Source organism: Schistocerca serialis, unplaced genomic scaffold, assembly GCF_023864345.2.
Source record: "Schistocerca serialis cubense isolate TAMUIC-IGC-003099 unplaced genomic scaffold, iqSchSeri2.2 HiC_scaffold_840, whole genome shotgun sequence".
NCBI lineage: Eukaryota > Metazoa > Arthropoda > Insecta > Orthoptera > Acrididae > Schistocerca > Schistocerca serialis.
The window spans coordinates 28,211-302,857 of record NW_026048453.1 but is presented as its reverse complement, the minus strand read 5'-3'; the positions used below and the strand labels follow the sequence as shown (position 1 = coordinate 302,857).

General features: G+C 40.3%; 1 protein-coding gene and 1 non-coding gene across 2 annotated transcripts; one reads left to right on the top strand and one right to left on the bottom strand.

Annotated features, from left to right (window-relative positions):
- The first annotated feature begins 35,537 nt into the window (after positions 1-35,537).
- LOC126452249 (ATP-binding cassette sub-family C member 4-like) lies at positions 35,538-252,341 on the top strand. Its single transcript, XM_050091041.1, has 24 exons — positions 35,538-35,647; positions 74,773-74,910; positions 79,320-79,524; positions 87,806-88,031; positions 99,245-99,401; positions 112,455-112,593; positions 112,686-112,796; positions 125,927-126,151; positions 131,822-132,108; positions 148,438-148,621; positions 155,630-155,782; positions 168,054-168,250; positions 171,058-171,533; positions 175,678-175,757; positions 183,114-183,264; positions 198,036-198,142; positions 206,654-206,777; positions 217,641-217,811; positions 220,261-220,388; positions 220,472-220,717; positions 232,345-232,505; positions 246,272-246,401; positions 248,958-249,068; positions 251,706-252,341. The coding sequence occupies exons 1-24, from the start codon at positions 35,541-35,543 to the stop codon at positions 251,739-251,741; spliced, it is 4,050 nt and encodes a 1,349-aa protein (XP_049946998.1). The 5' UTR covers positions 35,538-35,540; the 3' UTR covers positions 251,742-252,341.
- On the bottom strand, positions 73,097-73,170 carry Trnat-ugu (transfer RNA threonine (anticodon UGU)). Its single transcript has one exon. It is a non-coding gene; the product is annotated as a tRNA-Thr (tRNA).
- Positions 252,342-274,647: the final 22,306 nt, after the last annotated feature.

Here is a 274,647-nt window from a genome sequence, read left to right as displayed (position 1 = left end):
ACTGTAGAAATCTTCCATGTACCTACACTCACGCTCATAAATAAAGGATAATGCTGATACATGGTGAAGCAACGCTCTGGTGGGCGGTTTGCGGGTTTAAATCACCTCGGGGTATGACCGTGCAGTGCATCTGACCTGCGGTCGTCGCACAGTGGCACTGGCAGCAGTCCACATACGCAATGGTGACTGTGTGTTGAAAACGGCTCAATGAACACATACTGATGACGTTATAAGGGGTATAATAGCAGGGCGACTGGAGGATGGTCAAACACAGCAGGTCGTAGCACGGGCCCTCCGTGTGCCACAAAGTGTGATCTCAAGACTACAGCAACGGATCCAGCAGACAGAAAACGTGTCCAGACACTACAGTACGGGACGGCCACTGTGTAAAACACCACAAGAAGACCGATATCTCACCATCAGTGCCCGCAGACGACCACAGAGTACTGGAGGTAGCCTTGCTCGGGACCTTACCGCAGCCACTGGAACAGTTGTCTACAGGCACAAAGTCTACACACGACTGAACAAACACGGTTTATTCGCCCGGAGACCTGCTAAGTGCATTCCACTGACCCCTGGTCCGCGGGAGATCCTGTAAAAGCCTAGTGTCATTGGAACAGTGGTCCCACGTTATGTTCACGGACAAGTCCAGGTATAGTCTGAACAGTGATTCTCGCCGCGTTTTCAACTGGCGTGAACCAGGAACCAGATACCAACCCCTTAATGTCCTTGAAAGGGACCTGTATGGAGGTCGTAGTTTGATGGGGTGGGGTGGGATTATGATTGGTGCACGTACACCCCTGCATGTCTTTGACAGAGGAACTGTAACAGGTCAGGTATATCGGGACGTCATTTTGCACCAGTATGTCCGCCTTTTCAGGGGTGCAGTGGCTCCCACCTTCCTCCTGATGGATGGTAACGCACGGTCCCCACTGAGCTGGCATCGTGGAGGAGTACCTTGAAACAGAAGATATCAGGCGAATGGAGTGGCCTGCCTGTTCTCCAGACCTAAACCCCATCGATCACGTCTGGATGCTCTCGTCGACGTATCGGTGCACGTCTCAAACCCCTAGGACACTTCAGGAGCTCCGAAAGGCACTGGTGCAAGAATGGGAGGCTATAGTCCAGCACCTGCTCGACTAGAGTATGCCAATCCATTCTGCGGCCTGTGTACGTGTGCATGGTGAATCACATCCCATATTGATGTCGGGTACATGTGCAGGAACAGTGGCGTTTTGTAGCACATGTGTCGGGACGGTTTTCCTCAACTTATCACCCAATAACGTGGACTTACAGATCTGTGTCATGTATGTTCCCTATGTGCCCTATGCTATTAGCGCCAGTTTTGTGTAGCGCCACGTTGTGTGGCACCACATTCTGCAATTATCATAATTTATGAGCATGAGTACTTTTATAAGCTATCTCACGTAAATAAAGATAACTGCGACATAAGTAGCAACTTTAATACCAAAAACACATGCGCGAACGTAAACTGAGTCACTCTCAGGTCTCTTGTTGCTCAGCTGACTAGTGACTCTACTGTGACATATCGGAACTACTGCAACAGTTTCTGCATAACTCTGCTAGAACGCCGCAATCTACAGACAAGTAATAGATGTTTCCACATTACTCACACACTTCCTCATTTACACCCCCTTCCTCTATATTAAATTTCCCAAGACATATGGGATTTGTTGTAACGCACAAATCATTTACAAGTGGTAATTTGCCACAGTCTCAAAAACGTAGGATACACTCAGGTAACATAAGTATGAAAAGCAAACGTAAATAACACACTTCGTTCTGTCGAATAATTCCAGCACAGTCTGTCGCTTCAGATTTGGTGTGGCTTCAATACATACGCAGTTTAATGTACCTTTTCGATCGCTAATCTGAAAATGTACCTTATTAAGGGTGTTAGTGCATTAATATTCGCTAAGCGCTATATCAGAAGCTAACTAAATTGAAAACATTTGCAGTTATTATCTGATCAGTTACAGCTTCATGTTCGTCGCCAGATTTGGTGTTGCTGGTATTTGAATTGCATAAATTGTTTGAGCTCTTCTGCAAGACAATAGTACCATTACCACTACTGTTAGCTTTCATATCACTTTTGTTTGATGTCTGTAGTTGCAAGAACGCATAATGGTGTTTGCTCTTCAAATGTGCCGCTAGATTTGTACTGTTTCCGCTAGTTTTACATTTATTTCCACATAAATTACAAGAAAAACTTGTCACGTCCAGCTTCTTAAAAACCTCCACATGACGGACGAATGCGCTGCAGGCAACGTGATCGCACCTCACGAATAAAATTACGTGAAAGCAAAACGATTCACGTTCACGCTTGGCGATAACCACTTTGCTAGCAATGGTAACTGTATGTAAGTGGCACAATAGAAGATGTCCGATTTGTCCGTTGTTCGGTTTCGCCACGTATTGGATTTGTCAGGAGCAGCTCACGTCGCCTGTCCTGTTTCCCCATTGCTGCCAACGTCAGTGCCCTAACGGTTTAGTCTCAAAATTGCGTGGTGAAGCTAAACGTTGCAGTTTTGTTGGTAGCGCCGTGCGCCGATCACGTTTTTTTGAAGCTGCTGATGTGCTATTTCTTCACAACGGAAATCTTATTCCATACAACCCCCCCCCCCCCTTCCTCTCCCAGTGCAATAAGATTTTTCTTTTGTGTCACCAGTCAAAGAGAAAGACTGGACGTGATTAAAGCTCAAAAAGTAGAAGACTGCTTCACACAGTGACTGTAAAGTTATGTTCTACAACAATTTCAAAAGAACAATTGCAAATATTTACCGAAAATTGCGAAAAAGATGTAATGTAAATAAAAGTATCAGTACTCGATATTGTCATTTTAATATCGATGTCGGGGAAAAAAATATCTCCGATATATTTATTGAAAAAATATCGCAATTTTATCAACAGCCATAGTCTGTTCAAGTGAAACCGCTGCTGTTATCTACGAAGCCTGTAGATCTCACAGTCGCAAAAATATGTTACAAACCGCGGACAATCGTCGTAACTCGCGTGACGTAATACTACATCCGCCGCACATTCCCATTTCCCGCAAGTGCCGAAATATTAAATCAGCTGCACGTGAAGTGTTCAAATTTCCAGATGCCCCACTTTATGGTAATTAGTCTGTCAGTTTCCCCGTCATTTCCAACTTTTAGGAAGTCCAATTGCCTCTGACGGCAATTTAATGTCGTCCATGATGCAATTGTGGATCTCAAAAGCATTCAGCCTTTCGAAGTTGTTATCTGACGTACAGTGAATAGTAACCTTTCTGTATAGCGACGCTATGATTTTCCAAGTTTTAAACGGTTAGCAAAACACTAGAATTTGTACTCGCCGAGGCAGCGTCCACCGCAGGCTAGCGATGGCGGTTACAGCTGAAACAAACGGTTTTCGGTATATTGATGTTTCCCGTGCCAGTTTAAGCAGACTCTTAAAACGTCTCGACATAAACGGTTCCTGAAATTTTATGTTTTTTGTTCCCATTATTTTTTGAAATAAATGTAGAAATCGGACAAAGATTGAAAAAGTTTGACTGCCTCAGTTTCGAGGTATATAGAATCAAAACATTAAATTCACCTAGAGCTACTTTTTACGTACTCTGAACGTCACAATACAATGCTTTGTAGGGTTTCCCTGTACCACTACTAGTCATAAAATAATAAATAGGAACATAAAAGAAAACTTAGTTCGTACACCGTTCACTGCTTTTCTCAAAAAGTGGTAAATGGTAGAATACTATGAAAGATCACCAGCATTCTGCTATTAACTCCAGATTTTAGAAACTCAGCTCATAAACCATGTTGTAATCGGGGATCACGGCACTATTTGAGCATTACGAATAGTCGGTGCTAAAGCGTGAAAACAGAGGTTAAGGATCTCTGTTTTTCGTGTTAATTTGTCCGTTTTCAAAGGGCTTCAAGCAGATAAAGGCATATTATGTAGACAAGCACAGCAGATCATCTACTTTCTGTTTTTTATTGTATACTATTACTGAAATGTTAAGTTTTTAATTTATTACTGATATCATAATTTCCTTCCTCCTTTATTATTTCATGGAAATGGCAGTTAAATCTTTAATCTTTTAAAGCAGATGAAGATTTGTGCTTAATTGCGAAACCATTTCGTAAAAATATTGGGACCTCGGGCCACAATGCCGTACGCTCATTTTTTCTTATGACGCGTGTTTGTTGCTGGTTTCTGTCGCCATTGTTATTAAAATACCACTGATCGCTTTTCCCATTTTCTGTTATTACACAAAATTTCAAAGCAATGCAAATTTTATGAATGAAAATGACCCCTTTTTAAAAAATGTTTATTTAGAAACGAAAAATTTCTGCTGCTGAGTATAACTGATGTTTCAGATTTTTATTCGGTTATTAGAAAAAAAATTAAAAAAGCATCTGTTGTAACCGAGACCAAACAAACACCGAAATACCGGTTACTCAGTACTAAATACCCGGTCTGTTGGTCGGCAGGCGACGACCGGGGCGCGGGGGGGGGGGGGGGGGGGGGGGCGGCTCGAAACCCCTTCGCCCTTCGGTTGGGCTGCGGTTACAGGGGCTCCGACATCGGGACATCCGCGGAATCCGCCGCCGACCGACATCGGCCGAAGACGGTCGATCTTTTCAAATGAATAAGGCGCCAAGTGAGCGGTCACACCATGGCCGATCTTATCTCCCGAACATCAATGAAATTCGAATCAGTTTGTTTTCTTCGGTCAGTTCGACCGACGTTCTCGCACACGAAATATGGAGCGTGAGAAACTGATAAGTTTAATCCAAGAAAGAGTGAGTTTTGGCATTTGTGGATGGAAATATCATAGTCGAGATATAGTCGGAATGTATGGACTGATATCGCAGGTTTATTCGAAACCTCAAATAGACAAAATCTTTATTGGAAATTTTAGGCATAGGCTGTAACCTCAGAAAATAATTTTTCAAGTGAAAAAGGTGGCATCTTCTATGCTCATAGCTACTGTACTGAATGTTTTTGTGGCAGGCTCTTATTAGTTGTCTACAAATTATTATTACTGCTTACTGGGGTTTTATGCCAGCACGGTAGCGATTCTGTTAATATGATATGGTGTACGATGTGTATTTCCACTTTTAAGTGCTGTAGTTTATCAGAGTATCGTATGCTACACTTTATGCTTGTTTTTCAATCGTGTGCTAAATGACAGTCATTGAAGATTAACTGACGTCCTTCTGTACAACTTTAAACAAATATAGCGAAACAGAGTGTTTAAGCTTGCTTTTCAAGATCGCCACGAATTATCTCAAGTATGTAACGGAACGTTTCTCCTGTCGTATACGCGTTAAAGTAGTTTGGCGTATAGTACACTCCACGTCCTTTACGAGACAGGAAAGCTTATCCACATGCATTCGGCGTCTCTGTAATAGCAGCAGCCGCTATGCAGCACTCTTATCCAAGCACAGATGCGTCGTCGTATTCACCCCACCTTCAGAGGTTAAAATCTAACCTACTTCATACACAGAATAGATTCTAACCTAACGTAACCTCCTTTGACCCTGCCAAAAACTGTCGAAGGAGATCGGATGCGCTATGACAATGCTATCTGCCGATGTTATCGGGCAACATCTAACGACCTTTGTCGGTGCCATCCATGAACGCAGCCTTGAGCACTCTGCCGCGCTGACCCCGCTACTACCGAGGCGGACAATTCTCAACGACTGCACGGGAGCGCCCTGTGGATTTCCCCTTACACGGCTGCGATTATAGTGCTCAGAGCAGCGCTGTCCAAACAAACCAGTTCTGTCCAACGGGCGTGATTACAGAGGCGCTGCACGCAGAGCGGCGCGGCCCTGAAGGAAGCCAAACGCGTTTGTTTCTGAGAGCATTCGAGTGACTCCGGCTGCGTTCGGGCAACGCCGGAACATTCGGCTGTTGCTGCGTGTAGCGTGTGCCGGCCGTGGTCGGCTGTGTTGTCGGCGCTTGCGTTGCTCTTGTTGTACTGACCAGGAAAAAAAAATGGCATCAGCCGACGCTTTGTTAGCAGTGGTTTTTACTCGCCGTCCCTTATGGGATCTGCGAGACAGCAATCACCACGACAGAGTCATTGCGGTAAAATTGTGGGACGAAACGCAGCAGAGTTACGGACTACGAGTAAGTACAGAAAACATTTCCTGATCTACTATTTCTTTTACTGTCCTAAAACGAGAGGCGATAATAAAGATTAAAGAAATACAGCTGAAAAACACATCGAAATTGTATTTTATTTTTCGAGAAAACGTTTGTAACAGCGTCTCTTATTTCGACAGCTTCGTTTCATCATTTGAAGCTCTGTTGAAGTTTCGACCTGTTTGGTGCGTGTCTCAGATAGAATGTTCGATTTTACTGTAAGGTTTTCATCGAGGCTCAGAGAGCCTTTCAGGTCAATGACAGTGTTCTGCAGAACACATATGTTTCACACTATGGTCAGTGGTGAAGTTCGTATCGGCTAAGAAAGTATTCTCCACTTGCTTGTCGATACTCAAAAAGCACAGTTACTGCCGTGTTCTGGAAAGGCGTTTGGTGAAATAATCTGTTGTGGATCTAAAACCCGTCGACCATAAGGTTTGATAAAACACCTCAATAATGGATAAGCCTCATCTCCAGTGAATACGAAAGGCAGTACAAATGAAGTCTGTGTTATGGGAGAATCTGGTGATGTATCATGCTTCCCACTTTACAGCACGCGAAACACACTAGAGGACCGAAATGTATCCACACTAGAGGACCGAAATGTATCGCCATCACTTTGCTTTCCATATCCTCCAAAATTCTAGGATTGAATGAAAAGTAATGCCTCCACCTTCGTTAATTGGGTTTAGATGGCAATATTGTAATAAATAAAACGCAGAGATAATACTAACAATGTGATCTTTAGTTACCAATATTCACTTTTTCACATGATCACCAGCCAATTGGATACATTTCTGCCAACGATGAACAAGTTTTCTGAAGCCGTCACGGAAGAAGTCGACACTGTTTCCGCAACCACAGTCTCACAGTTCTCTCAACGTGTTCATCAGAAGCATAATGATGTCCCCGCAGATCGCCATTCATTATCAGGAACAGATGGAAGTCAGACGGTGCTAAATCCGGACTGTTGGAGGATGCCGTACGTTAGTAACATTCAGTCTCTGAAGTTCTGCTATGGTGTCGCATGAAGTCTGTGGTTTGGCATTGTCATGCTGCAGGAAAACCTCCCTTTTCCTTTCGGACCCTTGTTAGCCGTCCTTTCAGAGTTCACAGCATTGTGATGTAATGCTCTGAATTTATTGTTGTTCCACGATCAAGGAAATCAACATGGATAACACCATCTGCTTACCAGAACACTGTGGCCATGATTTTTCCAGCTGAGAGCTGCGTCTTGAATTTCTTTTCTGTGGCGAGTCTTTGTGTCGATATTCCATAGACTGACGTTTCGTCTCTGGGTCGTAATGGTGTACCCACGTTTCGTCTCCCGTCACAATTGAATGGAGAAAGGCGTCACATTCATTCTCGTAACGCGAGAGAACTTCCTGGCAAGTTTCAAGTCTGTGCGCTTTCATTTCAGGAGTCGGCATCCGGAGTACCCATCATGCACAGAACTTCCGATAGCCAAGCAAAGCAATAATGTGACCCACACGTTCTTGTGAAATGCCGATTGTGCTTGCAGTTTCTCTCTGTGTGATACGACGATCGTCCTGAATCAATCTTTCAACATTTTGCTTGTGAAAATCGGTGGATTCTGTCACAGGACGTCCAACTCTTTGTTTGTCACGCAGGTCAGATGTTTCCGCCTCAACATCTTTAATCTTACTTGCCCAACGACGCACAGTACTCACATTAACACAATCACCATAAACTGCTTTCATTCTCTGATGAATCTCCTTTGCGGTGACACTTTCTGCTGTCAAGAATTCAGTTACTGCACGTTGCTTAAATCGCATTGGCCGGCCGCCTGCGCAGGGTTCCATACTTTACACTGCAACAACACAACCGTTCAGGGCTGAGGCTTCCCGCCAACTGGAGCTGTAGAGAAGAGGCAACGGAACAAGCCACTACCTACTGGATACTAAAGCTGCCAATTGTTGAAGAGTTACGAAGGTGGAGGCATTACTTTTCAGTCAACCCTCGTAGATTATAACGAATTTCTAATGAGCTTCTGCAACTGTTGTAGTGCGAATGAATTAAAATATTTGTAGTTAAAACACTTGTACAAGAATTTTCTGGGTATTTTAAACGAATGTGTTTTCACACCAACAGCACTGATTGCATTCGGAAAATTCCATATATTACAGAAATAATCTGCAATCTTTAGAAAATCCTCCCATGTGAAGTGGCTAGAGGCTGTTCCATGTCACTTTGGTAGTGGACTCCACAATACTTATTATGGTATGTGAAGACTTTTCTGAATATCAGAACCACTTATCTCAAACTTGTTCCAGTTGTTAGGAACCTGAAACAATATGTAGTTAGATAAAAATAAGTATTGGTAGTTATATATATGTTGAAGTCTTTATTTTATAATAAGTAATTAGTTTCAGGAAGAGACACACGAATGAAAAGAAAAAAACCTAAGAGACAAATTTCGCACTAAAATTAAAAAAAATTCCACTAAAATTTTAAAAACTTCGAACCTATATCTGGTGATGGGGCAGAGGAACAAGCGTCAGACGACGAACAATCCCAGTGTGGCGTATCTGGCAGAGACGTGGCAGCCGAAAGCTCTAATTGGTCGTACTACAACAGCCGATCAGTTCACAACACGCGAAAACAAGGGCAATATACGATAAGATGTCGCTCATCCTGCTACAGTGGATCCAGATGAAGACATTTTCGACGACGTGTTGACTTGTCCTGTTGCAGCATCACTTTCTTCATCCTCACCTGCAGCTGATGTCACATTCAACAGAACATCACAAAAGAGACAGTCCTTAACTGATGTTCGAAATAAATTGATGGATATCGAAGAGACAAAACAAACTCCTCGCTGAAAAGAAAGACAGGACAGATAAAGTTTCGGGGTTTTTTGACAGTCTCCAGTCACATATCGGAAAACTGTCAGATGACAGGAAATGCTGTTGATAGAAATACATCAGCTCGTTTATAAGCACATCTACGGATCGAACTCATTAGTACAATTCATTAAATTGTAATTAAAAATAAACCAATAAAATACATTTAAAGCGAAAAAATATTTTCTGAAATTTCTTTAAAAACAAATTCCCAGGAATGACAAAAAAACTGAGCATTTTATCAGAGGTTGAAAATACCACTTCAGTTATAAGGTTCTTTTTACTTAAAACACGACGGTTTCGGGCTCTTATATGCCTATCATCAGGTGCTATAACTTTGTGCTGTGACGCCGAGCCCCACGTCGGACTAGTACAAGACACGGTGCATCACAAGCAAGCACGCACCACACAGTGGTCGTGTTTTAAATAAAAAGAATCTTGCAGATGAAGTGGTATTTTCAACCTCTGCTGAGCTTTAACAGAAAAAAATGGAAAGCTTCCTTACCTTTAGCGTAACTACTGAACGATCTTCAGGTCTTATACGATTCCGGTGAAAATGCAACGAAAAGAGTGATCTATTTTCGCCTGACTTATTATCCTTTTTTTCTTAAAATACGCGTCATCTCATTTTTGAGACGTTTGTATTCCTTTTTGCCTGCTTCAATTACTGCATTTTTATATTTTCTCCTTTCGTCAATTAAATTCAATATTTCTTCTGTTACCCAAGGATTTCTACTAGCCCTCGTCTTTTTGCCTACTTGATCCTCTGCTGCCTTCACTGCTTCATCCCTCAGAGCTACCATTCTTCTTCTACGGTATTTCTTTTCCCCATTCTTGTCAATTGTTCCCTTATGCTTTCCCTGAAACTTTGTACAACCTCTGGTTTAGTCAGATTATCCAGGTCCCATCTCCTTAAATTCCCACCTTTTTGCAGTTTCTTCAGTTTTAATCTACAGTTCATAACCAATAGATTGTGGTCAGACAGTTCATAACCAATAGATTGTGGTCAGAGTCCACATCCGCCCCTGGAAATGTCTTACAATTCAAAACCCGGTTTCTAAATCTCTGTCTTACCATTATATACTCTATCTGAAACCTGACAGTATCTCCAGGCTTCTTCCATGTATACAACCTTCTTTTATGAAACTTGAACCAAGTGTTAGCTGTGATTAAGTTATGCTCTGTGCAAAATTCTACCATGCGTCTTCCTCTTTCATTTCTTCTCCCCAATCCATATTCACCTACTACGTTTCCTTCTCTTCCTTTTCCTACTATCGAATTCCAGTCACCCATGACTATTAAATTTTCGCCTCCCTTCACTATCTGAATAATTTCTTTTATCTCATCACACATTTCTTCAATTTCTTTGTCATCCGCAGAGCTAGTTGGCATATAAACTTGTACTACTGTAGTAGGTGTAGTCTTCGTGTCTGTCTTGGCCACAATAATGCTGTTTGTATCTATGCTGTTTGTAGTAGCTTACCCGCACTCCTATTTTTTTATTCATTATTAAACCTACTCCTGCATTACCCCTATTTGATTTTGTATTTAGAACCCTGTATTCACCTGACCAAAAGTCTTGTTCCTCCTGCCCCCGAACTTCACTAATTCCCACTATATCCAACTTTAACCTATCCATTTCCCTTTTTAAATTTTCTAACCTACCTGCCCGATTAATGGGTCTGACATTCCACGCTCCGATCCGTAGAACCCCAGTTTTCTTTCTCCTGATAACGGTCTTACCGTATGGTTTGTAAAAAAAATTTCTTTCAGCAGCTCACTCAAATGTGTGACATATTTCTATCTCGTCTCGTCTCGTGAAACAGTGTTAGTGACGTGTAATGGTGACATCGTGTTTTTGTTCTTTTTTCCGAAGAATCCTGACTGGGAGTTCTACATTATATAACCTTCTTTATCTGAATAACTTCGCTTATTTGTGACATAACTACCTTAAAACTAAAAGTGAATGCTTATTCACCTCTTCTAAATTACTTCATTACATCAGAGGAAGTCGGCGTTTTTAGCTCGTCCTTCGTTTATGATTACTCATCCATTTGCCATGAAATATACTTAAGTCTAAAACTTAAAACTACGTGGTTGTATGCCGCGAGCTTCTCTTTAAGATTCGATGATCTCTATTCTTTTCATCATTACATTATCTATGACTACTGTGGTTGAGATTGATGTTTTCATTCATCAAGAGATGTCATGTTCATGTCACATGTTCATGTTTTTGGTTGTTCTTACATAATAGATTGGACTTTAGTGATTATATGTGAGCGGTGTTGTTGACATACATAAATCGTGTCGTTGTTGTTACACTAGTTAGCTATTTCTCCGTCATACGCAATGCTAGATGTTCAACATTGCCGTTGGTAATTGGTGGTGCGTTTGGTTACTCACTTCTAGCAATAATACTTCTTCAAATCAGCGTGTTGATACAAGCCTTTAATTCTGCCACTTACCGGGTCTGCTATTAAATATCATCCGTCGTGAGGCTTCCTGAATACTATATACGGTCCCCGAAAAAGCGACTGCCATTTGCGGTTCTTCTTAAGAATAAGTGATGGCTTAAAATGTGTCCTCAAGAGTACCTTTTAACCTTGTTTATATACCAAAACTTTATGTACGTTGGCGTCGAAAGCTTTCTTGCGGATTTGAGCTTGGTTAGTGAACGAAATTAACGCTTGTCGGATTTTTGCATCAAGATTTGGGCTTGCATTTTGTGCTTTGGGAACGGGGTTAATCCATTCATTTTGTTCTCTTCGCTGAGAAATCAACTCTTTGGAGTAAAACCAGTGGAGAAGTGTTCAAAATGGTTCAAATGGCTCTGAGCACTATGGGACTCAAGTTCGGAGGTCATTAGTCCCCTAGAACTTAGAACTAGTTAAACTTAACTAACCGAAGGACATCACACACATCCATGCCCGAGGCGGGATTCGAACCTGCGACCGTAGCGGTCTTGCGGTTCCAGACTGCTCCGCCTAGAACCGCACGGCCACTGCGGCCGGCAGTGGAGAAGTGTGGCAAGTTATTTACGATTTCGTCAAAAGCTGTTACATATTCAACCCATTTTGTCTATTGATTTGGTAAGTGCGTCCTAATGAAACGATTGAATTCTTTAAACGCACGTTCAGTCTGATTGCTCTGTGGTCTAAATTTGAGTGCTCTGTGGTCTAAATTTTGGTGTAAGGACTTGTTTGATGTGGTTATTGCCTAAAAAGTGTCTCAATTGACTGGAAACGAAATTAGAGCCATTTTTGGAAAATATCGATTCGGGAATTCCGAAATGGGGGAAGTAGTCTTGTTCAACTCGCCTGATTATTGGTTCAGTGTTTTGTAAATAGGTCAATGAGGCAAACAATGTATTTCAGGCCTCCACGTCCACGCGGACATGGACCTGCGAGATTAGTTCCTATTATCTGATTAGGTTTTGCTGGTAAGATGGGGTTTAGAGGAAGAGCGTTTGATTGATTGAAGGGCTTTGCTTTTTGACATATCAGACAATTTCGGAGAAGTTTGTGAATTTTCGTGTGTAAGTTAGGAACGTAACAGAAGGTGGCTATCATCCGCTTACATGTTTCGGGGCCAAAATGTCCCCAAGAGATATGAGTGTGCCGTAAGAGTAGTTCAAATTCCTTAGGAATGTAGACAAGCCAGTTGTCGCTTGTAAGAGATGTCCGATGAAATAAAACATTGTTGCGCATCTTGAAGCGTTTGCGCAGAGGATGGTCAGTATTGTTGGTAAGAGTTGTTCAAATTCCTTAAGAATGTAGACAAGCCCTAAGAGTTGTTCAAATTCCTTAGGAATGTAGACAAGCCAGTTGTCGCTTGTAAGAGATGTCCGATGAAATAAAACATTGTTGCGCATCTTGAAGCGTTTGCGCAGAGGATGGTCAGTATTGTTGGTGATGCACAGAGGATGGTCAGTATTGTTGGTGATCAAATGCTTGATTTTGTTCCATCTCGGATCTGAGTTTTGTAACTGTTCAATATGATTGCACAGTTGAAGAAAATATCTTCAATGTAAAGGATCTTTCATTAATAGTATTCGATAGCTGGACATTTGTTCCAGAAGATCGTTGGAATCTGAAGATGCTTCCGGCATTCGGGACATTACGTCAGCCAAAACATTATCTTTACCTTTTATATAAATGAACTCAAAATTATATTCTTGTAAGAATGAGCACCATCGGGTCAAACGAGGGTGTAGCAATTTGCAGGAGAGCAGAAAGCTTAGTGCTTGGTGGTCAAAAAATACTTTTACTTTATGGGCTGAGATGTAACAGTTCAAGCGTTTACATGACCAAACCACTGCGAGTGCTTCCAGCACGGTTACTGAATAGGACCTTTCTGCTTCAGATAACACTCGACTTGCGAAACTGATAATCTTAATTTTCTGAGCATAGTTGGTTTTGACTATTTGGAAGAGAACGGCGCCAAGCCCTCGAAAGGAAGGATCAGATGAGATGCAAAAATCTTGTGTCATGTCGGGACGGTGTAGGATAGGGCTATTGATAAGAGCTTGTTGTATAGAATCGAAACCTTGTTGGCATTCTGGAGTCCAATTCAAATGTGTGCTTTTCTTTAACAGTTTCAACAATGAAGACTGGTTCGTTACCTGGTTGGACAGAAATTTTCTGAAGAAAGAGGCAAGGCCAAGAAAGCTTTTCAATTGTCGCTTAGTGGTTGGTGTAGGAAAATTTTTGACTGCATTGATTTTGTCCGGATCGGGTTTGATTCCATCTTGGGAAATGATATGACCCAAGAATTTAATTTGAGAACGCGCAAATTTAGATTTGGTAAGGTTGGCTGTGACAGCATATTCAAGAAATTTCTGAAATACCTTTTGAATGAGTTCAATATGCTTTTCCCAAGTGTTAGTAGCAATCACTAGATCGTCTACATAAACGGTAACTTCATCTAATAAATTATCTCCAAGTACATGGTCGAGTGCAGAAATAAATACGCCTGAGCTCACATTCCGACCGAAAGGCATCACTCTGAATTGGTAGGAACGTCCACGAAAAATAAAGGCTGTGTATTTTCGTGATTCTTCGTGAAGTGTCACTTGCCAGTATGACATTTTCAGATCGATTCTAGACAAATAGCGAACATCGTTAAATCTTCGTAAATGCTCGTCGAGAGCTTCAGAACGAGTTCTGTTAGGGAGAATAATTTTATTAATGTTCCGGGCATCGAGTACCAGACGTACTGTATTATCAGATTTGAGAATGGTTGGCAAGGGACTGCTGTAGGGTGAATCTGAGATCTCAATCACTTTCCATCTTAACATCTTTTTAATTTCTTCTTTTACTGCTTCTCGGCGAGAAAAGGGAATTGCAAATGCGTATGTTGTTCTGCAAAAGGTGGTGTGGGGAATTACTCTCATTTGACATTCAAAGCCCTTTATTGTTCCAGGTCTCGCCGAAAAAATATGAATGAAAGAGTTTAGAATTAGACAGATAATTTTTTTACTACAAGGAAAATGCTTTGTACAACAGTGGACTGAAACCGAATCGTTATTAAAGCTTGCATGTAAACTTTCTGGACCTACGAGTTTATAGCTCCGGTTATGGTGCAATTTTGAAACGGGAGAGTCGGTATCTTTACAGTATTTGACAACTGTTTAAACAAACAAAGGGTACGGCATTTACATTTGCTCCTGTGTCAATAATAGTGGTCGTCCTTGTTCCTTCTAAACATACATTATGTTACTGCCTGTACTTGATCGTCGAACGAGTCGTCTGTTTCAGTAACGACGTTTTCATGTAGCAGTTCGTCTCGTATATCCTGTTTGTCACTATACCGCAAAATAAATACGTTATTAGTACGTGGGTGGAAGTAATTACCCCCTTGTTGTGTGTCAGCATTGTTAAGGGAGTCGTCAGATACAGAATCTAGTTTTCCGTTGTCTGCTGGCTATTTGAAGTACTGTTGTTGTTTGTCAAATTCAGGGCCTGTTCGCTTCCATTATTTGTCGGTGAATAGAATTGGCTCATGAACGAAACGAGTTTCGAATTGAGGCTCAAAACTTTCGGGATTAAATGGCGGTACATTATCAGCTTGGGTGAGAAAGACAGGAGGATTGTAGTTTTTACGTGGTACTTGGTTGTTACTGTTCCTGATCGGTTGAGTGAATGATGGCTGAAAATTATTGTTAGGCTGTGTACCGTAGTTTTGCTGAGAGGTGTGGTAATTTTGACGATTATTTTTTAATTTTCTTGTTGCGTTATTATTTTGAATCTTTTGGTAATACACGGCGATTGTTGTTGACTTGCATTCCACGGCTGCGCTGTTTGTTGATAGCCGCGCTTCCCACTTCAGTTATTTGAATTATTGCCATACGACTAATAAGCAAGCTGATTTCCGTACTGCCTTTGATTAGTGTCATTCATAGGATTATAACGATTCCGATTATTATTCCTGTTTCGCTTGTATGGGTAGTTATTGTCTGTTTTCCATTGAGAATTACGTAGTTATTGTCTGTTTTCCATTGAGAATTACCGCTATAGCTACTATTGTTGTCGCTGTTGTGGTACTAGCGTTTTCTGTTGTCGACTGAGAAGAATTATTGTTATTGCAACTCGGGCATTGCCAACTGTTGTTATTTGAAGTGTGTTTCTTATTGGCGCGAGTTTCCTCATGAATAAAATCAAATGAGTCTAATATGGACAGGAAACGTTCGTCATCATCCTCCGATACTTAAACTAATTTCTCTCGTATGAATGCTGGTAACTTCGACTTCAATATCAGTATTACAAATTTGCTTGAAATCGGGGTATCCCAATACCTAATCTTGTCTAGATACTTCTCAAAGTACTTCCTCAGACCGCCATTCTTTGGATTAAAGGGTTCAGCCTAATGAACTTCTTTCCTTAGATGCTTCTGTACTCCCTCGCTCCAAAACTTGGCTAAAAATGCCTGTTCCAAGTCCCTATAAGCATCTCGGTGCCCCATATTGCGGATTCACCGGTCATATGTCCTATGACATATTGGATTCGCTGTCTGTCCGTCCAGTTATTCGGAAAAATACCAGAGAAAGATTTAGAAATGCAATAGGGTGAAGACTCCTTTTGTCTGGATTAAAGGACTGGAAGTTTCTGTACTTAAGAAGACTCTCTTCTTTCATTAGTTGGACCAATGATGCAGATTCATTTATTGGTTGAGGCTGTGTGGTTACGTTTGTGTTTGCATGATCGGGTCTATTGTTTGTGGGGTACTGGTGGTATTGTGATTCCTCATCTATGACGCATACTGTGGACAGCGCTGAGACTGTTCTCTGTCTTTCGATTGAGCTTGCTGCTCTAGGTTTTGCAATCGTTGCGTTATTTGGTCCTTCCATGTTGGCAGTTCGTTAGTCACTACACGTCTAATTGTTCCTAATTCGCTCGCAGTGGTGTCTCCTGACGATCCAGTTATATTTAAGACATTCATTGTGGTTGTTTGAACTGCTTCCGGTAAATCAGTTCGTAATTTATTTGCGATATCTTCATTCTTAGATGATGACCAATTATGGTATTTTTCATCTATACTTTTCACTTTCTCACTGGGATGTTCGGTTATTTTATTCGGTATGCAATGGTAACTGTTTAATTTCATCCGTCAGGTGGTCTACTTGTTCTTTGGCAGTACCAACGTCGTTGTTGATTTTGTGTAAGTGCTGATCAATTATTTCGACACGCGAGTTTGTGTCACTAATGTCGAGGTTTATTTTACTAAAATTGTCGGAAGTTCGTTTGCCTAATTCCGTACAAGCTGCCTGAAGCAGAGTTATCGATTTTAGCTTCATTTTGCTGATGTATTTGGTCGAGTTTACGAGCGATGTTTCCTGATAGTTCTTGTTTTAATGTTTTTATCTTCTTGATCAATTTTGGCATCTAACTCGGTTTTAAATGAGTCAAGCGTAGTCCGAGTTTCTGGAGGGTTTGCTAATTTACAAATATCATATTTTGTTACAAGATTAAATAGGTCTGCCTTTGTCACTTGATTTTCAGGTAATTTAGCCATCTCTGATTTAGTTTCATTTGCCTTTGCGTTCAGATCAGTGGCTAATTTAGTCATTGTTTCTTTCATTCCTTGTAGCCAAGATTCATTGGGGGGCGGTGATTCGATCCTAGAAGTCGGTATATTCGACGCAGGTGAGCTACCACCTACGGAAGTTTGAGCTTGAATCATTTCAGTCATTTGATTCATTTCCGTGATTCGGCCTGTCTCTATCTTCTCAGTACATTCAGAACTACTGTCAGTCCGTCCTGTCTTAAGTCTTGATCTGAGGTGGTAAGGCAGGTCGGTCGTTTCGTCAGCGTCATCTGTCATTGGTAAGCGATTGTCTCCCAGCGCGTCTGTGTCTGTAAACAGTGATGGGGCGTGGCAAGGAAGTTGTCAACAGAGCGGTAAGGAGGCTGTTGCCTGCTGGGACAGTCAACGTAACTCAAACGTCATATAAACAATTGGCCATACTAGTGGGGAAGACAACATGGATGCGCCAGAAATAAAACAAAAGAATTCAAAAGCCGTTTACAACGCTGTGAACGAATATGGATGACAACAATTAAACATGAAAATTTTACAAATATTATCGTAATGCAGCTAATGCTTCTACAATGCCAATTTCTACTGAAAACAGATTTTAGGCAGGAAATTACGTCAGAAAGGATGGGATTTGATGGGATTCACAGATGTTTCGGTCGTTATTGGACACTAATGAGCTTCGACTGCAAGAATTGAAAATAGTACTCACCGCTGTAGTTTTCTTTGTCGGTCGGCTAATTTGGTTAAAATTCTAAGTTGGTTAACATTTTTCCCCGTTTTCGTCCGTCTTATTTGGTTTCTGCTTTTATGACTCCGTGCAGTATTGTCATCGGGGTTGATGTGCGTGAAATAAAAAGACATAATTAATGCCACACAACTTAGAAATTTTTTACTAGCCACTATTAGAATAAATTATATATGTGGCGTTTCAGAACAAGTTCGCAAGCAAAAATTCGGTTGTGTCCCTGTTCCGGCGCCAGTATATTATTATAAATATTTAGAATGGGGGGAAATGGAGAGAGTATTTGGCTGTTAACTATGGTACCTGATGTTTTAGAGGATGTCGTTTTTTTAGCCTCGTGCGAGTACGCCGGATTTCGACATAAGCGCATCTTGTTCCGTGCAATGACGTGTTGGATACTTGAAAGAAGCGATCAATAATTTTTGACACACTTTTCTGGAAAACACAAACGGGGATTGCAATCAAATCTTCGCCGGATAGCTTCTGAGCCTGAATTTCAACAAGATTACCGAAGGAACCTACGTTTGGAAATAAAGTACAGCGAATTACCATTCACTGACGAATAGTAGTTTGCTGATTACGACTTCGTCCTGTGGAACCGTTGATGATTTCTGTGAACATTTGTACTAAAATGACAAACATTCATGAACATAGGGCATGAGAAATTGACTGGTGATTTCTATTTAAAAAACAAGACAAATAACTGCATTCAGTTTAGAATTAATTTTTCAATAAGCTAAAGAGAAACTTACTTTAAACATTTTTTCACACATTACCGTGGCTGATGCTACATAAACCAGCTTTTGTGCTAATAATTACAATTCCTCAGAAACAGGCAAATATCCATTGCTTTTTTTTTATATGTGGTACTTCTTGATACATAGAGACGTGTCACAACGAAACTATCCACATTTCGTATTTTTAGCTATAAATTACAATGAACTGTAATAACGTGCGTCTACACATACAGACAGGCAAAACATAAATGGTTAGGATTTAGTACACATTTTGTTTTCACATTGTATCTCACGTTTTGCTTCGCCGCGGTCGTGCTAAAAAAAGTCTTTGACCGCTTTTGAGTATATCGGATCGCAATAGTAATCTTTGGTGCTCTGCGCCAGAACAGGTCACGTCATATCACGCGACTTTTACAATTTCACTCAGTCTTTCATTCTCTGGAGAACTTATTCAGTTAAATTCGGTCGATGGACACACATAATGTTACAGCGCACCTTGGGTAATGAAAGAGCGAGCAAGCTAGCGCAGCGGGAGACCCCTACCGGTAACGATATGAACCAACAACTTACAACTAACGCCAAGGTAAAACTTTTGTTTCCATACGTAAGTTGAAATTTTACCTCGTGGCACTGTCTGCATTCGTGTGCGAAATCAGATGAATCATTTTGGAACACTTTTTGTGCTGTTGTAGGAAATACTAAAATCATACTGTTTCAAGGGGTCGTCATTACCAGTACATCGAATTTTGTCATCCTCAAATTTCACAATAAAATATTTCTCTGTTTCTAGACTGCATATGAGTCAGTTGTTATCTCGGTCAATCTTGCTTTCTCCTGCAACAGACCTCGAACTCATCGCACGAGTCGGTGTCATCTACAGTCTCCTAAAATGTGTGTAAAAATCGAAGTAAGCTTTTGGTCAGTCTTGGCTGGATAACCTACGGCGGCTATTACGACCGTTCTACTTGCAGACGCTTTCGTAATTACCATCCTTTAACGACTTTCCTGCCTTGTATTTAACTGGTCTGTTGTGGGTTCGTGTTGGGTGCAACATTGCGTGTCTGTTGGGCGAAATAAGACGACGAGTGAAATCATCCGATGGAGGCATATAACAAGTGCACCGGGAATACCACAGATTTCAGACCTTGTCAGGGAGACAGATAAACATCAGCAGTGCCCCTTGCTTTGAGTGTATAAGACACCGCAAACAAGTTTGGGATTAATACACGTTATAAGTAAGAATCTGATTGCGCTGTCGCATCTCCTGCCCTCCGAGCCAAATTTTGGTAATGAACCTAATTCTTCATTGTGTACGGTTCTGTTACCTGTTACCTCCGAATACAGAGAGCAACTGCAACTAAATTTTCACTTTACGTTGTGTAGCGGTGGGTTCATCGTGTATCAATCAGCTCCCCCCCCCCCCCCCCCCCCCCCCATAAATTCCTTTCTTTCCGCAGTTGCCGTGCCCTTGAACCTCTACATCTACATCTACATCCATACTCCGCAAGCCACCTGACGGTGTGTGGCGGAGGGTACCTTGAGTACCTCTATCGGTTCTCCCTTCTATTCCAGTCCCGTATTGTTCGTGGAAAGAAGGATTGTCGGTATGCCTCTGTGTGGGCTCTAATCTCTCTGATTTTATCCTCATGGTCTCTTCGCGAGATATACGTAGGAGGGAGCAATATACTGCTTGACTCTTCGGTGAAGGTATGTTCTCGAAACTTTGACAAAAGCCCGTACCGAGCTACTGAGCGTCTCTCCTGCAGAGTCTTCCACTGGAGTTTATCTATCATCTCCGTAACGCTTTCGCGATTACTAAATGATCCTGTAACGAAGCGCGCTGCTCTCCGTTGGATCTTCCCTATATCTTCTATCAACCCTATCTGGTACGGATCCCACACTGCTGAGCAGTATTCAAGCAGTGGGCGAACAAGCGTACTGTAACCTACTTCCTTTGTTTTCGGATTGCATTTCCTTAGGATTCTTCCAATGAATCTCAGTCTGGCATCTGCTTTACCGACGATCAACATTATATGATCATTCCATTTTAAATCACTCCTAATGCGTACTCCCGGATAATTTATGGTATTAACTGCTTCCAGTTGCTGACCTGCTATTTTATAAATAAATGATAAAGGATCTATCTTTCTGTGTATTCGCAGCACATTACACTTGTCTACATTGAGATTCAATTGCCATTCCCTGCACCATGCGTCAATTCGCTGCAGATCCTCCTGCATTTCAGTACAATTTTCCATTGTTACAACCTCTCGATACACCACAGCATCATCCGCAAAAAGCCTCAGTGAACTTCCGATGTCATCCACAAGGTCATTTATGTATATTGTGAATAGCAACGGTCCTATGACACTCCCCTGCGGCACACCTGAAATCACTCTTACTTCAGAAGACTTCTCTCCATTGAGAATGACATGCTGCGTCCTGTTATCTAGGAACTCCTCAATCCAATCACACAATTGGTCTGATAGTCCATATGCTCTTACTTTGTTCATTAAACGACTGTGGGGAATTGTATCGAACGCCTTGCGAAAGTCAAGAAACACGGCATCTACCTGTGAACCCGTGTCTATGGCCCTCTGAGTCTCGTGGACGAATAGCGCGAGCTGGGTTTCACATGACCGTCTTTTTCGAAACCCATGCTGATTCCTACAGAGTAGATTTCTTGTCTCCAGAAAAGTCATTATACTCGAACACAATACGTGTTCCAAAATTCTACAACTGATCGACGTTAGAGATATAGGTCTATAGTTCTGCACATCTGCTCGACGTCCCTTCTTGAAAACGGGGATGACCTGTGCCCTTTTCCATTCCTTTGGAACGCTACGCTCTTCTAGAGACCTACGGTACACCGCTGCAAGAAGGGGGGCAAGTTCCTTCGCGTACTCTGTGTAAAATTGAACTGGTATCCCATCAGATCCAGCGGCCTTTCCTCTTTTGAGCGATTTTAATTGTTTCTCTATCCCTCTGTCGTCTATTTCGATATCTACCATTCTGTCATCTGTGCGACAGTCTAGAGAAGGAACTACGGGGCAGTCTTCCTCAGTGAAACAGCTTTGGAAAAAGACGTTTAGTATTTCGGCCTTTAGTCTGTCATCCTCTGTTTCAGTACCAGTTTGGTCACAGAGTGTCTGGTCTTTTTGTTTTGATCCACCTACCGCTTTGACATAAGACCAAAATTTCTTAGGATTTTCTGCCAAGTCAGTACATAGAACTTTACTTTCGAAGTGATTGAACGCCTCTCGCATAGCCCTCCTCACACTACATTTCGCTTCGCGTAATTTTTGTTTGTCTGCAAGGCTTTGGCTATGTTTATGTTTGCTGTGAAGTTCCCTTTGCTTCCGCAGCAGTTTTCTAACTCGGTTGTTGTACCACGGTGGCTCTTTTCCATCTCTTACGGTCTTGCTTGGCACATACTCATCTAACGCATTATGTACGACGGTTTTGAACTTTGTCCACTGAGCCTCAACACTATCTGTACTTGAGACAAAACTTTTGTGTTGAGCCAACAGGTACTCTGAAATCTGCTTTTTGTCACTTTTTCTAAACAGAAAAATCTTCCTCCCCTTTTTAATATTCCTATTTACGGCCGAAATCATCGATGCCGTAACGGCTTTATGATCGCTGATTCCCTGTTCTGCGTTAACTTTTTCAAATAGTTCGGGTCTGTTTGTCACCAGAAGGTCTAATATGTTATCGCCACGAGTCGGTTCTCTGTTTAACTGCTCAAGGTAGTTTTCAGATAAAGCACTTAAAAAAATTTCACTGGATTCTTTGTCTCTGCCACCCGTTATGAACGTCTGAGTCTCCCAGTCTATATCCGGCAAATTAAAATCTCCACCCAGAACTATAACATGGTGGGGAAATCTACTCGAAATATTTTCCAAATTATCCTTCAGGTGCTCAGCCACAACAGCTGCTGAGCCAGGGGGCCTATAGAGACATCCAGTTACCATGTCTGAGCCTGCTTTAACCGTGACCTTCACCCAAATCATTTCACATTTCGGATCTCCGTCAATTTCCTTCGATACTATTGCACTTCTTATCGCTATAAACACGCCTCCCCCTTCACTGTCCAGCCTGTCTCTGCGGTATACATTCCAATCTGAGTTTAGGATTTCATTACTGTTTACGTCTGATTTCAGCCAACTTTCTGTCCCTAGTACTATATGGGCGTTGTGACCGTTTATTAATGAGAGCAGTTCTGGAACCTTTCTGTAGACGCTCCTGCAGTTTACTATTAGCACATTAATATTGTTATTCGTTGTTGCATTTTGCCTACTCCTACCTTGCCGCGTCTCAGGAGGCGTCTTGTCGGGCCTAGGGAGGGAAGTATCTAACCTAAAAAAAACCCATGTGCATTCCACACGTACTCCGCTACCCTTGTAGCCGCTTCCGGTGTGTAGTGCACGCCTGACCTATTCAGGGGGACCCTACATTTCTCCACCCGATAGCGGAGGTCGAGAAATTTGTACCCCAGATCTCCGCAGAATCGTCTGAGCCTCTGGTTTAAGCCTTCCACTCGGCTCCAAACCAGAGGACCGCGATCGGTTCTGGGAACGATACTACAAATAGTTAGCTCTGATTTCACCCCGCGAGCGAGGCTTTCCGCCTTCACCAACTCCGCCAACCTCCTGTATGAACTGAGGATGACCTCTGAACGCAGACGGCAGGAGTCATTGGTCCCAACATGAGCAACAATTTGCAGTCGGGTGCACCCAGTGCTCTCTATCGTCGCCGGCAGGGCCTCCTCCACATCTCGGATGAGACCCCCCGGCAAGCAGACAGAGTGAACACTGGCCTTCTTCCCCGACCTTTCCTCAATTTCCCTAAGGGGCTCCATCACCTGCCTAACGTTGGAGCTCCCAATCACTAATAAACCCCTCCCCCCGTGTGCCTGCTCGGACCTTGCTGAAGGAGCAGCCACATGTCCACTCACAGGCAGGTTTTTCCTGATTTTATTGTAATTTGGAGGAATTAATGTTATTTCACTTTTCAGGAACTGTGCGTTCTGAGAATTTTAACATCAAACCTTACCTTGTAACACAACGCCTCTGTTTGCACTTGCCATTGGAGTTGATTGAGCGTCGCCGGTACGCTCTGGTACTAGCCAAAATAACCCGCGAAGAAACGTGGAGCCCGTCTTCGAAGAATTTTTATCATCTTTATTACTTTTGCGTCTTAATAGTGCACATATTGATGAGCAAAGCTCGCGAATCGGCCGAATGAAATATAGTAATATGCCTCCGTCGCGTATGAATTGTGTATCTTTAGGAAGCTTCCGACGAACACGATTGCCAATAATGTAATCGATCAATAATGGTGCTCCCCAGATATTTACGCACAATCTGTAACATCTGATGAGGATCAACTCACTTTCTTTTGCCAGACGTTTTGCCTTAATTGCACTCCGTTTTCTCCAGCGTTGCGCAGTACCCTCCGCCAGTGATGGAGACTCCATGACCTTGAAATGAAAAAGTAATAGGTGAGGCTGGCCTTCCAGATCGAGCAAGCGTCTTGTGTCGAATCGCGACCAGCACGGAACGTGGTGCGCCGTTCCAAAACGGCGGTTTTCGACACATTCTTCATTCTCCTACGGATGTTCAAATGGTTCAAATGGCTCTGAGCACTATGAGGCTTAACATCTGAGGTCATCAGTCCCCTAGAACTTAGAAGTACTTAAACCTAACTAACCTAAGGACATCACACAACACACATCCAAGCCCGAGGCAGGATTCGAACCTGCGACCGTAGCAGTCGCGTGATTCCGGACTGAAACGCCTAGAACCGCTCGGCTATCGCGGCCGGCCTCCGATGGATGTCTGCCGGTGTTTGTCTCTCGGCGCCAAAGAAAGGAATAACAACGTTTGTCCTGTCTGGGCGCATTCGGTAATAAAGTCGCCATAGTTCACGTTTCCGTATTTTGCGCGCACGCACGTCGGAAAAGCACGAATGCCACTGTAATCCCTTGCCTACATAACGGTGGTTACATACCTGCATTGAAGTCTCGCTACGTTTCATATAGGCTGCAGCAACGCTCTCACCGAGCGAGGTGGAGGTGGCGCAGTGGCTAGCACGCTGGACTCGCATGCGAGAGGACGACGGTTCAATCCCGCGTCCTGCCATCCTGATTTAGGTTTCCCGTGATTTCCCTAAATCGCTCCAGGCAAGTGCCGGGGTGGTTCCTTTGAAAGAGCACGGCCGACTTCCTTCCCTAATCCGATGACCTCCCTATCTGTTCTTCTCTCCCAAACAACGCAACCCCCCCACCGTCCTCAAACGGGAACTTTTTGATCGCTACTTGTATTACGGGCTTAATTGCAAATATCCATACTTGAGTACTACTGAAGTTTCCATCATAAGAAATGATCACCTTCAGACCTAAAAATAAAATAAAATAATACTTATGATCCAAAGTAATAATATGCCTTATTTTATGTTTAGGTCTGAAGACGATAATTGCTTTTGATCCAAACTAATAACTGAGTATGAATATTTGCAACTGAGGCTATAATAACAAATATTTTTAAAAATCTTGCCTCCCCAGAACTTTCGTACTTCAATTGATATGTTCGATTCCGCATAAATTTCGACCTGACTGGAGTTAATTTTTATATTTAAATTATATATTCCACATCTAAAGATGGTATTGCATATATTTCATCATCAAAACACTATTTTGCTGATAATATGATTTTATTTTTCATATCGATGCCTTTTGCAACATCGATCTTGAATCATGAAAATTATGAATCACAGTTATTAACTTAAATAAGCCAAAAACCACTTTACAAAGAATCCCATCTTATTATGCTGTAGTTTTCACGTAAACAAAATTTCAGTTTTCTTTTTTCAGATGTTACTATCGATAATTCAATCGACAATTATAGGACGACAGCAGGCTGATAGTTTTTATACTGTCAAAACTGCAATTTTCAACCTTCACAATTAATTATTAGGCGCATAAATCTTAATATAAATAATTATTTTCAGAAACCATTATGTGAATTGTACCTGAAAAGTAATTTCAACCAAGACAGTAACAATCAAATTCATTTGAACTACTTCGTGTCCTAGAAGGATCTGCAAGCTATGTACGTAATAGTTATAGAAATTTTAGGCACCAAACGCGCTGTAATAGTTTTGTCATTGCCGACATTGGTTACTGTAACTATCAAGTCCTTTGGGTTGTTGTGAAATGTTGCACAATGGATTTACTTAACAAGTGGTGTTGTACAAAGTGCCAAGAATATTTTTCGAATAAATACTGATGATGTTAAAAAGCAACGGTATTCCAGCGACTTTCACTGGAACAGTAAACCTTGGACCTGTTAACTGGAAAACATAATCAAGAACCGCCATCCTAGACAACGACGCACCCATCGCAAGACATGTAAATTTTACCTTATAGTACAGGGTGATTCAAAAAGAATACCACAACTTTAAAAATGTGTATTTAATGAAAGAAACATAATATAACCTTCTGTTATACATCATTACAAAGAGTATTTAAAAAAGTTTTTTTTCACTCAAAAACAAGTTCAGAGATGTTCAATATGGCCCCCTCCAGACACACGAGCAATATCAACCCGATACTCCAACTCGTTCAACACTCTCTAAGTTCAGAGATGTTCAATATGGCCCCCTCTAGACACACGAGCAATATCAACCCGATACTCCAACTCGTTCAACACTCTCTGTAGCATATCAGGCGTAACAGTTTGGATAGGTGCTGTTATTTCTCGTTTCAAATCATCAATGGTGGCTGGGAGAGGTGGCCGAAACACCATATCCTTAACATACCCCCATAAGAAAAAATCGCAGGGGGTAAGATCAGGGCTTCTTGGAGGCCAGTGATGAAGTGCTCTGTCACGGGCTGTCTGGCGGCCGATCCATCGCCTCGGGTAGTTGACGTTCAGGTAGTTACGGACAGATAAGTGCCAATGTGGTGGCGCTCCATCCTGCTGAAATATGAATTGTTGTGCTTCTTGTTCGAGCTGAGGGAACAGCCAGTTCTCTAACATCTCCAGATACTGTAGTCCAGTTACAGAAGCACCTTCGAAGAAAAAGGGACCAAAAACTTTATTGGCTGAAATGGCACAGAAAACGTTCACCTTAGGCGAGTCACGTTCATACTGAGTTGTTTCCCGCGGATTCTCAGTGCCCCATATACAGACATTGTGACGGTTGACTTTCCCGATAGTGTGGAAAGTTGCTTCATCACTAAACACAATCTTTGAAACGAAAGATTCATCTGTTTCCATTTGAGCAAGGATAAAATCACAGAAATCGATTCTTTTAATCTTATTAGCTGCAGACAGTGCTTGAACCAATTTCAGACGATAAGGTTTCATAACTAACCTTTTTCGTAGGACTCTCCATACAGTTGATTGTGGAATTTGCAGCTCTCTTCTAGCTCTGCGAGTCGATTTTCCTGGGCTGCGAACAAATGCTTGCTGGATGCGTGCTACATTTTCATCACTCGTTCTCGGCCGTCCAGAACTTTTCCCTTTGCACAAACACCCATTCTCTGTAAACTGCATATACCAACGTTTAATACACCACCTATCAGGAGGTTTAACACCATACTTCGTTCGAAATGCACGCTGAACAACTGTCGTCGATTCACTTCTGCCGTACTCAATAACACAAAAAGCTTTGTGTTGAGCGGCCGCCATCTTATCATCAACTGACGCTGACGCCTAGTCAACAGCGCCTCAAGCGAACAAATGTACAACTAAATGAAACTTTATAGCTCCCTTAATTCGCCGACAGATAGTGCTTAGCTCTGCCTTTTGTCGTTGCAGAGTTTTAAATTCCTAAAGTTGTGGTATTCTTTTTGAATCACCCTGTATAATGTTTCTGACCTTATCAAATTCTATAAACGTTGACAACACTAGAATAGTTAGTTCAAAGTAGGACATTTACTTCCTGTACACATACGAACATTTTGATAGTAAGAGACATACATACTGAAATTTCCGCCTCAGTGCCCTAGCACGCCGTTAGAGGAGCCAAGACAGAATAGTGTCAGCAGCGGAACTGTTAAGCTGCGTCAGACCAACTCAAATGAGCCTCTTAGCCGTCTGGATTTGCCTGACACAGCAGTAAAATTTACACTGCTGCTGAAGAGAATAGTTTAACATTGAAGGAAACAAAATACTGCTGCTGAAGAGTATAGTTTAACATTGAAGGAAACAAAATAACTTAAAAAAAAAAATGTTGGTATCTGCACGAACTGAACCCGGGTCTACAAATTACAATTCTGTGCTTTACGTCTCTCGCCCAGACTGAGGTTAGGACAGTTGCCCTTCAGAAACTCCACACAGACTACACTTGCACAAGACGCTGCACATAATTCCAAAGAAAAATTCCGACATTTTAAATTCGGTCATCTGTGGCAAATGATTCACTTCACATTATTCATTTGTTTGGAACATGGTCTGCACTTCCTAAAACCACTTTGATATTCACCTAATTTACTCTCCCATGTAGGTTCTACTCTGTCTAGTATAATCTTGGAAAATATGTTATAGGTAACTGGCTGCAAATAAATTCCTCTGTTATTGTTAACCGAGACCACCTTCCACTCTCCCGGTAGTTATTGCGTTTCCCCAGTTTTCTTAAAGATCAATTTTAGCTCTTTTATTTTTGGTTGAGACCGTTTGGAAAGTTCTGCTGTATTTTGAAGAGATAAATAATCTTGGCTGCAAAACAGGCTTTATTGTTCTATATTTTGCCAATAATGCGTTTCACCTTATTTAAAGCATCTTCAGACTGGCTAGCACAACAGGTGTTAAACACGTAGGCTGCCGTCCATGCAGATGTCGTAGCAGGCAAACACCGTTGTCGTCGCGTGGTGCCCTGTAGAGTCTTCTCCAACAAGCTTTACAAGGTTTTAACAACTTCTTCAATTTCTTTGTTAGTTGGGATGAATGTTCTTCTGTATTTTCATGATCATTTGAGTGTTCGAGCTTATGGACTGGCTCTGGACAGTTAAGAATGTGATCAAAATATTTTTCAAGTATTTCGAAACGTTCGCGCTACGTAATCCTCGCCCCACGCCGCTCTGTTGTTACATTAACACATGAAGCTCATCTGCCTAACTCTAAAATCTCACTTTCTCCTCCAAAGATCACCTGGAAAATGACCTCTTTAGCAGGTCATCAACAGAAAACACATTCATACTAAATTTCCTCGTATGTTCGTTTGTTTTACCATCAGTAGCGTAATTATAGTATTTTGACTTACCAGGGTAGTAATTGTAACTAAATCCAATACATTAATTTTATATAACATAAACTAAACTGTTATTTTTAAATTTTATACTTAATAGTTTAACATTGTGAGGTATAAAACAAAATGAAAAAAGATAATAATATTGGTATCAGCGGGAATCAAACCCATGTCCCTAAATTACCAGTCTGTGCTTCATCCCACTCGCCCACTGTTCCGTCACGACAAGCGTTCTTTCAAAAGTGCACATACTCTACTCCACTTCAATGCGCTACACACAGTTTCAAAGAAAAATGCTGACTAGTTGCTGAGAGCAACGAAGAACTCGTCGCGCCGGTAGAGTTGACGCCACAAGTGAGCATGCGAAGTGGAAAACAGACATCTGCGTCGCGTAACTGTTTTTAGTTGAACGTTTCGCGGCTGACCGTCGTTTTAGTAATCGACACTGGTTTCTAATTATGGCGGAGAGAGCGCAACAAAACATGTTTTCGTCCGTTATATTTGCATATCAGCACGCATTCGAAGAGTAATGCCGTAATTTTAATGCGATTTCCGGTTCACGGTAATTTTAATGCGATTTCCGGTTCACGTTCGAAGGGAAATGGCTTAATTTTAGTGCGATATGTACAATAGGCCGTAACATATTAGAACATGATAACCGGCTGCCACAGCATGAACGTAATTCTATTTCGCTGGAGTTGATAGTTAAAATTTTATGAGTACCTCCCATATGCAGGGTGTAAAAAGCTACACATATAAAATTTTAGTGCGTTTAGAGGCGACAAACAGAAACACTGTTTTATGTCACTAAAATGTCACAGGTGCGCTGTTTCCCTGCTACAAGTCTACGAAGGTTAAGACGGTGTTGAAACTGCCGTGTAATAAATGTTGTTAAATGTAATAAATGTTTGTTAAACAGATGTGGCGGAAAATGTCGTCCGTTTACATCAAGGAAAATCTGGCATCTGATAGTCTGACAAGCTGAAAACAACGAGGCGTTTCACGAATAATGAGAGTTGCTTCAACCAAACGGGCAACCAGCTCTCCTAGAGCGTCTGTCACTCTACATCCACCACCGATTCATCTCCCCTCACTAAAAGAAATCCACAGGAGGTCACCAACATGCCTAAAACAACACCCATCACACGTCAGCTTGAACACCTTCTCTGTATATCACTAGCGTCATAACTTCCATGGCCCCCAAGCATGCAAATGGTGCACATGTGACATTTTCGTCACGCAAAGAAAGTCTTTTCTCTAAACACACTTTAATTTTGTGTACGTAGCTGATGTAATTCTACTACATTCCATTATCCTCGTTTTGCTTTTGTTGATATACGTCTCATATCCTGCTTTCGAGACACTGTCCATTCCATTCAACTGCTCTTCCAAGTCCTTTGCTGTCTCTGACAGAATTACAATGTCATCAGCAAAGCTCAAAGTTTTTATTTCTTCTCTCTGAACTTCAACTCCTACTCCTTATTTCTCTTTTGTTTCCTTTACTGCTTGCTCGATATACAGGCTGAATAACATCGGGGATAGGCTACAACCCCGCCTCACCCCCTTCTCAACCACTGCTTCCCTTACAGGCAGAGAATCAGCGAATGGCTATTTACAATTTGTACAGAAACCAGATGGCAGTTATAAGAGTCGAGGGGCAAGAAAGGACAGTGTCCTGAAAGCAGGATACAAGATGAACACCAACAAAAGCAAAACGAGGATAATGGAATGTAGTCGGATTAAATCGGGTGATGCTGAGGGAATTAGATTAGGAAATGAGACACTTAAAGCAGTAAATGAGTTTTGCTATTTGGGAAGCAAAATAAATGATGACTGTCGAAGTAGGAGGATATAAAATGTAGACTGGCAATCGTAAGAAAAGCGTTTCTGAAGAAGAGAAATTTATTAACATGGGGTATAGATGTAAGTGTCAGGAATTCGTTTCTGAACGTATTTGTATGGAATGAAGCCATGTATGGAACTGAAACATGGACGATAAACAGTTCAGACAAGAAGAGAATAGAAGCTTTTGAAATGTGCTGCTACGGGAGAAAGCTGGAGATTAAATGGGTAGATCACGTAACTAATGAGGAAATAGTGAACAGAATTTCGGAGAAAATAAATCTGTTGCACAATCTGGGTAGAAGAAGGGATCGGTTGGTAGAACGCATTCTAAAACACCAAGGGATTACCAATTTAGTACTGGAGGGAAGCGAGGGGGTAAAAGTCGTAGATGGAGACCATGAATACAGTAAGCAGATTCAGGAGGATGTAGGCTGCAGTAGTTGCACGGAGATGAAGAGCCTTGCACAGAATAGAGTAGCATGGAGAGCTGCATCGAACAAGTGTTCGGACTGAAGACCACAACAACAACAACTGTCTTGACTGGAAAATCTTCTCGGGGGGGGGGGGGGGGGGGTGACCGAACTAATTTTAGCATCTGTCGATTTCTCTCCGTTCAGAATGATGTATTGTTTTAGTTTATGCGAAATCTTCAGTGCGTTTTACAACTCGGTATTTCATAAGCTGGTAGTCTGTTCTTTGGAGTATACACTATCTGATCAAAAAGTATCCAGGCACCTTAGTGGACATCAAAACGGAGTGTGTCCACCCTTCGTCTGTATGACGACCTGAAGCCTGCTGTGAGGGGACGGGGATGGGCCGCTTTCGATGAGGTGTCTCGAAGCCTGCGGGGCAGTGGCCTTTACTTAAGAGTTGAAACCAGAGAAGACATCGACGTTGGGCGCTGCGGTCAGTAGCGAAGACGGCGTTCTAACTCGTCCCAAAGGTGTTGCACCGAGTCCAGGTCGGGACTTCGGTTCAAATGGTTCAAATGGCTCTGAGCACTATGCGACTTAACTTCTGAGGTCATCAGTCGCCTAGAACTCAGAACTAATTAAACCTAACTAACCTAAGGACATCACACACATCCATGCCCGAGGCAGGATTCGAACCTGCGACCGTAGCGGTCGTTCGGCTCCAGACTGTAGCCGGCCGGGACTCCGGGCAGGCTAGTTCATTTCAGGAATGTTATTGTCCACCAATCATTGCTTCATAGATGCTGCTTTATGACAGGGTGCATTGTCATGCTGATACGGTAATCGTCTCCGAACTTTTCCTCTACTGTACGCAGCACTCAATGCTGTAAAATATATTCGTATCCCTCCGCGTTCGCTGTTTTCTGAAGCGCACTTCCTGATCACGAAAAACAACTCCATACCCGTAACACCATCTCCTCCGTACTTCACTGTTGACACTATACATGATGGCACGTAATTTTCACAAGGCATTCACCGAACTCAAACCCTTCTGTCGGATTGCCACAAGGTTTAGCGTGATTAATCACTCCAAATCAGTCTTTTTCCAGTCATCAACTGTTCAGTCGTACCGCGTCTTACACCGCCTCAAGCATCAGTTATCATTGACTACAGATATGCGTGGTCTATCGACCATTGCACATCGTTCTTTTTAAACATCCTACGCATAGTAATTGTACTAGCTGGACTGCGTACTATGGAACTCTCGAGTGATTTTTTCCCTCTGAGATAATGCGATTTTTTCAACGATTATTCGCAACGCTATAGGCTTCCGTTCCGTCACTACATGAGGTCTGCCTCGTCATGGATCAGTTTTGGTTGTTCCTTCGCGTTTCCACTTCACACTAGCATCACCTAAAGTCGACTTGGACGGTTTTTGCAGGATTGAAACGACCCTGATGGATTTGGTCCTAAGGTGACAGCCAGTGACTAATCCACTTTCGAAATCACTTATCATTCTGACCGACACATGTTGCTCTTACTGCTTCTCTGCTGACAACACAGTACTCCTCGCCTCCTTTTACACTATCAGGTCCGCCTCTGACGACGTCTAGTGGCCAATTCCAGTTTACTTAGGGACGTCCGGATAGTAGTAATTAGGAACAGTATAAATGCCACAGAAAATCGAGGATGACTGCTATATCGAACAATCGTGCATCATTTGAGGATGCCACTGATCAGCATTCACTTGTCGAGAGATATGAGGTTGCAATACGATCACGCTGGAAGTCACCATACACGTCTGAACGCATAAGCTCGGACTTACAATTTAACTGTACTGTATGAAGTTCGGTTAGGCAAGAATGGTCCCATTCGTTCTGTACTGGTAGCTCCAGAGCGAAGTTTACTCGAGAACCTGCTCTCTATAGAAGGTACGAATGTGGTTTGATAAGACTGCTAAAAAAGCAAGGAAAATGTTTGTGTTTTAAATAACACCTTACTTCTCGACATAGTTTCCTTTGACGGATATACACTTAGTCCAGCGATTCTCCAGCCTTTTCGTCCCATCGGAAAAATAGTTTCCGTCAAATTCTGCAAAATAATTGTTGACTGCATCTGTTGCTTCCCCATTTGATGAAAATTTCTTCCCAGTAATCGAAAGCTTCAAGTCGGAGAACAGAAAGTCACTTCGACTTACGTCTGGTGAAAAGGTGAATTAGGAACCAATTATCCTGATAAAAGAGTATTGCTTTGCTTGCCGAACTGGGTCTTTTTTCGGCCAACGCAAGTTTCAAACGATCCAACAATGAAATATAATAGGGTCCAGCTATCGTTCTTTTTCCAGAGGATTATTCCTTGGGAATCCGAAAAAACAATGGCCAAAGTGGTCTTTGCCTTCTGCGGTGCACTTACACCAGCCTTTGTCCATTGTTTTGAATGGCGTTTTGAATCTGGTGTGTAATGACGGGTTCAGGTTTCATCAACAGTCACAAATTGGCGCAAAAAATCTGGTGGACTGCAATTAAACAACGCCCGCACATTGTGTTGAAATGTGATGGATGCGCTTTCGGTCATCTATAAGTGATTGTGTCACCCTCCTCGCACACAGTTGCTTCACAGCCAATTCTCTGTGCAGAATATTAGGCACCTGGTCCTTGAAGATGCCTATAGTCTCAGCAATCTCGAAAATTTATATTTGGCGGTCTAGTATTACCATATAATGGATTTCGTCAATGATTTCCTTTGTGGTGACTTCAGTTGACGGTCAGAGCACGCTTCTACTTCTGTGCTTATCCGACCATGTTTAAGTTCATTAATCCAAAAGTAAATGATCTTCAATGGTGCTGCAGAGTTCACGTGAACATAGTCGAATTCTGTTTCGATTCCTTCAAATGAAATGTTTAATAACAGCACGAATCTCGATTTTCTCCATTGCCAATCGCAGGGGACACACAGACCAATCCAGACGGCTGTCTACAGTGACCAGTACGCTGTACACCGTAGAAATTTTTTTTACGATTTTTGGAATAATCAAGCTTACTAACCACAAAGACACAACAAAACTGTTCGATGCTTTCATGTAAATTTACCAGACTTAACAGACTACCCTCGCATAAAGAAACAATTGGGCAGTAACTGAAAAAAAGTTTCATACATACGGAAATGGTACAGATATGTTTTACAGTGGTGCTACGAGTTTCTAAAACAACGGAACCAATGAACAGGAAGGCCAAAAATCAAAGGAAAAGAAAGGCCAAAGCTTAAAGCTTAACATGTCGTAGAGAGGAGAATATTAAAGAGAGAATGAGCAAACGCTCGAACTAAAAAAGCACACGACAAAGAATCGCATGTGGTCTTCTCAAAGAAGCTAACTTTTTATTTGCTATAATAGATTTAGGGAAATTACTGAAGCACTAAGTATAGATTTCCGGGCAGTATTCTGAAACACACTCCTCCAGAACACTAGTCGTGTGGTATAACTACATAGCTTTTTAATATTTTTACTGATCCTGTTTTTTCTCATTTAAGGTGAAGATCGTGTGTCCTGAAAATTGGATTCTTGAAATCTTATGTTTGGTACCACAGTGTAGCTCGCCATGTAACCATTCACAGAAGATTTTGCGAAAGGTCTGACCGAACGAGCTGGATCACGTCGTTTCTTCTCGTCCTTGAGATACGCGTAAATCTTCTGTGGATCGTTAAACGACGAGCTGCACTGTGTTACTGAATACGAGACTTAAAGAATCCTGCGTTGAAGACAGACGATTTTCAAATTGAATTAAAGGCAATAGAACCAGAGAAAATTTTGAAAAGCGTTTGATGCTTACTGTATATGTTCCTTTGACCTTTGTCGGGTGCAGTTATATTCGCCGTCGGTCCACGATCGCTCTTATCTCAGGCTGTAAAAGTTTTTGTAGTCACAGCACGACTATAGCATGAAACTGCAAGTAGAGGAACTCATTCTCGTTTTGGTACGCGTATACTCGTAATTCTCTCCAAGCAGTTTCGGTGCAGTGACGCAAAACACGCCATCTGATCTGTTACTGAATGTTTCAAGGCGAGCTACTGCTTCTCAGAACTACCCGAACTCCTTCATAAACTGTTGTCGGTTGCTTCTCCTTATTGTAGTGGCTTAGACGAGTGTATTAAATACGTGAAAAAATGTTAGTGTATGAAACGATGTTTCACTATTTAAACAGCCGACATTGATTGCAAAGTAATTCGCGCTTTATAAAAGTGTGAGTAGTGTCGAAGTGCGAGTAATGCCTGTGCGTTCTTAGAAATTAGAAGAAAGGTCAGCGTTGGACGTAATATTGTTGGTTTACTGATAGCAAAATCGATTTTCAGTCACATAGTGATCATCTTCGGTGCTGTGGTGTACAAATTAAACTCATAGGCACTGGTACGAAGTTATTATCAGTAATTAAAGCTAAGAAACGATCATTGTATATAGCTAATGTATTTGTTGTTTTTGTGACGTTTCAGGTGGATGAAAGACCTCTTTGTTCTCGGTTCAAAAAAGGATCTTGAAGTGGATGACTTGTACGATACTCTTGATGGAGACTTCTCTGAAGATCTTGGCCAGAAACTGGAAGAGTGAGTACCTTCATCATAATAACTCTAAAACAAAAAACAAAAAATATTCACCACGAAGAAACTATCCGAATGGGACGGAAATCGGTAGATGTTACGTACACGTACAGACAAAGAAATGATTACAGTTTCAGAAAAATTGGATGATTTGTTCAAGAGAAAGATCTTCACAAACTGACCAAGTTAATAACGTGTTGTTCCACCACTGGCTTACGCAAGCAGTTCTGTCGAACTAGCGCGTTAGATCGTCAAAATCCCGAGGTGGTTTGATATTCCTGACCACAATTCTCCAAATGTTTTCGGTTGGGGAGACATCCGGCGACCTTACTGACGAAGGTAGGGCTTGACAAGCACGGAGACAAACAGTACAAAGTGTCGCCATGCGTGGGCGGGCGTTATCTAGCTGAAATGTAAGTCCAGGACGGCTTGCGACGAAGGGCAACAAAATGGCGCGTAGGGTAACGTGGACGTACCGCTGTGTTGTAAGCGTGCCGCGGATGACAACCAGAGAGATCCTGCTGTGAAAAGAAACGTTACCCCGGACCATGACTCCTGGCTTTCGGGCCGTGTGGTGGGCACCAATTAGGTTGTTGTGACAGTGCTGTCCGGGGCGTCTCCGACATGTGTTCGCTGGTCATTGGGGTTCATTTCGAAATGGGGAGCATCGCTGAAGACGACTCTACACCAGTCAATGAAAATCCAGGCTGAAGACATGTCTCGAGTCGCCCCAGACAGCAGTGTCGCCCGCCACACGGCCTGAGAACCAGGAATGATGCTCTGGAGTGCTACTTCTTTTCATAGCAGAATTGCTTTGGTTGTCATCCACACCATCCTCACAGCACAACGGTACGTCGACGTTATTCTACGCCCCGTTTTGTTGCTCTTCGTGGCAAGCAATCCGGTGGATACATTTCAGCAAGGTAATGCCCGCCCGCACATGGCGGGAGTTTCTGCTGCTTGTGTTCGCGCTTTCCAAATCCTGCCTTTGTCAGCGAGGTCGCCGGACCTCTCCCCAATTGTAAACGTTTGGATCATTATGGCCAGGATCGTCCAAACATCGGGGATTTTGAAGATCTAAAGCCCCAATTGGACAAAATGTGGCACATTGTCACCCAGGAGGACATCCAACAACTCGTATCAATCACTGACAAGCCGAATAACTGCTTGCATGAGGACCAGAGGTGTACCAACGCCTTACTGACTCAATTTGAGAAGCTCTTTCTTTGACATATCATACAGTTTTTCTCTGAAATTGTTATCACTTATTTATCTGAACATTTACAACATACCTACCAATATCCGCCCCAGTCGAACAATTTCTCCGTGGTTCCTAGTTTTTTTTTTTTTTTAGGTTTAACGGTTTGAGATGCAACTGAAGCCACGTCATCGCATCAAATGATGTCTCACAATATTGTTTGTGGGATTCAGCAACGTGCTGGGTGTTGCCAACCTCTTGACGTCAAAGTTACACAGGCCTTGGAGGATTCTAAATTGAATACTTTGAGGTGACGAAAAAATAGAAGGAATTGTAGGCTACGCGAGGTGCTGAATGTGCGATGCGCACAAAGTACAAAGTGCTTGTTTATAAATAAAGTTGTTTCGTTTCGTAGCAAACAAGTGCCTGCCGCATTCGATGTCTACGGCAGTACCTTGAAAAACGCGGCATGAGACGGATAAGGCAGGCCGCCCTTAATACACAGGTGTGCAAAACTTAAGGATCAATGTAACTTTCGCTTGATTTGCCATTGCCAAGCAACATAGCTTGATGAATCTTGAACCATACATAGAAAGAACTAAAATATAGTGTAATGTAGTGTAATAGTATAGTACAGTATAGAAGGTATCTGAAAGAAATCCGCATTGAGACGTACAGAAATTGCCCTTTATTCAAAAACAATGATTACACTGTAGTCACCGCGATTTATGGTGGACCCTAGGATTATTTATTTATGTATTCTTTACAATTATAGACGATTATCTGAAAAGCTAAACTAGGCCATACAAATCATATTTTCTTGGATGATAATACATTTTTTCATTAACCATTTATTCTCCTAGTTAATTAAAAAAAACTAATGCTATAAAGGTGCTAAAACTACTACTACTTCACTACTAAAACCTACCATAAAACTTTTTATATCACTTACACAGCTATTGATGGTATTGTTAGCACAGTAGAATCAGTTCTGTTTTTGTTAACTTATTATGGCGCATGTAACGCTTAGAAGATTGTTTCCGCTACTGGATCCGCCCCCTTGCTCGTCTTAGCGTAGCAACCCGACGTCTCATGGACTTAACGAGTCGTTGGAAGTTCCCGGCAGAAAAACTGAGCCATGCTACTTCTGACCTCTCGATTGTGTCCCACAAACGTTCGAAGGGCAATCTGGCTGGCCAAATCACTCGCTCGAATTGTCTAGAATGCTCTTCAAGCGAACGGCAAACAATTGCGGTCCAGTGACATGGCTTCTTGTCATCTATAGAAATGCCACCGTTGTTTGGGAACGTGAATGGCTGGAAATGGTCTCCAAGTAACCGAACATAACCATTTCCAGTCAGTGATCTGTTCAGTTGGACCAGAGGACACAGTAGTCCATTCCATGTAAACACAGCCCACGCCAATGTGGAGCCACCGCCAGCTCGCGCAGCGCCTTGTTGACAACCTGGGTCCATGGCTTTGTGGGGTCTGCGCCACACACGATCTCTACCGTCAGCTCTTACCAACTGAAATCGGGAATCATCTGACTTGGCCACTGTTTTTCGGTTGTCGAGAGTCCAACCGACATCGTCACGAGCCTAGAAGAGGCATTGCAGGCGACTTCCTGATGTTAGCAAGGGCGCCCGTCTCGGTCGCCCCGCCACAGCCCATTAAAGCAAAATTTCGCCGCACTGACCTAAAGGATACGTCCGTCGTACGTCCCACATTGGCTTCTGCGGTTACATCACGTAGTGTTGCTTGTCTGTTAGCACTGACAACTGTACGCAAACGCCGCTGCTCTCGGTCGTTAAGTGAAGGCCTTCGGCCACTGCGTTGTCCGTGGCGAGAGGTAACGCCCGAATTTTGCTATTCTGTGCACACTCTTGAGACTGTGGATCTCGGAACGTTGAATTCCCTAACGATTTCCGAAATGAAATGACGCATGCGTCGAGCTCGAACTAGTATTCCGCGTTCAGAGTGCTAATTTCCGTCGTTCGGCCATAATCACGTGAGAAACCTTTTCACATGAATCACCTGAGTACAAACGTCAGCTCGGGCAGTGCGCCGCCCTTTTACACCCTGTGTAAGCGACACTGCCGCCCTCTGTATACCTGCATATCGGTATTACACGACTTTTGTCAACTCAGTGTCTGTCGCCTAGCTGGAATGTCAGCGCGCTGACTTGCGGTTCAACGCAGCGTGGAGGTTTCCTTGGCGTTCCTCGGCACTGCGGCTGCAGCATCGCCCAAGGTGCTCCAGGCAGACTCCCTCGTCATTGCTGTCCGGAGCTCGTGCTTCTAGTCACGGGGTCCCGGGTTGAGGATTTTCTCTGCCCGGGGACTGAGTGTTTGTGTTGTCCCTATCATTTCATCATCATCATCATCATCATTTGTGACAGTGGCTACATTGGACTGCTTAAAAAATTGGTTCCGTAAAAAAAAAATTGGGACATTTTACGGGCGCTGATGACCGCGCAGTTGAAAGCCCCACAAACCAAACATCATCATCGTCAGTGCTGGTTTGGAACCTGACGTCCTTAATGCCTGACAACCATTACCTGCTGCGTCTGCGCAGTCTCTCATTACGAGCTGTGGAATGCCCACACTGTCGCAGGCGCAAGTATTTATTATTCGTGTGTCTTTTTGTTTTGGACAGATTTGTAACATACGGGCCGTGACCGGTGAGGTAATATATCAGTCCGCTCAATGGGTTAATAAATGTCAGTTTTTGTCTCTCCCTAATGTTAGGTAGAAATTAGCATATTGTTCTGCCTGTGCCTGGAGTGACCCATTCATTCTGCCATAATCGTAATATGCGATCTTTTATTAAGCTTTTCGTATTGGCCTCAGTTCGAAGTACTCTTCTTACTTCCATTTCATTGCCTTTTTAAACCAATAAATGGCACCCCTTGCCGCGCGGGATCAGCCGTGCGGTCTAAGGCGCTGCAGCATGACATCCCTATAATGGACTGGCCTGCTCAGAGTCCTGACCTGAATCCTATAGAACACATTTGGGATGTATTGGAACGCCGACTTCGTGCCAGGCCTCACATCGACCGACATCGATACCTCTCCTCGGTGCAGCACTCCGTGAAGAATGGACTGCCATTCCCGAAGAAACCTTCCAGCACCTGATTGAACGTATGCCTCCGTCAGTGGAAACTGTCATCAAGACTAAGGGTGGCCCAACGCCATATTGAATTCCAGCATTACCGATGCAGGGCGCCACGAACTTGTAAGTCATTTTCAGCCAGGTGTCCGGATACTTTTGATCACGTAGTGTATCTATATATGTATTTTTGAATATCGTCGTCCATTCGACCAACACATTTCTCCCAACGAAAGACCAGTTTCTTGACGCCGTCACTGTAGAATCTTTGACTTTGTTGACTGAGCCACAACCGCACCTCTGCTTGCATCGCTTCATCACTATCAAAGTGAAGTCCTCAAAGGTGTTCTTTAAGTTTTGGAAACAGATGAAAATCGAATGGGGTCAAGTCTGGACTGTATGCGGGGTGACAGATGACAGCAAAACCAAGGCGTCCGATTGGTGCAGATGTCGCAGCGCTCGCGTGTGATCTGGCAGTATCATGCTGAAGGAGCCTGCGCTCCACGTGTCGACAACTCTTCGAATTCGAAACTCGATTTTAGCTCGCTGTTCCTCGCGCAGCGACACAGTTACGCCACGCACCCCCATGTTACACGCTACGATTTCGAGCCCTCCAGCGGCAGGAGGTTGCAATTTGCGTCAGCGTAGCTGGAAAGTCGACCGAGTAATATGCACGACATGTAATACCTCCACCGATACTAAGAACACATCAAAATTCGAAGTCATTGCTTTCCAGCATGCCCTCGTAAATATCTAATGAGTAACATAAGACGTATATTACTTCAGCAGGAATCCCGCCCGGTCTCGGAGATTTTTTCTTTTTCAGTCTTACAACTATTTGCCTAAATTCATCTTGTGCGAAGGGGTACACAAGTGTATTGTTTCTACAGCGTTCCCATAACATTTTTCGTAACCTACGCTGATTTTCTGTCTCGCCTTCTTCTTCGTCGTCAGCAAGCAGTGTTTCCATTAGCAGTGCCGCAAGCTGGCTGTGACCAACTTTCTGTTACCGTGCCGTCATTCCTTTTGAGTGGATAAGGCTGTTAGTGATCGTATTTTCTCGCAGACTATCTTGTATATCTCAAGGCTATACTGAGCGTCATCAGCCTTTAATCTGTTCCGATCTGTGTCCTGTTGGCTACTCCTCTGTAGCAGCTCTTTGTTTCCTGTACGAACCAGCTCTGAGTGGCACTCTATTTACGTCACAGATTGATATCCTGCGTTAGCAAATTTTTGTTTTATTTCTATAGGCAGCGCAGTATTTTCCTCGGGATGAGTGCTGCGGCATTCTACATACAACTGCCCTGTTTCTGCAACCAAATCCTGCTTGCCTGTATCACCCTAACATCGGCCTTTCTATGGTACTTATTGCTCACCTTTCGCCAGAAACTGCTCGCTCTTTCGACGTCTCTCCTCGTGCTCGAAGGTGAGTTATGTTTCTTACAGAGAGGGCTTTTGATGGTGTCATTAGAGTCCGCATTCCTTTCTACCGTTATGAGACACCTACCCACGATCCTTTTTTAACATCTGCCGTGTTGTTATACGTCTGACATCCATCTCTGTTACCCGTGCACTTTAAACCGCATGTGCACTTGGCTCACACACTGCCGCTTGTTTGATTTTGACTTCCTCCTTCCTCACAGTGCGCTCAAGTTATGTACTGCCTCTTTATCACCATGTCTTGCTGATGACCAAGATCTTGGCATTCAGCACACCGCCTCAGTACTAGTCTTTCAGTGAAACAGAATCAAGTAGAAGATATACGCTTTGTCGCTTCATGAGAGCTGTTACAATCTCAGGGGTCATTTCAATAGCTTGATGGACCACTTTTCTTCCCATTGGCCCTGTCCTGAATCGTACTGTAAAGCCGCCTTCGAAACTTCGCTTAGCCTGTTCATTTTCAGGTTTCTGCATGTATATTGTGGTTTTTAATATATTTGCATCTGTTCAAATGGCTCTGAGCACTATGGGACTTAACTTCTAAGGTCATCAGTCCCCTAGAACTTAGAACTACTTAAACCTAACTAACCTAAGGACATCACACACATCCATGCCTGAGGCAGGATTCGAACCTGCGACCGTAGCGGTCGCGCTGTTCCAGACTGTAGCGCCTTTAACCGCTTGGCCACCACGGCCGGCTATTTGCATCTGTGTCCTGTAGGATGTCTAAAAGTATCATTAAACGTATCTTTTTCTTAGGCTGTTCGCATATCGGCGTCTCTTGCACCTTTTTGTTGTTTATTATCTTCTCTGTGTCACTTTCTGCAGCAGTTTCCAGGATGATTACATTACTGGTTTGCTTGATCTTCATAATACAAATTTTCTCTTTGGTAGTGTTTATTAAAGTCGTTAGTTTTTGTTGCTACTAGGTTGTATCGTTAGCACTGCACCTGTATATGTATGTTCCGTGTGGTTTTAGTGAATTTTCTCTATCAATGTCATTTCTTTTTTGTAGTTGGTCCAATTCTTCTTTTAATTGGTTTGCTCTTACTTGTGTCATCTTTTGCCCAAAACATTCATTTTCACTAAATACCATCAAATGTTTATATCGTCGGTCTACAAACATTCATCGCTTTTCTAATTGTTGCTCCTTTCTTTTCGGCATTTTCATCTGAATTAGCCATGTCAGTTGCTGCCGTTCCTTTTCGGGCAGCCATACTGGCGACATCTGTTGGCCGGTTTGATGATTTATCACGCTGCAGTGCATGGCCTCTCCACGTTAAGCTGCGTTGCTGCTGGTCTTGTACACAGCTGCCGTTACCTTTTGACTATCGAAAATAGGTGGCTTTTGGAAGTTATAAGTCATGTTTACAAATATGTAGTTGGATTTTGAGAACATTTTTACGTTTTCTGGAGTTTCTGCTTTAAATATTCATATTTTGACATTGCTTGTATTAAATTTGAATCCACAGTTGAAACTTCAAAGTAATAGTAATTATAGGAAAAAATTGAAAAAATGTTCTAGTATACAAATAAAACCTCGGCGAGTAAACAAATGATCTTCCTGTTTATTTTTGTTTTATACCTCATTTAAATGTAAAGAAATACATAAAACACAACAACAAAGCAAATTTTACCGTTGATAGTGGAGTTGAGTGTCATGAAAATTGAAGTGTGTAGATACACAGTCCAGTACTACACTCAATGGAATCATATATTCTGATTCATTTACTGACAGAGCTGCACGACAATCCTTCATAACAGAATCTGCGAAAATAATACGATTAACGTGTAACGTCAATCACGATGAAGTTCTGATCAACTACTGACGTGTCTATGACTTTGTAAACATTTGCTCCAGACGTTTCTCCTGTAACGCAAGTTTTGAACACAAAAGACAAAAGCAAACGAAACGCACGGAACAGAAAGAAATTGAACGTCAGGTGACGCCTCCGAAAGAGGACACTATAACAAATGTTGTAAAAACGAGGAATTTTTCCAGTGATACAGCTGCTACCATGTAGCAAAAGCTACGAAGCCTGCAGACCTGACTGACTTTTGCGGAAGCTGTAATTACACTGCTGGCCATTATAATTGCTACAACACGAAGATGACGTGCTGCAGACGCGAAGTTTAGCCGACAGGAAGAAGATGCTGTGATATGCAAATGATTAGCTTTTCAGAGGATTCACACAAGGTTGGCGCCGGTGGCGACACCTTCAACGTGCTGACATGGGGAAAGTTTCCATCCGATTTCTCATACACAAACAGCAGTCGTCCGGCGTTGCCTGGTGAAACGTTGTTGTGATGCCTCGTGTAAAGAGGAGTAATGCGTACCATCAGGTTTCCGAGTTTGATAAAGGTCGGATTCTAGCCTATCGCGATTTCGGTTTATCGTATCGCGACATTGCTGCTCGCGTTGGTCGAGATCCAATGGCTGTTAGCAGAATATGGAATCGGTGGATTCAGGAGCATAATATGGAACGCCGTGCTGGATCCCAACGGCGTCGTATGACTAGGAGTCGAGATGACAGGCATCTTATCCGCGTGGCTGTAACGCATCGTGCAGCCACGTCTCGATCCCTGAGTCAACAGATGGGGACGTTTGCAAGACAACAACCATCTGCACGAACAGTTCGACGACGTTTGCAGCAGGATGGACTATCAGCTCGGAGACCATGGCTGCGGTTACCGTTCACGCTGCATCACAGACAGGAGTGCCTGCGATGGTGTACTCGACGACGAACCTGGGAGCACGAATGGCAAAACTTCATTTTTTCGTATGAATCCAGGTCCTGTTTACAGCATCATGATGGTCGCATCCGTGTTTGGCGACATCGCGGTGAACGCACATTGGAAGCGTGTATTCGTCATCGCCATACTGGCGTATCACCCGGCCTGAAAGTATGGGTCGCCATTGGCTACGCGTCTCGGTCACCTCTTGTTCGCATTAACTGCACTTATGAGCAGTGGACGTTACATTTCAGGTGTGTTACGACCCTTGGCTCTACCCTTCATTCGATCCCTGCGAAACTCTACATTTCAGCAGGATAATGCACGACCGCATGTTGCAGGTCCTATACGGGCCTTTCTGGATACAGAAAATGTTCGACTGCTGCCCTGGCCAGCACATTCTCCAGATGTGTCACCAATTGAAAACGTCTGGTCAATGGTGGCCGAGCAACTGGCTCGTCACAATACGCCGGTCACTACTCTTTATGAACTGTGGTATCGTGTTGAAGCTGCATGGGCAGCTGTACCTGTACACGCCATCCAAGCTGTGTTTGACTCGATGCTCATGCGTATCAAGGCCGTTATTACGGCCAGAGGTGGTTGTTGTGGGTACTGATTTCTCAGGATGTATGCACCCAAATTGCGTGAAAACGTAATCACATGTCAGTTGTAGTATAATATATTTGTCCAATGAATACCAGTTTATCATCTGCATTTCTTCTTGGTGTAGCAATTTTAATGGCCAGTGGTGTAATACGTTTGACACCGCGAAAAATCAGCGTAACCGGCAAAATGTAATATCACGTCGGTCGCACATCCCATTTCCCGCATGCGCCGTAATATGACGTCAGCCACGTAACACTGATTATATTCGGTAGTATATACGTCTGTCGCATGCCGCTGAGGAGCCAGAGGCGGCGCCGCGCGCGTCGGCTTGTCCGTCACGCGCAGCGGGCGGCCGCCTGATGCAGCGGCGCCGCAACGCCGAGGACCACGTAGTCCGCCCCTCTCTCAGCGGCTGACGCGGCGCAGGCAGCGACGCACGGCGGGAGAGCGGAGGGCCCTTCACGCTGTCGGCGACGGGTCGCGCTTAAAACTTTAAAAACGCTTGTCCTGTCTTGTTTACACTTAACGTCTCCTCCGGAACAAAATCGACAAATGTAAGGGTAATTTCCGGAGTATCCCAAGGGAGAGTGTGATAAGATGGTTACAGTTTACGTTGTGCATAAAGCATCTACAAGGACGACGGTACAAACCCACGTCCTGTCGTCCTCATTTAGGTTTTCCGTGACTTCCCTAAATCGCTTCTGGCAAATGCCGGGATGGTGCCTTTGAAAGAGCACGCCCGAATTCCTTCCCCGTCCTCGCCTAACCCGATTGGACCGATGACCTCGCTGTTAGGTCCCCTCCCTGAAATCGACCAACCAACCAATGATCTAGAAGGAAGCATAGGATACCCTTTAAATTTCCCCGTCAACGATCAAACAGTTTGTCAAATTCTACTGTGTTTGCCACACATCTGATCGAGTACAGGTGTTTCTCAAGCATAAGCCGGCCGCTGTGACCGAGCGGTTCCAGGCGCTTCACTCCGAAACCGCGCTGCTGCTACGGTCGCAGGTTCCGGACTGAAGCGCCTAGAACCGCTCGGCCACTCCGGCCGGCTGAATATGTTTATTGACAAACGGTTTTATTGCATATAAACGTAGATTTCTGCGGCCATTATCACAGTCAACAGAATTTTTGTGGATTTGTGATCGCATTGTCAACATGTAAAACTACCTACGTTTCGGTCGGCAGCAGACATCTTCATGGAAGCATTTGAAGAAACAGCGCTCCAGTCCGCACCATTGTGCCCATAATGTTGGCTCCGATATGTTGATGATACCATCTTTTACCTGGCCACGTGCAGAGGAAGAAATTTCCACCAACACCTCAACTATCAGCACAGCAGTACCGAATTCACTATGCAGATAGAAAAGAATGGGGTGCAGTCTTTCTTTGACATCGAACTTTACAGAAAGCCTGATGCTAAAATGTGCCATAGAGTATACAGGATGCCAACCAGCACTGACACCACATCCCACTTCTCATCATCATCCTACTCAGAACAAATCTGCCCTGCTCACTTTAATAAAAAGGGCTCATAGGATCAGCGATAAGGAACATCCAAAGGGTGAACTACAAAATCTCAAGCCCATTTTTGGTGCCATTGCTTATGGGCTGACACTAATAGATAAAAGTATGAATGAATGAATGCAACAGGGCAGAGCAGAAGGAAGCACAGAAAATCGCTCTATTACCATACGTTCTAGGTGTCACTAAACGGGTGGGCAAAATTCTCCGCCGAGCAGGCATCAAGCCCATTTCCCGAAGCAGCAACAGAATAAGAGATGCTGTTCGCACAACGAAAGATGCACTTGACAAACTCCATGCTGCTGGAGTTTTTTTGAAATGAGTTGCCAATGTGGATAGTGCCGTGGCGCGCACAGCCAAACAAAACGCAACGGTCGGCTTCGCGGCGCCTGCAACGTAGTACCGGCGCGTTCCGCCAGCCGGCGCTAGAGGCGTTCCTGCCAAACATTCAATCAGTCTTTTTCCGGCGCGGATGGTCACACTGTGATATCACCATCCACCAATCAGGGATCGCCAACGGCCGCCAATCATCACTCCGGAATGAGCGGAGGAAGACTGGAGCCGCCGTGTTAAATAGCAGGAAGAAAGGGAAGCAGGCGTCTTTCGACCTGCCGCGAACTGCAGCCCGGAGAGACTTCGCCGCAGCCGGAACTTCCAGGTGCCACGTCTTCGCTACGCCGGCCAACGACCCCGGACTCTGTGCCCGTCTACTTCCTCGGCATCCGACGGAGAGCGTCGAGAGAAAACCACACAAAGGAACGTAAATTCAGTTTAGTTGCTAAGATTTCAATTCAATAAGGTGGCAGAATTCTTATTAAATTTTGCTAGGAGAAAAAGTTTTTTGTTTTTTGAAGGAAGTTAATGTTTTTGTAAAATTAAGCGGTGGGCTTGCTCCACCTAATAAAAATGTTTTGTTCGCACATGTGTGTTAATCTGTGGATATAACAGATAGTGTATGTAGGCGAGACGGAGCGACGCATTAGCACACGGATATCTGAACACGAAAGATGTATCCGACTAAGACAACACACCAAGTCAGCGGTGGCACAACACTAGGATGAGTGCAGCAAAGAGATTGATTTTGGTGAAGCTCGCGTACTGGCGGACAGCCTCTTACTTTCAGGAGGAAGATTAGAGACCCGCCAACATGAACAGAGAAGTGGGTACCGACTTCCGACGTCTTGGTGCCAGCAGTAACAGCGTTACGGGACAGCAGTTCACATGAGGCAATAAACACGGGCGCACGGGAGACCACGACGGCGGCAATTACGTCACAACTGCCGCCTGGTTTTCCATTCGCCGATTTCCATCGATCACAAGCAGTAATGCAAACACCAATCGAAACGTCGAGTTTCCACCAATGAAAATAAATAATAAAAACACCAGTGAAGAACTTCCAACACCTCTCCCCTTCATCCTTAACAGCCCATGAGAATTAGATAACAGCCACGTATGCAGGTATATAAGAAACAAAGTTTTCTCATTCTGCAGTAAACAAAAAACCCTGAAGGAGGTCGTTTGCAACAGTGACGGAAACGTCGGCAGTTCTACATATTGACAACGCGGTCACAAACCCAAAAAAATTTTATTGACTCTTTTATTACAGTTTATCCCTCTGTAAGTGAGTTTCCACAACTATGGAAATTACTATCGAGGAAAAAACAAAACAGCACTGACCAATACCAAAATGGGAGCGGTATCACATCTTTTCCACCCAGATATTAAGGAAGAAGAGGTTATGAACAAAATCAATATTTTACACATAACATACAACTGGGAATGCAATGAAATAGAAGAAATTGAGGTTCTCGGCTTCTTTCACAGACGATGTGGGCTATACTGTATTTTAATGAACTGTCATTAGAGGACCAAGAAGAAGAAGATGATAAATTTTCACATACTTGTCTTCTTTTTCAGTGTAAGACGAAGTAACTGTTAATAAGTTATGAAAAGTTTCACTGTCCATCTGCAGAAAACTGATGTAATTACGAGGTTCTGAGTGTAACATTTCTGTTAACAGTTTCGTGTGTGAACCTTTCTGTCATTTTAAATCATCCTCTGAACCAGCCTCTTACTTTCTTCCTCGCCTTAAACAGAGTGCCACAACCAATGTTAGAAATGCTTCATCTGCATTTGTAGCCATTCCCACTATATAGTGCCAAGCTATAGCACACGCGAGAAGCATCTGCTTCAAAAGTAAGGCAAAGTTGACGAGCTTTCTTGGTACATGTATAGCCTCGTTTCACACATCCGTGGCTAGATAAGAGCGAATCTGACAGACGAGTTTGCGCTTTCACGACGGCCTTAACACGTTTATATAAGATTCATTGTCCATTCGAAGAAAACTGATGTAATCGTCGGGTTCTGAGAGTAATATTTCCTTTAGAAGATTCTCTTAGGCAAATCTTTCTTTCATTTTAAGCCATTGCTAGGACCAGCGACTTGTTTTCTTCTTGTTGTTGAAGCACAGTGCCAAAGTGTGTGCCACACTGCTTTGTATGCATTGATGGCCATCCTCACTACCGTCAAAATACTCACCCACACGAACAGCGTCTGCTTCAAAGTGAGGTTAAACTGACATACTTTGTTTGTACGTGTACGGGGTTGTCTGAAAAAGGCGCATTTGACAGACAAGTTAGCTCCTTTATGGGACCCCCAGAGACTCTTCACAGACGATGCGGTTGTTTGTAAACAAAGCAGCAGCACCAGAAGACAACATCGATTTGCAGAATGACCTGCACAGGACTGATGAACGGTGCAGCCTCTCTCAGTTGACTCTGAACGTAAATAAATGTAACATATTGCGCATACATAGCAAAAGAAATCCTTTGCTGTACAACTACAGTATTGAGGACAAATTGCTGGAAACAGTGTCTACCGTAAAATATTTAGAAGTAACTACACAGAGGGACGTTAAGTGGTCTGACCACAAAAAACAAATAATAGGCAAAACTGATGCCAGACTGTCGTTTATAGGATGAATCTTAAGGAGATGTAACTCACCCACGAAGGAAATGGCTTATAACGCTCTTGTCCAACCGATTCTTGAATATTTTTCATCAGTAGGACATATAGAAGAGATAGAGAAGGTCCATCGAAGAGCGGCGTGTTTCGTCACGGAATCGTTTAGTCGCAGCGAGAAAGTTACGGAGATGCTCCACAAACTCCATTTGAAGATTTCACAAGAGAGCCGTTGTGCATCACGAAGAAATTTACTGCTGAAATTTCGAGGGTAGACTTTCTGGGAAGAGTCGGACATAATAAAAAGTGGCTCTAAGCACTATGGGACTTAACATCTGAGGTCATCAGTCCCCTAGACTTAGAACTACTTAAACCGAACTAATCTAAGGACATGACACACATCCATGCCCGAGGCAGGATTCGAACCTGCGACCGTAGCGGTCACGCGGTTCCAGACTGAAGCGCCTAGGTCATCATATTACTTCCTCCCACAAACAAATCATGTAATGCCCACAAGGAAAAAATTCGAGAAACACAGAGGCATGCCGATAATCATTTTTCCCACGCGCCATTCACGAGCGGAACAGTTTAGAGGAGGACTCAGTTACTGGTACCAGAAGAACCCTCCGCCACACACCATTAGGTGGCTTGCGGAGTACGATGTCGATGTACAAAATGCGCACTTGGGTAAGTGAGACTTCCACTACTTGTGGGTGCGGTTACTGCTCCACAATAAGGACACGGAGGCGCCGCCAAGACACAGCCGACGCGGCGTCCATCTTGCCCTCCCCTGGGTATTACAAACGGGGGGCATGGTTCTTAATAGGGGGTGTGATCACGCGCTCCTACGCTGGCCCCAAAGTCGGTGAGGAGTTTCAGTGACGTGGCGTTCCTTTTCTCTACCACCACGGTTGACAACTGCTGGACGTTAGCTGGTGTGTGCGGATGTGCTGCGACGCATCTCCCCAGCACATCCCGCACGTGCTGGTTGGTATTTAAGTTGGGAAAACGGGCAGGACAGCCCATCCGCCGAATGTCCTCTCATTCCGAGAGCTCCTTCACCAGCACAGTTCGATGCGGTCGCACATTGCCATCCACAAAAATGAAGTCAGGGCTGAATGCATCCCTGAAACGTCGCGTATAGGGAAGACGTACAGTGTCACAAGAACACTGGCTGGTGAGTGCAGAGTGTCCATACAGTATTTGGAGATCAGTTGGCTCGTGCAACATTATGCCTCCCCTTACCTTAACAGCTGGACCACCAAAACGAACATTTTCGACAATGTTCCTGGGTGCATTACGAGTTGCAAACTCTCGCCATATGAGGGCACATCCAGTGTTGTCGAACATGATCGTTTTGCGTTAGAATACTGAGGCTGTAGTTCGAGTCCAGGTCTACGTGATTTTTTTTTTATTCTGTTCTGCCCAATAACGCTGTTGTACACAGATTCTTAACAATACAGAATCCTTCAGCTTCAGCTGAACATAACAATAAGCACCGCCGTTTACCATTAAGCAAGACCAAGCGACCGCCTAGGGCGCAACATTTTAGGGGCGCCAAAGGGCGGAAGAAATCAGTTGCACATTAAACAGCGAAAACGAATTGAGCAAATCGGGAGGAAAAAGAAGAAAAGGGCGAAAAATTCAAACATTGAATTGTTTTAAAAAGCATACGAGCAGTTACCTAGTAAGTCCTCACTTACTTCGACGAAAGTAAACACATTGCCTCTACCTACCTAAAAGCTACAGCTCCCGCTGCTAGTACGAAACGTAAACAAGCATAACCATGATTCGTCTCTGACGGTCGCTGCAGCGGCAAACGTGCGCTGGCTAGCGATCCTGTTAAGACTCGACACCGAACCTCCCTCACTCCGTCCCTCTTTTGGTTTTTGTAACTTTGAGAGTGCACCACATAGAAACAAACCTACATTTTGATTTCGTACTGAAATTTCATTGCAATTCTGTACAAGAAGAAACCTGAAGCCAAAAATTTTCTATACGAAAGAAGGAAAATTTCAAGTCCAGTAACTACGCTTAAAGAAATTGTTGAATGAAACAAATGTACTTAACAAAAAATTTTTTTTCGTAGGGTCTAACGACCACCGTGAACAACTCAAAGGCCTATAAGCAGTCGCCCGTCCCTGATTTAGGACCACTAACTCCAGTGGAAGGGAAAGAAGCAGTGTCTTTACATAAGCACAACAGTCATGCCTCACGAGGATTCGAACCCAGAACCATCTCGGACGAATGATCAGAAGCCAATTGCGTATACCACTGCGCCATGGGGGCGGCTAATAAAAGTTGTGGAACTCTCAAAAGAAAATGCAAACAAGGCGTCATTTATATATTTAATTACAATAAAGTGGATGCTGAAAAAGATGAAATTTATGCTCGGTCAAGAAATACTTCAGTTAAAACGGAAACGAAATAACACCACTATTGAAACTTCCTGGCAGATTAAAACTGTGTGCCCGACCGAGACTCGAACACGGGACCTTTGCCTTTCGCGGGCAAGTGCTCTCTTGACGAGATACTGGCAGAAGTAAAGCTGTGAGTACCGGGCGTGAGTCGTGCTTCGGTAGCTCAGATGGTAGAGCACTTGCCCGCCAAAGGCAAAGGTCCCGTGTTCGAGTCTCGGTCGGGCACACAGTTTTAATCTGCCAGGAAGTTTCACATCAGCGCACACTCCGCTGCAGAGTGAAAATCTCATTCTGGAAACACCACTATTATCCAGGTCACGTAGTTCGATGCTTCGGCGTGTCTCCCATCAGTACAGCATTATTTCTAAATTCAAGGAAAAATTCCCTCGCATCAGAAAACAGTTCCACATTCTATTTGTCCATTTTCTTGCAGTTAAATAAAGTAAGTAATTAATGCCAAATTTGGTAGCACTGGTGTAATTAGTTGAGTTCTAGTTTAAAATGTTCAGCACATTCTTCCTATTTCAGTTATTTTGGGAATTTTGCAAAAATTGAGTGCATTTGTTGTCCTCAATGAGTTTTAAAGGAATAGAGGAAAAAGCATGAAAATTGAGGACTGTCCCTAGAAAATGGGGACATCTGGTTAACTTGATTTAATAATTAAAAGTACAATAGGAGATGTGTATTGTTGTGACGTTCGATGTTGGGGTGGTGGTCGCGGGGGAGAGGATGGAATCAGGGAGACGATTATAATAGAAAAGGGGGGTGGGGGCATCATTTTCCATCTCTCGCCTAGGGCGGCAAAACACCTAGCAACGATCCAGGCAATAGGGAATCAAACGTAACAGAAATATTCGTAATCAGTTAAAAATAAATTACTCGCCAGGAAAGAAGTAACTTCAAAACTTAGCAACGTGAAGGCGTTAAACATAATACCATATTTAGCAACGGCAGCCAGGGTATTTTCCCTCTTTTTCCTTCAGAGGAACGAGTATAAATAAGGAAAAGAGAAGCAGTGCTGACAATGAAAAGCATGGAGGGATGTTGAGCATGCTACTTAGCACTCATATACAACCGCTCGCTCACCGATAGATCTGTACCTACAGATTGGAAAATTGCGCAGGTCGCACCAGTGTTTAAGAAGGGTAGCAGGAGTAATCCATCGAACTACAGACCTATATCATTGACGTCTGTTTGCAGTAGGGTTTTGGAGCATATACGGTATTCAAACATTATGAATCACCTCGAAGGGAGGGATCTGTTGATACGTAATCAGCATGGTTTCAGAAAACATCGTTCTTGTGCAACGCAGCTAGCTCTTTATTCGCACGAAGTAATGGACGCTATCGACAGGGGATCTCAAGTTGATTCCGTATTTCTAGTTTTTCGGAAAGCTTTTGACACCGTTCCTCACAAGCGACTTCTAATCAAGCTGCGGGCCTATGGTGTATCGTCTCAGTTGTGCGACTGGATTCGTGATTTCCCGTCGGGAAGGTCGCAGTTCGTAGTAATGGACGGCAAATCATCGAGTAAAACTGAAGTGATATCAGGTGTTCCCCAGGGAAGCGTCCTGGGACCTCTGCTGTTCCTGATCTATATAAATGACCTGGGCGACAATCTGAGCAGTTCTCTTAGGTTGTTCGCAGATGATGCTAGTAAGGTCATCCGAAGACCCGTATCAGTTGCAAAGCGATTTAGAAAAGATTGCTATATGGTGTGGCAGGTGGCAGTTGACGCTAAATAACGAAAAGTGTGAGGTGATCCACATGAGTTCCAAAAGAAATCCGTTGGAATTCGATTACTCGATAAATAATACAGTTCTCAAGGCTGTCAATTCAACTAAGTACCTGTGTGTTAAAATTACGAACAACTTCAGTTGGAAAGACTACATAGATAATATTGTGGGGAAGGCGAGCCAAAGGTTGCGTTTCATTGGCGGGACACTTAGAAGAAGCAACAAGTCCACTAAAGAGACGGCTTACACTACACTCGTTCGTCCTCTCTTAGAATATTGCTGCGCGGTGTGGGATCCTTACCAGGTGGGATTGACGGAGGACATCGAAAGGGTGCAAAAAAGGGCAGCTCATTTTGTATTATCACGTAATAGGAGAGAGAGTGTGGCAGATATGATACACGAGTTGGAATGGAAGTCAGTAAAGCAAAGAGTTTTTCGTCGCGGCGAGATCTATTTACTAAATTTCAGTCACCAACTTTCTCTCCCGAATGCGAAAATATTTTGTTGAGCCCAACCTACATAGGTAGGAATGATCATCAAAATAAAATAAGAGAAATCAGAGCTCGAACAGAAAGGTTTAGGTGTTCCTTTTTCCCGCGCGCTGTTCGGGAGTGGAATGGTAGAGAGACAGTATGATTGTGGTTCGATGAACCCTCTGCCAAGCACTTAAATGTGAATTGCAGAGTAATCATGTAGTTGTAGATGTAGATGAGAGAACAGAGTAAATGTTTGAAGGCTTAATATTTTTTGGAACGTTGTTCCAGGAAGAACAGCGAACTGTATAATATTATAACTTATTTTAATACATGCAATCGCGATCGTATTTGAGTTATTTATTTTTAAATGACCCGTTTCGATCTTCTAAGAGATCATCTTCAGATTTTACATTGTTTGACGGACGCAGGAACCGATGACGCGGAGCAGGTCCGTTTGTTCAGGCGTGGATTACTCCACGTGCGAGAACGTCCTGCGTTGTCGTACGTGACCGTACTGAACCTCTGCGGTGTTTTACACGCCTGCAGGGATGGACCTGTTCCGAGCCAACGTTTCCTACGGTCATCAAGGAATGTAAGAGCTGATAATGATCTCTTAGAAGATGGAAACCTGTCATCTAAAAATAAAAATTGATAACTCGTATGCAATCAAGATGGTGTGTATTAGAATAAGTTTGAAGACTTGATACTTCTTTAAAATGGAATATTAAAAACTATTGTCGTCTTATTTCTGTGTTAGTATTGACCCTGGAACCACACTGTGTAATTTTCGGAACACGTTCCCCGCTGTGGGGTTGCGCACTACCCCAAAAATATACCCACCATATTTACTGTCTACGTTATTTTTTAAAAACATTATTGAGCATTTATCATCGTATTTCATAGTTACAAGTGTGTGGAGAAACTAAAGAGAAACTAAAGGTTTTGTTCACAGCCAAACTAAAGCACTAAGAAGACAGCGTTTATTTAGCTTAACAATTTAAAACAGTTGTTTTAGCACGTATTACTGCAAGAGAACAGAAAAAAAATCGTTTAACAGTATCTTTACATATAATAATTATTAATCTGTTTAGCTATTTATGCCTTTCGACTTGCACTTCTGAATAAATTTACACTTGTCTTCGTTACACTTAGGAGTTATTCCCAGCCGGTGTTCCTTGAGTGGATGGGTGTAGTGTACCACTTATGTCCATTTTGTCCATAAATAACTGTTTTCTGAGACATCACTTCGTCTTCATCTGCTGATCCTGCGACTAAATCATCATCTCCTCTTTCATCACTGAGAACATAATCTTCTTCAGTACTTTCCAGTTCACTGAATTTTATGTCAGATGAATCGGTATCCCCAGCTACTAATTCTTCAAGTATATTTCTCTGAAGATCTTTCTCTGGTATTATGTCATGTCTTAGTACCATTATTTGCACAAGCACAAAAAACATTCCAGATAAGAACATGTAACAACCACATAATGTGGTCTTACACGAGCCAGTGCTAACAATACTAACGAAGGTCGCAGCAAAACACGGTAAGTAGCCTGTCAACATTACAGCTCGCACGCCAGTGAAGGTACACAGAGTGACGAACCGTCTGCGGTAAAACTGCAGAGAGAGATAAACCCGCAGCCCTGGAGTGTGTCCCGTTTCCTGTAGTACCTGCTGGAACTGATGGATAACGTTTTAGAAGCCGGATACCATATGGCGCGGTCCAAAATAACAACAACAAAAACTTACACTTAGACCCGGAATCTAACTCTCGAACTCGAGTATTCTAAAGCAAAACTGTCCCCTGTGCATTTAATAGGCAACATAGCTACATAGTGCTGAATGAAGGTAGATGTCATACAAGTTATTACAGGGTTGCCATACTGCTATTTTTGAAGTCCATTTTCTATCGAAAATATACACCGGGCGCAATTATGTCACAGACATTTTTGTATTGTTAGTATGCGAGAAATCACGCTGTGTCGTCCGAGAGGGCAAATTTTCGTTCATCATAATTCCGCATAAAGCCATATATGGTGGAGAAAAATTGTGTCACGAAATTTTGACCCTGAGTAGTTGATGCTTGTAAGAACCAAAATTACTAATGTTGTGTTGTGTAGGTCGACAAGCGCCATTTTTAAACTATGGTAACTTGGCGCCACGCTCTCCGATTGGCCGTGGGATTGCCCTGTTGCCGTTCCTTCGTTGACGGGCAGCGCTATGGTTCCCGTGGCCAATCGGAGCGCGTGGCGCCAAGTTTCCGTAGTTTAAAAATGGTGCGTTGTCGACCTACACAACATTAGTAATTTTGGTTCCTACGGGCATCAGCTATCCAGGGTTAAAATTTCGTGTCACAATTTTTCTCCACACTATATACAGTTCATCCATGCTGGGAATTGAGAACTCAACGATTTTTGCCTGTTATCGATATCGATACTGGCAAAATACTGGTCTCGGGAATTCCAAGACGTATCAAAATCTCTAAAGCAGTTCCTCAGACTAGCCCGGACAGAAGAAAAGAAGCCAGCAGAGGACTTCAGTTTAATACAGAGTGAATCACCTAAACCTCGCACAGAAAATATTGCGGAAATGGAGAGTACTGTTGACAGGCGGCTTTCACAGAATGCATTTGCAGTCCGGGGCTCTTATTGTCAGCCAGTCAACACATTTTAATAATGAAACTTCCTGGCAGATTAAAACTGTGAGCCGGACAGAGACTCGAACTCGGGACTTTTGCCTTTCTCGGGCAGGTGCTCTACCATCTGAGCTGCCCAAGCACGACTCACGACCCCTCCCCACAGCTTCAGTGCTGCCAGTACCTCGCCCCCTACCCTCCAAACTTGTAATAATACATAGAAAGTGTATTTTTCGTGCAAACAAACATTTTTTAAATGCAACAATGCGCGTTGATATTAACGAAGCAAAAGTAAGGAAAATTATAATGTCTATGGTATTTGTTGCGGGATTCTAGTGTTGGTCGTTTACGAGATATTGTATTTTGAAAAGTTTCAATATCGACGCTTGTTTGTGACATTCGACCTGCGTGGTTGCTAGATGCGATGTTGTTATGTTTGCTTATAGTGTTCTTGTGTGTCCCTTGAGCGCATTGTGACATGCTAGTCAGTAGGTCGTAGTTGAGGATGGCATTTGCCAACGCAGATGGAAGAATGCAGTTTATTCTTGTAATCTGTATGCGGTAAGATACCCCCGGTAGACGTCAACCATCTCGGCAATTCAGTTCAGTTACTTCAACTAGTTGCGTGAAGGTGGTAGTGTGACACGTAGACAAAGAAACGTAATAAAACAAGTGACAAAAGGAAGAGGGGGGGGGGGAGGTCAAGTTCTTGCTGCTGCTGCAGTTGATCCGCACGTTAACTCCCTGGCAACCGCACAAGGAAGTGGCGTGAGTCAGGCAAGTCTCCTACGCGTTTCCCATCGACATGGGTTCCATCCCTATCACACTTCTCTCCATCAAGAGCTGCGTGGAAACGATTGTGAGAATCGCGTTAACTTCTGTAGATGATCATTCAAGACAGAATGCTCTGGATGTATCACGTATCTTGTTTAGTGATGATGCCACGTTTACTCGTCATGGCAAGTAAATCGCCGAAACATCCACCATTGGTCTTTTGACAATACCCGTCCGCTTCATCAGGTGGAACGCCAGCGTCCATGACGTGTAAACGTGTGGTGTGGGGTAGTGAACCATCAGCTCACAGGCCCGTTTTTCATACACGACACACTGAACGCGCTCAGGTATCGCAGCCTTTTAGCAGAGCATCTTCCACGAATGCTAGAAGATGTTCCTATGCAACTAGGACAGATAAGTGGTACCAACATGATGGCTATCCAGCCCATAGTTCACGAAGTAGCACAGCGTGTTGTTTCCAAATCTTTGGAATAGACGCAGAAGACCCCGGATTTGACGCCAGCCTGGGAGCGTGTACTGCCGTTGCCGGTGGTTATTTTGAACACAACCTAAGACGGTCAGTTGTCTACGGTTACAATCCACGTAACTGGTCTATGCACTCATATTGTTCTTTAGTGTGTGCTACCACAGGTGTTGTGTAACTGTCGGTGTGGGAACTTTTCAAACTACGATATCTCGTAAACGGCTCCCTCTAGAACCCTGCGACAGCCACCACTGACGTTCTAATTTAACAAACATTGAGTTCGTTAATGTCAACAGGCGTTGTTCCACTTAAAAAAGTGTTTATTTGTACAGAAAATAAACTTTCTAAATATTATTACAATCTGTTGATTGCCTAGCAATACGAACAGCTGACTTAAGTGGCTGATTTACACATTTGCCGCCCCTACCGACGTCTATGATTCGCAATCATATTAATCATACTAATTACAATTTCACTGTCAATGAAACTGTAACTTTCCGATTTGTGCACGGTTGTCGTAATTATACCACCTTTTTTCCCGTAATTAGTAAGACTGTGAAATAGGAGATCGATGTGTCAGTTCTTAGATTATTTTTACAGCCCAACGATTTAATTAACGTGGTACAAGAAATAGCTTATGGGTATATTTCTGAGCTAATAAAAGCTCGATCGTGTGCTACTATTAAGGCGGGGAAAGATATGCTGAACACTACTTACACAGAATGTACTACCTTGGTAGAAAGTGCCCGAACTGAATAGCGTTTCGCCTGATGTGCATGCAGCACACATAACATAAATGTCTTCCAGGACCTCTAATCTTATTTCGGTACACTCATTTGACTGTACAAAACGGTTACACGAGTGACCACTAGAAAACACTGTTCTGTGTGACAATAACTCCAGGTGAAAATTAATACCACGATACTATAAATATCGGGGAACACCTGAGACAGTCCTTAACGCTTGTGACCTCAAACTTACACTTCTGGAAATGGAAAAAAGAACACATTGACACCGGTGTGTCAGACCCACCATACTTGCTCCGGACACTGCGAGAGGGCTGTACAAGCAATGATCACACGCACGGCACAGCGGACACACCAGGAACCGCGGTGTTGGCCGTCGAATGGCGCTAGCTGCGCAGCATTTGTGCACCGCCGCCGTCAGTGTCAGCCAGTTTGCCGTGGCATACGGAGCTCCATCGCAGTCTTTAACACTGGTAGCATGCCGCGACAGCGTGGACGTGAACCGTATGTGCAGTTGACGGACTTTGAGCGAGGGCATATAGTGGGCATGCGGGAGGCCGGGTGGACGTACCGCCGAATTGCTCAACACGTGGGGCGTGAGGTCTCCACAGTACATCGATGTTGTCGCCAATGGTCGGCGGAAGGTGCACGTGCCCGTCGACCTGGGACCGGACCGCAGCGACGCGCGGATGCACGCCAAGACCGTAGGATCCTACGCAGTGCCGTAGGGGACCGCACCGCCACTTCCCAGCAAATTAGGGACACTTGCTCCTGGGGTATCGGCGAGGACCATTCGCAACCGTCTCCATGACGCTGGGCTACGGTCCCGCACACCGTTAGGCCGTCTTCCGCTCACGCCCCAACATCGTGCAGCCCGCCTCCAGTGGTGTCGCGACAGGCGTGAATGGAGGGACGAATGGAGACGTGTCGTCTTCAGCGATGAGAGTCGCTTCTGCCTTGGTGCCAATGATGGTCGTATGCGTGTTTGGCGCCGTGCAGGTGAGCGCCACAATCAGGACTGCATACGACCGAGGCACACAGGGCCAACACCCGGCATCATGGTGTGTGGAGCGATCTCCTACACTGGCCGTACACCACTGGTGGTCGTCGAGGGGACACTGAATAGTGCACGGTACATCCAAACCGTCATCGAACCCATCGTTCTACCATTCCTAGACCGGCAAGAGAACTTGCTGTTCCAACAGGACAATGCACGTCCGCATGTATCCCGTGCCACCCAACGTGCTCTAGGAGGTGTAAGTCAACTACCCTGGCCAGCAAGATCTCCGGATCTGTCCCCCATTGAGCATGTTTGGGACTGGATGAAGCGTCGTCTCACGCGGTCTGCACGTCCAGCACGAACGCTGGTCCAACTGAGGCGCCAGGTGGAAATGGCATGGCAAGCCGTTCCACAGGACTACATCCAGCATCTCTACGATCGTCTCCATGGGAGAATAGCAGCCTGCATTGTTGCGAAAGGTGGATATACACTGTACTAGTGCCGACATTGTGCATGCTCTGTTGCCTGTGCCTATGTGCCTGTGGTTCTGTCAGTGTGATCATGTGATGTATCTGACCCCAGGAATGTGTCAATAAAGTTTCCCCTTCCTGGGACAATGAATTCACGGTGTTCTTATTTCAATTTCCAGGAGTGTATTACAAGACGTGACATTCTTCCACTCTCAATAGTACCCGACACAAATAATGACTGTAATTCTAACACATCTGTTGCTCTTGTATTCTTGGTCTCTAAAAGATTTTCGAGACATCTATTAACCGTTGTTCACTTAACGAGTGCTTTTACACACACTGATTAATGAGCTAATCGCTTACAAAAACCATGATTAACAGTGTCGAGCGCTCTATCGAAACCTCACCGTCAACAATGTATCACTAGTAATTTCGCGACATTCTTGATGGCACGTTGATCTATTTGCATTTCGAAAACCAGTTGTCGTTCTTTTGTCGGAAGTTATTCGTATCTCGTGACACTTGACCATAATGCTAATCGTCATTGCTGACTAACCACAGAGAGACGCAACGTAACACATTTTTAGCCATTATCAGTTAGAAAATCTGAACTTTAAATCACACGGCGAAAATTCAGATTCCTGTATTGAACCAGGGCAACTGTCAAGAAACTGTGGTCTCTGTTAACTAACCACGAAAGATTTAAATATAGTTTCATTTTCAAGTGACGTAATGCCTGTATTGCATGGCGATTCCAATACAGCACCTAATGAGACTGTCATTTAAGCACAAACAAAGGCCATATATCGAATTTACTCAGCAGTCGCGAGATGTTTGAAACTTCAGTGACGAGGAAAATAAATAATTTCTGCCTTCCCAGGATTCGAACCCGGCAACTATCGCCGTTGTTTTCTAGCCACGAATCTACATTAAAAATAGTTTTTTTTCCACCAGAAATGAGATGTGCGCATATCTGAACTAAAATGACGCGATGAAGAGTATACTGATGACTGGGAATCGAACCCCGCACATATCGTTGTTGACTACACAAGAGGACACGTTAACTATCGAATTCTTTTTCAGCAGTAGCTGGGAGTGGCATGTTTGAACTTGATATGTTGTGACGAAAGGATCCGTCTGTCTCTGGAAGTCAAAACCATCATATATCGCTGCTGACAGTGAATGAAGAGACGTTAAAAATCAAAATGAATTTCCATTAACAGTTAGATGTGCTCATGCTAAAGTCTGAAAGGACATTATGAAAATTTTTGTGCCGAACCAGGATTCGAATCCTGACACGCGCCTTACGTGAATTAGGTGAGTTTGGAACCTTGAGCAAACAACGTATTGATGGCACTTTGTGATCATGCAGGAATCAAATCCCGGGAAACCAGAACCAATACATACAACATCTCAAGTTGAAATAAGAGATAAAAAATACCCTGTGACCCTGCGTGTCGTTTGGTTCTTTAACTGAAATAAAAATACTGGTGAAATAAATGTTGCTGTTGACATAGTTTCTACACGTTGCCACCTGCGCCTTCGTCGTAACCCAGTCAGTAGGATCTACTAGTATCCATTAAAATCCTGTATCTGGTGTGGGGATCGAAATCTGACCCTACGTATCACGCCCCCAGATCACAGAACCGAACGTTTGGCTGGGTCATCATTTTGTAGTAGCACTGACGCGCCAGATGGTGAGAATTCTGGCTTCATGTCTCCCTGGAGTGAATTACTTCATTTTATAATCATTGAAATAAATTCGCAGAACGGCCAATACAGGAATTGTTACTTACACTTAAGCTACTCTCCATGGTAAACGTCACACACTGCAAAAGGTAAGCTGAGTTACTGAACGCGATTCTTCCGTAATTTACTAAACCACAACTCGTCGGTCTGCTAACAGTATCACTCAGTTGAAAGCTCAGAAATAATGTATTTCATTTTATAATTCACCAGTAACAGCAGAACCTTGCAAAAACGTTTCCGTGAAAAGCTCGTGGCCGCCTGTCCTGATCACAACAGTTTCTGCTTCACCAGCCTATGGCCGCCTGACGCCAGCCGGCGTCAGCGCAGGTGATACTTAATATTGTACAGGGTATTTACAATTGATTGAAGCGATTTCACAGCTCTACAATAACTTTATTATTTGAGATATTTTCACAATGCTTTGCACACACATACAGAAACTCAAAAAGTTTTTTTAGGCATTCACAAATGTTCGATGTGTGCCCCTTTAGTGATTCGGCAGACATCAAGCCGATAATCAAGTTCCTCCCACACTCGGCGCAGCATGTCCCCATCAATGAGTTCGAAAGCATCGTTGATGCGAGCTCGCAGTTCTGGCACGTTTCTTGGTAGAGGAGGTTTAAACACTGAATCTTTCACATAACCCCACAGAAAGAAATCGCTTAGGGTTAAGTCGGGAGAGCGTGGAGGCCATGACATGAATTGCTGATCATGATCTCCACCACGACCGATCCATCGGTTTTCCAATCTCCTATTTAAGAAATGCCGAACATCATGATGGAAGTGCGCTGGAGCACCATCCTGTTGAAAGATGAAGTCGGCGCTGTCGTTCTCCAGTTGTGGCATGAACCAATTTTCCAGCATGTCCAGATACACGTATCCTGTAACGTTTTTTTTTTGCAGAAGAAAAAGGGACCATAAACTTTAAACTGTGAGATTGCACAAAACACATTAACTTTTGGTGAAATGCGAATTTGCTGCACGAATGCGTGAGGATTCTCTACCGCCCAGATTCGCACATTGTGTCTGTTCACTTCACCATTAAGAAAAAATGTTGCTTCTTCACTGAAAACAAGTTTCGCACTGGACGCATCCTCTTCCAAGAGCTGTTGCAACCGCGCCGAAAATTCAAAGCGTTTGACTTTGTCATCGGGTGTCAGGGCTTGTAGCAATTGTAAACGGTAAGGCTTCTGCTTTAGCCTTTTCCGTAAGATTTTCCAAACCGTCAGCTGTGGTACGTTTAGCTCCCTGCTTGCTTTATTCGTCGACTTCCGCGGGCTACGCGTGAAACTTGCCCGCACGCGTTCAACCGTTTCTTCGCTCACTGCAGGCCGACCCGTTGATTTCCCCTTACAGAGGTAACCAGAAGCTTTAAACTGCGCATACCATCGCCGAATGGAGTTAGCAGTTGGTGGATCTTTATTGAACTTGCACTGTTATGACTGACTGATGTGAGTGCATTTCAAGCACGACATACGCTTTCTCGGCTCCTGTCGCCATTCTGTCTGGCGGCAGAAACCTGAAGTGCGGCTTCAGCGGAACAAAACTTTATGAGTTTTTCTACGTATCTGTAGTGTGTCGTGACCATATGTCAATGAATGGAGCTACAGTGAATTTGTGAAATCGCTTCAATCATTTGTAATAGCCCTGTAGTTTGGTCTTCAGCGCGAAACATTTCCTATGAACATTGTGTACACTAGACAGTAACAACTACGTAATAACCAGTATTCTCGCAGCATATGACGTAAGGAGCACAAAGTACGTAATCTTCCATTGCGGCCAAAGTTTACCAGGGAAAAGGAGGTTGGTGCATAAGTTTGTGGCGTTTTTGTATGTGATATAAGGGGGAAGGCAGGAAGCGCCAACGTCTGTTCCCTGTACGAGGGGATGGCATCGAAGAAATGATGTCGGATAATAGCATCCTCGTGTCATGTATGATGATTTGAACGCGAATTATTTTCCACATTTAGCTGTGGCTCTCTCCGTTAAAGAGTAAAAATGTTAGCCTCCTACGAGTGTAGAACCTGAATCTAACGCCTCTACACCTTCGGAACGCTACGTCGTTTTCACCGACCTGCAGAAGTTACAACTCTCGCTTACGCCTAGTGACACCTATGAGAGATAATTCGAAATTCTGCATAGAATGACATTCCTAGTCTAAAAACATGTATTTCATAGTTGAATGGAATTATCTCAACTATCTCAGGGTTACCAGACTACAACGTTGCGAAGTTACGATTTTCCTCGCAGCAGGAAGAAATACATTTGCACAGCCGATGAGTTTCTTGAGCAGGCTAGCAGTCCAAAAGCAAAGCTTGCAGACACAGAGGAAGTATCTCGCAATTTGGTGGATACATGAAATACGAAACGTATAAGCAAAAGTGTGTAACTCAACAGAAACAATATACATTAAGAACAGGTGCAATGAAATGGATGGCCTTCCTCTTCATAGCTGTCATTATTTTATTTCTGTTTTACTCTGTAGGTTATCAGAATATTCACAGGAGACTTATCCAACAGTAATTTTTAGAATCGACAGATAAGTCGAGTTTAAACAGGATATTAATTATTGGTGGGCAGACGGTGCTGGAATGTAATCACAGCAACACGTCCTATGCCTGCACCTTTCTGTAGACGATTTAATTTCTTCGTAGCAGATAGACACCTTATTTTTGGAACTGATAAACAAGAGTTACAGTCTCTTATAACGTCATGCACCTCATACATCCCCACTACTCCTCTCATCCCCAACCTCCATTCAGGACTCATAAATTAGGATCCCACGCACAGAAATATAACAAAGTTTTGTTTTCTTCCCCGAATCGGGCCTCCCGGCCAACTATGCCATACGATCCTTTCGTTTCATTTCCGCACTCCAAATAAATGTAGCAGTTCCCTACAGATCTCCTACTTCTGTTCCACGAACCTTATATACAACCAAATGTCATTACCAAGTCCTGCATCCGTTTGGGAGCAAGGACCTTTAGTCTACCCTCGACAGGGTAAACCACCTACTCCATGGATCCGCCAGTTCAAAACAGCCCCTGAATTCGTTTATGATTTATTGATTTTCACCAATCATTTGTGAAGGAACAGTATTATCGGTTTTTGTATCACCCACGAGCCTTTGCCCCTAAAAGCACTGTTTTGTGACTCGCTCACCGTGAATATTACAATAGTTCACGGAAAACCGTAACATAGACGAGAGAACAAACGGCAAATGTAGCATCTTATAATTAATAGCGGTACACAGGTGAAACCATGTACCTTAAGTACCCTAAGCTCCTAGGTCTGTTTTGGGTTGCAAGCTGGAGGTCGCGGTTGCGAGCGTTACGAAGTCGTGGTGTGTGTGTGTGTGTGTATGTGTGTGTATGTGTGGTCCCACTGATGCAATGGCAGGAGACTATCCAGGTGCTGCCCGTTAGTGTTGCCACACTCCCAGTTTTTTTAACAGCTGTGCATACTAAAGGATCTTAGTTGCTGTTCAGTTTGAATTAAGTAAGTACCTTACTGTAAATTATGCTATTCAACACTGTTTGCATAGACACATCCTTTGACCGACGAGCATGGGTTTTCATTTAAATAATGATCTATTTACGCGCTTTATGTCATGTACAATAATTTTGCGTAATGAATGACAGAATTAAATACTGCTCACAGTGGAAAATACCACAAAAAATGAATTTCAAAGTACGTCTCTCGAAAATAGCATCAAACCGAATAACCTGAATTAGCGAACATAAATCTCAATTGTTGTGCTGTAAATGCAATAAAATTACAACACAATTCACATTTGTGGTAAGTATGTTAAATCTAGTGTTGTAGTCTTCTTCACGATAACTTTTTATTTGCCAAGATGGCAAGGAAGACTACATCGATTTCTAGTTTCAACCAGTAAAATGGCCATCTTCAGATCACGTAACAGAAAGCAGTTGTCTACGTCAACTACCGAAACACGACGTTCTGCCACAATCATGTTTACAATTCCACACCATGTGCTGCAGTTCTGCAATGATGGCTTCTACAGGCTCTCATTATATGCCACACTTATTAACAATTGTGTCTGTGTTCTCAGAAAATTTTCTCTGGTGTGTCTATCAAGCCGATTCCAGTGATACTCGTCAGTTGCTATAAGCAGCCGTCCACTCTGAGCTAGCACCACCATTTCCTTCATCAAAAGCACAAACAACCCATTGTCACACGTTACTGATTTTGATACGATCATCATCATACACAGCTATCATTCGTCTATGGACTTCAATTGGAGGCACGTTTCGTGTGGTTAGAAACTCGATAACGACATGCTGTTTCTCATACGCTGACATAGGCATGTCACACACTGCCATGTGCATGTTACAATTCAGAGCCCTGTAGTGGCAGAGGGTTGCAACTTGTGACAGCATAGCAGGAAAGTTGATCAAGTAGTACTTCAACCAATATTGAGAACCGAATAAAAAATTTTATCTGAATATCTAGCTTTATGGATGTAAATTTCTGTTAATTACATTTAGATAGCAGTGTTTGTTATAAAACTGTATAACAGGTTGAAGCCATTCCACCTGCTTTTATTTCTTCGTTTGTTGCACTCGGTGTCGACCCGCGTTGCTACACTGGCTGAAAAATGGGTGGTGGATTCTGACGCAGATTTCACTTTTCACAACCTCCTAATAACACAGTTATATGGCCAGTGCACTATTGTTTCAACTTTCGGTAAGCCTCGTTAATACTTAGCTGGTGAACCTCCACATACTGCTACTATAGTTTACTGTTCAACATCTACGAGCAGAAAAAACTAACCACAATGTTCACAGTTCTTGAAGAACAAACAGTTACGTATGAAAACAGACAATGTCATTGTTTTCATACGGTCTATTGATGTAACACATATTTCACTGTTGATTCATTGTTATCGTTCTAAGCAACACGAGTTCCTTCTCTGAAATTCGGCCGTGGATTGACTGTCTCGGGACCAAAAATCGGGCCCTTTATATCGCCACAATAATAGGTACTGAAACTACACATTGTTTAAAGTTAAATTTACAAAAATTACAATTAAAACTTAACTCAGTCGATTAACTGAATACATCGAAAAATTGGTTCTTTTTAACAGTTTCTTCTGCTACAAGGGTTAAGCCGAATTATTTGTTTAAATCATGAAATTAACAAATATAAATACGCAAACAATACTTTGGACAAAACAGTTAAGTATTTTGTAATCGAAAAAATCCAGATACATACTTTAAGATTACTAGCATTTCGTCTTCCAAATGTTTACAATTACTACAGAACCGATATTTGTTTATATGTAGTTACGAAACAATTATTGATTTCACCCTATAATGAAATATACTAACTAGTAATAGTCAAAATAAATTAGAAAATCAATTACATACATAAAACAAAACATAAAATTAGATCTGGTATTATATTCTTTAAAACTGAGGGCCAATCTTTCTCTTTTATGGAAATGCAGATTATACTCACGTATATTAATTTTAATTAGTTAAAAGTAAAAAAAAATGTATTTAAGTAGGCAGATGTCAAAAGAAGAGGGTAAGAAAAATTATCCCAGCTTGCTTCATCACAAGGTAATAATCTATTATAAACTGGACACAGTATCTACAAATATAAAAATATTTTCTTTGAAAAAGACTATTGTAGTGAAGTAAATATTAAGACATTGCAGTAATAGCAGATAAACAGTAGCTAAATAATAAAACTAAGGAAACACCAGCTGTTTTTTTTCATAGTAGCAGCTCCCTTACTAATTTACTTGATTAAATTTAGATGATTCAGATTCTTTATTAGTCATTCAGCTTTGTTACATGCAATAGACTTCGTCAGTTCATTTAACCTATTAATTTTACAAAAAAAAAATTTACATATTTAAGTTGATATTGGGCATTTCTAAAAATTCTTCTAATGAATAGAATGGATTAGTTAACAAGAAGTTATGAACATTGTCTTTAAATAATTTGTCAGGCTTGATTGACCCATTTTTAGACAATTTGTTATATATTTTAATTGCCATATACTTATGACTATTGTTAGTTTTAGCTAATCTATTTTGTGGCAACAGCAGAGAAGTACACGTTCTTGTATAGTAGCCATGTCTTTCATTTGTTACACTTAAATTAGGTAGTTCAGCAAATATGTAGTTAACACTGTCAAGAATATATAAATTAATTACTGTTAAAATTCTATATTTAGTGAACAATGGTTTACAATGTGTTATATTATCTACCTTAGCCATTACTCTGATTGCTTTCTTCTGGATCACCATAATTTCATTTATTTTTCTGCTGTTTCCCCAGAGTATTAACCCATACCTTAAAACAGATTGAAAAAAGGCAAAGTACGCTGTCCTTACGTACTCAAATGTCACACAACACATCAGTCTCTTCAACAAATATATAACTCTTGACAACCTAACCACTATGTGATCAACATGAGAGTTCCATGTTAGACTGTTGTCAAGTACAATACCTAAAAACTTTGCCTTTTGTTTTTCTATTTTTGTAGTCTTTGATAGACTGAACCACATATTCTGGGTCTTTTCCTCATTTAATAGCAGACCATTGGCATTAAACCATGATGTTGCATTTTCTTTTGCCAATTTCATATCACTTACAAGGTTATCAAGTACATGGTTTACAGATAGAAAAGTTGTGTCATCTGCATACATATATGTCTTTACATCTATATTTCCTGGTAAGTCATTTATGTGTACAAGGAAAAGAAGTGGTCCCAATTTAGATCCCTGTCGCACTCCATGTTGAACCTCGAGTATGTTTGACAGATGACTTCCTGAACTCACCACCTGGTTCCTTTTATTGAGGTATGATTTGATGAGTTTTAAACTTTTATCACATATTCCATAGTACTCAAGTTTAGAGAGCAGAAGTGAGTGGTCAACGCAGTCAAAAGCATTGCTCAGATCACATAAAGTTACCTGTGCGTGCGCATGGTCCTCAAATGCTGCTAGAATGTCTCTGACTAAGAGCTCTATGGTATGTACAGCTGACCTTCCTTTTCTGTAACCAAACTGTGATGCACTTAACATACCATTTAGTTCTAGGTACTCATACATCTGCTTATATATTATGCCTTCAAAGACTTTTCCTAGTACTGGAATTAGTGAAATTGGTCTGTAGTTTGCAGGATCTGATTTGACACCCTTCTTAAAGACTGGAGTTACCTTGGATAGTTTGAGAGGATCAGGAAAAAACCCTTCTATGAGACACAGGTTTATAGAATATGTTAATGGTGCTGCAATGTAATGTATGATTTCTTTCAATAGATTGTTTGACATATTAAAAATATCTGTACTGTATGAATTTTTCATTTCTTTGACTATTTTAAGAACTTCATGTTGGCATACCTCTTTGAAGTGTTTCAATGATGATCCGGCCCTATTATGATTTAGGTTTGCTCTCTTCAGATAATCTATACATGTTACATTGGGTTTGCTGATCAGCTTTTTGATATCATCAGCATAGCTTACAAAATATTTATTGAATGTATCTGCTGGTATTGGGACTGTCTTGTCGAAGTTTTTGACTTCACCTTTAACAGTATAAATTACTGACCAGGCTGTTTTACATTGGTTTTTACTATTTTTTAAGAAATTTGTGTTGTATCTTAGTTTCGCTAATTGCAACTCTTTCTTATACAGTTTCTTAGTGGTTTTTTCGAGATCCTTAATTTCATTAGAATTGTTTACTTTGGCAAGGCGCTTCAACAGCAGTAGCTTATTTTTTAGATTCTCCAGTTCTTTGGTGTACCAAAATTTACGTTTTCTTGTTTTATGGTATTTCTTTTGAACAAGATGGGCTTTTAAAATACCTGCTCAGTAATTGTGGAATGTTTCATAAACTGTTTGGGCACTGGAATCACAGTTTTGAAATAATTTGTCCCAGTTTGTTATGCACAACTGGTGTGTTAGTTTTATGAGATTGTGTTATTTTAATATTAAGTTATTAGATTTTGTTAACTTTTGTCCAGCCTTGCTCTCATCCCCTTTTATAAAATGTCTTAACTTTACTGTTAACATGGAGTGGTCTGAGAAAACAAACTCCTTTACCTTGGTGGAGTACATATCACGAGCACAGTTGACAAAAGCATTATCCAAGCACTCTTGTAGTCTTGTTGGTTCTGAATTTACATGATGGAAGTTGTGCTGCCTTAGCATATTCAGTAACTTATTTACACTGGGTTTGTTACATGTTACATCAAAGCTTGAATTAAAGTCTCCCCCAATTACAGTTACATACTGTTTCCATTTCGTTATGTAGCAGAGTACACTGTCTAAATTATCTAATAAGTTTTATCATCTGAGTCAGGGGAATGGTAGATACATACTATGATAAGTTTCATTATATCACATATGATCCCGGTAATTTCAAAGTGTTTCTCTACACATGACCAACTAAGATCTAGTTCTCTACACTCTATTTCATTTGAAACATAGATATCAGTACCACCATTATGGTACTGAGATCTGCAAAAACTGTTTCCATATTTATAACCTTCTGGTACATAGTATTGTATTTGTTCTGGTCTAAGCCAATGTTCTGATAGACATAAGAAAGAATACTTATTCTGTGGCAATGACTCATCCAGGATTTCAACTTTATTTTCAAGACCCTGAATGTTTAAAAATAGAATGTTGTTGTGACTTATCTGTGAGTTAGCAGGCTGGTTTTTCACATTTTTATTTTCTTCTTGGCTTGAAACCATAAAAAATTATCACTGAATGACACAGATGTATTTTTCCTTTGGCTCCTCCTTAAGCATTGCTGTGTTGCTGCTGCAGTCGTTGTTGGTTCTGCTGCTGCTGCTGCTTCTGCCGATAATGATGGTGCTGCTGCTGTTTCACTTATTTCTGGTGTTTGTTGTTCCATAACTGCTGTGCCTTTCTGTGAATTATTAACATTTGGAGTGTTCACTTGCATGAATAAAATTTCACATTTGTCTTGGAGAGGTGTAGCTTCACTGATAGCAGATTTCACATTGGATTCTACAGGATACACACACTTCCTGTCCATGAGAGGTATGACTTTTCTATCATCACACTGCACATTTGAGATTTTCTTTACAAGTTCTAAAATTTTGGTTACTATTACGTTTTTTCCAAGTACATTTAGATGGGAACCATGTGTTGTGTGAAATCTTTTCCCTAAATTGCTGATGTTCACAAATGTTACATTTTCAAACAGCTTGCAAATATTTTGCATCTCTTTATTTGCTGTTTCAATTTCTTTATTTACACAGGACCATTCTATCAAGTCGTAACGGTGTGGCACTGAAAAAACAATAACATTTGTTCCTCTCAGCTCATACAGTTTTCCTTTTAGCGCGATTAAGAGATCGTTTTTTTCGTTCCTAGCTATATCATTTGATCCCGCCAGGAAGATGGAAAAGTCCTTTATGCTCAATGAGGAAATTTTTTCTTGACTCATTGACGTAGCAGCACTGAATTTTGCTCCTGGTTTTATTGTACAGTTAAAACTAAACTTCTGACTGCTTGTACGCCGAAATTCAGCGGCTGTATTTCGTCCTTGGCTGTCGGCATATAGCTCAATTTTACCGGTACTTGCTGTTCCGAGATTGCCTGTTTCCTGCCTATCTTTGCAGTAAGCGAAGTCTTGTTTGGCACTATTTATTGTGTCCTTTTTGCTAACACATGTCGATATTGTCTCAGTAGAGCAGCTTAGCGGTGGAAGATTTTTCGTGAGCACTTTCGCATATGATCTTTTACTTAACTGCTGCTGAAATATTCCATGTTTTACCTTATTCACAAAGTCGTTTGGTTTTCCACATGGTACACTCGCACTGTTAACTTCACTTTCACAATCAGTAGTCGAAAGAGCTTGAAAGTAATTTTCGTTCACTACATTTATGTTTCTTTCGCCGTTTTCTGTATCTTGTATTATCTGTTTGCGTCTTTTGTACTTCACTTCCGTCCAATTCTCCGACATATTCATACTTTCATGGCGCGAGTTTTTCATGTTCCGTTCACTTTTTTCTTCTTTAAGTTTCTTGATATCCATCTTCAAGGAACTGATAATAAATTGTAAACTAGACACTGGTTCGCTGAGCTTTGTAATTTCATCCTTACAACTGTCACAATTTTTCTTTTTCACGGCAAAATTCACACTTTTTCTCGGACACGCACAACGAATTTTTACACTAGCCGCCATCTTGTGAGACCAGTATGAATAGCATGAAGTGGTGGATTGGTAGTGTATTGTTAATATACAGTTTTCAGACCAATATTCTGTGTAGTTTTTGTCTCATGTTACTGTACATTTTGACTCATTACACATCCATGAAGGTTTTCCCACTTTATGGGATCTATGGAACACACTGAATGAATGAATGAATGACTCTCTGGCAGCAAAGTTTAATGCAGAAGTAATTTGCCAACTTGTTAACATTTGTTACAAATGCTTAAATCTGAACAGTGATTATGAACAGCAATAATGCAAGAGGTAATTCTGATATTTTTCAAATACATTTGCAGTCACTACTCCAATATTTTATTTGTAGCTTCATTCATTTTCATTTTCAAAGAGAGATTTTTCAGAGAATCATAGTAGCTAATGCATCCTGTTGTGCTGATACCAGAAAAATTATCTTGGAAAGTACTGTACATAGTTTATAAAATTGTACTTTATTCCAGACATTCAGTTTCTGTGAATAGGCCACTTTCATCTATTTTGGTCATTAACTCACATACATATTGTTGATTTTAGACTTACATTCCCAACATCCTAGCTACAGGAAAATATGTTTCAGTGATGTGGTTGTTGCTACAGTCTTCAGTTTGATAGCTTCTTTGATGCACCACTCAACTCTAGTCTATCCTGTGTAATAAATGATGACTAACTGACAACCTCAGCTGCCGACAGGTGTTGTTGTTATACCTCGATGTGGACAGCTGAAAATGTGTGCCCCGACCGGGACTCGAACCCAGGATCTCCTGCTTACATGGCAGACGCTCTATCCATCCGAGCCACCGAGGACACAGGTGAATATTGCGACTGCAGGGACTTATCCTTTGCACGCTTCCCGTGAGACTCACATTCCCAACTGTCCACAATTCTACATATGTATTGTACCTTATATTGACATTTGCCCACCCACTCATTACTCGCGCACACTTTGGCGATTCCCGTAAGAGTTCGGGCAACCTGTGCGCATTCGCACAGACGAAGGTCAATGGCTGGGTAGCCTTTAACTATATATATGAAGACAGTAACTTGTTCTCAAAAGAACAGTTACTGTTGATGACCGTGCAGCTTTTCCCTGGAATAAATGATGACTAACTGACAACCTCAGCTGCCGACAGGTGTTGTTGTTATACCTCAATGTGGACAGCTGAAAATGTGTGCCCCGACCGGGACTCGAACCCGGGATCTCCTGCTTACATGGCAGACGCTCTATCCATCTGAGCCACCGAGGACACAGGTGAATAGCGCGACTGCAGGGACTTATCCCTTGCACGCTTCCCGTGAGACCCACATTCCCAACTGTCCACAATTCTACATATGTATTGTACCTTATAGACATTTGCCCACCCACTCATTACTCGCGCATGCTTTGGCGATTCCCGTAAGAGCGTGAAGCGTGCAAGGGATAAGTCCCTGCAGTCGCACTATTCACCTGTGTCCTCGGTGGCTCAGATGGATAGAGCGTCTGCCATGTAAGCAGGAGATCCCAGGTTCGAGTCCCGGCCGGGGCACACATTTTCAGCTGTCCACATCGAGGTATAACAACAACACCTGTCGGCAGCTGAGGTTGTCAGTTAGTCATCATTTATTCCAGGGAAAAGCTGCACGGTCATCAACAGTAACTGTTCTTTCGAGAACAAGTTACTGTCTTCATATATATCCTGTGTAAGTCTTGTCATCTTGGTAAACTACTGCACCCTGCATCCGTTTGAACCTGCTTACAGTCTCTATCTGCAATTAATAGTACCCACTCTCCTTTCCATTATCATACTGACAATTGCTTGATGTCTCAGGATGTGTTCTGTGAACCAGTCCCTTCATATAGTCAAGTTGTGCCATAAATTTCTCTTCCCCCAGTTCGATTAATTATCTGTTCATCAGTTATCCAACCTACTTACCTAATCTACAGCATTCTTCTGTAACCTTCAAAAGCTTCTATTCACCTCTTGTATGAATTGTTTATCATTCACATTTTACTGCCACATGAGACTACACTCCAAATAATTATCTTCTGGAAGGACTTCCAAACATTTACGTTTGTACACATTATTACCAAATTTCTCTTTTTAAGAAATTTTTTCCTCGCTTTTACCAGTCGGCATTTTATATCATCTCTACGTAGGCCTTTAGGACTTGTTTTTCTGCCTAAATAAAAAAAAGAACTCATCTAATAATCTTAGTGTTTAATTTCCTATTCAAAATCCCTTCTGATTTAATCTGACTACAGTCCACTACTGATGTTTTACTTTTGTTGATTTTCATCTGATAATCTCTTTACAGTGCATTGTCTACTCCTTTCAACTGCTCTACCAAGTCCTTTTGCTGTCTATAACAGAACTACAGTGCCATCATAAAAGCTCAGAGTTCCATTTCTTGTTGCTTACCTTTACTATCATTTCCAGATTTGCCCTTGGTTTCCTCCACAGCTCACTCAATCTACAGCTTGAATATCATTAGGCATTGGCTACAACTTTGTGTCACTCCCTTCTTATCTATTGCTTACCTTTCATATCATTTGACTCTTATAACTGCACTCTGATCTGTGTACAGATTTCTGTCAATAATACTGAGGGAACAACTTCAGTAATGGCTATAAAAGTAATAATGAAAATAATTGCTGACAATTATCAGATGAAAATAGAATATTGTTTACATTTAGCTTTATTTTAATCTGTTCCTTCTATCTATATTTCATTAATTAGCAGGGTAATGAGATAAATTTTAAATGGTATGGATAAAAGCTCATTTTCAGAAATTCCATTCAAAAATTTAATTTTTGGTAATGATGTTTATAAATATCATTTGAATAATAACTGTCACACCATTTGTTTCAGAAACTGGAGGAAGGAATTAGCTTCAGCTAATAAAAAGGAGAAAAAGGAGCCAAGCCTTTTAAAGGCACTTTATCACACCTTTGTTGGCCAGTATATGTATCAAGGAGTAATACTGGCATTCAATACATTTGTAGTCAGGTAAATTAGTTTTTAATTTTCTGTGTCAATGAGGCACTGTGTTTTTTGTCTAAACAAACCCTGGTATTCTCACAGTTTGTCTAGAAGAACTTGTAAACTTAGAATGGGAGGAAGTTGTGAGAGCATTTACTGACAAGACACACATCTTTCCCATAAATTTTGTGCATCTTTACTAAACTGAAAGTCTAAATGAAATATAAATGAGATTTTATTTAAAAAATTATTTATCAAAAAGCCAAGGGCAGTTACAATTAATTTTCCCAAATAGTTTTCCACTTTAGAAATACATTTTTCCCAGAGAGAAAAAAGGTTTGTTATTGCAGCATCATAGAATGAAACTGGTTATATCAGAAGCCAGTTGCACATGAATTCCTCCGTTTCCTTGTCATCTTCAAACTAGTGCCATCCTAGAGGTCTGGGCTGTAAGCAGTGTGATCAACTTTAATCCAGTGCTTTTCCTGTAGTTTGGAGATCATTAAGGGCTTCACTATGGGGCCAGGTATTATAAATAGAGGAGAGTGACCTATTGAATCAGTTGGTCTCATCTTTTGCAGTCACATGCATCCATCACCCTCTTCAACAACTTGCAGCAGTGTGCAGCATTCATTGCGTGTTGCTCATGCAAAAAGTCAATGAGCAAAATACCTCAATAGTAGAAAAAAATGGTTGAAAGAAACTTTTCCAGCTGACATTCGAGTCTCAGTTTTCACTGGAGCTGTCTCCCCTTTCTTCTGCCACTCCATACTGGCTTGTTTTGGCTTGGGAGTGTAGTGATGCATCCACATTTTGTGGCAGGTGGCAGTCCAACTCAAAAACGCATCACCTTTTTTTGCAAATGTTGCTGTAAGCCTCTGACAGACCTCCAAACATCTCAGTTTTAGATTTTTGGTCAAAAGGCAAGGAACCCATCTGCAACACACTTTATGGAACTGTGGGTCAAGTGTGATGATAACTGGACAGCTGCCACAACTTACACCAACATGTTCTGCAATTTTTGATACTCTCGCCTGTTGATCTGTTACAAGAATGCCTCGAACTCCATGAATGTTTCATCTGTAATACTAGTCAAAGGACAGCAATCATGTTGCTGATTTTCCACATTTTCTTGTCCTTCCTTGAACTCTTTATGCCAGGCAAACACACGCATCCTTGGCAATGTTTGATCACCAAACTATGCAATCAATCTCTGAAAAATTTCCTCAGTTGAACTCCTTCACGAGCAAAAATTTTATAATTACGTTTTGCACAGTGGAGGGGTGCACCTGCTGCTTCAAGATCATGAGCATTACTGATGAAGCACTCCTAATGTCCCCACTCAACAATACTAGAAGTGCAAGTCTGGTCCTACTAACTGTGGAACAAAAATCCCTTTTATATTTAGTTCAACCTCATATTTCTCATTTATGACAACAACATTAAAAGAAAGGATTGCTTGCATTAGTAAGGATTATGCCCTTATCATGACAGATTTCATGAAGTTTCTTCCCAGAGACAGTGGACAAGCTGTTTCTGAAAGTGTGATCTTGCACTTCACAAGCAGACAAAACCAGACAACTTCCTCCCATTTAATCTCACAGAATGAAATGCAGATATGTTTTTAGTAGTTAAAAGAACAAATGCAGACATGTGAGAATTCAGTCTTATTTGTTGACAACCATCAGTAAATAAACTTAAATGTTTAGTAGCCTACAGAAATTTTTAGAATTGATTTCATTTCTCTTTTTCTGGCTTCTCAAACATTTTCTGGCAGAGTACAAGAACATGTCTGTAGTGAAATGCTAACATTCTCATAATAATGCTTAATCAGTCTTGAAGGGACTTATCACAGAGAAAGAAGACAGTCAAAATCAGAAAACAGTCATGCACTGATACAACATAACAACTAGTTCCTTAGTAATGTAGGCAGTCTCCTTCCATTTGCATCAAGAGAGTGTTTAAATGATCAATATTAATCCAGTTTCACCTCTACAACTTTCATTTAGGTTGTACTGACACTGTCAGTCATTTCCTTACCAGTTGTATCCCACAGAGCAAAACAACATCTGCACAGATGTATAAAAATGTAACTGTCATGAAGTATCCCTTTGTCAGATGTTTTTAGCTTAAGGTCTTTTCTGAATGATAATTTGGACCACAGGATGGATAAAAAATAATTACAGCTGTTGTTCACAAATTTATGTTTTCATCATATTACAAAACTATTCAGTGTCACCTGTATTGATTTACCTATTGTGGTTGTCTTGTGCTTGATATGTGTATTTTTAGATAAGATTACAAGCCGCTTTGATTTTGTTTTCTGTATTCTCTATAATGTTATCACTTTTGGGACTTTTATTTGCATGTGTGTGTTTTGTGTGTGCGTTTGTGTGAGGATAGAATAGAACAGAATAGAATAGAAGTTTGATGTCTCATAAAATACAGTGTCATTGACTTAATACACAAGAGACATGTCAAAATACAAAAATTGATTCCACTTTTTCTTAAAGTACAGTATCATTATTGCAATACTCCATGCTGGATACATAATTGATGGATAATTTATGATCTTCAATGTTTATTCTCCGCTGCTCATATTCTCAGATCATCCATCATGAAATCTTCTATTGAATAGTAACATTTCTGCACCGGCTTGTCATGTAAGTTTTTTTTTTTTTTTCATAGATTCTAAGTTAATACCGAGCAGATCTTTTCCTTTTCCTTTGTTTTAAATTTTCATACTCGGCCACTGTGAAATTTGAACATGGAGGTTCAAACGATGGGTAGCCAACATAAATTGATTTGGGTTGTTAGTGTTGTATGTTGAAATTAATTTGCTACAAACTAATCAGGGTGCTGTGAACAAATGTATTCAGTTTGTAGATGTACAGTGAGGCCACACAAGGGGACATAGGTTTATATCATTAGTACAGCATGACACAAAATCAACAGTAAGGTTCCTGTTTACAACTACTCTTCAGATATTTATGGAAAAAAATAGTATTTTGCTATCTGACTGCACAAAACAACTTCAGATTATTTATTTGTGTCTTTTATACTGTTATAACTGTTTGAGAAATTTGTGTGACTTTCAAGTAGTATTGTTCTAGCAAGACATCTACTTGACTTCTGACTTTTTATTTGATTGGCCTCTGACACTGATGAGCCAAAACATTGTGACCACATGCTTAATAGCTTGTTTGTCCATTTTTGGAAGGAAGTACACCATTGATTCTGCATGTCATGCATCCAACAGTTTGTCAGTTTGTGGAGGCATATGGCATTAGATGTCTACACACAGGCCAGGTAATTCACATGAATAATGAGCCACTGGTTCGCTTACAAGGTGACAGTGTCCGATACTGATCCAGATGGGTCCCGTAGAATTTACATCAGGCAAATTTGGTCACTGAGACGTCAGTGTGAGTTCACTATAATGCTCCTCAAACCATGAAGGGATGCAGGGATGATGACTACCACAGGTCTCACACAAACACAGGAGAGTGTCTCCCATTGCATAATACTGCTCCCACCAGTGTGTGCTGATGGTGCTCTGCATATTTCCAGCTGCCATTCACCTCAATGACTGGAGATGACAATTAACGTAGTGTAGCAAAAATGTGATTCACCTGAAGAGCCGATTTGTTTCCATTGATCAACAGCTGAAAACTGATGGTTTCATACCCTCTGCAATCGAAATTGATGATGTCATTGGGTCAACATGTGAATGCACGGTGGTGGTCTGCTGCATAGCTACATGCTCAGCAATGTATGATGCCACTGATCACCATCTATCTTTCTTTACAGAGCAGACAAGCCTCCAACCCCCGTGTTCTGTGACGAGGCGTGGGCATCCAACCATTTAGTGCCTAGTGGTAGTTTCCATGTATTTCTACAGTAGCATGTGAAAATATGACAAGCTTCGTCATTTTTGAGATATTTACTCATAGGCTCTGCTTAATAATAATCTGCCTTTTGTCAAAGTCATTTATTTTAGTGGTTTTCTCCATTTGCAGCCCATATCTTCACTAGGGTGTTCCCCCAACCATGTCTGGCCCATTTACATACTTCTGTTGTCACATCATGTTCCTGCAACACCACCAGGCGGCATTCAACATTTTGGTGGGCAGTGGTCATAATGTTTTGGCTCATCAGTGTACATTTCTATTAACTATACTAAAGGAGCACTAAACTTAAACTGCTTTCCAGTCCAGTCTGCACTGTTTATAGTTTAGCTAGTTTGTTCACAATGAATCAGTCATGAAAGGCATTGAACCAAGCAGAAGTTGCTTTCTGCATATACTTTCACTGCTAACATTAAAACTGTTTCCATGTTAAAGGATCACAACAATCTGTTGACACATTTATATTGGAAGAATATTTAAAATTAGAATACAATTAAAAATGTGTGCACTATTTGGTATTGTCCTCAGCACAGCAAAACCTGTCCTCCTGGGTTATCTGCTAAAGCATTTTACTCCTGGATCGACAATTACAAGGGACGAGGCATTCTATTATGCAGGAGGTCTAATAGCTACACTGTTTGTGAATCTTGTACTGATGCATCATACTAACTTGATGGCACAACGTATTGGAATGAGGGCAAGAATTGCATGTTGCTCCCTTATCTATAGAAAGGTATGTTTCTTTCTCTAGTGTTCATCTACATACACATAAACACACTTACAATCACAATGTATGTAACTGAATGTATAATCTGCAGATTACTTTATCCTTTATATGCAAAGCCAACACCACTGTTGTCTAAAACATAACATGCACACATATACAAAACACCAATTTATTTTTTAAGTAGGCTTGTGATAGTTTTTTCCTCCTTCCCAGGCATTGGGTTTCTTTTCATTTTTTCTTTTAAATGCAATTCTTGGTCAAAAAGATGTAGTGATCTAGGAAACAACACAATAAGTTGAAGAAACTGGTTCGTGTTTGAGGTTAACTTTGCAAATACAAACGTTTCAGATAAAAAGTGGAAAAGAACTTCTTAATCATGTTATCAAGCTCTATAATTGATTTAAAAATCACTGAAAAGCCAAACCTAAGATAATATGTTGTAGATGTCATCCAAAACTTTTTAATTGTTTTGATGCTCTATTCACAGTATATTTTTTTCCTTACTACAGAAATTTAATGCTGCTGCCTCTCATTTTTGTAATATTAGTTTACTATTTCATTCATTTTTAAGATAATACTATTTAATATTAGCTGACTAGATAATACTAACTGATTTTAATAATGAATTCAGGAATATTTATCTTTATTTTTGCTGGTTATGGCATTTTTTCAAGTTGTGAACTGCAAGATACTGACAGTAAATTTGGTTACTTTATGTTATTCATATTTTCAATACATCTCAATATGCAGTAACAAATCAAGACAAAATGTCTCAGACGGTTGATAAAGTGAAGTACATTTGTGGGGTAGGTTTCTTGTTTTAATTAGCCCTTCAAACAATAAAGTTTTGTAATTTATTTGTCAGCACACACATCTCCAGAATCCTTATACACACTGATATCCCCATGCTGAAGTATTGTATCAAGCTGCTAAACAAGAAGTACATTTGTGGGGTAGGTTTCTTGTTTTAATTAGCCCTTCAAACAATAAAGTTTTGTAATTTATTTGTCAGCACACACATCTCCAGAATCCTTATACACACTGATATCCCCATGCTGAAGTATTGTATCAAGCTGCTAAACAAGATGACACAGCCCACTTATGAGCTGGACATGGGCTGTAGCATGAAGTTTTATCTCCTTTGGCAGCTCGAGACAATACATCAGCACAGGGATTTCATTGTGAACCAAGAATGCAGAAATATATCAGCAAACAAACAAAAAATTAATTACACAACTTAATTTTACAATGTTATACTGGGTTGGTGCATAAATTTGTTGTGTTTTTCCATACAGATACACATAATAGAGTCTTTTGTCATCACTAATATATTCTTTCCAAGTCCGTCAATCGCAGGATAACTTTTTGATTTTGCAACTGTAGAAATCATATGGTTTTGAAGCAAGAACTCATTGAGCCACGTTCGGAGCACATTTTTATCCCGAAAGGAGGTTTCTTGAAGGTTATTCAATAGAGAGCAGAAAAGGTGAAAATCTGAGAGTGCATGAATCAGGTGAAAGAGGTGGGTGTAGAATGAAATCCCCACCCAGTTCCTGTATACTGTTTTTCGTCAGTCCAGCAGAATGCAGGCAGGCGTTATCACCCAGTAGCATCAGTTCATGCCGTCTTCCTGGTCATTGTTCTTGGATTATATCTGTGAGACATCTCAGTTGATAACAATAAATGTTAGTAGTGATGCACCTCAAGGGAATCAATTCATAGTACACCACACCATCACTGGTCAACCAGATGCATTACATTTTTGTTTGTGAATGCATACAGGCCTTTGTACAGGGAGTTGCTGCTTTGCTTGGGCTATACCATTCCTTTCTTTTCCTTGTACTAGTATAAAGATAACATTTCTCATCACTAGGATGAGAATGGTCGGTGTTGTTCATGAGCCAATTGATGACAAGCAAACAGAAACGCTCATATGTCCACACACTGACTTAGAGCATAGGGTACCCATACACTCAATTTTTGAACCTTCCCCATTGCATGTGAATGTTACACAGTGACGGAATGATCACAGTTCATTATGTTTGCCAGTTCTCGAGTATGTTGACGTGGATCATTGTGGATCAATGCACTTAAACACTCTTCATCAAATCCTCAAAGTCTACCTGAATGTGGAGAGTTTTTAACATCAAAATGATCCACCTTAAAATGAGAAAACCATAATTTGACAAGCTCTGTCGAGTCGTGTTATCTCTGTATGAAGTGCAAATGCTTCTGGCTGCTTCCACTTCTGTCACCCCTCTATTGAATTCAAAGAGAAGAGCATGTTGGAAACGTTCTGATTTTTCGACTTGACACTCCATTTTGTAGCATCCACTGATCCTCTCACTGTCTCTGTTGTGTGCAACTTTTTGGTACTGAGGTGGTTAGTAATAATACAGTTAATTAGAACACTTGATACACTTTCAGAATGGCCTTACTGTGGCTTCACTACAGTCACTAGAAAACACAAGTTGATAGACACTTGTTCACACTGTTCTGATAGCATTGGTGCATGGGCACAGTTCACAGGAGGCAGAAGTCTCTTCACTCCCCGATGGTTGACACAGACTGTGTCATGGCAAGTAGGCAGCACAACATTATTCCAACAGGACCTTCCTGGAAATGTGCAGAATCCCACCTTACACAGATCTGCCCCCCTGGCCTCTGGCGGCACTATTTCACAGCAGAGGCATGGGGATGGTGCCTCGGAACTATGGGAGGCAATGCCTTCACTGGCACCTTGTGGTGCTGCTTTGCTGTGCACTGTCTCTGCTCTGGTCGATACTTCTTGTGCCACTCTCGCTACTCGATGACACCGCAATCTCCAAATTGACAAAAGAACAGTATGTAAACTCAAATAGCAACAATGAACTACAAATAAAAAATGATAGTTGATAAATAGAATCATAGCAACTGGAATCCAAACGTGTAAAATAAAAATGCTATGAACTTATGCACCAACATCATAATTAAAACTGTACGATTACCTCTCATATTTAAGCCACTCCAGTAGTTTGAAATATTTTAGTCAATAAATTAAGAAACTAGAGGAAGATTAACATGAAATACTTTTATGTCATTTTAATATACAGATTTGTCTAATTTGCAAAAGTTTGTACAGTTAGTGTGACAAAAATTATTTCACAGTTTAAAACATATTATGCACTGGTATGGTACTGCAGCATTACATACTTCAGAATCACTTCCTTAGTTGCCAAGAAAATATTTTCTCCTTGATGTAGACTGTAAAACATATTTAGTGATTTAATTATTTTCAAAGTTTTATGGTTGTAAATTCATAGTCACCTCTTTTACAAATTACAGCCCATAGAAAAAGTCATTAATAACAAAGACAACTATATGAGAGAAATAGAGAGGCCATTTAATGTAAGTGAGAAAGTACCGGGTGTATTATACTTTGTGGTCCATAAATCATTTGATGACAAGAGTTACAGCACTGTATGACAAGTAAACTTAATGAAACAATGGAAAATCCAGCATGGAATAATGACAGTATTATCAAAAGAATAGATTACTTCTCAAGAAATAGTGGAAATGTGGATTCACAGACAGGCACAACAAAAAGACTGCTAAATAAATAAACTTTCAGCCCAAAATCCTTCTTCTGAATTAGGTAGCGCAGCTAGAGACAGTGGTCACGTGTGTGAGTTACATTTGTGCGAATGTGTGTGTGTGTGTGTGTGTGTGTGTGTGTGTGTGTGTGTGTGTGTGTGTGTGTGTGTATAACGATATTACAGATTATGCCACACCTTGTAGTAACAAATGTGGTGTGGATTAATATGTTAATGTGGCATGAGATGGTTACATGAGGATATAATTACACAAGATTTATTGCAGATCATACTATTTTCAATCACACATTTCATATAAAATGTTGTTGTTGTGGTCTTCAGTCCTGAGACTGGTTTGATGCAGCTCCCCATGCTACTCTATCCTGTGCAAGCTTCTTCATCTCCCAGTACCTACTGCAGCCTACATCCTTCTGAATCTGTTTAGTGTATTCATCTCTTGGTCTCCCTCTACGATTTTTACCCTCCACGCTGCCCTCCAATGCTAAATTTGTGATCCCATGATGCCTTAGAACATGTCCTACCATCCGGTCCCTTCTTCTTGTCAAGTTGTGCCACAAACTCCTCTTCTCCCCAATTCTATTCAATACCTCCTCATTAGTTATGTGAGCTATCCATCTAATCTTCAGCATTCTTCTGTAGCACCACATTTCGAAAGCTTCTACTCTCTTCTTGTCCAAACTATTTATCGTCCATGTTTCACTTCCATACATGGCTACACTCCATACAAATACTTCAGAAACGACTTCCTGACACTTAAATCTATACTCGATGTTAACAAATTTTTCTTCTTCAGAAACGCTTTCCTTGCCATTGCCAGTCTACATTTTACATCCTCTCTACTTTGACCATCATCAGTTATTTTGCTCCCCAAATAGCAAAACTCCTTTACTACTTTAAGTGTCTCATTTCCTAATCTAATTCCCTCAGCATCACCCGACTTAATTTGACTACATTCCATTATCCTCTTTTTGCTCTTGTTGATGTTCATCTTATGTCCTCCTTTCAAGACACTGTCCATTCCGTTCAACTGCTCTTCCAAGTCCTTTGAGGTCTCTGACAGAATTACAATGTCATCGGCGAACCTCAAAGTTTGTATTTCTTCTCCATGAATTTTAATACCTACTGCAAAATTTTCTTTTGTTTCCTTTACTGCTTGCTCGATATACAGATTGAATAACATCGGGGAGAGGCTACAACCCTGTCTCACTCCCTTCCCAACCACTGCTTCACTTTCATGTCCCTTGACTCCTATAACTGCCATCTGGTTTCTGTACAAATTGTAAATAGCCTTTCGCTCCCTGTATTTTACCCCTGCCACCTTTAGAATTTGAAAGAGAGTATTCCAGTCAACATTGTCAAAAGCTTTCTCTAAGTCTACAAATGCTAGAAATGTAGGTTTGCCTTTCCTTAATCTTTCTTCTAAGATAAGTCGTAAGGTCAGTATTGCCTCACGTGTTCCAACATTTCTACGGAATCCAAACTGATCTTCCCCGAGGTCAGCTTCTATCGGTTTTTCCATTCGTCTGTAAAGAATTCGCGTTAGTATTTTACAGGTGTGACTTATTAAACTGATAGTTCGGTAATTTTCACATCTGTCAACATCTGTCTCATACATCTTGCTCACCAGATGGTAGAGTTTTGTCAGGACTGGCTCTCCCAAGGCCATCAGTAGTTGTAATGGAATATTTTGTACTCCTGGGGCCTTGTTTCGACTCAGGTCTTTCAGTGTTCTGTCAGACTCTTCATACAGTATCGTATCTCCCATTTCATCTTCATCTACATCCTCTTCCATTTCCATAAGATTGTCCTCAAGTACATCGCCCTTGTATAGACCCTCAATATACTCCTTCCACCTTTCTGCTTTCCCTTCTTTGCTTAGAACTGAGTTTCCATCTGAGGTCTTGATATTCATACAAGTGGCTCTCTTTTCTCCAAACGTCTCTTTAATTTTCCTGTAGGCAGTATCTGTCTTACCCCTAGTGAGATAAGCCTCTACATCCTTACATTTGTCCTCTAGCCATCCCTGCTTAGCCATTTTGCACTTCCTGTCGATCTCGTTTTTGAGACGTTTGTTTCCCTTTTTGCCTGCTTCATTTACTGCATTTTTATATTTTCTCCTTTCATCAGTTAAATTCAATATCTCCTCTGTTACCCAAGGATTTCTACTAGCCGTCATCTTTTTACCTACTTGATCCTCTGCTGCCTTCACTACTTCATCCCTCAGAGCTACCCATTCTTCTTCTAGTGTATTTCTTTCCCCCATACCTGTCAATTGTTCCCTTATGCTATCCCTGAAACTCTGTACAACCTCTGGTTTAGTCAGTTTATACAAGTCCCATTTCCTTGAATTCCCACCTTTTTGCAGTTTTTTCAGTTTTAACCTACAGTTCATAAGGAATACATTGTGGTCAGAGTCCATATCTGCCCCTGGAAATTTCTTACAATTTAAAACACAGTTAATAATACAATTAATAAATTTTATACTTCAGCATCTGTGGTGCTACAGCCCTGGTTGTAAAGTATGTAATGTAGAGATAGTGACTTTTCCAATTAATCTGTATGACGTTGCTCGGATTTCATCTGACCTGGGAGTAACCTGCAACTAAATCTTGAATTACAATCAGTCAGCTTCAGTTTGCATTTAATTATCAGATTTGATCATCAAGAAAGACTAATTTGGAGAAGTATAGCTTTCTGGTATTCCCATAAAATTGGTAATTTTGCTGATGAAAGTCAAAGATGCTGTTTATTCCTGCAGCTTCCTTCAGGTTTAATAAACCCAGACTCAGATTTTAATCATCAATTAATTCACATCTTGAAAAATATTTCATTCTGAAGTTGAAGAATCTCCAATACTCTGCAGGGAAACTGTCTTAAATCATTGCCCCCCATTCTTGATTGAGTAGGCAGAGAAACGGAAATAAATTTTACTTTGTAACTCTATTATTAGTGGGGTATAATACAAAATTAATGATATATGGTAGATCTTGACTGATAGAAGTCAGAATACCTACTGTTTTGCAGTGTCACCACACATACATTTGGAGTTACAGCTTGTCATGCACTTTCCACTTAAATACAACTATTGTACCAATTTTATAATGAGATTCAGAGGGGGACAACATTCACTGGCAATATCTTCTTCTCACCGCTTGCTGTTGGTGCAGTTGCAGTAGGGGTCAGCAAGTCGTCTCTGACAGCAGTGATGGAGATGCTGCCATTGATATATTTCAGTGATCTTGATCTTGTCATGTAATATAAAAAAACGTACTTCTATAGAACACACTAGCAATGAAATAATAAAAGTACAAACACTCGTTGAATTCATCAACTTTGCATCCATTAAGTATATTGTAATGCTTTCTCACATGCTAGGTGGCAAAAATACTGGCATGAGAGCTGTGAATTTCTCTGTTATACGACGCAGCACACATTTATTTAATTTTTATATGTTCTTATGTGCATTTTACATTGTTTACTTTTATTTTGTTTGATGATATTTAATTTTTCTTAAGTTACTGGAGATCACAATATTATTTTTATGTTGTGAGATTGTCCTATACACTGTAAACACATATTTGTATCAGGTGATTTAATTTTTGATAACGCCTTTAAATTTTCCTTTTTTTCACTTTATTACACAAGATTTTTTCCCTTTGAGATCTATTTTATTCCATGATTCACTTTCATTAGTAAATGCAAGTTGGTTGCTTGCTTCTAACATTCTTCTCCTGAATATTGTTACTTTCAGAATATGCAAATAAGGCCATGGAAGAAGTCATAGTTTGGATAAATCTTGAAGTGGCTCTTTCTATGGCTGTTAATGACCCTCTTTTGAGTTGTAAAACAGATTTTGCAGCCAAATGAATTCCACTATACTAATGCACTGATTCTGTTTGGGTAAAGTACATATTGTTTGCCACCAACTCTCATGTGCATCCAGGGGGAGTTGATGAAATAACAGATGAAGTTTAATTTACAACTTATAAAGTCTTCATCTTAAATCTACATTACAAGGAATTTTGTAACATGGATGTTTTAAGGATTGTACTAAATATTTCTACAGTTGGTGCTAATTGGTTGTCCTTCTGGATCTTAATTAGTGCTTGTATCTTTTTTTATACATTTATACATTTCTTCATTTTATAAAGATACATTTTTCAGTTTCTTTCTTGATGTCACTGACAGCCCTCCTGTTGACCAGTACATTGGTCTCATCTGTAAATGTAGTGTATTTATGATAGGAGCTGAATAGCTCGAAATCACTAAAAATAGTATTTGTACTAAAACAGAGTCTCCTGCTAGACCATACTGCAGGTTTTGTTCTTCAGAACAATAAGAGCTCAAACTAGCACCCACATCGTATTTAAGTTCAAAAATCTGTTTCCTGATCTCTAAATACAACTTTATCCACTTGTAGTAAGACAGTTTGCTATGTTAAATTTAGTCTAGCTGATCACAAATAGCATATAACAGTGTTGGTCATAATATAATGTATAGCTTCTAGAATTAATGAAGGATGACTGGAAACTATTTTTTGCATTCAGTTGATTTACCACTTAAAGCTGCCTTCTTCTAGAATTCTACCCAGATCATATGAATTGTGGTAGACTTTTCAATGCAAAATTAATTCCAATTTCATAAACTTTAAAATATTATACTATGAACATATAGTTTAATTTTATTATTTTTAGATAATGCGTCTAAGCAAAACTGCACTTGGACAGACGGCAGCAGGTCAGATGGTAAACCTCCTGTCCAATGATGTAAACAGATTTGACAATCTGTCTTTAGTCTTGCATTACATATGGATCACTCCCATTGAAACAATAATAGTTACATACTTCATGTGGCAAGCCATTGGTTGGGCGTCAATAATTGGTGTTGTTGGAATGTTTCTTCAAACTGTTCCTGTGCAAAGTAAGTTATGTCTTTGATTTATATTTGCAGTATTAATATTTATTTAAGAAACACTGCAATTCTTTTCAAGAGTTTTATGACAGTTACAATAAATTTTATAACTCTGATTATATTTGAATACTAGGTAAGTGCTCTCACTGATTATGTATGTAGGGAGCAAAGGAAGCTACATCCACTCAAACTGTGATATAACTGACAATTTTCATAAACAGTGCCATGAATATGAAAACATCTTGACAAATACACTTTTAACAAGTTACAATTCAACATCATTATCACCACTGTCACTTATTTAACATCCAATACTCAACAGTGCCATCCTCTAGTCACTTCTATGCATTACAGTCTTCATTTACATACACCTGTTATTTCTACACATTTTCTAGCATCAGGTAATCACCTTGTGTTAGGGCATCATCTTAGTCTTTATTGCCTTGTGGAAACCAGCTAACACTTTCATCGGTCCCCCCATCAGCCATTCACCCAGGTTCATCACCCAACCATCTTCATTTCATTTTCATATTTACAGTTTACACTCTGATCTATTCCCTGAACCATTTGTTTGTCTTCCTCTCTCCCTCAGCCATTCTCGACATGCATCTACCCTTTCTCACAATTAACACACAGATTTTTAATTGTTTCCACACTAAAAGTCCATGTCTCCTTGCCATAAGTAAAAACTGATAATACAAACTGAGTGCAAACTTTTCTTTTCAGATGCATAGGAACTTAATTTTTGGAACCTCTGTTTATTTCTTTTGCTTTCCATTCATTTAATGTTTTGAACTGCCCTGAATACAAATTTTTGTGAAGTGGTTCTGTAGCTTGAGTGTTAATTTGAACTACTTTATCCTTGATGTGTTGATTCTACATTATTTTAATTTTGTTGCAACTGATGTTCAAGCTTACTTTCAGAATTGCTCAACCTAGCTCTTCAGCTTGCAGTTGACAAAGCAAACAGCACAGTACCATCAGTAACATGAAGGTAATTTAGATATGTTCCTTCAACACATATTTTTTCTTTATTTTGTTCATTTTCAGGGTCTGAAAACTTCCTTATGACTACTAAGAGTCTCCATTTCAGATTCCTGTTTTATTTATGAATTTCTCACTATCCTGATGAAGTTTTAATAAAAGCTCTACCATTGGTGTCTATATTATTCAGCGCACTAACATAGGTTGAATCAATGTTGTCTTTCTCAAGGGGTGTTGGTACAGATATTGTTGAAACTGAGTCAAATGAGCTCTCAGAATCTATGAAACCCAGATGAAGATGTAATTCATACTTATGAATAAAGGAGATGATAAACAAAAAGTCAGATATGCTGCATCATCAATACGCACACAAACAAAAGATACGGAGATGGCTAGTTTTCGGAATCTATTTCCTTTTTCTGGCTGCAGGAAAAAGACGCACACAAACACACACTCAATCACTCACATGCACACGCCTGTCTCCATACACTATGCTCAGTCAACTGCCATCTCTTTACTGGGTGGTAAGGGGTGGATGGGGTAAGGGATGGAGAGAGGCAGGAGGCAGGGACGTGGTTGCGGTAAGTGTCTAGAGGCTTGTGGGGGAGTGGGGAGCCATCTGTGGTGGTATGTGGCAGACGGCTGGGCACATAGACTAAGGTGGGAGATAACAGCACACAGCTGTTTGATGTGGGGACACAAATTAGACAGAGGGTGCTGATGCAGGTGATGGTGTACAAGCGCATACAGTCAAGTGCACGTGTGCACACACACATGCACATACTATTGGACTGGGGGGAGAGGGGGCAGCGAGTTACCTTAGTTTTAGGCCAGGAACGTTGTGAGAGCCATGATTGTGCTGTAAGGATAGCTCCCATCCAAACAGCTCAGAAAAGCTGGAGCTGGGGATCTAGATGGCACGGACTGTGAAGCAGACATTGAAATCTTCCATGTTATGCTCCACTGCATGTTGTGCCACTGGGTGCTCCACCTTGTTTCTGGCAACAGTTTAGCTGTGGCCATTCATTCTGGTTGGCAGCTGATCGGTTGTCATACTAATTTAAAATGCTGTGCAGAGGTTGCAGCAGAGCTGCTATATTAAATGGCTACTTTCACAGGTGACCTGGTCTCTGATGGGGTGTGATGAGCCTGTGACAGAATTGAAGTAAGTGGTGGTGGGTGGGTAGATATGGCAGGTCTCACATCTGGGTCTTCCGTAGGGGTATGATACGAATGACGGGGGACTGGTGATTAGAGCAGCATGGGGATGGACTAGCATACTGTGGAGGTTGGGTAGGAGGTGGAACACTGCTTTGGAAGGGGTGGAAGTATCTTTAGGGTAGGATGTCCCTCATTTCACGACAAGATGATAGATAATCAAAGCCCTCATGTAGGACATGGTTTAGTTGTTCCAGTCTGGGAGGTACTGGGTGACAAGGGTGGCACTTCTTTGTGATGGGTTCTCAGGATAGATGTGGGGATCAGGTGTTTGTGAGTATATGGCACAGGAAATCTGTTTTTCAATTTGGCTGCATGGTACTGCCTGTTCGCAAAGGCCTCTGTAGGTCCTTCAGCATAATCGGCGAGGGGATTCTCATCACTGCAGATGCATCTACCATGGGTGGCCAGAGCTGGTAAACTGTTGCAAGAAACAGGGTGGAGCATCCAGTGGCACACCATGCTGCTGAGCACAACATGTGAGATATCAGTGGCTGCTTCACAACCCATGCAATATGGATCCTCCCCACCGGCACCATTTTTTCAGAGCTGTGCAGATGGGAGCTATCCTTACAGCATATCCTTCACTTCCATAACCTTCCTATCCTAAACCTATCACCTGCCCCAGCCCCCCTATCCAATTTGTACCCTCACATCAGCTAGCTATGTGCTGTTATCCAACGCTCTAGTCTATGACATCAAGTGCCTGCCATCTGCCACTTCTACCTGCGCCCCTAGCTAGTCCACATTTGGATTCCCACTCTCACACAAGCCACTAGATACTTTCCCCAACTCTGTACCTGCCTCCTGCCCCTCTCCATTGCTCACCCCACCCCATCGCATACCCCCACCTCACTCCAGTACACTGACTGTGGACCAGTAAAGAACTGGCATTTGACTAAGCACTCTGTAGGGAGACAGGTGTGTGTGTGTGTGTGTGTGTGTGTGTGTGTGTGTGTGTGTGTGTGTGTGTGTGTGTGTATGTGTGTGTGTTTTTGTGTGTGTTTTTCCTACAGCTGGAATAAGGAAGTGCATTCCAAAATATAGCCAAGTTTAGTACCTTTTGTTTATGTACCTATCAACAATGCAATGCTTGTGCCTATCAGTGTGGTGTCCCCCTTTATTCGTAAATAGTTCATAATTTTCAACCATTCTGTACATTATAATTCATACTTATTGTTGATATAAAATTCAACTTGTTCTTGTCTAATTATAAATACTGCTGTGATATTTCATTCCCTCTGAACAACTGAAATCATCATCACCATCATTTAAGTCTGATTATGCCTTTCAGCGTTCAGTCTGGAGCATAGTCCCCCTTATAAAATTCCTCTTTGATCCCCTATTCAGTGCTAACATTGGTGCCTCTTCTGATGTTAAGCCTATTACTTCAAAGTCATTCTTAACTGCATCCAGGTACCTTCTCCTTGGTCTACCCCAACTCCTCCTACCCTCTACTGCTGAACCCATGAGTCTCTTGGGTAACCTTGCTTCTCCCATGTGTGTAACATGACCCCACCATCTAAGCCTATTCGCCCTGACTGCTATATCTATAGAGTTCATTCGCAGTTTTTCTTTGATTTCCTCATTGTGGACACCCTCCTGCCATTGTTCCCATCTACTAGTACCTGCAATCATCCTAGCTACTTTCATATCCGTAACCCCAACCTTATTGATAAGGTGACCTGAATGCACCCAGCTTTTTCTCCCATACAACAAAGTTGGTCGAAAGATTGAACGGTGCACAGATAACTTAGTCTTGGTACTGACTTCCTTCTTGCAGAAGAGAGTAGATCGTAGCTGAGCACTCACTGCATTAGCTTTGCCACACCTAGCTTCCAGTTCTTTCACTATGTTGCCATCCTGTGAGAATATGCATCCTAAGTACTTGAAACCGTCCACCTGTTCTAACTTTGTTCCTCCTATTTGGCACTCAATCAGTTTATATCTCTTTCCCACTGACATTACTTTCGTTGTGGTGATACTAATCTTCATACCATAGTCCTTACATTTCTAATCTAGCTCTGAAATATTACTTTGCAAACTTTCAATCGAATCTGCCATCACTGCTTATTTTGTGTTCACATATCTTAATCTCACCCAGCAAGTCTATTGTTTTTAACATATGATCCATAAATAATATGAACAACAGTGGAGACAGGTTGCAGCCTTGTCTTACCCCTGAAACTACTCTGAACCATGAACTCAGTTTACCGTCAACTCTAACTGCTGCCTGACTATCTATGTAAAGACCTTTAATTGCTTGCAAAAGTTTGCCTCCTATTCCATAATCTCGTAGAACAGACAATAACTTCCTCCTAGGAACCCAGTCATATGCCTTTTCTAGACCTATAAAGCATAGATACAATTCCCTGTTCCACTTGTAACACTTCTCCATTATTTGCCATAAGCTAAAGATCTGGTCCTGACAACCTCTAAGAGGCCTAAACCCACACTGATTTTCATCCAATTGGTCCTCAACTAATACTCGCACTTTCCCTTAAACAATATCTGAGAAGATTTTACCCACAACGCTGATTAAAGAGATACCTCTGTAGTTGTTACAATCTTTTCTGTTTCCATGTTTAAAGATTGGTGTGATTACTGCTTTCGTCCAGTCTGATGGAACCTGTCCCGACTCTCAGGCCATTTCAATGATCCTGTATAGCCATTTAAGACCTGACATTCCACTGTATTTGATGAGTTCCGACTTAATTTCATCCACCCCAGCCGCTTTATTGCACTGCATTCTATTGACCATTTTCTCCACTTCCTCAAATGTGATCCTATTTCCATCATCATTCCTATCCCATTGTACATCAAAATCTGAAACATTACTGATCGTATTTTCACCTACATTGAGCAACTCTTCAAAATATTCCCTCCATCTGCCCAAGGCATCAACAGGATTCACCAGCAGTTTTCCTGACCTGTCCAAAATACTTGTCATTTCCTTCTTACCTCCATTTCGAAGACTGCTAATTACACTCCAGAATGGTTTTCCAGCAGCTTGACCCAAAGTCTCCAACCTGTTTCCAAAGTCTTCCCAAGATTTCTTCTTGGATGCTGCAATTATCTGTTTGGCTTTGTTTCTTTCTTCAACATAACTTTCTTTGTCTACCTGAGTTCTAGTATGTAGCCATTTTTGATACGCCTTCTTTTTCCTTTTACAGGCTGCCTTGACTGTGTCATTCCACCAAGCTGTTTGCTTCATCCTACCTTTATACACTACTGTTCCAAGACATTCTTTAGCCACTTCTAGTACTGTGTCCCTGTACCTTGTCCACTCCTTTTCCAATTACTCTTAATTGACTACATTCAACTAACTGCTACCTTTCTGAGATCACTGTTATGTACTTGGGCCTGATTTTCTTATCCTGAAGTTTCTCCACTCTTATCCTCCTACATATGGACCTGACCTCCTGCACTTTCAGCCTCACAGTACCAATTTCACTGCAGATTAAATAGTGATCAGTGTCATCAAAGAATCCCCTGAATACACGTGTGTCCCTCACAGCCTTCCTGAATTCCTGATCTGTTATTATATAGTCAATGACAGATCTGGTTCCCCTGCCTTCCCAAGTATACTGGTGAATGTTCTTATGTTTAAAAAAGGAGTTTGTGATTACTAAGCCCGTACTGGCACAGAAATCCAAGAGTTGTTTCCCGTTCCTGTTGGCCTCCATATCCTCTCCAAAATATACCCATAACCTTTTCATCCCCTTCTGTTCGATTTCCAATCCTGGCATTAAAATCACCCATGAGCAGAACACTGTCCTTGTCCTTTACTCTAACAACTACATCACTGAGTGCCTCATAAAAACTATCCATCTTATCTTGATCCGTCCCTTCACAGTGCGAATATACTGACACAATCCTAATTTTCTTTCTAGACACTGTCAAATCTACCCACATCAGTCGTTCATTTACATACCTTATTGTAACTACGCTGGGTTCCATTTCTTTCCTGATGTAAAGCCCTGCACCCCATTGTGCTATTCATGCTTTGTCTCCTGACAGGTAGACCTTGTATTTTCCCACTTCGTCTTCTTTCTCACCCCTTACCCGAATGTCACTAACAGCTAAAATGTCCAACCCCATCTTACTTGCAGCTTCTGCCAGCTCTATCTTCTTCCCAGAGTAGCCCCCATTGATATTAATAGTTTCCCACCTCGTTAACATTTGTTTGTCGAGTCGTATCTTAGGAGTCCCTGGTTTATCAATTAGAGGTGGGACTCCGTCACCTCCAAAGATCTGAGGCATTTTGCTCTGATTGTTGCCAGCATCATATTTAAAGTACCAGGGAAGCAGGTTGCTAGCCTTACTTGTCCCGGGTCCCATTGGGTTTTACCCCTAACGGCTGAGGGACTAACCGGTGGATTTGGTAGTCTTTGCCGTATGAGCACAAAGGTGACCACGACTCAGAATGTGTCCGAGATGCCCAGCCTTATTCCAAAGTAACTGGTGTCCCGACTGTCGGGACCACTTACTTGGCCACTCATACGTTGCCCGTGGTTCATGAACTAGGACATGACTACAGGAACCCACACCATGAACCACAGAACAACTGAAAATTAACAAAAACTCAGATACATGATTAGATTAGATTAGATTAGATTAGATTAGATTAGATTAGATTAATACTAGTTCCATGGATCATGAATACGATATTTCGTAATGATGTGGAACGAGTCGAATTTTCCAATGCATGACATAATTAGGTTAATTTAACAACATACTTAAGTTAATATAACAACTTTATTTTTTTGTGTTTTTTTGTTTTTCTTTATTTTTTATTTTTATTTTTTTATTTTTTAAATATTTTTGTTTTTTTTTTCTTAATTTATATCTAAAAATTCCTCTATGGAGTAGAAGGAGTTGTCATTCAGAAATTCTTTTAATTTCTTCTTAAATACTTGTTGGTTATCTGTCAGACTTTTGATACTATTTGGTAAGTGACCAAAGACTTTAGTGCCAGTATAATTCACCCCTTTCTGTGCCAAAGTTAGATTTAATCTTGAATAGTGAAGATCGTCCTTTCTCCTAGTATTGTAGTTATGCACACTGCTATTACTTTTGAATTGGGTTTGGTTGTTAATAACAAATTTCATAAGAGAGTATATATACTGAGAAGCTACTGTGAATATCCCTAGATCCTTAAATAAATGTCTGCAGGAAGATCTTGGGTGGACTCCAGCTATTATTCTGATTACACGCTTTTGTGCAATAAATACTTTATTCCTCAGTGATGAATTACCCCAAAATATTATGCCATATGAAAGCAATGAGTGAAAATAGGCGTAGTAAGCTAATTTACTAAGATGTTTATCACCAAAATTTGCAATGACCCTTATTGCATAAGTAGCTGAACTCAAACGTTTCAGCAGATCATCAATGTGTGTCTTCCAATTTAATCTCTCATCAATGGACATACCTAAAAATTTGGAATATTCTACCTTAGCTATATGCTTCTGATTAAGGTCTATATTTATTAATGGCGTCATACCATTCACTGTACGGAACTGTATGTACTGTGTCTTATCAAAATTCAGAGAGAGTCCGTTTACAAGGAACCACTTAGTAATTTTCTGAAAGACAGTATTGGCAATTTCATCAGTTAATTCTTGTTTCTCAGGTGTGATTACTATACTTGTATCATCAGCGAAGAGAACTAACTTTGCCTCTTCATGAATATAGAATGGCAAGTCATTAATATATAATAAGAACAACAAAGGACCCAAGACTGACCCTTGTGGAACCCCGTTCTTGATAGTCCCCCAGTTTGAGGAATGTGCTGATCTTTGCATGTTACGAGAACTACTTATTTCAACTTTCTGCACTCTTCCAGTTAGGTACGAATTAAACCATTTGTGCACTGTCCCACTCATGCCACAATACTTGAGCTTGTCTAACAGAATTTCATGATTTACACAATCAAAAGCCTTTGAGAGATCACAAAAAATCCCAATGGGTGGTGTTCGGTTATTCAGATCATTCAAAATTTGACTGGTGAAAGCATATATGGCATTTTCTGTTGAAAAACCTTTCTGGAAACCAAACTGACATTTTGTTAGTACTTCATTTTTACAGATATGTGAAGCTACTCTTGAATACATTACTTTCTCAAAAATTTTGGATAAAGCTGTTAGAAGGGAGATTGGACGGTAATTGTTGACATCAGATCTATCCCCCTTTTTATGCAAAGGTATAACAATAGCATATTTCAGTCTATCAGGGAAAATGCCCTGTTCCAGAGAGCTATTACACAGGTGGCTGAGAATCTTACTTATCTGTTGAGAACAAGCTTTTAGTATTTTGCTGGAAATGCCATCAATTCCATGTGAGTTTTTGCTTTTAAGCAAGTTTATTATTTTCCTAATTTCAGAGGGAGAAGTGGGTGAGATTTCAATTGTATCAAATTGCATAGGTATGGCCTCTTCCATTAACAGCCTAGCATCTTCTAATGAACACCTGGATCCTACTATATCCACAACATTTAGAAAATGATTATTAAAAATATTTTCAACTTCTGATTTTTTGTTCGTAAAGTTTTCATTCAATTTGATGGTAATACTGTCTTCCTCTGCTCTTGGTTGACCTGTTTCTCTTTTAATAATATTCCAAATTGTTTTAATTTTATTATCAGAGTTGCTGATTTCAGACATGATACACATATTCCTGGATTTTTTAATAACTTTTCTTAATATAACACAGTAGTTTTTATAATTTTTGATAGTTTCTGGGTCACTACTCTTTCTTGCTGTCAGATACATTTCCCTTTTCCGGTTACAAGATATTTTTATACCCTTAGTAAGCCATGGTTTGTTACAAGGTTTCTTACGAGTATATTTAACTATTTTCTTGGGGAAGCAGTTTTCAAATGCATTTACAAAAATGCATGGATTACAAGTGAAATCAAAAAGTCATCAGAAGGTCTTTGAATATTGTGGATTAGATGACACGTTACCACATCATTACAAAGTGTCATATTCATGATCTATGGAACAAGTACTAATCTAATCTAATGTCAATAATTTTTATTTGTTTGGAATTGCATAATACGTGCTAAGCTGTTTGCCGTGAAGATGTTATAAGGCAGATCCATTATCTTACAGCTTGTATATGGTACTGACAGCTTTAGGGCATTTTTTCATTGTAGCTGTGTCATTGACAAACATCACAGTTTTTAAACACTTCTCAAATGTCCCAGACAGATCACTTCTGTAGGCCAACAGCAGGAACAGGCCAGGCACCAAACTGTGGGGGACACCATAATGTTTCTGCAATCTGAATTTAATCTTCATTGTGTGGTATCATTTGTCATTATACCCTCTATTCTATATTTTTAAGATAAGACTTTGTTTATGCAAGGGCAACGCCTTTAACTCAATACCATTTTACTTTCACATCTAGAAGCTTGAGGTACACAATCTAAGGTCTTAACAATATCACCTAAAAGGCCAACAGATCATTTTGCCTTGTTAATTCTATAATAACTGAGGTCATAAGTTTGTTTATTTGTTTCTCGGTAGTAAATTCTTAAAGTGAGCCAAACTAGGCTTTTTCTAAACAGGTTGTTCTTAATAAGATGGTTCTATATTCTGTTGTAACATGAGATGGAGGGTAAAAGGTGTATAATAAGGGATCACTTGCTTATCTTTGCTATTATAAATCAGTGTTACTCTCACATACTTGAGTCTTTATGGCAGTAGGCAAACCTTGCCATGTTAACTGTTTAGAAAGATAACTCAAGGGCTTTTGTTTTGTTGAAATACCATTATAGTTAGAAGAGATATTGCTTTTCAGTGGTCTAACAGTCTTTTAATCTCTCACTGGTTTGTTGAAACTGGTGTCGGTTAGTATACAATATAGTTATTGTATACAGAGTTGGTTAGTATACAATATAGTTATTGTATACTAACCAACCATATCTAAATTATTCCAATGAATTTATTTTTATGGTCATTTTTTGTCCCTGTGTTTCCAGCTACTGTTAGGCAAAAAGCTTTGAATTTTTGTGACCTGTGATTTCAGTTAATCATGTCTCACAGCAAGTGCTATCAGGGAGTTGTCTCATTGAGTATATTCATTTCATTACTAATACTACTCCAGATTGATCTTGCTTTGTTTATAGAATTTTCGAATTCTTATGCAAAGTACAGAGTTTTGTCTTTTTGATTATATGGTGAATTTTGGAATACTGCATTAGTGTGTCTTCTTGTTCCTGCCCAAATGATGATTAATTTCATATAAGATGGTAATTCATACAGTAAAACATCCATTGAACATAAAAACTGTCTTACCGCTGATATTCAAATGTTCCTTTCATAATAGTCGAGTGTGACATATCTCTAGTAATACCAGAACATACTGTTAGTTTTGTGTTGTTTATAGTCATAGTTTTTATTTTTAGGGGCCAAAGCTAATTGCACTAATTTACACCCAGTTACCATTAAATACAAAACATGTTTTAGATGTTCTGTAAAGTATTATTTATGTATTCACAAACCTGCTTTCTGTTTCTTAGGCCATCATCAGTTTCCAACAGAAAAGTATTCCTTATCTAATATTGTCATCATCTTCTGTCAAATGCTGTTGGAAAATTCAGTTTATGTTATACTGGATTTTACCACATTAATATTTCATGCTAGAAATTATACCATTCATTAGAAATTTTTGTTCTATTTTTATGTTTCATTACCATAATTTTCTACAGCTATACTCTGTTGCTGCAACCACTCTCCTCTATATTGTGCTTTCTTATGTATTTGTTCATAATGTTGATATAAACTTCAAACTGTAATTTTTTTCCTTAACCTCTTCTTAATTTTATTTCTCAAAATTTTTTTTCTTTCCCTGTATATTTTAAAAATGTATTATGTATGAAGAAATGTTTATGAATTTTTAATTTGTTCCATGTACTTCACATTTTTGTCTGAGAGTATTAAACAGAGCTTCCCAAATATTTCTCATGATAAAATAAAATTTCCAATGTTTGTAACATTGACCTTCCTTTTCAGCATATATGACCAAATTAACAACAAGGTTTCGTTTAAGAGTTGCCATGAGAACTGATAACAGAGTACGGATAATGAGTGAAATCATAAGTGGTATCCAAGTGATCAAAATGTATGCCTGGGAGAAACCATTTGAGAAACTGGTTGAAATTGCACGAAGGTAAGATTATGACATAGAAAAGGTAACTGTGAAGGAAGTATATTGTGAAAATATTCTTTGGTGATATCAATGACATATTAAGATTTTATTAAGCAAAAGAAACGCTTCTTAAATTTTATTGGTAAACATATCATCAGATACAGGGAGAAAAATTGTCATCAAATAAAATGTTTTATTACTATTTGTTTTCTTATGATGTGCAAAAAAGATTCATGCCACAATAAAAAAGCAGTTTTCTGGCAAAAATATTACTAACAACTCCCTCACTCTGATAGGATATTTAATGCAGAAGAAGGCATTACTGAGATTAGTTTTTGATGTTCATGTGAAGTAAAGCATTTATCACTGAGAAAGATGTAAAAGTTTACGAATATTTCCTTCAGAACAATAGCAGAAACTAAACGCTGTTAGAAGCAGGTTTTTTGCTAGTATGGCAGGTGAATAAAATGTTTGATATCAAAGAAAAGGAAAAAGTCTAAAAAGAAAATATGAGCCCCAAAAGGACAATAAAGTACAATGTTGAAGAAAATCAAACAATCGAAAATCCAGGATGGAATGTAACAATATTGTGAAAAGGAAAGTTGCTACTCACCATATAGCGGAGATGCTGAGTCACAGATAGGCACAACAAAAAGACTGTCACAAATACAGCTTTTGACCAGTAAGGCCTTTGTCAAAATTAGACAACAGACACACACTACACACTCTCGCAAACACAACTCACACACACATGACTGCAGTCTCAGGCAGCGGAGGCCACACTGCAACCGGCAGCTCCAGTGCATGATGGGAGTGGCGACTGGGTGGGGGTAAGGAGGAGGCTGAGGCAGGGAGGAGGAGGGATGGTAGGGTAGGGGTAGCAGACTGTGACGAGCTGTTGGGGAGCGCACAGGGACGAGGTGGAAAGAGGGTAGGGGAGCTATGTGCAGTCAGGAGGGGGGGATATCGGAAAAGGAAAGAAGTAAAAAGCCTGAGTGCGATGGAGAGGAATGAGGGCTATGTAGTGCTGCAAAGGGAACAGAGAAGGACCTGAATGAGAGAGGACAATGACTAATGAAGGTTGAGACCAGGAGGGTTATGGGAACGTAGGATATATTGCAGGGAAATTTCCCACCTCCAAACACCAAAGAGAGAGGAAAGGTAGAGAAAATGAGAGAAACAAGAGAGGAGTGTGAGAGGAAATATCTAATGCATTGGCAACAGCATTGTCACTTGTTTAGCCTGTCAGCATCAAAGAACAAATACAAGAAGACTGCCTGCACCCATATAGCACAATACCCTGTCATATGATGATATTTACAATCTATAGACCCCTTGGCAGAACCTATAGTGTGAGCCCTACTAGAGGAAATTTTATGATTACTAACTCACAAAAATAGAATTTTAGAACAGTTTTAAAATTAAAAGCATCTAAAGCCAAATACCCTGTTTGTTTTATGACTGCATGGAATTTTACTATATAAGTAATGTTATTTTGTCCATGCTGGATCTCACAGACTCGGAGGCCACGGATCTCACAGACTCGGAGGCCATTAAACATTGTTGGTGAGGAATGCAGCTAGCCACAGCTACTTTTAAAAAAGCTTCATTCAATGTCACAGTGAGTTTCTGTTCATCATGCCCATCTTAAATGGCTATTGTTTATAATTACAGTAATGTTTTCATCAGCATGATGTCATCTGCTCCTGCACTGCACAATAATATTTGAATATTTAGAATCACTTTATAATTGTTTCAATAGTGAAAACATGCTGCAGACAGACACTGAATATTCAAATATTCTTGAAGAGTGCAGAAGCAGATGATATGCTGAAGATGATAAAGTTAATGCAGTTGGAGACATTAGCCTTCTAATGGTGGATGCGGTAGCCTAAAACTGGTCATGGAATTGAAATAAACCCATGTGGCTGGTAAAGTTTTTACGAAGATATAATTAACAATTTAATAAACTGGTTAGATTTAAAAAATGAAAAGAACTGTAATCATTAAGACACTCAACTTCATTTATTAATATAGCTATGAACAACTATATTAAAAAAGGGTTGAGATTCATGTTGATGCAGAAATTAGTATGAGAGTTTTTAAAATAACATACTGTAATTATAAGTAAATGTATTTATTAGATGAAAGCAAGATAAGCAGTAAGGCCATGGGCATTAGGGATGTTAGCATAGAGGGGGGTATCATCAATAACGATGAGCAAGGCACCATGTGATAGAGAAACAGGAACTGTGGAGAGTCGGAGGAGGAAATGATTGGTATCTTTTATATAGGAGGTTAGGTTGTGGATAATAAGCTGTGTGGTTGTTGGCATACAAGAGCAGAGATTCTCCCAGAGGGCACACACTAACTGGCCACGAAGGGGCATCCTGGGTGGTTGGGTTTTGGTTTTTATGAAGCGTGTACACTATGTGATCAAAAGCATCCAGACACCTAGCTGAAAATGACTTATAATTTGTGGCGCCCTCTATGGGTAATGCTGGAATTCAATATGGTGTTGGCCCACCCTTAGCCCTGATGACAGTTTTCGCTCTTGTAGGCATACGTTCAATCAGGTGCTGGAAGGTTTCTTGGGGAGTGGTAGCCCAGGTATCGATGCCGGTCGGTGAGGCCTGGCACGAAGTCGGCATCCCAAAACATCCCAAAAGTGTTATATAGGATTCAGGTCAGGACTGTACAGGCCAGTTGATTACAGATATGTTATTGTCATGTAACCATTCCGCCACAGGCCGTGCATTATGAACAAGTCCTTGATCGTGATGAAAGATGCAGTCACCATCCCCGAATTGCTCTTGAACAGTGGGAAGTAAGAAGTTGTTTAAAACATCAATGTAGGCCTGTGATGTGATAGTGCCATGCAAAACAACAAGGGGTGCAAGCCTCCTCCATGAAAAACACAACCACACCATTCCACCACCACATCCAAATTTTACTGTTGGCGTTACACACGCTGACAGATGACGTTCACTGGGCTTTCACCATACCCATACCCTGCCATCGGATCGCCACACTGTGTACCGTGATTTGTCACTCCACACAACATTTTTACACTGTTCAATCATCCAATGTTTATACTCCTTACACCAAGCGAGGTGTCGTTTGGCTTTTACTGGCGTGAAGTGTGGCTTATGAGTAGCCGCTCAACCCTGAAATCTAAGTTTTCTCCCCTCCCACCTATTTGTCATAGTGCTTGCAGTGGATCCAGTTTGGAATTCCTGCGTGATGGTCTGGATAGATGTCTCCCTATTACACATTATGACGCTCTTCAACTGTCGGCGGTCTGTCAGTCAACAGACGAGGTTGGCCTGTACGCTTTTGTGCTGTATGTGTCCGTTCATGTTTCCACTTCACTATTACATTGGAAACAGTGGACCTAGACCGAGCGAGGTGGCGCAGTGGTTAGACACTGGACTCGCATTCGGGAGGACGGCGGTTCAATCCCGCGTCCGGCCATCCTGATTTAGGTTTTCCGTGATTTCCCTAAATCACTCCAGGCAAATGCCGGGATGGTTCCTTTCAAAGGGCACGGCCGACGTCCTTCCCCATCCTTTCATAATCCGATGAGACCGATGACCACGCTGTCTGGTCTCCTTCCCCAAACCAACCAACCAACCAACAGTGGACCTAGGGATGTTTAGGAATGTGTAAACCTCTTCTACAGACGTATGACACAAGTGACACCCAATCACCTGATCACGTTCGAAATCCTTGAGTTCCGTAGAGCACCCCATTCTGCTCTCTCACGATGTTTACTGAGGTCGCTGATATGGAACATCTGGCAGTAGGTGGCAGCACAATGCACCTAATATGAAAAACGTATGTTTTTGGGGGTGTCCGGATATTTTTGATCACATAGTGTCAAAGGTAGGGGTGCAGAGAGTGGTAGTGGTGAGGAGAGAGAGAGACAGACTCTAAGGAGAGGCTCTGGGATTTTTAAAGATATTTTGCACTACTGAAAACTGCTCAGACATTCAGTTATTTTTTATATGTTCTGTAGGTAATTTCTGTGTCCTAGTATCTTTAAGTGTTTCTTTCTTCAAGGGTTATAGATGTCGTATCTTTTTTATACTCTGTGATCCATTACAAAGTTTGTTACAGGTAAGTCTTTCCCGTATAGTCACTTAAAAAGTCTAGCTATCTTTCCCCCCTTTATTACCCTTTCCTTTGGAAAAAAAAGTGATGATGGATTCTAAAAGTTCCAGATTCTTACATTTTTTATTTATGATTATTGAAACTTTTTATCACTTGGATTTGTACTTCATTGTATTCTGCTTATGATGTGTCCTTTTAAGTCTTCGTGATGGTTGTACGCATTCACTTAATATGAGCTCTAGCAAATAATAATTTATTATACTATTCTTTTCATAATGTCAGGAATAAAAAGAAACATTTCCCCCCTGTTGTTGAATAAAAATTGTAAAGGGTTGTTATGACACTGCTTTATTGACCAGTGGGAATTTAGCAGTTAAACAGTACTGAATTTGAAACTGTTTGTATTAATACTATGAAACCAAGGAATTGTAACTTCACTAAATAACAAACAATGCAACATAAAATTACATTGACCATAATAATTTTGTCTTTAACAAGGTCTGTAAAAATAACATTAGAAGCAAATGAGAAATAATGAAAACCATTGTTAGGCAATGTGACTATAAACTCCAATATAACATACTAATGTACAAAGTACTTAGATAATTCAGGTCATCATTAACTGATGTTCCCTTGCAGGCTCCTGTGGAGACACTGCTTCATCTTTTATATAAGCATAACCAGCCCTGAGCTATTCATCAAATGAGAGCAATACAGATGAACAAAATTCCGCAGGTAACACTTGTTTTAATCATGCCCTTCATTGAAGCATGAGTGATACAAGTAAAATTGAGCATCAGTTATCCAGATATTGATCAGCCAAAACATTGATACCTGACAGGGTTCCAGTCAGCAAATTTAAAGTGCATGCAGCTGCTAGTTCTTTGACATTGTAGCTCTTTTCCTCTCTCTGCAACAATCATCTGCTTGACCTTGAGCTTGTAATCCTCACTTGTCAGTGGTGTGTGAGCTTTTGCTTGTAACACCCTGCTATATTTTTACTACCATTCACAATGGCCAATAAATATAAATATGTTGTTCTCAGTATTTGTGATAAACTGAAAATAACAGACCAGTTGAAGGACAGTAATAGTGAATCAAGTTTATCTAGGGAATATGGCCTTATACATGTCACAAAATTTGATGTTAGAAAGAACAGTGATGCCATTACAAAATTTTCAAGTCAACTTGATAGTGAAGAAGGAGCCTTACATACAAAAATATTGAAAATTGCAGAAAACCAGGATTCAAACACCGTAGTTTACACATGGTTCATGCAGGTATGTAGCCAAGAACAACCAGTAACTGGTCCTTTGATTTCTGAAAAAGCACTTGAAATGAATGATTTTAAAACAACTTCTGGCTGGCTTATGCACTAGGCTAGGCTAGGAACTGGACATTCGAGTTGGAAAACTGTCAGCTAATACTGAAGTAGCTGAATATTTTAGAGAGTTATTTAATAAACTGACTGATAAAGAGGGCTATCGCCAAATCAATGTCTACAAAGCAGGCAAATCTGATTTTTATTGGAAGAAATCGTCAACAAAATCAAAAGTTTCCAAGAAAGAAATGTCAGCACATTGTCATAAGCAAAGCAAATCTCACATCACTGACATGGTATACAGAAACGTTACTTCAATGCTTAGCCTGTCCTTGCTGATCATAGGAAAGTATAAGAAACCAAGGTGCTTTATGTGGCTAAAAAATTGCCAGCCACCTGCAAGAATCAGAAGAACTTATAGGTGGATGCAAGCACATTTTTACAGAGTGGTATGACACTGTATTTATCCATAAAGTCAAAAAGCATCAGCATGCTACTGGTAATACTGGAAATGTTTTCTTATTGGTTGATAATGCTCCTAGTCGTCACTCAAACCTTTTGATGGAGGGAGAAAATGGCAAGATGGATCAGGGGGTATCACAGAAAGGCGTTGCTATGTTTGGTGGGCAAGGAAGTGAAAAAAACAATTCAGGAAGTGCACACTGAAATTAAGTTGAAGGAAGCTGCATACCTGACAGCAAAAGTTAGGGCTACACTGAGTGCCACTATCCCAGCAATAGGTTGGAATAAGCTCCTTAGACCAGACAAGCTTATCACTGCAAGTGAAGATCCAATAAACAGATAATTTGTATCACAAGTGGCTGGGCTGATTAAAGAATCTTCAGGATTTGAAGATTGTGGCCAGGAAAACATTCAGGGACTGGCTGGAATACTAATTATCAGTTACTGATGGATGATGAAGTCATTGCTAGTGTCATTGATGATGTAGACATTTGCGACAAGCTTACTTTAAAGGATCGTCCAGTAAGGAAACTTTTCACTGCCCTGAGATGGTTATTAAGTGGTTTCAAAAACAAGAAGCATGTCCAGTTGTTATGTTTAAGATGTGTGCCAGATTAGCAGCAAAAAAGCAGGTCTCAGCTCTGAAGCAAAAGTCACTTTTGAACTTCTTTTCATAAACTGTAAGGCTGCTTTAATAGTAGATGGCTACATTATGTAAGATATGCACAGTACTTGCAGTACATATAAAATATATTTGTGGTTTTGTGTTTAATACATGTATCTGTTTCTTTTTTCGTATAGCTCCCATGATAGAGGCACATTTCTTTCATAAACAGTTAGTTAGCCAAAAAAGTTAGTTATCCAAACACCACTAGACTCAAATTGTTTTGAATAATCAGTGCTCTACTGAAATTGCTATTATGGCATGGAAGTCATATGAATGCATCCTTATTAAAAGGACCATGACATACATAAGCAAATGAGTTGGATTTTCAAAGAACTATCTGTTCTCATTACCTGTAGAATTACTCAGTATAATCTAAAGTTTTTCTGTTTCTCATTTTATTTGGCTCCATTTCTCAAGTCTAATCTTGCAATTAGTTAACTTTTCTCTGTCAGATCTGCTTCCTTTCTTTGCTTGTGGTGGAGTCAAATACTGTGTGTGTGTTTGACTACTGACTAGATGGAACTGGTAATTCCAGTGTGAAATGTTTTTTAGTTTGTTGTTGCAAGAAAATTAAAGAAGGTAGTTAAGGCAATCACTTATTCTCCATTGACAATATGTCATTTTTTCTAAGGACATGTAGGAGACAGATTCGCATAGATTTCAGAAATAACAATGAACTCTTTTGTTACTTTTTTCTAAGTTGATATCCAACCATTGAATGAAAATTATTTTATAAATCATCAGAATCTATATGTGCAGATCTGTGAATAAAAGTAAAGGCCATAATGTCCAAAGTACATATACAAATACACACACACAAACACACACACACACACACACACACACACACACACACATACACACACACATTCATGTACTGCAGAACAAAGAGAATCTTAAGAGTTTCCATAGTTGATACAGTGTCTTATCAATGTTTGCTGGTATCTCTAGTGTTGAAAGCATGTATGATTGTACACTTCTATTTAAATGTTTGAATTATGTGAGCATATCAAGTTCCTGCCACATTACTTTCAAGTCTCTCTGCCATAACTATTACCTCTCTAAAGCTTAAGAAATGCATTGTATCCACTATTAAATTATCATAAATTTAATTTTAGAATAATATATTTACACATATGGTGCATTCTGTTAGGGCCCAGTCATCACACAAAACATGTTCTTAGTTTTGGTATCAATATTGAAGAAGGCAACTGATATCACTGTATTAAAGGCACATAAAGTATATCCACAAGCCACACAGCCATTTACATAATCTAATGTGGCCACTTCATCACTTCATCTGCAAAATAGTCCCTTATTTGGATTGACATCTACTTCTATACTCCACAAACCAACCACTGTAAAGAGCTTGGCAAAGGAAACATCCCTCTACCAATTATTAGGGGTTTTCCTGGTTTCATTCAGGTGTGGAGTGTGGGAAGAATGATTGTCTAAATGCCTCTGTGTCCACTGTAATTAATCTAATCTTGTTCTCATTATCCCTATGGGAACAATATGTAGAGGGTTGTGGTGTATTCTTAGAGTCATCATTTAAAGGTAGTTCTTCAAACTTTTCTTGAGATAGTTTATGTCTGTCTTCAAGAGTTTGCCAGTTCAGATTCTGTTTGGCAGTTCAGATTCATTTTGGTGACATTCTCCCACAGATCAAAGAAACATATGACCGTTCATGCTACCTGATTCTGTACATGTTCAATGTCCCCCATGAGTCCTACTTGGTATGGGTTCCACAGACTTGGTTAGTATTCTAGGAGAGGTCACACAAGTGATTTGTAAGCATTCTCCTTTATAGAATGATTGCATTTCCCCAGCATTCTGCCGGCCGGAGTGGCCGAGCGGTTAAAGGCGCTACAGTCTGGATCCGCATGACCGCTACGGTCGCAGATTCGAATCCTGCCTCGGGCATGGATGTGTGTGATGTCCTTAGGTTAGTTAGGTTTAAGTAGTTCTAAGTTCTAGGGGACTTATGACCACAGCAGTTGGGTCCCATAGTGCTCTGAGCCTTTTGAACCATTTTTGAACCCAGCATTCTACCAATAAACTGGAGTCTGCTCCTGCTTTACCCACAACTGAGCCTATGTGACCATTTCACTTCACATCTGTACAAAGTTTCACAGTCAGCTACTTGAATGAGTTAACTGGTTGCAACTGTGACTCATTGGTATTATAATCATAGCCACTTTGTTTCTTTCCTTTTGTGAACTGCACAATTATACATTTTTGAACATTTAAAGCCATTGACCCATCTTTGCACTACTTTGAAATCTTATCAAGATCTGACTGAATATTTATATACCTCTTCTCAGACAGTACTCCATTACAGATAAATGCACCATCCTCAAAGAGTCTGAAGCTACACACTAGGCAACAAAATATAAAGGATCAATTTCTTGAAACCCCCTGATTGTCTTCCATTTCACCACAGAAGTTTGAAATTTGGCTCAAAGGTGCCTTCAACCTTCCTTTGAAATGGTGCAACAGCATGGCGCCCTATGACATCACCCTTGGGCTCAGCAAAACTTTTATTTATTTATTTATTTTGATCCAACATCAACTGATTACAAAAAAAGGTTTTTTTTGTTCCAGTCTTCTGGATAAGTCAGAGTCTTACTTACTAGAGTTACGTATTATTGGCTGGCACTTTTATCTACACAACTTTTTCTAAATTTAGTTGAGAGAACAGAGTTACATATATGGACTATACATAAAAAAATTGTTATTGCCATACTTAGATTAAGGAATCTACAGTTTGTAACACAGTATTCATATCTGACATTCAAATATTTACAGTTTGTGATACAGTCTAAGATCTGAGATTACATATATTTTTAGATAGATGGTCTTCCATCATATGAGTGTACTAAATCTAGAAACTCATCTATTGAATATACAGGATTGTTTAGGAACCATAATTTTAATTTCATTTTTAGTTTTGTAATGGGCAATTTGGAGATATTAGGATGGAAGCAATTCAGTAGTTTTATGCCTGCATAGTGAGGGCTTTTCTCATAAAGTGTTGTTCTATGAGAGATGATGTGGGCTCTCTCTCTACCTCTAGTGTTGTGATCGTGTATCTCTTTATTAAGTCTTTTGTTACTGTTTACTGCCATAATGATTATCTTCAGCATGTACAGGTTATGAACAGTTAGTATTTTAAATTATTTAAACAAATTTCTGCAGGACTCCCTGGCACATTTCTTTCCCATAATTCTAAGTGCCTTCTTTTGTAAGGTAAGTACACTTTTCATATTACCTTTACTGCTGGATCCCCATACCCCTATCCCATAACTTAGGTGGGATTCAAATAGTGCAAAATATATTTGCCTCAGAGTGGTGATGTTACAAAAAGGTGTCAGTTTTCTTAGGACATATATGGTAGTACATGGCTTTTTGCAAATATCATTCACATGATCAGACCAGTTTAATTCTGCATCTAGTGTCAGGCCAAGAAATTTGGTCGAGTATTGTTTTTTAATGTATTCGTCATCCATTAAGATTTGGTTTTCATGAGTTTTTTGCCTCCCAAGATCAAATTCAATATAGACAGATTTATTTGTGTTTAATTTTAGTTTGTTTTCATTAAAATACTGCAGAATTAAGCCTGCTGCAGTACTGGATTCCACTTCGAGCTGTGAATAGCTTGGATTGCTGCATATTAACGTGGTATCATCTGCATATAAGATAGCTGTTGCATGGTTTGTTATGGACTGAATATCATTTACATAGATAATAAAAAGAAGTGGTCCTAATATTGACCCCTGTGGAATACCAAAATTTATGTCAGGGTTTTTGATTTGTATGCTCCCTCTGTAGTGCTAATAGACACAAACTGCTTCCTATTTGTCAAGTAGGACCTCATCAGATTATGGGCTGTGCCTCGAATGCCATAGTTCCACAGTTTGTCCAGCAATAAGGTCGTATCAACACAGTCAAATGCTTTTTGTAAGTCTAGAAAGATGCCACATACATGTTCTTTATTATCTATTGCTTGAGTGACACCTTCGATTAAGTTGGATGCTGCTGTAATGGTGGATGACCCCTTGACAAACCCATACTGCCCCTTAGAAATCACTTTTTTGCACACCAGGAAGTTCCAGATTCTTATGTATATTACTTTCTCAAAGATTTTGGATATTATTGGAAGAACAGAAATGGGTCAAAAGTTTTCTACTAAATTCCTGTTTCCTTTTTTTAAAAATAGGCACAACTGGGGCAATTTTCAACTCATCTGGAAATAGACCATCTTCCATATGAGAATTGATAACTGTTGATAAAGGTGATGCAATTTTATGTATACATTTCATAAGAGTGTCCAGACTAAGACCATCATATCCTGCTGCATGGGAATTCTTTAAGCTACTCACTATTTTAATTATTTCTTCTTTACTTGTTGGCATCAAAAATATACTTCCTGACACTGGTATTCCTCTGAATTTGTACTTATGATTTTTAAGCTGATTGTTTATGCTGGAGCCAACAGAATCAAAGTAATTGTTAAATAGATCTGGTATCTTATTCTGATCAGTTTCTATTGTGCCGTTTATCATCAAGTGATTTTCAGTTGTATGTTTCCCAGGTCTACCAATTTCTCTATTTACTAGTGACCATGATATTATTTGAGTTCTGAATGACACTTTCAAAATGTTTCTGTTTTTCTGAAATTAGGAGGTCTACATAGTATTTCTGATACTTTTTGAACTCTTCTTTTAATTTTTTATTGCTCAAGTCATTTAACATAGCATACTCATGCCATCTTAGTTTTTCTCTAGCCTCAGTGACTGAACTTGATATCCAGTTTTGGATTACAGCATGTGACTGAATTCTCTATTTTTATTAATGGACAGGCTTGGTTAAGAATGTAGAATAGTTCACTTGAGAATTTGCCGTAACTATGAAGTGTTGTTAGAACACTGTTCCAATCCACATTCCTTAGCATATTATTCAAATGAGATATATTTTGGTCTGTATTCATCCTAATATATTTATAGCAACCGTGTGTAGGAACCTTTTTTATGTGCACACTTAGTTCTACTACATGGTGGTCTGACAAAGCACTTATAATAACAGAAGATGTAAGATCGTAAAGATGAATACCAGTGATTATGTTATCTATTGCAGACTGGCATGTTTCAGTCTCCCTGGTTGCAGTGTTTATCAGGTATCTTACATTATATTCAAGCAGAGTATTCTTGAATAGTCTAGTGTGTAACTTATCTGCTAATACATTTATGTTGAAATCTCTACTAACTTGTTCAGGTGTGATATAAAAACATTCTCTATCATGTCACAAAACTTTGTTAAGAAAACTTCGAAGTTTCCACCTGGTGGTCTATATAAACATATAACATAAATTTCATCATTTGGTATCTTTATACGTGCTGCACATAATTCAATTGTTCCTTCTAATGAATATTTACTTACATTTACAGAATTAAAATCAAATGTGCTCTTTACATACATTGATACACCCCCACCTCTGATAGTAGATCTGCCAAACTTATTAGCTAGTACCATGTTTAGAGGTTTAAAAAGTTCTAATTTGGCATCAGATAGCCAGTGTTCACTAATACCAAGCACATCAGGCATAGTTTCATTTACAAACATGTCTAATTGTTCATATTTCTTGCTCAAGCCCTGTACATTCTGGTGGATTATTTTAAAGTTGTAAATATCTTGTTGTAGATTTCCCTGCTTTACCGACTTCAAATACCAATGCGTCAACACCTGCAAAACAGCCACAACTCACAAGTTCATGTGAGCTGTGTCCTTCTGTAGCATTTTGTTGTTGACTATTAGTGAGTTTTTTGGGGACATCACTTGTAATAATCAATTAGCTGTTATCATCAGCTAGTTGTTCTTTTGATAACTCTTGTGCACAGCACTTCATTTGTTTCCTGTTTAACTTCAGTTGTGTGAATTTGTGTTATTTTGCTCACCAATTTCAGTTTTATATTTCATAGAATTAATTTCCACAAAGTCAATGCTATTGTCATTGGTTTCTTCATTGAGTGTTTCTGTGCACTTTGATGATTCCAACAAGTTTTTTTCTAATCTTTCTTTTGGACTGAGAACTGTACTTAATTTGCGCAATTTTCTGTTTCTCTCTCTCTCTCTCTCTCTTTAGGTTCCTGTGTTCCTCTTTCTTTGAAAAGTTTGGTGCCTAAACTCTTCTCACAGGCTTTACAACGAAATTTGATTCAATCTTTTGAACACATCACAGCACAAGATTCACTGTTGCTAATGACTACATAATCACTGTGGAAGATTTTTGACACCACAGTCCTCACATTATAACTATTTCCGTGCTTTTAACAGCTTTTTTGCACTTCACACGTGACTTACTGTCATCAATCACTGCCATCTTGAACATATGCTGTTGAGAAACACTAAACATTCGGCAATTCCGTCTCCCAATGTTAGACATACAAATAAATTTCCTTATATTGCTGTTTGAACTAAACACATAATATAGATTTTTATCTCTTTTTTTCAGGAAGGAGGTAAAGGAACTGAGAGGAGCTAATTACTTGAGAGGTATATACATGGCTTCCATGGTTTTTACTGAAAGAAGTTCATTATATATTGCTGTAGTTGCATATGCACTTTTAGGAAACACCATTACAGCTGACAGGGTATGTTGTGACTACCAGTACAGTTTATTAGTAACATTTATTGACACAGTTAGTAAATCTAATAATAGCTGTTATGAATCATGCCTTTGCAGGTATTTTCATTGGCACAGTTCTTCAATCTACTGCAACTGTGCATGGCCATATTTTATCCGCAAGCTGTTCAACTCCTTGCTGAAACCAGAGTTTCCATATCCAGAATTCAGGTATTAAACATCTTGTAACCCTCACTTTTGTTCACACTGTTTACTGGCTAAGAATAACTTGTGTTACTACAATATGAATAATCAATTAGTACACGAACAATGTATAAAAGTTCTTAAGCTAATATTAGTCTCAACCATTATTAGAAATTATCCTGAGATTGTTCCAGAGTAGAAGAATAAAGTTCAAGCACAAATTAGCTGGATAACACATATTTTAGAATGAAAGCTCCAAATAGGCAGGAACTACCGGAAACTACAAGTTCATGATCTGTAGCATCAATGAACAGTAAAGAGTCATAACAGCCACGCGGAGTGGCCGCGCGGTTAGAGGTGCCATGTCACTAATCATGCAGCCCCTCACGCCGGAGGTTCAAGTCCTCCCTTGGGCGTGGGTGTGAGTGTTGTCTTTAGTGTTAAGTTAGTTTAAGTAGTGTGTAAGTCTAGGGACCGATGACTTCAGCAGTTTGGTCCCTTAGGAATTCACACACAGAGTCATAACACTGTAGAGTCCACAGAGAGAGATGAGTCAGATAACAGCAATGGAGACATAGACAACTGCTAGGTAGCCTTATTTTTGGCTCTATGTCTTTACATATTCCATATGTCATTTTTTTCAAATGTTGCTAAATACAGTGATCCACAAACTGTTTGGAAGAAAATGAGATGTGGTTGACAATCAAGGAAAAGACAGGTTGCTATTTACTGTTAAGAAGGTACGTCAAGTTGCAGACAGGTACAGTTAAAAGACACTCATACAAAGCTTTTGGCCATAGCCTTTGTCAGTTAAAGAGAGACTCAAGTGTGTGCACACGCACACGGACACAGACACACACACACACACACACACACACACACACACACACACACACACACACAAGCAAGCAAGCACACCTCATGCACACACGGACGCCTACTCCAACATCTCAGGCCAGAACCTGAAAAGCTGGAATTGGCGGTCATGCGTGCATGAGGTGTGCTTGCTTGCTTGTGTGTGTGTGTGTGTGTGTGTGTGTGTGTGTGTGTGTGTGTGTCCATCTCTGTTGTACTGATGAAGGCTGTGACTGAAAGCTGTATGTGACTGTCTTTTAATTGTGCCTGTCTGCAACTTGCAACTTGACATGTCCTGTTTATGGTAAGTATCAATCTGTCTTTTCCTACATTGTTGATATTCCTACTTGGAGTTTCCATTGTTTGGGATGAAGTTAATACTCTTGTTCAGTTTGCGAGAATTGTAATGTTGAAACAACAAATTTAAGAGAATGAGTTTTGGGTCTACAATTCTTAATCAACACTTTAAGAAGTGAAATCATCACACTCAAGGATGAAAATCAGGAACTACAATTGAAGAACAAATCAAGTGAAGTGGTAACTGACGAAAGGTACAAATCATCTGAATGGAGAGAAGTGAGGCACAAAGGTACGACTTTAGCTGGAAAAATAACAACGAACTTCGCAACAGCTGTTACATTTATGGATAAAAACAAATACAGCATTCTGCAGTCCAGTGATGGTGTTAAAGACAGTGTAAATGATCCAGACCTTGCAAAAGGCAATGTGCTGAAAACGAATAATCATTCTGAGAAAAATGATGATAAATGGGGAACATTAGGTAAAAAGACAGTGTGCTTTTTCTAACAGACAACCATGGCACAAATATATCTAATATGTTTCGAGAAATAAATCGAGACATAGCAGTGACCAGTGTTGTCAAACCTGGAGTGGGAACTAAACACATTTTAGACACCTGCATTCAAACAAAATCCATGCAAGAAAATCCAATCGAGACATAGCAGTGACCAGTGTTGTCAAACCTGGAGTGGGAACTAAACACATTTTAGACACCTGCATTCAAACAAAATCCATGCAAGAAAATGACTTTGTCATATGGATAATGGGATCAAATGATGTTGTGAAAAATGAAGCAGATGTTTCCATAAAAGTGCTTCAGAACTTACTAGAAAAAAATAAATCAAGGAATACAGTTGTTGCTGCAGTGCCTCATTCGCACAATCTAATCTATAGTTTGTGCATTAATAAAGAAATCCAAAGAACAAATATTATAATAAAGAAACTGTGCTCTGAATACACAAATTGTGCTGTGGTCGAAATAAGTAAACTGCAGCGTAACCTTCACACCAGACATGGGCACCAGCTAAAATATGAATGGAAAAAGTTGTGTGGGAATGTGTCAGCAAAATAATTAAAGAAAGACTAACACGGAATAAAACAATCTACGAAAGTATCAGTTTGAGTAATACCTGGAATGTACGTCATTTTTTAGTATAAAAGTCAGTGAATCGGTGTGTAATAAACCTCCTGTATTTGAATTAGGTGCTAAAAGCAACATTTGAATGAGAGAGTGTTCACAGACAATAAACAATAAACATAAATCTGTTACTGTGATGCAAACGAACATTCGCTGCATTAGGAACAAAGTATTACAATTAGAACATTTTTGCAGTATTGAAAATGTTGATGTTATTTGAGTCTCAGAACACTGGCTGACAGAAGATCAAGTACAATATTTTGTTCCTCAAGGGTATGCTGTTGGAAACATTATGTGTAGAAGTGAAAGAAAGAATGGAGGTGTTCTAATATCTGTTAAAGATACTATAATGTTTACCGAAACAGATGTTAGCTCTTACTGTGCAGAACTAGATGCAGAATTTAGCTGTGTAAGACTAAATGCAGAGAATACTTTAATTGTTAGCTTATATAGATCACTGGGTGGAGATGCAAATACATTTTTCAAAAGATTTGAGTTGCTTACGAGGAAAATACTAAAATTTAAAACAAAACTAATTATCTGTGGTGATTTCAACATTGAAATGGCCAACAGTGATGAACATGTTACTAGAACATTTTTTAATATTTTAAGATCATTAAATTTACAATGTACAAATTACACACCAACACGGGATAATGCGTGCTTAGATAATATTATGGTAAATTTTTCTAGAGATATGTGTGATGTCAGACTTGCCAGTGGAGCCTTAGCTGATCATGAACCATTGATTTTAACATTCTGCTGTGATCAGTTGCCTAAATCAAACACATTCGTCAGAATCAATTCTAGTGCCACATGGATAAGAGGGCAGAAAGATGAATATATTAATTTATTTATTGACACGTTATCTGATGTTAACTGGGACTTTGTATACAACACACAACCTGGGTAGGGTGCTGGTGAAATGGTATTTAACAACTTCCTGAAAATACTCACAGAGTTATGGTACTGCTGCTCACCATTAATCAAAAGTAGACCTAAGCATAAACAGAAAAACAAACAGCTAAAATGGTATACAGATGAGCTATCTCTCACTAGGGAGGAGATGCTCAGACTGTACAGAATATATAAAAATTCTTGTAAACAAGGACCCGAGATAGATAATACTTCTTATAGAGCTTATGGGAAGTAAAGAAAGAAGTTGTGGACTGCACCGGACGAGATTTGAAAATCTTTCAAATCTCATCTGGTGCAATCCCCAACAATCAGTCTTTCTTTCTCATCACATCCAGTAAGTCTCCTGTGACCTGGGCTTCTCGGCAACTTTTCTGATATGTGCCCCTTCCCCAAACCTCTCCAGTCCTTTTCCTTCACCCCTCTTCCTTCCCCTTCAACACTTCTGCCAGAAGAAGTAGCCTCTGGCTCCAAAAGCTTGTACAAGTTAAACTCTTTTGTGTGTGTGTTCCCGTGCCGCCACTTGGTGAGTAGATTTTTTATCTTTCCATTTACATTATATTGTCAATAATTATTTTTCAGTTTTGTGCCAATAAGAAGTTAGAAATTTTTGCAAATAACCTCTACGTAAAGAATTTCCATCAACCAGTCAACTATTTAATATGAGTGGTTATTTTACTCTTCCACAATTTTACCTTGAATTTCCCAGATCAGGACAATGTTAACCAAGAAACGAATAATCTCTCACATACTAGATTTTTATCGTTCATCTTGTCTGAACAAAAGAACCCCACAACAATGTCTTACCCTTGTTGTTTTTGTTGTGGTTCTTTAGTCCAGATACTGGTTTGATGCAGCTCTCCATGCTACTCTATCCTGTGCTAGCTTCTTCATATTCAAGTACCTACTGCAACCTACATCCTTCTGAATCTGCTTGGTGTATTCATCTTTTGGTCTTCTTCTACAATTTTTACCATCCACCCTGCCCTCTAATACTAAATTGGTGATCCCTTGATGCCTCAAAACATGTCCTACCAACCTATCCCTTCTTGTTGTCAAGTTGTGCCACAAATTCCTCTTCTCCACAATTCTATTCAGTACCTCCTCATTAGTTACATAATCTACCCATCAAATCTTCAGCATTCTTCTGTAGCACCACATTTCGAAAGCTTCTATTCTCTTCTTGTCTAAACTATTTATCGTCCACATTTCACTTCCATACATGGCTACACTCCATACCAATACTTTCAGGAAAGACTTCGTGACGTTGAAATCTATACCCTATGTTAACAAACTTCTCTTCTTCAGAAACAATTTCCTTGCCATTGCCAGTCTACATTTTATATCCTCTCTACTTCAGCCATCATCAGTTATTTTGCTCCAAATTCAAATGGCTCTGAGCACTATGGGACTTAACATCTATGGTCATCAGTCCCCTAGAACTTAGAACTACTTAAACCTAACTAACCTAAGGACATCACACAACACCCCACCGGGAATCGAACCCGGGAACTCGGGCGTGGGAAGCGAGAATGCTACCGCACAACCACGAGATGTATTTTGCTCCCCAAATAGTAAAACTCATCTACTACTTTAAGTGTCCTAATCTAATTCCCTCAGCATCACCTGATTCAATTTGACTACTTTCCATCATCCTCATTTTGCTTTTGTTGGTGTTCATCTTATATCCTTCTTTCAAGACACTGTCCATTTCGTTCAACTGCTCCTCCAGGTCCTTTATTGTCTCTGACAGAATTACAATGTCATCGGCAAACCTCAAAGTTTTTGTTTCTTCTCCATGGTTTTTAATTCTTCTCCAAATTTTTCTTTCGTTTTCTTTACTACTTGCTCAGTATATAGATTGAATAACATCAGGGATAGGCTACATCCCTGTCTTGGTCCCTTCCCAACCACTGCTTAACTTTCATGCCCCTCGACTCTTTACAACTGCCATCTACTTTCTGTACAAATTGTAAATAGCCCTTCCCTCCCTGTATTTGACCCCTGCCACCTTCAGAATTTGAAAGAGAGTATTCCAGTCAACATTGTCAAAAGCTTTGTCTAAGTCTCCAAATGTTAAAAATGTAGGTTTACCTTTCCTTAATCTGTCTTTTAAGATAAGTCATAATGTCAGTATTGCCTCATGTGTTCCAACATTTCTACAGAATCCAAACTGATCTTCCCCAAGGCCAGTTTCTACCAGTTTTTCCATTCGTCTGTAAAGAATTCATGTTAGTATTTTGCAACCATGACTTATTGAACTGATAGTTCAGTAATTTTAAAACCTGTAAAGACCTGTTTTCTTTGGGATTGGAATTATTATATTCTTGTTTTAGTCTGAGAGTATTTCACCTGCCTCATACATCTTGCTCACCAGATGGTAGCGTTTTGTCAGGACTGTCTCTCCCAAGGCTGTCAGTAGTTCTAATGGAATGTTGTCTACTCCCGGGGCCTTGTTTCGACTTCGGTCTTTCACTGCTGTCAAATTCTTCATGCAGTATTGTATCTCCCATCTCATCTTCATCTACATCCTCTTCCATTTCAATAATATTGTCCTTGTACATTGTCCTTGTGTAGACCCTCTATATACTCCTTCCACCTTTCTGCTTTCCCTTCTTTGCTTAGAACTGGGTTTCCATCTGAGCTCTTGATATTCATGCAAGTGGTTCTCTTTTCTCCAAAGGTCTCTTTAATTTTCCTGTAGGCAGTATCTATCTTACCCCTAGTGATATACACCTCTACATCCTTACATTTTTCCTCTAGCCATACCTACTTAGCCATCTTGCATTTCCTGTTGATCTCATTTTTTTAGATTTTTTTATTCCTCTTTGCCTGATTCATTCACTGCATTTTTATATTTTTTCCTTTCATCAATTAAATTCAATATCTCTTCTGTAACCCAAGTATTTTTACCAGCCCTCGTCTGTTACCCTTGGGTAACAGAATCTTCTTTCAGAACAGACTAACTGTAAAAAATGCAAGTATTTTCCCATTCAGTATCGTTAATTCACATCTTTACCAACTGTGATCACCCAGAAATAATTACAGGACCATTTAAAAACAACCAAAGAAGTTCAGTTTCTAGTCCCTTTTTAACAACAGTTTTAGCTTCTGTGGATGGTTACTGCAGCTCCTCCTTGTGGCCAGCTTCTCAGACCACCAAGGATTCTGCTTTGCTGTGTATCTCCCACATCTAGTATGGTGCCAGTTTCTTTTTCTCATGTTTATGTATAACATCAAACATATACATTCCGAAACATTATCACCTAAAGGAAAAATTATTCATTTATTGTTGGTCAGTATTGGAGATCGTGCATTAAAATTACTTTACTGGCTATTATCCTACCTGACAATGTGACCACTCGGCATTGATCCATCACACCTTCCACCGAGCATTGGTCTGTCATTCTTTGACTTCTCACTAATTATTAGTTGCTGCTTTTTTTCCCACAAGGGAGTAACTGTTTCTGAAAGCTAGAGTTCTGACATTTATTTATGCATGGACCTCTAACCCCTATATAGGCTGTTACTGACTCAGTAAGTGGCAAATGCTTCACTTAGCATTAACGTATTTTGAACTAATAGAAGCAACTGACAAGTGTAACTTATTATCAAACCATGGATTTAATTTTAATTTCTTTTGAAAGATCAGTTTGAGCAGATAATTTTTTAAAGTGTCAATAATGTGTTTCAGAGTATGTATACATGTTCCATGTATATGCAAACTTTGCTGCACACATCATTTAATAATTAACATTATTTTGTGACACATAACAATAACAAGATTTTTTAGTTCAATATAAACATTAAAAATCTTCAACAGTAACTGTCATAGAATATGGCAGCTGAAGATTTTAAAGAAAAATTTACTAAAACAGGGTTTCAATTTTTTTACAAACAACTTAAATAACTGTTTCTTTAGAATTTTTCCTGAGTCACTGACACTGAAGTAGGAAAAGATAGATTGCTACTTACTGTAAAGAGGACATGTTATGTTGCAAACAGGGGTAATTAAAAGAAACTTACCTACAGTTTTCAGCCACACCCCTCATCAGCAAAAGAGAAACGCACACCATTAGTACACACAAGCAGGCACACCTCAAACACACATGACCACCAACTACAGGATCTCGGGCCAGAGTGTAACTATCACGTGGGATGCTAGCAGCAGTCTGGAAGGGGGGAAGGGGAAGGGATGGTAGCGCGTGGGTTGGGAGAGAAATGAATACTGTCTGGCAGAGTGTGCAGGGAGTAGAATGCCGACATCTACAGCTTAACGAGGTTGTGGGACAGAGGGGTGGGGAAAAAAGGAGCAGAAAAGGAGTGGAGCAGGAAAAGATGTATTGGCAGAGGGAGGCAAACACAGTAGGTGGGAAACGAGAATGGGGAGTACACGATAGGACAGAGGGAGAGGCACTGTTGGGTGGAGGCCCTGGGGACAGTATGTTACCATAGGTTGAGGCTGGGATAATTACACGACTGGATAATGTGTTGTAAGGATGACTCCCATCTGCACAGTTCAGAAAAGCTGGTGGTGGAGGGGAGGGCCCAGATGCCTCGTGTAATGAAGCAGCCATCGGAATAAAGCATGTTACGTTCATCTGCATGTTGTGCGACAGGGTGGTCTACTTCGCTCTTGGCCACAGTTTGGAGGTGGCCGTTCATCCTGGTGTGCAACTGTTTGGTAGTCATATCAATATTTAAAAAAAATACTGTGCAATGATTGCAACAGAGATGGTAAATGACAAGGCTTCTTTCACTGGTGGTGTGGCCCCTAATAAAGTGGGATAAACCCTGTGACAGGACTGGAACAGGAAGTGCTGGGTGGGTGGACTGGGCAAGTATTGCACCTGGGTCTTCCACAGGGATGCGGTCCCTGTGGCAAGGGGTTGGGATTAGGAACGGCATAGGGATGGACTAGGATGTTGCGGAGATGGGTGATCGAACACCTCTTTAGGTGGGGTGGGAAGTATCTCACCGAGGATGTCCATCATTTCAGGGCTTGATGATAGGTTATCAAAGTCTTCCTGGAGGATGTGGTTCAGTTGTTCCAGACCAGGGTAGTGCTGGGTGATGAACAGGACACTCCTTTGTGGTTGTTTCTTGGGGCTTGTTGGAGGATTAGGGCTGTGAGAGGAAATGGCATAGGAGATCTGTTTGTGGACTAGGTCTGGGAGCTAGTGCCTGTCTGTGAAGGCCTTGGTGAGGCCCTCAGCATGATGAGCAAGGGAGTTCTTGTAACTGTAGACACCTGTCCCCACATAGCCAGCCTCCATGGGAGGGATTTTTTAGTGTGAAAAGGATGACAGTTTCTACAATGCAGGTATGTTTGTGGTTGTTGGGTTTAATGTGTACAGAGCAGAAGTGTTCATCTTGCCACATTTAGCTGCTGGAGCCCAGCTGTGGCCAACCCTTCCATCCTGTTTGCCGCACCACGAGTAGTCGAGTTCAATTGTACTAGCAATGGAATACATGAGCTGTAACGCGCCGTCGAGGCCCGCAGAGTCGTAATGCCCTATTGAGGTCTACGGCTTGTCGGGTACCCGGGCGAGCCCGGGTGTCAAGAGGGCTCGGTGCAACTGGGAAACAGGCAGTGCTAGAAATGTGGGATTGACTGGCCACACATGTGAGGAATGCAGTGTTGCTTTCTGAATTACCTGCACTCCTTTGAGAGGTTTGATGGGCTAGGAACAGAATGTTCTTGATCCTTACAAAGAAAATAATGCACAATGTAAAGTAATGGACGTAACGGAAAAAAAGTACTTATTGTAACATGGAAGTAATTGAATTCAAAGCAAATGGTTTAATAGCTCTAAAGCTTTTTTAACATTTTACATTTCATCTGTACCAAATCAAAAGAGCTGATGAAGCTTTTGCACAATGGCTAGGTCTAGTAAGCAATAATAAAGTTTTTTACACATTTCTGTTAATATAAAAGTTTTTATTATGGAACTGTCTGGCTCAACTTTTCCTTCGAATTCGTTGAGGAGGATCTCCCTGTTCTGCATGTGACATAACTTTGAAATCAGGAACCACAGTAGGTAAAGATAGTTTCAAATTATTGTCATCGTGATTTGTTTCCAGAATTATTGTTTATATATGTTTTGAGGGAAAAGACAGGTAATAAACTTGTTACCACTTTATTTCATAGCATTGGAAACACCATTTTTGAGCTTAACCAGAAACTTACTGGTGATAAAGCTTTATTTTCTGTCACTTACTCGCTGGAAGTTTCCAGCAGCTGCTCGTTTCAATTTACACTACATGTGGATCCCAAAATTATTGTCTTTCCCAAGTAATTGTGAATCCAGTCATTATTACTAGATAGAGCAGGGAAATAATGTTGAAATATTTCCAAATCCTGTCAAATGTTCCTTAATTTTATACTTGACATTTTCATACGAAGTATGATGAATTTCTACTAGGAAATAATGAAGGGTATCAAAACACTCAGTTTGATTGGAATTTAGACAGATTTCCCCAACTGCAAGGCTTTTATTGAATGGTCCATTCAATCTTGTAAATTACACGTGTTTGTGTTTGGTGTGTGTGCAGTAATAAATTTGAACTGATGGTTTTTTAACAAAATTTCTGTGAAATAAGCTACAATCAGAAGCCAGACTTCACTTGGGGAAAGGTGTACCTGGTGAGAAAAAGATAAGCATCATGCAGTATGAGAAAATTCCTGCTATGTCAGTAACTACTGCTTGAAAATGGGCCACAGTTATTCAGTTTGCAGTTGTAACAGTGTGATGCCTGGCAGGCACGCAACTTGATGAGCAGCTGAGCTGCACGGGCGCCCGAGTGGACTCGGGTTTGGGCAGGGCACCGCACGGTCCAGCAGGCCCTAGTGCAGCTCGAATGGCTGACAGGAATACACAAGTCAAGGGTTGCCTGGCAGTCGAGGCTACAGTCCCTGGTGGTCAGCACAGGCTCGAAACACACCTCTGGTACAGACATGCCCATCAGAGAGGATGCGGTCAACATCCAGGAAGGTGGGTTGCTGTGTTGAGGAGGACAATCTGAAGTGGTTGGGAGAGCAGGTGTTGAGGTTATGAAGGAATAAAGATAGGGTGTCTTGGACCTGCATCCAGCTCATGAAGATATCATCAGTGAACCTGAACCAGACCAGGGGTTTGGCATTTTGAGGGACTAGGAAGGTCCCATTTAGATGGTCCATAAACATGTTGGCATAGGAGGATGTCATGCAGGTGTCCATGGTTGTGTTGCTGCAGATTTGTTCACATGCCTTCCCTTCAAATGAGAACTAGTTCTGGTTTAGGATAAAGTTATTACAGTGTATGAGGAATGAGGTAGTGGGTTTGGAGTCTGAATAACATTGGATAGGAAGGTGGCATCAACAGTGACAAGTAGAGATCCAGGAGGTGAAGGGGTGAGAATGGTGGAGATTTGAAGGAAGTGGTTTGTGTCTTCATTGTGAGAGGCTAGATTATGGACAATTGTTTGGAGGTTTTGGTCAGTGAGTGCTGAAACTCTTTCGGTGGGGGGGGCATGATAATCAGCCACAATGGGACACACAGAATTGTTGGGTTTGTGGATTTTGGTGAGCATGTAGAAGATGGGTATGTGGGGTGTCATAAGAGTGAGGAGGGAAGTGGATTCAGAGCAGATGGACTAAGGCTTGGGTTTGGAGGTTGTGTTGGACTTCTGGAATGGCATCTGTCTGTCAGAGTTTATAGCTGGAGGAGTCAGATAACTAGTGGAGACCTTCTGCCAGGTAGCCACTATGAGGGAACTGGGCAAAGATGGTGAGGCTAAGTTTGAGGTTAGGAATTCTTGGAAGGTGACCAGCAGGTGGTTACATGGAAGGGGAGAGGTTCATGGTTGGATGGCGGTGTGAATTGGAAAAGGCAGGGTTAGGTGTTGGAATTAGGATGGTTTCGGTTGGTGGGATTGATGGCAAAGAAATGCTTCAATTGCAAGCATTGGGAGAAGGAGAGTACGCCTTCGACAGTCCAGCATGGTTAAGTTTGGGTCAAGGGCTAAAGATGAGGCCTTTGGATAGGACTGAAGCTTCTGTGGAGCTGAGGGTTTTGGTGGAAAGTTAACAACAGTGCCATACAGATATTTTGGCTCTGGATTTGGTGGAGAGTCAGTAGGGAGTTTTGGTGGATGTGGCAAGTTGAAAAGGTCGGTGAAGCAGGAATTTAGGTGCTGTGAGGGGTGGACAAAGAAGAACACTGTGGGTAGGATAGGGGTCGGATAGTGATGCTCCAAGATAGCAGTAGGATGACAGCAGGTTGGATAACTTAAGGAGTTGGTGTCTGGAATGCTCCTTCAGGTGCTGGAGGGCAAATGATTCAGTTTCAGAGATGTATGGAGTAGGGATTACACAGTAATAGCATCTTGCAGAGGGAGCAGAGGTGATTCTCAGATGCCTGTGCCAGGGAGATGTGTTTTACCAGGTTGTGAGGGCCAGGAGTTTACGAAATATGGACAGGTTGGAAAGGTGTAAGTCACTGTGAAAGGAGGGTGGGATCCAGAGAAAGTCTCCCACCCTCTTTGTTTACCAATCTTTGCCAACACACCCACCCATCTTTCCCTGCTCCTCTCCTTCTTTCCCTGCCTCATTGTCCTACAAGCTCCTGATGCTGCCTCTGTTGGCATTCTAGTCCCCGCACACTCCACCAGACAGTGTTTGTCTCTCTCCTGCCTGTAAATTACTATCCCTTCACTTCCCTGTCCCCTCCAGATTGCTGCTTGCGTCCCACAAGATAGTTGCATTCTGGTCCAAGATGCTGGCGTTGGTAGCCACGTGCGCATGAGAAGTACTTGCTTGCACGTATGAATGGTGTGTGTTTCTCTTTTGCTGATGAAGGCTGTGGCTGAAAGCTTTAGGTAAGTGTCTTTTAATTTTGCTTGGCTGTAATTTGACATGTCTTCTTTACGGTAACTAAAGTACAATATCCAGCTCTGTCAGATGATTTAGTTTAATATCTAGCTCTATTAGATGTTGAGAAGAAAATGCCCATGCAATCCACCTATGTGCTGTGAAGTGTCACCTTGCTGAAATTTTTACATCAAACTATGAATCATGTAACATTATTACTCTGAAGAATGAAAGACCTTAAGACTTGTAAGTAATGGTAATAATGACATTGTCTCTCTAGAAATGCGTGAAAATATATGTGCAAGTACATGATCTCTCAGGTTTTCTCAGTGCAATTGATTAGGAGTCTGATTCAAAGGTGTTGTTTCCATTTTATGCACAATATTTCAACAACTGACCCAACCACCTTCTTCAGTTTTTCTATTGTGTGTATTTGCTCCCTTGACTACAATCAGATGCTGAACTATTGTTGGTCTCACACCACTATTTATAGCCAAATTTGATTCCTGACACCCACAACATCCTTTGATACTCTTTTGTTTTTTTGAGCTTGTACTTATATTCTGTGAAACACAAATTCTCTCAGCGTTTTCCAACTCTGGTGGATGTGATTGCCGATGAGATTTTAATAAATTGAGTGCTGGATTCCAAGCATTACTCATACTGAAACTGCTATCCCTGTTTATTATATTTTTGACTTATTTAATAGACTCCTTAATTATGTTGTGCCATAAACTTGGCATCTTCACCCCCATACTGGTCTCATTTTATTTCGTTTCATGATTATGCATAAAATGGAAACAACTACTCATAAGAACATCCAGAAGCACACTATTAATCATGTTCAGTAATATTAGTTTATTACATTGGATATGAGGTAGAGACCTGAGCTGTAAGTTGTCAACAATGAACAGATGGTATAGAGGAGATAATGCACTTCTCTCACTGAGAAGAGTGAAAGTTACTATTATAAATAGTGTGCAATATTCATGTTTACAAAACAATACTGTGCCATATACACAATTACAAAACACAACATTTTTAAGTGCAACATTTAACTTGCTTTCTGTGGTTTAATTAGACACTTTTATGTTACAGATTTTCTTAATGCAAGAAGAACATATACCAAAACTGACGTGTCCTAGCATCTGTAATGGAGACACTGAAAAAGAGAAAGAGCAAGCAAAGAAAACTGGAGTCATAATAACTGATGCTTGTGCCAAGTGGAGTCCTGTGTCTATATCAGAAACTTTAACAAATGTTAACTTGCAAGTCAAGCCTGGAATGTTATGTGCAATTGTTGGGCCAGTTGGAGCAGGGAAGGTACTGACCAAGTTCATACCTAATTAAGTGTGCTTTAAATCATAGCTTTTTGTAGGTTTCTTTCTATAAATAATTATGAGGAAATCCCATTTCTGAAATAAATCAATAGACCCTTTAATTCATCTAAGTATGGAAAATATAATGACTTATAAGTGACTGATAGCATCTTGGGTAACTAATAGGAGTATTATAACATAAATGTGTTATAGTTTGATGTATCTTTATCTTCTTCAGTCATTCTCCATGTTGTTTATGTTTGGTATAGTATTTGAAGTATAGTCAACATAATGTGGTTTCAGTCCAGAGTTATTTGCACATATTTTCGCCTTTTTTTTTTTTTTTTTTTTTTTAAATTACATCTATGTACTTCATATCTGACTAAAACTTGTTAAAATCCTTTCATTAAGAAGTTGCAACCGGTTTTTCATCAGTGGAGATGCATCTTTAGGTGATAAGTATCTTTACTTTTTTTTTAACAGACATGGCATGCCAAAGTAAATCCACCATGACTACTTAAAAAAGTAACAAAAATTATCACCTGAAGATGCACCTCCTCTGATGTGAAACCGTTTGTGACGATTAATAAAAGTATTTTAACAGCCAGAGCAGAAGATTTTATTTGCCCTGTGCAGCTTTGGCTGCAGCTGCCTAACCTCTAAAATAATATGACTAAATGTTTCCTTTAGTCATTGTAGGAACATCATCACCATCATCATCATCATCTTAAGTCCATGGAATAGGATGCACAGCCTCTTCCAGAAACCATCTTCTCCCCAGATCTCTGACACTTTGCTGTCCAGTGAGCTTGTAGTTCATGGTGATTCTAGGTAGACAACCTTTTAAATTCTTTCTAAATGGTTACCAATTGACTTTATATTTTTGAATTTTGCTTTCAAAATCAAAAGCCTGCACCTCCTGTCTTATTTCTGTATTTCATATTTTTGACCATCAGTAAGCAACCTTGGACTGCCCTGAGAAATTTCATATCAGATGACATAATTTTCCTTCTGTCTTTCTCTGACAGTTCTAGCACCATTAGCCCTCTAACAATAGTTTATATTCTTATAGTTTATATTCTTACATATGATAAGAAAATTAGTTGAATTTTCTGAAGAAATTAAGTCTGGTGCTGTTTTCTTGTGCACTATGAAAGCAAGATGAAAATATGATTCTGCTGTGGTAATCATTGAAAGCTTCACACATTGCCCCTTTTGACAGCCAAACATGTTTCCTTTAGCGTCTCTCCATCTATAGGTCTATGGTTTGTTTTACACTTATTATACAATAGTCACAGTTTCTTTAAAAGTTTGCCGGCCGCGGTGGTCTAGTGGTTCTAGGCGCGCAGTCCGGAACCGCGCGACTGCTACGGTCGCAGGTTCAAATCCTGCCTCGGGCATGGATGTGTGTGATGTCCTTAGGTTGGTTAGGTTTAAGTAGTTCTAAGTTCTAGGGGACTGATGACCACAGATGTTAAGTCCCATAGTGTTCAGAACCATTTGAACCATTTTTTTAAAAAGTTTATTTACAGAGAATATGAACCACTGAATATGTCCATTTATAATTATGTATTTCCTTTTACTATGTGTACCTTAGTTTTGTGTGATACCATAGTTTACTTCTTAACTTTGCAATCATGCTTTATAAAAGCTCTTGTACATTACTCATGATGATATCAGGTGTATGCAAATGCTAAAAGATGGATGAATAAATGAGTAAAGGTTCTACTGGGTACAAACCAAACTATTTCCTGGTCAGTTATTCCTCTAAACTTGAGTCATAATTCCTCTACATACTCCTGCCCAGTGCTAAACATTTTAAGTTCTTCTTTGAGATATGATGCAACTGCCTCTTTACCTTGATAGCTGCACATGTTAACATTGTTACTTGTTTTAGCTGCCCTTTGTATTTTAATGATCATACTTGTTTCAACTGCCTCATGATCACTGATACCAATTTCAGTATCAATATCCTCAAAGAGACCAGAGTGATTTCTGCCACTAGGTTTAACATGTTTCCACCGTGAGTGTGTTTCCAAACTATCTGTTCTAGGCAGTTTCAAAAAGATGCATTTGGTAATGTTTTGCAAGATGTCTTCTCACACGCACCACTTACAAAACAGTGACCATCCCAATTAATTATTGCATTATTACAGTCTCCAATGATGACAGGTTTATAGAGTAACATATGTACTCAAAAAGTGATATTAGTTGTGACCACTGTATTTATTAATTTTGTACTGCCTTATGCATTTTGGACTTACACCATTCACAAAGGCTCTGCAAGTGAAATACATTAGAGAGCATCAGTGAAAAAAACATTGGTACAATTACATAAGATATGAAATGTAAATGGAAGAAGCAAGCACTCAGTGAGAAAACATTGATAAAATATGTAAAATGCGTATCATAGAAAAGGGAGAAATGAAGGATGGATGGAAGGATGGAAGAAAGGAAGGATGGAAGGATGGATTAGCAAACTGTCTATAAAAAAATTCTTAGGTAAAACAAAACTAAATTTGTTATACATGGATGCAACTTATCTGTTCTACATTACCTGATGACATTTAAGTGCAAACTGACTCATTGCACACATCAAAGTATTAGGTGAAGAAGAGTCCAGATGCCTATACTATACAGTATTTTGAAAATTACGTTTTGAAATATTGATATGATGTAGTGTTAAATGAGAAATAATATTCTATTACATCACCCAGTTTATTATTTAATAAATACTCATGTGCTGCAAGGGAACTGGCAAAAATTATACCTGCAAGATGGTATCACTGTAATTAAAATAAGTCAACATCTAGCTGTTCGTAAAATAATAAATTACAGCAGATGCATAATTTACTATCTGGAAATGCATATATAAAAACATTAAAATCATTATATCTTTATTCCAACCATAAGATAAAGCAAAATTTACAATGTTACATGCCAAATGAAATCAAGCATACTTAATATGTAACAGTTTTGCAGAGACAATTAAAAACCTAGAAGTCTTGTGTAACGATATTCCACTTACAATAGAACCAGCGATACACAATAAACTGAGAAAGCAGTACTCAAAAGTAGGATACAACAGATAATGCATACAAGAAATATGCCAAATGTCTGGGAGGTTGCACAAAAAGATGGTGTCAATTATTTTTTATTTTAATATTTCTAAAATGTTATCCATATCAAGTAATAAATAATCTGGCCATTGTCTAACAGCAAGCTAGCAGTGAAAATATGGTTGCTACACATAAGTGTTTTCAAAAATATTGGAGCATTATGACAAATCTGTCACCAAACAGATGAAGTGTACAGTGTACAGAATAGTTGAAACACTTTAAGTATCTTCTCTCGAAAACAAATCTTATGAATACCTAATGGCTTTTATATCAATACTTAAAGGATTTTATACGTGAAACTGTATGGTAGCTATATTGAGCTTGTGTAATGGGTAAAGATAAATGAAAAGTTACACAAAGAACACATTTGTTTAGTATAAATTAACAAGTAAACACAAAATTACTGTAAATGAATGTTATGTAAAGAAATACCATAATGAGTCAACATCTAATGAATTCCAATAATTTCTTGTAGCAATGAGTATAGATTTTCCAAGAACAAATTAAAGAAAGCAAACCTTATGAAAATATAATGGAATTATATGATAGAAATGTGCAATAACTGTATTAAACAGAAATGAAATGAATGCAGACAAGACACTTTGTATCCATGTTTGGCAGTTTCAGTTTTGTTTTAGCTTAGAATTTATTGTTGATAGTGTGGTGAGCTCTACTTCTCTTAAATTAGTTTATTTTTTTATTTTTTTTATGTGCATTTTCTATATATTATCAAAGGTATTTTCAGTTAGTGCTTACATCTCCCATTTTGCAATGTACATTTAATTTAATTGTACCAATGTTTTTGCACTGCACTCTTTCATATATTTCTTTTGTAGGGCCTTTTGAGAATGGTATAAGACAAAAATGGATAAAGTAGCATAAACTTAAATACAGTGTTCAAGTTTGATATCAGTATTTGAGCTCATTAAAAATGGTCACAACATACCACAAACCATTTATGCATTTTGCTACTGTGTAACATATGTACTGGTGAATGATGGTTTTCTCTAACAGGTCTGGTGACATGTGAGTAAGTCTGGTAGCTGACTTCCCTTGATACTGAGTCTTGGCAAAAGAACCACACTCACAGCTATTCATCTGATTTGAGTTTCTTGTCTATTGGGACTAGTACAACCACTGCATTTTCCATTTCTCTATTCTTTTGATATACACTAATATTTCCTCCATAAGACCTTGCTGCTGCCAATTTCCAGTTTTAACCATTTCTCTGCACCTTATATTATATGAGTTCCACACCTTTTTAGTACTGCTTCAAAGTTTGGGACTTATCATCAATGCTTGAGCAGCTGATCATTAGGATTTTAATCAACTCATCTGTGGGAGGCATTTCTGTGGATCTTACACTAACGCTTCAGTGTGTCCTACAACTTTCATTATCTGGACTGGACGGAGTGTTGTCCTGTCTAAAATACCCTTTTTTGCAGCCCACACACAGTCAGCTACCTGGGTAGCAGCATCTGATGTGTAGTGCACCCACGGCCCATTTTGCTGGACTATGTACTGGATAGGATTTAATACTATATGTAATGTTTTTTGTGCATTTGAACAATCCATAGAAAAAGTTAATAAATCACATACAACACTTTTCTGTATCTAACTTACGCTGTTCCATGTATCCTGTGAATATCATTACTTAATTGTAATCTATACTTCCCTACCTATAAAATAAATATCTGGATGGATGTTGTCTGGTCCAAGTAAAAATAGCAAACATGCAAGAGGAGGGAAAAGACTGTAATTCTGAAAGTGGCAGACATTGTTTATTTGATTGTTCAGCAGTCATCTGATTTTGTGAATCTAATTTACATGAACAACAGTAAACAGCCCACCTGATGTTTCAGTCTATGCTTCCTTAAGAAATAATGGCCCAAATGTATCTCAGTGAATTTGTGTAAAAGTGAAAATGGAAAAGAACTCTCTTGCCTCTAGAATGAATCTTTCACTCTGCAGTGGAGTGTTCACTGTTTTGAAACATCGTAGCAGACTGAAACTATATGACAGATGGGTACTTGAACTTGGAACCTTGCCTTTCATCCTCACCACTGGAGCTATCCAGACATGACTCAAAAGTCAACCTCACAACCTATCTCCCTCTTTCCAAACTTCACAGAAGTTCTCCTAAACATCTTGCAGGATTAGCAGTCCTGGAAGAAAGGATGTTGCAGAGCAATGTCTTATCCAGATTGCAGAGATTATTTTTAGAATGAAATTACTTGTGGACAGAATTGGCATTATGGCCATTAAATGCAAAAAAAGTATTGAAACTGAATTCACTGGTAATTTTGCATCGAACAAGGAAGTTATATATTCGACACACAAGCAATAGTTTGTCTACTACAATCAATACTCTTCTTGGCTTTCAAATGTATAAATTACATTCATATATACTGAATTTTTGCAAATAAATGTAAACCAGAAAATATATTCTATGCATTTGTTTCAGAAGAAAATAAATGGGTTTATAATGTACCTTTTGCATCAGACTGAATGTATTTATTTGGTTTATTTATCCTATACTTGCATTATGATTTCAGAGCTCACTGCTTCATGCAATTCTCCATGAGCTACCACTGAGTTCTGGCTCTATTTCAGTTGATAAAGTTGTCTCTTATGCATCACAAGAGCCTTGGCTGTTTGTTGGTTCAGTACGACAGAACATTTTGTTTGGACAACCATATGATCACAAAAAGTATCAGCAGGTTGTGAAAGTCTGTGCTTTACAGAGAGACTTTGAACTCTTTCCTTTTGGAGACAAGACTATAGTTGGAGAAAGAGGTGTTTCACTTAGTGGAGGACAAAGAGCTAGGATCAATCTTGCCAGGTAAGGCACATCAAGCTACAACTAATTGTTTATTTTTAATAGCCAGTCATAGGTTAATTTATGAACAGCCATTTTATAAATCAAAACGTTTATTTGAAGAATAAAACTACTCATTCTCTTCATGAAACTTACTTAATACTTAATGTATTTAAGCTGAGAAACGTAAGTTGTAAATGTTTTGAATTAACTTTCATTAACTTAAGTAGCTTTATTTTTATTTTGAGTTTTGCTGCAGCTGCAAGTTTGTGTTTGAGAGTGTAGTTTTTCATGGTGAAATTCTTGAATAAATAGTTCACAGACTCCTTGCCATGTCAGTTTTTTTGTGATCCCCAACATTTGATGGTAATGATGAGTAAGGAAACCGTGAGACATATTAATTCATAGAATTGAGCTAACATAAGTAAAAATGCAAATCATTCTTGTAGGTAATCAGCAGGAACATATGTTTGTTAGCATGATGAGGTGTTCTTTGTAAACCACCTGAAATGTTCCCTATCTTCATCAGAGACAATGAAAGTGGTCTATGTAACAGTAAATAACCAGTTCTGATATTCACAATAAAGGATGGCAGCCAAAAACAGTTGCAGGATAGAATTTTTTTTTTTTTTTATTTTTTATTAAATTCTTGACCAAGGTTTCGGTACATATAAATATACCTTCATCAGAAGTACATTTCCTGAATAGAAAGACACATTCATTAGAAAAGCCATATCAACGAAAGTGAGAAACAGAAGCTTAAATAACGGTGAAATTGCTAAAGTAATACAGGCACACAATCTTTAGTACTTACTAAAATTACATCATGCACTGGAGAATAATGAAACAATTATGCCAAAAGGCGTCGTCAGTAATTAGAATATCATCTCCATTTGTACGACATGTGTAATGGGTACAGGATCAAAGCGAACAGTTTAACAATGTTACTTCGCCTATGAACTGTTGAGACACGAGTGTGAAGGCACTAAGGTAGATTGTTTCGCCGAGAGAGGGCACTTGCATGTGCCAGACTTGCGCATATTACAATCCATAAATACATACATAAGCGCATCAAAATTATTAAAGGTTGTGTTAATTCAAACTTTGTCTTAATAAATAAAGCGTATCACGCCAATTAAAGACATTTATGTAAACTATAAATATAGAACCAAATTTATCTGTGTCCTAGTGTCAAACGGATAAAGCTTGCGCTTGGAACATCTAACGAGAGAGGGCACTACTGTAATGCGCGAGAGTCTCACGTAATGTAGGCAGTGAAATACATACTAGCGAAACAACCAAAATGTTCTAATAAAACGAAACCATCTGTCTGTATAAATAAAACATAGTAGTCATTTAACCACACATACACATTGAAATTCATAATTAACAAACATCACAATATGTAGATCCCAACAAGATAGGAAAAGCGCATTTCACCGGCATCATCAAGCAAGAAAATAACTCCTAGTCAGCCAGACTATATTACATTAAGGCAATGAGGGGTTTGAAACTGTCTAAAAAATTTTTGTTTCGAAGCTGCACCTGTTCATTAAGAACAAAACCATCTTTTAGAGACAGATGCTTGAAAATCTCTAATTCTTCGAGCAAGTCTAGTTTGTCACCTTTATCAGCTTCATGAAGCAGCTCTACGTCGTCCAGTTCTCTTGGCGTGTGCTGTAAGAGCCACAGATGTTCAGCAAAAGTGGAATTATATACGTTTTCCCCATTTTTACCTAACTTGTGTTCTTTATACCTAACTTTAATGGGTCTACCTGTCTGCCCTATGTAATAGTTTGGGCAGTCGTTACAAGTAATTTTGTATACACCAGACTTAGTGCTGAGTTCTTCTCGTGCTCCAATATTATGAATTACTCTACGTTTGAGGCTATTATTTACGGAAAAAGCAACTCTATAACCGTATTGTTTCTGTAAAAGTCTTTTAATCTTATATGAAACGTTCCCTAAAAATGGAATAGAAATGAAGTTATTACTCTCATAGTTCTTTGCCCTGTTATCTCCTAAAGTAGAAAATTTTACAGCTGTTTTTTTCTTAGCAATTTGGTCAATTAATTTAGGGTCGTATCCATTGTTAGTGGCTATTGATTTTAATAAAAATATTTCATTTTCAAAACAATTCTGTGCTAAAGGTGTGCTCACAGCGCGATGAACTGCAGAATGAAAAAAGGCGATCTTGTGAGTTTGAGGATGACAGGAATCTGCTGGAATAATATTATCAGAAAAAGTTTCTTTACGGAAAATGTCGAAGCTAATGGTGTTACCCGATAACTTAAGTTTCAAATCAAGAAAATTGAGTTCTCTCTCGTTATTTTGTATCTCTTTTGTAAATTTCATTTTCTCGTGGAAACTGTTGAAAACATGAAACAGTTGTTGTAGATCTTGGTCACAACCTTGAAATAGTATGAGTATATCATCAACATAACGAGCATAAAAAGAAATCTTATTGCCTAACGTCGGGTTGTTTTTGAAGAAATTTTCTTCTAGTGCATTCATAAAGATGTCAGCAAAGATGCCAGCTAACGGGCAACCCATGGCTAAGCCGAATGGTTGCTCATACATTTTACCATTAAACTGAAAGTAATTGTAATCTAGTACAACCTGCAGTAGTGACATAAGTTCCGACAACTGTAGCTCACTTAAAGTTTTATGTTGTCGAATGTTACCTTCAATAATCTTAAGAGTGATATCCACTGGAACATTGGTGTATAAACTTACAACGTCAAAAGAAACCAAACGAGAGGAAGAAGTGATCTCTATTGATTTTAGCTTGTTTATTACATCAGCACTATTTTTAACAGAGTAATTGTTTTCAAAAACAAAAGCTTCTTTAATTTTAGTGTGTAAAAATCTCGCTAATTTGTGATGTGGGCTCTTTATTCCATTAACAATGGGACGAACTGGGTGTTGACTTTTGTGTACCTTAAACTGACTTCTAAGCGTAGGTGCTCTAGGGTTCATGTTAATTAAGGTTTTCTTTTGAAACTCTTTCATAAGATGTTTACTTCTCCTTAACGTATCTCTAATTTGCTTTTGTAACGTAGGGGTATGATCTTGCTCAATTTCAAATATACCATTTTCTTCGAAAAAAGCTAAAGTTTTAGCAATGTATTCACTTTTATAGGCTACAACAAGCGAATTTCCTTTGTCTGATTTAGTGATGAGAGCCTCATTATTTTTTAATTTACGGTTAATACTAGTAATAATGTTACCACCTCTCTGTTTTAAATCACTGTTTTTTACCGACTTGACCTCTCTTTCTATAATTGCGCTACATTCATGAGCTATCCTATTTTGTTGGGATTTTTCAGTTTTTACGGAGTCAAGACCAACTTTAAGGTCAACAATAAAATTATCTATCACTTTAGGATCGTTAATATCAGGCATGAAATTGTATTTAAAACCTCTCGCTAGCATGGCGCTTTCTTGAGGGGTAAAGCTTATGGAAGTTTTGTTTAGTACTCTGTCGAAAAATTGGTGTTCGCAATTGACAGTTCTTTTTGTATGAACAACATTAGATTTTGGGGTAACATTTTCCAGTTTATGAAGTTTAAAATCATGTCTACACTGAATTTCAACCTTACGATTGTGTAACCACTCATTAACACTATGCCAAACACTGTCTACGTGAAAGTTAAAATAATCTTTAAAAGTTCTAGTAATATAGAGATACAAAGAGTAAGCTTCTTCATTTAGTTTATCTTTCTTCTTATAAAGGTCACTGATTCTGTCACTCATAATTTGTTTCACCAGTTTAGCTTTAGTAGATGGAAACTTCTTACACTGTTTCACGTTGATAAAAGCCTTCACATAATTCGGTGTCAAATGGCGTCTCTCACACTGTTTAGTGAAGTCAATAGCCATACCTGTTTTCAGGATTTTAAATGAGATGTCCATGTATTTTGAAACAGCCTTTGAAACCTGGGCAGGTACATATTTCAAGATTTTAAACATGGCTGCAGCAGCAACTGTTAAAATTCTTCACAATAAAGGATGGCAGCCAAAAACAGTTGCAGGATAGAATTTTTTTTTTTTTATTAAATTCTTGACCAAGGTTTCGGTACATATAAATATACCTTCATCAGAAGTACATTTCCTGAATAGAAAGACACATTCATTAGAAAAGCCATATCAACGAAAGTGAGAAACAGAAGCTTAAATAACGGTGAAATTGCTAAAGTAATACAGGCACACAATCTTTAGTACTTACTAAAATTACATCATGCACTGGAGAATAATGAAACAATTATGCCAAAAGGCGTCGTCAGTAATTAAAATATCATCTCCATTTGTACGACATGTGTAATGGGTACAGGATCAAAGCGAACAGTTTAACAATGTTACTTCGCCTATGAACTGTTGAGACACGAGTGTGAAGGCACTAAGGTAGATTGTTTCGCCGAGAGAGGGCACTTGCATGTGCCAGACTTGCGCATATTACAATCCATAAATACATACATAAGCGCATCAAAATTATTAAAGGTTGTGTTAATTCAAACTTTGTCTTAATAAATAAAGCGTATCACGCCAATTAAAGACATTTATGTAAACTATAAATATAGAACCAAATTTATCTGTGTCCTAGTGTCAAACGGATAAAGCTTGCGCTTGGAACATCTAACGAGAGAGGGCACTACTGTAATGCGCGAGAGTCTCACGTAATGTAGGCAGTGAAATACATACTAGCGAAACAACCAAAATGTTCTAATAAAACGAAACCATCTGTCTGTATAAATAAAACATAGTAGTCATTTAACCACACATACACATTGAAATTCATAATTAACAAACATCACAATATGTAGATCCCAACAAGATAGGAAAAGCGCATTTCACCGGCATCATCAAGCAAGAAAATAACTCCTAGTCAGCCAGACTATATTACATTAAGGCAATGAGGGGTTTGAAACTGTCTAAAAAATTTTTGTTTCGAAGCTGCACCTGTTCATTAAGAACAAAACCATCTTTTAGAGACAGATGCTTGAAAATCTCTAATTCTTCGAGCAAGTCTAGTTTGTCACCTTTATCAGCTTCATGAAGCAGCTCTACGTCGTCCAGTTCTCTTGGCGTGTGCTGTAAGAGCCACAGATGTTCAGCAAAAGTGGAATTATATACGTTTTCCCCATTTTTACCTAACTTGTGTTCTTTATACCTAACTTTAATGGGTCTACCTGTCTGCCCTATGTAATAGTTTGGGCAGTCGTTACAAGTAATTTTGTATACACCAGACTTAGTGCTGAGTTCTTCTCGTGCTCCAATATTATGAATTACTCTACGTTTGAGGCTATTATTTACGGAAAAAGCAACTCTATAACCGTATTGTTTCTGTAAAAGTCTTTTAATCTTATATGAAACGTTCCCTAAAAATGGAATAGAAATGAAGTTATTACTCTCATAGTTCTTTGCCCTGTTATCTCCTAAAGTAGAAAATTTTACAGCTGTTTTTTTCTTAGCAATTTGGTCAATTAATTTAGGGTCGTATCCATTGTTAGTGGCTATTGATTTTAATAAAAATATTTCATTTTCAAAACAATTCTGTGCTAAAGGTGTGCTCACAGCGCGATGAACTGCAGAATGAAAAAAGGCGATCTTGTGAGTTTGAGGATGACAGGAATCTGCTGGAATAATATTATCAGAAAAAGTTTCTTTACGGAAAATGTCGAAGCTAATGGTGTTACCCGATAACTTAAGTTTCAAATCAAGAAAATTGAGTTCTCTCTCGTTATTTTGTATCTCTTTTGTAAATTTCATTTTCTCGTGGAAACTGTTGAAAACATGAAACAGTTGTTGTAGATCTTGGTCACAACCTTGAAATAGTATGAGTATATCATCAACATAACGAGCATAAAAAGAAATCTTATTGCCTAACGTCGGGTTGTTTTTGAAGAAATTTTCTTCTAGTGCATTTATAAAGATGTCAGCAAAGATGCCAGCTAACGGGCAACCCATGGCTAAGCCGAATGGTTGCTCATACATTTTACCATTAAACTGAAAGTAATTGTAATCTAGTACAACCTGCAGTAGTGACATAAGTTCCGACAACTGTAGCTCACTTAAAGTTTTATGTTGTCGAATGTTACCTTCAATAATCTTAAGAGTGATATCCACTGGAACATTGGTGTATAAACTTACAACGTCAAAAGAAACCAAACGAGAGGAAGAAGTGATCTCTATTGATTTTAGCTTGTTTATTACATCAGCACTATTTTTAACAGAGTAATTGTTTTCAAAAACAAAAGCTTCTTTAATTTTAGTGTGTAAAAATCTCGCTAATTTGTGATGTGGGCTCTTTATTCCATTAACAATGGGACGAACTGGGTGTTGACTTTTGTGTACCTTAAACTGACTTCTAAGCGTAGGTGCTCTAGGGTTCATGTTAATTAAGGTTTTCTTTTGAAACTCTTTCATAAGATGTTTACTTCTCCTTAACGTATCTCTAATTTGCTTTTGTAACGTAGGGGTATGATCTTGCTCATTTTCAAATATACCATTTTCTTCGAAAAAAGCTAAAGTTTTAGCAATGTATTCACTTTTATAGGCTACAACAAGCGAATTTCCTTTGTCTGATTTAGTGATGAGAGCCTCATTATTTTTTAATTTACGGTTAATACTAGTAATAATGTTACCACCTCTCTGTTTTAAATCACTGTTTTTTACCGACTTGACCTCTCTTTCTATAATTGCGCTACATTCATGAGCTATCCTATTTTGTTGGGATTTTTCAGTTTTTACGGAGTCAAGACCAACTTTAAGGTCAACAATAAAATTATCTATCACTTTAGGATCGTTAATATCAGGCATGAAATTGTATTTAAAACCTCTCGCTAGCATGGCGCTTTCTTGAGGGGTAAAGCTTATGGAAGTTTTGTTTAGTACTCTGTCGAAAAATTGGTGTTCGCAATTGCGAACACCAATTTTTCGACAGAGTACTAAACAAAACTTCCATAAGCTTTACCCCTCAAGAAAGCGCCATGCTAGCGAGAGGTTTTAAATACAATTTCATGCCTGATATTAACGATCCTAAAGTGATAGATAATTTTATTGTTGACCTTAAAGTTGGTCTTGACTCCGTAAAAACTGAAAAATCCCAACAAAATAGGATAGCTCATGAATGTAGCGCAATTATAGAAAGAGAGGTCAAGTCGGTAAAAAACAGTGATTTAAAACAGAGAGGTGGTAACATTATTACTAGTATTAACCGTAAATTAAAAAATAATGAGGCTCTCATCACTAAATCAGACAAAGGAAATTCGCTTGTTGTAGCCTATAAAAGTGAATACATTGCTAAAACTTTAGCTTTTTTCGAAGAAAATGGTATATTTGAAATTGAGCAAGATCATACCCCTACGTTACAAAAGCAAATTAGAGATACGTTAAGGAGAAGTAAACATCTTATGAAAGAGTTTCAAAAGAAAACCTTAATTAACATGAACCCTAGAGCACCTACGCTTAGAAGTCAGTTTAAGGTACACAAAAGTCAACACCCAGTTCGTCCCATTGTTAATGGAATAAAGAGCCCACATCACAAATTAGCGAGATTTTTACACACTAAAATTAAAGAAGCTTTTGTTTTTGAAAACAATTACTCTGTTAAAAATAGTGCTGATGTAATAAACAAGCTAAAATCAATAGAGATCACTTCTTCCTCTCGTTTGGTTTCTTTTGACGTTGTAAGTTTATACACCAATGTTCCAGTGGATATCACTCTTAAGATTATTGAAGGTAACATTCGACAACATAAAACTTTAAGTGAGCTACAGTTGTCGGAACTTATGTCACTACTGCAGGTTGTACTAGATTACAATTACTTTCAGTTTAATGGTAAAATGTATGAGCAACCATTCGGCTTAGCCATGGGTTGCCCGTTAGCTGGCATCTTTGCTGACATCTTTATGAATGCACTAGAAGAAAATTTCTTCAAAAACAACCCGACGTTAGGCAATAAGATTTCTTTTTATGCTCGTTATGTTGATGATATACTCATACTATTTCAAGGTTGTGACCAAGATCTACAACAACTGTTTCATGTTTTCAACAGTTTCCACGAGAAAATGAAATTTACAAAAGAGATACAAAATAACGAGAGAGAACTCAATTTTCTTGATTTGAAACTTAAGTTATCGGGTAACACCATTAGCTTCGACATTTTCCGTAAAGAAACTTTTTCTGATAATATTATTCCAGCAGATTCCTGTCATCCTCAAACTCACAAGATCGCCTTTTTTCATTCTGCAGTTCATCGCGCTGTGAGCACACCTTTAGCACAGAATTGTTTTGAAAATGAAATATTTTTATTAAAATCAATAGCCACTAACAATGGATACGACCCTAAATTAATTGACCAAATTGCTAAGAAAAAAACAGCTGTAAAATTTTCTACTTTAGGAGATAACAGGGCAAAGAACTATGAGAGTAATATCTTCATTTCTATTCCATTTTTAGGGAACGTTTCATATAAGATTAAAAGACTTTTACAGAAACAATACGGTTATAGAGTTGCTTTTTCCGTAAATAATAGCCTCAAACGTAGAGTAATTCATAATATTGGAGCACGAGAAGAACTCAGCACTAAGTCTGGTGTATACAAAATTACTTGTAACGACTGCCCAAACTATTACATAGGGCAGACAGGTAGACCCATTAAAGTTAGGTATAAAGAACACAAGTTAGGTAAAAATGGGGAAAACGTATATAATTCCACTTTTGCTGAACATCTGTGGCTCTTACAGCACACGCCAAGAGAACTGGACGACGTAGAGCTGCTTCATGAAGCTGATAAAGGTGACAAACTAGACTTGCTCGAAGAATTAGAGATTTTCAAGCATCTGTCTCTAAAAGATGGTTTTGTTCTTAATGAACAGGTGCAGCTTCGAAACAAAAATTTTTTAGACAGTTTCAAACCCCTCATTGCCTTAATGTAATATAGTCTGGCTGACTAGGAGTTATTTTCTTGCTTGATGATGCCGGTGAAATGCGCTTTTCCTATCTTGTTGGGATCTACATATTGTGATGTTTGTTAATTATGAATTTCAATGTGTATGTGTGGTTAAATGACTACTATGTTTTATTTATACAGACAGATGGTTTCGTTTTATTAGAACATTTTGGTTGTTTCGCTAGTATGTATTTCACTGCCTACATTACGTGAGACTCTCGCGCATTACAGTAGTGCCCTCTCTCGTTAGATGTTCCAAGCGCAAGCTTTATCCGTTTGACACTAGGACACAGATAAATTTGGTTCTATATTTATAGTTTACATAAATGTCTTTAATTGGCGTGATACGCTTTATTTATTAAGACAAAGTTTGAATTAACACAACCTTTAATAATTTTGATGCGCTTATGTATGTATTTATGGATTGTAATATGCGCAAGTCTGGCACATGCAAGTGCCCTCTCTCGGCGAAACAATCTACCTTAGTGCCTTCACACTCGTGTCTCAACAGTTCATAGGCGAAGTAACATTGTTAAACTGTTCGCTTTGATCCTGTACCCATTACACATGTCGTACAAATGGAGATGATATTTTAATTACTGACGACGCCTTTTGGCATAATTGTTTCATTATTCTCCAGTGCATGATGTAATTTTAGTAAGTACTAAAGATTGTGTGCCTGTATTACTTTAGCAATTTCACCGTTATTTAAGCTTCTGTTTCTCACTTTCGTTGATATGGCTTTTCTAATGAATGTGTCTTTCTATTCAGGAAATGTACTTCTGATGAAGGTATATTTATATGTACCGAAACCTTGGTCAAGAATTTAATAAAAAAAAAAAAAAATTCTATCCTGCAACTGTTTTTGGCTGCCATCCTTTATTGTGAAGAATTTTAACAGTTGCTGCTGCAGCCATGTTTAAAATCTTGAAATATGTACCTGCCCAGGTTTCAAAGGCTGTTTCAAAATACATGGACATCTCATTTAAAATCCTGAAAACAGGTATGGCTATTGACTTCACTAAACAGTGTGAGAGACGCCATTTGACACCGAATTATGTGAAGGCTTTTATCAACGTGAAACAGTGTAAGAAGTTTCCATCTACTAAAGCTAAACTGGTGAAACAAATTATGAGTGACAGAATCAGTGACCTTTATAAGAAGAAAGATAAACTAAATGAAGAAGCTTACTCTTTGTATCTCTATATTACTAGAACTTTTAAAGATTATTTTAACTTTCACGTAGACAGTGTTTGGCATAGTGTTAATGAGTGGTTACACAATCGTAAGGTTGAAATTCAGTGTAGACATGATTTTAAACTTCATAAACTGGAAAATGTTACCCCAAAATCTAATGTTGTTCATACAAAAAGAACTGTCAATTGCGAACACCAATTTTTCGACAGAGTACTAAACAAAACTTCCATAAGCTTTACCCCTCAAGAAAGCGCCATGCTAGCGAGAGGTTTTAAATACAATTTCATGCCTGATATTAACGATCCTAAAGTGATAGATAATTTTATTGTTGACCTTAAAGTTGGTCTTGACTCCGTAAAAACTGAAAAATCCCAACAAAATAGGATAGCTCATGAATGTAGCGCAATTATAGAAAGAGAGGTCAAGTCGGTAAAAAACAGTGATTTAAAACAGAGAGGTGGTAACATTATTACTAGTATTAACCGTAAATTAAAAAATAATGAGGCTCTCATCACTAAATCAGACAAAGGAAATTCGCTTGTTGTAGCCTATAAAAGTGAATACATTGCTAAAACTTTAGCTTTTTTCGAAGAAAATGGTATATTTGAAATTGAGCAAGATCATACCCCTACGTTACAAAAGCAAATTAGAGATACGTTAAGGAGAAGTAAACATCTTATGAAAGAGTTTCAAAAGAAAACCTTAATTAACATGAACCCTAGAGCACCTACGCTTAGAAGTCAGTTTAAGGTACACAAAAGTCAACACCCAGTTCGTCCCATTGTTAATGGAATAAAGAGCCCACATCACAAATTAGCGAGATTTTTACACACTAAAATTAAAGAAGCTTTTGTTTTTGAAAACAATTACTCTGTTAAAAATAGTGCTGATGTAATAAACAAGCTAAAATCAATAGAGATCACTTCTTCCTCTCGTTTGGTTTCTTTTGACGTTGTAAGTTTATACACCAATGTTCCAGTGGATATCACTCTTAAGATTATTGAAGGTAACATTCGACAACATAAAACTTTAAGTGAGCTACAGTTGTCGGAACTTATGTCACTACTGCAGGTTGTACTAGATTACAATTACTTTCAGTTTAATGGTAAAATGTATGAGCAACCATTCGGCTTAGCCATGGGTTGCCCGTTAGCTGGCATCTTTGCTGACATCTTTATGAATGCACTAGAAGAAAATTTCTTCAAAAACAACCCGACGTTAGGCAATAAGATTTCTTTTTATGCTCGTTATGTTGATGATATACTCATACTATTTCAAGGTTGTGACCAAGATCTACAACAACTGTTTCATGTTTTCAACAGTTTCCACGAGAAAATGAAATTTACAAAAGAGATACAAAATAACGAGAGAGAACTCAATTTTCTTGATTTGAAACTTAAGTTATCGGGTAACACCATTAGCTTCGACATTTTCCGTAAAGAAACTTTTTCTGATAATATTATTCCAGCAGATTCCTGTCATCCTCAAACTCACAAGATCGCCTTTTTTCATTCTGCAGTTCATCGCGCTGTGAGCACACCTTTAGCACAGAATTGTTTTGAAAATGAAATATTTTTATTAAAATCAATAGCCACTAACAATGGATACGACCCTAAATTAATTGACCAAATTGCTAAGAAAAAAACAGCTGTAAAATTTTCTACTTTAGGAGATAACAGGGCAAAGAACTATGAGAGTAATAACTTCATTTCTATTCCATTTTTAGGGAACGTTTCATATAAGATTAAAAGACTTTTACAGAAACAATACGGTTATAGAGTTGCTTTTTCCGTAAATAATAGCCTCAAACGTAGAGTAATTCATAATATTGGAGCACGAGAAGAACTCAGCACTAAGTCTGGTGTATACAAAATACTTGTAACGACTGCCCAAACTATTACATAGGGCAGACAGGTAGACCCATTAAAGTTAGGTATAAAGAACACAAGTTAGGTAAAAATGGGGAAAACGTATATAATTCCACTTTTGCTGAACATCTGTGGCTCTTACAGCACACGCCAAGAGAACTGGACGACGTAGAGCTGCTTCATGAAGCTGATAAAGGTGACAAACTAGACTTGCTCGAAGAATTAGAGATTTTCAAGCATCTGTCTCTAAAAGATGGTTTTGTTCTTAATGAACAGGTGCAGCTTCGAAACAAAAATTTTTTAGACAGTTTCAAACCCCTCATTGCCTTAATGTAATATAGTCTGGCTGACTAGGAGTTATTTTCTTGCTTGATGATGCCGGTGAAATGCGCTTTTCCTATCTTGTTGGGATCTACATATTGTGATGTTTGTTAATTATGAATTTCAATGTGTATGTGTGGTTAAATGACTACTATGTTTTATTTATACAGACAGATGGTTTCGTTTTATTAGAACATTTTGGTTGTTTCGCTAGTATGTATTTCACTGCCTACATTACGTGAGACTCTCGCGCATTACAGTAGTGCCCTCTCTCGTTAGATGTTCCAAGCGCAAGCTTTATCCGTTTGACACTAGGACACAGATAAATTTGGTTCTATATTTATAGTTTACATAAATGTCTTTAATTGGCGTGATACGCTTTATTTATTAAGACAAAGTTTGAATTAACACAACCTTTAATAATTTTGATGCGCTTATGTATGTATTTATGGATTGTAATATGCGCAAGTCTGGCACATGCAAGTGCCCTCTCTCGGCGAAACAATCTACCTTAGTGCCTTCACACTCGTGTCTCAACAGTTCATAGGCGAAGTAACATTGTTAAACTGTTCGCTTTGATCCTGTACCCATTACACATGTCGTACAAATGGAGATGATATTTTAATTACTGACGACGCCTTTTGGCATAATTGTTTCATTATTCTCCAGTGCATGATGTAATTTTAGTAAGTACTAAAGATTGTGTGCCTGTATTACTTTAGCAATTTCACCGTTATTTAAGCTTCTGTTTCTCACTTTCGTTGATATGGCTTTTCTAATGAATGTGTCTTTCTATTCAGGAAATGTACTTCTGATGAAGGTATATTTATATGTACCGAAACCTTGGTCAAGAATTTAATAAAAAATAATAAAAAAAAAAAAAAATTCTATCCTGCAACTGTTTTTGGCTGCCATCCTTTATTGTGAAGAATTTTAACAGTTGCTGCTGCAGCCATGTTTAAAATCTTGAAGTTCTGATATTTATAACAGGTACTGTGAAAATGATTTGAACTCCAGTTCTAACCTTAAAGATTTTCTCAGATATTTGTGTTTTTTTCTTTTCGTACAAAAGGACTTCACTATTTAGTGTCACATTGTTCTTACCTCATGTGATGCTATTCTTATAACTAATAGTCATAGAAATACAAAGAGGATGATATTTATGTAAGATATTTTTCTTGCTCAAAATGTTTTATGACTTTTTATTCAGTGTCCCTTGATCCACTGTGTAAGTGGAACAAATATTTACCAAGGAAAATAGCCAGACAGCCATATATTTTGCGAAGTTGTTTTATTTAAATGACAACCAGTTTTGAGATCTCATGAATGTTATCTTCATGCCCCTATTCACTCCATGTACAGACAATCAGATGGATCAATAATTGCATACTGGAGCTATCAATATCTGGAATCTGTTAATTCACTTTTGGATTTTTTACTTTGATGACTGAGCACACCTGCAGTCCTCAGACTGTAGGTGTGCTCAGTTGTGATCAAGTCATTGAAGTAGACACTCCCAAAATGAATTCATGGAATCCAGATATTAAAATTTAAATGTAAATGTCATGCGACTAGGGTCTCCCATCAGATAGACCGCTCGCCGGGTGCAAGTCTTTCGATCTGATGCCACTTCGGCGACTTGCGCGTCAATGGGGATGAAATTATGATGATTAGACAACGACAACACAACACCCAGTCCCTGAGTGGAGAAAATCTCCAACCCAGCCAAGAATCGAACCCAGGCCCTTAGGATTGACATTCTGTCCGCTACCGGGGTGGACATCCAGATATTGATGGTTCCAATATGCAAGTATCGATTCATCTGACTGTATAGCTGAGATGCTGAGTCGCAGACAGGTACAACGAAAGTCACAAAATAAGCTTTTGTTCAACGAGGCCTTTTCTAAAAATAGACAACAGACACAGTCATCTCCAGCTGCCAAAGACTGTGGTCATGTGTGTGTGAACTGCATTTGCATGTGTGTGTGTGTGTGTGTGAGTGTGTGTTTTATCTATTTTTGACAAAGGTTTTGTTGACCAAAAGCTTATTTTGTGACACTCTTTTATAATATTGTTACACTTCACCCAGGATTTTCCATTGTTTGATACATCTGAATGTCTATATGTGACTGAAGATGAGATTATTGAGATGCCAAAACTAGTTGTTGTCTAAATAAAATAACTTCTCAAAACATACAGCTATTTAATGATTTTCTTTGGTAAAAAATTTTATTCAGTAGGTCACCACATGCTGCCATAGCTCTGTGCGTGATGAAAATGTGATGATGCAAGTGAATTTTTCAAGATAACACAATTGACTGTGAGGCAAAGGGGACTTAGAACAGAATCATGACTCATTTAAACATCCTCAAATGTGCTGTATTCTGTATTTGTAATTACAGAGAACCTTATTGGCAAGTACATCTTTGACTCAGATCAACTAATGAAAACCATCCATACTTTCAGGCTAGCAAAAATTTCCAGTGCTAACTTCCCAAAAGACATCAAAGCATTGATAATTTACTTGTGTAGTAATTTGTTAACATCGAGTACAGATTTAAGTGTCAGGAAGTCGTTTCTGAAAGTATTTGTATGGAAGTGAAACATGGACAATATATAGTTTAGACAAGAAGAGAATAGAAGCTTTCAAAATGTGGTGCTACAGAAGAATGCTGAAGATTAGATGGGTAGATCACACAACTAATGAGGAGGTATTGAATAGGATTGGGGAGAAGAGAAGTTTGTGGCACAACTTGACAAGAAGAAGGGACCGGTTGGTAGGACATGTTCTGAGGCATCAAGGGATCACCAATTTAGTACTGGAGGGCAGCGTGGAGGGTAAAAATTGTAGAGGGAGACCAAGAGACGAATACACTACGCAGATTCAGAAGGATGTAGGTTACAGTAGATACTGGGAGATGAAGAAGCTTGCACAGGATAGAGTAGCATGGAAAGCTGCATCAAACCAGTCCCAGGACTGAAGACCACAACAGCAACAACAACAGTGTTTCCACTTTGCTTAGAAAGTGGATAGATTTCATAAGTTTTTGAGATGTGTACAGAAATGTTAGCATGTCTTCCTTATTTCCCCTCCCTCGGGTCAGAACACTTAATTTTCTGGGGAATTCAAGATTATATGTATGTGTTACTAACATTTGTCTCTTTATGTTGCATATTTTACTTAGCATCTACACACTACCAAATGTCACCACAACACCACTTACAGGAATATGATCAGATGTACAGTCATATACCATAGTGACTTTTTCATGTGTGAATCAGACAGGTAATTGTTGAGGTGTACAGTGATAATGTCTTTTGATAAATACAGATGTGAAATTGATGTACAGAGTTTGAAAATAATAATGCAGATGAGCATGATGAATATTTGTGTGTTAGCCAAATTTGCACTTGATTTGGTTTCCTGTGCTAGATCATTAAAGGTCCTAAAACATGGAGTCAGTTGATGGTGTGAAGAAATGAATGAGGTCATTGGGGGTAGATAGGAAGCTCAGTTGTGAGTTTGCCCAGGAAAGTGAGTGTCAGTCTTTTTGGAAGAGCCATATAAACATTCATTTGAAGTGATTAGGCCAACCATGTAAAGTTTAAATAAGAAAAATAACCTAAATCCTGCTTCTCCTGAATATGAAGTCAGTAGCATTAACTAACTGCCTTGGCTTATTCATGGTACGTAACTTAAAACATGTGTTCATGATGGGTAATGATGTGGTTATGAAGCATATTATACAAAATGTATGACAATGTGTGCTATACACAAGGCCTGACGTGATATGATTGTGGATTCAATTTGGCACCTAGCGGTTTGCACTCATTTGGGTGACTTGTGTGGGTACCTGTCAGAACCACAATAGATGTTCAAAATCCAATTATGTTTCAGTTATTATTGCTACATTACTCCTCCAGGCTATCAGAGTCTTGTCTTCCTCTCACTTCTTAGTAAGTATCAACTTGTGAAATTTACAGAAAATGTAGAGGATTTTTTCTCATTTTCAGGGCTGTATACCGAGATGCTGATATTTATTTGCTGGATGACCCACTGTCAGCTGTAGATACCCATGTTGGAAAACAATTATTTCAGGAGTGCATTGATGGTTATCTTAAGACAAAAACACGAATCTTAGCTACTCATCAACTACAATATCTCAAGAGTGCTGATGTAATTGCCATAATCAATAATGTGAGTACTTATAGTTTAACATATATCTTGTATATAAAACATTGCCAAGTATTACACAAAGCAGGTACAAGTTTCCCTAATAACTATTACCCACCAATTTTCTATTCAACTGATGTGTTATCACTAGGAATATGTTTGGAGTTCTTTTTTAAAATTTCTTCCTGCAGTCTCCCCATAGTCATAGACTCATTAGATAAAAATTTTGACTTCGTATGCCACATTTGCCTATGGAATGACGGATGGATAACAAAATATACACACCAAAAAAAAAGTTCTGAGAGTTGCGGAACCTGTACAGAGAATTGGAGTAGAGATCAACATAAACATCATTTCCGCCATTTTTATTGCATGCTGTACCACTATACAGCAAGACCTTCAGAGGCAGTGGTCCAGATTGCTGTACACACCCTTACCTCTAATATCCAGAAGCACATCCTCTTGCATTGATGCATGCCTGTTTTGTCATAGCATACAATCCACAAGTTCATCAAGACACTGTTGGCTCAGATTGTCCCACTCCTCAACGGTAATTCAGCATAGATCCCTCAGAGTCATTGGTGGGTCACGTCGTCCATAAACAGCCCTTTTCAATCTATCCCACGCATGTTTGATAGGATTCATGTCTGGGGAACATACTGACCACTCTAGTAGAGTGATGTTATTGTCCTGAAGGAAGTCATTCACAAGACGTGCATGATGGGGGCGTGCCGTTATGGTTGCACTATCTGTCAGAGGATGGGATTCACATATCGTACAGCTGTTACAGCGCCTTCCATGAGCACTAGCAGCATATGTTGGCCCCACATAATGCCACCCCAAAACAGCAGGGAACCTCCACCTTGCTGCACTCGCTGGACAGTGTGTCTAAGGCATTTAGCCTAACCGGGTTGCCTCCAAACGCAGATCCAATGACTGTCTGGTTGAAGGCATATGCGACACTCATTGGTAAAGAGAACATTATGCCAATCCTGAGCGGTCCATTTGGCATGTTGTTGGGCCCATCTGTACCGCGCTGCGTGGTGTCATGGTTGCAAAGATGGACTTCCCCATGGACGTCGGAAGTGAAGTTGTGCATCACGCAGCCTATTGCACACAGTTTGAGTCATAACACGATGCCCTGTGGCTGCATAGAAAGCATTATTCAACATGATGGCATTGCTGTAGGGTTTCTCTGAGCCATAAGCCATAGGTAGCGTCATCCACTGCAGTAGTAGCCCTTGGGCGGCCTGAGCGAGGCACGTCATCGACTTCCTGTCTCTCTGTATCTCCTCCATGTCCGAACATCATTGCTTTGGTTCACTCTGAGATGCCTGGACACTTCCCTTGTTGAGAGCCCTTCCTTGCACAAAGTAACAATGTGGAAACAATCGAACTGCGGTATTGAGCGTCTAGGCATGGTTGAACTACAGACAACACAAGCCGTGTACCTCCTTCCTGGTGGAATGACTGGAACTGATTGGCTGTCGGACCCCCTCTGTTTAATAGGTGCAGCTCATGCATGGTTGTTCACATCTTTGGGCGAGTTTAGTGACATCTCTGAACAGTCAAAGGGACTGTGTCTATGATACAATATCCATAGTCAATGTCTATCTTCAGGATTTCTGGGAACTGGAGTGATGCAAAACTTGTTTTTTATATGTGTATCTTAAAAATCACATATAACAAGATGTTCATCTGCTCCTCTTCTTTCTTGTTTCATTTCATTGAGCCACTGTCTAAAGACCTTCAAACATTATATTCTTGATGTAGTTAACAACATAATTGAAAGAAAGTTTACTCCTCAACAGCAGTCTGGAAAATCATGATGCAGTCAGATATTGCTCCTCATGGTTTGAACAGGGTAAGATCATGTAAAGGGATATGGAAACCTAACACGCATGGAGGACTAGAATACAGTTGTAGGGGAAGGAGTAGAAGGAAGGATTACATGAGAATATGGGCCTGGTGCTAGGAATGGGAGAGGAGAAAGACTAATAGAGTTCTGCAATAAATTTCAGCTAGTAATAACAAATATTCTGTTCAGAAATCACAAGAAGAGAAGGTATACTCAGAAAAGGCCAGGAGATGTGGGAAGATTTCATTTAGATTACACCATGGTCAGGGAGAGATTAAAAAATCAGATACAGGATTGTAAGACATACCCAGGAGCAGATATAGACTCAGATCATAATTCAGTACTGATGAAGAGTAGTCTGAAGCTTAAGAGGCTAGTTCAGAATAATCAGTGCACAGAGAAGTGGGATACAGAAGTTCTAAGGAATGAAGAGATACCTGATGATAGCAACAAGGTCGATTGCCGAAATATTGTGTCCTTTGTACACTCACACCAGGATGTTCATCCGAGATTTATTTCGTAATGAAGAGATACACTTGAAGTTCTCTAATGCTACAGACACTGCAAAATAATGGATAGTTCAATAGGTAGTTCAGCTGAGTAGGAATGGACAACTCTAAAAAGGGCAACTACAAGAAAACTGCAGATTGATGAGAGAAGTACGTACAAAAATGTTCAGGGAAATTCAGGAATACAGAAATACAAGTCACTTAGGAATGGAGTAAATAGGAGGTTCAGGAATGCTAAGGTGCAATAGCTGCATGAAAAATTTGAAGAAATTGAAAGAGAAGGACTGACTCAGCATACAGAAAAGTCAAAACAACCTTCCATGACATTAAAAGCAAGGGTGGTAACATTAAGAATTCAATGAGAATTCCAGTGTTAAATGCAGAGGAGCTAGCAGACAGGTGGAAAGAGTACACTGAAGGCCTCTGTGAGGAAGAAGATTGTCTGATGATGTGATATAAGAAGAAACAGGAGTTTGATGCAGCAATGATATGGGGTCCGGTGTTAGAATCAGAGTTTAAAAGAGTTTCAAAGAATTAAAATCAATTAATGTAGATCAGATAGTTAACATTCCATCAGAATTTCTGAAATCATTGGGGAAGTGGCAACAAAACAACTATTCACATTGGTGTGTAAGGAGTATGAATCTGGAGATACACCATCTGACATTTGGAAATACATCGTCCACACCATGGTGAAGATTGTAATGGCTGACAAGAGTGAGAATTGCACAATCAGCATAACAGCTCATGCATTCAAGTTGCTGACAAAAATTATATATGGAAGAAGGGTAAAGAAAATTGAGGATGTGTTAGATTAGAATCAGTTTAGTTTTAGGAAAGGTAAAGGCACCAGGAGGCAGCTCTGATGTTGTGTTTGAATCAAGACACATTCATAGGATTTGTTGATCTGGGGAAAGTGATCGGCAGTGTCAAATGGTAAAAGATTTTCGAAATTCTGAGGAAGATTCAGATGAGACAGGTAATACACAATATGTATAGGAACCAAGAGGGAACAATAAGAGTGGAAGACCAAGAACAAAGTGCTCAGATTAAAAAGGTTGTAAGACACTACCGTTAATATATACATTGAAGAAGCAATGACAGAAAGAAAAGAATGGTTCAAGAGCGAAATTAAAATTCAAAGTGAAAGGACATCAGTGATAAGATTCATTGATGACATTGCTATCCTCAGTGAAAGTGAAGAAGAATTACAGGATCTGCTGAATGGAATAACTGATGAGTACAGAATGTTGATTGAGAGTAAATCGAAGAAAGATAAAAGCAATTGGAAGTAGTAGAAATGATAACAGCGAGAAACTTAACATCAGAATTGGGGATCACAAGGTAGATGAAGTTAATGCTTTCTGCTCTCTAGACAATAATGTAACTCATAATGGATGGAGCAAGGAGGACTTAAAAAGAGACTATCACTGGCAAAAAGAGCATTCCTAGCCAAGAGAAGTCTACTAATATGAAACATAGGCACCAGTTTGCTTTTGTTGTACAATATTACTTTTATTGTTAACCGGTTTTCGGCTTACAAGACCATCTTCAGACATTTACTGAGTATTATCACCAAGGAAGTTATAATGTTTGCAAACAACATTGGAAGAGAAGTAAGGCATCCAGACTGAAGTAGAAACATACAGTAAGTAACATATTTGAGAGTGTGGTGGTAATGCAATGAAAAATTAGAAATTGAACATTACATAAATAGCAATGGAGTAGACAGGAAAACCTTTAACACAAAATAGGAATAGCATGCCTACATAACAGTTTCTATTAATAAACAAAACTAATAAAATAAAATAAAATTAGTACTAGACAAGGCTACATCAGGAGGTATGAAACATGAAGAATGATACCAAAACCAATTAAAAGAAGAGACAATTATCAATGTAACTACAGAATACATAAGGAACTTAAGCAATATCAATAAGATAAACAGAAATAAATAAATGCAGGAAAATGGAGGCATTTGAGGGAACCTACAGTAAATGCAATCTTTGAGAGTGTGGTGGTGCTGCATTTTAACATTAACATTATAATAAAAACAGTGGCTTAATTACAATGTTAAGCTGAAAACCGGTTGACAATAAAAGTAATACTGTAGAACAAAAGCAAACTGGTACTTTTCATTTATTATAATGTTGTTCTACCAAGAAATGATGGAAGATTCTGTTAGCATGAAACATAAGCCTTAATTTTAGGAAGAAATTTCTGAGCATGTATATTTGGCACACAGCTTTGTATAGTAGTGAAACATGGAGTGTGGGAAAACCAGAACAGAAGAGAATTGAAGCATTTGAGATGTGGTGCTACAGAAGAATGTTGAAAATTAGGCTGACTGGTAAGGTGAGGAATGAGAAGGTTCTCTGCAGAATTGGCAAAGAAAGGAATATATGGAAAACACTTAACAAGTAGAAGGGACAGGATGATAGGGCATCTGTTAAAACATCACAGAATAACTTCCATGGTACTAGAGGAAGGTGTAGAGAGTAAAAACTGAAGAGGACGGCAGAGGCTGGAATACATCCAGCAAATAACTGAGGATGAAAGTTGCAAGTGCTACTCTGAGATCAGGTGTATGGATGCCCATACAATAGTTTGCAGAGGACGAGGGCCTCAAAACAGTGTGATTGCTCCTATGCATTGTAATATTTACACCTATGGTCAGCTGATTACTCAATACTCAGCGCAATACACAACACTCCAGGCATTTCATCTATAATGATGATATGGCAGAGGCTGCCAAAGTGAAGACGTAGAAGTCTGACGAAGTGAAGATGTATGAAGATGTAGAAGTCTGCCGAAGTGAAGATGTATGAAGATGCAGAAGAAAAGTGACTTCATCTTTGGATACACAAGTCCTTTATATGAGGTCTGTCATCTAAGCCCAAAACCCATTAAGACTCAGGTGTGTACATTTCACTTATGGAATAGAGAAATTAAACATGAATTGGTCATCATATGGCAAGGTAAACAGGTTCGGCATTGCCAAACACCTATATATATGAATGTTACTTTTGACCATACACTGTCCTTCAAGGCACATTGCCATAACACCAGGCTGATGGTCAGTGCAGGGAACAATATTTTGAGGAAGCTCACAGTCACCACCTGGGGAGCTGGTCCTCACATTCTGAGAACTTCCGGTGTTGCTTTGTGTGTGTTAGCTGCATTGTATGTTTCACCTGTATGAAGTGTAACTGCTCATGACAAGTGGGTTGACACTGCATTCTATGAGACCATCCAAATCATGTTGTAATCTATGAAACAAACTCTACTAGATAAACTCTACCTGATTGTTGGAAAAGCTCCCCCCTATATCAGAAAGGCTGTCACTGCCAATGTGCGGAGGGCAAAGCAGATCAATGATCCACATCATCCACTGCATGATCACCAAGTTGTAGTCTGTTGATTGAAATCTGGAAAGAGCTTCATCACTGGGACTCGACCACTGGAGGGAACACCAGAGCCTGACCACATCACCAAATGGAGGAGTAAGGTGATGCCAGTTATCCCTGCAAAGGAAGAGCTGTCTTCAGGAAATGATCTACATTAGCCTGTTTGGAGATCACTGTCATCTTACAGTGGACATCCCTCATTGCAAGATAACCATGCAGTTGATGAAGACATGTCTAGTGAGTGTGGAACAACACAAAATCCACACCAATTTTCCATATGTTCTGTACTAGAATGACCTTTCACAACACAGGACTTAATCAAGGCAAATAACAAAGCCATCAGAGTTGCTACATTCTGGAAATGCTGACCAGGCACAGAAATGACGAATGAATTGAAATTTTTCTGTGCTTATTGACAATATTCCCTACATGTACTAGTAGTAACAGAAATCAAATTCTTGACAAAAGTAAACCATTATAATGCTTAATTAATTTACCTCCTCACAGGATTTTTTTAAATTTTTTACATTGTTATTATGCTCTGATGATGTAAACCCATATTTTTGTTACTATCTGTTTCTTTGGTTGCACCAAGGTCCACAGATATCACAAATTGTCTGGGTGGTAACATTTTACACACTGACTGTTGTTGGATGAATTAAAAGTTCCCTTTGTTTTGCTTTCATTATAAGACAGTTTTGACTGTGCACCCATTTTCAGTGTATGCATAAGTGTAACCCATCAGAATGGTTCTACAAAAATGAGCCAATGCCCAAGAACTCATTAGTTTGCAAATGTAATAGTGTAATCATAGAATGTTGTCCACATGATCAGATGTCACAAAGTGTTGTCTTCAACTCTGACCCACATAAGGCCAATCTGACAGGTTTTAGCTGTGCATATTTTTAAAAATGGAACTGTAACACCAGCACAATAAAAAGAAGCTCAATCTTATCCAATGACAGCCATTGTGGTAAAATATTATTATTCTGTTCTCCACCCCTACTTTTGGTGTTAAGTTTCTACAACAACCTAGTACACTCTTAGCCCTATCTAACAAATGTGTTATGTAGTAGACTGAAATCCTACAAAAAAGAACAACTTTTGTGCATGGGAATAGGGCTCACAAGTGACCAATGATATAAAATAAATCTCTGTTTTCTGTTATTATAATGAGCAATACTCTTTACGATTGCATAAACACACACACTGAAACAGTCCAACACTATAATTATTATGTTATTCTGATTTCTTTCAGGGAAGAATAGAGTATCAGGGCACATTCAGTGACATCCTGACAAATGATTCCAGTTTTTCAAATTTGCTTGTTAGCAGCCAAGAAGAGTCAGAAAAAGTAATGGAAAATGAACAAAGGCTTTTACAAAAACAGATGTCTGTCTCATCTGTGAATGTAAGTTGCTTGTATTTCCAACTATCGCATGTATTATGAGTGCTGAAGCAAGTAACATGTTTACTTCATATCGGCACACACTCAGCTGCAGAGTGAAAATTTCACTCTGGAATTACCCCCAAGCTGTGGCTAAGCCATGTCTCCACAATATTTTTTCTTCGATGATTGGTAGCTCTGCAAGTTTTGCAGGAGAACTTCTGTGAACTTTGGAATACAGGGGTTGAGGTACTGGTGGAATTAAAGCTGTGAGGGCAGGTCATGAGTCTTGTTTGGGTAGCTCAGTCGGTATAGCAGTTGCCCACAAAGGAAAAGATCCAGAGTTCGAGTCTCCGTTGAGGACACAGTTTTAATCTGTCAGGAAGTTCCATGCTCATGTAATGTGTGAGGACTGATTCAAATACTAGACCCTTAAATATTTTATGAACATGAAACTAATCATCTGCAAAGTAACAACACTTGTGACAGATTGGGAATATATTCTGCAAGATACCATTACCATAAGGACAGACAAATGTTTAATTTTAAAAGCTTTTATAACCTTTTTTCAGGACATATATGGGAAACAAGTTTTCTATCTTTCACCTGATTGAAGAAGTAACTTATTAAAAATTTTAAAAAGCTGTGTTTTCAGCTACACTTTTAAAATGTTGTATCTGCTTTTAGTAGTTGGTGCATGCCCATTCATTCTGATAAGAGAAAAGTGCACCACAGGATGTTTAATAATTAGTACACATTCTTTTCTATATGTAAGAACTGAAAAAAATTAATAGTCCTAGAAATTTTTCTTTTTTCGTTTCTGAAAATCATGTTTCTTCTTTTCTAATAGCAATACTTTAATATGTAATAATTTTTCTGGTACTCTCTTCTTTTAGTAATGCTATAGGATTTATAGTTCTTTTTTTTCCTTTTAAGAACAATGCATTTTTATTTAAAAACTCATTTGACAAGAAAATTGCTAATTTTCAGTGAGCTAGTACAGAAAATACACTGACAGGAAAAAAATCGCATCACCAAGAAGGAGTTGTGCGACACAAATGAAAATTGGTAGGCATGTTTTTACATCTGAAAGATAATTTCTATTCAAATTTTGCACCAGTTGCATAAGAATGGCACTAGTTGTGTCACTTTGAGGATGCAAATCAGGTTTTCTTTAAATACATGCTTCAATGGTCAGGAGCCTTAGTTACCTTTGAGATTGGGTGTGGCGAGTTGATGTTAGTCATGAATGCCTTTAAGGAGACAGACACACCTTTATCAACACCTCACTAAGTTTGAATGAGGTCATGTAATAGGGCTATGAGGAACTGGATGTTTTTTCTGTGGTATTACAGAAAGATTTGGCAGAAACATAGTCTCAGTACGTGATTGCTGGCAGAGGTGGTCACAGGAATGTACAGTCGCAAGAAGATTGGGTTCCAGATGGCCATGTGGCACAGCCAAGAGCGTTCAGTGTGTGGCTCTGGCATGTCATACCGCATCTGAAGCAGCAAGTTGAGCAGCAGTTGGCACCACAGTTATACACTGAACTGTTATAAATTGGTTACCTCAAGAACAGCTCCAAGCCAGATGCCCCGTAACTGCATTCCACTACCGTTTGTGACTTAAGTGGTGTCAAGCAAGAGGTAATGGATGGCAGGGTGGAGTTGTGTTGTTTTTTCTGATGAAAGCTGGTTCTTCCTCAGTGCCAGTGATGGCCGTGTGTTTTTAGAAGTAGGTCAGTTGAGGGCCTGCAGCCAGCCTATCTATATGCTAGGCACGCTGAGCCTACATCTGGACTTATGGTCTCAGATGCGATTTTGTATAACAGCAGGAATGCTCTAGTGGTTATCACATCCACCCTGACTGGAGGGGGAGGGGGGGGGGTTTAACAGGATAATGCTCACACCACTGTCAAAATCCAACATGGTGTACAGAGAGTTGACGCGGTGCCTTCGCTTGCTCGATCACCAGATCTGTCTTCTCCAATTGAGTACGTATGGGACATCATCGGACGACAACTACAGTGGCATTCACAAAAGGCATTAACCACCAATGTATTGACTGACTAAGTGCAACAGGCATGGAACTCCATCCCACAAACTGACATTCAGCACTTGTACAATACAATACATGCATATTTGCATGCTTGCATTCACCATTCTGATGGTTACATTGGTTATTAGTGTACCGGCATTTCATATTTGCAGTGGCTTATTTCACTTACATTAACTCGTGATCTTGCAGTGTTAATCACTTAAATATGTTACCTCGACAACTGTATTCCAAAATTTAATTACTCAACATTATTTTTTTTTACTTTGCATTATTTTTTGGTGTTGTGCTTTTTTCCAACAGTGTATATGTTGTTAAAACTGATGAGGTAAAAAAAGTATACAATAATACAAGCAATAACATGAGTCTGCAAATGAGCCACCTGCAAGACAATTAAGAATGTTTAGTTAGGAACAGCCACTTACTTCAGTATGAAACATGGATGTTCACAGAAATTTATTGAACAGGGAACATAATTCCAAAATTGCCATTTTTAATAAAAATGTTGAGTGAGTTTGGAAAGTGTACCCCAAAACTTAATCGGACAGGAAGTATACGAAACATTTTGCATGTCAAAGGATCAATTGTTTCAACTCAATATTTCTTAAGGTATATTACCTTGAAACCTAAAATGTGAACATACTCAATTCATGTACGAAAAGACATCTTTTTGTATTATCAATACGAACACAGGATCTACCTTTTGGATTTAACCATCTGAAATTACATCCCCTATGTGATGAAGTCCAGTGTATCCAACTGCTGGTTACCTTTTATATATATATAAACGTACCAGTAAAAGTACCAGCAGTACTCTTTGATATGGAGAAACTGGATATAAACTTCAAAAATGATTATTCAGTTTTGATGTCATCTGTAACACTTTGTTTGCTTACTATTCCAAGTCTTCAGTTTTCCAAAGTTCACTGGCATTTATTTTTTTATTTTATTTATTTATTTGGTCCTGTTGATTACATATTATACAGCTAGTGTACAAGCAATATAGGACAAGTCAATTGATGCAATTAGAGTAGTACATGAACATTTATACATCATATTGCACAGACATTTGTTTATTTATCAAGAACAATTACTTGCCTGCAGTATTAAAGCCTGCATTATGCCAAAAACAGTTTAAGTGACTGTTTAAAATAGTAGAATAAGTGACAGTGCATATTTTTACGCAACTGACATATATAAGCAAGTAAATTTTCTTCATGGTCATGGTTTGAATTGAATACAAATTTTAACTGCATTCCTTAAGAAGAGGTTTAAGTGAATGATCAGGAGAGTGGGATACATGGGAGTTCACATTTTCTCGTAATGAAACAGATAAATTTACATTTCATCACCACAATTTCAGTTAAACTACAAGTAACAGCATCACACTTTATCTTTAAGGGAGTGCTTTTCATAGGCAGTTTCCCCCACTCTTAAACCTTATAACTCTAAGTATTCATTCATTTTATAGAAAGTTTGTTCAATGAGGATTAATTTTAGTTTCCTTTTGAAAACCTGTACATTATGTATTTCCTTTTTTATATTGATGGGGAGCTTATTGAAGACCTTTATACCTGACTCAGTAACTCCCCTATGTACTTTAGTGAGAGTTGCAGAGCCTTGGTGAAAATTTTTCATGGTTGTGGATCTCATAATTTTTCTGAAGTAATTCCCTGTTGTTGGCTACAAATAACATCAGTGAGTATATATACTGACCTGTGATGGTAAGTATCCTGAGCGATTTGAAGAGACCTCTGCAAGATGTCTTATTAGGACCCCACATATTAGCCTCGCTGCTCGTTTTTGTATTCTGAAGACTTTTTCAACACCAGCAGCATTTCCCCAGAAGATTATGCCATAGGAGAGAATAGAATGGAAATATGCAAAATATGACAACAACATTATTTCTCTGTCTACTAACTGATGGAGAGCTCTTAGTGCAAAGCACGGTGAGCTAAGTTTCTTGACCAGTTGATCACTTTGTTCTTTCCATCTTAGGTGACTGTCTATCTGGATTAATTAACGTATTATGAAATCTGTTTTGAAATTTACACTTTTGGGTTTAGGATGAAGCATAACTTAAGCCACTGCTAAAGATGGTGAATGTGGGAAACCACCCTAAACAACATCAATTTGGGCAGTACAACTCACTCTTTAACAGCCCAAGGCTGAACTAAGAAAGATGACACATTACTGTGCAGCCAGGAAAGCTGAACTGCTGAATTCATATTTCCATAACTACACTATGTGCTGTGGTGCACTCCATGGAGTTTGGGGAGGTCTCCATCCCTGCAGTGGAGAAATTTTTGACATTGAAATTTCTCATTCTTCTCTTCTCTTGTAGAGCAGTGAATGGCATTTTTCATTTTCAAGCGATGCATTTGGGTCCACAGATGAAACAAAGATGTACAGACCTGTGATATTGCAAAACAATGTTTTTCAGAGGCTACTATAATCACTCTGCAGTTATAAAACTGAATGTCATTATAGGTCATCTTTGGTGATGGACAAACAATAGAGCACTGTTGCAATGAAGTTGTGCAGCACCTGTAAGGGGTGTGCTTTCAGAAACTGTGTATGGACATGGCCATGTATACTGCAGACTTGTCTACTTTATGATACAAGTAGGTACCACAAACTGCATTCCAGTGTGTTGCAATGGCCGCTTTCTGCAATGGCCCCTTTCTGCAACTTAGTAAGGGTTGTATGAGGAAAAAAGCAGAGAATCTATTGGGATTTATTTTGGAAATGTACTGTAAATCTTCACATCTGCCTTGGCTGCAGGACATTGCTGAAACCACTGCCATGCACAGGAAAGGCTCCTCCTTACCCCCACCCAGTCGCCACTCACATCATGCACTGGTGCTGCTGTTCGCAGTGTGGTCTCAGCTCTCTGAGACTGCAGATGTGAGTGCAAGTTGCATTTATGTGAGTGTGTGTGTGTGCATGTGTGAATGTGTGTCTACTGCTGACAAGGCCTTAATGGCCGAAAGCTATAATTGTGTGAATCTTTCTGTTGTGCCTATTGCGACTCAGCATCTCCGCTATATGGTGAGTAGTAGCTTTCCTTCTCTGGTATTGTTACATTCCATCCTGGATTTTCCATTGTTTGAGTTTAACATTTTTGTTACAGTTATTTCACACTGTTGCACTAAGTGACCTTATTCACTGCCACATCTGTTTTAGCACGTATCGCGTGCTACGAAACCTGTTGTATCGGGTACTTCACATGACCCAATACAGCCTGTTTCATTACATCTCCTACAGTCACTCAATGGTGACTTCTTCACATACACCACAGCATCATCAGCAAACAGCCACAGGGGATGTAAAATTCTTCAAAAATATATCGCTGTTACAGCAATTTTGAAGCTAGACCTACTTTCGTTGACTCATTATTCTCCAGCCCAAACCACTCAGGATTTAAACTTGAAATTTGTAGAGGGTGTTGGTCTTATACTGTAGGCATCATTTCAGAAGGGACTGTTCAAAATTCCACTCCCTAGAGGATGAAATAGGGGACAAAAGATTTTTTGAGACTATGTCACTATTAAGAACTACAGAAATTGGTATTTTATTTCTCAGTCAAAAATAAAAAAAAATTTTGGAAATTCAACCACTACGTTGGTAAAATAGTGGGTGAAAGTTTTTTTGAACATAAACCATTATTGAAGAACTACTAAAGCATTTTTAAAGCTACATCTATGAAAATTCATATTCGACTTCTCTGTTAGAAATTTAAAAAAAATATTCATTTCAGTGTTTTTTTGAAACTCAATCCCCTAAGGGCACGAAATAGGGAATGAAAAGTTTTATGAAAATATTTCATTATGAAAATATTTTCGAAGTTAAATCTATGAAAATTAGTATTTGAATCTCTGTTAGAAATAAAAGAATATGTGTTTGGCATTTCAGACCATAAGGAGGTGAAATTGAGGTTGAAAATTTTTAAGAAAATATTTCGTTATATTAAGTAAAATTTGAAGCTAAATCTACGAAAACTAGTATTTTACTTTTCTGTTGCATATACAGAAATATGTGTTAGGGGAAGAGAGTTTCTACAGAAATATCACCACCAGACTGCAAAAGACTTGATTAACAAAAACCTGGGATTCGAGAAATTAGAATCGCTTTTTGGCCAGAAGTACGTTCAGAAAAGACCAAGCATCTATGGCCTTAATCAACATGAACAGTTGAGAAGGGGTTGCAATTTGTGAACAACATAAAAATTTGATTAAAGTCTGTGCAGACTACATAAGCAAACCAGCAGACACTAAGCTAGTTAAATGATAATCAGTGGTATAATATCATTGACCATTGTATTTGCATAATTTTATAATGTTCAACTTATATTCTCATGATTAATAAAGAAAAAAAGGATGTTTAACAAACTGTAATTATAGCCATGTTTGCAAAATGCAAGTATCTAAAAAAAAAAAAAGGTGGACTGAGAAGCAATTGAAATGTAGGTAACACTTGATATGATTTGATAATGACCTCAACTTGTGCAAGAAACCAAAACGCCACCTAAGCCATTACAGAAGAAAATTTAGAGAATGGCGTGTTCATAATGCACTATAAATTTTGTCAAGTGTGTTACGTTGGTCTGTAATCTAAGCATAAAACATTTAAAATGCGTCTTAAATCAAAATTCAAAAACACACTTAATTTTCACAAATATTGATACTAGCATCCTATTTGGATTTTTATAACACTGAAGTAACATATAAAACTTTGAAAGTCACTTTCGGTGAAAAGTAAATGTTAAAATAACATCTGGTCATCAAAGTTTCCAAACAAACACTGTTAAAAATAAGAATGATGTACTGTATTTTGACAGCTGTTGATCATTACATACAATCAGAATTTTTAAATGAAAATCATCAACATCAGTTTTTTATTTAGCATAAATATGGTCTTCAACGGTCACCTGCAGAGGGGACTTAAAATGTAAACATTACGCTGAATCTTGACTAAGTGCACCTGATTTGGTACTTACACACTGGAGAGACAGATTCTATTTGGATATATTGGAATATAAAAGTGTTTTTGTTAAGTTTACTTATGTTGTAGTGTTGCACAATATTGTTGTTAATGGCGACATGTTCATCACCTTGAGTTATATAAAATCTGAAGCTTGGTTAAACCAGGAAAGACTTTCAAATTGTTGGCCAAATTATCCATTCTGGCAACTGACTATTAGTGTAGAAACCGCAAGTTGGAGACTGCAAACTTGATAGTGACAGTTATGCAGTTTCAACACCTTCAAGTCCTTCTGGGACAAAGATAAGCAATATGTGACTACTCGTCTTCATCAACAAAGCCAGAATGAGTTTTGCTGAACTCACAGCAGGTGCTAAAATTCCAGTCAGGAAATTGAGTCATCATCATAAACTACAGCAACAATGGGCTAAAATATATTTCTGTAATAGTTCTACATCATCAAATGCAGATTTAAATTTTATTCATTGGTTGTTGCTTTATACAAAGTTTAATAAACAATTTAAGCCAAATAAAGATAGTAAAGGAATTTGATGGTCCTGTATAATAATAATAATAATAATAATAATAATAATAATAGCTTTATTCAACATCGAATGCTACACTGTACATGTACAAAGAAACAGTAATGATTAAAGTTATTTGTACAATACACAAGACACATTCTTCTGAATACATCATTAATTTACAACAAAATTACAATAAGGTGTTTACTTATTTCTATTCACATAATTTCACAAAGCATTTGTTGTTCTTCATATAAGTATAGTACTCTTCTAATGTGTAGAAAGGGTGTTTTACTAAAAATTTCTTAAGCTGATGTTTCAGTTTAATTGTAGGAAGAGGCATGACTGCTCTAGGCAGTGCATTAGCTAATTTTATACCTGCATACTGAGGCCCCTTTTTGTAAAGTGCTGTTCTGTGGCTGCCAATGTAAAATCTTTCTTTATTTCTAGTATTGTACTGGTGGAAATCTGAATAAGTGTTTGGGTGCAGTCTTTTCACAAGCAATATGGCTTTTAGAATGTATGTGTTTATAACAGTTAACACATCTGCTTTTGGAAACAAGTTGCAACAAGATTACCTATATTTTGCTCCACACATTATTCTCACACCCCTTTTTGAAGAATGAGTAGCTTATCTAGATTATGGCTTTTAGAATGTATGTGTTTATAATACTTAACACCTCCCCCCCTTTTTTTTGGGGGGGAAACAAGTTGCAACAAGATTCCCTGTATTGCGCTCCACAGATTATTCTCAAACCCCTTTTTTGAAGAATGAGTAGTTTATCTAGATTAGCTTTGGTTGTTGCCTCCCCCAAAATTTCAATACCATAGTTCAAGTGAGAGGAGAAAAGAGCGTGGTATGCAGTCTTTGGGACTGCGGTGTCTTTACAGAACTTGCTAATAGTACTGATGGCAAATATATTTTTTGACAACTTAGTTACTAGGGAGTCAATATGTGTGTCCCATTTCAGGTTGCTTTGGATTTTTAGGCCAAGGAATTTTGCACTAGACTCTTTCTTTACCAATTCATTGCCAATGTATAATTTAATTTCATTATTCAAACTACTTTTGTTGAACTCCATCAAACATGTTTTACTGGTGCTTACCTTTAAGTGGCTTTCATTAAAAAAATGAACAATTTCTTTTGTCGCATTATTACACTCGGCCTCTAGTTCATTACACGATTACTTTCTACACACAGTGGACGTGTCATCAGCATACAGAACAATTTTGGAATTTATAGTACAGTATTTAACATCATTTACATAGATCAAGAACCGAAGGGGGCCCAACACTGAGCCCTGAGGCACGTCATATTTTATGCAAGTGATCTCTGATTTGTAGACACCACTTTCCATTTTAAGTAGAACAAACTGTTTTCTATTGCTCATATAACACTTTATTAGGTCATAAGCAGCGCCTCTAATGCCCATGTTCCATAGCTTGTCTAATAGAATGTCAACGTTCACACAATCAAAGACTTTTTCCAGGTCTAGGTATACACCTGCCACATGTTCCGTGCTTTCGATACCCCCTAATACCTCTTCAATTAGTTGAGCAGCTGCAGTGCTAGTTGATTTACCTTTTAGGAATCCATTTTGATTTTCAAACATCAGGTTGTGTTTGTTAAGAAAGTTTATAATTCCTGTTGTATATAACTTTCTCAACTATTTTGGAAAAGACAGGAAGGACTGAGACTGGTCTGTAGTTTTCTATTTTGTTGTTGTCACCTTTCTTAAAAATGGGTGTTACCTTTGCTATTTTTAGTCTGTCTGGAAAGGAGCGTGCCTGATTCTATTATATTGCTGACTGCTGCAGACAGAGGTACAGAGACATTTTGGGTACAGGCTTTTAAAACATTAGTATTAGTTTTAGTAAGCTGAATTAGAGGGTTTTAAAGAGCTAATGATGCCCATTATTTCTGCACAGTTTGTGGGGGCTAGATATATACTGTGGTCACATGTATTACCTTTAAAACTGTAGTGCATGTTTTTATGTTTGTCATTTATGGCTTCCCCTATAGAGGAAAAATATTCAAAGGCTAAAGTATATCAGGCTTTCAGGTCAAAGAACTTATTCTATGCAGAGAAAGAGAAGAAATGGTATAGGTAAATGCGACTTCGATGTACCCTGTTGTGTCTCCTTCACCCATAGGATCTCTTTTACCATTCAAAATACAGGAAAAGTGAATAATTAAATAAAAATAAATAAATAAATAAATGGTATTGATTTATATTATATTAACAGGTAACTATTAAATTATGCTCCAGTCAACTACTCAACACTAAAATTTTATATTGAATTTGTTACTAACATTCCTTCCATTATTGGACATTAATCTTAGTTGTCAGTGTACCATGCTGGAGCCATAGATAGTTGACCTGTTACACTACCATTCATGACATACAGGCAAATATAAAAGAGAAAAAGAGCTCTGTTGTAACTGCGACCAGGACGGTCGCGGGGTAGCAATGACGGAAGGCGCAGCGGGACCCGCGGAGAGGCCCGCGAACAACAACACAACGGAAGAGGATGGACATGACCAACATAGGATGAAACAAATACAACAAGACCAAACAACAGAGTCACAAGGAAACAAACTTGTACACGAACCAGGAAGTAAGCAGTCTAGTGCAAAGCGAGATGTAAACCGATGTAAGTGAGATTAGACTGACTGGCTGAGCGAGTGGCCAGCGTTTAAGTACGCCATCCGGGGTGCCACTATTGGCCGCTGGGACCATGTGTTCCACTGTGGCGCCCCCACACTAAAAGCGGGCCAGGAAGAGCACGCCGCCACAGCTTAAGGCACAATGGTGCAGAGACCTCTATGGGTCCATGACATCTGGTGCAGATTCAAATTACGTGGCGCGCGGTACCAGAAGTTCAGTTTCATAATAATACTTCTTCCCCATAAAGTGGTGATCATATTCTTCTATGACTGAAGAGCAGTACATGTTTGACCAATAATGTTTCCTAATTGCAAAAGAGTATGCATTTTGGCATGAACTCGAGTTCAAGAGCTGATTAATGCCTCTTCTGTAAAAATAATGTTTTCTGCTCTTGTTTCAATGGACAGTGCTGAGAATTTCATCATTATGGAGAATGACCATATAATTTTTTAACAGTTTACTTTCTACTCTGAAATATCCTTTGTTGTTTCCAAGAATAGTATGCAGTTTTCTTAGTGTGTAAAAGATGAGAGTTCTTGTTTTGTGTTAGTTTCCTGCTAGTGACTTTACTGTGAGTTTTATGAAGTGACCAGTTTACACTCCAATTTGCCTGCAACTTTTATCATTTTACGATCCAATAGACTACTGGTGGAATAGTGGTTTGTTGTGCAGTGGTACCGATTCATTCATAAAATTGACTTACATATGTGTCATTGGAATGACAGAAGAGAGGGTTATTTATGGCATCCCCAAAAGGACTGCTTTACCATGCTCACGTAACAATGGAGCAAAGTAAAGTCCCATTTGTTGTGACAGACGTATTTTTCTCCTTGATTAAATGGAGAAATAAACATAAATGCAACAAGCAGGTAAAGAGTGTGTGCTGGAATGTAAGTGTTCAAAATAAACCATTCAATATGTGGTTAGTAGCAGTATGAAGATATGAAACTTCCTGGCAGATTAAAACTGTGTGCCGGACTGAGACTCGAACTTTGGACCTTTGCCTTTCGCGGGCAAGTGCTCTACCATCTGAGCTACCTAAGCACGACTCACGCCCCATCCTCACAGCCTTAATTCTGCCAGTACCTCGTCTCCTACCTTCCAAACTTTACAGAAGCTCTCCTGCGAACCTTGCAGAACTAGCACTCCTGAAAGAAAGGATATTGCGGAGACATGGCTTAGCCACAGCCTGGGGTATGTTTCCAGAATGAGATTTTCACTCTGCAGCGGAGTGTGCGCTGATATGAAACTTCCTGGTAGATTAAAACTGTGTGCCGGACCGTGACTAGAACTCAGGACCTTTGCCTATCGCGGGCAAGTGCTCTACCAATTTGTTGAGCCCTTCCGAATAATAGGATTTGTCCAAGTCAGAAAAATAGCTGGAAGGTAGGAGACAAGGTACTGGCAGAAGTAAAGCTGTGAGGATGGGTCGTGAGTCGTGCTTGGGTAGCTCAGTTGGTAGAGCACTTGCCCGCGAAAGGCAAAGGTCCCGAGTTCGAGTCTCGGTCTTGCACACAGTTTTAATCTGCCAGGAAGTTTCATATCAGTGCACACTCCGCTGCAGAGTGAAAATCTCATTCTGAGTATGAAGATGATTACTCATAATCCCCCTCCTCACCACTTTCTCTTACACACACACACACACACACACACACAAAAAGGAAAACACATATCCATATCAAAAGTTACTAGAAGAGATCATCATAATGAAAATTTCCATCCAAAAGCTGAAATAAAATATGTAGTAGAATTATTCTAAGTAACTGTGTCATATCAAAAAGCCGTATTTTACTCTGTAGAATGCATACTGACTACTAAAAAGGTAAATCATAATTTATCAATCCATATGTTACATACCTGGAGTGAAACATTTAAAAAACCTAGAAGGTGAATAGTATATATTAATAATATTTGAAAATAAGAAATTAGAATTTACATTTTTAACAGAATTTGTGCTATATAAACATAACTGAAATGGCTTAGGTAGTTTCTCCATGGGAAGTTTCTTTTTAAGATTAGTTATTTCCTGCCCCTAAAAAATAATTTGAAAACTGAAAATTGCAGACTTCTGTTCATGAAGATCAAGATGGAGATGAGCCTGATGAAAGTGCTGAGATGATAGAAAGAGGAAAATTGAACAAAGCTCTCTACAAAGAATACATAACAGCTGGCTCGAGTTATTGGCTACTTGGATGGCTTCTTCTTGTCCTCATAGTTGGGCAGGCAGCGTCAAACAGTGCTGATTTTTGGGTTACATACTGGTGAGTATAATTATACTGTCAGTTCAGATGTTAGTAAGTCTTTGCATCCTGTAAAGGAGTATAAGCAGCATGAAACTATTCTTGTTTTCAGTCTCTCCTGCCTTAAAGGCAAGCTGTCAATCAGCAACAAATGTGTGAAGGAGTACATAATTCCTAATTACAATTGTTACTGCCATTAACATCATGAAACTCAATAGAATTTTAATTACTTTTAAATTCATCACTGTTAAAAAGCTGCATTTTTATTTTATTCATAGGCAGTAAAGAACTAATAACGATACACTACATTTAAATTTTCAAGTAATATTTCCTGTTTACTTACCCTAATAACTTGTTCAGAATTTCAGAGATTAATTACCTGTATCTGTACAATAAATATTTCTCTTTTCTTTTCCTTGACAAACAAGTTTCATAAACGCTTACATCTGGAAATTATTCTTTTTATCTACTCTCCTTATCACCCTTTTTCTATATATCAATAGTATCCCATGTGATCCACTGGTATGGAACACAGACGTGTATTGCAGGCTACAATCTCTCCAGATTGCTGGTGACACCACCTCATGGATTCAGGCTAAACAGTATAACCACACGCATAAACATACCATGTTTGGCAACAACTGCATCTCCTGCAGCCATCACAGTAATATGTGGTACCAGTTTTGCCTCTAGAGGCGCCACAATTAGCAGTGCCAACACAGTCACCAATTATCCTTCTGCTGATTATGTGCCTGCCAATCTTGCAGAAGTATTCTTCTGCCAGGTGACTAGAAAGGATACCGTCTGACTGACCAGATCCAGTTCTCAGCAGAAGTTGCCTCAAGCCGTGGTGCCGACTGCAATTACCAGTCCCTCAATCAGAGCTCCAGTTGGCCAGCACTGTTGTATGCTTGAAGCTGCATCTAAGTCTTCACTTGACATCCTGTCCAAGCTATCCGCTTCAGTTACCAATCCCATATCTTCACTTTTCTCCATATTGGCCACCGATACCCACAATCCGAGTTGTGTACGAACTGTCACACCGTGCCTTGTCAAAGTTCTCTAAGCTTGGCTCAACATTGGCCACACCTGCACCTCTGTGCAACTCACTACCACTCTTTCCTTTGCTGGCTATGTCAATGGTCCCTCCAAGGAGCCACCTCTCAGCAGCAGGCACATCTATCTCCAACTGTTATGAGCCTCCACCTTACTGGGACCCCTCTCCTGGGTTTCCCTCAAGGCCTGCTGCTCCCCACCAATACAGCCATACTTTCATTGCCCTTGTAAGAAGTCTTCCAGTGCAATAGAGTGTATTGAAGTCTGAATGATTGTTTTGTTGTATTCTGGTTAAGTATTAATAATGTCCACTTATTTCCTGCTACTTGGGCCACATTTTTGGCATGGTTCCCTCAGCTATGAAGCAAAACATGGCAGCTTCTGCTGCCATTTAAGTCAATGATTAAACTTACTCAAATAAGGCAACTGTTTCCAACTTATCTATATGTCAATTTTGAACATGGCCGATAATAGAGCAACCGAGGACGAAATTTATAATATTACTTGAAAATACAGCTCTTCGGTTGCACAGGTAAAAAATTTTTTACGTGTGCAACTGAAGAGCTGTATTTTCAAGTAATATTATAAATTATCTATATGTCATTAAAAATCAAAACAAATAAATAAATTTAAGTTCATTATTGGTGTCACAGCTAAATTTTAGTTGTAATTGGAATGTATGTGTTTTGTGGAACTCTGGATTTTGTTCCCAAGTTTTGGTAGTTTCACTATTCTATTGTTAATTGCTATCACCTTGTCATTTTCTTAAAATTTTCAGTTTATATGATATGAGTTCATCATGAGTACAGCAGTTAGTTAGAAGAATAAAACATCCAACTAGATGTGTTTTTACTCTTGCATTCAGGTCATGTGTGAACACACACACACACACACACACACACACACACACACACACACAAACTGGAAAACAGAATTAAGAATAAGTATGTAATACAATATGTCATCAAATACCTAATAGCTGTATGTTAAAAGTATTCATGAAACTGAACATTACAGTAGGCCATGTGTTTTTCCAACCCTCAAATGAGCTCACCAAACGTGCTATGAGAGGATGCAGAGTTAACAGTGAGTCTGAATGACAGTACAGTTTTGATTTTCACATATGCAACTCTCTGTTAAAGAAGATTGGTACATAAAAAGGAAGGAAAAAATCATTAGACTGATCCCGAAACCTCTAACCATCAAACCATCCATCCATAAATGCTTCAAAGTTGTAAATAAGAAGATGTTTTGCTGAAGGAATGAGCTCGGTCTCACTGGTACATTGAAATAAACATATCTTAGTCACCTGGAAGTCTCTGATATTGAGCGTATGCACCTTGACAGTTACAAGTTAATGTTGTATTATTGGAATATCAGCAAATGTAAAGTGGAGGTAGCAAGCATACCCAAAAGGAGTAGAGTCAAATCCCAAGCTTTGGAACCTAAAGAGTGCTTTATTGGTTAGTTCTTTGAATGGTATGCCATGTAAGTGAATGTGATGGCACTCATTCCACTACTTCAATTGTGTGTGAGCTACCACTAGGGCAAAGCTCAAGTTTTGTACTGAAGCTGGGGACGATAATAGCCTTCTTCTCAGTAACATTTTAGGAAAATTTTGCTGATAACATTAAGGAATTTTAGTACAGGGTTATAGCATTGTCCAAAATATAAGTTTATTTAATGGCCATTTTGCTATATCACTTGAAATAATTGTATGATACAACTCAGATTACACTACAGTTATAGTTTAATAAACATTTATTTTACAGGACAAATCAGGAACAGCTGAGAATGGACAGAATGAATCAAAAATTGTCATTTGAACTGCCAAAAATTGTTAATAGTACTGACAGATTTCTGTCAGTTAATTCTACTTCAGGATATTCAGCGACAACAGAATATAATGACACCACTGATTCCATACCATTGAATGACACTCTGTATGCACCTGAAACAGTGAAGGAAAGAAATATTCCAGGAAATGAGAAGCCTGAAATTTATATTAATAGTGAAGATGTTAATATCAGTTACCCAAATGAAAGCAACATTACAGCTCAAGAATCCTTCACAAGAGATGAATACATTATAATATATACAGTGTGCATTGCCGGAAGCATCATAATTACAACATACAGATCCTTTGTTTTCTTTAAAGTCACAATGAATTCCTCTCAAGGTCTCCATAACAGAATATTCAATGCTATACTTAAAGGAGCAATGAGATTTTTTGACACAAATCCCTCAGGTATGTAAAATAAATAAATTAGTGTGTTGTAATGTTTCCTGACTATTATTATTGTTATTATTATTATTATGTTACTGACACACTGCGTAGTAAGAACCACTGTCAGACAGTGTACAGTCACCCAGCAACAAATTTGTCAAACCTTATTAAACGGTTAAAAAGAGCACTAACAAAGCTTCGTAGACTTAGTGAGGAGTCACTCTAAGTAGTGATTTCAATTATTGATTTCTTCTTAGATAGTACTTGTCTAGGGCACTTAGAGTTATTACATCCAGTTTTGGTTTGACCTCCTCAGTTACATTCCTAGCAAGAATAGGACATAGTGCAACAAAACTGATAATTTATTTCTAGATGCAATTTTTTGAGAATATTGTTTCTCATTCTTATTTTTAGAACCACTATATTTACATACAATTGTTCTGTAAAATTACATACTTCCTCACAAATTTGTATATCTTTTGTAACATACACAGTCTTTGGTATTGGAGAAAAACATTTGGTATGTTGCCAATGGATAATGAGTAGTAGACTATGATGTGGGCTCTTCAGAATGTGGGTTCACTGAAAGGAATGAAATCAGGAGCACTTCTTTCCTGAAACCAAAAGATCAATATGATGATATTTTGTACAAAAATGGTAGGAGCATTTGTGTGTGCTCTTTGGGCACATTTAGAGAATGATCCTGAAGTGGAAATGGGAAAAATATGACGCAGCAAAATTATTGGCCGGTAATTAGGTCCATAGGAAGAAAATACATTCAAATAATTACACTTCTAATATCAAAAATAGGGCTGACTAACTCACTCTCATTTTGAGTGCCACAAACAGCCTACCCTCAGAATGATGCAGAGAAGAACCTCACATATACATCTGTTGACAAATGCACAGAAGATATCTTCCATGGTTGGTTAATACCTAACAGAGATGTAGTTAGAAAAAAAGAAAGTTCCACCATCGAGTAGCATTCATGGTGCAGCAGATCCATGTCTAAGGGAAGGCAACATAGCCTGACCTTGAACTGAGTAGAGTTAGCAGATTGTCAACCCCAGGGAGAGTTAGTGCTGTCACCGTCTAGGCCAGGGTTGCAGTGTTGATGGACAGAGTGCTATTTCTTAAAAATGAACAACTGATTAATATTGGTGGCCATAGGAAAAAAGGCAGCATAACAGTGATGTTTCAGCCAAACAGACAGGCACTAACTCTTATCTGTTTATGGCAGGTTGCTGCAGATCTACATGGTACAAAATGCCTATATACCAGACAGCTACATCAGAAAAGATTAAATGGAAAATTCATAAGGGAAAGTTTCAGACTAGCAACTGGGTGAGCTAGGTGTAAAACATTCATTGATTTTGTATAAATGTTTTGCAATAGAAGGCTCACTGCTGACAGTGTACATATCCAGGAGTATAAGGTCATCTACTGAAGACAATATAAATATAATAGAGGGAAACATTCCACGTAGGAAAAATATATCTAAAAACAAAGATGATGTGACTTACCAAATGAAAGTGCTGGCAGGTCGACAGACACACAAACAAACACAAACATACACACAAAATTCTAGCTTTCGCAACCAACGGTTGCTTTGTCAGGAAAGAGGGAAGGAGAGGGAAAGATGAAAGGATGTGGGTTTTAAGGGAGAGGGTAAGGAGTCACTCCAATCCCGGGAGCGGAAAGACTTACCTTAGGGGGAAAAAAAGGACAGGTATACACTCGCACACACACACACACACACACACACACACACACACACACACACACACACACACACACACACACACACATATCCATCCGCACATACACAGCATCCGCACATACACGCTGTGTATGTGCGGATGGATATGCGTGTGTGTGTGTGTGTGTGTGTGTGTGTGCGAGTGTATACCTGCCCTTTTTTTCCCCCAAGGTAAGTCTTTCCGCTCCCGGGATTGGAGTGACTCCTTACCCTCTCCCTTAAAACCCACATCCTTTCATCTTTCCCTCTCCTTCCCTCTTTCCTGACGAAGCAACCATTGGTTGCGAAAGACAATATAAAGATTGATAAATCTGTAGTGCAGTTGCTCACCTGATCTGATGCCTCAGTTTATCATTTCTCAACTTCTACTATATGTTGAAATATTGCTGTTGATAGAAATAACATCAGTTGACACTTTTTAAAGTTTGTTTTACTAAGTAATGGATGTTTGTTGGAATATGTGGTTTGCTAAGCCCATAGGTTATGAAGTAGTGGGAGGCTCTGTGATGGTCCAAGCCACAATCCCTGTAACAAGTTGAAGAAGGACTGGTCCATTTTAGGTAGTCGTCTGCACATCGGCATTGCTACTTATGACGTCTTCTTGTGAAGATAATTAAAGATGAAGTGCTAGATAATGACATGGGCAAGGAATCTACCCCTGTATTCTTAAGATTGTGATCCTGCATTATAAACAATGTGAAGTAATATGGTTTTAATACATGTGTTCTTTAGGTTGTTAAATATGCTTTATACAATCTCTCAACAAATTGCACACAGTTTACCATCATACCAGGAGATTATTATTTTTATTTTGTTTGGAGAAAGCAAGCCAAATGGTATACATATTTCATTAAGACCACTGACGTTATTTTATTTCAATAAAACAAAATACATTTGGTGATAAAAGTATGCATTTCAGTGGAGTTGCAGGACCAATTTAAAATACCTTCATTGATTTCAGAAATAACCTAAGAAAAAAGTAGGTCTCTTGAAAGAAGTGAATAAGGCAGGGAAGAGTTGTGTAAACCAACACTGTAGGTGACTGCCAATAAAATGTTGGTTCTACTATGTTCATTATTGTCAGTTATTACCCGCCATGTTATGTCTATTATTTTAAAAGTATTAAGTGATTTTTCTTTCAATAAATACATGACTGCATAGTGTACAAACTGCCAGTGACAATTTTCTTCTTCTTATCATTCATACTTTCTAATATATAAACTACTTTCAAAGAGCCAAAATGTACTAGAACAAATAAAATGTCTATAAACCGCTGCACTGTACAGTGTACTTTTGGTGAGACAGTCGCAATTCCTGAAATCCATTGTGCATGGCCTCTGGTTTGCTGAGGAGCACCCTAGTCCTGGGTCCGCTGATAAACCATGAAAATCCGCCACACTATGCACACACAAACAGATCTGGCCTTTGGGTAGATCAGTGAGACTAGATCTGATGGGCAGTCCCTGCACATTAGTGGGAAACAATGGGCTCCACGCTGGCAGGCCTGATTGTTAGATATACCCATAGAAATGGCCCATCATAGGAGTCCACTAGTGTGGCCAGCTATTCACATGTCACAGACAACAGATAACTTATGCAAATACTGAGAAGCAATACTAATGAGGATAGGTAGCAACTCACCGTAAAGGTGATCACTGAGCCACAGACGGGCACAAAAGAAAAGAGAATCACATTCCTACAACTTAATTTTTGGCCATAGCCTTTGTCAGAAAATGAGAGCACACACACGTTCACACAATCGCTCAGACACAACTCGTGCACACATAACCGCCATCTCCGGCCGCTGTGTCAGCAGTCTCTGAGAGAATCAGATCCAAACAAACCACTCCTCGTGCCTGCCTGTCTCTTGCTGGCAGCTGCCAGGCTAGCAGCAAGAAGTGGTGGTCGCACTGACTTTTCCCTGACATGTTTGAAATTTACTGATATTCCCTAATTTCCCTGATTTCTAGAACTTGTGGTAATCCTGTTTGATAATCTTTGAAGCAAAATGAATGTAAACTGCTCATCTTGCACTTGTTGAAATCAATTCTGTTTTCAGCGGAATTTTATTTTATATTTTACATGCAGATATAACCTTTATATCATGAGATTTTCAATGGTGTGTGAGAAATTACTGTTCCCCAGAAATGTGAAAAATGTAAGTCAAATAACAGCTTTGTGTGAGAAATATGAAATCTCCTACAAAGTAAATTCTTTGTTAATGTCCTCTCATACTTTTGCCTTCAAAGTTAATCTCATATAGGTCATGTTTACTGCTGCGAGTAATGCAGATTTCTACATTTGTCAGTGTTTGCTTCTTCAAATTCGTGCTAGTGTTCTTAAATTCACAATCAGTGTTTAAATGCAGCAGCAATGTAAAACAAATTGTTTGTTTTTGTCTTAAAGGTCGAGTACTGAATCGATTTTCTAAAGACATGGGAGCCATTGATGAAATGTTACCACAAGCCTTGCTTGATGCAGTCCAGGTAAAATTTCACTTCTGTAGTATTCCATAAATAATGATGATTTTTTCTAGGAAATAAGAAAGAGAAGTGGGAGATACATCACATTCTTTTGTATCTATTCATCGCTGCCAGTTATTACCAATGTAGGTTCATATGGAATCAAGCAGAGTTATGGTAGTTAGCGAGTTATTAATTTTTGTGTATCTTGCATCGTGTTCATGATGCATCATTATGATACAAAAGTTGTTGACTGCTTTACGAAAGTAATTGTAAAATAACAAAAATGGAAATTCCTGGGTGGAGCAATGTGTAAAATATTGGAAAGGTGAGCCACTCACCAGTAGTGGATTGATGTGTGGGGCACAACAGCATATAATAGTAAACAGCATTCACATTAGCTCTTTTTGCAGCGATAGTATACACATTCATACACACAACCACACAGACACCCATATGCACAATCCCGGGGCCATAGCGGAACAAGCAAACATATGGTTAAATGCTGATCAGTTGTGTGAGACACACACAAAGTTATAATTCTGTCAAATTCATTGCTCTTCCATAATGACAGATTGACTGCATACACCCAATTGACCTTTGACTGATTACTTCCAACTACAAGTTCTTTATTCTTTTGAACTTAAATTTTCGTGCAGCAACAAGTTGCTTACAATTATTTGTCTCCCTTCATATCAATCATTTTATTTATATTTGCTCCATCAGCTGTCATCATGCCATTTAAATTTTTGCTTTTGGTTTCATTTTAGAAATTGTGCCTAATATTGCTAAAATTTCTTGAAAATCAGACTCACCTTTTATTTGCACTGTGGTAACAGTCTGATGTGAAAGCACTGTTCCTCTTGCTTTTGACACATTTTAAATGTAGCTACTCAAGTCATCTGAGCTATCTCATTCAAAGTAAGACGTCAAGAGAACTCAAATCAGGCAACTAGTTTTCCTTTAAAATGATGATTAAATTATTATGAATTAATTAAAACATCTATAAGGATGTGTTGTTTACTTCCCAAAGGCATTGCCTTGACAAAATCAGATGAAGATTTTGTTCTCCCAAATCAGTTTCTATCATTCAATATAAATAATAAATGCATTCTATTCAATTTTTATTTCACTTTTTTATGAAAGTTTGTTTTGTTGATAATGCCCATGTGCATAAAATAATATGCTATGAGCATAAAATAACTTTTAATTTGAAGCTTCATGTCAAACCAGTTCATTCGAAATGTTGTGAACATGAATTGCATGCCAATAGAACCAGAACTCCATGAGGAATTCCCATTTAATTGTGATACCATGAGTAATGCAGAATACATATTGAATGAAAAGACATGGTAACAATGATATCACAACCATTCTGTCAAAAGGAGCTGCCTCAGCTGAAGAAGAGAATGTGCAGCAGACAGCATAAAAGGGAGGCTGACACAAATTTTTGCAATACATGTTGTATCAGTACTTTTGTTTGAAAATATTTAATGGTGGAAATACTCATGTCAGCAATGTTGAAATTTTTCAAAATATGTCATCCATAAGTTTTTGTTGAGCTGTACATGCAAAATAAACAAGCATTACATAACATTTCTTTCACTATTCATTGATCTGATTTGGTATTTTATTTGATTTTGTTGATTGTACAATAGGGTCCAGTAATATAGGACATGTCAAATGAAAGAATACAGTACTTTATGAACATTTTGATATCATATACACTAAAGAGCCAAAGAAACTGGTACATCTGCCTAATATTGTGTAGGGCCCCCGCGAACACTCAGAAGTGTCACAACATGACATGGCATAGACTCGACTAACTTCTGAAGTAGTGCTAGAGGGAATGGACACCATGAATCCTGCAGGACTGTCCATAAATCTGTAAGAGTATGAGGTGGTGGAGATCTCTTTTGAACAGCACATTGCAAGGCATCGCAGATATGCTCAATAATGCTCATGTCTGGGGAGTTTGGTTTGGTGGCCATCAGAAGTGTTTAAACGCAGAAGAGTGTTCCTAGAGCCACTCTGTAACAATTCTGGAAGTGTGGGGTGTCACATTGTCCTCCTGGAATTGCCCAAATCTGTTGGAATGCACAATGGACACGAATGGATGCAGGTGATCAGACAGGATGCTTACGTACGTGTCACCCGTCAGAGTCGTATCTAGATGTATTGAGTGTTCCATATCACTCCAACTGCACACAACCCATGCCATTACAGAGCCTCTGCCAGCTTGAACACTCTCCTGCTGACATGCTGGCTCCATGGATTCATGAGGCTGTCTCCATATCCATACATGTCCATCCACTCGATACAATTCGAAACAAGACTCATCCGACCAGGCAACTTGTTTTCAGTAATCAGCAGTTCAATGTTGGTGTTGACAGATGCAGGTGGGATGTAAAGCTTTGTGTTGTGCAGTCACCAAAAGTACATGAGTGGGCCTTTGTCTCCAAAAGCCCATATCGATGATGTTTCATTGAATGGTTCACATGCTGACACCAACATTGAAATCTGCAGCAATTTGCAGAAGGGTTGCACTTCTGTCATGGTGAATGATCCTCTTCAGTCATCGTTAGTCCTGTTCTTGCAGGATATTTTTCGGGCTGCAGTGATGTCGAAAATTTGACGTTTTACCAGATTCCCGATATTCAAGGTTCACTCGTGAAATGGTCGTATGGGAAAATCCTCAATTCATCATTACCCCTCAATTCATCATTACCTTGGAGATGCTGTGTCCCATAGCTTGTTCACCGACTGGAACACCACGTTCAAACTCAGTTAAATATTGGTAACCTGCCATTGTAGCAGCAGTAACCAATCTAACAACTGCACCAGACACTTGTCTTATATGGGCACTGTCAACCACAGTGCCGTATTCTGCCTGTTTACATATTTCTGTATTTGAATATGCATGCCTACACCAGTTTCTTTGGTGCTTCAGTGTATACGCTATTTTACTTATTTTTTAAGAACAATTGTTTGCTTGTAATATTACAACCTGCAGTTTACTGGCATCAGTTTAAGTGAACAGCTAAAAATAGAGATTAAATGAAATGACACTTTTTGTGCCTCAGACATCAAGGGAAACCATGGACCTGCACTTCTGTATAAAATACTGTATAATTTTTTTTAAGTACTTCCATCTTATCTGTGGATTTGGGAATCTGTAAGTGTGTATCCATGAGAGCTCATTAATCCAGAATTTGGATAAGATTAATTGGAAAGGACATAACGCAAACACACTATGTCTTAAAATACAAAGACTTCAATATCTCTTATCACAAATCATCAGATATTTACAAAATTAAATTTTTGGATTATGGCAGAAAAATATGAATTCAGAAAAACTGGAAACTGTATTTCAAGCTACCTTGTGGTCAGCTGCAAACCTGCAACAGAAAAAGGAAAAATGTCATAGGTCCATTGGGGTGAAATGATCAGACTATACTAAACTGGCTCCACATAAGACAATACCCTGTCAGTAGACCGTAGATTTTTAACTTTTCATAAGTGAACCATCAGCTCCCTTATACAAATTATTTTCCAACTCCATAGGCTTGCCATCTTGCAAAAAATGGGGAGAGGGGAAAGAACACTTTCCCTACTGCAGTAGAATATTAATGCATTCAGTGCACAAGAGGACAGACTGAGACTGTTCGCATCCACACAGATGATGATACGGCACACCTTTTTCTATCAACACAAGCAAAGAAGGTGTTGCTACTATAGAAGATAAGTGGACATGGCAACAATAATTCCCTTTTATTTGTCTCCTAAAGATGTTCTGGACAATGTGGCTCTAAACAGTAGCACAAATGAGATTTTAGACAGTAACACATGATGTGCTTTAGGACTCTGTCAGCACATTCCCTGGATAGGGCTGCTGAGCATCTCATTGAGACAGAAGCATTGTTTCTCATGAGCACAGGAAACAGCATCGCATTACTGCTGCTTCAGGTCACCTATGAAGACAGCCTGTTTCCTTATGGAGTAAGAAGTGCCTCTCAACCATGATGGTTCAAATGCTGACCAACCACAGGAAGCCTCACATAAAATAAAAACTTATTTTAAAAAATATTAAAGACAGAAAGAAGTATGGGAAAAATTAGGAGAATTTTTGATAAATGCAGTAGCTGAACTGTAGTGTCCATGCCATGACAGAAGCATCTCCAAAGAACATAACAACATTCACAGATTTCCATTACTCCATTTGTAATTGACAAAATGACTGACACAGTCGTAAAAGGTTTCACGGAATGAAATGAGAAGTTTCATTCTTCAGCTGCACTTCAATAATACAGTGCAGCTGTGACTGGTAAAGTCAACCGTTCGCCAGTGGCACATGTTCTTTTGGTCACTCTGATGAGTTGAAGTCCATCTCAGCAGGTCTGAAGCAGCATGGCTTTCTTCTTCAGCAAGGGGACCAAACAGTGTGCTGGGCTTTTGGCATGCAAATTTCCATTAACAGCTTGTATTTTATTTTCAGAGAAGAGGATGAGTTGTTGTTTAAGAATTTACTCATTTATTGCACCTAGGTTTCTTGAGTGATTGTCAAAAAATGGACGAAAAAGAATTTCACGTGGTGATTAAACATTACTTTATGAAAGGCAAAACGCCTCGAGAGACTAGAGAGAAGCTTGATAAACATTACTGCACCTTCGATTAAAACAGTTTATAAGTGGTTTCAAAATTTTCGGAGTGGCCTTATGGGCAAAAGTGATGCTGAACGTTCTGGACACCATGTGCAAAAATCATTGATAAAGTCAATGATATGGTGATGGATGACAGAAGAGTTAAGATGTGTGAGATTGCTAGTGCTGTGGGCATCTCAAATAAATAGGTACATAATATTTTCAATAAACATTTGGACATGAGAAAGCTATCCGCGAGATGGGTTCTGCGATTGCTCACGCTTGACCAAAAACTGAATCATGTGAAATGTTGCAAGGATGATTTGCAGCTGTTCAGGAAGAATCCGCAGGACTTTAAGCATCCTTTCGTCACTGTGGATGAAACATGGATACATTACTATACTCCTGAGACCAAAGAACAATCTAAACAATGGGTTACCAAGGGAGAATCTGCACCAAAAAAGGCAAAGACCATTCTTTCGGCCTGAAAGGTTATGACGACTGTCTTTTGGGATTCACAAGGGATAATCCTTATTAACTACCTGGAAAAGGGTAAAACTATTACAGGTGCATATTATTCGTTGTTATTGTACCATTTGAAAACCGAGCTGCAAGAAAAACGCTGGTGATTGGACTACAAAAAAAGTCCTTTTCCATCACTACACTGCACCAGCACACACCTCAGCAGTTGTGGTCGCAAGATTAATGGAAATAGGATTCCAACTCGTTTCACACCCCCCTATTTTCCAGACTTGGCGCCCTTGGACTACAATTTGTTCCCCAATTTGAAGAAATGGCTGGTGGGACAAAGATTTTATTCAAATGAGGTGGTGATTGCAGGAACTAATAGCTATTTTGCAGAAACTTCCTGGCAGATTAAAATTGTGTGCCGGATTGAGACTCGAACTCGGGACCTTTGCCTTTCGTGGGCAAGTGCTCTACCAACTGAGCTACCCAAGCATGACTCACAACCCGTCCTCACAAGCTATACTTCTGCCAGTACCTCGTCTCCTACCTTCCAGCTATTTTGCTGACTTGGACAATTCCTATTATTCGGAAGGGCTCAACAAATTGGTAGAGCACTTGCCCACGAGAGGCAAAGGTCCTGAGTTCAAGTCTTGGTCCGGCACACAGTTTTAATCTACCAGGAAGTTTCATATCAGCGCAAACTCCGCTGCAGAGTGAAAATCTCATTCTGGAAACATCCCCCAGGCTGTGGCTAAGCCATGTCTCCGCATATCCTTTCTTTCAGGAGTGCTAGTTCTGCAAGGTTCGTAGGAGAGCTTCTGTAAAGTTTGGAAGGTAGGAGACGAGATACTGGCAGAAGTAAGGCTGTGAGGACCGGGCGTGAGTTGTGCTTCAGTAGCTCAGTTGGTAGAGCACTTGCCCATGAAAGGCAAAGTTCCCGAGTTCGAATCTCAGTCGGGCACACTGTTTTAATCTGCCAGAAAGTTTCAAGAATAAATTAAATTAAAACAAAAAATGATGTAATTAAAAGACAGAAGAATGTTATGAAAATGAGCAGAGTGACAGAGTCTGTACTATTTTTTTGTACAGGACACAACAATTTGAAAACTATGGAGACCAGGGATGAGCTTGTGCCTTACAATCAAAAGCACAACCTTAGGCATATCCTGCTGTGTGAAAATTCTTGTCTTTTGACACACATAACTCATTATGGAATAATATTTGCACTGTCAAATAAACACGATAAGCTTATATACACTGCCAACTACCTACTATCCTATCATTATGTTCATAAGAGACAAAGAAAATTGTGTCTATCAGAATTATTATCAAAGATTCACTATATTCCATGTTTGGAAAAGACAGTATGTATTGGACTTCTCCTGCTGTCCTTCATACATAAACACACCCTGCTAAAGCAAAACCTGGAATAGTAGACTTATTATTCTGCATGCTTCCGTAAGGTTGGAGTACAGCATTGGTACTTCCTGAACCACTACAGTCTGTTCTTTGTGTGCACATGATTGTGCAAGAAATGACAGCTTCATGAAGAATGTTTTTGTGTAGTCTTGTCATTCTGGGTTTAATGTAATGTCTGCACTAGATGCATATTGAGCTCAGCAGTCGTTTTTTAGAAGATCTAATTTGTAAAAGTAACACTTGTGTTTGATACCCTTCTACTAACCGCTTCAGTCTAAATTTTCCCTTGTATGTAATCATGAGAACAGGCAGTGACAATTTGGCCTGACTAGAAACCTGAAAAATTTGCCATAATGTTACATAATTTGAACACTGCAATCATTAGACCTACACTAGGAACTCAGAATGCTTCCAGGGATGTTAAAAGAAATGTAAAATGAAAGGCAAGGTCAGTGCTGTGTTAACTTAGAAAACATGTTCCATAAATGATATGTTCAAAATAGTGTGCTCATATCATTTTATCCAACCTCCATACATTCCCGGGAAATTACAAAAATTAAAATCACAAATTATTTAGGAATAAAGGAGATGACTCACTGAAAGCAGAAGCACTTGTCTTGTGAATACATCTGCTTTGAGAAGAGTCTGATCACTGTCATCTCTGACTATAGTCCTTCTTAGTTGATTAAAACCAATTTTCTAGCAGCAGATAGCACCAAATCAATAATTGTATGATTTTGTTCTATAGGAAACCTGGGAAGACATATGAAAGAACTACCACTAAAGATGTCTGTGAATAATGAAAAATTATTTCCTTTTACTAAAACGCATGTTTCCCTTATGTTTTCTGCAGGTTTTTCTTGTCATGACTGGAATACTTGTCATGGTTGTCACTGTGAATTACTATTTTCTCATAGTGATTATTATTGTTGGTCCAGTATTTTACAAAATACGTGGGATTTATCTTAGAACTGCCCAGGATATCAAAAGGCTGGAAGGAATAAGTAAGTATAAAATTAAAAATTATAAAGCAATCTTCTTTTACATGATTTTTTTACTTTTAACATGTTGTTATACAGACATCTCATTACTCACACAGTCATAATATATTATGCCAAAAACAGGACTGTCCATTACAGTCAATTTGTCCATTACAGTCACTTTAAATGAAACATCATGACATCTTCTCAACCCTCCTCCCCCAACCACTTCTGACCCTGCACTCCCACCAAAATTTTTGCTTTGAGCTCGGAATTAACAGTGGATAAACAATGACATACTGTTTCTGGGGAGTCAATTTTCCTAGTAACAAACGTAAATATCTACAGTTATATTGGCTGACTTTCTCAAGACACAGGTTTATAATATGTAAATCCAGTGTATTGTAGTCAGTGAATGTACCTGATTCTCTGTTGCTTGTGACACAATATTTTCACTAAATACATCCAACAAAGCAACTTATACAGAAAATGCTACAAGGGTAATCCCACAAGTATGGTCTCCTATTTTTTTATAAGTACATAGACCTGTTTATTTCTGCAGTGGTTTACATCAGTTTACAGCTTGAACATTTAGCTATTTTTTGACATAATCACCATTTCTGTTGATGCATTTTTGTAGACGCTGTGGCAGTTTTTGTATTCCCATGTCATACCACCTTGCCAGCATGCTGTTCAGAAAGTTATGAACCTCTTCTTTCACCTCATTGTTGGAGCTGAATCACTTTCCGGCCAAGTTCTTTTAACCTAGGGAACAGGTGATAGTTGCTTGTCGCCAAGTCAAGACTATAGGGTGGGTGGGTGATTATGTTCCAATGAAAGTATTGCAGGAGAGCAACTGTTTGCCGAGCGATGTGTGGGCGAGTGTTGTCACGGAGAATGTGTATGCCCTTGCTCAACATTCCTCTTCTCCAGTTCTGAATTGCCCATTTGAGTTTTTACAGAGTCTCACAGTACCTGTCAAAATTAATTGTGGTCCCAGCGATTCAGCTCCGACAACGAGGTGAAAGAAGAGGTTCATAACTTTATGAACAGCAAGGCGGCGAGCTGGTCTGATATGGGCATACAAAAACAGCCATAGCGTCTACAAAAATGCATCGACAGAAATGGTGATTATGTTGAAAAATAGCTAAATGTTCAAGCTGTAAACTGATGTAAACCATTGTAGATATAAACAGGTCTATGTACTTATAAAAAAAGATAGGAAAGCTTACTTTTGGGATTACCCACGTATAAAAATGATTGCGTAAAAATATATGGATATTCATTAGGTTTTGACCAAGTCACTGTTTTGAGTCATGAAACATTTCAGGAGTTGAAATGCTGGTGAAAGCTTTGTGTAAGATGCTGTTGAACATCAAAGTGAACAATAAAATTATAATTAACAGAAAAAATGGAACAGACATCAAACTTATTACAAGATATGGAAGAAAGTCATGGAAACAAAGACATAAAATCTGATGAAATTCCTGGATGGAATAATACACTAAAATAGGAAAGACAACCACTCACTTATAGCTGACTAATGTGTGGCACATGGAGAGATGAAACAGGAATCAGTATTCACTCCAGTTTCTGAGCTATTCCTCTTTCTCTATCAAAATTGCACACATTCACCCACACAACCACACAGACACCCAAATGCACACATAGCTGCAGTGAGACTGACAACTGATTATTGATTGTTGAAAGCAGTAGTCACCTGGGCAGATGGAGATGAGGACAGTGTTGGGAAGATTGCAAGAGGCAAGGAGGGATTAGTGGTATAGTGTGAGGTGAATCTTTTGACAGATGACTCAGCGGCTACATAACAAGATGAAATGATTTCAAAAGAGGGTAGAGCATATAAGAGATAAAGAGGAGTAGAGGGGGGTAGAAGGTAGGGGAGAAAAGGAGATTAAGGTGGTGATGAAGAGGGAGACAGGGAGGGGAGAGAGAAAGGGAGAGAAGAGGAGAGAGCGTAGAAGGAAGAGAGGGTGAGAGAGGGAGAAAGAGCAACTGAGAGAGAGAAGGGGTATGCCCACTTGGGGGAGAGAGGTGAGGAAGAGTAGTGGGAGAAGCCAGTACATGATCTGGACAGTGGAGTGGTGTTGACAGAAGAGAGAAGGGAAAAGGTAAGGCGAGGCAGTGGGCAACAGGTTAGTGGAGGTCTAGGCCAGGGGGGTTGCGAGAGTACAGGATATGCTATAGAGAAACTTCCCACTTGTGTAGTTCAGAGAAACTACTGCTGCAAGGCAATATCCCAATGGCTCATGTAATGAAACTGTGTTAAAGTCGTTTGTGTTGTGGTGCACAGCATGTTCGGAAACTGGATGGTTTGCGGTTTGCCAGAGTTTAGCAGTAGTCTTTCATGCGACTAGACAGTTTATTACTTGTAATGCCCACATAGAATGCTGCATAGTAATTATAGTATAGCCGATATATAACATGGCTGCTTTCACACATGGTCCTGCCTTTTATAGGATAGGAAATTCATGAGACAGGACTATGGTAGGAGATGGTGGGTGGGTGTATGGAGCAGGTCTTACACCTTGGTTGACCACAAGGGACTGAGCCACAGGGTGCAGGGTTGGGAGCAGGATTGGAATAGGAATGAACAAGGAGGTAGGGTGGCAGAACACTATATCAGGTGACATGGACAGGATTTTGGGTAGATGTCTTAGGGCATAACAAGAGGTAGTCGAGTGATCGTGGAAGGATATGGTTTCCAAGGTCATCACGATACTGGGTGTTCAGAAGACAGCTGGTTGGTGTCTGGTTGACAGAGTTACCTGTGCCAGAAGAGGACATGGCACTGGAGATCTTTATGGATGAGGTGGGTAGGATACCATCTGTCAGTAAAGGCTCCGGTAATGTTATTGTTATATTTCAACAACCCCAGTTTTCCATTGCAGACGTGGCATCCACAGGTGGTGGGCTGTAAGGAAGAGGCTATTTGACATGGAACAGTTGACAGGTGTCAAAGAGGAGGTACTGTTAGTGGTCGGTGCACCTGATGTGAACAGATGCATTTAAGGAGCCATCTGAGAGGTGGAGACTGACATCGAGGAAGGTGGGCCACTGAGTAGACAATGAGCAAGTGAAGCAGAATTGGGAATAGGTGTTGAGATTTGCCCATCAAAAGTTAACTAATTGTGGATCAGTATGTGGATGGCTAGATATCAGGAGGACAATGGGAAAGGTAATGTTCCATAGCCTCAAGGCCATGGCCGTGGGGAATGTTGATGTATGAGGACATCACATCTACAGTGACCATCAAAGAGTCTGGACAGGAGCTGTGGAAAGTCAGTGGAAGTGAGTAGTTTCTTGAATGTAGATTGGAGGCTACAGACAATAGTTTGGAGGTGTTGACCGACAAAGCAGACGTTCATTCCGTGGGAGCGTTGTAGCCATTCACACTGCGACGACTGGTAGGGAGGCCAGTCGTCTTGTGGGTTGGGGTCGATTTGGGAGAAGAGACCGAACAGCGAGGTCATCGGTCTCATCGGACTCAGAAGGGATGGGGAAGGAAGTTGACCTTGCCCTGTGAGCGGAATCATCCCAGAATTTGCCTGAAGCGATTTAAGGAAATCACGGAAACCTAAATCAGGATTGCTGGACGCGAGATTGAACCATCGTCCTCTCGAATGCGAGTCCGGTTTCCTAACCACTGTGCCTCCTCGCTCAGTCTCGTGCCTGTGGTGTTTGGGGAGCAGATAAAGATAGGAGTGTGGGAGGGCTGGGTGGGGGTGCTGCCAATGTGACAAGAGAGATAGATTCAGGTGTCAGATTTTGGGATGGACCTAACGCCATGAGGAGTTGCTGGAGGTTTTGTTGGACTTCTTGTTTGGGATCTTGGTCATAATACTTGTATATACAGGTGTCAGAAGTTTGGCAGAGATCCTCAGATTCATGACCACTGTGGAGGAACCCTTCTCTGTGGGGAGGATGATAAGGTCTGGATTGGTTTTCAGGTCACAGTGGATGTGTGTTCCATAGGAGTGATACTGGACTCACTTGAGAGGGATTTAGGAAGGGAAGGCAAGGCCAGGTTAGAAGTGAGGACCTTCTGAAAGGTTACCAGGAGATAACTGAGCAGAAGGGAAGGAGGATCATGGTCGAATGGATGTTGGAACTGCTTTAAACAAGGTTTTGTGTGGGCTTTTAGCTTTCTGTCAGTCGTGTGGCAAAGAAATGTGACCACTGTAAAGAAGAAGTAAGGGAAGGAAGGTCCTTTACAAGTCAAACATGGTTGAACTTATGTTTTGGGCTAAGGAAGACAGGCCTGTAGAAAGTACTGTAATGATGAGCTAGAAATAAGACAAGTTATTTAACTGACAATTGGGAGTCAGGAAAGAGAAAGGTTAGTCGTGTGTGAATGAGAGAATCAGATGAGGTAGATGTCATACATATTATGAGAGTAAATGTTGTGTAAGGGGCTACACTGACTCTTTCTCACCCCCCCCCCCCCCCCCAGTCTCTCTCTCTCTCTCTCTCTCTCTGTGTGTGTGTGTGTGTGTGTGTGTGTGTGTGTGTGTGTGTGTGTGTGTGTGTTTTTCTCTCAACCTGTAAAAAGATCAATAGCTTGCACAAAACCTGCTTGAATCTTGTGTATTACTTTTTTTGGAAAACCACACATTCATCAACTACAGGCAATAGGTTATCTTTCCTCATTACTGTTTTTATTCAGGAATTCCCATTATTGTAGTGCAACATATAGTTAGTGAAGATCACACAAGTCATTTAGCATAAGCAAGGGTGGCAGTGTAACAGGCCAGCCTTTCAAGATTGTGTTTAATTTACAATCTTTTCTCATCCTTTTCATGTGTACATTCCAAAGGATTTGTGCCTTTCTTGGCTATCTAAACTTTTTACACACTCTCCCTCTCTGTTCACTGGTTTTCTATCAGTAACAGGATGTGGGTTTTAAGGGAGAGGGTAAGGAGTCATTCCAATCCCGGGAGCGGAAAGACTTACCTTGGGGGAAAAAAGGACAGGTATACACTCGCACACACACGCATATCCATCCGCATATACAGCCACAAGCAGACATATTTAAAGACATATTTAAAGACAAAGAGTTTGTCTTTAAATATGTCTGCTTGTGTCTGTATCTGTGGATGGATATGTGTGTGTGTGCGAGTGTATGCCTGTCCTTTTTTCCCCCTAAGGTTTGTTGCGAAAGCTTGAATTTTGTGTGTATGTTTGTGTGTCTATCGACCTGCCAGCGCTTTCGTTCGGTAAGTCACCTCATCTTTGTTTTTTTAATATATATATATATATATATATATATATATATATATATATATATATATATATATATATATATATATATATATATATATAAAAACAAAGATGATGTGACTTACCAAATGAAAGTGCTGGCAGGTCGACAGACACACAAACAAACACATACATACACACAAAATTCTAGCTTTCGCAACCAACGGTTGCCTCGTCAGGAAAGAGGGAAGGAGAGGGAAAGATGAAAGGATTTGGGTTTTAAGGGAGAGGGTAAGGAGTCATTCCAATCCCGGGAGCGGAAAGACTTACCTTAGGGGGAAAAAAGGACGGGTATACACTCGCACACACACACATATCCATCCACACATATACAGACATCTCTAAATATGTCTGCTTGTGTCTGTATATGTGTGGATGGATATGTGTGTGTGTGCGAGTGTATACCCGTCCTTTTTTCCCCCTAAGGTAAGTCTTTCCGCTCCCGGGATTGGAATGACTCCTTACCCTCTCCCTTAAAACCCAAATCCTTTCATCTTTCCCTCTCCTTCCCTCTTTCCTGACGAGGCAACCGTTGGTTGCGAAAGCTAGAATTTTGTGTGTATGTTTGTGTTTGTTTGTGTGTCTGTCGACCTGCCAGCACTTTCATTTGGTAAGTCACATCATCTTTGTTTTTAGATATATATTTCCTACGTGGAATGTTTCCCTCTATTATAACCATATATATATATATATATATATATATATATATATATATATATATATATATATATATATATATATATATATATATATATATATATATATATTATTATTATTAGCGAATGTCCCCATGGGAGAACGATAAGCAGGTGATTAACATTTCTTAATGTTCTTCTTATTTCCCCAGTATTTCTTCATTGCCTCCCCAAAGGCCTTCTTCCTTTCTTCGGTCCACTTTGGTCGGAAAGGTTTAGATTCCGTCTCTGGAGTAAACTTCCACTTGTCGATTTTTCTTCTGAATGTATCCCGGTCTGATGTGTTTGTTATGTCAATTTTTGCCTTTTTCAAATCCTTCTTAACTTCAGTTACCCAGGGTATTGTTGCCTTAAGTGATGTCATATAGTCCAATAGACGTTTAGTTAACCTGTTTCCAGGTAATCTGTCTATATGTCCATAAAACTTCATCCGCCTCTTCCTGATATCTGCCTCGATGTTTGATATTTTTTCGGTTGTCTCGGTAGTCTGCAGCCTGTATCCATCTTGTGTGTATCGTGGTCCTAGGATTTTTCTAATAATTTTTCTCTCTACTTTCTTAATTTCGTGTAAATCTAATTTTCTATTCAGGGAGAGTGTTTCACTTGCATATGTGACTGTTGGTTTGATGACTGTGTTGTAGTGTCTGATTTTAGTGCCTTTTGATAGACATTTCTTGTTATATATATTTTGAATAAGTCCGAATACTTTCTTGATTTTCTGTAATCGGTTTTTTTGTGCTATTTTCTCAAGTCCTGTTGGTTCAATAACTTCACCGAGATACTTAAAGTGCTTGACTCTAGTTATTTCACCATACTTTGTTTTTAGTTTCGAAATATCTAATTTTGAGCAGATGAAGTCTGTCTTCTCAAAGGAGATTTGCAGGCCAACCTTCTCAGCACATTCTTTAAGTGTCTCAATTTGTTTTACTGCTGTTTCTTCACTGTCAGTTATAATTGCCAAGTCATCTGCAAACGCTAAATAAGGGATGTTCAATTTTCCTTTACCTCTTCCTAGTTCAATTGGCTTCCAAAAGCTTTGTTTCCTTAGTGTTACTTCCCACTCTTTCATAACTTTGTCCAAAACTATATTGAATAATAGTGGTGAGATCCCATCTCCTTGTCTTACTCCTGTTTTAATTGAGAATGGTTCCGAAATTTCCCCTCTGAATTTAATTTTTGATTTGGTTTCTGTTAGTGTTTGTTCAATTAGTTTTCGGGTTTTAGTGTCTAGGCCTCGTTCTTCGAGAATGTGACATAGAGACTGTCTGTCTATGGAATCGTATGCCTTTTTGAAATCAACGAATGTGCAGATTATTGGTTTTGACCTGATTGCTTTAATCTTTAAAATAGTTTTAAGGTTGAATATCTGTTCCGGGCATGATCTATTAGGACGAAAGCCTGCTTGGTAGTCTGAAATTGTATGTTCTAGTTGTTCTTGTGCCCTCTTTAGGAGACATGCAGATAGAATTTTGTAGGTAACTGGTAAAAGTGAAATGCCTCTGTAGTTGTTTACGTCTGATCTCTCTCCCTTTTTGTGCAATGGGTGAATTAGTGCACACTTCCACTCCTCTGGGATATTTTCTGTCTGCCAGATTTCTTTGATGATGCTAGTGATCTCTTTTAACGAATTTGGACCAAGGTTTTTCAGTAGTTCAGCTACAATTCCATCTTCTCCCGATGATTTATTATTTTTGAGTTTTCTAATGTGACTATAAATTTCTTCTTGAGATGGTGGTAGTGAAGTCTCATTCGTGTGTTCTGGTTGTAATCTGGGGAATCTTGTACTTGGTTGTGGGCAATTTAGGAGTTGTGAGAAATATTTAGCTAGTTCTTGGCAATTTTCTTTGTTAGTTAGTGCCAATTTTCCATTCTGTTTCCGGAAGCAGAGATTTTCTGGAGTGTATCCTTTGATTTGATTTGCGAATATTTTATAAAAATCTTGAGTGTTGTGGTTCTTAAAGTTTTCTTCAATTGTGTTTAGCTGTTCATTAAGGTATTTTCTTTTAGTTTGTCTAAGTATTTTAGCTGTTTGTTTTCTCACTTTGAAAAATGTTTGTTGTGTGGTTTCTGATTTGTCACAATTGTAATTTAAAAAGGCTTGTTGTCTCTCTTCTAATGCGTTATCACAATTCGAATTCCACCATGGATGCTTGGATATTTTCTTTAACGGAATCAAATCTCTTGCTTTCTGTATAATTTTCGTTCGGAAATCTTTCCAGTTGTTTGTTGGTTGTTTATCCCATGCTTCTGTAATTTCTGATTCCTTGATATTTTTCAAGTCAAATTTGGGAATTAGTGGTGATTTCCTTTGGCGTTTCCTTTTTGGAGTGAATTTAATTTTAACTCTGGTAAGGTAGTGGTCAGAATCTATATTTGCCCCTCTGCGGACTTGAACGTCGTGTATTTCTTTCTGGAAGTCATAGGAGATCGCAACATGGTCTATTTGAAATTCACCAAGCTGAAGGTTTGGTGATCTCCATGTTTTTTGTTTCTTGGGGTCTTTTCGAAGTGATGTTGTCACGATTTTTAGGTTGTTTTGCTGACATAACTCGATGAGTCTCATGCCGTTCTTGTTTGTGAATTTGTGTGCAGGGTAATTACCGACTGTTTTTTTTATATTTCCTCTCTTTGCCAATTTGCGCGTTGAAATCCCCTAGAAGAATTTTTACATCCTCCTTTGGAATTTTGGACATTTCAGTTTCGAGTTTTTCCCAAAATTTTTCTGTCTTCTCCGGTTCTTTTTTGTTGGCAATGTTGGTAGGTGCATGAACATTAATAAATGTATATATTTTGTTGGTGTGCTTGATTCGCATGGTCATTAGTCTGTTACTGATTTGATTCATGTCTATAACAGAGTCAAGGGTGTCCTTATTTACAATAAAAGCCATGCCAAATATTGCAGCTCCTTTGCCAATTTTCTTGTCTGTTTTACTTTTAAAGATACGGTAATTGTTGTAGTCTATTGTTTCTGAATCAGTGAATCTGGTCTCTTGGAGAGCAAGGATTTGAATTTTCTGTTTGTTGAGTTCTGTTGTAAGATTATGAAGTTTGCCTGTCTGAATTAGTGTCTGAATGTTAAAAGTGCCAATAAATGTATGGGACTTTCGTGGACGTTTACTAGAGAACTCCGACTTTCTCTGTCGTACGAGCCCAAGCTCCCCAGAATCCGATAGCTTGGTTGTCGCCACAGGGCGAGTGGATTGGCCACCTGGGGTAATATTAATTTTACTTGTACGAATCATACTGCTTGTAATTAAGTTCCAGCTAATGCTGGGTAGTTAGAACCAGGGATTGTTAGTTCCTGGAGCTTGGTGTTCAGCCGCACCTCACATGGTGAACAGACGCTGGCCAGAGTACCGGTGGTTGCCACACAGACGTGTCTGGGCTTTTCAATATGCTTTATCTTGTTGATAATGCTTGCCTCTTCCGCCAGTTCCGCCGTACCGATGATCTTCATCTCCGTCTTCACTACCGTTGAGGTCTTCGCCGTATCCCTGGCAAGGGACCCTCACAAGGTACTATCACCCGGGCCAGGTGAACCAAGGTTTTTTTACGAGGTGTTACTCCTCCCCCTCCTCCTTTTACAACCGGGCTTGGGACCGGCTTAGGCGGTATATATATATAAAATAGAGGGAAACATTCCACGTGGGAAAAATATATCTAAAAACAAAGGTGATGATATCTAAAGAAAGAAGATATCTAAAAACAAAGATGAAACAAACCCAATCATCCCGGCCGCCCCATTGTAGCTGGTTACCAAGCCCCCACTGAACGTATCTCTGCCTACGTAGATCAACACCTTCAACCCATTACATGCAGTCTCCCATCCTTCATCAAAGACACCAACCCCTTTCTCGAACGCCTGGAATCCTTACCCAATCCGTTACCCCCGGAAACCATCCTTGTAACCATTGATGCCACTTCCTTATACACAAATATCCCGCACGTCCAGGGCCTCGCTGCAATGGAGCACTTCCTTTCACGCCGATCACCTGCCACCCTACCTAAAACCTCTTTCCTCATTACCTTAGCCAGCTTCATCCTGACCCACAACTTCTTCACTTTTGAAGGCCAGACATACCAACAATTAAAGGGAACAGCCATGGGTACCAGGATGGCCCCCTCGTACGCCAACCTATTCATGGGTCGCTTAGAGGAAGCCTTCTTGGTTACCCAAGCCTGCCAACCCAAAGTTTGGTACAGATTTATTGATGACATCTTCATGATCTGGACTCACAGTGAAGAAGAACTCCAGAATTTCCTCTCCAACCTCAACTCCTTTGGTTCCATCAGATTCACCTGGTCCTACTCCAAATCCCATGCCACTTTCCTTGATGTTGACCTCCACCTGTCCAATGGCCAGCTTCACACGTCCGTCCACATCAAACCCACCAACAAGCAACAGTACCTCCATTATGACAGCTGCCACCCATTCCACATCAAACAGTCGCTTCCCTACAGCCTAGGTCTTCATGGCAAACGAATCTGCTCCAGTCCGGAATCCCTGAACTATTACACCAACAACCTGACAACAGCTTTCGCATCCCGCAACTACCCTCCCGACCTGGTACAGAAGCAAATAACCAGAGCCACTTCCTCATCCTCTCAAACCCAGTACCTCCCACAGAAGAAACATAAAAGTGCCCCACTTGTGACAGGATACTTTCCGGGACTGGATCAGACTCTGAATGTGGCTCTCCAGCAGGGATACGACTTCCTCAAATCCTGCCCTGAAATGAGATCCATCCTTCATGAAATCCTCCCCACTCCACCAAGAGTGTCTTTCCGCCATCCACCTAACCTTCATAACCTCTTAGTTCATCCCTATGAAATCCCCAAACCACCTTCCCTACCCCCAGGCCTTGTAACCCTTGTAACCGCCCCGGTGTAAAACCTGTCCCATGCACCCTCCCACCACCACCTACTCCAGTCCTGCAACCCGGAAGGTGTACACGATCAAAGGCAGAGCCACATGTGAAAGCACCCACGTGATTTACCAACTGATCTGCCTACACTGTGAAGCTTTCTATGTGGGAATGACCAGCAACAAACTGTCCATTTGCATGAATGGACGCAGGCAGACAGTGTTTGTTGGTAATGAGGATCACCCTGTGGCTAAACATGCCTTGGTGCATGGCCAGCACATCTTGGCACAGTGTTACACCGTCCGGGTTATCTGGATACTTCCCACTAACACCAACCTATCCGAACTCCGGAGATGGGAACTTGCTCTTCAATATATCCTCTCTTCCAGTTATCCACCAGGCCTCAATCTCCGCTAATTTCAAGTTGCCGCCACTCATACCTCACCTGTCATTCAACAGCATCTTTGCCTCTGCACTTCCACCTCGACTGACATCTCTGCCCAAACTCTTTGTCTTTAAATATGTCTGCTTGTGTCTGTATATGTGTGGATGGATATGTGTGTGTGTGTGTGTGCGCGAGTGTATACCCGTCCTTTTTTCCCCCTAAGGTAAGTCTTTCCGCTCCCGGGATTGGAATGACTCCTTACCCTCTCCCTTAAAACCCACATCCTTTTGTCTTTCCCTCTCGTTCCCTCTTTCCTGATGAGGCAACAGTTAGTTGCGAAAGCTTGAATTTTGTGTGTATGTTTGTGTTTGTTTGTGTGTCTATCAACGTGCCAGCGCTTTCGTTCGGTAAGTCACATCATCTTTGTTTTTAGATATATTTTTCCCACGTGGAATGTTTCCCTATATATATATATATATATATATGGTAAGTCACATCATCTTTGTTTTTATATATATATATAAAAACAAAGATGATGAGACTTACCAAACAATAGCGCTGGCAGGTCGATAGACACACAAACATACACACAAAATTCAAGCTTTCGCAACAAACGGTTGCTTCATCAGGAAAGAGGGAAGGAGAGGGAAAGATGAAAGGATGTGGGTTTTATGGGAGAGGGTAAGGAGTCATTCCAATCCCGGGAGCGGAAAGACTTACCTTAGGGGGGAAAAAGGACAGGTATACACTCGCACACACACACATATCCATCCGCACATACACAGACACAAGCAGACATATGTAAAGGCAAAGAATTTGGACAGAGATGTCAGTCGGGGCAGAAGTACAGAGGCAAAGATGTTGTTGAATGACAGGTGAGGTATGAGCGGTGGCAACTTGAAATTAGCAGATGTTGAGGCCTGGTGGGTAATGGGAAGAGAGGATATACTGAAGGGCAAGTTCCCATCTCCGGAGTTCTGACAGGTTAGTGTTAGTGGGAAGTATCCAGATAACCCGGACAGTGTAACACTGTGCCAAGATGTGCTGGCCATGCACCGAGGCATGTTTAGCTACAGGGTGATCCTCATTACCAACAAATACTGTCTGCCTGTGTCCATTCATGCGAATGGACAGTTTGTTGCTGGTCATTCCCACATAGAAAGCTTCACAGTGTAGGCAGGTCAATTGGTAAATCACGTGGGTGCTTTCACACGTGGCTCTGCCTTTGATTGTGTACACCTTCCGGGTTACAGGACTGGAGTAGGTGGTGGTGGGAGGGTGCATGGGACAGGTTTTACACCGGGGGTGGTTACAAGGGTAGGAGCCAGAGACTAGTGAAGGTGGTTTAGGGATTTCATAGGGATGAACTAAGAGGTTACGAAGGTTAGGTGGACGGTGGAAAGACACGCTTGGTGGAGTGTGGAGGATTTCATGAAGGATGGATCTCATTTCAGGGCAGGATTTGAGGAAGTCGTATCCCTGCTGGAGAGCCACATTCAGAGTCTGATCCAGTCCCGGAAAGTATCCTGTCACAAGTGGGGCACTTTTGGGGTTCTTCTGTGGGAGGTTCTGGGTTTGAGGGGATGAGGAATTGGCGCTGGTTATGTTTACTTTAATCAGTGAAACATGAGTGAGTGGAGCCTAGCTAACACAAGCACAAATGAAAAGAGTCAAATCAGGTAGCAAATATGCTATATCTCGAGCCCCTAGGGGTGACAGATCGTTTGTCTGAAGAGAAAAGCAGTTAAAGAAGGACCAGAATATAGAAAATATTTGTGAATGTTACAAGGAAAGTGAAGTCACTTGGGACCCTGACTCAAGAATTATAAGTTGTACTGAAATGTTTAGGAAAGTTCTGGTAGAATGTATGGAAAAATGATATGCCGTTTTTATCTATCTGGAAGGTCAAATTTTCTTTAAATTTCTGAGGTTCTGTTCCAGCAGTTGATAAGCAGACACTTGTCTTCCACCATATGGAGTGCATAGCTCTATCTTGGACTTCGTCGTTGTGTTTAAATGTTTGAAACAGACTTCTGCCCAGGGTTTCCTATGACTGAATATTTTGACGGACAGTGCTGAACCACTTCAGCAAATAAAAAAATATATTTTTTTAATACCAGTAAGGTTTTGTCTTGCTTATAATACCCATAACCTACTAATATGCATCAACAACATGTGAGAATAGTGAGAGTGAGGTTCATTCTAGCAAGCTTTACACATTACTGATGTGTAATAGCAGAATGCAAGTGATTATTGATTTGATAATCATGATTATCACACAAAATTCACACACAGTGAAGTGAAAGATTATATGATGACTCTCAACCCATATATGACATAATAATGATAAAAACTTGTATCCTTGTAACACTTGTCAAGTAAAATTGTATTTACACTGTTTTGAAAATGGTATAATAATTGAAACTAATTGTCAATAAAAATGGTATTCATGCAGCTCCTCATTGGTGTTTCAAACATGAATTTCTTTTTTATATCGGTATTGCTCCTGCTCTCCACCCCAGGCTGCTGTCTGTATTTGAAGCTTTCTTTGTTTTGATCTGTTCATACTCTCCATATGTGGCTTCTACACTCTATTTTACATAAGTGCTATGTGCCTGATAAGTGGCACAGTGGACTTCCAATAAGAGAGATGAAATCAGATTATAGTAAGATCACCATGGTTCATTCATTAAGTCTGTCCTACCATACCCAAGCAAATTAGCACTGTATGTTAATGAACTGATGCCAACTGGCTGTTAAATATGAAAGACATAAATATTGATTGTCATACAATTATAAGTATTTACATGTATATTAAATCATCATCCTGTGCTAAGTAATGTGTATGAGAGGGTAGCTCCATCTTGTTTATGTGCCTTTCTACTCCCCTACGATTTGATACATTTTTACCTATACTCTTTCAATTATTTACATCCTGCCAGAACTTTCTGTTGCCACACTCATAACACACGTCAACTGGATTTGTAACTGTTCACATTCATTCTAAGATCTACTAAATGTGATGTATATGGGCATGAAATATAAACTGATTCATAATAAATGCTAGAAAAATTCCATAGTAACTAAGTTGATTCTATTAAGTAGCATCTGAAGTGCTATTGGTAACACAAATTAGATACAGTGCTTCTTCACTATAACATTCAGCTATTCATTTGATAATTAATTACCGTACCATGCCTATAACCTCATTTCTTTAATTGTGTGTTCCTTTTATTTGTCAGTCATACGTGACATGTACTCCTCCTTGCTGTCTTTTCCAACTTTCCACTTTTCGTTCCTTCCATTTTCCTTGGAGTGGACAAAATGAAGATTATTCCAGAAAGATAAAGCACTATTTTTTGTCATCACCTGTTCTGCAATGATTGTATTGTTTGTGAATATTGCATTTAAAAAATTTTAATGCCCTATGTAGATATAATCAGTAAGGGTGAAGCAGTGTAAATCAGTTTCAAGCATTTCAAACTTTGCATTGTGGTCTTCAAAATTTTCATATTTTTGTAAATTTATTGGTAATTTAATTTTCAATACCTTTGTTTCTCACATTTACAGCTCGGAGCCCCGTCTTTTCGTATATCTCGGCTTCTTTAAATGGTCTTACTACTATTAGATCATCAGCAGCTGAGAATATGGTCATGAAAGAATTCGACAACCTTCAGGTAGGAATATTAAATAAAGGAACAGAAATTAAATATATCTTACATAATATACGCTAAATTATTATGGACCATAATATATTGTCACACAATGGAATGTAGATGGTAAGGAGAGAGGAAGAGCAGGAAAACAGAATTGAGTAAGTGTAGAACACAAGGATAAGGTATTATGAAGCCAAAGTCAAGATATATGTTCCATAAAAATGGTTAAAAAAGTCAGACATTGTGACACACATGTGAGATTTGAACTCGTGATAAGTCCATGAGATACACTTTGAAAGAGAACAGTGAACAAAGTAGGGAACTGATGACAGAGGAGAAAATTAGAGAGGTTGTAATACTCACATAAAGGAGAAGGAAATGAGAAGACAAGGACTGGGAAATGAGGGTAAGACAGAGAATGATGAACCAAGGAAAGGGAAGAGGCAATGATAAGAAACTGTTAGAACAGTTTTGATCAAGTTAAAGATAATGTATGGGGTGTGATTGGAAAGTTTTAAGAATGGGCTTGTGATTGTACAATGGTGGTACTTACATGCTACTGTGATGCATCTCCTGCAAAATAGTCCCCTTCTGACTGAACACACCAACTCCAACGGTGTTTCCACTTTTGGAAACATTCCTGGAATTGAGTCAAATCACTTCCCTTTCAGTGAAAATTTCAGTTTAGGAAACAGGTAGAAGGCCACAGGGACCAAATCAGGGGAATATGGTGGTTGTGGAAGCTCAGGAGTTTGAATTCGGCGAAAATTCAATGATGGAAAAGGCACGATGAGCCAGAGCATTATCATGGTGTAGCACCCGACTCCAGTCTTTCCACAGTGCAGGCCTTTCCTTCCGCACCTTTTCACACAAACATTCAAGGACACATTTGTAGTATTCCTGGTTAATTGTCTGTCCTCCAGAGGTAAATTTATGATGCTCAGTACCGGTAGAATCGAAAAAAATCACCGTCATCATCTTCACCTTTGACCGACTTAGCCAAGCTTTTGTAGGTTGTGGTGAACCTGGAATCTTCCAGTGTGAGGACTGCACTTTGGTTTCAGGATCATATCCATATATGCACAATTCGTCACCTTTAATTACCCTATTTAACAAATCTGGGTCATTTTTAGTCCTACTAATCAGTTCTTGGGGCACACTTCAAGTTGGTATTGTCTCTGATTACTTGACAATGCCTTTGAAATTAATTTTGCGGGCACTTGACGCATGTTCAGATATTCAGTTTAATTGACTGAACTGCATAGAAACTTAAATTAAGTTCAGCAGCCATCTCCCTAATTGTAAGTCTACGATCAGAGCGCACGAAGTCGTGAACTTTCACAACATTTTCATTTGTTTTTGAGGTGGAAGGACGGCCAGACCATGGTTCATCTTCAAATGATTCATGGCCATTTTTAAATCTGGTGAACCTGACAAAAGCATTTGACTGGCTCATACAATTATCTCCAAAATCTGTTTTTAATAGTTCGTAAGTCTCAGAAGCTGATTTCCCGGTTTTAAAACAAAATTTCACACAAACTCGTTGCTCCGTTTTTATGTCCGTTTTCACGCAGACAGAATCCAGCAACAAGATCTAGCAGATCTGCACTCGACCTGCTGTCACAACAAACTGAATAAAGAAAATGCAGTTTCCTGTCAGAGAGCATTCAAGGACAAGGCAATGACTTGCTCCGCACCTCTGTGTATCTGCCCACCAAACCAGTAATCAGTAGCGGATCCATTCTTAAAACTTTCCAATCACACCTTCTATATTTTACATTAGGTTTTGCCGATAGTGACACTGAAGCAGATGAAATTATAGGCTGCAAGATGCTTGTTCTATATAAAATAGATGAGAGCTAGATAATGATTGACATACTCTGGAGCAGGAAAGATTGGGGAATGTGTATTCACTTCTTCAAAACTAAAGTTGCTTGTTCGTTTTTGCTGTTTGTGACAGCTTTTTCCAAATGTTCATTCACATTTTACTGAAAATGACCCTGTTCTGTATGTCTGCCTTAACTCTACTCATAAGCCAATATTTGCCTCTTGTCCTATTTGGTTTTTTAATTGATGTGCAAACTCCAACTACCATGAACTGAATAATCGAGGAATCAGATCATTTACATTTCACACCAATGTTCCACTTTATATCACACTGCCATGACCAGTATGAAATGTTTCTCACAAAGATAGCTCCCAATTTTGCATCAGCTACCTCTTTGTTTTCCAGATTGATCTGCAGGCATGTTTTGTGCCATGATGATGGCATGTTCTGCTACGTGCCTCTACTACAGACTGTGTTTAATCAGTTGACTAAATGTCGTCTATGAACAGATATAGGTTAGATGTGGAATGAATATTTTAGATTGTAGAAGAGTGGGTACTGTTGCAAAATTCCTTAATATATTAAAATTTTGTGCCACACAGATAGGCCCTGCTCAAAGCTGGATTACTTCATTTTTCCACAGACACTGCTCTTGTGGTCACAGCTATGAAGCATGACACATGACCTGAATTCATAGCTTCAGTTGAAGCTGTGAAGGTGAGTTATGAGTAACATTTGAATTACATCGACCATAACAACAATTCCCTTGAAACACAGGAGTCCATGTGTGGGTTCTAGTCTTGCACACAGTTTTATTCTGTAAAGGCACTTTGTTATTTCAAGTGTTCAGTGAACTTGCAGTTGTGGACATGACAGACCAACATGCTAATCTAGAGTCTGTCTGTACCATCCAGAATCTGAGCCACAATTGAGTCAGCAGAAGAATGCTTAATCACCATGATAATGGGAAAAAATTACTGAGAGCCAAGATCAAAGCCATGTTGTAATTTTTATTTAACTGTCTTGATTCCAAAGTTTTTTTTAATGGAATTACAGGTTTTGGCTATGTGACAGCCACCTTCAGAATCTGTCAAACTGCTTCACTGCAACAAGTCATAACATGTCAAAGTAGCAGGAGTTACTCATGAGGTACTGTGGGAAAATACGTCCTGCATTGTGGCAATCAAAAAATTTGTGCATTACAAAAGCTCCCATTGACAAAGTATTGAGAGCCAGGCATTTTTTGCTTAAAAGGAAACTACCAATAAATTTACTCACTGCATCACCCCTCTGTGACTTTTTCCTGTTCACTTAAATAAAGAGGGTGCTATAATGAAAGCATTCTCAGAACACAGAAGAGCTGAAGCAAAGATAACTGAACATGTGAAACAGCATTTAAGGAAATGTTTACTTTGATCTAACTGACTTCCCCATAATAATGCTTGATCATCTAATACAAAACAGTGTGTAATGGAGGCATCTAGCAAGAAAATCATTCATTGCCATTCATGTACATAGAAGAAGGAAATTCTAATTACTTCTGACCCCTATCTCATCAGTGTATTGTTATTAACAACGAAGTTTTGTTGCTGGTACCAAATTATCGCCGGGCAGGGTGGCCGAGCGGTTCTACGCACTACAGTCTGGAACCGCGCGACCGCTACGGTCGTAGGTTTGAATACTGCCTCGGGCATGGATGTGTGTGATGTCCTTAGGTTAGTTAGGTTTAAGTAGTTCTACGTTCAAGGGACTGATGACCTGAGAAGTTAAGTTCCATAGTGCTCAGAGCCATTTGAACCATTTTTAACCAAATTATCTGTATAATGTAATTGAATAGAATACATGTTTGAGGTGTGTCATATGCTGTTGTCATACTTAGAATATGACAAGTATGGGGTGACTTCCTAATACCATGTCAGACCTCCTTTTGCCTGGTGTAGTGCAGCAACTTGACATGGCATGGACTCATCAAGTCATCGGAAGTCCTCTGCATCCGCTGCCATCCATAACTGCGAAATTGTGTACGGACTGATTTCTCAATTATGTGCCATAAATGTTTGATGAAATTCATTTTGTGTGACCTGAGTGCCAAATCATTAGCTGAAATTGGGCCACAATTGTTCACTGGTTTGAAGAACATTCTGAACAAAGACATAGTGCATTGTCATCCATAGCAATTTCATCATTGTTTGGGAACATGAAGTGCATGAATGGATGAATGGCTGAAAATGATTTCTGAGCAGCCAAACATTACCATTTTCAATCAATGATCAGTTCAATTTGACCAGAGAACACAGTCCATTCCATGTAAACATGTTGTTGTTGTTGTGGTCTTCAGTCCTGAGACTGGTTTGATGCAGCTCTCCATGCTACTCTGTCCTGTGCAAGCTTTTTCATCTCCCAGTACCTACTGCAACCTACATCCTTCTGAATCTGCTTAGTGTATTCATCTCTTGGTCTCCCCCTACGATTTTTACCCTCCACGCTGCCCTCCAATGCTAAATTTGTGATCCCTTGATGCCTCAAAACATGTCCTACCAACCGATCCCTTCTTCTAGTCAAGTTGTGCCACAAACTTCTCTTCTCCCCAATCCTATTCAGTACCTCCTCATTAGTTACGTGATCTACCCACCTTATCTTCAGCATTCTTCTGTAGCACCACATTTCGAAAGCTTCTATTCTCTTCTTGTCCAAACTATTTATCGTCCATGTTTCACTTCCATACATGGCTACACTCCATACAAATACTTTCAGAAACGACTTCCTGACACTTAAATCTATACTCGATGTTAACAAATTTCTCTTCTTCAGAAACGATTTCGTTTCCATTGCCAGCCTACATTTTATATCCTCTCTACTTCGACCATCATCAGTTATTTTGCTCCCCAAGTAGCAAAACTCCTTTACTACTTTAAGTGTCTCATTTCCTAATCTAATTCCCTCAGCATCACCCGACTTAATTAGACTACATTCCATTATCTTTGTTTTGCTTTTGTTGATGTTCATCTTATATCCTCCTTTCAAGACACTGTCCATTCCATTCAACTGCTCTTCCAAGTCCTTTGCTGTCTCTGACAGAATTACAATGTCATCGGCGAACCTCAAAGTTTTTATTTCTTCTCCATGAATTTTAATACCTACTCCGAATTTTTCTTTTGTTTCCTTTACTGCTTGCTCAATATACAGATTGAACAACATCGGGGAGAGGCTACAACCCTGTCTTACTCCCTTCCCAACCAATGCTTCCCTTTCATCTCCCTCGACTCTTATAACTGCCATCTGGTTTCTGTACAAATTGTAAATAGCCTTTCGCTCCCTGTATTTTACCCCTGCCACCTTTAGAATTTGAAAGAGAGTATTCCAGTCAACATTGTCAAAAGCTTTCTCTAAGTCTACAAATGCTAGAAACGTAGGTTTGCCTTTCCTTAATCTTTCTTCTAAGATAAGTCGTAAGGTCAGTATTGCCTCACGTGTTCCAGTGTTTCTACGGAATCCAAACTGATCTTCCCCGAGGTTGGCTTCTACTAGTTTTTCCATTCGTCTGTAAAGAATTCGTGTTAGTATTTTGCAGCTGTGACTTATTAAACTGATAGTTCGGTAATGTTCACATCTGTCAACACCTGCTTTCTTTGGGATTGGAATTATTATATTCTTCTTGAAGTCTGAGGGTATTTCGCCTGTTTCATACATCTTCCTCACCAGATGGTAGAGTTTTGTCAGGACTGGCTCTCCCACGGCCGTCAGTAGTTCCAATGGAATATTGTCTACTCCGGGGGCCTTGTTTCGACTCAGGTCTTTCAGTGCTCTGTCAAACTCTTCACGCAGTATCGTATCTCCCATTTCATCTTCATCTACATCCTCTTCCATTTCCATAATATTGTCCTCAAGTACATCGCCCTTGTATAGACCCTCTATATACTCCTTCCACCTTTCTGCTTTCCCTTCTTTGCTTAGAACTGGGTTTCCATCTGAGCTCTTGATATTCGTACAAGTCGTTCTCTTATCTCCAAAGGTCTCTTTAATTTTCCTGTAGGCGGTATCTATCTTACCCCTAGTGAGATAGGCCTTTACATCCTTACATTTGTCCTCTAGCCATCCCTGCTTAGCCATTTTGCACTTCCTGTCGATCTCGTTTTTGAGACGTTTGTATTCCTTTTTGCCTGTTTCACTTATTGCATTTTTATATTTTCTCCTTTCATCAATTAAATTCAATATTTCTTCTGTTATCCAAGGATTTCTACTAGCCCTCGTCTTTTTACCTACTTGAGCCTCTGCTGCCTTCACTACTTCATCCCTCAAAGCTACCCATTCTTCTTCTACTGTATTTATTTCCCCCATTCCTGTCAATTGCTCCCTTATGCTCTCCCTGAATCTCTGTACAACCTCTGGTTCTTTTAGTTTATCCAGGTCCCATCTCCTTAAATTCCCACCTTTTTGCAGTTTCTTCAGTTTTAATCTACAGGTCATAACCAATAGATTGTGGTCAGAGTCCACATCTGCCCCTGGAAATGTCTTACAATTTAAAACCTGGTTCCTAAATCTCTGTCTTACCATTATATAATCTATCTGATACCTTTTAGTATCTCCAGGGTTCTTCCATGTATACAACCTCCTTTCATGATTCTTAAACCAAGTGTTAGTTATGATTATGTTGTGCTCTGTGCAAAATTCTACCAGGCGGCTTCCTCTTTCATTTCTGTCCCCCAATCCATATTCACCTACTATGTTTCCTTCTCTCCCTTTTCCTACACTCGAATTCCAGTCACCCATGACTATTAAATTTTCGTCTCCCTTCACAATCTGAATAATTTCTTTTATTTCATCATACATTTCTTCAATTTCTTCGTCATCTGCAGAGCTAGTTGGCATATAAACTTGTACTACTGTAGTAGGTGTGGGCTTCGTATCTATCTTGGCCACAATAATGCGTTCACTATGCTGTTTGTAGTAGCTTACCCGCATTCCTATTTTCCTATTCATTATTAAACCTACTCCTGCATTACCCCTATTTGATTTTGTGTTTATAACCCTGTAGTCACCTGACCAGAAGTCTTGTTCCTCCTGCCACCGAACTTCACTAATTCCCACTATATCTAACTTCAACCTATCCATTTCCCTTTTTAAATTTTCTAACCTACCTGCCCGATTAAGGGATCTGACATTCCACGCTCCGATCCGTAGAACGCCAGTTTTCTTTCTCCTGATAATGACATCCTCTTGAGTAGTCCCCGCCCGGAGATCCGAATGGGGGACTATTTTACCTCCGAAATATTTTACCCAAGAGGACGCCATCATCATGTAATCATACAGTAAAGCTGCATGCCCTCGGGAAAAATTACGGCTGTAGTTTCCCCTTGCTTTCAGCCGTTCGCAGTACCAGCACAGCAAGGCCGTTTTGGTTATTGTTACAAGGCCAGATCAGTCAATCATCCAGACTGTTGCCCTTGCAACTACTGAAAAGGCTGCTGCCCCTCTTCAGGAACCACACGTTTGTCTGGCCTCTCAACAGATACCCCTCCGTTGTGGTTGCACCTTCGGTACGGCTATCTGTATCGCTGAGGCACGCAAGCCTCCCCACCAACGGCAAGGTCCATGGTTCATTGGGGGGGGACATAGGTCACACAATTGCAGAGCCACCAACAGCTTGCGGTAGCATGCCTGACGCAACTTGTAAACCGAGATTGTATTCAACCGAGGTTATAACTAACTGTATGAACTACGAAAATGTAGTGCCCCCTTTCCTAGATGTAAAACGTATTGTGTTCCCCGAGAGATATGTAAAGACTGAAAAGGATTTCCTGGGAAGAACTTGACTGCCTTTAGCAGTGTTCCAATAAAACTTTGCCTCGTTAACAACTTAGGTCCATGGCTTTGTGGAGTCTGGACCACACTCAAACTCTATCATCAGCTCTTACCAACTGAATTCATCTGACCAGGCCACAGTTTTCCAGTCATCTAGGGTCCAACCAATATTCTCAAAGCCCAGGAGAGGCACTGCAGGCAGTGCTGTGCTCTTAGCAAAGGTACTCGTGGCAGTTGTCTGCTACTATAGCCCATTAACACCAAATGTCACTGCAGTGTCTTAACAAAATCCTTTTTCATATGTCCCACTTTGATTTCTGTGATTATTTCATGCAGTGTTGCTTGTCTGTTAGTAGGGACAACTCTACGTGAACAGAGCTGCTCTCGGTCATTAAGTGAAGGCCTTGGCCACTGCATTTTCCGTTGTGAGAGGTAATGCCTGAAATCTGGTATTCTTGGCACACCCTTGACACTATGGATCTCGGAATACTGAATTCCATAATGATTTCCAAAATGGAATGTCCCATGCATCTCACTCCAACTATCGTTTCGTATTCAAAGTCTGTTAATTGCCATCATGCAACCACAATCACGATGGAAACCTTTTCGCGTAAATCACCCGAGTACAGATGACAGCTCCACCAGTGCACTGCCCTTTTACACCTGGTGTACATGATCCTATCACCATCTCTATACGTGCATGTCACTATCGCATGACGGTAAGTCTATAATCTCAAAATTACTTAATTCTTTTAGTGTGGCTGTTAGGTGTATTTCTATAATTTACAAGTACTTACAGGTTCTTCAACTGCTTTTACTTGTTCAAACTTTTATTGTTCACTAGATGTTGTGTGATTTTGCTTTTGAAAACTGTTCTAAAGATTCTGTATTTTTTTCCATAGGACTTGCACACTTCATCTTGGTACATGAGTATTGCAGGCAAGACTGCATTTGGATTTGTTCTTGATGTGCTTAGTGCAATTTTTGTGTCACTTGTGATTCTCAGCTTCCTGACAGTTAACACAGGTAGGTCTTAGTTATCACTCTTTCTTTTGATACCAGGAACCAGCACAAAAGCACTTCTCTGTACTGCAGCTTTTGTTACATATTCAATTCTGTTACAAATGATGGGGTCATCTTGAATGAAGGTCATCCAGTGGTTTATATCATGTTTTAAGTTTTAATCTAAAGTGGGCACTGTAATTTTCAAAACTTAATTGTTCATTGTATAGTTTTCATACCACTGAGATAACAACACAAGTAGTTTTTGAGGAAAATTTTATTCAAAGAGTTATATAAACCATCACTTCAGAGTTCAACCCAACTAATTATTATTTGTTCTAGGATCTACATATATTATGAGAAAGCCCTCATTCTTCACTTTCAAACAAGTTTTACTTTTTCTGAAATCTTTATTTCAAAACTTATTCCTATTAAAAATTATCAGATTCCAGAACATTCAAATCTTGAAATGTTAACCTGTCAAAACTCCACTGATATAGTTCTGTAGCCGTCTGATTCCAAAACTGTATGGCTTTCCCAGAGTAGCACGTTAATTCAGTAAAATATTTGTTAGCAAATTTGATTTTCCAGAAAATATTTGGCAGTCTTTGGAATCCCAGTACACTTTACAACTTCTACTACATCAAAAATTATTATTATTTTGTCATTTTTAGATTATACAGCTTAAAGTTAAAAAAACTACTTCATTTTCTTATGTGTATATATATTACCTACTTTTTTGTGTCTTTTTACATTCTTCTTCTCTCTTAGTTACACCCAATTAAACAGTGCATTTGAACTTGTTACCTTGGTCTGACAGCTTATTTTTCTTGTTGTCTTCCCAAAATATCTTCATAAATTCACTGTGTTGCTTCTTGTGTTCCTCTGTCCACTGTTTTCTAAAGTTTCTTTATTTTGTTTTTATTTTTTAGCTTTCGCCACAAATTTGTGATTTGCAACTAAGATTCCAAGGACTTTTTGTTCTCTGATAGTATCTTCTGTGGCATATTTTTCTCATAAGTCCTGCTTAACTTCTTCTAACCAAATATCTGAAATTATTAAATTAGTAGCTGTTAATCTAGTGTCATCCATTCTGTAGCTGTGACAATGGAACTTAAAGTGTCTTCTCTGTACTGCAACAGTGAATGTGTCTAGTGCTGTGTATAGGTTCATAGTTTTTCATCTAATCTATATGCCTATAAAGTTTTCTTAGAATTTTTTGCTGTTCCTTTGCAATTTCATCAATTTTTGAATGGCCTCCTAAATATGTAATTTCTAAGGCATACAGTACTTTGGACAAGAAAACTGTCTTGTTATGCCGAAGTTTCAATTAAGCAATATCAATAATTGATTGTAGTGATTCCATATTATTCTGTACACTTTCTGGCGTTCAGTGGCTCTTTCTAAATTGGCTTTACTGTCTAGTCGAGATGCTAATATTATTCCTGTGGGATATTTAAAAAAAGACACATGTGGAATTGTCCCATATTTCATTTGTAGTGGAAATCTGATATTTTTATGTAAAGTTTCCATCAAATAAGACAAAAGTGTTAAAAACAGTCCCGAAAATAAATGCACAACCACTTACTATAATAGCTGACCAGTCCCTTCAAGAAGTTTATTTACCAGACACACCTACGTATGCAGTAGTTAAGCCACTATTCAAGAAAGACACAAAAGAACATATACAAAACTATCATGGAATCTCTCTTCTTCCATCACTATAAAAAATAGTTGAAATGGTAGTCACCATACAAATTCTAAATTTCATAGAAACATTTAAAATAATCTCAAAGAATCTGTATGGGTATCAAAAAGGCAAAACCACAGTATCCACTATAAACCATTTTGTAGATAAAATTAGATCCTCTCTAGGCAATTCACTGTAGGCAATTCACTGCATGCCACAGGAATTTTTTGTGACCTGTCAAAGGCCTTCGATAGTGTGAGTCACTCATTGCTACTCTGTAAACTGGAAAAATATGGAATTAGGGGCACTGCATTAGAATGGTTTAAGTCCTACCTAACCAACCAAAGACAAAGAGTTGTTATATCAACAGAGAGGCGAACTTATACTTCAAAATGGAAAATATTTCACAAGGAGAACACCAAGGTTCTGTCTTAGGTCCCATGCTGTTTCTGTTTTACTTAGATGGTCTACTACTTAACACTGAGTATCACTCATAGAAAAAGTACTTACCTGGTTTCATTTAAACGGGTTAAAACTAAACATGGAACAGACTTGGTTAATGCAGTTTGAAACAAAACAACCAAACTCAAATAATATTCAGAAACCAGGATTTGCAAAAAGTTAGCTCTGTGAAATTCGTAGGAATGCAACTGGATAAAAATCTGTCATGGGGCTCACATATACAGTACCTTGCAAAGAAAGTAAGTAGCCTAGCATTTGCAATGAGGATACTGTACAATGTTACCAGTATGGACATAAGAAAAGTGGTATATCACAGCTACTTGCTATCAGATATAAGGTATGGAATTGTACTTTGCAGTAACTCAAGCCATATGTGTCGTATACTAAAACTTCAGAAAACTATCATTACATCGCACTGTAGGGTGAGGAAAATCATGTCACCTACTCCTAAAATATCTAAGTATATTCAGTGTTTCCTCACTATACATTTCTGAGCTGATTATCTTTGTGCATAGTAACCCTGGTTTACTTGCACCAAATCATTTTCAACATGATTACACCAGAAATCAAAATAATTTTATGCTGCCCATCCACTGTTCAAAATTTTATGCTCAAACACCATGGTATATGGGTATGAAAATTTATAACAAAGTGAAAGGCAGAGAATTGCTCAGCATAAAATTAGAAGAAACACTGAAAATACCTTATGTGATAAACTAGTGCAGATATATTATTATTCACTAGAATAATTCATGAATGACTACCAAAAAAATTGAGCAGGAGAGAGCAAGTACTTAGGACTGTTAATTTTTAAAAGTTCGTTACTTTCTAAGAAAAACTATTAATTGCTTAATTAATTAATTAATTATCCAGTAACGTATATTATATTAAAATATTGTAAGAAAAATTGTAAATCAGCTTTTGTGTTTTGGGGAGCCTCCTCTATGTTAAGTATATGCCTTGAAACTATATGGCACAAGACAATAAACTGCTATTCTAATTCTATTATATTCTATTCATTTCAAGGCCTGTCTTTGATGCTATCTTGTGTAACTTCTCTACGGCATACTTGGTTTCCACACAAGTCTTAGTGAAGACAGCTAGACTGTCAGCAAAAGCTTTGATTCTTTGTCTTGAGGTCCTGATGTTTATACCCATTCTCTGATGACTTGTCTAACACAGTGTTAAACAGAAGTAAGGAGAGGCCATCTCCTTGTCAAACAACTGTATGTATTTCAAAAGAATCAGACATTTCACCGAGGAACTTTACTAAAAATGTTGTGTCTGAGAGAGTCTGACAGATTAGTTTGCTAGTCTTCATATTTAACCTGAGCTCTTCTAAAGTGATCAAAATGATTTTTCTGTCAAGTCATAGATCTTCTTGAAATACACTAAGATTAAGTATGTGATGGTCCTTCAATATATTCTGTTGTCTTCAAACAACAAATCTGCTCAGCATATGATCTGCCCTTTGTAAAGTCTGCTTATATTCGACAATCAAATAATCCATTTGCTGCTCAACTCAATTTAAGACATTGGATAGAACCTCATGTATAACTGCTGGAAGAGACAGGCTCCTGTTATTGTTGGGAGTCTATTCTATCACCTCTTTTATGCGATGGGGTATAATAGCTTTCTTCCTGTCCTTCGGAATCATGTCAGTTTTCAATATTTCTGCTAAAAGTCCACAAATTCTTTTGATGAGGTCACATCCTCCTATTTTCAACATGTTTGCAGTCATGCCATCCTCTCCTGGTGCTTTGTTATTTTTAAGTAATAGAATTATCCCTCTTGTTTCGTGAATTGTTGGGGGATAAGAGTCTGGGTTTGGTACAGTCCCCCCCCCCCCCCCCCCCCTCCAGAATGCAGTCTTTACACTGGAGTATCACAGTCCAGTAAATTTTGAAAGTAATCAGCAAGTTTCTTGCTGTTTTTTGTCTCTTGCTTTCCATTAATTTGACAGAAACACAATGTTGGCCTTGTAGATGTTTCGTGTTGTTTTTCTAGAAATCCTGGTCTATTTCCATGAGTCTGTTTTTGTTGTAGGCACGTGTTTCACAGCAAATTTTTTTGACATTGATTTATGTATCTTCAGAAGGAACTCTCGTATTTCAACCATTTGATGTTCTTTCCCATCATGCCATGCTTTGTTTCACTTATAGAAGGGTTCATCTCAAGTTGTGCTCCACCATCTGTGTATACATTTCATGGGTGGCTGTTCTAATTTCATGGCTGATGTTTCTAATGTCTTACTACAACCTGGCTGCTCCTTGGAATATTGTTCTTGTATATCATGACCGACAGCCTGGGCATTTTTCATCAGACAGTCTGTACAAACTCTTGAAGTTCGTTCCTTTTGATCTAGCTCTGTTTGGTTTGAACTTAATTTTGTTTTGTGTTAAGTAGTGATCAGAATCAACTGCTCTCTTCCATACTCTGATATTTTGAATTTAATGCATATTCTTTGTACAAACTGCCACATGACAAGCTGGAATTCTCCTAATAATAGATTAGGTGACCACCAGGTTTTATTTTTGTGTAGAGGTCTCATAAGCTTTGGAGACATAAGATGCAGCACAAATAATGTACAGAAGATTATTACATGTTCTCCATTCATATTTGTCTTCCCATGCACTGGATGAAATCCTAGTAATGACCTGAATTTCTTCTCCATGCCATCCCGTGCAATAAAATCACTTTATGAGATTTTCACACAGTGTTTGGGATCTTGCTTGTAGTTTCATCTAGTGATTCCCAAACATCTTCTTCTTTTTGAGGTTCTTTCTTGTTATCGCCCTCTTTTATGGGTCTATGGAATGAATAATTAATCTAATCTAATATAATCTAAGTAGGAGCATGAGCATTTATTAAGGAATATGCTTTGGTGATTGACTTCCCTGTAGCAACTGAATTCTACTATTTGCGGATGTAAAGTTGGTAACTGAATCTAAAATCATTTCCTTTACTGCAAAGGCAGTCCCAAGTATTGATAACTTGCCTTTGATTGTTATGGTTGGGTACCTTTAAATATCCTGAAGTTTACTGATTCAAAATGATTTTCATCTTGGAAATGTGTTTCATGGATTGCTAGGATTTGAATGGTGAATTTGCCTGGAGTGTTGGTCAGCTGTTTAAGAGTGTTAGTTTTCAGCAGGGTGCTGATATTAGTAGTGCCTAAAAAGTTCTTTATCTTGGAGTGAAGAGATTTTGAGAAACTCTGATTCTTCTCCACATGATGTTCCCAATCTCACAGAATCTTCTGATGATCGGGAACAACTGGACATGTGTCTGGGACCTGGGGTAGTTGTGTTTGTAGCATTTGATCCATTATACCAATTTTACAAGCATAAAGGGGAGGGAGGGAGGGGACAGGATCACAAAATTACAGCTTGATTTTTGAGATCAGGATGTGCCTCTATATGTTTTTTGGCTAAGTTTTGTTTGGTATTTGAGAGCCTTTCCATCAGTTGGGTGTGCCATGTGGGAGTATCACCTCACTCACTGCTATGGCAGGGTAAAAAGTTCATACAGTGTCTTACATATTATTGGAGATTAGTTATTGTGTTTTACACAGTTTCATGAAAAACAGTTCTACGTAACATATGTAAATAGGCATTGCGTACAAAGCATCAGTAAATCAGCAGTTATCATTCAAAGGGTGCAATTACTATACAAGTTCCTGATTAGCAGTTGATCAATAAAATATCTGTGTCAGTCGACCACTTGTTTAACTATAGATGACCACTTGATATATTTCATTAAGCTACTTAGAGGCTAAGTGGGTTGCTCACCTGTATTATGAGATTTGTACAGTTCAGTACAGTTTATGAGGTAGTTGAAGATTTGCAGAGAGAGATAATGTTTTTATATCAATTAAGTGGCATATTGTTGGTGTGTTCTATAATATAATCTTTAGTTTCTATAAAATACTGGAAAATTATTTTACAAGATGTCGATGTGCTTCATTCAAAAACCTGCTCATGCTGTTCACTCCAGATTAAGTATGTGGTCACGAGATAACAGAAAAAATGCATAATTGATCCGACTGCATTACAGTACAGTACTTTCTCAACCTCAGGTTCTTTTCCAATGGATAATAAATGCACACATGGCTAAGCTGCAACACTAAAACCAATTGAATCACCCTTTCTAAAATTTTGAATTATTATTCTTATGTAAGCAATTTGATGTATTCACATTTTCCTTCTTGCACAATCTCATTCGACTTCCACTCACACAAAAACTTTATGAACCACTTTCCTAGACTTTGATCAGATAAGCTCACCATCTACAAATACTGGTAACATAACAACTTTGCCACTGATTGTGCTATGGAATAAACACAAGTCAGCATCATTCACTTCAAAATTAAACTGCAAAAGAAAAATTATTTGTTTCAATCACCAGCCCTTCAAGTATTTCCATATAGGTTTCTCCTTCAAGGTCACTTGGCAAGAAGGTCTCATTGTATGGGAGTTGACACCATAAATCTTGTTTGAAGCCTCTCGCACAAAAGCTGTGCTTTGTAACAAGTGTTTGCTTTTTGTGTCAGACAAGACACAGGAAGTCCAATATGAGTCAATAACTTGCTGGCTGCAGGTTTTAGGAATGATCTTCAAAATTTTGTTCTCATTGTGAGGCTCTAGTTCCTCTGTAATCAACTTTCTCTCAGTGTTTCAAGTTGGAACTGGAAACTGCACCCTTGAAGCTGCTAGGAACATGATACCAGATGAAATCAACTTTAAAAATGGATTACGGTCTAGAGTGTTTGTAATCCATTTTTAAAGTACTTTTAGCAAGACCGCTGTTTCTCCACGTGAAATGTTCTAAAAAATTACTGAAATCAACTTTGTACCCCGCTGGTGTATGAATGGCAGAATGATCTCATAGCCCTGTTGACTGGATTATGTTACTTAGTTAGTTTCATGTTCCATGGATCATTTGCATGATAAATCACAATGATGTGGAACATGTCATTTTACATTCTCATCACAAGTTAATTTGTAAACGTGGCTACATGCTGAACATTTTCCTCTATTTATTTATTTTTGGGTTCCATACCTCAAACAGTAAAAACAAAATCATTATACAGGGTGATTAAAAAAGAATACCACAACTTTAAAAATGTGTATTTAATGAAAGAAACATAATATAACTTTCTGTTATACATCATTACAAAGAGTATTTAAAAAGGTTTTTTTTCACTCAAAAACAAGTTCAGAGATGTTCAATATGGCCCCCTCCAGACACTCGAGCAATATCAACCCGATACTCCAACTCGTTCCACACTCTCTGTAACATATCAGGCGTAACAGTTTGGATAGCTGCTGTTATTTCTCGTTTCAAATCATCAATGGTGGCTGGGAGAGGTGGCCGAAACACCATATCCTTAACATACCCCCATAAGAAAAAATCGCAGGGGGTAAGATCAGGGCTTCTTGGAGGCCAGTGATGAAGTGCTCTGTCACGGGCTGCCTGGCGGCCGATCCATCGCCTCGGGTAGTTGACGTTCAGGTAGTTACGGACAGATAAGTGCCAATGTGGTGGCGCTCCATCCTGCTGAAATATGAATTGTTGTGCTTCTTGTTCGAGCTGAGGGAACAGCCAGTTCTCTAACATCTCCAGATACTGTAGTCCAGTTACAGTAGCACCTTCGAAGAAAAAGGGACCAAAAACTTTATTGGCTGAAATGGCACAGAAAACGTTCACCTTAGGCGAGTCACGTTCATACTAAATGAAACTTTATAGCTCCCTTAATTCGCCGACACATAGTGCTTAGCTCTGCCTTTTGTCATTGCAGAGTTTTAAATTCCTAAAGTTGTGGTATTCTTTTTGAATCACCCTGTAGAATCACTATGTTGTCCACCTGTCTGTCAGTCTCTCTTTCTGTCTGACTGTTAATAATCTTTTTTTCTCAGGAAATAAAATGTAAATAAAAGAAAAATGTCAAATTGAAACTTATATCACATGCTAAGGTCTGTGGTCCCTTGCTTGTTGAAGGAACTGAACCTTATAAGTCAATGCAGTTAGAATACATGGCCATTTATATCACGTATGTTGATACAAACTCACTTTTCAAAACCTGTAAGGTACTTCCGATTGATCCACAATCACGAGTCTGAAAATTGTTAATTTGCAATAATATCATACAAAAAAATTGGTTGTGTGATTTGTTATCCAACTGTCTGTCTGTCCCTTTGTTAAGACTGTTTTTTCCCAAGAAAAAAAAAGGCAGTGATGTTTTTTGAAGCACATGCTCTGAAATTCTTTTTGGTAGCTAGTATGTACAGAATGATTTCAAGATGTCCCTCACACCATTTGCCTTTATCTTCTTTGTTGACATTGACATTTCTCATACTGGTGACTTGCCATTCTTTATTATTGCTGAGTGATATGTGGTCTGCAGTTATGGACCATCCCTGTTGAAAAGTCAAGTGACACGGTGCACCATCAGTCATATGTTCAACTGATTGTACTTGAGCCATTTCATGGAAGTCTCTCATGATGTTTTCACAACATGACACGTTTTGTCCAATTAGATGATAAATCCAGAGTCAGATCTATCTTTGACAATTTATTATTCCTTCATGTCTTGCTTTTTCTTCAAGCACTCCCAAGCTAAATAACCTTTTTCTTTTACTTACGTACATTACCAAATGTAAAACAAGAGGTTGTGACATCAATGAACTTCGTCAAGTAAATATTCACCATTTCGTGTTATGGTGTAGATATGAGGGTGGCCTACTACTGTGGCACCAGGGACAATTACTGTGAGTTTGTCAGAAATTTGAATAGAGTTCACAAAAGTATTGAGTTCACTGTACAGCATAGTGAGAAGGGCATCGGCTTCCAGTCCATCCTAAGCAGACTTCATATGTCACCTTGTTACATGAAGCCTTTGATAAAGAATTTCATGACATCCTTAATATTTCCCAGGTCAATTGATACGACAGAAATTCAGTGACCAGTACTAATTAGAGCATACTTCACTAAAAATACAGGTTTGGTGTTGGATAGGGATTGGGAGAGGGTGTTACAGTATGGAGGGAAGATGAGTAGGAGAAAGGATACATAGGCTGCCATGGGATTCTGTATTATGGTAAAATTTTGGAAATATTTTGTAAACATCTCAGGGCAAAAACTATAAAGTATAAGACTGGTTTCCTTTATCCCTGGCAAACTGGACAAAAGAGGGAGACTAAGAGAGAAGATGCTTTGACAAAAATATCATGCCACAGGGGTTTATTCTATCCAGTGTGACAATTGCCTTAAGTGTTACATGGGGTAGACTGGCCGTGGGTTCAATGTGAGGTTCAGAGAGCATGAAAAGTTTAGAAGTTCAAGGTCTGTCTTGGGTGCCCACTTTCAAAGTATGGACACACTGTGGTCGCCAGCTGGAGTGGCTGAGCGGTTCTAGGCGCTACAGTCTGGAACCACGCGACCACTACGGTCGCAGGTTCAAATCCGGCCTCGGGCATGGATGTGTGTGATGTCCTTAGGTTGGTTAGGTTTAAGTAGTTCTAAGTTCTAGGGGACTGATGACCTCAGCAGTTAAGTCCCATAGTGCTCAGAGCCATTTGAACCATTTTGAACACTGTGGTCATTATGCCTAAAAATAAAGAACTTTACATAGGGAAGAAAAGAACCACATACTTAATGTCTTAGAAGAGGTAGAGATATTCGTGGCATGTAATGTATCCACAACTCATACTGAATAACCAGATCGACCTACAGCATGGGGGCATTTTATTGAATTTTTATTTCCTTTAACCTGGTTTATTACAGTTTGTTTGTGTCCCTTGTTTACCTTTACGCATTTTTTGGTTTTGCAACTTCTTTTCCTTCCTGTGTATTTGATTGTGTCACCACTTTGTGTCCAATGTAATCTGCTCTTCCATCTGGGTCTGTCCTCTAGACATTACATGCATGGTATCTGCTTGCTGTGTTATCCTCATTTTGTCAAAACTGACATAATGAAGCCACAACTTCTGTAGTATGTTTAGAGTTAGGGGATGACATTTTGGTTTGTCCCATCCCATTTCACGGTGGCACTCTTTGGGCTAGTGACTCACGCCTTACACTTTGCTTCACCGCCTCACTCCATGCTTGCTGTGCGGCCAATGGTTGCTTTGGTTCACCCGTATGGCTCTGTGCTGTGCTGACTTGGTAGTAAGCCTTCTGGTTCTTGCCTCAAGTTCAGCGTCTCACTTTTGCTCTTTGGTTATAGGCACACCCTTGTTACATGGCGTAGGATGTTTTCCACTGCCCAACTTTTTATTCATTGACTATCTAATCTACAACCATTACAGTTTTAACTATGAAGATTGGCCATTTTATATTCTCTGCCATGTTGTTTACCATGTTTTAATTTTTAGAAGTACACTTGTGTTTTTATCTATTCTCATAGTTAGGTATTACTTTGATGTATAGGCGCTCAGTCACTATCACTGTTTATTTCTTGTTGTTTAGATATGCGTTTGATGCTGTGACTATAAGCCAGGATACTGGTAGTGCCTTAATAAAATTAGTTCAAGATACAGCTGTTTGTGGAGTTCTTGCTATAAAATGTTAACATTGTTTATTCATTTGCTTAAATGTGAACTGGATATTATCTCTACTGCATGAATATTTGGATTTGTTACTGCTATTATTTTTGTCTTATGATATCTACTATGTATCTTAATGTAAAAAGTGTTAGTGTTGCTTTCAATAATAAGATTGTATATTCTTTGCAGGTGCTTTGAGTGGTTATGTTGGACTTGCTATTGCCCATTCACTTATTCTTACTGGAATGGTTCAGTATGGCATTAGACAGATGACAGAAGTTGTTAGTCAAATGACATCTGTTGAAAGAGTTCTTCAATATAACAACATAGAAAAGGAACCTTCATTTGAGTCAGAACCAGGTATTAGATAAAAACCACTAAATTCACATTGGCTAGTGTTTGTAATGATGAGGACTTTAATTCAGAGTACATACGTCTATGGCACGTGGATGATAAGTGTCAACACCTCACAAAGTGCCATATGATATGACCCTGTACATTTAAAATCAGTTTTTGTCAGTGTGGCAGAAATTCTTAGGGAAAAAACTATGCAGAAAGTAATAAAATGATAATAGCAAGACATTCTGAAAATGTATAAATCATTACTCTCTATAAGGTAAGATAACTACCCTACTCTGTAATGGCAGCATGCCGTAGCTAATACTGACAGGGTTCAGAATTCCTGAACCACTAGTTCAAACAATAGCCTACAGCTTTTAATGTCCATAAATTTATTGTTCATAGTTAATGGTTAACTAATACACTGCTTTGTAATAATATGTTGACTTATACAAACATTCCCCATAAACAATTCCACTTTATGTCACTCATGTTAATGACTGAACTATGGAATAACAACAATATGGATAGCTAAGTTGTTCTTCTGAAATAGAAAACACACACACTCACACAAACACAACTCACATACATATGGCCTCTGTCTTGGGACATGGGCTCCAGCAACCAGAGGCAGTGTCCCTGTATGTGTGAGTTGTGCTTGTGAATGTGTGTGTGTTTTCTAATTCAGAAGATGGACTTTGTCTGAAAAACTGGCTCCTACACGAAGGTGAAGTGTATCTCCATATGCTTTGAATATTCATGGAACTCACAATTACTGGACAGATGTATGAAGCTTGGATCACACACTTTGAGGAATGTGTACATCTTTCAACTACACAGACATTGTCTGCCTGCGTCTGTATATGTGCGGATGGATACGTGTGTGTGTGTGCACGAGTGTATACCTGTCCTTTTTTCCGCCTAAGGTAAGTCTTTCCACTCCCGGGACTGGAATGACTCCTTACCCTCTCCCTTAAAACCCATATCCTTTTGTCTTTCCCTCTCCTTCCCTCTTTCCTGATGAAGCAACTGTGGGTTGCGAGAGCTTGAATTTCGTGTGTGTGTTTGTTAGTGTCTCTATCAACATACCAATGCTTTCGTTTGGTAAGTTACATAATCTTTGTTTTTAGATATATTTTTCCCACGTGGAATGTTTCTCTCTCTCTCTCTCTCTCTCTCTCTCTCTCTCAACGAAAGCACTGGCAGGTCGATAGACACACAAACATACACACAAAATTCAAGCTTTCGCAACAAACGGTTGCTTCATCAGGAAAGAGGGAAGGAGAGGGAAAGACGAAAGGATGTGCGTTTTATGGGAGCGGGTAAGGAGTCATTCCAATCCCGGGAGCGGAAAGACTTACCTTAGGGGGAAAAAAGGACAGGTATACACTCGCGCATACACACACACACACATACATCCGTACATACACAGACACAAGCAGACATTTGTAAAGGCAAAGAGTTTGGGCAAAGATGTCAGTCGAGGCGGAAGTAAAGAGGCAAAGATGTTGTTGAAAGACAGGTGAGGTATGAGTGGTGGCAACTTGAAATTAGCGGAGGTTGAGGCCTGGCGGATAACGAGAAGAGAGGATATACTGAAGGGCAAGTTCCCATCTCCAGAGTTCTGACAGGTTGGTGTTAGTGGGTAGTATCCAGATAACCCGGACAGTGTAACACTGTGCCAAGATGTGCTGGCCGTGCACCAAGGCATGTTTAGCTACAGGGTGATCCTCATTACCAACAAACACTGTCTGCCTGTGTCCATTCATGCGAATGGACGGTTTGTTGCTGGTCATTCCCACATAGAAAGCTTCACAGTGTCGGCAGATCAGTTGGTAAATCACGTGGGTGCTTTCACACGTGGCTCTGCCTTTGATCGTGTACACCTTCCGGGTTACAGGACTGGAGTAGGTGGTGGTGGGAGGGTGCTTGGGACAGGTTTTACACCGGGGGCGGTTACAAGGGTAGGAGCCAGAGGGTAGGGAAGGTGGTTTGGGGATTTCATGGGGATGAACTAAGAGGTTACGAAGGTTAGGTGGACTGCGGAAAGACACTCTTGGTGGAGTGAGGAGGATTTCATGAAGGATGGATCTCATTTCAGGGCAGGATTTGAGGAAGTCGTATCCCTGCTGGAGAGCCACATTCAGAGTCTGATCCAGTCGCGGAAAGTATCCTGTCACAAGTGGGGCACTTTTGGGGTTCTTCTGTGGGAGGTTCTGGGTTTGAAGGGATGAGGAAGTGGCTCTGGTTATTTGCTTCTGTACCAGGTCGGGAGGGTAGTTGCGGGATGCGAAAGCTGTTTTCAGGTTGTTGGTGTAATGGTTCAGGGATTCCGGACTGGAGCAGATTCGTTTGCCACGAAGACCTAGGCTGTAGGGAAGGTATATATATATATACTGTGTGGTATTTGCAGGGGTGCAGGGAGGGCATCCTGTATGTTTATCTTGTATAAATTTTGTCCATTTCACAGGAAAGAAGCCATCAGTCCACTGGCCTCAAAAAGGTGAAATTCGTTTTGAAAATTTAAGCCTTTTATATGTTCCAACAGAGCCACCTGTTTTAAGAGAACTTAATTTCACTATACAGGCTGCACATAAGGTACATCCAAACAATAGTCTTGCTTATTATATAGAATGTATTTAGTTAATTTTTTCCCTACAAATCTAAAATTTTCCTTCCAGGTGGGAATCGTAGGCAGAACTGGTGCTGGAAAATCTTCCCTTATTGCAGCATTGTTTCGACTGGCAAAACTGGAAGGCACCATTTACATTGATAATATAAACACACAATCCATTGGTCTGCATGATCTGAGGAAACGTATTTCAATTATTCCTCAGGAACCTGTGTTGTTCTCAGAAACAATTCGATATAATCTAGATCCTTTTCAAGAATTTCCAGATCATCAAATATGGAGTGCACTGGAAGAGGTAGGTGTGGCTGATTCTTTCACAAAATAATAAAAAAACATTTTTTGTAGAGTAAATGAATACATATGTCTTTTTGACTGGGTTGAACTTCAAACCTGTTCATATAACACAACATAATATCTCATTTAATGAACAACAAGAAACAACATCTCTTTCATATTTACCCAAGACGTTAACTTTCCCAGTTCAAAAAACAGGGTGCAGAACAACAGAAATTTTGGATCTGCAGGGACTCTGAGCAGCTGTAGCATGGCAGTTCTTTCTAAAGTTAAGTTAGGTAAGCGTTCTGGCTGAGGCATCCATTCAGGTAGTGAGGGGAGGACAGTAGGAAAGCACATGTACTTCATCCTGGAGGGTGTACTTCATAACATAAGAGATAAATGTGCACACCTCCCTGTGGCCAAACAGGGACATGCAACCATCTGAACACAAGCTCACTGGACAAAACATTAGTCACCCATTATAAGAGCACATTGGTTGCATTTGGTTCACAGTATGTGGTGTAGAACCGGTACCAGCAGTAATGTGACCCTCACTGCTGACGTAGGTCATGGCAGTGAAATAATGGTGTGTGTGTGTGTGTGTGTGTGTGTGTGTGTGTGTGTGTGTGTGTGTGAGTCAGTTATATGAAATCAGTACTGAGATGGACAAAAGTGGGGACATGACAGAGTGGCAGAAACAAGCATGCCCACGTCCACACTGAGGCTGAAGTTTTATGATTTGTTACTGTATCATCACAGTCATGTAAAACTGCATAGTAACAGTGATCATAAAATACCCTAACTGTTTTCAAACCTGACAGGAATTGCTGCTGTCAGTGTATGCAGGTTGTAATGTTCCGTTACAAATGGACCATGGAACTTGCCATTGGTGGGATGGCTTGCTTGCCTCAATGATACAGATATCTGTATTGTAGGTGCAACCACAGCAGACGGATATATGTTGACAGATTGCACAAGTGTGTGGTTCCTGAAGAGGGGCAAAAACCTTTTCAGTGCTTGCAGGAGCAACAGTCTGGATGACTGACTGATCTGGCCTTTTAACAAAACCAAAATGGCCTTGCTACGCAAACAGCTGAATGCAAGGGGAAACTATACCAGCTATACTTTATGGTTGAATGATGATGGCGTCTTCTTAGGTAAAATGTTCTGGAGGTAAAATAGTCTTCCATTTGGATCTCTTGGTGGAGATTATTCAGGAGGATTTTGTCATTGGGAGAAACAAAACTGGCATTCTACAGGTCAGAGTGTGGAATATAGATCCCTTAATCGAGCAGATAGATTAAGAAATTTAAAAAGGAAATAGATAGGTTGATGTTAGATGTAGTGGGGATTAGAGAAGTTTGGCAGCAGGAGAAGGAGGACTTCTGATCAGGTGAATACAGATAAAGGGGTTATATGGAAGTAGGTTTGATGAAGATTTAGAAAATAGGAATGTGTGTAAGCTACTATTATCAGCATAGTGAAAACATTATCGTAGCCAATATAGACATGAAGCGCACACCCACCACAGTAGTACAAGTTTGTATGCCAACTAGCTGCACAGATGATGAAAAGAGATTGACGAACTGTGTAATGAGATAAAAGAAATTATTCAGACAGTTATGGGATATATGAATTTAATTGTGATGGAGGAGTAGAATTTGATAGTAGGAAAAGGAAGAGAATTGGAAAATAGTAGATCAATGTTGGCTGGGTAAAAAGAATGAAATAGGAAGCTGCCTGGTATCATTTTGCACAGAACATAATTTAATCATCACTAACATTTCGATTAAGAATCATGAAATAAGACTGTTTAATAGAAGAGACCTGGAGATACCAGAAGGCTTCAGACTGATTGTATAATGGTAAGACGGAGTTTTCAGAACTAGCTTTTAAATTGTAAGGCGCATTTTCAGTGGCAGATGTGGACTCTGACCACATTTTATTGGTTATGAACTGAAAATTAAATCTGAAGAAACTGCAAAAGGTAGGAAATTAAGGAGGTTGGACTTGTTGAAGTTGAGGGAACCAGAGATTGTTAAGTGTTTTGGGGGCAGAATTGGACAACAATTGACCAGAACATTGTAAATTAATTCATTAGAAGACAAACTGGAAACTTTTAGAGATGAAATAGTTGTAGTAACACTGTTCCCGTTTACGTCGCACTTCACTTAGCGTAGACCGGGACTGTGTCCTAGGCATGCCCGATGTTAACTGACTGGGCCCGGCCCGTGCTGCTGGAGTTGTTCTTGTTGTTGTTGTTGTTGTTATGCCGGCAGAGGTCGCGTCCGAATTCTCGCGTGCCCTCTGGTGGACGGGACTCTACTTGCGGCAACTACCGTCCGTGACGCGCCGTGCCAATGTGCGCCTCCCGCGATCTTTCTGGTGGCTACTGCACTCCTCCTTCTTCAGGGGGTGAAGCCACTGTGATCCACTGCGTCGGAAGGTGGAGCGTCGGGCAGGAGCGATGACCTCCACATCCATTGGATGGCCGGAGTCGAGGGGATCTGTCAACCCTCGAGCTGGAACCTTCGAATACGGCTGGAAGTGACCCACACGAAGAGGCCCCCGTCGTCCCACAACCGGAGCCCGGGACAGAACGGGCGACAAGCTGTCGAACTCTGGATCCTGTTCCACCTTGGGAGGGGCAAGACCCAGTGGCGGGGACGAAGGGGAAGGGACGACCACAGGTGAACCAGCCTCCTGAGAAACCGGGCCCGCTAGGGGGGCCGGCGCTCTCTGGGCATCTTGAACGATGGCGATGCCAGTGCTGGAGCTACTGGAGGCTGCCAAGGCTGAGAACCATCGCAGTGCGGCAGAGTCACAGCGGGGAGAGGAGGTAACGTCCCCTGTGAAACCAACACAGGTGCCGGCAATGGGGAAGCCGGTGTCCGAGAGGTCAGAGGGTGGGTGCCCGAACGTGGACGTAGCTGATTTTGGTGATGACGTACCACCCGGTCCCCCGCCTGCAAGGTATAGAGCCAGTGGCCATTTCGGCGCAGGACCACCGCCGGTATCCAACGTGGATTGCGACCAAACCCACGGGCCCAGACCGACATACCCAGTGGAAAGCCAGGTACTCCGTTTTGTGAAGACTGGCGAGGACCAGGCCGGAGGAGGTGCAGCAGAGTCCTAGGTTGACGCCCATGGAGGAGCTCGGCGGGGCTGCATTCTCCTATTGGTGTGGTCCAGTATGCCGTCAAGAAAAACGTCAATGCTTCCTCCGCAGGAAATTTGTGCACATACTTTTTCATCTGCGTCTTAAATGTGCGCACCATGCACTCGGCTTCCCCATTCGATTGTGGATGGAAGGGGGGAGAGCAAATGTGCCGAATACCGAAGCGCCTACAAAAATCCTGGAAGGTCTGCGAAATAAACTGCGGTCCATTGTCCGAGACCAGGGTGATTGGCAGGCCTTCCACAGAAAAGATTTTTGCTAGTGCCTGGATTGCAACTTCTGAAGTGGTTGAGGAGCAGCGAACCACATATGGGAATCGGGAATAAGCATCAATGACAATGAGCCAAAAGCCATTGAGAAACGGGCCCGCAAAATCGATGTGAACACATTCCCATGCTTGGGCTGCTGGCGACCATGAAGAGAACGCTGTCCTGGGAGATGCTTGTTGGCTCGCACACTGGGAACAGGCGGCCACCAAGTGCTCAATTTCTCTGTCAATACCGGGCCAGTACACATGTCTGCGAGCCAAGGTTTTAGTACGGGAAACACCCCAGTGCCCCGCATGTAATAACGTGAGGACCTCCCTTCGTAAACTTGCAGGAACAACCACGCGAGGAGCTGTATCATCGGTAGCCAGAAGGAGGACTCCTTCCAAGACCGAGAGGCGGTCTCGTAGAAGAAAATAATTATGAAGAGGGTCCGAGGCCCGGCCCGGAGGGCAGGATGACCACCCCTGATGAATGAGGCGAACTACCTGCCGGAGAACTGGGTCAGCTGCCGTTTCCCTGGCGACTCGAGAACTAGTGATCGGAAAGCCATCAACCGCTTGGCGGGACACCACATCCAAATGAAAACACAATCTCCTCTCAATCGAACGTAGGATCCGGGTCCACCGGAAGATGGGAAAGAGCGTCGGCGTGGGCATGCTGTCCTGTAGGGCGAAAATGAATGTCATAATGGTATTTAGAGAGGAACAAGGCCCAGCGCTGTAGTCTGTGGGCCGCCCTATCCGGAATCTGAGAGGCGGGGCCAAATAACGATATTAACGGCTTATGGTCAGTGATTAACTGAAACTTCGTGCCATACAAGAAAGGGTGAAACTTGGTAACAGCGTAGACAATGGCCAAAGCCTCTTTTCCCACCTGGGAGTAATAGGCCTGCGCGGGACTAAGCGTTTTAGACGCCAACGCCAGTGGTTGCTCGGAACCATCTGCGTTGCGATAGGCCAGGACCGCCCCCACCCCATACTGCGAAGCATCTGTAGCCAGGACCAACGGCTTATGGGGATCAAAAGTAGCCAAACACGGCGCTGACGTGAGGAGGCTCTTCAACGAGGTGAACGCTTGCTCGCATGCAGGCGACCAATCAAAAGGAACACCCTTGTGCAGAAGGCAGTACAGGGGGTGGGCTATAGTGGAAGCCCTGGGAATGAACTGGTGGTAATAGGCTATCTTGCCTAAAAAAGCTTGTAACTCTTTCAGCGAAGCGGGCCGAGGAAGGTTGACGGTACCTTGGACCAAACTTCCTAGTGGCTGGATGCCGTGCCGAGAGATGGTGTAGCCCACATACTCAATGGACGGTTGGAAGAAGGTTGACTTATGCAGGTTGCAACGCAAGCCCACAGACCTGAATTTGAGAAAGAGGGTGCGAAGGTTGTGCAAGTGTTCCTTCGTGCTGCGGCCTGTGACAATTATGTCATCCAGGTAATTAATACAATGAGGGACTGTCGACGTGACATGCTCAAGATAACGCTGGAATATCGCCGGGGCACTGGATATTCCAAAGGCCAACCGCTGGTATTGGTAAAGGCCAAACGGGGTGTTGACGACCGCCAGCCTTTTGGAGTCCTCATCAAGTGGATCTGATGATAAGCCTCCGACAGATCGATTTTCGAAAAATATTAGCCTCCCGCCACAGCGGAGAACAATCATCAGCACGAGGCAAAGGATAGGTGTCCACCACCAGTTGGGAATTAATGGTGGCCTTGAAATCGCCACAAAGACGTAATTTTCCCGAGGGCTTCCTTACAATAACGAGGGGCAAAGCCCACTCACTGGAAGAAATGGGAAGAACGACCCCTAGGGCTGTCAGCCGGTCTAGCTCTTCCTTTACCTGAGGGCGAAGAGCCAAGGGGATCTGCTTCGTGCGTAGAAAACACGGGCGAGCCGACGCCTTCAACGTTAAGTGAGCTTCAAAATCTGAAACACGCCCCAGGCCCTCCTCAAAAATATCTGGAAAGTCTGAGATCAAAGATTCCAATGATTGATAGGGAACGTCTTCAGAAACCAACTGTATGGTGTCAGCGATAGAAAAACCAAAAGCATGAAAGGCATCCAGGCCAAAAAGGTTAGCGGAGCTCGCATCACTGACAACAATAAAAGTAGTAGGCCGAGTGACTGATTTGTAAGTCACGTCGGTAGTGAATTGACCCAGTAGGGGAATGAACTGTTTACCATAACCGCGTAGACGCCGGTAAACTGGCGCCAACGGGGGAGATCCAAGGTCGGAATAAGTTTGTGCATTCAACAACAAAACTGCCGCGCCCTATCTACTTGCAGTTGTAACCGGCGCGACCGAACCGACACCTCGATAAAGAGTTTGCGTGCCGATGCGTCGGGAGCCTGGCCTGATGAAACTTCCTGAATGTCAACGTCCATGTACTCTGTGCCTGCTTCCTTCGAGTCTTTTGAGGCTGAGCGGCAAACTTTAGGAATGTGACCTTTTTTATTACATTTGCGACAAACGGCCCAATGCTGGGGGCACTCTGACCGATCATGATGTATATAGCACGACGCACAGGACGGCAACAGGGGCCGGCGGCCGGAATTCTGTTTACGCACCGTGCAGGAGCGGCCGTAACGGCCGGATTGTACCGCTCGCACGTCGTCCACCCCGGACACAGTGGACGCGGCCGCGCCGCCCTGAACCGCCGCGACGTCGCACCACACTTCCAGCTGTTGACCTGCTGCGTGAGAGACTTCATACGATTGAGCAATGGACAGGACTTCCTCGAGGGAAGGGTTTTATAACTGCAGGGCCCTTTGCCGGACCTCCCTATCAGGGGCCGAACGAACAACGACGTCGCGCACCATGACGTGGGCATACGACTCTCGCGACTGCTCCGTGACAAAATGACACTTGCGACTAAGACCGTGCAGGGTAGCGGCCCACGGCCGGTAAGACTACTGGGGCTGTTTCTCGCATTGATAGAACTCGACCCTAGCCGCCACAACATGCGTGCGGCAGCGATAATATGAAGACAGCAATGAACACAATGCATCAAAAGACAAGGACGAGGGTTCCTGCAACGGCGCTAGCTGCCGCAAAACTTGATACAGCGAGGGAGATATCCAAGACAAGAAGAGAGCACGACATACCTCCACATCAGCAACATGAAATGCCTGGAAATGCTGCCGAAGGCGATGTTCATATGCGTCCAAATCCTCCGCCGTCTCGTCATACAAGGGAAAGGGAGGAGGGAACTGCGCCGGAGCAGATGGCGTGGAGAGCAACGCCGGAAGCACTTGTTTCATGGTGGCCATGAGCTCCGTCTGCTGCGCAACCAAAACCCGCACCAAATCCTCCATGCCGTGGAGAAGCTGCGAAACCGGAACAACAATGCAACACGCGAAAGATCGACCGTACTCATCGCCAATTGTGTAGTAACACTGTTCACGTTTAGGTCGCACTTCACTTAGCGTAGACCGGGACTGTGTCCTAGGCATGCCCGATGTTAACTGACTGGGCCCGGCCCGTGCTGCTGGAGTTGTTCTTGTTGTTGTTGTTATGCCGGCAGAGGTCGCGTCCGAATTCTCGCGTGCCCTCTGGTGGACGGGACTCTACTTGCGGCAACTACCGTCCGTGACGCGCCGTGCCAATGTGCGCCTCCCGCGATCTTTCTGGTGGCTACTGCAATAGTGAAGGCAGCAGAGGATCAAATAGGTAAAAAGGTAAATCGTACTAGAAATCCTTGGATATCAGAAGACATATTAAATCTAATTGATGAAAGGAGTAAATTTTAAAAAAATGCAGCAAATGAAGCAGACGAAATGGAATACAAACATTTAGAAATGAGATTGTCAGGAAGTGCTAAATGGCTAGGCAGGAATGGCTAGATGACTACTGCAAGAATTTAGAAGCACGTATGACTCAGGGAAAGGTAGATATTGCCTACAGGAAAATTAGAGGGGCCTCTAGGGAAAAGACAAGCAACTGTATGAGTATCAAGAACTCAGATGAAAACCAGAACTAAACAAAGATGGGAAAGCTGAAAGGTGGATAGAGTATATACAGGATCTATAAAAGGCAGATGAACTTGAAGGCAATATTGTAGGAAGAGAAGAGAATGTAAATGAAGTGAGATGGGAGATACAATACTTTGAAAAGAATTTGAGAGAACACTGAAAGATGTAAGATGAAACAAGGCCCCTGGAGTAGAAGACATTTCGTCAGAACTACTGATAGCCTTTGGAGGAGCCAGCCATGGCAAAACTATTTCACATGGTACACAAGATATGTGAGACAGGTGAAATACCCTCTGACTCAATAATAATGTAGTAATTCTAATTCCAAAGAAACCAGGTGGTAAGAGATATGAATATTACTGAAATATCAGTGTAATAAGTCACAGTTGCAAAAATACTAACACACATTCTTCACAGAAGAATGGAAAAATTGCTAGAAGCTATTATCAGGGAAGATCAGTTCGGATCCTGGAGAAATGAAGGAACATGTGAGGCAGTACTGACCCTATGACTTCTCTTAGAAGATATGTTAAGGAAAGGCAAACTTTTGTTAATAGCATTTGTAGACTTGGAAAAATCTTTTGACAATGTTGACTGGAATACTTTTCTTAAAATTCTGAAGGTAGCATGAGTAAAATACAGGGAGTGAAAGGCTACTTACAAATTGTACCAAAACTTATAGCAGTTAAAAGAGTCAAGGGGTGCGAAAGGGAAGCAGTGGTTGAGAAGGAGTGAGACAGGGTTATAGCCTGCCCCAAATGTTATTCAATCTGCACATTGAGCACACAGTAAAGAAAACCAAGGAAAAATTAGGAGTAGGAATTAAAGTCAAGGGAAAAGAAATAAAAGCTTTGAGGTTTGCCAGTGACATTGTAATTCTGTCAGAGACAACAAAGGACTTGGAAGGGAAGCTGAATAGAATTGAGAGCTTCTTCAAAGGAGGATATAAGGTGAATATCAACAAAAGAAAAATAAAAACAATGGAAGGTGATGCTGAGGGAATTATATCGGAAAACAAGACAAAGTAGCAGAAGAATTTTGCTATTTCGAGAGCAAAATAAATAATGATGGCAGAAGTAGAGAGTATCTAAAAGATGGATGGATAGTGCCAAGAAGAAGATTTCTGAATAAGCTAAATTTGATTTAAGTGTTATGAACTCTTTTCTGGAGATATTTGTATGGAAGTTGTAATGGTCGCCTAGTCGTAGATATTGCTAATTGCTATAATCGCACTATTTCACTCCCATTTATGGAGCTTGTTAGCACTTGATGTTAGGTTGGCACAATTAAAATGCATTGTGTTGTGGTAATCGCTGCTACTTGCTGGATCGCTGCTGTGTCTCGATGCTGATGCTGGCTCTAAATCTGGTTGTCTAGGGTTAAAAACATGAGGTCCTGTGTTTTTTATGTGCTTTTTATAATAAAGAACGAGCGAAACCAACAAATATGTAAACTTCAAATATTTATTACTCTGGTGGCCATCTTAATTCCACTGTCCACCAAAGACCATGACACAACACAAAGTAGTACTTCCTTTACATGTTCTTTGCATTGTTTATCCACCTCAAACAATAACACACAAACACACTTTACCAAAGTGACATTCCGACTGCGCCCCGACCCTTCTTGCTGCTGGTATTTATAACATTGTCAAATAACTACTAAAAAGACATATAGTTTATAAGTCACATGTACATCTGTTATTGTAATTTGTGCAGAAAAGTTATTAATTTGCATTGAGTGACATAATTTAACATGTTATTAAAATGACAAATAGATTTGTTGACTTGACGGAATAATTCTTTGTTACAAAAAGGCCGTTTTTTAGAAGTTTGTCAATTGACTTCTTTAATTTGCATAAATAAGTAAATAACATGAATTATAAAGAATTACATTGGTTTTTGTCTAAAATAGGATTGATTACATGAATACTGAGTGAAAACGCTCCTAGTGAACAAATAGGTTTCACTGGGTGATTTTTATTTAAGGAGAACCAAAATACCTAAGTTGGCCACTATTTTTCGTACTTCATATTAATTATTTAAGATGAACTTAGTGTTTTTACATGATGACATTTGCTGTATCAGTGATCAAGTGATATTAACTTTTGTGTGGGTCAGTTGTTCAGTATAATTTAACGGGGTTGACTGTTTATGGAGACATGTTATGCAATCATTGTTAACATACACAATAACTTTTCTATAATCATAAATACTCGTTAAACTGGTTGAATTTGGAGGGTATCGCATACTTCGGTAAAGTAAAGCCTTTAATATGTTCCGTTACAAAGTGAAACATGGACGATAAACAGTTTAGACAAAAAGAAAATAGAAGCTTTTGAAATGTGGTGCTACAGAAAAATACTGAAGGTTAGATGGGTAGATCGCATAACTAACAAAGAGATACTGAATAGAACTGGGAGGAAAAGAAGTTTGTAACTTGACTAAAAGAAGGGATAGAACACACTCTGACACATCAATGGATCACCAATTTACTATTGGAGGGAAATGTGCGTGGGGAAAGGGGGGGGGGAGGGGATCTTAGGGGGATACCAAGAGATGAATACAGTAAGCAGATTCAGAAGGAAGTAGTTTGCAGTAGTTATTCAAAGATGAAGAGTCTTGCACAGCATAGAGTAGAACTGAGAGCTGCATCGAACCAGTCTTCAGATTGAGAACCACAACAACAAGACTTTTAATTTAGAAATTAAATACATTCTAATTCCATGCATACATAAGTTTAATACATGTTTTTGAAGTCAAAAGTGAATCTTCAGTGTGTTTTATCAGTTTCTTACATAATACAAAATCCACAGTTTTAGTGTAGATAATATGTTTCATAAATTTTACAAGGTAACTACTTCATTACAATACCTGATGCTAATTAATAAAGCATTGACCATAAACTATTGAGACTTTGGTATTTACAATACATGATCAGCTACTGAACTATGAGAGTGTATTGACTGGTAAACAAATGGAATCTCTGTCTGGTACATTAGAAGTTTCATCTCAGCCACTTTCTGAGTGAACACTGCGAAGGGGACTGCATGCAATGGTCAGTTGGAGTCAGGTATCTGCCAGAAGGTCCCTGTTCACAGTGACACATAAAGCGACACACAGAAAATGGGCTGTAACTGGCTGTAAGCATGTTGAACAGTCTGATAAGTCACATTTTTGCCTCAGTTCAAATGATGTGGGACAGTGGGGAGAGACAAATCAATAAGTTGACATATTTTCATTCAGTAATACCATGTGGAATAATGTTCTGGGGTAACTCATCTTTAAGAAAGAAAGTCTTCATTGCAGAAAAAAATGCTGTAAGAATAATGTGTGGTGCTCACCCATGATCACCTTGTAGACATTTGTTGAAGGAGTTGGGGATTGTGAGTACTGCTTCGCAGTATATTTATTCCCTCATGAAGTTTGTTGTGAATAATCCACGTAGTTCAAAAGGAACAATAATGTCCATAATTACAATAGCAGAACAAAAAAAGTCATCCATTACTCCACAAAAAGTGGTCCAAAATGCTTTAACAAAAATTTTTTATCAGTTACCCAGTGATATAATATGTCTGACAGTCAACAAAGTCAAATTTGAAAACCAATTGTGAAAGTTTCTCCTTGACAACTTTTATCCTGTAGAAGAATTTCTGTTACTGTAATGTGTAGAAGGTGGTGGGTAGCAGTTACTAATACACATTTGTATATCTTTATTACTTTTTGTAATTAAAAAAATTTTAAAAAAACTTAGAAATGTTCAGAATGTAACTGTATGCGCAAATAAGTTGCCAGTGTGAATTTAAAATGACTCATTCCACATCATTGCAGTCTAACTAACTAACTAACTAACTAACTAAGTAACATCAAGTGTACTGAGAGCTCAATGAAGCATGTAGCCTGCAGTGTGTGGAGCTTGTTGGTCAGACCAGAAGTGGGAGTGCTTTTTACCATGAATCAGGGCCAATCATTCAAGTTAGTGTGAATATGTACCAGAACGTTTACTTTAACATTTTTGGTGACCAAATGTTGCCCTTTCACTTACAACAGAGTTGTAATGAACAGATGGAATAGGATTTCTCCAAGTTCATATAACAAAAAATTTCCAACGTCCATAATAAAATTAAACATAAGATTCATGTATGATCCTGCATGAATCTTTGATTTATCTGCACCATCCCTCATAAATGATCATATTTGCACTTTAACATTAAACATATTTCAGGTGGAACTGAAAGATGCTGTTGACACCCTGGAGTATCACGTCAATGAAGGTGGCAGCAATTTTAGTGCTGGACAAAGGCAACTGATTTGTCTTGCACGAGCTATTCTCAGAAACAACAAAGTTCTAGTACTTGATGAAGCTACTGCAAATGTTGACCCACAGTATGTATAACTGCTATATTTGCATGCTAATTTAATAAGAACAATCCGTATTGATACGAGTGATCCTCTTGCCCTGTCATACTGTCTTGCCTTGGTCCAAGTCCTGACAGATGTCCTTACTTTATCCTTTTAACTCTCTGCGCCCCGCAACCTCTCTCTCTCCTTTTATGGATGCAGAAACTTCAGGTTCTGTAAGCTAGTGAATTTATTGTCTTTTGCCGACATCCACTGGTTGGCAGTTACCCATGGCAGTCACACTCAAGCGCTCAGACATAAACAACAGCAGTGGTGGAGTGGTATGAATTGTTTTGGATACATTACAGTGCTTCTCATAGTTTCCAGATAGAGTCTGTTTAATACTGTTGTTCTAAATATCATGCTTTTTTTAGTTTTCATTCATTTCCTGCCTTCCGTGGCTTAAAATCTACATTCAGTGAATATCAGTGGTATGTTTACAAGCTAGTGTTAAAATCTGCCCTTCATCTGCCTATTATGTGTTATTTTGGATTCATTTAAGTGCTTTACATGATCCTGACAGAGTTGGTTAAAGATTGTTGTTAGAAAATATTGCGCTTTTTAGTTTTCATTCACTTTGTGTCTTCTACCACCTCGGGCGCTGATAACCTCGCTGTTGTGCGCCCTAAAATACTAATAATCATCATCTTCTACCACCTACATTCAATGAACTTCTGTCATGTTTTTTTACACCTGCTTGATGCCTGGAAGTTAGCTGCGTGACTTAAAACAAAAGATAATTTTTCACTTTTATTAGTTTATTACAGTTTAAGTATGATATAGGGCTTTTTAGTTTACTGGCAAATGTGAATATTGTTGTGTGATAATTGACTTGGGAGAAACCTTTCAGGATTGTGGTTGCTGTTTCCCTGGGGAGAATGCAGCAGGAAAGCCAAAAAAGTGTCAGATGAGGCTCTTTCATGGACTTGTAGATTACGTAGCTGAGACAAGAAAATCTTGGAACAGAGAAGAAAGATTTATGCTCTTCAGGCAGAATTAGAAATGACATATTTCGAATTAGATAGATTGAAGGGGGAAAGAGACAATGGAAACTGGGAGAAGTTGATAAGTAATAGGCAAAAGGAGAAAACCTCAGAAATCGCATTTGAAATAAGAGTTAGCTGTCACTTTGACTTGTTACCTGAAGTCAGAGAAGAGCCTCAACCAGTTTTTAAACTAAGTAGAGTGCACCAGATTCATAAGAATGACTTTAAGGCTATGTCAGTAGAAAAGTCACATAGAAAGAAACGAGTCTTGCTGCTAGGGAGCAGTCATGAGAGAGGTGTAGGTCAATTAGTACAGGAAAAACAAGGTCACAAGCATCATGAGACCTAGTGCAAAGCCAATCCAGGTGACAGAGAGCATAGTGACCTTGTGCAGTGATCTTGATGGAGAGGATAAGGTACTCATAGTAAGAAGAGCAAGAAACAGCCTGGCTAGCAACTTAGAATATAGCACAAAGGTGACCCAGAGGAAATAAGAGCAACAATATCACACACTCGTGTGTGGTTTGTGGAGGTTTTGCGTTGACTTGACCTGCCGTGGGTTAACATGGCTGTTAGGCACATTAATGAAGGGCTGCACAAATTACTGAAACAAAAGTCTCATATCTATGTCATGCCAGTTACTGCAATCGGGAGATGGAGACACTCAAGTCATGGCTTGTGCCTCAATACGAGGTGGAAGAAGAGATTAGCTGTGCATCTTGCAGTAAGTTTAAGGGGAGCTACACGCACACAAGATGAAATCCCTGTGATTATTGGAGTCAAAGGAGCATATTTTTAGTTTAGAATCAGATTAAAGATAGCCAATATTGAAAGAAATTAGAACAGAACAGCACCCTAATAATAATAATTATTATTATTATTTGTTTCATCAGAACACTAGAGGTTTAAAAGATAAGGCATCTTAAATGCCAAATGATGTGAAAAATTCTGGAGTGATAGATGTTCTGTGCCTCTCTGAACACCATAGAACCATATAACCACCGGAAAGAAGAGGTTAAATATCAGGCATTACAGACCTGCATCATTTTTGTGTACAGTTAATATGGAAAAATGAGGAGTTGCAACTTATGTAAAAGTTGGACGCAAAGTCAAAAATACTGAAACAAATAGTTTTTGTGTTAGTCAGAATCTAGAAGCATGTGATTGCAATTTGTTACTGCAGAATACTTCTCTGATGATTGTAACAGTCTACAGATCCCCTACAGGAAACTTTCAGGTATTTATGAAAAATATATGAGATACATTATTGAGCTACCTGTCGGACAAGTAGAAGTTAATAGTTTGTTGATATTTCAAGGTAGATTTCTTAAAAGATACAGACAGGAAAAATTATTGGCTGTTTCAATTTAATTTCAGTAGTCAGTTTTCCATGTCATGTACAGCAAGATAGTAAGACACTGATTGATAGCATTTTTGCAGATATGGCCCAGGCTGAAACAATTAATGAGTACCCAATTTGCTAATGAACTACTTATCATGATTCTCACTTCATGGAAATAAACAATGTGGCACCTTGCTACCTTGCGGTATGTTCATACAAAGAGAACAGGATATAATGTTTCAAAGGTAGGTTAAAAGGGGTGGTGTGGGATAAGGTATATTCCGTATCCTGCTATTGGTGCATGTGAGTATGAGTGCAGTGTCGCTGCACATGTGTGCTTAACTCAACCACCAACTGCATCAGCAGAAGCCAGCCACTAGAGGCCACCTGTAGGAAGCATGTCCATGGCACGGACTCTGCTGTGCCATCTATTGGTGAATCGTGCCTGTATACGAGCAGCGTTGACTCACCCTCATTACGTTCTTTTAGTCTGTACCACTCCCATCAATTGTTCTGCGTATCATTTATGTTGTACCTTCTTTATGATTCTTTTGTATACTTATATGTGGAATCACATCTGGCTTTTTCCATTATTGTTCAGAGGATAATGAATAAATCTATATTTGTGTTACTTGGGTCGGTTTCATATATTACCTGGTTACTATACGATTGGCGGTGAGTTTGGAACAGTTTCCGTGTGTACAGTCTGTAAGTGTGATTCCATCAGGTTTAGTCATTATGGACGGCCCTGCCAGCCCTGATTGAACACTTACTATGGTAGTGACCAGTTTGCTGGCTACCGAGAGATGGAGTACTGTTCCACTGGTCTATCCACCCACTCTTCCTCCATATGATGATTCAGCTGAGGATTGGGCAGCTTATGAAAAAAGACTCAGGCAGCAGTTTTTGGTGTGATAGATTCAAATTTGTGCAAAGCCTTATTCCTCTTGTGGATTACATTTACAGTGTATCATTACCTGTGTCAGATTTCCCCTTTACAAGAACTGACAGCTCTTATTTTTTATTACATGTGGAGTTTACTGACCAGCCACCATCGTAAATGAAAACATGTCACAGTGGCGCAAGTTGAGTTCTACAAATGCTGCAAGAAACAAAACCAGACCTACAGGGCCCAGGCAAATGAACTTCATGGCCTTAACTGTGTCAATTCATTACTGATGCCCATAAAGACTCTTATGCCAACTCTATGGTGCATGACACAATTACCTGTTAAGCTCCGTTCAAGAAGTGTGCCAAAAGCCTTTACTCTGTGAAAACACCCAGTTGGCAGGAGTTTTGCAAATAGTACAATCTTTTGAAGTTTCTTGAACAGCTGGTGACCAAATTGAAGTGTGGGGCAATGTGGCAGTAGTGTCACAAGATGTGTCCACTAGGACAACAAGTAGCTTGCACAACAAAGTGGCAGTCGCAGCGGTAAACTCACGGGCCCAGACTGCAGCGGTAAGCTCACGGGCCCAGCGTTGAGCAGACCAAGGCTGGCTCGAGCAGCTATTTTGACCACCACAACACCAGCATCAGCATTCTCTCATGCCATCTTGTCCTTCCTGTTTTGTCCAGCATGTAGGTACAGCATGATCTAAGCATTGAGCTATTTGTACGGTTGCCAGAAGAAAGGCCACATTGCCTCCATGTGTCATTTGCTGAAAGTTGCTCAGGATATGGACATGGACGTAAACTGTGTGACTCCAATGCTTCTGACTTCTCCCAAGTCGTTTATCGAATTAAGCCTTTATCACCATTACAACACAGGTGCTGCATGAATTCTCAAACCTATGCGAGTTTATGCTGGCCACCACTGACACTGATCATGTGGAAGCTGCTCAGATGTAACAAACAGAACCTTGTGCTGTCGGGAAAATTACAGCATATGCCTCTTGCAAATCAGTGGTTCATTCCATTACTTTTTTCGTGGTTGCTGATGCCAGTCTTGGAAACTTGTTCAGAATGCACACATTTCAGGTATTTGAATTTTCTATCACCGATGCAGTTCACCTTGTGTCCAATCAAGTACCATATTCTCAATTGGAAACACTGCCTGAGGAGTTTTCAGATTTGTTTTCAGAAGGTATAGGATGTGCTACAACTTTTCCTCCTCATATTTCTTTGAAATCCATGGCTCGGGAACCTGTTATGGCTGGTGAATGGTCATCTCCACTGGTTGTAATTTGGAAGCCATTGGGGAATTTTCACCTCTATGGTGAATTCAACAGTCTGTCAATGCACAGTCAATTGTGGATATATATCCTGTCCCACACCAGGAGAAACTGTTGGCAAAAATATTGGGTGGCTGGTAATTTTCTAAAACTGGAGATACTAAAAGGTATCAGACTGATTATATAATGTTAAGACAGAGATTTAGGAACCAGGTTTAAAATTGTAAGACATTTCCAGGGGCAGATGTGGACTATGACCACAATCTATTGGTTATGACCTGTAGATTAAAACTGAAGAAACTGCAAAAAGGTGGGAATTTAAGGAGATGGGACCTGGATAAACTGACTAAAGCAGAGGTTGTACAGAGTTTCAGGGAGAGCATAAGGGAACAATTGACAGGAATGGGGTAAAGAAATACCGTAGGAGAAGAATGGGTAGCTTTGAGGGATGAAATAGTGAAGGCAGCAGAGGATCAAATAAGTAAAAAGTCGAGGGCTAGTAGAAACCCTTGGGTAACAGAAGAAATATTGAATTTAATTGATGAAAGGAGAAAATATAGAAATGCAGTAAATGAAGCAGGCAAAAAGGAATACAAATGTCTCAAAAATGATATCGACAGGAAGTGCAAAATGGCTAAGCAGGGATGTCTAGAGGACAAATTTAAGGATGTAGAGGCTTATCTCACGAGGGGTAAGATAGATACTGCCTACAGGAAAATTAAAGAGATCTTGGAGAAAGGAGAACCACGTGCATGAATATCAAGAGCTCTGATGGAAACCCAGTTCTAAGCAAAGAAGGGAAAGCAGAAAGGTGGAAGGAGTATATAGAGGGTCTATACAAGGGCGAGGTACTTGAGGACAATATTATGGAAATGGAAGAAGAAGTAGATGAAGATGAAATGGGAGATATGATGCTGTGTGAAGAGTTTGACAGAGCACTGAAAGAGTCGAAACAAGGCCCCCGGAGTAGACAACATTCCATTAGAACAACTGACAGCCTTGGGAGAGCCAGTCCTGACAAAACTCTACCATCTGGTGAGCAAGATGTATGAGACAGGCGAAATTCCTCCAGACTTCAAGAAGAATATAATAATTCCAATCCCAAAGAAAGCAGGTGTTGACAGATGTGAAAATTACCGAACTATCAGTTTAATAAGTCACAGCTGCAAAATACTAACACAAATTCTTTACAGACGAATGGAAAAACTAGTAGAAGCCAACCTAGGGGAAGATTAGTTTGGATTCCGTAGAAATATGGGAACACATGAGGCAATACTGACCCGACGACTTGTCTTTGAAAATAGACTAAGGAAAGACAAAACTACATTTCTAGCATTTGTAGACTTAGAGAAAGCTTTTGACAATGTTGACTGGAATACTCTCTTTCAAATTCTGAAGGTGGCAGGGGTAAAACACAGGGAGCGAAAGACCATTTACAATTTGTACAGAAACCAGATGGCTGTTATAAGAGTCGAGGGACATGAAAGGGAAGCAGTGATTGGGAAGGGAGTGAGACAGGGTTGTAGCCTATCCCCAATGTTATTCAATCTGTATATTGAGCAAGCAGTGAAGGAAACAAAAGAAAAATTTGGAGTAGGTATTAAAATCCATGGAGAAGAAATAAAAACTTTAAGGTTTGCCGATGACATTGTAATTCTGTCAGAGACAGCAAAGGACTTGGGAGAGCAGTTGAACGGAATGGACAGTGCCTTGAAAGGGTGGTATAAGATGAACATCTACAAAAGCAAAATGAGGATAATGGAATGTAGTCAAATTAAGTCGGGTGATGCTGATGGAATTAGATTAGGAAATGAGACACTTAGAGTAGTAAAGGAGTTTTGCTATTTGGGGAGCAAAATAACTGATGATGGTTGAAGTAGAGAGGATATAAAATGTAGACTGGCAATGGGAAGGAAAGCGTTTCAGAAGAAAAAAAATTTGTTAACATCGAGTATAGATTTAAATGTCAGGAAGTCATTTCTGAAAGTATTTGTATGGAGTGTAGCCATGTATGGAAGTGAAATGTGGACGATAAATAGTTTAGACAAGAAGAGAACAGAAGCTTTCGAAATGTCGCGCTACAGAAGAATGCTGAAGATTAGATGGAGGTATTGAACAGAATTGGGGAGAAGAGAAATAAGTGGCACAACTTGACTGGAAGAAGGGATCGTTTCTTAGGGCATATTCTGAGGCATCAAGGGATCACCAATTTGGTATTGGAGGGCAGCGTGGAGGGTAAAAATCATAGAGGGAGACCAAGAGATGAATATACTAAGCAGATTCAGAAGGATGTAGGCTGCAGTAGGTACTTGGAGATGAAGAAGTTTGCACAGGATAGAGTAGCATAGAGAGCTGCATCAAACCAGTCTCAGGACTGAAGAGCACAACAACAACAACAACATCCCTTCACACTTATGGAGGAGCAGAGCCTGGCTCCATGGTTGGTAGCCAAGCAAACTCTTCCATCTACTGTGGCCTGCACTACAACTGCCATATCGTCTGGCCACTTCAGGCTGGGATCGCTGGTTTGGGCATGGAAATTTAGTCACCAGCCCAAGTGGATACTGGCCACTATTGTCCACAACCATGCATGTATACTTACATCAACTGCCAACTTAATCAGCGTGGGCCAACCACTAGAGATCACCTGTAGGAAGCTTACACACGGCACTGTCTCTGCCATACCATCTACAGGTGACTCGCACCTATATACACATGGAGCAGCAGTGACTCACATTCACTATGTTCTTTTAGTTTGTACCGCTCACATCAGTTGTTCCGTGTATTGCTGATGTTGCACTTTCTATGTGATTCTTTTCTTTTTTCGGAGGTTTCTGAATAAAGCCATATTTGTATTACATTTATTGGGTTTAATGTATTATTAGGTTACAACAGTAAGTATAGAAAGAGATGCTAAGGTCAAATTCAGTTTATTCCCTACCAAATTTGAAAGTTGATTTCCTAATAAATTATCTAGAAGATCCACTAAAAAAAGGGTAAGCATGGATAACTAAGGGAATTAAAATCTCATGGAAGAGGAAGAGAGAAATTTATATACAGGAAGATAAGTCAAGATCCAGCATTACTAACACACTACAAAAAATACTGTTCCATTTTAAGCAAAGCCATTAAAATGTCCAAAAGGTATGCATGTCCTGACAGAAGTAAACTATGCAAATAAAAAAATTAAAAATGTAAGGAATATTGTCAAATGGATGACAGGTCAGCCAGTCAATGTAAAAGGTATAACAATTAAACTAAATAACAATGTTGTGACTGATAATTCACATGTTGCTAGTACTTTTAACAACCACTTTCTAAATTTAGCAACATCACTGTGTGAGTTTAAGAAGCAGGAGAATATATTAAAAAGGTCATTCCACAAAACTTTAAGCAACTATTAGTACCAAGCAGCTAGCAGTAACACCACCATCTTTCACACATAGCTGGTTTGAATCATACTTGACAAACAGAATGCAATGGTTGTGCTGAATAATTCAAACAATATCAGAAAGATAAAAAATTTTAATGACTGGGGAGACAACACAAAGGGAGTATCACAGGGTTCAATGTTGGGTCCACTCCTACTGCTTATATATGTGGATGGCCTTCCACTTAACATTCAACAAGCAGAATTGGTACCTGACTATGAAGTCTTTCACAATGGAGTCGTTGCGTAAAAAGTTCTCGGTTCACTTGCCGCATCAAATTTGGATAAAATCCCGAGCTTTCGATGACTACCTCCGTCATCTTCGTCAGCGGTAAAACTGACTGTCGTGGACTGGTGAGGCTTCCGCTTTTATAATCAGTGGACGACTTCTCATTGACTGGATGATGTCACGGTGAAAACGGCCTGTACGGAGGTGGCGGCCGCTATGTCCATAGACTTTGTTTGCGCGCTTTATCCAGCCTTGCTTGCAGCGCCATTCATCACCACAGGTGGAGAACTGCGAGGAATGTAAGAAGTCTGCCTCTGCACTCTTTCTTTATCAACTGCGCACTTCCATGCATTGCAGAGTGCATATCTTGAGTCTCTGTTGAAATTATTTTCACATAGTCTTAATTTGAACTGCTTCCCTGATGACAGAGTCCCAGTAGTTTGAAGCGTGAGCAAGTATTCTTGTTTGATCAAATAAAATCTTATGTTTATTTAAGAACTGTGCTCAGCTACCGCTGATTTTTCTAGACACCTGTATTTCAGGTGACGCTGATGTTCCACACAGCGATCGACAACAGTTCCTACAGACTGGTCCACATAATGTTTGCCACACTCTCAAGGAATGCTGTAAATTCCCGGTATTCTCAGGCCAAGATTATCTTTCACGGGTTGCAACATTTGCTTAATCTTCCTGGGTGGCTGGAAGACTGGTTTGATTCCCTGTCAGCTCAGGACTCTAGCGATCTTGCTGGTCGTTGCACCGCAGAATGGTAGCCGTGCGATGTGTTGGCCCTCTTGATCTGTTCGAACAGCGTCTTTCCTAGGTTTCTTCATCAGAGTAGATCAGCTATCATGATCAGAATATCCATTTTTTCTGAATACCATTGTCAGATAGTTAATCTCAGAGCCGAGATGATACTTGTCTGAAATGTGTACCAAGGTATTCAGCATAGCTCTCTTCTGAGCAAGGTGGTGAAAACTATGTGCATTTGGATATAAATCTGTATGTGTCAGTTTTCTGTACACAGAATGTCTGAGACATCCATCTGATTTTCGCTCCATGAGCACATCTAAGAAGGGTAACTTCCCATCCTTCTCCACCTCCACTGTAAATCTTATGTTCTGGTGTATACCATTCAAACGATCAACAAACTGCTGCAATGCTTCATTGCCATGTAACTAGATTAAAAATGTATCGTCAACATACTTGAAGAAGCAGGATGCCGCGCAGGATTAGCCGAGCGGTCTGAGGCGCTGCAGCCATGGACTGTGCGGCTGGTCCCGGCGGAGGTTCGAATCCTCCCTCGGGCATGGCCGTGTGTGTTTGTCCTTAGGATAATTTAGGTTAAGTAGTGTGTAAGCTTAGGGACTGATGACCTTAGCAGTTGAATCCCATAAGATTACACACACAATTGAATTGAAGAAGCAGGATGGATGTAAGGGAGCACTGTTCAACCATCGTTCTTCTAAATCCTCCATGAAAAAGTTAGCTATGGCTGGTGACAGTGGCGAACCCATGGCTGTTCCATCAGTCATTTCATTATATTTTCCATCATACACAAAACAGGTGGTCGTCAAAAGTGTGTCGAAATAACTTCAGTACTTCAGGAGAGAAATGAGCAGCCAACAGTTTTAATGTACGAGGGTTATTCCAAAAGTAAGGTCCGATTCGCCGTAACTATTGAAATTTGGCGCCAATGACAAAACACGCATGCGCGCCGACTCCCGGCAAGCCTTGCGCGTCAAACGCCGCCATTCGCTTTGTTACTGTTGCTGAGTGTAGTTCACAGTGTCACTTTACAATGTTTAAGACAATTGATCAGCCCGCCGATTGTGAAGTAAGGGCAGTGATACGGTTTTTGTCTGCAAGAAACAATTCAGCGGCGGAAATCCATCGGCAGATTACTGAAGTGTACGGTCCTAACATAATGAGCGACAGTAAAGTGCGCAAGTGGGTGCGAGCTTTTAATGAAGGACGGGATAATGTGCACGATGAACCACGGTGTGGCCGACCATCAGTGATTTCAGACGATTTGGTCAATGCGGTTGACAAAAAAATTCGTGAAGATCGCCGATTCTCTATTACAGATGTAGACATGCATTTTCCGAATGTTAGTAGAACAACTTTGTACAGAATTGTGTCTGAACATTTGAAGTTTCACAAATTGTGTGCCCGTTGGGTTCCCAGTCTGCTTACTGAGCCCCAACGAATGAAAAGAATGGCTTTTGCTCTTGATTTTTTGGAGCGATATCATAAGGAAGGTGACAGTCTTTTAGACAATGTTGTCACAGGGGATGAGACATGGGTTTCTCACATCACTCCAGAGTCTAAACGTCAGTCAATGCAATGGCGTCACACGTCATCGCCAGTCAAGGTCAAGGCAAAGCAGACAATCTCAACACGTAAGGTTATGGCGACTGTGTTCTGGGATAGACGTGGAGTATTGTTAGTCGACTTTATGGAGAGAGGAACAACAATTAATAAAGCCGCCTACTGCGCTACCCTGACTAAACTTCAACGTGCAATCCAGAATAAGCGACGTGGTCTTTTGTCGGCTGGAATCTTGTTGTCGCATGACAATGCCAGACCCCACACTGCAAATGAAACGCAAGCTCTGATCAAGAAATTTGGATGGGAACAGATGGACCATCCTCCTTACAGTCCGGACCTGGCGCCAAGTGATTTCCACCTGTTCCGTTACTTAAAGGAGTTTCTCGGCGGCAAGCGCTTCGACACAGATGATGAAGTGAAAGAAGCAGTTAAGGACTGGTTATCGTCACAGGCGGCCGATTTCTATAACATGGGCATTCAAAAGCTTGTTGAACGATGTGACAAATGTTTAAATAAGTATGGAAGTTATGTAGAAAAATAGATAAAGATGTAAGGAATGTAAATAAAACAATTGTTTTGAAAAAACATTTTAGTTTTGATTTTTTTTTATAACCGGACCTTACTTTTGGAATAACCCTCATATCTTCCACCGGTACCTTTGTAAACGAAGAGACCACATTTAGGCTGATCATGATGTCAGTCGGACCTATCCTCATCTGATTTATGATGTCAACAAACATTTTTGAGTTATTAATATGAAGGCTACAGTTGCCGACTATAGGTGCTAATAACTTGGTTAAGTATTTTGCCAACCGATATGTAGGAGACCTAATAGAATTAACAATAGGTCTCAACGGGACCCCATCCTTGTGGACCTTGGGTAGACCGTATAACCTGGCTGGCCTTGGTGCTCTAGGTTGTAGGTTCTTGACTAGTTCTTCTGGGGGGCCAGGGTTCTTCAGTAGCTCCCCTGTCTTCCTGCTAAGTGCTGCTGTGGGATCCCGTTTAAGAATCTGGTACATGGTATCTTCTAATAGTAGGGCCACTTTCTTATGATAATCGGTAGCATTGAGGAAAACCGTGGCATTCCCTTTGTCGGCTGGTAGCACAACTAACGCTTCATCCTTCGGCAACGATTTCAATGCCTGTTTCTCTACTCTGCTTACTTTGGACTTAGGAAGCTTGGCTGTGGCTAAAATCCGACTAGTGGCAAGCCTTACCTCATCTGTTGCCTCTTCAGGAAGGTGCCAAACTGCTTGTTCTACTGCACTGATAATCTCGGTCACTGGAAGCTTTTGTGGAGCTGGAGAAAAGTTCAGTCCCTTACTGAGAACTGAGATGGTGGCGTCATCAATTTCCTTGTTGGAGAAGTTGATAACAGTGCGATGTGCATCGCTGAACACAGAAATTCCTTTTTCACAGTTAAGGCACACAAATTTATCAGCTTGTTTTGCTGTAATCTTGCTTAAATTAGTTCGCTGATGTGCAACCGAGGTCATGTCTACTCATTCGCAGTCTCAAGGTGACAAAACTGCAGACAAAAACAGATGGCAACTATATAAGGAGCGAGCGTTGGCATCCAGGTCAAACCTCGTATGATGTATCCTCTCCCTGACGACCGAATGACTTGTCTTCCACCTTAACCATGGAAAAGGACTTTCTGTGTTCCCTGGATCTAGTCTGTAAACAGAGTTCCCACGCCATATCCCCACACTCTCCCAATCCTCCCACCATCTGCAGGAACCAGCTACAAAGAAGCGATCTCTGTGCCACTCCCTATCCCAGCCTCTTACCACAGGGGACCATATCGCTGTTGAAGGCCCAGGTGTAAGACTTGCCCAACCCCCTCCCCTCTCAGCTCCTCCTATTCAAGTCCTGGCAAAGGCTTATCCTACCCCACCAGAGGTTGAGCCACATGTGAAAACAAGCTATGGTGCAATCATTGCACAGCTTTTTATACTGGTATGACCACCAACCAGCTGTCCACCAGGATGAATTTTGGCCACCACCAAAGTGGAGTACCCAATGGCACAACATGAAGCTGAACATAACATGCCTGATTTGAATAGCTGCCTTCTGAGCCAGGGCCATCTGGATTCTCCCCTCTGCCATCAGCGTTTGTGAACTACGTAGATGAGAGTTTTCCTTAAAACATATTCTCCGCAACCGAAATGATCCCAGCCTCAACCAATGCTAATCTACTGTCCCCAAACCTTCTCCCAATAGTTTTCATTCCCTTTGTCGTATCAGCTCCTCCCAGTTCACATCCCCCACCCTCATTGTGTGCTGCTCTCTGCCAAGACACCCACTGGTCCTTTCCCCTTCTCTGTTCCTCTCCTTTTCCACTCTCCTACCACCCCCCCCCCCCCCATCCCACCCCACCCCTACAGCGTCCTGAGGCTTTTCCCGGCAACCTCACCCTGACACCTTCTAGTCACTGCTCACTTACCCTGCCATCCCTCTCTCTACCCCAACCCACTCTGGACTGCTGCTTTCATTCAACAAGATAGTTGCACTGTGACCAGAGCGTCCAGAGATGGCGGTCGTGTGTGGGTGAGGTGTGCTTGCTTGTGTGAATGTGTGTGTGTTTTTTCTTTCTTTTCTGAAGAAGGCTTTGGCCAAAAGCTCAGTGTGTAACAGTCTTTTCGTTGTGCCTGTCTACAACTCAACATGCCATCTTTACAATGAGTTGAGCTAGGGATTGCATTAATAAATAAAGCAGTTGACTGGATAGTGTACTTGAAATCAGTAGACCTATGTTCCTACAAGAAATACATTTATTTAAAATTATTTGAGTGTCCATAGAATACATTGGCATTAATGTATGATATTGTTTTTATAATGTAGAGACAATGCATGTAATGTTTGTTTTTGTGATAGTGTAGTTTTTAGCTACTAGCCTGACCCCAAAAGTTATCTTTCATGTAGTGATACACGGAAACAATGTATGAACTAAGAAATGGTGTCTTAAAAATAAAAGAACAATATTTACATGTGATATTCAAATGTGCAGTGAATACCATAAAATTTTCTGCAGGCATCTGAAGACCCAGTGATATCTATTATTTCATTCGTGTTTTATATGAAATTTGCCAAATATATCACTCATTTATATACAGAAACTTCACCAGCTGATACACTACAACTGATACTCTAGCAGGTTTCACATCCTTAGCATCAATATCATTTTGGTCACAAGCTCTTAAAGCAAAATTAAAGATATAATAAAATATATAATTACATTCTTCATTTTTTTTAGAACTGATAGTCTCATACAGAAGACGATACGTAAGAAGTTCAAAGACTGCACTGTGCTTACAATTGCACACAGACTGAACACAATCATGGACTCAGATAAAGTTCTTGTCATGGACTCCGGGACCATGGTGGTGAGTAGTATCACAAGACCATTATGCTTACTCTGTGTTAGTGTTTTTACATATATTCATTGCAAAATGGGAATAATAAATTTCATTAAAGAAGCACTTTGTTTTGTGTATTATATGCATTTGTCATTTGAAGTGTTAGCGAGTACTACATATCAACAGCTTTAAGTATTAAAATCATAAAAAGTGATTAAGAACAAGTTGCAATCAGAGGAAAGCTATCACTACATATTAAGATAATGTGCAAAGATTCTTCTGTGCTTCTCCCTGATACTGTCACTTTGTAGCTTGACATGAGATTAAAAGCTAAGTCTCGGAAAGGCCAAAACAATGTATAATCAGTATACGGAAATAAAGACAGTGAAGATTGACAACAATATTATTGAACCAAGGTAGGAAGGTTAAGATTTAATGTTTTGTGGATGATGAGGTCTTATCAGATAGAGCACAAGCTCCAGTCATACATGAAGGGGATTGGAGATCAGCTTTAATATTTTCAAAGGAACTATTCTGACATTTGTCTTAATTAATTTAGAAAAAAATTTGGAACACTAAAATCTAGATGCCTGTACAAGATTCTTCTCCTCCTGAGTACAAGCATACTTTGCTAACCACTGCACAACCTGAATTTAAATTATTTTAGTTCATGATCATAAGAATATTGCACTGTACAGCAATTACATTAACAATCAAGTCAAGAGGGAAAGGAATGTAGAGGTAAACATGGGTCAGAGATTATTCGGAGAACTGAACGATATTTTCAAAAGTAAATTCCCAAAGTGTTGAACTGAAAAGTCTAGAACCAGTGTGTATTGTCAGATCTAATTGCTGTGGGACATGGGACTTCAATGAACAAACCATCTAAAACTTGAGCATGGAGAAACATGCACAGGGAAGAACAAGGAGGAATGGAGGTCAGGGGGTGCTGTGTCAACTATTATGAATTTGTTTGTGTGGAACTAAAACCAAATGAAGTGGCGGAAGATGGTAAAATGGATTTATATGTGGGATTTCTGATGATAAGAAATAACATAAATGATGACCTAGTGGAAGATGAATAGATATTGTTAGGTAACTGGCAGCACATACTTGGGATGCATAAGGTGGGAGGCATAAAATGTGGAAAGGTCTGAACTTTTTAATTCAACAGTGAATGAAACATCCCTGATGATTATTCTGTCTGTTATTTGTCAAATATAACTGTTTATTCTCTTTTGAGTCTTACAGTAATTTGTAATCCTGATCAGGTACTTCATCTGTAATTGATTACTTATTTGCAAGTTGTAAAGTTTAATAAAAGTTTCTTTATCTCCCAGAGTATGCATGTCAAGCACTGATACTTGAATGCCTTTGAAGGAGAAATTCACTGTTTCCAACTGATGATTTTATTAGACAATCTGATTAGTTTGATGATTCCGTTCTTATGCACGATAATTTGTGGCTGCCTAGTCATCTTCATCAGGTGCTGCAAGATATTGTCTTAGGTGTGTTCATTTCCTGGACTCCAATCAGGCTGTTGTTTTTTATACTCATAATGCAATCAACATTATTATTTTTTTATTTTGTTTTATTATTATTATTTCATGTGGCTCAGTGACCTTGTGAAAGTCTTTCTACGGGACACCACATCGGCAACTTGCCGACCAGGTAAAGGGGGCCTACAATTTACATGAAATCTTAACCACCTGTAGCTTCTGGCAACTCCTCAAATGGTTGAAAGGTGAATGCTTGGTTAAAATGAAGACTAAAAAATATGTCGTTTGATTGAGATTCAAATCCACGACCTCTCAATTTGCAGGTGTGAACTTTACCATTAGACTAACTGGACCAGCATTGCTATGAGGTCATGGTATACCTCTCTTTCAGTAGTTGGGAAGAAACTGAAGTGACATCCTGAATGCTCCTTAGCTGCTTGCACTGCAGTTTCAGGATATATCACTTTGCTATCCGTGCTGTCAATACCTAGAAAGTAGACTTTCCTATACAATCCACACTACAAAACAGTCCAAGCTGTTCATTATTACCTTCATGTACCTTGGAATCAAAGGAGGATGATGCATTCTGTTGGGTATAAGAGAACATTGGAACCTCAGGAAATGAATACAGTGTTGTAACCGTTAAAGGGCCTAGGTACAGACCTATTGTGCTCTGAGTCCTTTTATTTTAATCCTATGTAAGCTCTTCTTATAAGGAAATAACTATTTTTCAATGCTAAAAGGCTAAAACATAGCCTACAGTTATCCAAATGGAGCTGTAGTCAGTTTGCTCACTACTGAGGCATGTTCTCAAGGGCAGTTGCTTTGATACTATTTTTCTCCAGCTTTATGGCTAAAAAGATCATCATGCAAATGTTTACACTCAACATAAATACCTTTCTATACATTCAAATTAGTTTAGTACATAAATGGAAGAATATTGCATTGTATGTGCTGGTAACAGGGTTATTAATGCAAAATAAATAAATCAGCAAAATTAAATGTAATCCTGTTTCCTGCTGTGATGTCACTCAAAGGAGGTGTAATGTGCTGTCATCAACAGTGGCTCTGCTGATTCTTTCAGGAATATGCACACCCTCATGAGCTTCTACAGAATCCAGAAGGATATTTCTACAAAATGGTCCAGCAGACTGGAAAATCAATGGAATCACAGTTGAGGCAGGTGGCACAAGAGGCAAGTGTATACTTAATTTTAATTTAGTAGTACTTGGTACCATAAATAATTATTTACACAACCCGCCCAGACAGCTGTGTGCATTTGCGTGACGGTTCTGTGATTTGAGATGGAGCCCCAGCCCCGGATCAAATCTGCTCGATGGTTTAACAGTGAGGTCCAGTGCGCTGGCCAGTCTGGATGGGGTTTTTAGGTGAGGGGTGCCCACAGGAAGGGCATCTCTCGCCACCGTCTACCACTAACAATTGCCAAATCCAATAATTAACACAACAAACCTGTGAAAATACAGGATTATGGCCAGGAAAAATAAGAGAAAAAAATAATCGTTTACTCCTATCTACTCTTTAATCAGATGTTTTGTGGTCAAGTATTATACTTTAGGAAAACTGTAATTCTCTCTTCCACTGGACATCATTTCACTTCAAAATCTTCTATTTTTAATACACTAAGACTAATAAATTTTAACAGAAGTGTAATCGTTTTCTGTTGTAATAATAGTAAATTCTATCTTAATGTTTTTTTTTTTTTTTTTTTTGCTATAGTAAATAGTGCAATTGCAAATCAATTCTAATAACAATAACTACACTCCTGGAAATGGAAAAAAGAACACATTGACACCGGTGTGTCAGACCCACCATACTTGCTCCGGACACTGCGAGAGGGCTGTACAAGCAATGATCACACGCACGGCACAGCGGACACACCAGGAACCGCGGTGTTGGCCGTCGAATGGCGCTAGCTGCGCAGCATTTGTGCACCGCCGCCGTCAGTGTCAGCCAGTTTGCCGTGGCATACGGAGCTCCATCGCAGTCTTTAACACTGGTAGCAAGCCGCGACAGCGTGGACGTGAACCGTATGTGCAGTTGACGGACTTTGAGCGAGGGCGTATAGTGGGCATGCGGGAGGCCGGGTGGACGTACCACCGAATTGCTCAACACGTGGGGCGTGAGGTCTCCACAGTACATCGATGTTGTCGCCAGTGGTCGGCGGAAGGTGCACGTGCCCGTCGACCTGGGACCGGACCGCAGCGACGCACGGATGCACGCCAAGACCGTAGGATCCTACGCAGTGCCGTAGGGGACCGCACCGCCACTTCCCAGCAAATTAGGGACACTGTTGCTCCGGGGGTATCGGCGAGGACCATTCGCAACTGTCTCCATGAAGCTGGGCTACGGTCCCGCACACCGTTAGGCCGTCTTCCGCTCACGCCCCAACATCGTGCAGCCCGCCTCCAGTGGTGTCGCGACAGGCGTGAATGGAGGGACGAATGGAGACGTGTCGTCTTCAGCGATGAGAGTCGCTTCCACCTTGGTGCCAATGATGGTCGTATGCGTGTTTGGTGCCGTGCAGGTGAGCGCCACAGTCAGGACTGCATACGACCGAGGCACACAGGGCCAACACCCGGCATCATGGTGTGGGGAGCGATCTCCTACACTGGCCGTACACCACTGGTGATCGTCGAGGGGACACTGAATAGTGCACGGTACATCCAAACCGTCATCGAACCCATCGTTCTACCATTCCTAGACCGGCAAGGGAACTTGCTGTTCCAATAGGACAATGCACGTCCGCATGTATCCCGTGCCACCCAACGTGCTCTAGAAGGTGTAAGTCAACTACCCTGGCCAGCAAGATCTCCGGATCTGTCCCTCATTGAGCATGTTTGGGACTGGATGAAGCGTCGTCTCACGCGGTCTGCACGTCCAGCACGAACGCTGGTCCAACTGAGGCGCCAGGTGGAAATGGCATGGCAAGCCGTTCCACAGGACTACATCCAGCATCTCTACGATCGTCTCCATGGGAGAATAGCAGCCTGCATTGCTGCGAAAGGTGGATATACACTGTACTAGTGCCGACATTGTGCATGCTCTGTTGCCTGTGTCTATGTGCCTGTGGTTCTGTCAGTGTGATCATGTGATGTATCTGACCCCAGGAATGTGTCAATAAAGTTTCCCCTTCCTGGGACAATGAATTCACAGTGTTCTTATTTCAATTTCCAGGAGTGTATTTATCTTCCTTGTGTGTAAATACACAACTGTATAAACAAAAAAATTAAGCTTCCTAAAGGGAGCACTTCATTTTTATATGTAAACACTTTTATTTCTGATCTTCTCAAGAAAAATATAATTACTCCCTGTACTCTCTGTACAAGACTTTATAACTATTATTTGCAAGTGAGTCATATGTAGGCATAATTACAATTCAGTAAGCACACTAACTATTCAGCTTTGTTCTTTTTCTATATTTTCTCCTTCCCCCCTCCCCCCTCTCTCCACCCCCCCCCCCCATCCCCCTCACACGGGGTACAGCTGTATTTGTATGTATATGTATACACTAGAGGTAGACGAAGGACAGTTTAAGTACACTTTGGGCTACCCACCTTTCATTTGCAGGTAAGTGATTTGCTTATCTTCATCTGTGTGTATTGTTTCCTACTGGGAATTTCAGTTCTTACTAAGCTGAATTTTTCTTATTATATCAAATCATTTGGTTAACACAACTGTAGTAACTCATGTGTACATAATTTATACACCAGTAGAACTATCCAACTGTATGTTTTTTTCTAGCAAATAAAATTCATAGGTAAAATACTGTACATGAAACATACTTATGAAAATTTTCCTTTTTTTATTGCAGGCATATGATAACATTCACTCAAGCTCGGGAGCTTGAGAGGGAAAAAATCTATTGCTGGTATCCAGCTTATTATTTATTAAATAAATCCGTAATTAAGATGTGTTGGGAGTTCCCAATTAGTCACACACATCTGAAAGACTTGTGTGATCTGGTTACCATTTCTGGACTTTTTGATGGCTGCAATACAGACACTTCTTCACGGCAGTGGAAACACTAAAAACTGAAATGTGAGCTGAATGAAATATTAATGGAAAATTGATTTTACAGATACTGAATGGAGGAAAGCTTTAACGAATGCTTTTGTTATTTCACATGTTCAGTGATACTATGCCAAAGATACATAGTGCTCTTGTATTTTCAAAAACTATTTTTATCAAGTAACAAAGCTGTATAACAATTTGTGTATAAATGTAAAAAATCACATAATTAATTAAATATGAATGTTTATTGGTGGAAACTAAGCATAAACGAGGAAGATTCATTGTAGATATTTAATTACAGATTGCACTGTCATGATTTGTATTACTTACTGACAAAGAAAATATGACAACTCCTCTTTAAATGTGAGCTTAAGTAATAAAATCTCATGTTTATGTGGCATTGTTTAGTGTATAAAGCCAATAAGCAGAATCAGAAGTGTTTATTATTTCTGAACCTCTACAAACCAAAAAACTAATAACATTTTCTTCTGAAGATACTGTAGTTACAGTAAATATACAGAAACAGTGTTTAGTTACGTAATATGCAGTTATTGCATCTCACTATCATAATTTTTCCAGTGTCAGTAGGATAAGGCTCGATACACTTCCTTTACCCAGTACACTATGGTTTTGAAAACTTTTTTATATGAGTGTGTGTGTGTGTGTGTGTGTGTGTGTGTGTGTGTGTTAGTGAAAAGCACTTAACAACTGATCAATCAAGTGGCACATCAAGAATATTGACAATGTTGATTAGTTTTTGGAAGCTATCCTTTGGAGCCGACTAATCCAGAACTCAAACACGCACACACAAATACATATGCACAGCTACAATGTCTCAGTGCTGCAGTTCCTAGGAATTCCTTGAGAGTAATACTGTGATGAAGAAGGAAGTGAACAATTGGTTTAATGAACAGGTGCAGTCCACTATGGCACAGAAATTCTAAAGCTCACGAATAGATTTGATTAATGCTTGCGTAAAGTAAGTTTCAGGTTTGTAAATGATGTGTTCTTAGGTTTGTAAATTATGTGTTTTTTTCCCAGTAAAATATATTTACTGAACTTATCCAAGCGAAATAGTTGTTACTTACCAAATTACCCAGCTAACTGCATGCATGAAAGACCAGTTAGCCTACTCACTAATTTCTGACTAATTGGTTTTTACTCAATAGAACAAAGTAAACTGTCATATAATATCGTGTAAAGTTCTGACGCCCCAAACTGTTGCACAGCACTTTACTCACAGAAAAATTACATCTAAATTCCCTGTACCATTAACTGTACACAATTCTTTGTAAAGTTTTGTAATGAAGTTAACAGATAAGCATCAGAACTAAATAATGAGGTGATAGCCAACAACATCTACAGCAACGACAGATATCTAAATTATTGTTCCAACTAGGAACACAAGGATGGCTGTACAAGAGGTACAATGTATTGTGTCATGAAGCGACATCAACAAGAATATAACGACAGTAATTTACACATCTCAAACACATTTGCCAACTGAGGGCCCAGAGTCCCTTGCATGCCATTACAAAGATGCTATCCACATCACGTGTCACTGGTAAACTTCAACACACGCACAGTGAAGCTGGTGATAATAGTCAACGACCGGGCTGCCCTCGGCGGCCGTCTCGGGTAGTTGTGGGCGTGACATTTTATGTTGGAACGCATTACTGTTGCCACAGTGACTCGACTTACATCTGCTGTGGGTGGTAGATGTAGTAACTGGTGGACTACTACTGTCCTTCCTAGCAGGGGGAAGACGGGGTATCACTGTCCACAGTGCTGTGACTCAAGAAACACCCACGGTGTCCACGGTTGTCGGTTGTGCTGAGAGTGGCACCCAAAGGCGTAAGAAGTCCCTGCCGGATGGGATGGGGGCGCCCTGACCACCTGCTGGGCCTCCCAGGATTAACGGTGGACAGGACCGGCAACAGGAGGCGAGGAGGCGGGAGCCGACTGGATGTTGGGGGGGGTGCCAGCGTAGGCCCCAGCTCTAGGCTGATACACATCTGCAGAGCGGCACATTAAGTGTTTATCTTTTCCTGTGTTTTCCTTGTAGTATATTTATTAAATTTAGTGTCTGTCATTCTATTTAAAAGGGTTTAATCTTGCATTTTTAGTAAGTGTAAGTTAATTCAGTCTGTAGTGCAGTAGTTGGTCATTTCTTTTCTTTTGAAGGCAAGAGTCTATTCGTTTGATAAGGCACTCTGTCAAGTTGCAGCTCTCAGCTGATGTACATCTACAGAGCAGCAAGTTAAGTGTTGTATCTTTTTAGTGTTTTCCTTGTAGAGTATTTATTAAATTTCATGCATGTTTTTCTATTTAAGAGACTCAGTCTCGTTTTTTATAAGTGTGCATTCATTCAGTGTGTAGTGCAATAGTTGCTCACTTAACAGCCAGCCACATAGTTCATTAATGCATCAGTGCCCACTGGTGACACGTGAGGAGGGTAGCACGTTTCATATCTAGATCTCTGCCTGCTTTTATAGTTTACTTCTTCAGTTACGATGTTTAGTACATGTGCACGATATGTGTGGGTGCAGGAGGAGCCAGCTGCAGTTCGCGAACAGCTGAATGCGCTTTTAGCTACGATGATTCGCCTACAGGTTGCTGCCTCCGGGTGTAGTGGTGGCGGACAATCTGGCTCGTCACATGCGATACCTCAGATGTCGCTCATTTTGCCCACGGGCTCTGCTTGTGAGCCATCTCCTAGTGTACCGATGCTGTGGATCTGCCTCCGCAGCAGGGTGACTGGCGGGTGGTAACGTGTTTGAGTCGCTCGAGGCAGGGGGCCAGTGTGTGGTGACTGGCCACCTGGCCTCACCCATTCATCCTGTGAGTGGACAGGTGGCCGCTTCTTCAGCAGTGTCCCAGCACGCACATGGGGGAAGGTGTTTCCCAGGTATCGGGAGCTCCAACATTAGGTGCATTGTGGAGCCCCTTAAGCAGACATCTTTCAGGGCTAGAAAGAAATCCACAAGGCATGGGGATGGAGGCGAGGTCTCATCCGAGATGCGGAGGCAACCTAGCCTGCGGCTATTATTGAGTGTGCAGGGTGTGGTCGTCTGCAAATTGTGGCTCACGTTGGCAGCAGTGACGCCTGTGGCATGACTTCTGAGGCCATCCTCAGTTCATACGGGTGGCTGGCATAGTTGGTGAAGACTGCTGGCCTCGTGTGTGGGGTGCAAGCAGAGCTCGCAACTTGTAGCCTAGCTCCCAGAGTCGATTCTCAGGTTCGGAACCAAGTGGAGGGTCGCAACTAAAGTCTTCATCGACTCTTTGGCGGTCTAGGCTGCAGTAGACCTGTGTTATCGTCTAGGGATTTGTAGGACTCTCCTTGATAGGTCAGTGGTGCACTACATGAAGGAAGCAGCTACTCAGGTAGAAGAGTACTTGTGGAGTGCACATTAGAGTTTTTTAGGCTGGACTAGTGGTCCTCAACTGGGGGTAATTATTCTGAGGGATAAAATGAAATTTTCTGGGGAGTAAAAACAAGAAGGGTTAGATTACGATTGAGTCACGTAACTAAATTACTTCAAATAATCAATTTCATTACCTCATTAGACTAATAAGTAAGATAGGCAGCCGGCCGCGGTGGTCTCGCGGTTCTAGGCGCGCAGTCCGGAACCGCGCGACGGTCGCAGGTTCGAATCCTTCCTCGGGTATGGATGTGTGTGATGTCCTTAGGTTGGTTAGGTTTAACTAGTTCTAAGTTCTAGGGGACTGATGACCTAAGATGTTAAGTCCCATAGTGCTCAGAGCCATTTGAACCATTTTAAGATAGGCAGCTAATTATAAAAGTTTCAAGAATGAGCATTAACGCATAACCGTACATGGCGGAGGCCACAGCAAGTGTATTAACGACAGACATTACCGGAACTTCGCCCGCAGTAGGTGATGACAACTGGCTGCAACTGGCTACATGCCTGTATTCTTACGCAGCTACTACTATTACTACTATTTACTTCACCGACGTACCGGCTCGCTAATTGTTCTTGTTTCGTTAGATGTTAGCTCTCCAACAAAGTCGACGGACACGAAGTGAGTGCCTCCGATTTCACTTCCTTCTCAACGTATTTCGGAGAGAGACGCTAAAAAGAAACAGCTGAGTGAAGTTTTTCCTATTCAAGCTCCAACTCTACGGTAAGAAATTCCTAATTGACAGCACTGCCTTTCATTTACTATTGGACACAAATCGCTGAGTCGATAAGATATAGGTAGGTGTGTAAATTTCTTTTTTATCTATATTCTGTTGCCACTGAACAGTAATCCTAAAAAGACCACTATAAATGACGCACACAGCTACAATATAAAAATTACTTCACAGTAAGGGCAGAAATGGATTCAGCGTGTGCCTCAAACTGACTTTTTCACTGCAAAATAAACTTTGGGGACACAGGTGTATGATTTCAGACGTCGACATAATCGTCATTCCGAGCTTGTGAGTCGTGGCAGTATGAGGCGAGAAAAATACTTATACAATTCTATGAGACGTATTTTGTTACAGTATTCCCATTAACATAAAAAGAGAAAGTATTCACTATCATCATAGTATGTTGAATGGCTTCGTTTGTGATAAAGGCTACAATACATTTAACATCTGGCCATGCTTACATACCGCTGTCTGCTCTCCCCATTTTATAACAAAGCTTGTGCTCGCCAAGCTGCCCTTTGAAAACATCCGATACAGGAGTGTATAAAAAAGGTGGCAGCACTGCTTCTGTTAATCGCTGTACGCAACGATTCACTGTTCAAACTCACTGTCAATTCTTCGTGGCAGACGTTTCGCTCTGCCAAGGAAAGGATCGTGTACTCATATAGATATGATTCAGGGAAAGCATATATCTCAAAGTCGAGTCATCTGCTGCGCCGCTAAAAAAATTGGTACAATTTGGTGTTGCATAAAGTAGTTTTTGGTAACTGTGTTTTGGAGTTCAGGGTAAAAAATGTGTATTGATAAATAAGACGCCTATTTCAAGTTAAATGATATTTATTGGATTAGTTAGTAAGCTTTATGCCGCTCTTATTCTATAACCCCCATTGCTCCCCCCCACCCCCGTCCCCCCTGCCACCGCCCCTGTATATGAACCACGAATGATGGACACAGTTGCACAACTGCAATATCAAGCAAACTTTTCGGCAAAGGGAGATGCGTTTATGAATTTATGTACCTATTCAAGGAATCCAAAATGTTTCAACTATAGTCATCGAAGTATGCATATTGTATTTCGCATACGACATCACAGGCGATCCTCTGCCTCTCACCATTTAGTTTTGCTTTCACGTGGTATTTATTGTCCTTAGGATCCCACAGGTCATGCTTTTCTCTACTACAAACTATAAGTTGTTCAGTTTCTTAGGGGTAACACTCCATACTTAGAACACACTACCGCAATGCGAATATAAACACTCACTGGCCCACGCACCTGCGAACATTAAGACATTTATACAATATGTGATATGCTGTAAGTTGTCAGGCTATACATTGCACGGCGGCAGAGTGCAATATTCACTCGTCGCTTGTCTCTGACTCACGTCCGCGCAGGCAATTTTCTGCAATGCTAAGTCTGAGAATCCCATTTTCGGTGAAATTCTAAATGCCTGAGAAATACTGTCCTGCAAGCACCGGATTCAAGATGTAATGCCACGAACTCATATGAGTTGCCATCCAGAAGCAGACATGCGACAGTGAGTCACAGTTTTGCATCTCAGAGTGTATTGCATTGTATGGAACTGGAGACCTAGAAACGACGGAGAAGCTTCGTCTCCGCCGTAGCCCTCAATGGTTTACAACCCCACAACAGGCCATAGCAGTCCACTCACCCCACCTCCACCCCACACCGAACCCAGGGTTATTGTGCGGTTCGGCCCCCAGTGGACGCCTCCGGGAACGTCTCACACCAGTCGAGTGTAACCCCAATGTTTGTGTGGTAGAGTAATGGTAGTGTACGCGTACGTGGAGAAAGTGTTTGCGCAGCAATCGTCGACATAGTATAACTGAGGCGGAATAAGTCTCGCGTTCGATCCCTGGTCACTCCTAGGATTTTTATCTCTCACTTATTACTTCTTTCCCCTCTGACTGTGTTCGTTGACGCGAAAAATGCCGAGTTACAATGGTTCAGAATCCATGTTAGATAGTAGTTCAGCCTATAAGAGGCTGGGTAAGTCAGTTCAAAAGTCGGACCAAACCAAAGACATACCACCTTCAGCAGGGCACTCGTAGTAAAACACTGTAGTGTTGAAAACGGATTGATGAAGCATTACTTTACTCACATAGAACAATGTTAACATTCGTGTTAACCTTACAGTTAACAAAGTACAGCAAAAGTAATGCTGACACCCATGTTGAACTTAACGATGAACAAAGTATACTAACACTATATTGATGATTCTGAATTTACGTCCAGGAGTAGCTGAATAAATGGCAGGAGCAGTACGTAAATATGTATACACTTCAGGCAACTAAAGGTACTTCATAATTAATCCAGGCGAAAAGTTTATGGCAAAATACAAATTAAGTTGATTCAGTTGCAAATAGACTTAAACTGGAACTCATCAACATCAGCTGCGTAATGTTTTTTACTATGTTCCGATGGCTGTCACATGCAAGGTGCTCCATAGATTACTTGAGCTCCCATCACAAATCGCTTTGTTTCTGGAAAGGGAAGGACGGAGTAGGAGCAAGACGTACATGCCAAAATAGCAGATAATATATTTATTTCCAAAGTGGCGTGTGCTGATATCAATACGCGTAGCGGCTTGCAAGGAAATATGGTGACTATTTTGACGACACAAGATAAAAGTTGCCGGTTTTCTTCGGAGATTTGAGCTCAACCAACGCAGGGCTGAAGTTTAGGACATTTCGGTGTTCGCAGAATTGACAGTAATGCTCGATGCCAACAGTGAAAAAATCCTCATTCACAAATGAAATAAGTCAGAAACTATTTTACTGAACTGGAGAATCGACAGGTAAATGCTTGGATTTTAAGACTGTTTTCAGTGAACGAAGGAATATTTTCAGATAGTAAATCCCCAGTCTAACATAACAGTCGCGACACTCACTGCTGTAAATAGTTGTTACCGACTGACAGCTGGAGCTACACTAGCGCTCCAAGCGGCGTGGAAAGGGAATGTCAGATGCGTCGTAAGCGTAATGCTTGTATCGCATCCCATTCCTACGTGATTTACGAAATATTTGAATTATTTTTTTGCCTCCAAGATTTTGAGTAGTATCAGAAGACACACATGTTCCAAAAAGTGATTCAAAACTAAGCGCAAGTAGGGATAAAAATCACGAATCCGATGGTAAGCTACAACACATTCGTCAAGAAACATTTGTGACGTTGGTTAGAACTGCAGCTTACCACGTTGATGTCAAAGGAATACAAACTCACAGATGGCACAGATATGTACCTCTACATTCGGGTGACCAAACGTCTCGGAAAACCGGGATTGTCCCGGTGTTCCGGTGTCCCGAAAATTTGTTTCAGGGCGCTCAAAAGTCCCGGAATTCAGTTTTTAAATACATTTCGTGAAACTTTCTCAAATTTTTGGGATTTCGCTATATTAAAGTAAATACAACACAAGAAATTAATATATTTTAGCTTATTTGTCTAAAACCTCCATTGTCCCATACTAGTAATCACAGTATCAGTATTGATACACTCAGGCAATAATTTACTTTGAGCGGTACTTTGGCCAACAAGAAGTAAGTTGTATTATTGTAACAGAGCTATGAAACCGTCCGATTGTCGCGTCACTTACTCTCACACACTCATTGTCAGAACAGTGTAGTAGTTGATGTTTTGTCAGACAAACTGCAATAGTTTTTTTCTCATATTAGAGGTATTATTGCTGCAGTGCTGTGAAACGCAATGCCGAAATGTGCCTGCAAGTTCAGTGACTGTTATTCCAAGGAATGGAATTTCATTAAGAAAGATCGTTTTGATTACGAATCAGAGTGTTCCGTATGTAAGTGTTTTATTAGTATAAGTCATGGTGGACGTTCCGACATAGTTGATCACATCAGGTCAAAGAAACAAATTAACAGATACAGTGCACCGAGCTGCAGTAAAACTCTACAAAATTATTTTGTGAAACATCAGTCAAGTGAAGAGACGAAATTCGAGCAGCCTAGCGCACGGTAAAACATGACCAAACTTATAGATCTAGTGATTGTACTAATAAGCTTAACAGCATTATGTTTGATGATTCTTCCATTGCAAAAAAGTTTAGTTCAGCAGGAACTAAAGTGTCAGCCTTAGTGAAAGGAGTTATTGCTCCCAAGAGTGTAAAGGAAAGCCTTGAATACATCAAAAAGTCTTCTTTCTACGGGATATCCACTGATGCCAGCAATCATAAGACCATTAAAATATTTCCGTTTGTTGCTCAGTTTTTCTATATTAATCCGGGAATTCAGACCAAACTTTTGAAGGTGAGTTCCCTACCTAGTGAAACATCTGACGAAATTTCAAGATTTTGTATGAATACTATCGAAATGTTTGATCTTGAAAAAAATAAATGTGTGGCGTTTTGTGGAGACAACACCAACACTAACTTTGGTGGTTTAAAAAGACAAGGGAAATGCAACGTATTTACCAAATTAAAGGCAACATTGCATGAAAACATTGAAGGCATAGGGTGCCCTGCACAAGTTCTACACAATAGCGTGCAGACATCTGCTGACAGTTTAAGCTGTGATCTCGAAACTATCGTCATGAAGGTATACTCACACTTTTACACATATACTGTAAGAACAGAGAGGCTTAAGGAGTTCTGTGATTATGTGGGAACTGAATATATGAATGTAATGTGTCACTCGAAAACTGTTTCCAGCAGTTGAAAGAGTAATCCGCCTGTTTGAACTGTTAAAAGATTTTTTCCTACATGAAGACAAAGCCCCCAAAATATTGGTTCAGTTTTTCAGTAACCCTTTAAGTGAAGCCTACTTATGGTTCATTCACAGTCAGCTTAGCACTTTGCAGCATGGGATAAAGGAAATTGAGGGAAGCACGGAAAGTGTAATAGAGGTAAATGATGTTTTGAAAAATACTCCGGAAACTGTTACTAAGAGGAGAGAACAGCAGTTCATTTCTTTTAATGTTAAATCTGTCCTTAAAAGAGCAGAAGTATCAGAAGCAGCGGAAAGGAGTTTTAGAGAAGAAGTTAACAAGTTTTATGACACTTGTGTAGAATATCTTCGCAAGTGGAGCGCCTCATATTTACCCTCATCGCCGGTGTTTGATTGGATGTTACTGAAGAGAGTGTTGAAGAGACAGTTTCTTCTTTGAAGAGTAAAGAGATTGAAATCGATGATTCCATTCTCTTTGATCAGTTCGGCATACTGACAAATTTTGTTGAAGAAAGTCTTCACAAGTGGAATGATGAAAAAAAAAACACCATTGGAATTTCATGAGAAGTGGGTGAGTTTTTTTAAAAGCTGTGACTGTCTTCAGCATTACTCTGAGTTGGTAATAATTGCAAGGTATTTATTTGCAATCCCAGTTCATAATGTCAATGTGGAAAGAATATTTTCGTTCATGAGTATCCAGTGGACTGATGAAAGAAACAGAATGGAGGTGGACTCTCTTGAAGCAATCCTGCAGATCCTTACAACTACAAAATGGATTGTGCTGAGTTTTATCACTGTGTCTCAAAGAACAAAGACATGATCAAGAAGGCTGGAGGCAGTGAAAAATACCATTTTCTCCAAGGACAGTCAATTCCATCTACAAGTTCTCAGTAATATTAAAGCTCATGTTAATACGAGGGCCGTTCAGAAAGTAACCTCCGGTTGATTTAAAAAAATACACCAAGTTAAATAAAAATATTTTAATATATACATCTTACAACTACATCTTTGCACTATTTTTCTACATAGTCTCCATGGCGATTGAGGCACTTATCGTATCTCTTCACAAGCTTTGAAATTCCTTCTGCATAAAAATCACCCGCTTGTGCCTGGAGCCAGCCTATGACCGCATCTTTGAGCTCTTCGTCGTCATCAAACCGCTGTGACCCGAGCCATTTCTTCAAATGCATGAAGAGGTGACAATCACTTGGCACCAGGTCTGGGCTGTAAGGTGGATGGTTGATAACGTCCCACTTGAAGGACTCAAGAAGGGCCATTGTTCTGCGAGCAGAGTGAGGACGGGCGTTATCGTGCAAAAAAACGATTCTGGAAGTCAGCATACCACGGCGTTTGTTCTGTATAGCCCGTCGTAACTTTTTTATTGTTTCATAGTACACGTCTTGATTAATGGTCGTACCACGTTCCATGAATTCAACCAACAACACCCCTTTGGCATCCCAAAACACCGTTGCCATCAGTTTTCTGGCAGAAAAATCTTGCGAGGCTTTTCTTGGTTTGGTAGGCGAATTTGAATGTGCCCACATCTTTGATTGTTCTTTTGTCTCAGGGTTCACGTACTTAATCCAGCTCAGGGTTCACGTACTTAATCCAGGATTCGTCACCGGTCACGATTCTGTTTAACAATGGTTCTCCTTCGTCCTCATAACGTGACAGAAAGTCTAATGCAGAAGCCATTCTTTGAGTTTTGTGGTGGTCGGTAAGAATTTTGGGCACCCATCGTGCACAGAACTTACGGTACCCCAGTCTTGCTGTCACTATCTCGTACAAAGCGAGTCTAAGAAATCTGTGTAAAACCAGTAGACAACTCCGACATTGAGAAACGTCGATTTTCACGAACTTTTGCATCAACTGTCTGAACGAGTTCGTCAGTCACCAATGATGGTCTACCACTCCTCTCTTCATCATGAACGTTTTCTCGTCCACTTTTAAATAAACGTACCCATTCACGGACAACTCCTTCACTCATAACTCTTGGTCCGTACACGGCATAAAGCTCACGATGAATAGCTGCTGCAGAATATCCTTTGGCTGTAAAAAACCTTATGACAGCACGCACTTCACATTTGGCGGGGTTTTCTATTGCAGCACACATTTCAAACTGCCACAAAAACTAAACTAGCGCAAGTACGACGTTCACTCGACCACGGCTTGATGCCGACTGACCTGTTGAGTGCGTGAACGCACAGATGGCGTCGCTACTCCCCCCACAACCCGCACTGTGACCAATCGGAGGTTACTTTCTGAACCGCCCTCGTATTAATTGATTAAAAGTTCAATGGCTGTAAAATTTTGTAAAATCGTAATACATTTCTTTATTACTGTGTACGTTCATTAAATGTCATTAATTATACAGATAATCTAGATTATATCAATCTTTTGTATCCTCTTAGTAGTTACAATAATTGGGTTAAAAAAATGTATCAATAAAACATTAATATTTAAAATTAAGAAACCTGGGTACATGTGGAATGAGGTGTCCATTGGCACCCGGGTGAATGTGTCCCGGTTTTCACCGAAAATAATTTGGTCACCCTACTCTACATGCAAAAGGGATCGATACCTCATTTGACATTCCTTAGGTCTACTGTGATTTAGTCATTGTCGCCTGTTGCCACAAGTACGACCATCATTTTTATATTATTCTAAGTGGGACAACCAACCGCCAGATATTGGAAGAAATATGCTGTGCGTGTGAACCCAAAGTCCTCGAAGCCAATAACAATGTCGGAAGTGCTGTCATATGTTAAATGTGACATTAGAGACTTTTTTATCCCATGAGGTAGTCTCTAGTTTATCAGTACCGGAGAATGCTGAACCTTCTGTTTTATAGGGTGGAATATGTTGTCACTTATCCCACATTTTATTCGTATGCCTTCCACATACCTCTGAAATGTATGCACTGATAGAAACATAAAACATTTTGACAAAACCTGTAAGCCTGATTGCTATAATACAATAAACTAGGGGCAAAAAGCTTAAATTCGTCTTTCCAACTTGCAGCACGTTTCTCCAACATTCGCATGCTAATCTGGCTTAACGACAAGTCAAGGGCATCTTTTTTTTAAATATCGGTATCCTACAGTCTTCAAAATTTGTTTGTCGTTCTTCACTTGATCCTTCTGATACAGTTTCTGTTGCTGTCTGTACTTAAAATGATAGGCACTTTCCTTGTCCCGTAATAGTTTTGCACGAAGTCTAGCGATCTGCATAGTCTGAAAATTCACGCGCTTTTGCAAGACACGAATAACTGCACGTAATCTAACAACTTCATTGTCAAAACAGGTCTCTGTTGACGATTCAGATAAACCGGGCTCTGATATATGAAGAGTTGAACTGGCTACTTCTGTGCCACAGGAGTGTTTTACAGTTTTAGACGGATTGCCGAATCTTTGTGGCAGTTTCCTCCTCATCGTCATTTGAGGTGGCTTATTAGGGATGGCAAACAGTGCAGGTACTGCATTCCACACGAATTTTATACTGTCTGCAGTCATGAACTGGTTTTGTTCGAAGCGTAGCGAACAAAACTTAACATTATTATAAAGGTAAACAAGGGTACTTTTTCATAAGATCTTCTCGTCTGCTTTTCACTAGCCACTTTCTGCTCCTAAACCGAAACATTAATCATTAATACACATGTAGTTTGCAAGCGAATCCTGACAATACCCTTAGTGATATGACGATATCTACCTCCCACGGACCTTAGAAAATCCAAAAAAATTGTTGGTGCAATTTATTACTCTACAGACGCTCCTGTTTGTAAAAAAAACTCTGTACAAACCAAAATAAAGTAACTACTACTAGCTTCCGCTTTCACGATCGCGCCGAACTCAACAGATTTACTTACTGGCCGCTTAGGACGCTGGTGGCGCAATAGGCAACAAAATCGAGGCGAAGTGTCGCGACTGTTTCTATGTTAGACTGTGGTAAAATTGAAGCCAGAGCAGAATTTGTTGGACTGTATGAAGAAAACACACTGAAAATAGATTTACCCAAAACAGAACTGGCAACATTTTGGCCAAAGCTGGGTGTCAAGTATTCATTATTATCAGAAAAAGCATTAACAATATTGATTCCATTCGCCACAACTTACAGGTGTGAAAGTGGATTTGGGACTGTGGTGACAATGAAAGCAAAAGCAACGAACCGACTGAACTTGGAACATGATTTATGACGTGCACTAGCCGAGACTAAACAGAATATAAAAAACATTGTTAAAAATAAGAAATACCAACTGTCTCATTGATTTTCATTATTTCTTGGTTTAATACAACTCTTACAAAAACATGCGTTTTATTTGTTGAACGTTAATAAAATGTCGTGTATTTTCTGTAATTATAAAAATTTGAACGATCAAACCTTTTTTCCGATAATTACGATTTAAGGATGGGTTCGCTTTTTTGCAAGCATACAATTATTTTGTTTTACTACCCAGACATGCTTCACCACAATTGCTTTTATTTTTTTCTTGTAATTTACATTGTGTGAGTGCTATGCTGCCAATGGAAATCGTCTACAGTTCTAGGCTAGTAAACCGTGCCATCCTTGCTGAAATTTGATTGTCCTGAGCTGTGGCTGGACTGTATTTTGTACCAAACACCTTTTTGTTGTTTTTGTGTACTAGGAATGACGTTTTTTCATGCTCGGTTGTGAATAACTGCGTCTTGTTATTTTTGTGCACTCTCAGCTTTAGTTGGACAGTGAACTCTGATGAGGGTATTGGTTTCTATATGATCTCGTTTAGGGGTAAATGTCTAAAAAATGTTGGGAACCACTGGGCTAGACGGTAGTTTGAGTTGCTCTGATGAACTCTCTCCAGTCAGTATGCAGCAAGACAAGTCAGACGGCGTTCAGAGCATAGACACTTCATCTGTCGAAATTTTATCGGTAAATTGTCGAAGTATTCGTAATGAAGTTCCCGAGTTTACTGCCCTCCAGGAAAGTTCTCGCGCTCAAATTACCGCCGGGACTGAGAGCTGGCTGAAACCTGAAATGGAAAGTTCTGAGATTTTTAGCGAACTGTAGAACGTGTATCACAAAGACAGATTAGAGGCGATGGAAGGTGGAGTGTTCATTGCAGTTGACAAAAATATTGTATCTGTTGAGTTGAGTGTGATATTGAAGTTATCTGGTCATGTATAACAGGTGTAGGTGAAACCAAGGTAATTGTTGGATGCTTCTACCGGCCAGCGGATTCTGCTGTAACAGTTCTAGAGTCATTCAATGAAAGTGTAGCTTCAATGGTAGCGCATAAGTACCCAGATCATGCAATACCAGTTGCAGGCGCCTTCAACCTACCGAGCATAGACTGGGGTGTCTATGGATTCATTGCAAGTGGTACAGACAGACAGTCATGCGAAAATTTTTTAACCCGTTTCCTGAGAACTGTCTTGAGCAGCTACATCGGCAGCCCACGCACAGTGGAAATATGTTAGACCTTGTGGCTACAAATCTTATCGACAATGAAAGTATAGAAATGGGGATTAGCGATCATGATGTCATTACAGCAACTATTGCTGTGAAAGTTGATAAGTCAGTCAAGACGGCTAGGAGAGTGTTTCTGTTGGAAGAGAGAAACAGTTGATAGCGTCTCCCTTGAACTGTGAACTGACATCACTTAGTTGTAGTAAGAAGGACAGATAGAATACTTCCATTTTTAAAGTAGTTATAAACGCAAATGTGAAATTAATCGATGGATAAGTATGCTAAATCAGCCGGTGGGGACAACAGCACTTTGATGTCAGAGACCAAAGAGCAGCAGTTCCAAAGTGGTATATCTGTGGGAGGAGTTCAAAGACAGTCCAATTTCAACCTTGGTATTGTATAGGCGTCTTGTGCGTGTTATCTCGTAATAAAGTGTAATCTACTCACGACCATGTGAACTGATTTGTTGGTGCATGCTCCCACATCCATAGCGGTCATCTGCCACGTTGGTGACCCACGATTAACACGACAACCGTGCGGTCGGCAGTTCGCTTGCTTTGTCGTACTGTGCACTAACTACGCAGCCGTCTTTGCTATGCCGTACACATCAGCAGCTTCGCGTGAGGACGCTGTACAGATCCCGCCTCGGTATTTGTGCTGCCACTGCAGTGAGTGCTTTTATCGACAAACAATGATTAAACCAGAACCTCGGTCGCATGTGCAAACGATGCAGCCTCAAGCTATCACGACTGCCACTCCAGAATAATGGCTGCCATTGTCAGACTTATTATTAGACTTTCCACAGGATCCAGCTTCGCGCATGTTACAGCCAGGACTTGATGCTCGTTCTTCAGACATTCCGCCTGATTCCGAGCCGATCGTGTCAATAGTGACGCGGTTTTCAGCTGCAAACACAGCTGCAGTGTCACTGTACAACACCAGTGGTCTCATTTAACAGACGCCATTACATTTTCTACATGCGCGTTATGAGTGCTTTGGGACTTCTCCGCACTCGTTCAATCTTGAGCGTTTCACGGTTTTTCACAGACAGGCGGCAAGCATGTGCCCCCTGTGAAAACTTTCTCATCAGCCTAAAATGGCTCAATTCTACAAAGAGCAACTAGCCCTGCGTAGGCAGAATGCAAGTTCTCATCACTGGGAATAATGGACGACGGTTCTAAATTCGTCACATTGATCTGCCATCTCGCCGAACATGCTGGCATCATTAGCGACGCGGTCCTCGCTCCATCCAAGCGCAGTAAATATGCCACAGCAAAACTGGCCTTACTACAATATCCCAGAACAGTACTTACGACAGGCCATATACAGCTAACAGTTGTAAGACAAAACTCCATCATAATTGAGGTGCTGACTGCGAACTCTGTTAGACACAAACCTCATGCCAGGCGACATGCTTTGGACTCTCTGGATAGTGAAACTTCCCCAGCAACACACTCTGATTCTGCAAGAAGAGACAGAAAACATGCCCTTGCAGCTGATTTGTATGGTCCTACAACACTGGCACCATATAAACTTCAGGACATTGTACCATTAGAGGACATCAGAACACTACAGCCTACGACACGCTCCTAGCTGCCCCAAACAGAGCCAAGAACAGTCGACAGTGACGCCACCACTGCGGCCCTGGACATATCCAAGTCAGCTGCACACAGCACCTCTGCAGCAGTTCACAGCAATGCGACACCCAGCCACACTGCCACTACCACACAGCAGAGCTGCACCACATACAATTTGGTGACATGTGCACAGCTGTCGGCTTCTTTACTCACAGCCAAACATCAGGTGTGGACCAAAGTAGAAACATTGGGCCACACACAGCTTAAAGGCCACCTTCACACTTATCAAACAAGACATGGAATGATGGATAAACCATGGCACGGCCAACTACACTCCTGGAAATTGAAATAAGAACACCGTGAATTCATTGTCGCAGGAAGGGGAAACTTTATTGACACATTCCTGGGGTCAGATACATCACATGATCACACTGACAGAACCACAGGCACATAGACACAAGCAACAGAGCATGCACAATGTCGGCACTAGTACAGTGTATATCCACCTTTCGCAGCAATGCAGGCTGCTATTCTCCCATGGAGACGATCGTAGAGATGCTGGATGTAGTCCTGTGGAACGGCTTGCCATGCCATTTCCACCTGGCGCCTCAGTTGGACCAGCGTTCGTGCTGGACGTGCAGACCGCGTGAGACGACGCTTCATCCAGTCCCAAACATGCTCAATGGGGGACAGATCCGGAGATCTTGCTGGCCAGGGTAGTTGACTTACACCTTCTAGAGCACGTTGGGTGGCACGGGATACATGCGGACGTGCATTGTCCTGTTGGAACAGCAAGTTCCCTTGCCGGTCTAGGAATGGTAGAACGATGGGTTCGATGACGGTTTGGATGTACCGTGCACTATTCAGTGTCCCCTCGACGATCACCAGTGGTGTACGGCCAGTGTAGGAGATCGCTCCACACACCATAATGCCGGGTGTTGGCCCTGTGTGCCTCGGTCGTATGCAGTCCTGATTGTGGCGCTCACCTGCACGGCGCCAAACGCGCATACGACCATCATTGGCACCAAGGCAGAAGCGACTCTCATCGCTGAAGCCGACACGTCTCCATTCGTCCCTCCATTCACGCCTGTCGCGACACCACTGGAGGCGGGCTGCACGATGTTGGGGCGTGAGCGGAAGACGGCCTAACGGTGTGCGGGACCGTATCGCAGCTTCATGGAGACGGTTGCGAATGGTCCTCGCCGATACCCCAGGAGCAACAGTGTCCCCAATTTGCTGGGAAGTGGCGGTGCGGTCCCCTACGGCACTGCGTAGGATGCTACGGTCTTGGCGTGCATCCGTGCGTCGCTGCGGTCCGGTCCCAGGTCGACGGGCACGTGCACCTTCCGCCGACCACTGGCGACAACATCGATGTACTGTGGAGACCTCACGCCCCACGTGTTGAGCAATTCGGCGGTACGTCCACCCGGCCTCCCGCATGCCCACTATACGCCCTCGCTCAAAGTCCGTCAACTGCACATACGGTTCACGTCCACGCTGTCGCGGCATGCTACCAGTGTTAAAGACTGCGATGGAGCTCCGTATGCCACGGCAAACTGGCTGACACTGACGGCGACGGTGCACAAATGCTGCGCAGCTATCGCCATTCGACGGCCAACACCGCGGTTCCTGGTGTGTCCGCTGTGCCGTGCGTGTGATCATTGCTTGTACAGCCCTCTCGCAGTGTCTGGAGCAAGTATGGTGGGTCTGACACACCGGTGTCAATGTGTTCTTTTTTCCATTTCCAGGAGTGTATATTTACTAGATCACAACTTGGATACTACTTCCTCATGGGCACTGGTTACAATGTTAGTACAGTTTCCACACACGTTTTCACAAAGTCTAACAACTCATCAGGGAACAGCTCCGAGCTGCCAGCGACTCCATGATCTTAACACATGGACTGGTGGGTCACGTGTTCCAAGTCAGCGAAACTCTTCACTGTCCATGGCCCTTCCTCATTAATGACATAAATGAGCTGCTGTTAGGCATGGACTTTCTTCAACATTTCTGCCTCTCACTTGAACTTGCACCACGTGACCCATTACATCGTGGGCTTTTTGACCCGGTATCGCCTCTGCCACTGCAGTCCCTCTCAGGATTCACTGGTCCAACTATCAACGTTAACAACAAACACTCAGCTACCATCCAAGAAAGTGCAACAGTCATCGACATAATTGTGACGACACAACAACAGTATCTGGATACTCATCTGTAAGCAGAAATTCTCTGCAGAGAATACCGGCACCCTCTCCTTCACAACGTTTCGTGACATCTCGCGCTCACCCTCGACCAACATAAGACGCTAGTGGCGACCCACCCACACGACCGCTCCATCCCTCTAGATCGCCACCAAGCAGACACGCCGCTGACGTGCCACAACTCGTCACTGCAAACACAGATTAACTGGTGCTTTTGCACTCGCCGATTGGCTCCTGCTCTCCCTCAAGCAGCCAAGATGGTGGTCAATGACCTCCTTCAGTCAGCAACTGTCCGCCCCTCTATGTCGGCTCCTGGGCGTCACCTATTAAACTCGCCCAGAAAAAGAAAATGGTTCTCCCCAATTCTGCGGCGACTACAGAGCGTTCAATTCTCGAACTGCACAGGGTGAAAGACTTAAAACTTCTCCTGGATGTATTGCAGAAATGAAAAGTGCTATTGATGTGTCATTTTCACAGAATGGATTGATAGTCAGGGGCTTGCATTTTAATAATACTTGAAAGCGCATTTTTTTATGCAGACATATACTTGTTTAAATGGAACAATGGCTATTGACATTAACAAACTAAAGTTAAGGTGAATTAGAATGTCAGTTGTGTTTGTTGCAGGGTTCTAGAGCAAGTCGTTTATGAGATGAATTTTGAAAAGTTCCCACACTGACACGTGTACAATACCTGTGGTAGGACACACTAAAGAACAATACATGTGCAGACAATAGTTGTGTGGATTGTGACCAGTAGCGAGACCACTGAGCACCACACGTCGTGTTCAGAATGGCCACCGGCAGCAGCAACACGCGCTTCCAGTCTGATACGGAACGACTGCGGCACGCGTGCTAGCATTTGAGCGGAGACGAACGAGCAGGCTTCAGTAATACATCGTTTCATATCATCAGGTGTAGTTGGTATCTTTTGAAGATACTGTCCTTCAGCTTTCCCCACAGAAAATAGTCAACAGGTGTCGAAGTAGAGAGGATATAAAATGTAGACTGGCAATGGCAAGGAAAGAAGAGAAATTTGTCAACATCCAGTATAGATTTAAGTGTCAGGAAGTCGTTTCTGAAAGTATTTGTATGGAGTGTAGCATTGTATGGAAGTGAAACATGGATGATAAACAGTTTGGACAAGAAGAGAATAGAAGCTTTTGAAATGTGGCGCTACAGAAGAATGTTGATGATTAGATGGGTGGAACACATAACTAATGAGGTGGTGTTGAATAGAATTGGGGAGAAGAGGAGTTTGTGGCACAACTTGACTAGAAGAAGGGATCGATTGGTAGGACATGTTCTGAGGCATCAAGGGATCACCAATTTAGAACTGGGGGGCAGCGTGGAGAGTAAAAATCGTACAGGGAGACCAAAAGATGAATATACTTAACAGATTCAGAAGGATGTAGGTTGCAGTAGGTACTGTGAGATGAAGAAGCTTGCACAGGATAGAGTAGCATGGAGATCTGCATCAAACCAGTCTCACTACTGAAGACCACAACAACAACAATAATCACAATAAAATGTTTTCACATTCAGAGGAGAAAGTTGGTGATTGAAATTTCGTGAATAGATCTCGCCAAAACTAAAGCTGAAGAGATTATTAGCAGAATGCAGGTGCAGTATAGTGGTAGCTTTATTAGTGAACGAAAAATTTAAGAGTGGAAAGCTGCATTAAAAGTGGACGTGAATATGTCTGCGACGAAGAGCATTCGGGTAGGCCGTCCACTTCGAAAACGAACAGTAACATCGAGAGGTCTCAATGAGTGATTTGTGATGATTGCCGTGCCATTGATGTGCGGTAGACGAACATTAGATATGTTTCAGCATTTGCAATTGCGCACGAATCCCTAAAAATCGCAATTTTTTTCTCATAGGGCACCACTACCATGTCGCTTGACAAACATAAGTAGAAGCACTGGGAAATGTCGAAATCACATTTAAGGCATTCTGAAGAGGAAAAAGAAGAATTTAACAATCTTTTGGTAACCGTTGATGAGATGTGGGCCCATCTACAAGGTGTCTGGGGAGCAATAGTCAGTATTCGAGGATATGACAAGAATGATCATTAGAAGCAAAATGGTCTAGCGAACATGGCCAACTCCAAAGTGCATGCCTCAAGAGTACGAGCACTTGTTCATTTCTATACTGTGAAACAAATCTCTTATACTGCAAGATTTTTGCTTTCCACATTTTGGGAGCAGGTAGTATGGACCAAAGAAAGGAAGAATTGTCAAGTAAATATTGGCTCTAAAATACATAGCTTAAGAGCTGCAATTATGTTCAGTAGAAGTGATGTGTTTCACAGAAGGAAGATCTAAAAATACGCACTTTAGAGCACATATTTACTACCACCTCTCAAAATATGGAAACCAAAGCACTTGTAGTAGCAGAAATCTGTTTCACAGTATCGAAGATGAAGAAGTGCTCATAGCTCGTAAGAAATGCACTTCAGAGTCCATGTTTACTGGGCTGTTTTACTTCGAACGCTCGCTCCTGTCATATCTCTGAATAGTGACCATTCCTGATAGCATACCGTGTATATTACTTACCGACTAATCGGTTTCATGGTTCATGGCGCAAGGTATCAATTGCTTACAGGGCCAAAAAAATTATTTACAATATTTCACATAATCAAAATATCCACGGGTGTACTGCCGGTCTACAGTGTCCAACGGGCACAATATTTCGGCGATCATACATGTCGCCATCATCAGGTGAACTGACGGACTGAGCTCCTGTGAACGTGCCGGCACGGAGATCCGTACGCTATGGCTGCTCAGGGGGAACTGGGTTCGGTCGCGGCGGCGGCCGATTTAAATACCCTCCGCCCGCGGCGCGCTGTCCGCGCCCCGCGCCACGGTCGCACGGTGGAACAGATTGCGACGGCGTCTGAGATGACGTCGATGTGATGGCTCCGTCCGCCGTGGTCGTCACAACGTTTGCTTGATTTACTCTCGATTAACCCAATCGCTGGTTCCCAAGCCTTGCTAAGATTATAGCCACAGTCACGGTTTATGAGGTTGTCATTGGTGCGAATTTCGATGGCCTCTCTAACAACGCTGTCCCATATCTCGACGTCTGTACCAGAATCCTCGTGCGTTCATACTCCATAGCGTGATTTTCCGACAAACAATGTTCAGTGACCGCCGACTTGCTCGGATACATCAGTCGAGTGTGTCTCTGGTGTTCACGGCATCGATCCTCGACGGTACGCATCGTCTGACCAATATACGACTTGCCACATTGACACGGAATCTGGTACACGCCGGACTTCCTCAAACCGAGGTCATCTTTGGCGCTCCCCACCAGTGCACGAGTTTTATTCGGAGGACAAAACACAGTTCCGACCCGGAGTTTCTTCAAAATGCGGGCGATTTTCCCCGAGCGTGCGCCTGCATATGGAATAAACGCAGTGCCTACCTCCTCCCTCGTGATTTCATCCATCTCCACAGGTTGTGCTGCAGTGGTTGGGCGGAGAGCGCGTTGAATCCGCCACTCTGAGTACCCATTTTTTCGAAATACAATTCTCAGATGTTCCAATTCCTGGGGTAGACTCTCTGCGTCAGAGATAGTGCGCGCCCTATGTACTAGAGTTTTAAGCACGAGGATCCTGGTACAGACGTCGAGATACTGGGACAGCGTTGTTAGAGAGGCCATCGAAATTCGCACCAATGACGACCTCATAAACCGTGACTGTGGCTATAATCGTAGCAAGGCTTGGGAACCAGCGATTGGGTTAATCGAGCAAACATACAGTTGTGACGGCCACAGCGGACAGAGCCATCACACCGACGTCATCTCAGACGCCGTCGCAATCTGTTCCACCGTGCGACCGTGGCGCGGGGCGCGGACGGCGGAGGGAGCGCGACGCGGGCGGAGGGTATTTAACCGCCGCCGCGACCGAACCCAGTTACCGGTATGCGTATTTAACGCGAACGGACTGGTAAAACAACAAGGTGAGTTTCGCCAATTTATACAGGACGAGGCAGTCGACCTGTGTCTAGTGTGCGAGACTCACCTGAAACCAGGAGTCCATGTAAAGGTAGCGAACTATGCCTGCTACCGCCACGATAGGCCAACCGCCGGAGGAGGAACTGCCATCTATGTCAGGACCTCCCTCCGACACCACCAGATTCATCTCCCAGCCCTGGCAACCCTTGAAGCCACAGGGGTCAATGTCTCCTCCATGGTGGGACAGATCACCTTCGTGGCCGCCTACAGGCCGCCACGCGGTAATCTCTTGGAGGCTGACTTCGACACACTACTGACGATTGGGGGACGGGTTTTCCTGGCTGGCGACTTTAACGCTAAGCACACGGAGTGGAACTCCCGTCTCACCAACGTCAGCGGCCGTCGACTCCTCCGTGCCGCCCTCCGCAACGGTGCCATCGCGCTCGGACCCCAGGACCACACCATTTATCCACACCGAGGGCAGTCAGATGTTCTCGATATCGCCCTTATCAAGGGCATCGGGAACCACATGACCGCCGCCACCCGGTGTGCACTGTCGTCAGACCACCTACCAGTGGTCTACGACATCGACGTAAGGGGGCCACCCTCCCACCCCGCCGTAGGAACTACCACCGTATGGACAGCGAGAGGTTTCAGGAGAACGTCCTGGAACTTCTCTCGGATGCTCCAGACCTCACGGAAGTAG

Bases quoted from the DNA above. Each gene is read 5' to 3' on its own strand.
- LOC126452249 (XM_050091041.1), top strand. From the start codon at position 35,541: ATGAAAGACCTCTTTGTTCTCGGTTCAAAAAAGGATCTTGAAGTGGAT. The intron at 175,758-183,113 runs GTAAAATTTCAC...TGTTTTCTGCAG, and splicing joins CCTTGCTTGATGCAGTCCAG to GTTTTTCTTGTCATGACTGG. The intron at 232,506-246,271 runs GTATGTATAACT...CATTTTTTTTAG, and splicing joins ACTGCAAATGTTGACCCACA to AACTGATAGTCTCATACAGA.